Genomic DNA, 288,358 nt, shown 5'->3' with positions numbered 1-288,358 from the left:
TGGCCATCTGGATGTCTTCTTTGCAGAAATGTCTGTTCATGTCCTCTGCCCATTTCTTGATTGGATTATTTGTTCTTTGGGTGTTGAGTTTGCTAAGTTCTTTATAGATTCTGGACACTAGTCCTTTATCTGATATGTCATTTGCAAATATCTTCTCCCATTCTGTCAGTTGTCTTTTGATTTTGTTAACTGAGTCAATCCCATTTACAATTGCATCCAAAACCATAAGATACCTAGGAATAAACCTAACCAAAGAGACACAGAATCTATACTCAGAAAACTATAAAGTACTCATAAAAGAAATTGAGGAAGACACAAAGAAATGGAAAAATGTTCCATGCTCCTGGATTGGAAGAATAAATATTGTGAAAATGTCTATGCTACCTAAAGCAATCTACACATTTAATGCAATTCCTATCAAAGTACCATCCATCTTTTTCAAAGAAATGGAACAAATAATGCTAAAATTTATATGGAACCAGAGAAGACCTCGAATAGCCAAAGGGATATTGAAAAAGAAAGCCAACGTTGGTGGCATCACAATTCCGGACTTCAAGCTTTATTACAAAGCTGTCATCATCAAGACAGCATGGTACTGGCACAAAAACAGACACATAGATCAATGGAACAGAGTAGAGAGCCCAGAAATAGACTCTCAACTCTATGGTCAACTAATCTTCGACAAAGCAGGAAAGAATGTCCAATGGAAAAAAGACAGCCTTTTCAATAAATGGTGCTGGGAAAATTGGACAGCCACATGCAGAAAAATGAAATTGGACCATTTCCTTACACCACACACAAAAATAGACTCAAAATGGATGAAGGACCTCAATGTGCGAAAGGAATCCATCAAAATCCTTGAGGAGAACACAGGCAGCAACCTCTGCCGCAGCAACATCTTCCTAGGAACAACGCAAAAGGCAAGGGAAGCAAGGGAAAAAATGAACTATTGGGATTTCATCAAGATCAAAATCACTATTTCTTAAGAGACCAAACCAAGATAGTCTTACAGTCAAGGAAAAGGATTTTTATTCCATCCAGAATATACTTTGAGTTCAGGTGAAAAATTATATTGAAGTCTCTGCAGGTTCAATTAGGAAGGAATTACATAAATCATGCTAATCTAAGAACCCACCTCTGTTTCTTCTTGTGAACTGATTCTTTTCCTATGTGTGAGTCTCTCTGTCTTATGGTAGCCAGATTTACCTGGTAAAAAATACAAAATACCCAGTTAAATGTGAATTTGAGATAAACAGCAAGTAATTTTTATTAATGTTGGATCATTTTTACTGTGCCTGAGATTACTTGTTGTTTACCCCAAATTCACATTTAACTGGGTTTCCTGCATTTTGCTCAGCAATCCCGTTTGCCTGTATATGTATGTCTCTGTGTCCTCACTTTTCTTGTTATATACTGTTCTTAACACAAGAACAGGTAACACTTGCATATCTGATATCCCCGAGATAAGAGAATTTAGAGCAGGAAAACACTTAGATATAAAGTAGTTTAAAAATTTTATTCCACAGTTAGGGAAACCAAGGCTCCAATAATTTAAAAGACTTGACAAGATCCTATAGCTAGCCCCTATCCTTTTCAGAGAAGCATGTGGAATAGAGTTGCCCTGGCTCCTGGTTCTTTCTCTTTCCAGAATGTATTTTCTCTCTTATATCTGAACGACCACTTGGTTTTTCAGTGATACATCTGGGCCACACTGATGCCTTCATTTAGACAGATGTATTTATATACAAATCATTTCGGTTTCTGTGTATGAGATGAACTACAACACACACACACACGCACGCACACACATGCACGCACACGCACGTGCACACCCACAGGCGCGTGCCAGAGAGCTTCAAAGCAACATGTTATATAGCGAGAACATCTGTTTGAAGCTGCCCGATATCCATCCTTCTTTGATGTATTAGTATCCAAAACCCCTTCTGGGAGGGCCTTTCTCCCTGCTGAATCAAGCCTGATGGGGCTATTGATCAGAACTTCTTTCCTAGCTAATGAGTGGGCCCATGACCAAGCTATGCCAGGTGAGAGCTGTCATTTCCCAGCCCCTTCCTGCCATCTATTTTTAATTTTGAGACAAGAAACAAATAGAATATTCCCCCACCCCCACCCTACCACAGACAGTAAGATGGTTTCAGATCACTTATTGCAATGGAAGTGATTGGGCAAGACAACTGAGCAGTTTATACCTGCAAGACCCTTGGAGCTAATTATTTCCTTCTACTTAAGCCTGATTCTTCAGTTCCTTCACAGTCTTCCAATAAATTACCTGCTTAGATTTAAGAAGCAGGGATGGGTTTCTATTGCTTGCAACCATGGAACAATGATTGACACACAATATTTGCATATTTCAAAAAGAAATTGAATTGTAATGCTGGCAAGGAAATAACTTTGAGTGTCACAGGCAATCCATGAACTGAGGAATATAAAAGAAAAAAATACTGAGTCACCGAGATTTAAAATATATACCTTTCAATTGTGTGGGTATAAAACTGATCTGAAAAAATATCCAACTGCACAAAATCAAATGTAAAATTCAAACTGTTATGTAGACTGTCATTAATAAACTTCCAAAGACCTAAATACAAAAACTACAATTATGAAGTTTTTAGACAAAAGAAAGGAGAAAATGGTTTCTACAGGGTTAGACATAGATTTCTTGAAAAGTCACAAAAAGCATGAACCATAAAGAAAACACTGATAAAGTGGACCTCACCAAAACTGCAAACATTTGTCCTTCAGAGGATACTGCTCAGGAAATAAAAACACAAGCCACAAACCACAAAGGGGAAAAAAGCTTTGCAAAGAATATACCTGATAAGATATTTGTATCCAGACTATTCAAAACAAAAACCAAAAAACCTCTCAAAACTCAATCATAAAAAAGCAATTAAAAAATGAGCAAAAAATTTGAACAGACACTTCATAAAAGAAGATATACCAATGGCATATAGCACATTAAAAGATGTTCATCCCTACTAGGAAAATGCATATTTAATTAAAAAATCTCTCAACCAAGAGGATTCTAAGGACTCATGACACCTTAATGCAATTTGGTATTCTAGATCTCATCCTAGCATATAAAAAGGAACTTGGGAAGAACTAAAGAAATCTAATTTATTTATATTTATTTTTACTATGGGCTTTATCAGTATTGATTCATTATTTGTAACAAATATACCATACTAATGTAAGAAGTTAATAACAATGGAACTTGGAAGCAAGGTTTATGGAAACTTTTCATATTATCTTCTCAATTTTTCTGTGAATCAAAAATCCTAAGAAAAAATCCTAAAAAAATAATCCTAATGAATCCCAATAAAATCCTAATAAAAAATAATCCTAAAAAAATCCTAAAAAATAAAGTCTATTTGAAACACATACACATATATCCAAATGGCTAAATTAAAAAGACTTGACTATACCAAGTGTTGACAAGTATGTGGAGAAATTAGTGCTCTCATTAATTGCTTAAGGTATGTACAACATCATAAAATAGCTTGACAAAACAAATATTGGATTTTTAAATAATTTTTTAAATAAACTTGTATCCAGACTACATTTTTTTAACTCTTTCAGTGCAACCGTAAGAAGACAAACAACCCAGGAAAAAATGGGCAGATTTGAGCACATCCTTTACCAAAGGAGATATACAAATGCCCATGAAAAAAGCACATGAAAAGCCACTCAACATCATTACTTATTAGGAAGACACAAATCAGTAACCACAGTGAAATATCAATACAGTGCATAATGGCTACATTTTGAAAGATTTATGGTATCAGCTACTAGTGATGGTACAGAGCAACTAGAACATTCGTGTATGGTTGACAGAAATACAAAATAGTATAGTAGCATACACCATTTGGAAAACAGTTGGCTGGTTTCACATAAAGGCAAATTTACATTTACCATATGACTCAGCATTCCTCTTCTACGTATTTACCCGTGATATAGGAAAACATATGTCCGCACAAAGACTTGGATGTGAATGTTCTTAGCAGCTTTGTTCTAAAACTCGAGACTGGAAACAACCCAAATATACACCGACAAATGCACAGATTGAATGGGTAAACAAACTGTAGTATACCATAAATGGAATATTACGCAGGAATAAAGGAATAAACTACCGATACAAACAAAAATATCAATGAATCTCAAAATCCTTATATTGAGTGAAAGAAGCAGGACAACAGAATCTACATACTATGCATTTCCTCTACATGACATTCCAGAAAAAGCAAACCCATAGGAAAAGAAATCACACACATCCTTTATCAAAGGCTAAAGGATAGGGAGAGAGGGTTGACTTTCAAAGAGGCATGAGTCATTTTTATGCCGATGAAAATATTACAGATCTGGATTGTTGTGATGGTTATGTATTTGATAAAGCTCATTGAACTGGGGTGGCTGGATGATGGATATTGGGGAAGATTTGGGTTATGGGAGTGCTGTGAATTGTGTAAAACTGATGAATCATAGACCTGTACCCCTGAAACAAATATTATATGTTAATTTTTTTAAATGAAAGAAAAAACTCATTGAACTATCTATATGAAAATGGTGGATTTTATTGTATGTGAAGAATACCACCAAATACCAGCGCCACATCCCCCAAAACTGAGGCAAAACTGGAAAGAGAAAAAACATAATTCCAGGACAGATATTAAAAGGAATTTGACATGTGAGTGAAAACATAAAGGCTTTCCCAAGGTTTTAAAGCTGAGGGACTCTGAAACATAGATAAAAATATAGATGGTAAAGGAAGAGAGTAACGGGTACAAGCCGAGGGGATTCTGAGCAGGGGGTGCGGCACGCACAGAAGATTAATGGCGGCAAGAAATATGGCACACCCTGATCTGGGGAAATGACCATTAGCTATGGTGCTGGACACAGAAGGAGTGCTAGACACAGACAGGAACAAACTTTCAGAATACCAGGTATAAAAGATGAGGTACAGGTTTCCAGGTTACTGAGCTGAATGAACTGTGGTAACATCTCCTAAGGCAGGGACATCAGCTCTTGCAGAGAAGATCATGAATTTGTTCTCGTATATGTTGAAGATAAGATTTGTCGAGGTACACATGTATGACAAGGAAGGCCACCAAAGAATTGAGGTTAAATCATATGAAATTAATTATATTCAAGCCACCTTGAGCTATAAAAAGGCAACTCATCTGTTTGAATCCAGTAAGTTCCTCGAGCTCCTATCCAACTGAGTGATATTATTAAGACTGAATATTCTTTAAACATAATTATTGGAGCAACTATGCTTCATCAGGGAGAGCCATTTATGAAGGATATAAAAGTTTCAAAGCTGCAGATGATGTAAAATACTCTATGCATCATGTATTTCTGGCAGTAGTAATTAATCATTTTCTTTCAAGACAAAGTAATTATGATCCATCATAGTAGTTGATATAAATAACCAAAGGAACTTGGAAAAGCAGCAATTCCATTGGAGATTTGCCAAGAAATAAACTCTTCAAGACCAACTCATGGTTGTTCCTCGGAGATCACTTGACTGCTTCTACAAGCCAGACTCTGGCTTCTGCACCCACAAATAACCTATCAAATTCTTTCTCCTGTAATACCCTATTGTTCAAAATTTTACCAACTACTATTCAACTACATGTATGCAAATTTAATTCCATCACCAACTCCCTAACAAGAATGTGTTTCAAGAGACTGTTCATAAAAGAGAAAACAAAGGTGTGACTCACTAAATCAGAAGCATGAATTCTGATCGATAAATACACCATTTTTATTATATTGTCAAAGGGGAAGAAATTATTCCAAGTCGCATGTGAAAAGCCCGATTTGAGTTGTAATGGTTACTCTCTTGCTTTCTTCTTCTCTCACTTTCTTTGCCCAGAAAGAACTGTGCTTCAGGTGACCTGCAAATTCATGGTTGAAAGCATGTAAAGGAGCCAACCCGTGAAGTCACACATATTGTTCCTGGTGCAAACAAGCAACTCCCATTTGAGATTTACCTGAGATAATTCATCTCACACATCAACAAACACTAATTGTCATGCTATTCACCTCTGAACTTCTTTGAGACATAAGTTGTCTATCTGCTATTCTATAATTAACAAGCAGGATTATCAAACTAAAGAGATAGTAATCCTACTTAATAGTATGTGTAACTCTGTTTGTCATTTTGTTTTCAATTATACATTTAAGAGGACAAGACTGGAAATCTGGATATCTGGGTTCTGTCTCGGCCAGACTGGCTTCAGTACTGGTCTTCTATACACCTAATAAATGGGTTAATTAGAAGTTAGTTAACATCTATATTCACTTCAACTTCAAAAATTCTTTGGCACTTTGAAAGTCTGCAAAAAATAGGAAAAGAAAAACTGGAGATTATTACATGAGTACAGCTCTTCTATAACTTTACTACTGAAGTGACTCCAATGGCAAAGATGAGGGTACATATCTCTCCTCAATGATCACCCCATGGGTTGGTCTGGGACATAGCCTGGGGCACCTTCCAGAAGCAAAAACCTTTTTTAGAATTTCTAGATTGAGGGGCACCTGGGTGGCTCAGTGGATTAAAGCCTCTGCCTTTAGCTCAAGTCATAATCCCAGGGTCCTGGGATCAAGACCTGCATTGGGCTCTCTGCTTGGCGGGGAGCCTGCTTCCTCCTCTCTCTCTCTGCCTGCCTCTCTGCCTACTTGTGATCTCTGCCTGTCAAATAAATAAACAAAATCTTAAAAAAAAAAAAATGAACTTCTAGATTGAAGGAAGCCTGGATAGCTCAGTCGGTTAAGCATTTGCATTCAGCTCAGGTCATGATCCCAGGGTCCTGGGATTGAGTCCCACATCGGACTCCTTACTCAGTGGGATCCTGCTTCTCCCTTTCACTCTGCTGCTCCCCCGCTTGTGCACTCACTCTCTCTCTCTGATAAATAAATAAATAAAATCTTTTTTAAAAGTTTCTAGGTTGATCTTTAAATCCATTTTCTATTATATTCTATATCTATATTGGGTTTAATATAAAAATACTGTGTTTTGGGACGCCTGGGTGGCTCAGTTGGTTGGGCAGCTGCCTTCAGCTCGAGTCATGATCCCGGCGTCCTGGGATCGAGTCCCACATCGGGCTTCTTGCTCAGCAGGGAGCCTGCTTCTCCCTCTGCCTCTGCTGCCACTTGGCTCGCCTGTGCTCACTCTCTCTCTCTCTGGCAAATAAATAAAATCTTTAAAAAAAAAATGCTGTGTTTTCCAAATCCTAAAATGCAATTAACACTCTAGCAAGATCTGTTTACTGAATAACAGTCATATCTCTCACCAGATCAGCTGATGATCCATACCCCATTTTGAGAAATATGTACAAACAGCCAAGAAAAGAAGTCTATGCCAGGGTTGAAAGCTCACGGTTTTGAGACCTGGGCAGGAAAAATGAGGAGCAGAGCCTATGGGAGGAGGACTAGGGAGATCTCTGGATAAGCACAAGGAACAGCTGTTAGCTCCAACCAAAGTTCTGTCTAATGGGGCCAAATATTCTGATTCTTCAAGGGACGTGAAAAGATGAATTTTATACAAAATCTTTTCCAGGCGAGCTGGCCAGATTCAGTGCAAAGCCTTCCTGGTGTTGAGTCTTTCATCCTAATACCTGCTCCAAGAAATGAACTCAGTTGCAGGGGAGAGAGCGCGTCCCCACGGACGATGGAATAGGAAAAACACTTTCAAAGGGTCAGAGTGAAGGCTGTGGAGGGCAACAGTGGAATTTTCTTCCCTTCAGTTAGATCATTAGAAGCAGAAAGACATCAATTTTTCACAGTCATTATGGGCAGCTTAGCCCAGAGGCAGAAGGCTGGATCAGACAGGCTCCGGAGACTGACTTCCAGGATGATGAGGAAGTCGTGCCTTTTACGTTTGCATTTAACCTTGGAATAAGGACACCCTATTTGGAAACCAGGCCAAAAAGCGATGGCATATAAATGAAATATATTGCAAAGCCACATGAGGACTGTATACACCAAGTTCTAGTCCATGTCGCGGACTCCGGTATGGCTGCTTCAACTTTTTCACCCATGCGAGAAAGAAAAATAGAGGAGCAGCCACTGACATTGAGAAGTTGGCCCGACACCCACTGCTAGACCATGCTATTGTTTTCTGGAACAATCCCAAGCTCACAGCGTACCAACCTCAGGCAAGCCTCCTCTGAGACTGTGGAATCAGTGAGACAAAACTAGGCTGCTACATAATTGTTTCCTAAGTGGACACAAAATCAAGGTCACCATGTCACCCACAAAATGCCAAGCACCACCCCCCTCTTGGCTCAGATGGGTGATGGCTACTTCTTTACTAGTTAGTGCTCTACGTTCACTCCAGTCTACGGACATTTAGATACCCAATCTCTGTACAGATAAGATTTAGATATCCAACTCTAGAATTGCCCCTTTTTTCTGATACCAATTAGAGGGGAGCCCAGCTTCCTCAGGTCCTCTGCCAAATCACCCAACGCCTATAGTAGACGTCACCATCCTTTCACTAAGACACCCATGGTTTCCCCATGCTGTGTGTTCTCCCTTGTTGCAATGGGTCATGAACTGAACTTGTCATGCTACAGGTGTGCTCCTGCTGGGATCTGGCTGAAGGACACCAACCCATGTGAGCAATCAGCATGGTCTCCCACACAACCAACCCATCCGGGTCAAAAGGCAATGACTTTGAAGGTGGCTGAAATGAGTCCGCCCAGCCACAATACCCTTTTCCTGCCGAGTACACTCTGGTGTTAGCCATTCCTGCTCCTTTTCTGGTGCTTGATTAGGCAATGTTCCTGCCTCTGACGAACGCAGGAGGTTTACAGGCCTGAGACTCGTTATTCAGACAGCAGATAACCAGTGTTTACCCATTTACTTTTATGTGACCTTAACTCCAAAAACCAATGAGGTATAAACATTCCTCTTCAAATGATCCACTTGTGAGTAAAAATAGGTATTGTGGGGGAAACAAACAGACTTCAAGGAAGGCAAGGCAGGAGGCAATGTGCTCGGTGCTCCCTTACGGTTGCAAAAAAGACAAGCAATTAAATTCCCAAACGCTATTAAGCGCGGCATTTAACAAGAAAATATATTCCACTTTGGGTGGCTTCAGAAGACAACAAATGGAGTCATGTCTAGAACAGGATGTAATCTGGTAAATCTGTAGTCACAGGGGAATAATTACATTGAGTTTGGGTAAATGAGTGTTAAGACAGTGAAATGTGAAACCAGGACAGCTGATGTTATTAGAAGCTTACAGCTTTTCCTTGACATTCATTCTAGCGTCAACACAGAGGGAGGTAGGCACTTCCAGTTTGAAAAAGTATCAGTTTCTAAACATTTATTATGGATTTTAAAGCAGAGGTATAAAGAGAAAACCAAAATCCTGCTGATGGAGTAAACGGACAGAAGCAAATCCACACAAAACGCAAAGTTTACAAATAAAACTACTCTTCCCTCTTCACTTCACACTCTTTTCCCTCAATGTCACCCCTGTTAGTAATTTCTTTCTGCATCCTTCGAAAAAGTAAAAACCACTTCAATGAGTTATCACTACATGATCCTGAGAACAACTTAAAAAAAGAAAAAAGAACAACTTAAAAAAAGAAAAAGGAAAAAGGAAACAAGTTGGGATCAGGAGGGAGACAAGCCATCAGAAACTCTTAATCTCACAAAACAAACTGAGGGTTCTGGGGGGAGTGGGATCGGGAAGGGGGGGTGGGGTTATGGACATTGGCCAGGGTGTGTGTTACGGTGAGTGCTATGAAGTGTGTAAACCTGGCGATTCACAGACCCGTACCCCTGGGGCTAATAATACCATTATATGTTAATAAAAATAATAAAGTAAAAAGAAAAAAAGAAAGAAAGAAAAAGGTAGTGTAATTCCAAAGATATTGCCAGTCAAAATGTAAAATGGTATCCATGTTCTGGAAAATTGGTTGGCAGTTTTTTATACAATTAAACATGGCCTTACTAAATGACACAGAAATCACAGCTCTCAGGCATTTATCGCAGAGAAATGAAAACTTACACTAATATACATTCACACACACACACGTGCATGTGCATGTGTACGCACACAACACGCACACGAGCCTATATGTGAATGTTTATGGAAGCTTTATTTACAATAGGAAAAACTGGAAATAGCCCAAATGTCCTTGGGTGGATAACTCAATAAGTTCCGGCGCATCTGTACAATAGCACATGCTTAGCAATAAAAAGAACAAACTATTTCTATATGAAACAACCTGGAAGCTTCTTGAAGGCACTATGCTTATTAAAAAAAAATCAGTCTTAAAAAATTGCATACTATATGATTCCACTTAATGTAACAACCTAAAAATGATAAAACTACAGAGTCTGAGAACATATTGGTGGCTTTCAGGGTGGGCAGGGAATAAAGGGATAGCCTGACTGAGATCCTTTGAGCTGACGGACCAATTGTACACCTTGATTATAGGGATGGCTATACAGATCTAAATGTAGGATAAAATGGATTAAAATTATGCACATACACACATACACAAATGCATGGAAAATAGCAAAAAACAACAAGAACTGTAGTATTGTGCCACTGTCAATTTTTGTGGGCTTGCTGTATGCTACAGATAGACAAGATGTTGCCGTAGGGGAATGTTGGATAAAGGGAATGCTAGGTTTTCTACACTATTTTCAAGACCTCCTATGAGTCTATGAAGATTCCAAAGATATTTTTTAAAAGCCACACTTTCCCAATTGACATTCATTCTAGTGTCAACACAGAAGGACAATTATTCCCTTGTATGCTGGGCACCTGGGTGACTCAGTCAGTTAAGTGTCTGCCTTCAGCTCAGGTCATGATCGAGGAGTCCTAGGATTGAGTCCTGCGTCAGGCTCCCTGCTCAATGGGGAGTCTGCTTCTCTCTCTGACACTTCCCCTTCTTATGCTTTCTCTCTCTCATTCTCTTTTTCTCTCAAATAAAATCTTTAGATAGATAATTGGATAGATAGATAGATAGATAAAACAAGAGACAGATATATGCTAACTGTATAGCTTAGAATGCTCTGGGCTACAAGGAGCAGAAAATTCTAATTCAATCAGCTTAAAAGAATAGAAATGTCTGACCATCTCATCAACCAAGAATTTGGAAATAGGTTAGCTCTGGAGATAATTAAGTGCTCATCAGCACTATCAAGGACCCAGGATTTTTTTCTTACTTCTGTTCTGTCATCACTGGAACATAAGCTCGGTCCCTCACACTAGCTTCTATAATGACCTCAGGACGGCTAGCAGCGTTATCACATCCGGTAGCAGCGTGACCATTTCCAATGACTATCTGTTTTAGTCACAGAAGCAAACATTTTCAAAGAAGTCATCTGCTCACTTTCACTCATGTCTCATCAGCAGGGTCACCTAACAACTCCTACAGCAAATGCTGGAGTTAGGGGATTTGGCAAGGGGAGTCAGGGCGGGAGAAGAGTAGGCAGGAAGGGAACCAGCACAAATCATGATCCGTCCTTGAGGCTTCAAACCCATGTCTACAGCTAAGAGTTAAATAAGCTAAGGCACGTGCACACAACAAAATACCATACAGCCATAAAACATGAACTAGATATTTATGGGTTAATATGCGAATCTCTCAAAACTCTAATAGGAGATGGAAAACAAGTTATAGAGTCATGTATATAACAAGGTGCCAGTTGGGGAATTTCTTGTAATGATAGCAAACAACGGAGGTGCCTGGGTGGCTCAGTCGGTTAAGCATCTGCCTTTCGCTCTGGTCACGATCCCAGGGACCTGGGATCCAGCCCTGTGCTGGGCTCCTTGCTCATTTTTCCTCTCCCACTCCCTCTCTCTCTGTCAAATAAATAAATAAAATCTTCAAAAAAAAAAAAAAAAAGATAGCAAACAACGTTAGGGGTATTACTGACTGTTTGCATCCCCTCAAAATTCATATGTTGAAATTCTAAGCCTCAATGTGATGACATTAGGAAGGAGGTGATTAGGTCATGCGGGTGAGAGCCTAACCATCCACAGGCCAGGAAGCACGCCCTCCCTAGACACTGGATCCGCTGGCGCCTTGAGCTTGGACTTCCCAGCTTCTAGAACTGAGAGAAATAAATATTTCTTGTTTCACCCGTCCAGTCTGCAGTACGTTTATGACAGAAGCCCGAGCTGCTGACTGAAACAGCTGACATATTCGAATTCCTTGTTTTTCATTCTTTTCTTTAGAGCCTCTATTTCATTCAGGAAGGCATATAATAGGGCAACTTCCCGTATATTCAGAAGTACCAACACTACTCACTGTTGCCAATTTAATAGATTTAAAATAGCACGTCACTGGTGTGGGAACTTAAGCATATTTAGGAACGGGTGGGGTCAAATATCTTTCCTCAGCCTTTGACATTTGGCTTTCTTTTCTTTAACATTTTCAATCAAGTCGTTTTTCTTTTACTTACTGGGTTAGGCAAATTTTATATAAACCTAAAAAAGCTAACTTTTTAACAGTCATACATGTTCTCTTACTTTTTGATGATACAATTGGCTATAGAGAATTCCTAATTTTCATACAATTAAATGTATCAAAGTTTGCCCTTTCTAGGTTTCATGATGACTTTTCTTTTTCTTTTTCTTTTTCTCTCTTTTTCTCTAAGACTCTAAGTAAATCCACTCAGGCCAGTCGTTGGACTTTGTCAGGGATGGAAATATTTTATATCTACATTTACCCAACATAATAGCCATGAGCTAGGGGAGTTGTTGAGTAATTAGTAGGTATGAAAACCTGAATTTTCCATTTTATTTCATTTTAATTTATTTTGATATAAATAGCAACATGTGGCCAGTAGCCACCATTGGGGACAATGCAATTCTAGAATCTTCACAGTTTCATTCTCCAAAATAGCTAAATATTTGAGCCTTTAGGAATTTGTTTGCATAAAAGGAGTGAATTATCAGGATCTAAATCAGGATCTGACTGCTGTGTTTTGTTGGGAACAGAGACTACCTCAAGATTCAAGAGACAGTTAGAGAGTCTACCTCCAGAAAAATAAGTATATGAAGATACAGAGAGAATTCTGAAGCTTATGTGACAGGAGCAGAAGATACACAATGCACAAGTCAATCATAAATCATCAAGATCATTTCTGATGATGAGAGAGGTAAGAAGGAGCTGGGACAGAGCTATGAGAGAGACTGATGGAAGGGAAGGGACAGTAGGAGGCACTACCTTAGGGATGGCAGACAAGAAAGGCCCTTCTGGGAAGAGGATATGTGAACTGGAAGCTTCATGATGAGCGCAAAGCCAGACCCCAAAAACCTGCACTGAAAACCTTTCAAGCCGAAGAACACCCAGAGCAAAGGCTTGTAGGCAGAGGTGAGGTTTGCTCCTTGGGAGGCAGAAAAGATGTCCAAGGCAGTTAGAACCTGGTGAACAAGATTGGAGATGACAGAGTCAGGACTTCGGTCCCTCCAATGTCTCTACTCTCCACTACAACAGTGCTTGCCCTGTGATTCCAAGCTGCTCCTCTCCTGCTTGAATAGCTTGACCGGATATGACCCTTACTCTTGCTTCCAGGCTCAATTCTTGCCCCCAATAGTCTGTCACCCCAATGACTGACATGTCCTCAAGAGAAATCATCTTTGATGTTCCTCTAACAGTTTCCTGCACCTGCAGCGCCCTCCCTTGCCACTTATGCCTGATGGACAGGTACCCATCCCAGCTGCCCTTTGACTTCCAGATCCCTAAGCTCCTGGAATCTCTGCCAGCCTTGTAGCCCCATCAGATACACTGACCTCTTCCCTTAGAGCCTGCCGTAGCCGGTGCACCCTGCCATGGAGTCACTTATGACCCGAGGTGGTACTTTCTTTTTTTAATATGTTGTCACTTACAACAAAATCTCAAGTTCCTTGATCACGTCTTACTCATCTTAGCACCCTGCCTGACACAGACGTTTTTTGAATGAGTGACTAAATTAATGAACCCATTTCTGCAGAAGAACACACTTCCCCTTCTGTTCTCTGTTACCAACCATGACGAGCACACTACAGTGCTCAGTCGATGATGGGTCTATTTGTCCTAAGCTGTGAAGCTGAGGTCTAATTGGTGCTTCAGCCACACTGCTGGCTTCCTCATACATTAAGATAATGCTTTCAAGCACCCCATATTGTCAATTTATGTCCTATCTAATAAGGAGCTTGATCATTTTTATTGTTCCCTTGAGTCCCCAGTTAATCATCATTCAATTTTTCACTCAACGTTCTAGAAAGCCCAATCTATTGTTGTCAAAACCCACACAGACTTGATACTTTGTGCACCTGGTATGTGGCCTATGCAGGAGGTTTAGAGGACTGTCTATAGACCGACATGATTTTTCAAGCCATCACTTGAGTATCTAACATCAAAAATTACCACCCCCTTTAAAGAAGGACTCAATAGCTTTGCCTTGAATGAATCAGTGGCTTGGTATGATCTGGCTCTCATTTTCTATGTCATGATTTGGTTTAATTTAACATTGATTGAACAAGCTGAGTAAATATAAATTGATTTTTTTCAGGGATGATGCTTTGATCATTTGGCTCTGTCTGTGGCTTATCCCTCTTAGCCCTGAAGGAACGAAATAAAGAAACAGAAGGGAAGTCATGTTATACTCATTGGGAAATCACTGGTCATCTAACACATGTGCAGAAAGTGATGTCAAATGGGCAAAGGAAACATCACATGCTATGTTATCTAAAAATAATATATCAGGTATCAGAAAGAAGGTATACCTTAGAACAGCTGGCTTAGAAGAAAAGCTTATCATCAGTACCTGAGTCTTTCCTTCCAATGTCCAATCCATTTGAAAAAGTATAGTAAAATTTATGATACTGTCATTTGGCTAGGAAGTGTGATGCCACCATGGTATGTTCTAATTTAAGCACTCGAACGTGGGAGGGCCCTCAACAGGTGGCATCTGGAAGAAGACCACAGGAGATGCCAAAGGGTGTAGAAAATATGGCTTTGGTGGAATAGTTCATACGCTGGCATGTTTTGCCAAGAATGGAAGAGACTCAATTTTGCTTCCAACATGACCAAGAAGTACAGACTGGCCCTGATCCTTGCAGATAACAACTACAAACTTAGGACATAATACAAAAACAAAGCAAAGCAGGGGCACCTCAGTGGTTCAGTGGGTTAAGCGTCTGCCTTTGGTCAGAGCATGGTCCCAGGGTTCTGCTTCCAGTGTAATGGAGACTAGGAGATAAAGGCACTAATTGTGTAAATAAGGTTCTGTTAGAAATGACAAGAACTGGATGAGTTATTTAAGCATAAGGGAGGAAGGAGTCATGAATGGGCCTGATGTGGATGGGACTGTCCTTAGTTAAGCATTTGAAAGCATAAAGATGGGATTTAGGGAGTGTAGGGTCTGGAAAAGTAGTACATCCCTCTTGGGTCGGTTTCATTAAAGTGCTTCTGAGCACTCAGTTGAAAATACCCAGGAGTAACTTAGCAAAATAAGAATAAAGCTGGGTTATTGATGGCAGCTAACATTGATGGCGGGTGGATGAAACTAGCTAGCAAGTGTTGAAAAGAAGGAAGAAAGGGTGTCCCCAAATTCTCAATCCTTGAGGGGGCAAGTGGAGAAGTCGCTACAGTGGAGATAGAAAGAGCATACTTGGTAGGCAGGAAGAAAACCAACACAGCATCAGAAATCAGTGGGGACAAACCTTCAAGATGGAGGGAATATTTATCGCACTAGAGCCCACGAAGAGAGGAAACGAGTCAAGGACTAAGAGACAACAACTGATAGTCTACAGTAGAAATTTCAGTTCTGTGGCCAAAAGAGAACTCAAATGGTAGAGCACTGACCAGGGGAATGAGGTTAAAACAGATGCACCCCTTCTAGACATTTTATGATGCTGGGAAGGAGAGAGAGGACATTAAAGATAGAAGAAGGACCAATATACTTTTTATTTTTTATTTTTTTGCAAGGAGAGAGACTCAAACATGCTTCTAGGGTCCAAAGAAAAGGACGTCACAATTGTTAAACATTACAGAGGGGGAAAAAGAACCAAAAAGCAAAATTACAAAGGAGACAAGTCTTAGTACAGACTGAGAAAAGAGCATAGAAAGGAAAAAGGACATAGCATTTGTCCATCCATTCCTTCCTTCCTTCCTTCATTCATACTTTCCAAAAACCACATTTATTGAGCATCTACTATCTGCCACGCACTGTTCTAGATGCTTGGGATATATCAATGAAGAAAACAAAGAAGTCTGCCCTTATAAAGCTCATATCCTAGCAAGGCTGATAAGGAGTGGGGACACATAATAACAAAGCACACTGTAAACATATAAATTATGATTTGTTAGAAGATGCCAAATACCATGCAATAAAAACAGAGCATCATAAAGGAGATTGAGAGAGTCAGAATAGGAAATTGGGTTGCAATTTTTTAGTAGCATTGTCAAATTAGAGCTTATTCAAAAAGTAAGACAAATGAGGGGATCCGCCAGGTGTTATACGGGTGAAAAGAAAGGATGGGCACAGGCATATCTATGGTAAAGGAGACATAAAATTTGTATTTTTAGTATTAGAGGAACAAAAAGATTAATTAGTTATCAAAGGAAGAAACACTGCTGCAATTTAGTGATCTGCTTCTTGGTGGGAGGAGCTGTTAAAAAGAATTCATCATTTTCTGTGTGTTTCTGGGGAGCCAAGCTAGCGTTGCTAGTCTCAGTGTATCACACTCAGGACAGCAGTGGGGTGGCTGAAAGGTCAGGAGGCCCACAATTAATTAATAGGATCTGGAGATGCCTGGCTGGTTCAGTCAGTAGAGCATCCAATCTTGGTCACAGGGTCCTGAGTTTGAGCACCGCACCAGGCACTGAGATTGCTTAAATAAATGAACTTTTTAAAAAAAAATAAGATCTGGGGCACCTGAGTGGCTCAGTGGGTTAAGCCACTGCCTTCAGTTCAGGTCATGGTCTCAAGATCCTGGGATCAAGCTTTGCATCAGGCTTTCTGCTCAGCAGGGAAACTGCTTCCCCCCCGCCCCCCGCCCGCCTGCCTCTCTGCCTACTTGTGATCTCTCTCTCTGTCAAATAAATAAATAAATAAAATCTTTAAAAAGAAAAACAAGATCTGCTTCCATTAGTCACACCCAGAAAAGCTACCCATGGAGTTCAATCTCGCTATTACAGAAGAGCCAGGCAAGGAATTGTGTAGTTATGATTCCTACCTCTCTCGATTGATTCATTTGATCAGCAATAAATTATTAAAGTTTATTTACTCACCATGTTCATGAAAGTAGTAAAAAAGCCCTCCAGACTCACATCTGATGCAAATCCAAATAAAATGACACGCTACCTACAGAATTCCTCTTTCAACTAAAGACAGCAACCTCATCCAAGAAAAAGTCTGTCTGGATGTCTAAGGAAGTTTTTGAGGTTTCATCAGACCAGGAGAGGATGACTGCAGGCTTTCTATGTCCAAAGTGCTCACCTGTTCTGTATTGTCAAGGACCAGTTCAATGTGGCTCATGGTGGAAAATGACATTGTTTCTGTTGTACTGATACATACTCAGAACTTGCCACAAGGAAGAAGCCTGAAAGAGGAAAACTCCGATTGCCACAAAAGCGACCATGGAAGTTGAGAAGAAGCTCTATTACCCGGGAAAAGTGTTGGGGCGCGGTTGACAAAAGCCATTCTGATCTGCCCCTTTTCTGAAAGAACGCAAAGAGATACAGTGTCCCTCCCCTACCAACAGAGTTCTCACCCAGGGACTTGGACTCTGCAAACAACATTTAAATATGGTCTATGGGGGCGCCTGGGTGGCTCAGTGGGTTAAGCCACTGACCTTCAACTCAGGTCATGATCTCAGGGTCCTGGGATCGAGCCCCACATCGGGCTCTTTGCTCAGCAGGGATCCTGCTTCCCTCTCTCTCTCTGCATGTCTCTCTGTCTACTTGTGATCTCTGTCTGTCAAATAAACAGATAAAATCTTTAAAAAATAAATAAATAAATATGGTCTGTGGGTTCTCTTGTTTTTGTTTTTTTTGTGTGTTTTTTTTTTTAACATTTTATTTATTTGAGAGACAGAGGGAGAGGGAGCAGGAGAGGGAAAGTCAGAGGAAGAAGCAGACTCCCCAAGGACCTGGAAGCCCAATGTGGGACTCGATCCCAGGACTCTGGGATCATGACCTGAGCCAAAGGCAGCCGCTTAACCAACTGAGCCACCCAGGCCCCCCTGGTCTGTGGGGTTTTTTTGTTGTTGTTTTTTGTTTTGTTTTGTTTTGTTTTGTTTTTTAAGATTCCATTTATTTATTTGACAGAGAGAGACAAAGCGAGAGAGGGAACATAAGCAGGGTGAGTGGGAGAGGGAGAAGCAGGCTTCCCTCGGAGCAGGGAGCCCAATGTGGGGCTCAATCCCAGGACTCCAGGATCATGACCTGAGCCAAAGGTCATGCTCAGCTTAACCTAAACTGAGCCATTCAGGAGCCCCTGCTCTGTGGGTTCTTAATTGCATTCCTCAAGGAGGCAGATCATGGCCCCCCTCAGTTACGTTTCTTTATATCCATCCAGAGGCAACAAAACATCAGGCCGAACTTGGGGTGTGCAGAGGCACGCACTGACCTTGATACCGTCTCATCTAACTTGTGTAGACCCTACAATGAGGTGCTGAAGTCGGACATGGAAATTCCCTGGCAGAAAAATCCCTGGCAGGGGTTCATCCTGTAATTATAGCTTCTCATGGACTGCATCTGTTCAGAGCGTCCGACAGCCAAGAACAGGGAGCAAGGGAGGCTCCCACCTCAGTCCAGTCAGACTGCATTACATAAATGTGTGCTCGAAGTTAGGAATTGGGCTCGAGGCTGTCCACATCCATCTCTCCTCTAAACAGTAGATGTGACAAGGGGATTTGACCAGTACTCCAACTGACAATGAGTAAAGCCAAAGGAATTCTGGACATCCAGTCTTTTGACAAAGACAGAATCTATATATTTCCTGCCTTGTTTGAATAAATGTGAGAAAAAAGCTTTGGACCTATGAGAATAGATGCAGAAAGGGAAAGAAACATTCTCCTGAAGCTTCAGAGTAATAGTGGGTGAGTGAAATGACTTATCACAAGAAATAGAGAGTTATTTGGGGAAACGTGTATCCCTAAAGGACCCAAGAGACTATTGTCTATATAAAGAAAATCACAAGAAGTAAAAGGCAAATTGCAAATACAACAGGGTAAGTTGCAAAGAGATTCAATTAGGATAAAAAAGGGAACTTCATGCATTGCAAAAGAGTAGAAAGAAATGAAAATTTCACCAGATGAACAAAAATCCGCACTAAAGAAAGAAAAAGTAGTATTGTTACAGAATTTAAAATCATAGATGTAGGGAAAAAACCTTAGGGAAGTGAGTCAAAGCCTAGGAATGGGAATATTCCTTTGTTGATGGGGAAGGCATTGAGGTAGGTTTGATAGAAATCAGAGGATAGACCGCAAAACCCAGATCATATTTCTAAATCCCACCCAGCCCCATATCCCCCTATTCATTCCCCATAGCCTCCAGCATCACAAAAGTATCTCAAAATATCACTTGGAGGGAGGGAGAAAACAGACTCCAATTAGGTATGATGAGTGCCAAGGAGAATCAACCCACATGGTGTCAGAGTATAAAGATCTGGACAGAGTCACTGAAAACAGGAGCAAGAGGACAAGCCAAAGCATGGCATTTCTGCAAGTCTTCTGTGCTGCGGGGATGCCTCCCATTTTCCCTCCTCCCCACCCCTCTCTCTCCACCTCCTCCAGCATTATTTATGCCCCAAGTTGACCATTATGCACACATGCCTTTCGTCTTCCCACTGGAAGACCCCTGCAAAAGATTATAGGAAAGAAGAAATTAAGACTAAGCTATTCATTCCCGCCTCTCTCATATAACCTCCTATGACCTTGGATAAGCTTGTCTCTCTCTAGAAGACCACCATTTCTACCATGTGAGTTTTTCAGTAGCTCTCTTCTCTCTTCTCTGGTCTTCTAGAACCATGCCCTGTCTTTGCCTCTACAGGCCTGGGGTGGAAGTGGCTCCCTGCAGATGCCAGCTGAAGGGAACAAGCTTTGGTTAGTTTGAGCATCCCTCTCTCCCGCCTGTATCTTTGTAAACAGTTTCTTTATTAAGCTTCTTCAATTATTCCAGTTTCCACATTTCATTCACCTCCTGCCGGGTCCCTGCCTAAAACAAATACTCAAGCAAATAAAGTAAGAGAAAGAGCACACCAAACACAGAGAAATGGCCTAGAATTGAAGAAAAGTATAACCCAAGCAACAGAAGATTCCTTGCATATTTTTGCAATGAATTGTGCAAGCCTCTAATTCAATGAACAAGAGCTCAAAGACAAGACTATCAACAAAGAATGAAATTTAAAAGGAGATATAAGAAATAAGACACTATGCGCCTGGGTGGCTCAGTGGTTTGGGCCTCTGCCTTTGGCTCAGGTCATGGTCTCGGGGTCCTAGGATTGAGCCCTGCATTGGGAATCTCTGCTCAGCGAGGAGCCTGCTTCCCCCTCTTTCTCTGCCTGCCTCTCTGCCTACTTGTGATCTCTCTCTCTGTGTCAAATAAGTAAATCAAATCTTTAAAAAAAAAAAAAAAAAGGAAAGAAAGAAGACCCTGAGAGCTTGATAACTAAGACATGAACTATTGTCATTGATCAGCAAGGTAAGAATTAATTTTAAATAGCAAAAAAATAAAATGAATAGGGTTGAGGAGCAAATTACTGATGTTGAGAAAGTCACAATGAATACACAAGAAAAAAAAATAACCAACTAAAGAAGAAATGAGAGATGGAGAAGACAAACATAATACAACACAAAGGCAATCAAGTTCTCTGAAATAAAGAACCCAAAAGCGATGCCCAAAATATTCTGACATCCTCAGGACTTCTCTGAAAGGAAGGAAGATCTGAACCTGCAGATAAAAATAGCTTCTCTTTTTAATTAAATGGGTCGATATCAAGATTTCTGGAAATAAACTTTAATGATAAAAACAAGAACTCAAGGCATTCAGATCTAGAGAACGAATTATCCATAAGTGTGAAGAAAAAAAATCACACCAGCCTCAGTCTCCCCCATAGCAATAATCAATGCTAGAAGATTTGGAGACATGTCTACGTGACTAAGGGGACCATGAAGGAACCAACAATATCATACTCAGACAAGTTATAATTGAAGTATAAAGACAAGAAGACACACTCAAATGTGAGAACATCCAAGGATAATAACGCCCACAAAAACTTTTTGGGGGAAAAAAAAAAATAGCCAGGACGAATTCCAGCCAAACAAGAAAAAAAAAAAAAAAAAAAAAAAAAGAACTGGAAATAAAGCACAGAGCAAGAAAGAAGTTGTGGTGTAAGGCTTGGTAAAAAGTAGAATCCATTAAAAGATATTTGCCAGTCATATATCCGATAAGGGGTTAATATCCAAAAAATATCAAGCACTTACACAACTCAACATCAAGAAAAGGAAGAAAGAAGAAAAGAAGAAACAGAAAGAAAGAAAGAAAGAAAGAAAGAAAGAAAGAAAGAAAGAAAGAAAAGAAAGAAATCACCTGATTGAAAAATGAACAGAGGACCTGAACAGCCATTTTTCCATCCAAAGAAGACACACAGATGGGAAACAGAAAACAGACACAGGAAAAGATGCTCAACATCATTCTCATTCTTCATCAGGGAAATGCAAATCAAAACCATGTGAGACTTCTTCAATTTCTTTCATGAGTGTTCTGTAGTTCCTCGAGTACAGGTCCCTTACCTCTTTGGTTAGGTTTATTCCCAGGTGTCTTATGGTTCTTGGTGCTATAGTAAACTACAGGCTATTTACCCTAAAGATACAGATGTAGTGAACAGAAGGGCCATCTGTACCACAATGTTCATAGCAGCAATGGCCACAGTCGCCAAACTGTGGAAAGAACCAAGAACGGACAAATGCATAAGGAGGATGTGGTCCATATACACTATGGAGTATTATGCCTCCATCAGAAAGGATGAATACCCAACTTTTTTATCAACATGGACAGGACTGGAAGAGATTATGCTGAGTGAACTAAGTCAAGCGGAGAGAGTCAATTACCATATGGTTTCACTTATTTGTGGAGCATAAGGAATAACATGGAGGATATGGGGAGATGGAGAGAAGTGAGTTGGGGGAAATCAGAGTGGGAGATGAACCATGAGAGACTGTAGACTCTGAGAAACAAACTGAGGGTTTGGGAGGGGGAAGGAGGTAGGGGGTTGGGTGAGCCTGGTGGTGGGTATTATGGAGGGCACGTATTGCATGGAGCACTCGGTATGATGCATGAACAATGAATTTTGGAACACACACACAAGAAAACTTAATTTAATTTAATTTTTTTAAAAAGTGAGATATCCCCTCACACCTGTCAAAACAGCAAGAATCAAAAAGACAATGAGGTGAGGATGTGGAGAAAAAGGAACCTTCCTGCCCTGTGTTGTGGGAATGTAAACTGGTGCAGCCGCTGTAGAACATGGTATGGAAGTGCCCCAAGAAACTAAAAATTGAAATACCATGTGAGGGGCACCTGGGGTCTCAGTTCATTAAGCATCTGACTCTTGATTTTGGCTCAGGTCGTGATCTAAAGGTCTTGAGGTCGAGCCCTGGACAGGCTCCCTGCTTAGCAGGGAGGGTACTTCTCCCTCTCTCTCTGCCCCACCCCTAAACCGCAACCCCCCCCCCCATGAGCTCCTGCTCTCTCTCTGTCAAATAAATAAATAAAATCTTAAAAAAAAAAACTGTGCTGAAATCAAGGCCAGCTTATAATAATAAGTGGTCTAACATTTCTACTCTTATTTTTTTAAGTTTTTTTTTTTATTTATTTGACAAAGAGATAGCGCAGGTAGGCAGAGCAGCAGGTAGAGGGAGAGGGAGAAGCAGGCTCTCCACTGAGTAGGGAGCCCAATGTGGGACTCAATCCCAGGACCCTGAGCTGAAGGCAACCGCTTAACCAACTGAGCCATGCAGGTGCCCTAACATTCCTACTCTTAGGTAACATAGAGGAAGTAGTTGAACATTCACACTCAGAACAACTAGAAAATCCAGAGCTTTGGAAGCAATGAGATTGACAGGGACTGATATTCTAGAGAGAAGAAAACTTTTCAGAAAGGAACTAAAGACCAAATAGAGGCAGGATCTGATTCGGAAGGTGATAGAAGCTTGGGAATCAGGCCCTGGCCCAGGCAGAGGACCCACGGACGGGGAACAGAAACGCCATCAAGCTTTTGGTGGTCATGGTGATGGTCATGATGGGAAGTCAAGACCACTTGTACACTTGAAGGGCTGCCAACACATGGCTGGGTTTTCCTCCACATTTGTTGAATTCTGGAGCTGTGCAGGGCAGGAGGCCATCAGGCTAAGAAGAAAGTCTCTGAAGGCAAAGCAGAATGTTCTGCATTCCCTTGGTACTTAAAAGAAAAAAACCTGCCCAGGGATGCCTGGGTGGCTTAGTTGCTTACGCATCTGCCTTTGGCTCCCATCATAATCCAGGGGTCCTGGGATCGAGTCCTGCATCAGACTCCCTGCTCAGTGGTATGTCTGCTTCTCCCTCTATCCTGCTGCTCCCCCTGCTTGTGTTCTCTCTTTCTCTCTCTGACAAATAAATTTTTTTTAAAAAAAATCCTTATAAGAAAAGAAAGGGAAAAAAGAAATACCTGCCCAGAGGAAAAGCCTTATAAAATTAAAATCTCTAGAGGGAGTGAATAATTTATACTGATGAGCTATAATTATTTTGTTTTTATTTTGTTTTGTTTTGTTTTGTTGATAAGAACATGCCAATCTAAGCCAATATGGAGACTTAACTATCCAGACTTGGATCCCAGGAGAGGAACAGAAAAAAAGAGCAGAGCTCTGGCAGTTCTGTGGGGCTAGAGTGGCACATCTGGGGATTAGAGAGATTGCAAACACACTGCTGGGCTCCCCTAGAATAATTGTCCAAGTCTGCAGCTCCATGGGATAGGAAAAATTAGAAGTTAAGCCTAAAACTTCGAAAAAGCAGAGAAAAACTTCCATCTGTCTCTCAGTCCTGAAGCCAGTAACTGTCACCCTCTCAGATGAGAGTCCAGAATAGCCACAATCGTGCAACAGGGGAAAACCAGGTAGACCGGGTCTCACCCAAACTACAAGTCAGGGGCAAGTCTGATTTCATCTCTCGCTAAATCCAGGGAAGCATTTCCATACAACGCCCACCTCCCCCCGCCAGTAGAGGAAAAGGTAGAACTTCCCGGATGGAAGAGCAGCATCTGGTGTCTGACTTTTTTTTTTTTTTTTTAAAGATGGTTGGGGAGGGGCAGAGGGTAAGAGAGAATCTCAAACAGTATCCACACTGATTGTGGTGCCCAATGGAGGGCTCGATCCCATGACCCTGAGATCAGGACCTGAGCCATAACCAAGAGTTAGACATTTAGCCAAGCCATCCAAGCGCCCTTCTGAATTTTTTTTTTTTAATGAACAACATCCCATATTCGATAAGAAATTACTAGACATGCAAAGACACGGGATCTATATGACAAATACCAAAGGAAAAATAGCCAATAAAAGAAAACTCACTGATAATTCTGGATCCCAGAGTGGAATGAGCAGAATCAAACGGACGTTCCAGAACTGAAAATTCTAACATTGAAATCAAGGATCCAATAGATAGTTTTAATAACAGATTGAATCTAACAGAACAACTTATGAACTGGAAATAGGGTTTAATAGGGTTTAATAAAAATACCTAAACTGAACAACAAAAAGAAAAGAGAATAGGGAAAAAGAATGATTTTCCTATATTACAGAAATAATGCAGTTTAAAAATGTTGCTTTTTTAAAAAAAAATCCATTTATATTGCAATGTAAATAATAAAGCACCTGAGAATAAACCCACAGAAGAAATATCCAGGAACATTTTGGAGAAAGATGTTAAGACTTCACTAAAGGATGTAAGACAAGTCATGAGTGCATGCTGAGATAGATTATGTCTGTGGCTAAAAAGACAATATTACAATATATAAATTCCAACTGAATTAATCTACATTTACAAAAAATTCAAAATTCCAGTAAAAGCTGAAAATTCACTTTACAAAGAATCTCTCAAAACACTGGGGAAAGACACAGGCTTTAATAAATGGTAATAGAACAACCAACTATCCAGCTGGGGGAAGGAAATAGGCTTCTATCTCAACATCTCCTCCCGTCTCATGCCTCTGTATTTTTCTATGTATTTATACACATTACTGGGCTCACAAATAAGAAGTAGACCCCTTGACAGATGAGAAATTATAGCAAGAGTGAGAGATGCAAGAAAATGGATGAGATCAGTTGGAACATTTTAATCGCAGTCCAAAACATGCTCAAGAGAATACCACTGAAAACATTGGAAGAGATTCCAAGAGTACTAAATACAAGGAACAAGGAGCCAAGGGCAAGGGACAGAATTCTTAGCTGGCGTGCTGTAGCAGGGTCATCTGGGTGAGAAGACATCCCATACCTTTCCCCTCATCCCCAGCCAGACTAAGCAATAATAAAAGTGTGCCATCAGGAAGGATAAGAGACTATGAGAGCTCATTTGAAGGGAGTTTATATCTCCATCGGATTAGAAACATCCAGGAAGACTGGAGAATACCCAGATCTTAAATAAGAGACCAAGAAGAACCACATGTTGCATTAAGACTTTCACAAAGTCGCTTGTTAGGTCAATGTATTAAAATCAAGATTCATTTCTGAGGGGCGCCTGGGTGGCTCAGTGGGTTAAGCCGCTGCCTTCAGCTCGGGTCATGATCTCAGGGTCCTGGGATCGAGTCCTGCATCAGGCTCTCTGCTCAGCAGGGAGCCTGCTTCCCTCTCTCTCTCTCTCTGCCTGCCTATCCGACTACTTGTGATTTCTCTCTGTCAAATAAATAAATAAATAAATCTTTAAAAAAAAAAAAAGATCCATTTGTGAAACCAATTAGAAAATGTGATAAGATAAAACCTGTCCCTTTCAAAACAGGAAGCACCACCATCACATAATTGGAACTAAACATCATAAGCTGGGGTTGTGAGTTCGAGTCCCGCATCGGGTATAGAGACTACTTAAAAATAAAATTTAGGGGCACCGTGGTGGCTCAGATGGTCAAGGGTCTGCCTTTGGTTCAGGTCATGATCCCAGGGTCCTGGGATTGAGCCTCATGTTGGGCTCCCTGCTCAGCAGAAAGTCTGCTTGTCCCTCTTCCTCTGCTATTCCCCTGCTTGGACTTTCTGTCTCTCAAATAAATAAATAAATAACTTTAAAAAATAAAATAAAATGTTTAAAAAACAAAGTAACATGCAAGATCTTCATATAGAAGAGATAAAGTTTTATTGAGGAACATAAAAGAAGACTTGCATAAATGACAATTTTCTCCAAATTCAACTTAAAATCAATGCCATCTAGCACCAAGAACCATAAGATACTTGGGAATAAACCTAACCAAAGAGGTAAAGGATCTGTACTCGAGGAACTACAGAACACTCATGAAAGAAATTGAAAAAGACACAAAAAGATGGAAGATCATTCCATGCTCTTGGATCGGAAGAATAAACATTGTTAAAATGTCTATACTGCCTAGAGCAATCTATACTTTTAATGCTATTCTGATCAAAATTCCGCCGGTATTCTTCAAAGAGCTGGAGCAAATAATCCTAAAATTTGTATGGAATCAGAAGAGACGCCCGAATTGCTAAGGAAATGTTGAGAAACAAAAATAAAACGGGGAGCATCACGTTACCTGATTTCAAGCTTTACTGCAAAGCTGTGATCACCAAGACAGCATGGTACTGGCATAAAAACAGACACATAGACCAGTGGAACAGAGTAGAGAGCCCAAATATGGACCCTCAACTCTATGGTCAAATAATCTTCAACAAAACAGGAAAAAATATACAGTGGAAAAAAGACAGTCTCTTCAATAAATGGTGCTGGGAAAACTGGACAGCTATATGTAGAAGAATGAAACTCGACCATTCTCTTACACCGTACATAAAGATAAACTCAAAATGGATAAAAGACCTCAATGTGAGACAGGAATCCATCAGAATCCTAGAGGAGAACATAGGCAGTAATCTCTTCAATATCAGCCACAGCAACTTCTTTCAAGATTTGTCTCCAAAGGCAAAGGAAACAAAAGCGAAGATGAACTTTGGGGACTTATCAAAATCAAAAGCTTCTGCACAGCCAAGGAAACAGTCAAGAAAACAAAGAGTCAACCCACGGAATGGGAGAAGATATTTGCAAATGACAGTACAGACAAAAGGTTGATATCCAGGATCTATAATGAACTCCTCAAACTCAACACACACAAAACAGACAATCATATTAAAAAAATGGGCAGAAGATATATACAGACACTTCTTCAATGAAGACATACAAATGGCTATCAGACACATGAAAAAATGTTCAAATTAAAACCACATTGAGATACCACCTTACACCAGTTAGAGTGGCCAAAATTAGCAAGACAGGAAACAGCATGTGTTGGAGGGGATATGGAGAAAGGGGAACCCTCTTATACTGTTGGTGGGAATGCAAGTTGGTGCAGCCTCTTTGGAGAACAGTATGGAGATTTCTCAAGAAATTAAAAATAGAACTCCCCTATGACCCTGCCATTGCACTCCTGGGTATTTACCCCAAAGATACAGATGTAGTGAAAAGAAGGGCCATCTTACCCCAATGTTTATAGCAGCAATGGCCACGGTCACCAAACTGTGGAAAGAACCAAGATGCCCTTCAACGGACGAATGGATAAGGAAAATGTGGTCCATATACACTATGGAGTACTATGCCTCCATCAGAAAGGACAAATACCCAACTTTTGTGTCAACATGGATGGGACTGGAAGAGATTATGCTGAGTGAAATAAGTCAAGCAGAGAGAGTCAATTATCATATGGTTTCACTTATTTGTGGAGCATAACAAATAGCATGGAGGACATGGGGAGATAGAGAGGAGAAGGGAGTTGGGGGAAATTGGAAGGGGAGGTGAACCATGAGAGACTATGGACTCTGAAAAACAATCTGAGGGTTTTGAAGGGGTGGGGGGTGGGAGGTCGGGGTACCAGGTGGTGGGTATTATAGAGGGCAAGGATTGCATGGAGCACTGGGTGTGGTGCAAAAATAATGAATACTGTTGTGCTGAAAATAAAAAAATAAATTTAAAAAAAATCAATGCTATCTCAAAAAGATTTTACACGGAATTTGACAGATTGATTCTAAAATTTATAAGGAGTGATAAGTGAGCAAGATTTATTAAGCACTTGTGAACACATAGGAACAAATTGTGTGAATAGGATGGGAGTTTTATCCTCACCAGATATAAAAGATGTTAGAAGGTAAAGAAGGTAAAAAAAAAAAAAAAAAAAAAAAAAAAAAGCACAATACTGCTGCCAGATTAAACAGAGTACTGATTTTGACAATCCAGAAATAGCCACAATTTTATATGAAAATATAACATGAAAAAGTGACATTTCAGCCCATAGGGGAAAAGATGTACTGTAATATGTATTTTGAGACATTTAGCTATCCCTTTTGAGAAAATGGGTAGAATTAAGATCCTTTCTTGAAATAAATTCCTTTATTTGAACAAACTGTTAATCTCTAGATTTGTCTTTGGCTTCTATTTTTCTCCTATGTGTAGAAACACGCGTACAGTGAATGCCGACTGCTGCATGGTTTATAGCACTGAATAACTTGGGAAAAAACCCAAATGTCCATCAAGTGATTATGCTTCAAATAAAGTCATGCTTACAAAAATAACCATACCATAAAATACATGCTGTGGGGTTTTTTAAATGTGAGTACTAATATTGACAGATATTCAAGAATATTGCTAAGTGAAACACCTAAGCTGAATTCACTAAAAAGTAAAGGAAACTATACCAATGAATGTAATTTTAACAGAATTGAAGGACACCATAAAACATACTATATCATCAGAGTATAGATTTTTATTTTCTCTTCCATGTTACTTGCTTTTTACAGTATTCATGTATTACTTGAATATTTTTAAAAATAAAAATGCTATATAGTATGATTGAATGATCAGTGTGATATTGTTTTACACATATATTTGTATGGACACACTGGACAGAAACAGGGAAATGTGAATTCATGTGTAGTAGGGTCCCTGGTAACCATTTTAGCTTCTTTAGTAGAAGCAACCCACCAATCCACACATTTTCTATAGAATGACCTAGACCCAGGTAGAGGGGTATATGCCTTGTTGCATAAACCAATCAGGCCATCCATCTGGTCATAGTGATAGACCCATGGTTGAATTTCTGTTCCAATCAGATAATAATTTTGCTGGGTTTTCGAGGAAGAGATACAATCTCTTGTCCTTTGGTTGACTGACAATGAGAGGCTCAGGAGAGCCACACCATCTATTTTATCATCAGAAAAAATGAAGAAAAAATCAGAAGAATGAAGTTCATACTTAATGAAGACACTCCAGAGAGGAAGAGAAACTGAGGAGTAAAGGTATCATTTGAGCCCCTAGCTAAAACCATACCTGAATCCTGAATTCTTTGTAGGGCAATAAATTCCCTGTGGTCATTGGGTAAGCAAAGTTGAGCTGATTGGTTTCTCCATCTCTTACAAACAAGAGTCCGACTCATCAGATTCTGAGTAAAAAACTCAATGAAAACAAATTTAATGTTACAATTATGCCGCTTTTATAGGTAAATGAGAAGCGGAAAACTCCCAAGGATTTCCCATTTCCTACAGGATAAATCATATTCATCAGGCACTATTTTCGACTGGACATATTGGAGCCTGGGGCAAAAGGAAAAATCGGTAATACTTATCCTATCTTTCTTTAAATTTGATATTTGCTCATTATGGATTTTCTGCACAGATTTGGGATTTTTTTCAAGTATTACATTACAATATTTACCTTGGGGCACCAGGGTAACACAGTTGGTTGACAAACCAACTCTTGATTTTTGCTCAGGCCCTGATCTCACGATCATGGGATCGAGCCCTGCATCGGGTGCCATACTCAGCAAGGAGTCTGCTTGAGATTCTCTCACTCCCTCTCCCTCTGTCTCTCCCCTTCTTGCACATTCTCTCTAAATAAATAAATAAAATCTTTAAAAATATATATTTGTATATATATAATTGATCTTTATGTCTGAGTTGTTTCTGAAGTTCCCTTAAAATTTATAGCTGAGGTGAATGTCTTGGTCCTCTCACCATAGAATCACCTGTGTCCTCAGGCTTTTTATCATCTGGTTCTATCCTAATTATGCATCTGAAGTAGACACTGTGATGTACCAGCCAATTTTCACCAATTACTTAAGGGCTCAAGAATTTATCCCCCCAAAAGGGGGACCATGGAAGGCTGACAGCTGGCATCTGGATCCCCACTTCTCTCCAGCCCAGTGCCCTTAGCTGAAGAGAGATGCCTTGGCCAAGATCATACTGTTTATATGGGGCAGTTCAGGTAACACAAAATGATGTGGGGATATAAAGGTCTGCAGTAACTCTGTAGGGCCATCCTAACTCTAGAGCCTCCTGTGGGGATTGGCTGACCCTATACCTCTTCTCTCTTCTTCCAGCTTCTCTCTCTGCCCAGTCCTGCTGCCTTCCCTTTCCAACAGGTATGGATTCCAAGAACACATCCCTATAAATTTCCAATATGAATTTTTTTTAAGATTTTATTTATTTGACAGACAGAGATCACAAGTAGGCAGAGAAGCAGGCAGAGAGAGAGAGAGGAGGAAGCAGGCTCCCTGCTGAGCAGAGAACCTAATGTGGGGCTTGATTCCAGGACCATGGGATCAAGACCTGAGCCGAAGGCAGAGGCTTTAACCTGCTGAGCCACCCAGGCGCCCCCCAATATGCATTTCTGTATCTCAGAGTCTGCTTTCCAGAGAAGTCACCTGCAACCCCTATCTCATCTCATGTGACCTCTGGCAACACCAACCTCATTTCTCATCACCCCCAAACAAATACCCTTAACTTCTGCCAAGGCTGTTCTTCCCCTTGTCTTTCCTTTATGTTCATCTCTGCATCTGGTTTTGATGCATTCCAAATTCTTCATCTCTCTCCTTGGCCATTTCAAGCCCTGACACGGCATGAGACCAACCTTCTACATAAATGCCTTCTCTATCTATTCCAGCCTGCCACTATTCCTGATTTCTATCATGCTTAAATATATACCAAAGGATCGATGAGCTTTCCTGTTCCCTTCACCATGTTCTTTTTGAATCTCTTGGTCATAGTTATAGCAGGATTTGACCTAGTTTAACCTCAAGCTACCAGTGATGTTTCAAGAGCCAAAAGCCCTCCTAGTGAACCCCTGACTTTCTCAACGCCTTGTATTTGCTGACATCATGATGCCCACCCATTCACAGAATGGACTGAGTTCACCAGACCACCTGTTTCACTTGCCTGGCAGGCTGGGAATGCATTTCTTACTTAACTACAGCCAAAGACCCTTCTGAAGCCCACCCTTCCAAGTCTTGATGCCTTAATAAGGATTTCCTATCACCAACTATATTCTCTATCTAACAGCATCATGCTGGAAAAACACAGTGCTAGTGTCACAGGGAAATTCTACAAAGAACAGAGGAGAAAGAGACAAGAGAAGTTTTCTTCTACAAGTCTTGAAAAACCAATAAGTATTCATAATATGAATTTGGCTATGACCTGTCCTAAGACGACATGTAATACACTCAGCCCTTGTATTAATTTAGCACATTCAGCAGTCAGCAGTTCCTCCAGAAAGGGTCAAAGCCAATGGCTATCAAACCCCCTGAACAAGCAAGATCTATTTCCTGTAAGAAAAAGAGGTTTTGTTTTGTTTTGTTTTGTTTTAATTTATTTGTTTGAAAGAGAGAGGGAGATTGAGAACAGGAAGTGGGAGAGGGAGAAGAAAAGGGAGAGAGACAGTCTCAAGCAGACTCCACAGTGTGGAGCCCGATGCGGGTCTTGACCCCAAAACCTGAGATCATGACCTGAGCTGAAGCCAAGAGTCAGACACTCAACCAACGACGCCACCCAGGCACCTTTGATATTTTAATCATTATTGTCAATAACATCTTGCCAATAACATCTTCTTTGAAATCGACATAGTTTATTTTTATCCCATTTGATTCTCAAAATGGCCCCATGAATTAGGTTAACCTGAATTGTACATAAGGAGAAACTGATGACTGGGAAAGTTAAGATATATATACCTACTGCCACAGAACTAATAAATGGTCAACTAGAATCTTGAACTCCACTCTCTTAGTCCAAAGCCTTTTCCTCTATGTGTGCTGCCCCCTGTAATGGCTGGAGCTTTATCACTGTGTGATTCGCTTCCAAAATGGAAGCAATGGCTCAGGCATAACTCCTAAGGGGAAACTCCATTCCTTTCCAATAGTCATCAATGTTCTACTCCTTCTCTGACAGGAGCTCTGGCTTCAGAGACTCTTCCTGGTCATGAGAATGCCTGAAAGTCTGGTTCTCTCGGGAGTCAGGATGCAGTACTTTTTTTTTTTTTTTTATGTAAATCAGAGCTATTGGCAACTGAGCAAGAACTCTTTCTCTAAAAGGGGAAGACAAGTGAGAGTCTTTCAAAAAGCTGACGATTATAAATAACTCAGCCTCAGCAAAGGGAAGAGATCATTTCCTTAGAGCTTGTGGTGCTCAGTTATAAGGTGTTGCCATGAAGAAAAACTAGACTTTACTTTTAACATAAGTCATTGCAGTTTAGAGCAGTCGGCCCAAACTCCAGGCATTTCCAGGGCGTTCCAAGTAATAGGGGAAGGACACCACCACCTAACTATAGCTATGGTTTTTCTTCAAAGCCCCAGGATTCTACCAGGCTCTCTAGAATCTAGATGCAAGATGGTGGCAGTAATGCACCATAATGGTTGTTTTGGTGCCCAGACTCTCCATCTGAGCCAACCAACAGCATTTAACAGCAAGCACCCGTGGCTCTCAGGCCAAGGGCTTTCTTAGCAGGGCAAGTATGCTCCGACTACAGAAGGGGCCATCTAGGAGTGCTAGAGAAGAGGAGGGAAGCATTCTTTGACCAATGTCAGATTGGGTTGGTAGACAGATCTCCTGGCTTCCTTGTCTCCAGGGAAGAACTGTTCCCAGGTATGCTCTCCTGTGCATCTGATACATCCTTCAATGTATACACATCCAGATGAGAGAACAGTGCTGTCCCCGGGGTTAACAAATGTAGCAGACATTTTCCAGAGCCCAGGGGAAGGAAGCAAAGCCTCACTTCCAGTATCAATGAGCAGGAGCTCATAAGCAGAGAAAGAAAAACAGAGAGTTGCTGCTGAGGTCTACCCCAGGAAATCAGGCAAGAACGGCAGAAAACAGGAAAAAACAACAACAACAACAACAAAAAATAGAATATTCAGGCCAGAGGCTCTTGGCCCTGGGTACTGAGTTTTCTGTTCTCATCTATTGATCTATTTGTCACGTACCTACACTGTAATATTTTATTGCTGTACCTCTGTAACATTAATATCTCATGAGTCTAGTCCCTCCTTATAATCTTCTTTTTAATAATTAGCTGCACAATTTGCATATGTTAGAGTAAATTCAAATTCCAGTAAATTCATCAAATTCCACAATAGCTCCAACTAAAATTTTGATTGCCTGTTTTGAACTTAGAGAGTAACTGAGAGAAAAGTGACGTTTGTGTTAATTTATCTTATTAAAGAATATTGGGTACCTCTTCATCCTTTAGCTACTTTTCCAAGGTTTTAAAATCTTCTGCATAGGAGCTCCCGGGTGGCTCAGTGGGCTCTGCCTTCGGCTCAGGTCATGATCCCAAGGTTCTGGGATCGAGCCCCACATCGGGCTCTCTGCTCATCAGGGAGCCTGCTTCCCTCTCTCTCTCTGCCTGCCCCTCTGCCTACTTGTGATCTCTGTCTGTCAAATAAATAAATAAAATCTTTAAATAAATAAAATAAAATCTTCTGCATAAAAAAATAAAATATTTTCTGCATAGAGGTCTTACTTTTTTTAAAATTAAATTTATTTATTTTCAGCATAACAGTATTCATTATTTTTGCACCACACCCAGTGCTCCATGCAATCTGTGCCCTCTATAATACCCACCACCTGGTACCCCAACCTCCCACCCCCACCACCACTTCATTCCCCTCAGATTGTTTTTCAGAGTCCATAGGTCTTACTTTTTTTAGTTAATTCCAATATGCTTATACTCTGGATACTATTTGGAATGGAATGAGTAATATATTTTCTTTTTTTTTTTCTTTAAAACTTTAGTTATTTGAGAGAAAGAGTATGAGTGGGAGGCTGCAGAGGGAGAGGGAGAAGCACAGAGTGGACATGGGGCTTGATCCCAGGACCCTAAATTCATGACCTAAGCTAAAGACAGATGCCTAACCAGCTGAGCCACCCAGGTGCCCCTAGAGTGACTAATAAGTTTTCTAGATGGTTATTTTTGGCAATTTTTATGGAAAGATACCATACTCAGCAACCCTGATGAACTCTCTTATTTCATGTTGATTTTTCTGGGCTGTTTTTGGTAACCTAAATAATACTATCATTTGCAAATAATAAACGCTCATCTTTTTCCTTCAAATTACCTTCAAATTCCTTCATATTTCACTCATGAAGACACATATGAATACCATAAATAAAATATTAGCTATCTGAATGGAATCCTACTGTTAATTAAAAACATATATTATGTATTAAAAGTAATGTATTATGATCAAGTTGGGCTTATTTCAGGAATGCAAAGACTTGGACTTTTTTATGTAATTCACCACTTTGGAGCAAAAAAGGAGAAAATCCTATAATTACTTGGAATTAGAATGTTTGCTAGATAAAATTAATATAATCCTTAGCAATGACAAAATGTCTCAGCAAAGTAGGTTAAAAGGGAACACATTTCAATTAATAAAGGATATATCTACAAAACCTACAATCAAAATTCTACATGATAGAGATGTTTGAAATGCATTCTTTTAAGATCAAGAACACCACAAAGCAGCCATCATCACAATTTCAGCCCACCACAATAGTGAAGGTCTCGACCAATTTCACAAGAAAAAGAAAGAAACAAAGGGGGTGCCTGGCTGACTCAGTTGGTAGAGTGCACAACTCTTGATCTCAAGGTCATGAGTTTGAGCCCACGTTGGGAGTAGAGATCACTTTCTAAAAAATACTATAAAAGGGGAGCCTGGGTGGCTCACTGGGTTAAAGTTTCTGCCTCTGGCTCCGGTCATGATCCCAGGGTCCTGGGATTGAGTCCTACATCGGGCTCTCTGCTCAGCAGGGAGCCTGCTTCCTCCTCTCTCTCTCTCTGCCTCTCTTCCTACTTGTGATCTCTGTCTGTCAAATAAATAAATAAAAGCTTTTTTTTTTAAATACTGTAAAAGAAATGAGACATATGTTTACTTCTATTGGAAACTACCAAGCTATAAAAAAGAATAAAATCTTCCCATTTGCAACAACACAAGACCTAGAGGGCATTCTGCTAAGTGAAATATGTAAGAGCAAGACAAATACCTATGACTTCACTGATGTATGGAGTCTGACAACAAAACGAACAAACAAACAAAGAAACATAAGTAGAATCATAAATACTGAGAACAAATGGGTGGTTGCCAGAGGTAGGGGCTGGGAGGATGGGCAAAATAGAGGAGATTAAGGGGGAACACTTATCCTACCATAGTCCAAAATGGTTGTACCATATTACACTCCCAGAAAAAACATGTGAGATGAGAGTTCCAGTTGCTTCATCTCTTCACCTACACTTAGTGTCATCAGACTTTTTAACGTTAGCCATTCTAGTGGGTGTGAACTGACACCTCAGTGCAGGTTTAATCTGCATTTCCAATATGATTAATGTTTTCAGGCATCTTTTAATGAGCTTACATTTTCTTCTGTAAATGTCTGTTGAAGTAACTTGCCTGTTTTTCAATTTGTTTGTTCATATTTTTCATTATTGATTTGCAGGAGTTCTTTATATATTCTGAATAGAAGTCCTTTGTCAGACATGTAGAGTAAATATTTTCTCCACTCTGGCTCAGTTTTTCATTTTTTTAATGCTGTCTTTTGATATGTACAGATGATTATTTTTTATTAAACCCCATATACTACTTATTTTATGGTTAGTGCTTTTGTGTCCTATGTAAGAAAAATGTTGTACACCAAGGGCATAAAGATCTTCTCCCATTTCTTCTCCCAGCAGCTTCCCAGTTTGGGCTTTTATGGTTAAGTCTATGATCAATCTCCAAATTATTTTTTGTAAATTGTGTAAGGTCTTTTCCAAAACCAATTTTTTTTCAAACCTGATTTTTAACATAGAGTTGTCTTGCCACCATTTGTTGAAACAAGTATTCTTTCCCTATTAAAATACCTAGCATTCATTCTTAGTGCCATATAGTTTTCCACTTTCTTTTTACATATGGGTAGTTTCCGGTACAGCTATGATGAATAGCACTGCTATGGACGTTTAGTAGATATCTTCTGGTGAACACATATACACATTTCTGTTGATACTGATGGGGCTCAGGACAGACTGCCCAAGAATGTGCCACTTTGGCATGTAGATTATTTTGAGTTGAAAGCACTTGAGACCCTGTAAGCTCAAAAGAAATATCTGTCCTCCCCTTAACTATACAGAAGAATTGAAATGGGGGTCTTTCCAAGACTCAGGGTTATTAATAGAGATAAATTTTATCTGAGTGACCCATCTGTAGGGAAGGGCAAACATCTAGTTACAAAACATCTGCTCTTCTTATCATCCTGTGAAATACGTTTCTTTCTTCTGAAATCCCAGACTCCCCTATTCCCTTCTCCTTAGTTCAGAATGGCATATATACCTCATTTTGCTTATCTCTGGAATTTCCATATCTATGTGGATTTCCCATACCTATTAAATTTGATTTTTTCCTTATTAATCTGTTTCATGTCAATTTTATTTTCTCAGTTCAGTTAGAAGGACCTTGAAAGAGACAGGAGTTCTTGCTTCCTGACACTATCCAACACAACAGATACATCACAGAGAATATGTATGTCCCACTTCAGTAGACACCGGTCTTTTTATTTTTTTTAAGGTCTTATTTATTTGAGAGAGATAGTGAGCAAGAGAGAGAGAGTATAAGTCGGGGAAGAGGCAGAGGGAGAGGGGGAAGCGGGCTCCCTGCTGAGCACAGAGCTGGACACAGGACTCAATCCCAGGACCCTGAGATCATGACCTGAGCCCAAGGCACATGCTTAACTGACTGAGCCACCCAGGTGCCCAGATACTGATCTTCTTACAAAGTATTTGTACACATCTCTGTCAATTGTCTCTTTTAACAGCACATGTGGGTATATGTTTAAATTTTAATCTAAGATTTATTTCTACTTAGGTGTGTTCTACATACATCATATTTGAGCACTGGTCAAGCTCACAAGACTAGAGTCTATAACAAGGTAGATTTACACTGAAAAGATTAGTGAATGATGGTGAATGTAATTTGTAGACACAGTAAACTCTTCTCTTCTGATCTATTCATCCAATCTGAAAGTATTTATTGTATATCTGTCGAATGCCCATACAGAACGACATAGTTAATGTGCTATACCGCATCCCCATCTGTTCTCTTCTGTTCTCCAACCTCTTATCCCTTAATATGTGTTCATTCAATATCAGAAACCTAAAAGACTACAGTCAAGACATTGTTCCCTGGGATACCAGATTTCCCATGTGCCAGAGAAAAGGCAGCTTTTCCTATGAGAAAAAGCAAACAAATAAAAGAAACAAATATATATATATATATATATATATATATGTTTTACACCAATAGGTGTTATAGATATTATATATAATAGGTATATAATATATATTAGGTTATTATATATAATATATAGTAATATATTATAATACATATGTATGTATGATACATATAATAATATATGTAAAATAATATATGTAATATAGTATCTTACATATATTATATATAATATATATTATATTATAGAGAGATTTTAGATAGATATAGATACAGATTTTTTCATTTTTAATCACATACATTTTATTATTTTAAATTTTTTAAAAAATCTTAATATAGGGGCACCTGGGTGGCTCAGGCATTAGGCATCTGCCTTCAGCCCAGGTCATGATCCCAGAGTCCTGGGATCAAGCCCCACATCAGGCTCCCTGCTCAGTGGGAAGCCTCCTTCTCCCACTCCCCCTGCTTCTGTTCCCTCTCTTGCTATCTCTCTCTCTGTCAAAAAAAATAGATAAAATCTGAAGAAAAAAATAGATAAAAATATTTTTTAAAAATCTTTAATATATTTGAACATCATAATTTAACTGGCCTAATTATTTTAACATTCTCCCAAAACAACTTTGGTGATTGATACTCTAATTTGGGTTAAATGAATCACTACTCAGTTTTAACTTCTGAAGCATTTTCCTAACAGAACTTTGCTCGACAATGTAATCCACAGTTGTTATCATTCTATAGCAGATGCTATCTGTGTATGGTTTGGAGGCAATTTTAGCTATCCCGCCCATGAGAGTAACAGCATTTACTGTGTTGTATACTGCGAGTATCCATAAGTTACTACCCAGCAGTCAGAAAGACAAAATCTGATTGGCCCACTTTCCACCGAATCTGAATCGCAAAGCTGGCAACGTCATAACACTTAAGAGATGAGTTAAGAATAATGGTGGATGTCCATTTGGTCCTTTGTGAGATGAAGCAGTCTTATGTGATGCTCTGCCTTTCTCATCCAGAGCCACTCCAGAGTCAAGTCCATGATGAATCCCTATTCTGGGAGGACGAGAATCGTCCCAGAGACAACTAGCTTCCAAGGCATTCAGTCCCTAGCCACAGCAAAAATTTCTGGTGTCCATTTGCTTTTTAAAATGCCACAGAGCCAAGATTTAGGCTCATATTCTTATTACAAGCCTGGTTCCCGCCATCTGCAGTCATTAATTCATAATTCAGAAAACGTCTTCCTGGGCAATAAGGCAACACGGTCAATTCTTCAAAGGTATCAATAGGTTAGTTTTTGTTTTCCATTTCATCCTTGAGCCCTTGCCCTTTTCTTCTCAGTCTATGCTTTCTTCCAGCAACTGTCTTCTTTCCATGGCTTTAGTTAACATCTATACTATTGACAGGCGGATGCTAAGTTCCTATATCCAGCCCAGACTTTAGCCATCTGCTCCATGCCCATCCATCCCAAATGCTTATTCCAAACTCAACACATAATAAGTGGGTATGACCACCCCTACCCTTCAAATACATTCCTTCGTCAGAGCACCCCATTCAGTAAATGACCCCACCATGCACTTCCTTGCTCTTGCCAGTGGTGTGTGTGCCATCCTTGACACCTCCGATCACCAGGTCCGGTCAAGTGTGAGTCCTAAATATCCCTCAGTTAACCTCATCTCCTTAGTCACTGCCATACATCAAGGTACCATTGTTTCTCGCTGAGAGTATTACAATAGACCCTTGATGGGTCTACTTGCTGTTATCAGATTCCTTCTCCACCTTCTGGGTAGAGCCATCTCCTACACATAGAATAGATGATGTCTCTCCTCTACTTAAAATCCTTTACTGCATCCCATTGTTCTTGAGAGGGAGTGGAGTTCAGGATCCAAAGCCCGGCTCTAACCACTCCGTAAATATGGAACTGTGAACAGCTTATTCAATTTTTCTGACCTACTTCCTTACCTGTAAAATGAGGAAAACAATAGCATCTAGATTGTTGTGGCAATGAGTAAGTTAAAATATACCAAGCGCTCCAAACAGTGGCTGGCACCCAAGAGGGAATGAATGAATGAATGAATGAATGAGTAGGATAGAGCGAGAGAGTGAGAGAACCTCTGGAAAAAGAGGACTGTTCACAACACTTGGTGTAATCAACCCCCTACTTTTCTCTCGAGCTTCACTTTGCACTAATCTCTTCATTCATAGCTGTGTTGTCTTTTACTTTGTTCCTTAAAAATGCCAAGCTTCCCAGAGCTTCCACCAAGTGCTGCCTGTCCTTGAACTGCTCTTACCGCCAATCACCATTGCCCTAACTCCCCTATGAACTCCCCTTTGAAGTGTCCTCAGTGAAACCTTCCAGCTCCTCACCACACACCCCATCCAACTAACTTGGATCCCCCATCATATACTCTGGCTATGGAATTCATAAAGCTGCCAGGACCTGCAGTATTTTACAACGTTAATATAATGAAAGGTTATCTTCCTGCTAAAGACCTAAAAATAACCTGAAATCTGTTATCCTCAAAAATAAATATACTACAAATCATGCCAAACTGCCAGGTGGTCTCGATGACCAAGAATATATTCCCCCGTCTCAGCGATTTGTATGGGAGCAGAAACTTCTAAGCTTGAGATTCAGGGAGACTCTACCTTCTACTGCCTACGAAAGAGGAATTCAGCAGCATTGCCCCAAATTTACACCAACAGGAGACACTGTTGCACTGTTGGTTGGGGTTTGGGGGGAGGACTGGGAGGTCTTTCCAATTGAATATCCCAGCCTCTAATTTATTCTCTTTTTAAAAGATTTTATTTATTTATGAGAGAGAGAGAACACAAGGGGGTTGAGGGGCAGAGGGAGAAGCAGACTCCCCACTGAGTAGGGAGCCCGATGCAGGGGCTCGATCTCAGGACTCCAGGATCGTGACCTAAGCCAAAGGCAAATGCTTAACCAATGAGCCACCCGGGCAACCCCCCCAATTTATTCTTGATTCTGTTGTAGGTTAGGATCTTAGGGCATCTTCCTCTCCTCAGAGCCTAGACTGTATCTAGCCCTCGAGGTGTGTTAAACTAAATTCTGTTTTTACACGAAGGGTGTACAACTAGATTTTGGTGGAAAACCACATCACTAGACTGTGTATCATTTACTGATGTCTCTTTCCAGGTGAATTAGTGGTTGAGTGAGGGAAGTCTTAGAACTTAAGGACACATTAGGCTTGATGAACTATTACCAGTGAAAATTAACCCTGGAATTAATCCTATCCTCCAAAAGCTGATTTTCATCATGATGATTTCACATGTTTGGTTTTGAAAACCTAAAGAAACTATGTTCTCTCAACTGGCCAGTCTGGTTTGTGCCTTAGTCTATAATGAGTGAATTGGACAATGAATAACAATGTTAAATTAGAAATCCTTTTTTGATGCTGTACATTTTTATAAGTTCTTATCACCTACAATTTCCTAGTCTCTCTGTATTACCTTTTTTTTTTTTTTTTTAACAAACAGGAACATTTTTATTAAATGACAGACTTTGAGTGTGTATGATTGAACCAGGGAGTTGAGAATTAAATTTTCACTTTTCAGAATAGAATTAGAAGCAGGGGCCACCTGACATTAGAGGTGGGCAGGCTTACATGAGTAAATGCCAGAATGTTTCTCTTCCCTATCAAAGAACGGAGGGTCCCCAGTTGCTGGTGGGCTTGTATATGTTTTTGCAGAAACAGCTCCTGAGCTCTGTGGCTGGGGAACAGCGGAGTGAAGGAGGAAGAGGTCATGTGGGTTTGCATTTGGTAATTTCTGGGAGCCTGCCTGTTTGACTCCTCTGCTGGGCAAGCCCAGTGACTTCAAGCCCCAGAGAGCTCAAGTTTGGTATGTATACTTTGCTAGGTTGTGTGACATCTAAAGTCAATAGCTTCGTGGCCCAACTGAATGCATCCCACGGGAAGGTGAGCTCCATGAGAGGAGGTACAATGTCTATTCGACACCGTATTTCTAGAGGCTGGAACGGTATTGAACATGAAGCAGGAGGTCAATAAATCTTCATTAGATAAGTGTTCACGGGTTCAGTCAACAAAGAACACACATAACTTACAGTGTAGATTTTGTTTTAGTGGAATTATTCATGAAGGGAGGCTGTTTCATTCAGTACAATGAAACTGGCAGCCAGAGAGGTCTGCTGGTCAGTCTCTCCTAGAAAGAGAACTTTCTGTATGCCTTCCAGAGATACAGTTCTGTGCACCTTCAGAATCCGCAGGAACTTTTAACCAAGGCCATGCTCTTCCCATGGAGTCCCCCGACAATGACACAGCAGGTTTGGCCATTTCTTTCCCAGGAAAAGACTCTCTACAGTAGTCTTTGCTCTAGCGCCCCCTGCTGACCGGCTGGAAGCTTCTTCAGATCTACAGTGTAGTCTGAAGTGCTGGCTGCCCCAAATCCTTCTCCACTCCCCTTTCCTCTCCTAGTCTTTCTATCTTCATACAGTCTGAAACGCTCACTGTTCAGTCCAGCTTCTTGCCCATTTTTATCCTTCACAGTTGACATCCCCTAATAAACCCCTTGTAATCTCAGTGTCTTCCTCCCAAAAGACCCAACTGACAAAACAAGGAGCCCAGGCAGAGCCTAGCAGTCTTCCTCAACCGAGAAAAGAGAGAGTGGGTAGTTCCAGAAGGGACCTGGTTAGACCCTATAGGGCAGAGCCCCAGAAAGGAGTGAGCTACACAGACAGAAAACTCTAGAAATGTGCGGAGTCTCCCTTGATTATACAGCTAAGCTCTGATCAGTATATCATGCGTATATGGCAACAGCCCAAGCTCTGGGACAAAAAAAAAAAAAATTCCACCTAAACACATACGAAGGAAGAATGCTCGCAGCTTAAATAGGAACAGACATAATTTCTGTTCCTATCAGCCAGAGTGAAAAATCTCATAGGTTGCTCATCAGGTAGAATAACTACAAGGGTTTTTTATCTCAGTAGTGAGCTAATGTCTCCCCTCAATGGAAACCTGCTGTTATCCCACCTAACAAGGGTTTAAAGCAAGCCCCAAAATGATCAGACTGTTTCCAAGCAACTCACCTGTATCACAGAGCAAAGCTCAAAAATATTTATTAGAACACAAGAAGTCCCAAACACCTAACAAAATAAAATTCACTGTGTGTGTGTTATTTACCTAAAAATTACTGGTCATGCAAAGAAGCAAAAAAAAAAAAAAAAAAAAAAAAATCTATCATTAGTAGAGCGGGGGGGAAGCACAAATAAAATCAATTCAGAAATTATAGAGAAGTAGCATTAATAAACAAGGATAATTAAGCATTGCTACAATGTATTCCAAAGGTTCTTGAAGCTAGGAGAAAAGACTGAATAAGATACAAATTGGTTACAAGTAAAAGGGAAAAAAAGGTATGTCATTCAAATGCTCATGAAAAGAAAGCAAGACTATCTTATATAAGACAAAATAGATTTTTAAGCAAAAAAAAAAAAAAAGAAAAGAAAAAAGAGAGTCATTTCATTAAGAGGGTATAATAATCTTAAAGATTCATGTACCTAATAACAGAGCTGCACAATATATAAAGGAAACATGGGCAAAACTGCAAAAAGCAGATAAACCATAGTATGGATAGGTATTTCAACACCATTTGTGTAATAACTGATTCAACAAGTAGACAGAAAATCAGTAAAGACACAGAAAATTTGAACACTAATAGTCACCAGCTAGACCTGACATCTGCAGAATGCAATACCCAACGACAGCAAAATGCACGTTCTTTTCAAGGGCACACAGAAGATTTACAAACAGACCATATTCTGGGCAATGAAACAACTCTCTAATAAAGTCATGCAGATTCAGACCACACACAGTATGTTTTCCGACAGTGGAATTAAGTTAGAAATCAACAACAGAAAGATATTTGAGGAATCCCCAAATAATTGGAACCTAAATAACACATTCCTAAACCTACAACTTAAAGGTAAAATCAAAAGGGAAATTAGAAGTTACTTTGAACCAGATGAAAATGAAAACACAACAGTTCAAAACAATTGATGGCACAAAAGCAGTAATTTGATGGAAATTTACAGCACTGAACACATATATTTTAAAAAAAAGTTTCAAATTGCTTGCCACTGCTTCCATCCATTTAGAAACTAGAAAAAGAAAAGCAAGACAAACACAAAATAAGCAGAATAAAGAGAAAAATAATGATTAGAATGGAAATACATGAAATAGAAAAAAATAGAAAACAATAGAGAAAATCAATGAAATAAAAACCTGTATCTTTGAGAATGAAAAAAAGTAATAAACTCAAAAGAAAGAAGGAGGGAGGGAGGGAAAAAAGAACCACCCATCCCCCACAGCATATACAAAAATTAAGTCAAAATGAACCATAGACCTAAGGTAAAACCCTAAAGCTGTAAGTTATAAAAGAACACCTAGGAGAAAATGTTTGTGACCTTGGTTTAAAGATCTATTTAAAAATTGAAGAAAAAAAAGCGGGGGGGCACCTGGGTGGCTCAGTGGGTTAAAGCCTCCTCCTTCAGTTCAGGTTTTGATCTCAGGGTCCTGGGATCAAGCCCTGCGCTGGTCTCTCTGTTCAGCAGGGGAGCCTGCTTCCTCCTCTCTCTCTGCCTGCCTCTCTGCCTACGTGTGATCTCTGTCAAATAAATAAATAAAATCTTAAAAAAATAAAATAAAAACTGATAAGTCAAAAAAATTAAAATTGATAAATGGAACTTAACCAGAATTAACAACTTATGTGTTTTGAAAAATACTGTGCAAAGGAGGAGAGGAGAAAACAAGTCACAGACTTGAGAAAATATTTGTGAACCATATGTCTGATAAAGAAATTATAACCAAGGGGCGCCTGGGTGGCTCAGTGGGTTAAGCCGCTGCCTTCGGCTCAGGTCATGATCTCAGGGTCCTGGGATCGAGTCCCACGTCGGGCTCTCTGCTCAGCAGGGAGCCTGCTTCCTTCTCTCTCTCTCTCTCTGCCTGCCTCTCAGTGTACTTGTGATTTCTCTCTGTCAAATAAATAAATAAAATCTTTAAAAAAAAAAAGAAATTACAACCAAAAAACTTAATGAACTCTCAAAACTCAACAATAAATAATAAGGAAGCAACAATTACTAGGAAATAATAAGATGGTAACAAATCCGATAAAAATTAGGCAAAAGATTTGAAGAGACACCTTCAAAGAAAATATGTACCAAGGAAAAGGATGAAAAGATTCTTAGCATCATTAGTCTTAAGGAAATGCAAATTAAAATCACATTTGCATGTGATTTTATCAAATATGAGTATTTGACTCATCAAATACTGTATCAAATATGAGGATGTGGAGGAACTAAACCCATGTACACTTCCAGTGGGGAAGTAAGACTTAAGAGAACCATTTTGCAGTTTCTTAAAACTTTAAACGTAAGCAGACAATGTGGCTCAGCCATTCCACTCCTATGCATTTACTTAAGATAAGTGAAAGATGTTCACAAAGTGACTTACAAAGACTTATACCAGTCCTATCTATAATACCCAAAATTGAAAACAACCTAGCGATTATTAGTAAGTGAATGAATAAACAAATTGTGATATACCTTTACAGTGCAATGTTACCCAGCAATAAAAATAATCCAGCAACAATCTAACGTGAGAAAGCAGATCAGTGATCACCTGGAGTTGGGGAATGGGAGCAGGAAGAAGAAAGAGGCCGGAAGGGGGGATTACAAAGAGCAGAAGAAACTTTGAGTACGATGGAAATATTTATTATCTTAATTGAGATGCTGGTTTCACAGGTGTGTACATATGTCATGCTTTAACAAAAGAAATAATTAAAGCGTGTGCAGTTGTAAATTGTATGTCGATTACATCAGAAATCTGTTTTTTTTTAAACAGCATATCATCATGATCTTTTCCTCTTTTTAAGGACTTTATTTATTTGTCAAAGAGAGAGAGAGAGCGCGCACGCGCACAAGCAGGGGGAGCTGCAGGCAGAGGGAGAAGCAGGCTTCCTACTGAGCAAAAGGAGCCACATATAGGACCTGATCTGAGGACCCTGGGATCATGACCTGGGCCAAAGGCAGACACTTAGCCCAATGAGCCACCTAGGCATCCCTCATTTTGATCTTTGATTAACCACTTCAATCACAAAATGGTATAGTGTTTTTTTCAAACATAACCTAACACCACATTTCTCACTTTCTATTTAAAAATTGATCTAGTGCTGCATCAATGAGATTAGTTTTAGACTCATTACTGCATGCAAATTAAGGTAAATTAATACTGACTTAAAACGTGATTTTAGGGGCGCCTGGGTGGCTCAGTGGGTTAAAGCCACTGCTCATGATCCCAGGGTCCTGGAATCAAGCCCCACATAGGGCTCTCTGCTGAACGGGGAGCCAGCCTGCTTCCCTTCCTCTCTCTCTGCCTGCCTCTCTGCCTACTTGTGATCTCTCTGTGTCAAATGAATAAATAAAATCTTTAAAAAAAAAAAAAAAAGACCCAGCCTTTATACAGTCATTCCAGAGGGAAAAAAAAAGAGAGAGAGAGAGACAAAAATGAGTGTGCTTCTTCCCTTAAGTACACTTTCCAGAAATCAAACCTGATATCTTTACCTACATATCATTGGCCCAAACTGAGTCACATGGCCACACCTCCCTGCAAGGGATGCTGGGAAATGTAGTCTTTAAATGGCTGTACGCCAGTTAAAAATCTGATGTGCCACTAGCAATAAAGAGAGGAAAACTAGATTAAGAGCAACTAGTAGACTCAGGTTTCCACAGAAGACCTACAACTGAAAAAAAGAGGTTGTGAAATATCTCAGTCCTGAACAAATACACGTTTGCAGTTCTTAAGATACAGCCAGTGTTCACCTGTGCCTCTTACACATTCACTCTTCCTCTCCAATATTTACAAGCAACAATGAAAAAAAGGAAATTAGCTTTGGTCCTGGAGGTGATGTGGGTCTCAGGAAAGCGGTGCATACATGTCAGGCTATGACCACTCATGAGCAGTCACAGAGGGTTGGTACACACTTAAAAGCAGCCCAAGCCATACAGATCCACCATCATGCAATGGACGCCTCCTGCTACAAGGGGTTCTAGCACCACCTCTGACCAAACACTGGCTGAACAATAAGCTGCTCATGCAGAGGACAACTCCCAGAGAGCCAGGTTTACAAATAATATCACAAGTGCGGCCAGTAGTCTGGAAGACAGTGCCTACGCCCAGGCTTGTCCTTTCAAGAGCCATGGGAGGGGAGCTCCAAGTTAAAGTTGAGCAAAACTAACACACAACAATGACACAACTCCCTGATTTGCAACAAACCACACACACCAATAAAGGCAAAAAACCAAAACGGCCGCGTAAGGGGCCTTAAACATGACTTTGGCCAAGAGTGGCTTTGTCTGAACCCTATGTAGCTGAGCAAAAGATTAAAATGGGGAGGAAAATCTGAGCAAAGCCATCGAAGGCTGTGCATTGTGGGGGAAAGAGACTTCAGCTGGGTCACAAACAAGTCAAATGACCAAGAAAACAACCATCACAACGCTGGGGGCAGGGGAGATCGGTAGCTGGGGCCACTACAGTGTCATCTAAAATGTCCCTTTTAGAACTATCACTGACAATTGGTGGGGGTGGGGGACAGGTTAGGAGTAATGCAAGACTGGGGGCAAGGAGACGGACTTTCAATTTCTGATTAAGAAACGTTGAGGGGTGCCTGGGTGGCTCAGTTGGTTAAACCCTCTGCCTTCGGCTCAGGTCATAATCCCAGGATCCTGGGATAGAGCCCCAGGTCGGGCTCTCTGTTCAGTGGGGAACCTGCTTCCCCCTCTCTCCCTGCCTACCTCTCTGCCTACTTGTGATCTCTGTCTGTCAAATAAATAAATAAATAATCTTTAAAAAAAAAAAAAAGGGAAAGAAAGAAAGAAACATTGATCACCTGAATAAAAACAATGGCAGTGGGCAGGGGGAATGGAAAGCATTATAAAGACAAAAGAAATAGTACTGACCAACTGGTTAATTAGTGGGGATGGACGATTCAATTCAGAGAGAAGGCAGTACTGGGAATAAATCCCAGAAACGTGACAAGTGGACCCACTAGTCAGCTATAATGGCTTCTTGGCAAATGGGAGAAATCTATGGCATTTGGGACATGTTCAGTCCAATATACTTCTGAGAACTTCTGATGAAAATGTACACATGGAAAATGTATCTAAGAGTCTGAAAGTCATGGGCTTAAGGCTGTATGTTTGGGAGTCATCTGGATACAGAGTTTGAGAGAAGGTATGCAAGATCACATAAGAAGAACATTTAGGTGGGAAGAAAAAAAAAATCACATTTCTGTTTTGAGTAACTCAAGACAGGACACATAGAGGGAATAATAAGAGTTTGGGCAGAAATGATGGGCACCATCTTGTCCTAGTTACATGGGACATTGAGGAGGAAGTAAAACTGGTCCAGATGCCAGGCACTGTGATCACATACAAAGTGGGGAGGCAGGCAGGATCAAGAGAACAGACTGGCAGCTTTTACGACCAAGCCTGCCTCGACCCAGCTGAACCCTTGAAAAGTTGGTTTCCCCAACTGAAACCCTGAAAAGTTGTGTTTCCTAACCCTCCCTTTCCTCATATGACAAAAGAAGGTCTGGAACAAGTGATCTTTATACTTATGTTCAGCTGTAAAATTCTAGGGTGGGAGGTTGGGGGAACAAGGTGGTGGGTATTAGGGAGGGCACGCATTGCATGGAGCAATGGGTGTGGTGCAAAAACGACGAACACTGTTATGCTGAAAAGAAATAAAAAAAAAAATTCTAAAATTCCTCAAATTCAGCCAGCCGTTCAGGACCCTTGCGCCCCTCCCCCAAATATGGCACATGTAATCACTTACCCTTTGCCTGTTATGATGTTTCAAGAGCCTACACTGAGCTTCCCTGAAATGCCCACCCTCCCCCATCTCATATCATCTACAATACTTTTGGTTCCAAGTACAGAAGTCCTCATGTGAACTAGCCAGAATGGTTAAATGAATTTATCATCTTATGTAACTATAAGATGTTGAAGGATTTCAACTTTCTTGTACCTGTTAGAAGAGTTCTCAAGTTCCATTCTTCTGCCTTTCCATCCCTCTGTGCCCATCTCGAGTCAACTTTGTCCTTAGACTTGCTTCTCCCATAGCAGACCCTACAGTTCCCTGCTCCCTATCAATACATTATAGTAACTAGCAACTTGAAAAAAATACAGCATCAGTGTCATGGAATTCCAAGAAAATGCCTGTGATTCATGCAAATTCAACCTACATCTGCCATCCAACAAAATGTTTCAGGTCTGGGTTACCTGAATTAATTATGACAGTCAGGATGCAGGGTTGCACCAACAAGGTTGAACCAATCAGAGTGTATCTGATTGAGGGATAGAATCAATCCCCCAAATGACATTGCTCTGACCTAACAGAGGCGTGGGATGGACGGTGGGGGGCTATTCCAGAATGACTGTACCTCTAGCTGTCAACTCTTACCCATCTTTCAATCCTTCAAACACCACCTCTGTTCTCATTCACAAAAAAAGTGCAATGTTTCCCACTTCTGTTCCATAGTCTGCACATTGCTTGTATTCTTAGAACCTATTTTATCCTCTGTTCTCTAAGCTTCTTTAGGGTAAGAGCTATGTCCCATTTATCTCAGAATCTTCCAATTCCCCAGCGCAATCTAGCTCTGGTGGTGCTTAATGTTTACTGAGGGGCACGTGGCTGGCTCAGTCAGTAGAGCGTGCAACTCTTGATCCTGGGGTTGTGAGTTTGAATCCCATTTGAGTATTGATATTACATTTTTTTAATCTTTATTAAGAAATAAACAATGTTTAGTGAACTACATACAGGTAAAATACTGTGGATAACTGAAATATGCAGCCTCTTTTTCCTTCTGTCAATTCTTGGGAGACACAAGTCCCCCCTACCTAGTTTATATATAGGAATATTGGAAATACAAAAATAATAAAGTAGGTCGTTCAGCAGTGGTTCTCAACATTTCAAATACGTTAACAACCTATTCCTTCTCCTTGGCTTTATAACTCCTGAAGGTAACATGTGACAAGATTTTTAATTTCAGGGACACTCATGCTCTCACTTTGTTTAAAGAACTGAACTCATGGGAAGAGGGCCTAGAATGTAAATAAGCCACCTACCCTTTTCCCTTTGGAATGACTCAAGACTGTCTCCTTCCCACCTTCAAGAAAGGGCAAGGGAAGTTGGTTACCAATCACCTCAGTTCCAGTTTTAATGGACCATAAGGACGACTCTAACAGAAAAGCCCAAACAAATGCTCTTGAAGAGAAGCTTGAAGAGGGTTTGAAGGGAGAGTAGTTGTCTTGGCAAATGGAAGGGAGGATTCTGGGAAGAATAAGTAAAGTGCACCCAAGTGAAGGTTTTTGTCAGGTCTTGAACATATACACCAACCCTTCCTGGACCAGTATTAAGGATAAGATGGAGGGGGAGGGGGCGCCACTCCCTGGGAGGTCCTGGTGAGCACCAAAGGCCAAGCTGAATCCAGTCCTGCACCAGCAAACACGGAGCCTTCCCACCGAGAACGTTCTTACAGCTAACCACAGGCCTCAGGACAATGACATCCATGCTATTTCTGCCACCTGCAACAGTGCCTCAGCAGCGTACCCCTCAAGGGAGCATTGTCTCCACTAACTACAATCCCTGGGTCTGTTATTTAATAATTTAAATGTAAATCTATGAAGTACCAGAGACACGTCCCTAAAATGCCCCCAAACAGCTATCAGCCCAAAGAGAACATCAAAGAAGAGCCCCATGTTGTCTCTTGAGGGGCTAAAGCAAGCAGGTTCAAGACCAGAATGGAAACTGTGGTTAGTGATATGCACAAACACTCTTTTAAAAACACGAGATGGAGTATTATTATATTTGTTTAGAGAACTTGAAAAATTGGTTGTCCCCAGAAAAAAACCAGAGACCCTCTGAGGGCTGATAAAACCAGAGATTATAGGCTTTTTCAACATCACCCCTGAGACAGGGAGTAACAGCATACAAGGTCATGCTTTCGAACTGGTAGACACTAGCTATGTCAATGTAACCTTCCAGACTTCCCTCCTTCCCAGGTCCGCACACCAGGAGCCTGGATGTCACTACTCCATCTCCACAACAAGTGAAAAGCTGAACAAACCAAAAACATCAACAACTCTTCTTAGATCTGTAAGAGAATTGAGGTCATGGGACAAACAACAGCTCCCAGAACCGGAGAGACAGACAGGCAAATGCTAAGAACACCAACATCCCCCAGAAGAATCTGCCAGGGGAACCAGGTCCCCCAGGGGTGGGAAAACCTGAACTGTGAGTAAGTACTTGCTAGAAGCTCTATGTGGACTAGTCTGAAAGTTAAAAACCCCAGGGAATCCAGTCAGAGGGAGGCCTCCAAACTTGTGTGTGTGTGTGTGTGTGTGTGTGTGTGTTATTTTTATTATGTTATGTTAGTCACAATACAGTACATCATTAGTGTCTGATGCAGTGTTCCATGATTCGTTGTTTGCCTATAACACCCGGTGCTCCATGCAATCCCTGCCCTCCTTAATGCCCATCACTGGGCTCACCCATCCCCTCACTCCCCATCCCTCTAAAACTCTGTTTGTTTCTCGGAGTCCACAGTCTTTCCTGGTTCATCTCCCACTCTGATTCCCCCCCTTCATTTTTCCTTTCTTTCTCCTAATGTCCTCCATGCTGTTCCTTACGCTCCACAAGTAAGTGAAACCATATGATAACTGACTCTCTCTGCCTGACTTATTTCACTCAGCACAATCTCTTCCAGTCCCGTCCATGTTGCTACAAAAGTTGGGTATTCATCCTTTCTGGTGGAGGCATAATACTCCATAGTGCATATGGACCACATCTTCCTTATGCATTCATCCGTTGAAGGGCATGTTGACTCTTTCCATAGTTTGGTTACTGTGGCCATTGCTACTATGAACATTGGGGTACAGATGGCCCTTCTTTTCACTACATCTGTGTCTTTGAGGAGAGTAGTGCAATTGCAGGGTATTAGGGTAGCTCTATTTTCAACTTTTTGAGGAATCTCCACACTGTTCTCCAAAGTGGCTGCACCAACTTGCATTCCCCCCAACAGTGTAAGAGGGTTCCCCTTTCTCCACATCCTCCCCAACACATGTTGTTTCCTGTCTTGTTCATTTGGGCCATTCTAACTGGTATAAGGTGGTATCTCAATGTGGTTTTGATTTGAATCTCCCTGATGGCTAACGACAGTTCTAAGACAGCTTCTAAGAGCTCAATGTGGTCCTCACAGTGAGGGTTAGAGAAGAGTCCCCTGGTGTCTCCAACAGAAGGGGAGAAAGGAGGTCATGTTGAAACACACGTGAGCAACCTGTCCAGAGAAAAAAGTGGGTAATCCCAGCCTGACCTGCTTGAGTATCATCAGAGCCTAAGCGAACTAGGAAGGGGAAATATACACTCCCATCCCCCTTTATCAGTCCTGTGCCCCCTCAGCAGGGAGAAGAAAGCAGAGGAATGCAGGTGAAGTCCGCAGTCCAGAGGTAAAGGCTCAGGGTAAAGTCAGAGGCTTGACTCCTAGGACTAGACCCTTCTCCCCTTGCCTACACCTCACCACACATTATTAAAGCCGGTTACAGCCATTCCTTTTATTGGGTTTGTCATGTCTGGCTATCATGAAAACACTTCAAGACAGACCAAAAGGCCAAAAAAGAAAAGAAAAGAAACCAGTTTGAAGAGACAGAGTGGGCGTCAGATGCAGACCCTGCAGGGATGTTGGAATCAGCAGACCAGGAATTTAAAACAACCGTGATTACTACGCGAAGGCCTCAAATGGATAAAAGACGGCACATTGAGTACACCTTTCAGAATATTCAAGAAACTTTGAAACTGTTCGCCTTCCCTTGAGATCCAAGGCTTGATCTTCACCCCACAACGGAATAGTACTGGCTGCCAAGCTGAACTCAAAGAAAGGGACTCAAGGACCGTCAGAGCGAGGCTGGGCCTCCCAAAGTTGACCTTTCACCTCCCAGGGCTGCTCAGGGAACTGGTACTGGTTCTCGCACCACCAGAGCAGCAGACCCACCTCTCCTGTCCACCCCCCCCCCCAGTCAGCTCCACAGCCCCTTCAGATAAAAACTCAGGACCTCACTGCTTTGAAGGGCAAAGGAGGGCTTCTCGCTGGGCTGGGCTCCCCAGGGGCATCCGCATCATAAAAGAGGAGCTTCTCAGGCAGTCACCCACCTCTGAAGGTGGACCTGAGAATTTTGATTCCAGGTTAAGGGATTTTTTTTTTTTTTTTTGGCTGGTTCTCTCTAAATCCCCCCAAATTTGACAGAGGCAGCTTAGCATTTATTCTAAAGCTGGGACCCAAAGGCCTGTTTCTCTCCCAGGGATGAGAGATTTTCACTAATGTGCTCTTTTTGATGTCTCTCCAACTCAGAGTCTGAAAGAGGCTTATGCTTCTAACCCCTGAGAGAGAAAAACCAGCTACCTGATCGGCTGGGGGTCCATCTGGGGACCTTGAAAGGGCTGAAACTGACTCCCATTTAAAACTACTTTAAAAAGGGTCTCCTTTTTCTATTTTAATGAGTCCCCAAATGGAATCTTTTGTTGGATTTCTGGAAAGTAGAAAAACTAACAAATACTGGGTTTGTTTTCCTTTCCCTAATCTTCCTTCTGCCATACAAGGGCTACAGAGCAACAAAATGACCCCCCAAAAAGGTTTTTTTTCTGCATGGGTGGCATAGGGTGGCTAGGCAGCACCTCCTGGAACCTTCAGGTAAATCCAGGGAGTTAGGCCCTCTTTTCAGCCCCAAGTGACTGGTCCAAGGCTTTGCAGCTAGAGAGAGGTGGAGATGGAAACTTCGGTGCACAGCGCCCTAACTCACTCCAGCGCTCCTTCTTGGGGGAGGAAAGCCCAAAGCCACCTGCTACCCCTGGAGAAAAAAGGATCTGATTAAGCATGAACAAAGGAAAACTGCCATTTTATAGATTCTGACGTTTTTACAACAGCAATATAACTTAAAGGATATAGATAGAGCCTCAATATATTAGAAGCCAAAATTAGAGTCTCTGTCTTGATAGACTAGTTAGCATGTGATATATTCTCTGAGCCCCTACTGGATCCTCCATAAAATATGTTAATTTGTATACAGAGGAATGGCACATGAAAGTTCTCCGTAAATGGTTAAGACCCCATCCAAATGTCAGGAGCAATTCTCTTTATCCGTATGTATGACTGAGCTGCAAAACACAAATGGTGCCACCGCAGCGACTGACTTAAAGGCTCCTGGTGAGTTGGAAAAATTAAACGCGCCCGATCTGTGTTGAAAGCCGCCATGGCGCAATATAAAGACCAATGATAAAATTCAAGCTGGTTCGGTTGTTTTTCATTTTTATTTCTTTGCTTGGAACTTTCTTTTCTTCATCTCTTTATTCCATGCCAGCACTTAAATGACACTTTTTCTTGTTGTTGTTTTTTTTTAAAGAGAGACCCCCATCCCTCCACCCCCTCCCCCACACCCCATCACCACCTCTTCATTGTGCCCTGGTGCAAAATGCAAAGGGCCCCACCAATGATGGGGCCATGCCTGGGCTCAAGATGGGTTCTCCACTAAAACTCAAAAATATTCTCTCCAAGCAGATTATATATAATTAAACTCGTTAGGGCTCCCCATCCAGCAGCGTACTGCTGCGTGTTCCCACACATCCCCTATGAGACACAACTACTCGACGTCACTGGTTATTCATCGTATGGCTTACTTGAGTTCTTCGAGATTAAAGATCATATACATAACAGATAGTCTTCTGAGAAGAACCTACCCCTTTTCCTCACTTGTTAGCTCTCCCCGGTGGCTCTGGATATTTTCACTAACATCTCACAAACCTCCCAATTAAAACACTCATAAACCTCTCCCTCAACCACCCGCACCACACGCTAATGGTAATACCTATTGCTTATCAGCTGAATTTCTTTTCTGTCTATATTTTTCCGCCTGTATTACCATGTCTTTGCTGTATTCTCTCAGGTATCTATATTTTTCTGTCTCTGTCTTTTTTAAAAAAGCAAATGCACCTTTACTGGCCTCCTTCCGTAGAATACTCAACATATTAGCTATGCACACATGCGTTATTTCCTAAAGTAAAATAAGTTTTAAAAATATTAAGGGTAAGGCCAGCAAGGTATTTTAGAGATCATTAAGCTCACATTTTTCCAAAGTATTTTCTTTAAGATTTTATTTATTTATTTGAGAGCAAGAACCCATGCTCGAGCACTCGCTCTAGAGAACAAGGTGGGGGAAGGGGAAAGGGGCAGAGGGAGAGGGAGAAGCAGACTCCATGCTGAGCAGGGAGCCCTACTTGGTTCACAAACCCAGGACCCCACGATCATGACCCGAGCTGAAGGCAGATGCTTAACTGACTGAGCCACCCTGGTGCCCCCAAAGTATTTCTTATGGAACTATAATTTCAGGAGTAATTAAAAGCTGCTATTTTAAAAGAATAACAAAAGTAATAACCGAAGGTTTTTCTATGGTCAAACACTTTTCGGCAATCCTGGATAAAACAGTATTTGGCAGATTTCTTTACTGCAGCAATTCTTAGTGCTATGTGCTTCGTGAATTTCCAAGAAAGGGATGTTTCTTGCTGCATTGTCCAAGGACTCATATTTTGAAGGAATCTATAGAACATACTTTGCAGGATGATAATCTATTCTGACCCAGTACCCCACCCCCTCCACCACTGACACACACACCAAGAAAAGTTATTTTCCTTGTTACAAGCCTAGAATAAGAATCATGGCCCCAGCCCACATCTCCTGACCCCTAGGCAGGACTCCTTCCTCTACATCTTAGAAAGTCAGTACTGACATGGGTCTGCACAATCATACTTTAGTAAAATTACCCTTATCTTCCATTCACTCTATTCCTATTCCCACAATCTACTGCCCCCAGAAGCCCAAAAACCTTTTCCTTTTTCTTGTCACTTCACAGATTTATCACCCTTTGTTAAAATGTGTGGATAAGCCCTTGAATCCAGCCACCCTTTCCAGATCTTCATTTCTTACTAATAAGCCCTCCATACACATAAACATCAAAATAGTAACATCAACTAAACTTTGTACACCTTTTCTTCTGTTAACCCATCTTTTTGTTAATTTAATTAGCATGCCCCAGTCACCGAAGCTAAGAGGGTAGAAAAAGTTTTTCCCTTCCCGATGCCCTCCAACCATACCTCCTTCTGTAAAATCACTTCCACCACATCTGTGTGTTCTTGGATCACTAAATCAGATCAAGGATCTAAATCACTAAATCAGAAGTCAGGATATGAAGAAGAAAGAGCTCCAAATTAAAAGGGAATACTGTACATTACATCTGATATTAAGACTTTAAAAATATGATAGGACATGAGATTTCACTTTTTGATTATTTACATACATATGCAGATCCGCAAACCACAAACCCTCTTACAAAATTCAGTTTAGCTTCATCTTTTGCCAGGGGTCCACATTAGTTTTATTTACATGGAAATCATTGTCCCCTTCGTGGTTGTACCAGAATATCTTCAGGAAGTTTCATTCCCAGAATCCTTTTAAACAGCCTCACAGTTTTAATTGGCACACTTGATTTCCCTCCCATCCTCTACCCTCAATAAACGGTTGATCAATCAACCAATAAGCAGAGATGTACGACTGAGGAATGATAAAGGAGACGTGGTGTATATATATACAATGGAATATTACTCAGCCATCAAAAACATGAAATCTTGCCATTTGTAGTAACGTGGATAGAGCTAGAGTGTATTATGCTAAGCGAAGTAAGTCAGTCCGAGAAAGACAAATACCATGGGATTTCATTCATATGTGGAACTTAAGAAAGAAAACAGATGAACATACGGGAAACGGGAAAAGACAAAAAGGAGACAAACCATAAGAGACTCTTGATGATAGAGAACAACTGAAGATTGGAGGGAGGTGGGTGGGGGATGGGCTAGATGGGGAATGGGCCTTAAGGAGAGCACTTGTGATAAGCCTTGGGTGTGGTATGAAAGTGATGAAACACTGACTTCTACTCCAGACACCAATATTGCACTATGCATTAACTACCTAAAACTTAAATTTAAAAGTAAATGAAACACAGATGTAAATGGCCGGTGGGGTTAGAGCACTTCTAACCTTGACATAGAGCCAGTTTAATTTTTCTGAAGTAAAAAAAAAAAAAAATTCCTTCTACCTTTAAGACTTCTCATCTAGGTTACCCTTCCATGGATCAAAATCCAAAAGCCCAGAAAGTGATCTCAATTTATCAAACCTGTTGGGAGGAAAAGCCTTTGATATGCAGCAGACCTCCATGCCTGTTTTGACCCGGACTGGCTGCTCGGTCTCCAGAAATCCACTGGGTATTCAGGCTTCCACTAAGAGATAACTAATACACACACAAGCAAACACCAGCTCTTCGTAAAACACTTCCTTCTCTTCCTTCTGTCCTACTCCTAATAACTTCACCAATATGGGTCAACCCACAGTTATTCCTTGTATGTAAAACAATTACTCTGCAAGCCTCCTTCAAGTCTGACTTCCACCTTACTGTGAACCACTGCTATGACAGTAATCACTGTTATATTTTTACCCGTGACACTTGGCGGAGAAAGATCATGCCCTAATTTGTCAAGGGGAGAAACGCCATAAGGCTAATGAGTGAGGATTCCTTCATGTTATTAAAGCTCTTTTGACCCAGTTTCTGCAGGACAAGGTGGGAGCCCATCAAGGCTGCCAGTTCCTAATGCATTTTCCAGTTCAGTTCAGCTTAACAAGCATTTTTTTAAAAAACATCTTAAATATACAAAGATTAAAAAGACATGGCCTCTGCCCCCAAGGACTCAGAGTTAAGTGGGAGCAAGAGAAATAGGAAAAGGCATTTTGAAGGTAGTATGACAAGCACCAAGCAGAGGCGAATGGACCGTGATACTAATGAGGCCTAAGCTCTCACATTCACAGTCCCTTCTGTGAAAGAAAGTTCCTAGTGTAGGGGCTAAGGGCAGGCCACCCCACCATGGGTCCCAGAGGCGTGAACATTATTCTGAGTTAAAAGCAATCAAAACCCAGCAGATTCAAGGAAAAACTGTTTACCTTCCCCACAACTGCCTGCTTATACCAGAAAGAGAGCTATTAACAGAGGACCCCCCCACCTTTATAGGAGAAACATATCTACATTTTCCAAATATCACTTCTAGCCTTCCTGTTAATGGTCCTTCTTCCCTTTCTCCCGTTCATATCCCCAGGTCGCTGCCCCTTTCCTAAGCGTCGTTTCAAATCTTTGGCATTTGCGCATCTGTGTGGATTCCTCATACCTATGTATGTATACTATTAAATTTGATTTTTTTCCTGTTAATCTCACACCACTTTGAATCATACTCCAGCTGGAAGGATCTTGAAGGCCAGAGGAAAATCTTCCTCCCCGGCATTAGCAAGATGTTCGTATGCTCATAAGCTTTTCTGGTTACAAAATTAAGCTAATTGTGTACTCCCTTTTATTTGTTCACTTATGTATTTATTTGAGAGAGAGAGCACATGCATGTTAGTCGGGAGGAGGAGGGGGGAAGGAGAAAGAATCTGAAGGTGAACCCCAATATGGGGCTTGATCCCATGACAGCGAGATCATGACTTGAGCCGAAATCGAGAGTCAGATGTTCATGGACTGAGCCACCCAGACACCCTGTGTACTCTCTTTCTTGAGAATGACACCCAAACTATCCAGGCTCCACAGCCTATGCTATCAGAGATCAGTCCTGATGCTACGCTCCTGTTTAGAGGAAACAGTGGGTTTTGACTGGTAAGGATGGGAAATTCCTCCTCAAACCTCACCCACAGTAACCACAACACAGAGACCTTGTAGCACAAGTGACATGTCCACACCATTACAATGCTGCTGCTATCAGTAAAGACCTTAACCCCCAAAGGGTATGTTTTTTCAATGCGAAATGAGGACAGAATTTAATGAAATAAATAGTCAAAGCTCGATCACTGGTCATTGACCCTATCGTAAGAACTGGCTTGGCCATCTTCGAAAAGCCCTGAACATCACTAACAGAGCGGTTTTTGTGCAGAGAAGTGGGCAAAATGTTAACCTTCTGAAGTGGAAAATTTTTACATATAGATGAGGCAAAGTAATTTATAGCACTAACTTGGATGTTATAGAACTTAGAATCAATAAGCCTTGGGAACTCCCCAAATCTATCTATATATAAAGCATATTGATAGCTGGTTAGACACAAGAGAGAATTGAGATATATTTATATACACACTTACGCACATATGTGCGAGCTTAATTATGTCAACCCAACTTCCAGGCGTACAGAGGACTCCACCCAAAACAACATGCTGCTTGCCCACGCCTCTCAGAACTTAAGGTAGCGAACTAAAGACTCAAAACTCAATCTCCTCTTTATCACCATCCTTAAAGTTCTCAGTTTGGTTTACAGAGGATCAAGAAGAGAATTAGATCTATATAAGTTGTTATTTGTTAGTCAGATGAAAAATAAACAAAAAGTAGCCAAGGCAACTGTAGGTCAATCGTGAACATCTTCAGTTTCCGGTTAAGTCATGCTTTAGGGTTACTGTGGGAGATGCTAAGGGCTGCCACCTCCTGCTCATAGGAACTGGGCGCTTCTGAGAAAACATGGACTGTTTCCTGTTATCTTTGTTGCTTCTAAAATGGGCCCAACAGAGGGGCCTCAGGCTGGCTCAGTGGGTGGAATGTACATCTCTTGATCTCAGGGTTGTGTGTTCAAGCCCTCCATGCTGGGCATGGAGCCCACTTTAAAAAAAAAGGTGGGGGAGGGAGCCTGGGTGGCTCGGTGAGTTGAGGGGCTGTCTCCGGCTCAGGTCATGATCCTGGAGTCCCAGGATGGAGTCTTGCATCAGGCTTCCTGCTCAGCGGGGAGCCTGCTTCTCCCTCTGACCTCTCCCCTCTAATGCTCTCTCTCAAATAAATAAATAAAATCTGTTTTTAAAACTTCAAAAAATAGAACAGTGGGACAGGTAGCTGTTCCCTCCACCACCATTCCCCTCCATTCTACCTCCTTTCTTCCCGCCTGTTCCCATTTCCTTTTCGCAAGGCTGGCTCGTCAAGCTTTTAGCACTCTTTTTATTCATCCAGAAAAATGTTTAATAAGCATCCGAAGCCGGTGGGCAAAGCTTTTGCCATTTTGTTTCACCCACACACAAAAAAACCAAAACTGTTTTAATTCCTCTTCTGCGGGATGCCAGTGAGAGGTACAAAGTTGAGTAAGACCCTTGTGCTCTGTCTCAGCTCCCCCCGGGTCCCATCTATGTTGTAACGTTGTTATTGTGGGCTTCTCCGATCTCTACCGAACATTCAGTAAGCTCCTTTAGAGCAATGTGGTGTCAGAGTACCCTCCCAGGCCCTTCTCAGGCAGAGAGCTTCTCACATGGGAAGCATGCTCAGAAATTACCTGGGAAGGATGGGGGCTCATTTCTCAGCTTTCATTCTGGTAAAGAGCATTCAAGAGGACATTCCCTTCCTTTTTAGAAGACACTTCCAGGGGTATCCGTTGCAATATTCCAGTTTTTGAAAAATCACGTCGTTAAAAAATCAATTCTAAGCTCGATCCTAACCAGCCATGTGATTTTAGGCAACTCGACCTCCGTGAAGATCAATTTTCTCCTATGTAAAATGGAGATAATATATTTCTTTTCTTTTGGAAATAATGTATTTCTACCTCCCTGAAATACTCTGAAAAAGAAGTAGAAGATAATGTATGCAAAACACAGTATCCTTCACCTAATAAATATTCAAACAATGTTGCTCTAATTGTTACTGACATAAAATGCAGAGTATAATGCCTGGTAGAAAGTTAGGTATTCTCACTGTTATGATTACCTGTGTTTATCACCAGGCACTTAGGGGCCTCTGTTTGACTAAAAATGCATGACACAGTCCTATTTCAAGGCTAAGCTCTTTTCCTAGCATGGAGCTCTCAGAAGTTTCCAGAAGATGGCCTTTAATGAAAACTGTTTGGTCTTAAGAACATTTCAAGGATTTTGAACACTATGGGGGAAAAAACTATACCCAGTTTTTTTTCTCCTTTCCAATGAAGACCCAATAGAAGGTTCTGTTGAAATGAAACGAGTATCGACAGAGGAATAAAATGAAGTTAAGTGGGTAGGAGAAGAATAAATGAAACAAGATGAGATTGGGAGGGAGACAAACCATAAGTGACTCTTAATCTCACAAAACAGACTGAGTGTTGTTGGGGGGAGGGGGGTTGGGAGAAGGGGGGTGGGGTTATGGACATTGGGGAGGGTATGTGCTTTGGTGAGTGCTGTGAAGTGTGTAAACCTGGCGATTCACAAACCTATACCCCTGGGGATAAAAATATATGCTTATAAAAAATAAAAAATTTTAAAAAAGAATAAATAAATAATGTAATTCTGGGGCAGCTGGCTGTTTCAGTCATTACAGCGTTCACCTTTTAATCTTGGGGTCATGAGTCTCTTTAAAAAGTTAGGCTTTTTATACTTGTATAAATAATACAATCAATTGTTTTTGTAGATGAATGTGATTACCCCACTTTTTAATTAAATAAAATTTGTATCTATACTGAAAAAAAAAATGAAGTTAAGAGTGTTATTAGACGACTGAGAGCATCATTCAACTCAGACTTCTAAAGAAGTGGGACTATTTGATGCATGAGGCGTGCCCTCAGCAGGAAGACCAAGTCCTAAGTACTGGATCTTTCGCTCTTCAGTTATGCGGTCCGACACAACTTAATTTGCACCCCCCCCCCGCCCACCCACACCCCAATGGAGTTACTGTGATTACATTAAATGCTATATGTCATACACACAGGTGCTCAGTAAATGTCAGCATTCGCTTTGATGAGAGCAACAAGGCATGAAGATCTATTGAACAGATGTTGTGCCAAGAATGGACTGCAGTCCCATCATGTGTCCAATACTTTGTCAAGTTCTATAAAGATGCTAATTATGAACCCATGCAACCTACAACCTTTGAAATGAGATTTAGAGCAGGAATGATTTTTCCACTCCATTTTCCCAGGATTATATAAAGAGTAAAGGAAAAAATGAGCCTGTCTTCATTCTTCCACTCACACTCTCTAAATTTGGAAATTACATTAATTCTCTTTACAGTGACTGCCTCACTAATGAGTTTACCAAGTGATATACAGCGTTGACAGTAAATATTTCATCTTAGCCATGGACTAGGTTTATTAACTGAATTTTTCACGTGTTTATTTACCGATTTCATCTCTTCAATGCCTATGATGTATCATCAAAAGGAAACTCAGACATGAATGAACCAGATTGCAACTCCCGGGAGGGCCAAAACAAATCTGACAAAGTTCACAGAATAGGGACAACACCGAGTCACATGGGAGGCAAGGAACAAAATCTTTCCTAATTGGCTGGTTTGAAGAAATGACATATTAAGTTCTGTACCTTTTCCAATATTTCAACTTTCACACACACACACACGGAACTGAATTAGGCTAGAAACTACTATCCACATGCAGTGAATGGCTCTCTCAGCCCTAGAACACAGAATTCTTCTGCAAGATATTCTGCAAGGCTATTCAGAAAAAGATTATAAATCATTTCTATATGGTTCACACATGTGCACACGTGTGTACCTGTGTTGCAATGTTGGGTTAGGAAACACTCAAGAAATAACTTTGACCTGGGGCGCCTGGGTGGCTCAGTGGGTTAAGCCACTGCCTTCGGCTCAGGTCATGATCTCAGGGTCCTGGGATCGAGTCCCGCATCGGGCTCTCTGCTCAGCAGGGAGCCTGCCTCCCTCTCTCTCTCTCTCTGCCTGCCTCTCTGCCTACTTGTGATCTCTGTCTGTCAAATAAATAAATAAAATCTTTAAAAAAAAAAAAAAAGAAAGAACTTTGACCTTAGGCAGCCTTGATGCAATTGATTAGCTTGTTGGGGAATGCATTCAAAGACTAAGCATCTATTCACCTTTTCACTGTGTTCCCAGCTTCTGGTGTCAACAAGAAGCAAACAGCTTGATTTTCCTACGGTTACCATTACATCCCCATCCTTGATTATCCTACAGTTACCATTACATCCCCATTCAGATTGGCTTCTGAAATTGAAAAAAAAAAAAAAAAGAACGTTATCTTCTTTTCTTCTCAGAAGGTCGATATTAGGAGGAGAGAGAACCGAATGTGAACCAAGTCACATATCTGTTTTAGTGTGCGTAGACCAGAAGATACCATAAGAAGAGAAACCTGAACAAATTAAAAAAAAAAAAAAAGAAAAGAAAAAGAAAAAAAGATGGGGCGCCTGGGTGGCTCAGTCGCTTGAGTGTCTGCCTTTGGCTCAGGTGATGATCTCAGGGTCCTTGCTCCTCCCTCTATAATTCTAGGAATTACAGGTTGGCAGAGAGAGGGAAAGTCTACATGATGAGGATGTCACCTGCGGGGAAGGCAGTGGAGAAGGGGTCAGAGGCCTGGCTGTGGGTCCCCGCTATGTCCCTGGCGTGCTGTGTGACGTTTCACAACACATCGATGGGGCTCACGTTCCTGTTCTATAAACTGGAAGTCTGGGCCAAATCTGGGCCAAAGGATGCTTAAATAATCTTGGAGATGATTTCCAACGTCTTTTTCTGCATGTGTATGTATGTGTCTACATCTATAAATGCATATGTTATGCTTCAGCCGGGAGACTGAACCCAAACTAAAAGCTGGTTTGAACTAGTGGGACCGGGGGCACCTGGGCGGCTCAGTCAGCTAAGGGTCTGCATTCGGCTCAGGTCCTGGGATCGAGCCCCGTGTCAGGCTCCCTGCTCAGCGGGGAGTCTGCCTCTCCCTCTCCTTCTGCTGCTCCCTCTCCTGCTTGTGTTCTCTCTCTCTCTCCCTCTCTCTCTCGGTCAAATAAAAAAAGTAAAAAACCTTTAAGAACTAGTGGGACCAAGTGGGGCCATCCAGAGCTGGGGTGTGGGGCTGTAGAAGGAAGTCCAGGGACTTCTCTGCACAAAAGAAGGCAGTGGAACAGGGTAGAACAGCACATAGCCCAAGAGGACGGCAGCTATGTCTGTGATCCAAAGATCACCAAAGGAAAGGCAAAGGTCACAGAAAATGCAGATGGGGGGAGCATCGGGGGACACGCCAAAGGTGAGGGTTTAGCAGCTGAAGGAAGTCACTGGGCCGGGTAGCTAGGTGAGATGCAAACACAGTAAGACGACCCTGGAAGGATGCTGTCCAGTACACTGGTTTAAAAAAAAAAAAAAGAAAGAAAAAGAAGAGACTATGCAATCAGAAGCAGCAACATGTCAATGTCAATGTCGTCAATCCATTTTCTCCCTCCCTTCCAACCTCCTTCATGATCCTTAGAAACAAAAGAGAGGCTTAATTGTAACAGCAGGCTGTCAGCATTGCCATGATTCCCATTCAACTCACAGCCCTGCCAAGTGGTCCCGGTCTCCCCGTCCAAGAACCAAGTCTTACAGAACCAGACAGTGGAGAGTGAGGAGGCAAAGCCAGCATCAGCAAAGGTCCAGGCCAGAGGGACTCCATGCACTGGCCCTGCTCTTCCTCAGGGCTAGGAAGCCATGGCCAAGGACAGGTGCCAAAGCCTTATGTCCCCTTCCTCCAAGACTATGTTCTTCTTCCACTGGATCCAGAGATCCTTCTCCCCGAACCTGCTTCCAGGGACTGCATAGACCCCTTTCTCAGACTGTCCCCCTAAGGGGAAACCATGCCTCCAAATATACCTCTCACCCTAAGTGGCATTCCAAGAGTGCCTTTGAGGACAGCGCTTAGATCACAGACTTGGTGTCCATATGTGTGTGTGAGACAACCGTCCCCAACAAAGGATGGGGTTGGAGACGGGACAATATGGGGCATGGGCTAGGGGCGAGGCTCAATGCTGGGGAGCCGGGAGCCATGGAAGAAGGGCCTCATCCGACTCCCCAGGGTCTCACAATTCAACACGGAACCTGGCTCCTACCTTCATACCAGAGTAGAACGGTAGAACACACTCCACACTTTCCACAGTTGGCTTAATTGGTAAATTCTAACTTCTTAAAATATGGTATTAGGCCTCCCTTTCCACTTCCACCTTGGGCCATGCCAAGGTTAGGAGGGGCCCGGGCAGAGCAAAGCCAATCTGCAACGTTGACTTTAAATAATCAGCAGCAACAGAGGTGGTCACACCCAGAGAGTTTCTTGAACACACGCGGATTATTTTTACACGTTTGAATAGAATCAACCCCACACTCCTTTATTCTCTGAGTGTATCCAGATTTCCAGTGAGTTACAGAATAATCATTTCCTACACCGTATGTGCGTAGGGGTGTGGGGGATAGCAGGGGATGAATAGGGTGTGATAGTTCCACAGTATCCCAAATTCTTTGACCAAATTTGGCACCTTGGCAGCATTTTTTTTTCTGATAACCATGTAACACCACTTAGGTTTTTTCCTCAAATGCATACAAAGAACATGACGTTTCTGAGCTCCATATTTTGCAAAGAATAGGACATTTATTCTACTCTACATCTACATCTACCTACATCCTTGCATCTGTGGCCCAGCTGTTAACCACGCACCTGACCTATCTCGATGGCTATGTCGTTATTTCTAAAATACTGTTTTCAGCTTCAACATCCTGATCTACGTGATGGTCAGTTTTACCCCTCGTCTGGAATGCTCACAACCCTGTATTTAACTATGACCTCTCCTCTCCTCTGAATGAAGCCAGTTTGGGCTCTTCCAAAACCACTTAGATACTCGCCCAGCTCCGAGCATGGTAAAAACACACAGTCTGATTCAGGGCCCCCGTCCTGGTCCCAGCTCTGTCGTGACTCTGCTCACTGAGGAATCCCAGCCAGATCTCTTCCCATCCCTGAGTCTGAGTGTCCTTGTCTGTCAGCTGAAGTAAAGTCCAAACCTAATTGGTTCAGAAAAGACAAAATGTGTGTGTGTGTCTTGGCGTCGGGGCTTGGGCACCTTCCATTTCCTCTTGGGACGGTGGGCGCCTTAGATGGGATCAGTGAGCTTCTGGCTCGCTGCTAGAAAGTTACCAAGATCCAGTGTTCTACAGGAACTTGGGTTTCATCTTTTTTATAAAGAAAATACCTTTACCCTGATTTTAGGCCCCCAAGGCTTTTTTGCGTGAGATGCTTTGCAGAACGCAAAGGCAACAGGCACACGGGGGGAGCTGCTCAGGGGGAAAAGTGGGGTGACGGCCCCCTGAAAGGCAGCTCAGTAAGCGCTGGAGGGGCGTCTGGGGGTGGTGAAGGGTTAGGTCCAATGGAAGACCCCTCTTGCACAGAGAAGAGCCTAAAAAGAGCAGGAAAGCCCTGCTGAAAGCCTAGGTAGGGCTCTTGACCTCTGGTGTGGCGTTCACCGACAGACACCGGGCACCACCTTTCATGAAGACTGGCAGAGTCCAGAGGGCACCGTCTGGCTCCTTGAAAGGAGCGTGGGACCTCCATTCCCATGGTATGTTTCCTGGCCAACCTGAAAATCCTCCCAGCTACAATTAGAAATGCTCCCTAGAATTCACAAACCATGGTGTCAAATGCAAAGTGGGGCTCACGGGGAAAAGGGAGGGCACCTGTTTGCTGGGGCTGCCATTGCCAAGAACCATGGATGGGGTGGCGTAAGCAGAGGAAATGTATTGTCTACCAGTCCTGGAGGCTCAAAGTCCAAGACTAAGACATCGGTAGAGCTGGTTCCTTCTGGAGCTTATCCCCTTGCCTTGTGGATGCTGTCTTCCCACTGTGTCCTCATACAGTCTTGTCTCTGTATGTGTGTGGGTCTAGATTTCCTCTTCTTCTTTTTTTTTTAAGACTTTGTTTGTTTATTTGACAGAGAGAGAGAGAGAGAGAGAGAGTGCACAAGCAGGGGAAGTAGCAGGCAGAAGGAGAATTAGGCTCCCCGCTGAGCAGGAAGCTCAATGCAGGACTCGATCCCAGGACCCTGGGATCATGACCTAAGCCGAAGGCAGATGCTTAACCAACTGAGCCACCCAGGCATCCCCAAATTTCCTCTTCTTCTACAGATACAGCCATACTGAATGAGGGTCACCCTAATGGCACTCATTTTAACTTAATTACATTTTTTTTAAAGATTTTATTTATTTATTTGACAGAGAGAAATCACAAGTAGATGGAGAGGCAGGCAGAGAGAGAGAGGGAAGCAGGCTCCCTGCCGAGCAGAGAGCCCGATGCGGGACTCGATCCCAAGACCCTGAGATCATGACCTGAGCTGAAGGCAGCAGCTTAACCCACTGAGCCACCCAGGCGCCCCTAACTTAATTACATTTTTAAAGATCCCGTCCCAAAATACAATCCTATTCTAAGGATTAGGGTACTCGGACTTCCACATATGAATTTGGAGGGATGGAGGAGAACAAAATTTAGTCTGTAATAGGTTATTTCCTGGTTTCCAAAACTAAAGAAAGACCCAGAATCACAACTGTTAGGGTCTTTGAGCTGGTGTGGCAGATGCCCTAAGTGAGGGAAAAGGATGAATGCCTCAGCCACAAGGGGCCTGGGCCCTTCCTCTGAGCTAAGAGATGAGATCTTGAGCCTGAGTAAAGCAAAGTACTAGAAACAAGGTCTTCAAAGACCTGCAGCCTTAGTGAAAAGATGGGCTTGAAATCATCTACTGAGTATCACACGGTGGTGAGAAGACAGTCTACATCACACCTGGAGTCTGGTAGACTAAGGGAAGGGAAGTCTTCACAAGAAGTTGTAACCCCGAGCCTGTGCCCTTGTGCAGGCTCAGACTTACCCTGACACTATCCCTAGGGCCCAAGAAATTAATTATAGTAATTTCTAAAAAAAGTAATTGTATAATGATACCCTTAATTTTTCAACCCCTAGTCCAGAACATATTATGTGAGACTGTTTCTGAAATGTGATAGATCTTGCTTATAAAATGATCTGGTCCTAGTGGGCTTGGGATGTATATGTGTGTATATAGGGCATGTGTGTGTGTGTGTGTTTCAATTTTTAACCACAGTTTCATGATGATTATATATCTATTAGATGTCCTGTGCATTCTTTTTTTTTTTTTTTTAAGATTTTGTTTATTTGACACAGAAATCACAAGCAGACAGAGAGGCGGGAAGAGAGAGAAGGAGAAGCAGGCTCCCTGCTGAGCAGAGAGCCTGATGTGGGGCTGATCCCAGGACCCTGAGACCATGACCTAAGCTGAAGGCAGAAGCTTAACCCACTGGGCCACCCAGGTGTCCCAGTCCTGTCCATTCTGGAGTTAAAACCAATTCTGACTCAGTCAGTTAAGTGGGCAACACTTGGTTTTGCCTCAGGTCATGACCTCAGGGTTGTGGGATCAAGTCCTGCCATCGGGCTTCACACTTGACATAGTCTGCCTGGGGATCTCTGTCCCTCTACTTCTGCTCCTCCTCCCCGCTCTCACGTGTGCTCTCTCTCTCTCTCTAAAATAAATAAATAAATCTATTTTTTTTTTAAAAGTCTTTCATCAATTTTTACTTTCTCAATGAAATATTTCATCCAAATTTTCACATTTGATTGAAATAGCATTATTTGTGCTCTACTGAGAGCCCTGAGCCCTGAACTGTAGCATTTATTTTTATGTCTGGTTTTCCATTCTTACTGGCGTTTATTTTCTCCTCATTTTTGTGGATAATCTTGCTAGAAGTTCATCTTTTTCATCAATACTTTTCAAGAATTAGCTTTTGGATCCATGGGGGTTCTCTATTTTCTTTTTTTTCACCAATTTGGGTTTTTTATTTTATGATTCCTTCCCCCACTTCTAATGGGTTCACCGTTTTCCTGTCTTCACATACAGGCAATAGAGTTTCCAATGCAATGACGAGCTACGGCATGACAGCTACCACAAACAACACACACGTCAATCAATGGGCAAAACTGTGTTCCAACCAAAGTTTGTATATAAAGCAGGCAGTGGACTGAACTCAGTGAGCCCTCCACAGTTTGCCAACCCTTGTTCTAGACAATGGGACAAGAAGAAGACCTCTGCAACTCACCTCAGGAGACTTTTCTTACCTTCATTCCCCAAATCAGGCCAGGGTAAAGAAAAGGTTAATGTCTCTTGCGAATACAGAAGCAAATATCCTATAGAAGACATCAGGAGACGGCACCCAGCAATACTGAAAGTAATCACAGAACACATTGAAACAGGGCTTGTCCCAGGAAAGTAAGGGCCAACGAACACTAGAAAAATCTATTAATATTTTCAGTATAATTTCAGTCAAATTCTCAACAGATTTTTTTCAAATGGAAGTGTAGTTGACACATAATGTTTTGTTAGTTTCCGGTGTATAACATAATGATTCGACAAGCCCACACGTCACGCTCTGCTCACCACCAGCGTGGCCGCCATCTGTCCCCGTACAATGCCATCACCATCCCGCCGACTCTCCCCTATGCTACCTTTCATGCTCATGACTTCTTCATTCCATAACTGGAAGCCTGTGCCTCCCACTCCCCTTCACCCACTTTGCCCATCCTTCCCCACTCCCCCCCCTCCCCTCTGGCCCCGACTAGCTTCTTTATATTTCTAGGTCTCAACAGATTTTTCACAAAACTTGATCCCCATACTCACTCGGTAGGCCAAGAATAGCCCAAATTGTTTCTAAGGGAAAGACTATGTGAGCTTATAAGTATTAACTTACTAGGAGAGTATAATGGAACCAATGTAATAATGGCTCAGGGAAGGGGCGCCTGGGTGGCTCAGTGGGTTAAAGCCTTTGCCTTCAGCTCAGGTCATGATTCCAGGGTCCTGGGATCAAGCCCCACATTGGGCTCTCTGCTCAGCGGGGAGCCTGCTTCCTCCTCTTTCTGCCTGCCTCTCTGCCTACTTGTGATCTCTGTCTGTCAGATAAATAAACAAATAAATCTTAAAAAAGAAAAAAAATCACTCAGGGAGCCCACATACAGAAGGGAGCTGGCAGGTGACAGAGTAGATAAAACAAATCAAACAGTGAAAAAAATACACTGTTCCATAAGTGGTGGTGAAAATTTTGGTAATTCATATAATGAAACACAAAAGTAGACCTCCAACGCACACATGTATGTCAATGTCTTAAATATAAGAAGCCAATCTCTAAAATTTGAAGAATATCTTTATGACTTCCGGATGAAAATTAATTTCTTAAGCAGAATACAAAAAGCCAAAACTATAAGGAAAATTGTATATAGGACTACACTGAAATGAACCACTTTATCACAAAAGGCACAACGAACTAAAAAGGCAAGCCTCAGACTAGAAGAGGACATTAATAAGACATATGCCGAATAAATATTTATGAAAAAAGGCATACAATCCAAGAGAAAAATGTAAAATTAATAACAACTGGAAAACCACAAAAGAAAACATCCAAATGGCCAATGAATATATAAAAGAAATGATTAGGAAATTTGAGGGCACCTGGGTGGCTCAGTCAGTTAAACATCTGCCTTTGGCTCAGGTCATGATCCCAGGGTCCTGGGTTCGAGTCCCACATCAGGCTCTGTGCTCAGCAGGGGGTCTGTTTATTTCTCTCTCTGTCTCATAAATAAACAAAATCTTTAAAAAAGAAATTCTAAATTTATTTTTTTAAAGATTTTATTTCTTTATTTGATGTACAGAGATCACAAGTAGATAGAGAGGCAGGCAGGTGGGGGTTTGGGGAAAGCAGGCTCCCTGCTGAGCAGAGAGCCCAATGCAGGGCTTGATCCCAGGACCCTGAGATCATGACCAGAGCAGAAGGCAGAGGCTTAACCCACTGAGCCACCCAGGCACACCTAAAAAACAAAGAAATTCTATTCATTGAAAATCAATACAGCTATTAAAATGAAAGAAATTAGCAAAGTAAAACAAAACCTACACCCATCAGAGTGGTAAAACATTAAAATGTCTAACAAACCTAGTGACTGATGTATCTTTCAAGAGGTACAACTCCTAAAGTCATGCCCTGAGAGTTCTGGGGCACCTCAGAAGTGGAGATTCTAAGTAAGGGGGAACTCTCCCAAAGGGTGGCAACTGGAAGACAAAGTCGACCTATTTCACCACTGTATCTAGTTTGGCACCAACTACTTACCAGCTCTGGAACAGCAACTCTTTCATGCTGTGAGTGGAATGTAAATTGGTTGAACATCTTCAAAGAAGAACTGGATAATACCCAATCAACTTGAAGAAAGATGTAGAAGATAGAAAGACAGACAAATAGATATGTACATACATACATAATGACAATCACAATGACCAGAAACCTATCATCTTTTTTTTTTATTTCTTTTCAGTGTTCCAGAATTCATTGTTTATGCAGCACACTCCGTGCTCCATACAATACATGCCCTCCTTAGTACCCACCACCAGGCTCATCCCCCGTGCTGCCCCTCCAAAACCCTCAGACTGTTTCTCAGAGTCCACAGTCTCTCAGGGTTCGTCTCCCCCTCCAATTTCCCCCAACTCCCTTCTCCTTCCCATCTCCCAGTGTCCTCCGTGTTATTCCTTATGCTCCACAAATAAGTGAAACCATATGATAATTGACTTTCTCTGCTTGACTTGTTTCACTCAGCATCATCTCCTCCAGTCCCGTCCATGTTGCTACAAAAGTTGGGTATTCATCCTTTCTGATGGAGGCATAATACTCCATAGGGTATATGGACCACATCTTCCTTATGCATTCGTCCGTTGAAGGGCATCTTGGCTTTTTCCACAGTTTGGTGACTGTGGCCATTGCTGCTATAAACATTGGGGCGCAGATGGCCCTTCTTTTCACTATATCTTCTACTCCTATCATCTATCCTACAAAAATGTTCACATATATTTACAAAGAAAGTGTTTCTTTGAGCTCATTACACATAAAATAGGAAAACTGGAAAAATCTGCCAAGGAACCAGATGACAGATAAACCAACTTGGTTGCACAATGAAATTTTTTCCGCTACCAAAATGAGAAAGAGTTGCATGAATCAAGAGGAATGGCCCTCAAACACATGATGTCAGATGCAGAAAGCAAGTAGCAATAGGACAGTATCCATAAATACACAAATGTGTAATAAAAGCATAAAAACATACTCACGAGGGACGCCTGGGTGGCTCAGTTGGTTAAGCAGCTGCCTTCGGCTCAGGTCATGATCCCAGCGTCCTGGGATCGAGTCCCACGTCGGGCTCCATGCTTGGCAGGGAGCCTGCTTCTCCCTCTGCCTCTGCCTGCTATTCTGTCTGCCTGTGCTCTCTCTCCACCCTCCCCCCCTGATAAATAAATAAAATCTTAAAAAAAAAAAAAAAACATACTCACGAAAGATTTAAAAAAAAAAAAAAGCACTTGCAGGATAGGAGGAAGATGGGAAGTGGAGGTTAGGATTTTGATCCATTCATCATGTCTTATTTCCTACAAAGTAAAAAATAAAAGAGAACAAGAACATTGAATAAATATATCAACAGTTTAACAGGTTGTTTAATCTCAATGATGAGTATATGCTATGCATGCTATTTCTTTTGACTTGATAGCATGTTTGAAATACTTCATAATTTAATTTTAAAGGGAGCCTGGGACCCAAAAGTGAAGTTTTAATTGCAAAGTCCCTTACTGAAGGATTAGGAGGCACGAACTTCCATTTATAAACTAAGTCACAATGATCAGAACTACAAGCATCTACTGGAGTCTATCTGACCTGCAGGAGCTCTTTCTCCAAAGGTGTGTCATTCTCTGCTATCAGGGCATGCACCTGCTCTAGAACCCCAGGGGCTGGCCAAAGACTATGCAGTAAGGTCACTAGCCAGAGGTCTCCAATACAGTCACACCTGCTGGCTCATACAACCCAAGAGAACAGGGCACTGTTCTACAGCTTGGATATGCTGCAGAGCTTTCTTCTGAATTGGACCCCACAGGAAACTGGCAGCCTCCTGGTTTCTGATTAAAAAGTGGGACTTGTTTTCCAAAGTCCAGCATATATCGCTTTCAAGATCCAAAGAGTCCTACTACGCGCTCTGCCTCTTGCTTAGTGATAAGGAGGCCTGAGGGACGATAGTTTGTGTTTTACTTTACAGGGATTGCCCTGAGCCATTGAGTCCTGCAAACGTCCCTGCAAACATTCCTGATGTGGCTGCCAATCCTCTGCATATATCTGTCTTCCTAGAGCATCTTGAGCACCTGTCACTGCCTGCTCGTCAAATTGTTAGGATGATGTTCTCAGTTTAGGGAACCAGCATGATGTCCTGTAGTTGTCAGGGTGAGATCCATCCTTTAGACCACACTTTGGAGGAGACTGGGAGTGTGAATATCGTCTTAAGGTAAAAAGGGATTCTGAACCAGTTCCCCAGCAAAGTAAAGTTGATCTTCATGCATAAGGGTGTGGACATCTTTGGGGGGAGCATTAGTCTGCCTTCCACAATCCTAATCCCAAGACTTCCTGCTAAGAGCATTGTGTAAGTAAGGACTCTCTTCCTCCTAGTAAATGGTGTTAGCCTATCCACCAGGAAGATGGTCATCAGCAGCTATAAGCAGATTAGTCTGGGTCAGCTGTCTTCTTCCCTTTGAGTAAGTGGGATAGAAACAGAAGATGAGCCAGCTGCTTTAACTGCTTTCTTCCTGGATTGATAGGTTTTACATCCTAGGAATCAGAAATTGGAGGACTCAGCTGTCACTTGTGGCATCTAATATCTTTCTATTATATTTATCACTTTTATTCTCTAGGAGTTCCTTAACCTATCCATCAGCTCTGTCCACCCCCCCATCCACCCACCTACCCATCTATCGACCCTTTCATTTGTACATCTACATAAATTCTCTCTTATGAATTATTTAAAATCATGCACAGGGTCTTTAGATAAAATGTTGAGCATAATTTTTTTAAGATTTTATTTGTCAGAGTGAGAGACAGAGTGTGCACAGCAAGGGGGAGTGGAAGGCAGAGGGAGAAGCAGACTCCCTGCTGAGCAGGGAGCCTGATGCGGTCTCAGTGCATCATCAATGTCTCCTCCTTACTGGATCAATCCCAGCATATAAACAGGCTGTCACATCTCCCATCTTTACAAAAAGCAAACAGCGCTTTTATCTGGGTGATGCGACCTTTTTAAAAGATCTCTACTTTTTTGCTTTCTTTACCCTGTATTTTTTAAATGAATGCTTTCTATAGAAGGAGGAGGAGGAGGAGGAGAAGGCAGAGAAGATGGGAGCGAAAAGAAAAAGAAGAAAAAAATGCATCACCTCAGAAGAATTCTGCGGGATACAGGATATGACCAATGATTTCTGCTTTCTTTCCATGCCAGACATTCCCTGGGCTCCTCCACTCATTCTCCAGCTTGCCAAGACTCTGACTCTCAGAACCTTCTTGCTGCATCGAACATTCACAGAGAACATCAGAAAATGGAAAAGAGACACAGGGTAGTCACTTCCCTTCTGACGGCCCCTATTCCTAATCCACAGTGGCAAACAGAAGACCTTCATGACCAGCTGCTCCTTCTCCCCATCCAGTGGCAAGCTGTCCTCATTCAATACCTCATTCCATACCCTCCTGCCTCCTTCCTTTGAAGCCAGATAGGTATTTCCTATAGATACGCCTTCATATATATTTCACATATATATATGAAATCACATATACATATAGATTTTTACATATATATGATTTCAACTAATTTACATCTCATTAACTTCAGCTAAATTCTATTTACCACCATCCAATTCAATGAATTCTCTCTCCTTAGGTTTATAACCTAACACTCTGCCACATCTACCTCTTCAAGGGAAAAAAAAAAAAAAAAAAAAAAAGTACGCCTTTATTTCCCAGGGTTAATTTTGCAAATCTAAAGCGAAAATGTTTTCTAAACGGGAACAAATTGATTTCTTCACATTTCCATTTCCGTAATGGACATCAGCTGCTGTTGTATGCACACTTTAATTCACAAAGGCATTGCTTGGGGGAGGATTGCTTTCACCGACTGCCAGTCCTGAAATCAAGCGTTTCTTCTTCATTTGGACAAGGATCGGGGCTTCTGGAGTCTTCCTAAATGTTTTATTGTAGGTTGAGCAGAACCCAAGGTAGAGCCAATAGACTGGTTTACTGTAGAAAATTCTGAAGAATGTCAGCCCGTCACTGGCCCCACACTTGTTATTCTGCTAGAAGTCTATTTGCTGTCAGTCTTCCTGGGGATAGAATTGCTTTTGGACAAAACAAGTCAGACAATAGCCTGCTGGCCTGAAGGATCCTGCTGTCAACAGCCACCCTGGGCCACACCGAATGTCACCTCTTAAGGAAACAAACAATAGTCTGTCTGGAGAGCAGAGGTGACGGCGTGCCCTACTTTAGTGACATTCTTTTTCCTAAGATTATTGGCTAAAATTTCAGGTTTAAAAAAAAAAAAAAAGCCTGCAAGGTAGGAACACTTCAATGTTTTTGACTGCCTGCATTTAATTCGCTTTAATTTAAACTAAGAAAAAAAAAAGTTTCAGGAGAACCTTGGAACCTTACACACATTACACTTTCAGGGGCAAGAAATCATGTCCTCACCACATGCCTCAGAGTCTATATCCAGCAGGGATGCTTATTCCAAATACAGGGCCAGACACATTCTCATGTAAAACACCAAAGGAAAATGCCCACAAGGTCTCCAGGTTCCTTATTAAAGGCAAAGCATCAATTACAATTCAGTTAATCAACAGGTATGAATTGAACACCGGCCATGTGCCTAGCCTGAGGAGTTGGAAGAAACAAAGCTTGGAGTTGGACTTGAATCAGAAACAGCCAGGTGCATCGTTATTCCAATGCCAGCCACTGCAGGGGAGAAGAGAGAGCCGCTCCGATTCCTCCCCTCCCAGAAGTTGAAGGAATATAGTTTTCTATCTGGAGAACAAAGAAGAGAAAGGGGCAGGGGAAATCTAGAGAGTTAGGTCATGTACACCCTACTTATAAGGTGGCATTTCTACTTTCTGAAATTCTACTATTCCTTACAGTACACACATATTATTATTCCAAATAAATATAGCATGTTCTACAAACTTCGGGATTTAGGATAAGCCTCAGGGCCAAAGGGCTACCTTCTCCAGTTAAGACAGAGACAAACTGACCTTAGGAGTCTTGACTCCTCTGCCCTGAATGTCGGCACAGGAAAATTCTCTAACTTAGGATAAGGGACCAATTTGATCATATCTAAGGCCTCTTTAGCCTAATTAATCAATTAATGTGATTTGGGTTTTAGCTCACTAAGTCAGAGATGCTCTTCAACCTCTCCCACTCTTATCAAAAAGGTCATCAAAAGCACACTACCTGAAGACACAAAGCAATGTATTCCCAGGCGATGGTTTCCCTTGCAAATCTCCCCAGCCAAACCAGCTTCTACTCCGAGCTACATCAGAGCAGACTTGATACAGTTCCATTTTCCTGGTTTCCTTCTCAAACCAAAGACACACCCTTTCTGACCTCAGGGATTCTTACTAGGGATCCTCAGCCACACAGAAGATTGGGACACGTTTCCCAACCTCAAGAAGCTCTGAGAAAATGGAATGTAGGGTATGACAGAAGATTTCACAGCAGGGTTCCCAGGAATATAGGAAATTGAAATAAAGGGACTGCAGGGTGACTGGGAGAGGGGAAGAGGGGATTTGAGCCTAGTCTCATCTGAGGTGCTCTAATTCGGTTTCCTGGCTTCCTTCCATAGTCCACAGAAGGCGCATACTCACTGACCTAGTCCCTCTTCTACAAGATATTCCCTGAAGACTAGAGGCATTCACTCTCCCAAATACTGATTAAGAACCCGCAATGTGAGCCCAACCAAATTCTTTTTATCTCCTAAACCCCATCTCTTTGATGGAAGCTCCCTTCTCCTGCTGTTGCCCCGAATCCTTACTATTTGGAACAAAATAACATTAGACCCTGTTAGAAATTATACAATGAAGCGTTGCAATCATGGTCCCTGATTTCCTGTCTCCCCACCAGCAGCCCCCCTCCCCGATGGCTCCCAGAACTGTGCCCCAGCCTCCTGCCATAAGGGACGGAGCCCAGAATGGGTGCTCTGTGGACCAGAGGCTCTGGTAGGATCTGATAATCCTCACGAAGTCTGGCAACAAGGGAATTTCAGCCTTCCCTCCATCAGACCATCTCTGCAACCACGGAGAAGTCTGGAGAAACCTGAGGTAGCAGCTCTCCCCTGAGGGTCCCCAGTGGCCGCTGTCACAGCGTGTCCGGCCGGGAACCCCCCAAGCCCTGCAACCCCCCACCACAGGGACACCAAGGTCACAGCTGCCTGGACATGGGGGGGGGGGTGAAGGGTGGAGTGGGAGGAGCTGTCCTGTGTGATGTCACAACTGAAACCACACCCCCCAGGCTTAATGAGGTTGACCCTCACAGGACATTTACAGCTTGATTTTCAGAGACCTGTCCCTCCGGGATCAGCTCTTGTTTGTTTTCAGACCCCACTCTGCTGTCTGAGCAGAGGCCTGGACCTACACAAGTGAAGGTCACAGGTAAGATTCCGGCCATGAGCAGGCAACACCCCGCATTCCTTACCAGGGACAGGAAGCCCAATATTCCATCCAGGTTTGGAGCATCCGCACAGCCTCCTCCTTGCCCTACCTGCGACCTCATGGAGGCAGTAGGAGGGGGAGCAAATTTTACCTCCCTTTAATGTTAAGTCTCCATGCTGCAATGGACGCGGGATATATGTTATAGATGTATTTGCTCTGTGGTAGGTGCCATTGCTCTTCCTGAGTAATCAACAATGTCCCCGCCCTTCCCGCACCCCTGTGATTATAAAAAATAAAAATAAATGAAAGTAAAAATAAAAAACTTGTTCTAATCTCAGCTGACAGATTTGAGCCAGCCTCCCGTCTCTCCTGGTATGACCACTTTGCAATCAATCTTTCTCTCCAGGAAAAGACTAGTGCTTTAGTGTTTGGCTTTCCCCTGCGCGCAGGCTGATGATCTCTTTCCAGTTGGCGAACAAGCATCCTGCTCTCCAGGAAGGTAAAAAGAAGGTACCAAAAAAAAAAAAAAAAGAAAGAAAGAAAAAAGAAAAAAAAGTCAAAAGGACCAAGATCTTTTACAGGCTCTTCTAAAAAAAAAATAAAGGGTAGAGAGAAAAACAGATGCAAGCCTGCCTAGATCCTCCAAATTTTGCTGAAATTCAGAGTAATATTGATAGTCAATCTCACAAGCTATAAATACCCTGAGACGTCTCCATTATCATCATCACAGCTAATCCCGCCTTCTACATAGTTACCAGCAGCAAAAATTATTTTTAAAAGATTCGTAGTGGCTTGAGAGAGCTGAAATCTAGGGAGTGTAGAACCTCACCTCAGAAAGGACAGCCCAGGGGGCTGAGGAGGCTGTAGGGGTGGGGGGAGGCAGAGTGGGTGGGAGCCATGGAGGGTGGTTGAGCTCTGGTAGTGCAGAGTGACAGCAGGGCAGTGTGGAGCTGTGGAGAGCTGGGGCAGGGGGGTAGGACAGGGGAGAGCAGTCACTCAGTGCCTTCCACCAGTATTTATTGAGATCCTACTATGTGCCCAACACTATTCTAGGCATGGAGAATACAACAGCAAACAAAGCAGACAAAAACTCCCTTGGATGCAGCTGATGATACTCTGTTTGGGAGCACAGAGTGGAGTAAAAAAAGATGAAGACCAAGTACATTTTAGAATCTGTTAAGTAATCCTAAGAGCCTGAGATAAAAATAATGGGGAAGAGGATCAGGCAGTTTTAGATGGGGTGTCCGGGGACGGCCTCCCTGAGAAAGTGACATCTGAGATGTTAAAAAAGAAAACCAGAGGGGCAAAAATACTGTCACTTGGGTAAAGGCCCCAAGTCAGTAAACTAAGACTTAGGACTTAATACTTAGCCCTTGCAACCCCCTCTCCCACCCCCAGGAATGTAATCCTTAACCAGCCAAACTAGACTTTCCTGGTTAACAACTAGGAGGTAACCCACTGGCCTACCCTTACATGCCCCTTAGGGGAGGGCCACGAGCCCTTAAACTCTCCCCTCCCCACCCTCAACGCCCCATGCCCTCCTCCTCCACCCCACCCCTCACTCCCTCCAGCTCTGCCTTGAAAAACCTTTCCTTTTCAGCAGCCGCCAAAGCCCCCTCCACTGGCTAGATGGGACGCAGCTCAATCTGTGAATCATTTATTAAAACCAATTGATCTTCAGATTTACTCCGTTGAATTTTTTTTTTTTTTTTTTTAAAGGGTGAAGACCAGAAGGAAGTGAGTGGGTGTGCCATGTGATGATCTGGGCCAGTGGTGGGGAGGCAGAGAAAATTTACAAGTGCAAAGGCCCTGGGGTAGGAGCACCACCCTGCACTAAGGAACAGCCCAGCAGCCCACAGGAGAGCCCCAAAATGTGAGTGGCGCATGACTGACACTAACCTGCGTCCCCGAATTCCGAACTGTGTTTGCACTCACACACATCCTGCAGAGAATTTTGCTGCTGGCTCAGCATCAGCTCCACTGGCCCGGGAGCAGGATTTCTACCAGTCATGCATCTGTTTTCATAGAACAAATGCACTGCAGAGTTCACTACAAAGAGACTTTATCTGTGTCTAAGTCCAACATTTTAATACAGAGATTTGATCTACGTGCACTGTTAGGAGCCACTCCGGAAAATCACGAGGTCCTTGCTACCTGGACCATCCTCCCTCCTAGGTCCTTCAGCTCCACCCCTAAGACTGACATTAAGGAATGAAAAAAAAATCCCTTCTCTCCAACGAGGGTCTTGGGAAAACGTAATGGACAAAAACCAGATTAAAAAAAAATTTATTAACATGTGCCTGTGCGTACCTCTGGAAGTATGCAACACAGATGAGAAAGGCTAAGGTGTTGTTAAAATCTGGGCTTCTGGGGCGCCTGGGTGGCTCAGTGGGTTAAGCCGCTGCCTTCAGCTCGGGTCATAATCTCGGGGTCCTGGGATCGAGTCCCGCATCGGGCTCTCTGCTCGGCAGGGGGCCTGCTTCCATCTCTCTCTCTCTCTCTCTCTCTCTCTCTCTCTCTCTCTGCCTGCCTCTCCATCTACTTGTGATCTCTATCAAATAAATAAATAAAATCTTTAAAAAAAGAAATCTGGGCTTCTGCAGTATCTCTCCCATTTGCAGGGAAGCGACAAGATAAAGGAGAAGGGTCCTCGGCTTTCAAAGGTGGCACACGGTGATGAGGTAAATATATAGAGGGAACTAATGAAATAGCGACTATTGGCGTCGGCCTATCTTTGTGCCTGCCTCTTCACGCCCATACAGTTTTCTCAGAAGAGATTTATGGCACCCTCCCCCCCATTTTCCAGGAGTTTCTGCTTTTGCTCAAATGACAGAAGGCTCAGAAAGACATCTTTCTGCCTCCAGCTCAAAATCCTGATGCCAAATAGAAACTTTAGGGGTAGTATCTTCTGGTCCCCAGCTGGCAGAATGGAAACCAGCACCCCACTTCCCTTTATCAATGTCCCCCTTTATCAATGCAGACTCTCGCCTCTCACAGACACAAGTGCTAGGGCCCCTTGACTTGGTAAATCTTGCTGATTCAGCTTGAAGCTTAACAAGCTCACGAGGTCCGGGCAGTGATGATTTATATGCTGACAACTTACTAAACGTTCCCTAGCGTTTCTGTACTTTCAACCCAAGGCTCTCCACAGATTCTTTCCCATGCAAATTTAATTGGCTGTTAGCTCAAAGTAACAAGCATGAAGTTGTACAAAGGTCTTTCGAAGCAAGGACGAGTAACTCCAAGAGGCTTGTGGGGAGAAAAAAAAAAAACTATTTAAAATCATCACTGCCTTTCTCCTCACTTACCAAATTAAGGGGGGAAGAAAGAGCTTTTGGCGCGATCAAAAACGCTACCGAAATCCTAGATGATGGATCTTCAGGGCCAGGAGAGAGACGTGAAAGGGAGAGAACATTTTTTCCTCCTTTCATGGAGAAATGGAAATTTGCTAATTACCACTTTGAGGGAAGGAAGCAGTTTTGACCAAGTTCTCACGAGAGGTTGGTCACTACAACTTTCAGCTCACTTAGGCAACTCGTGTTTATGGAAGCTTACTGTCCTGAAATGGCTCAACACAAACTCAAGTCCCTCAAAGAAACAGAGTTCTCAATCCACAGTGAAATTTCTCAGGACTTCCTAAATTGCCTGGGGTCAGTTATGCCCAGCTTTCCTAGAATGAAAGCTTTTGGTGTAGCACCCTTATTTAGAAGGAGTCCCTGATCAGAAAAGGAAAAGTGATGGAGGCCTTCTTTCCTCTCACACCCTTCAGGAATCCCTCTTTAGAAGCTGCTTGGAAACGTAATATATGGACACATGGAACTTTACAAAGCATATGCATACTAAATGACCTAAGAGAGTGTAAAAGATACCGCAAGACAAGCTATAATGGTCGAATGCTTGACATTGTGCATTCGTAGGAGGAAGAGATCTTTGTGGGTTGGTGCAATCATGGAGGGGGTCCAGGTGGAGGTGCAGAAGATTCAGAGGCTGTGACAAGCCCGGAAGACACAGGCAGAGTATCAGAGAGAACTGCTCTTAAAGCTCCAAGTAGGTGTGGAGGCCAGGGAGAGCTAAACTTCCCTAGGTCCAGGAAGTTCCACACCAGGGAAGGCTATCCTTCCAAAACTCCACCAGCCCCCCTCTGTTGAGCAACATGACAGGACCAAGGAGAGATGTTCTGGATCTAAGAGATTATGTTTTAGACAATAATAGGCAAGCTATTAAATATTTGGGAGCAAGCAGGTAACTTCTTCCCACCAACCTCCCAAAAAAAGTATAAATCACCCAAAACAACTTGTGGAAAATTGCGCAATTTTCCTCTACGTAGACCAATGCCAAATCACCACTCTACAGGTCCTAAGGGTTCAAGCAAACAAACGTCTCCTTATAGCAGTGGTCTCCAAATACCTTTTAGTTTGCACCTTTGATTAATATATTTTAATGTATCATGGCTATTGCTTAAAAAATATGGGGAAAAATTAAAGATACAAAGTAAATAGACATCTCTAACTTTCTCTTGACAACTCAATGGGTTCTCCTGCCCACCCAACCTTGGAGATGAACCAAGAACCATAAGCCAAAAAGTTTAAATAAATAAATAAATAAATAAATAACATGAGCCATGTTTATATGGGTTTGTGTGTTCTACAGGTCAGCCTAAAATTGTTTAGAAAAATCTAATAAATTATAAATCATAAGCACTAAAAAAAAAATAAAAGAACCATAAGCCAGTCTTGGTCTAAATCGATTAGTTCTCACTATGGTTCCATTGATAATTCTATTTTTATTTTATTTTAGTGGGCACTGTGCTAACATGGGAGGAAAAAGGGAAACCCAAAGTAACTTCTACTATCATTTTTTTAAAAACTAGCAAATGAGGGGCGCCTGGATGGCTCAGTCAGTTAAGCATCTGCCTTCAGCTCAGGTCTTGATCTCACGATCCTGGGATTGAGCCCCATGTCGGGCTCTCTGCTCAGTGGGGAGTCTGCTTCTCCCTCTCATTCTTCCTCTATTCTCTCTCTTTCTCTCTCCCACTCAAATAAATAAAATCTTTAAAAAATAATAATAATAAGATAAAGGGGCTCCTGGGTGGCTCAGTTGTTACACATCTGCCTTCAGCTCAAGTCCTGATCCCAAGGTCCTGGAATCAAGCCCCACATTGGGCTCCCTGCTCAGCAGGAACCCTGCTTCTCTCCCTTCTACTCTCCCCTGCTTGTGTTCCTTCTCTCGCTGTCTCTCTCTCTCTATCAAATAAATAAATACAATCTTTAAAAAATAGAATAAAAAAATTTAAAAATAAGATAAAATAAAACTAGTAAATGAGACCAGGAACACTCTGGACCAAGGACCCACAGCCCCCACACCTGGCGGAGCCCGAATCTACAAACTTACTTTCTTTCTAGGGCAGGTATGGCAAACCCATCCCTGAGTCTTCGGGGGAGAGCAAGAAGACTCCCCAGTAGGGTATAATCCGGCCGCCTGTCCCCATGGCCTTACTAGGGCGTGCAGGATCGAGGGCACAGTGACTATTGGGGAGGCTGTCATCCCAGGAAGCAATTCAAGACTGTGGGTGGTAGGCTGAAAATAAAGGAATTCAATGACCACACAGGCATCACCCACCAAAAAACGGTATGTTGTTTTCTTGAATTTCGGGTGCCTAGAGTTGAGGTCATCACATTTCTCCTCCATGGCATATTAGCATCATGACTCCACATGACGCTCCTCTACTACCCTTGCTCTCATAAAATCTATGCCGTTTTTATAAATGAGTTTCATTCCACACAATGGTACAATGCTCTAGGCTACTTTACATATCAGCATGCCCTTAAAATCCATCCATGTTGCTGTATGTGTATCAATGAGGTTTTTGCCTCCCAACTCCCCACTAGAGGATATCAGAATACATCACCCCAAAAAGATGCCTCTCTGACCAAAAATATTGTGAGCCAAAGGCAATTAAGAAGCAGTAAACACAGAGAAAGCGTCCCCTTTGCTTCCTAAAGGTAGGAGAGGTGGCTTCCCCTGGAAGCTTAAAATCACTTTGCTTTAGCCCGTCATTTGCCTACAAACATACAGCTTTGAGTTTTCACGGAGGTTTTTTCCACCGACCGTGTGCTGCATAAGTTAAGAAGCTCTTTGTTCTTCTCTCTCCAATCTGTCTTTTTGTTTAAGGACAGAAAACCTGATGTTAATTGAGGAAGGTCAAGTTCTACTTCCCCTACTTCGTCAGCCCATACAACACCACGATGAACCCCCTGCTACGTGTCCCCTCCACATTATAATTAAGAGTGGGACTCCCACGTCGTAGAATGGAACAGCTCCTAACCCAACTCTAAGTGGAGCGAAGAGTGAAGTTATGTCCTATTTTTGTAATTATTATGAACATGCTGTGCAAAGTGATTGACTGTTTTAGAAACTCCACATCCAGGGGGATGGAGAAGAGCGTGTCGCCATCTGGAGGGTCCAAAGAAGTGAGGAAGAGAGTCAACAAAGCGGGACACAAAGGAAGGGAAAACAAAGAAGAAAAGATGATCAGAGGCACTCAAGGGGGGCTGGAATAAGAAAGAAGAGATTACTGCTCAAAATTATCCTTTAAACCCAGCATGCCCCTACGACGCACGAAGCAAGCTCCCCTGTGCTGAACCCTATGCTTTAAAGGGCCCCACTTTTGCTCTCCTCCATCTATACCCCTGCTCAAGAGAGGTGATGTGGCCACCTGCAGGGTAGGTCTCTCCTCTGTAATGCTTGGGGTATAGGGACTCTGTGATTCCTGCGCTGGTGGTCCTAATTCCAATTCCAGGTCCTACATGGGCCTCTCCCCTGATCCAGCTTCCTGAAATGCCACCACTGTGTATACCCTTAGCCCAAGGGACAGGGAAGGGCGACTATTGCAATGTGTGTGGGCAGAGCTTGGACCTAAGATACCCTGTTAAAAGGGCGGAATCAGCTACATAGAAACAAGGAGACAGACCTTGCACCAGAGGTTGGAGGGGATGTGAGAGTCTGGCCTTGAGTTACAGATTCCTTTGAACCAACCAGTGAAGGAGAAATCTCACCTCCCTCTCTCCTAGTCCAGTGCCGGTGAATCTTCCTGGAAAGGACCGTGGTCTTTGACAATGATGAAATGAAATTAACTTGAAATCTGTGCTCTCCACAATTATTTGTTAGGAACTTTTGCTTTGCACAAAGCTTTGAGCTCTTCACTGGGAAGGTATATTTGCCAATCTAGAACCCTATAACATCCATATTTAAGTTTGCTCGTTTGATTTAGAACTTTGAAGCATTTAGATGTGTGGGACACAGGCTTCCCTTTGAACTCTTGCCTAGGACCCTGGAGAGGGTAAAGGAAAATGGCCTAGCATTCTCATCTGTGAGAAGCCGGGCTGCCGTTTTGTGAACATCTGTGATACTCGAGCAACTGGGCTTTTTTTTTTTTTTTTTTTTTTTGAGGTCATTTCACCTCAACCTTCTAGCAGTTTCTGAGATGGAGTAGGCACCTGACCTGAGGACCAAAGAGGTCAAGATGCTTGGCCAAAATCACAGAGCTAATAAGCAAGGATCTGGACGCCCAATAAAATTCTTGCCAATGACAAAGATTTTCTTTCCACTCAATTACTCCCCGATTTAAACTTTTTTTTAAATAATTTATTTATTTGACAGACAGAGATCACAAATAGGCAGAGAGGCAGGCAGAGAGAGAGAGAGGAAGAGAAGCAGGCTTCCCACTGAGCAGAGAGCCCGACACGGGGCTCAATCCCAGGATCCTGGGATCATGACCCGAGCCGAAGGCAGAGGCCCCAACCCACTGAGCCACCCAGGCGCCCCAATTACTTCCCAATAGAAATCCATCCTTGAGATGAGGTTACAAATGGCAGTTTACTTGCCCTTGGGTTTTGTTTTCATTTGGAATGGGCAAATGACACTAACAACTGTTTCCTATTCCCCAAAGAGTATCTGCTTAGACAGACCCAGAGTCCAGAAGCTGTGAGCTTGTCTTTACCTGGCTCCTTGTTAACAGTAACTAGATGCCTTCCAACGGCTCCCACTGGCTTCTGGAAAGACTAACTTATTTTTTCATTGTAACAAATCAGGCAAGAAACTGATTTAAAAGCTATACTCTGGAGCACTGGTGTGTGTGTGTGAGTGTGTGTTGGGGGCACATGGGTTCCCTTTACTGTTCACAAAATAACCAGCAATAGCCAAGCTTGTCATTCATCTTTTTGCAAGAGTCACTGATCAGTTCTTACTGCTGATAAATATCTGAGCACTCCTAAGAGTTTCTGCCTTGATCTTTGAAAAGTAATTCCACTTTTAGAGCCACTGAAAGAAGTAACTGTCAGAGAAATGGACACATTTCCCTATTACTTTATTAACTTTTTAAATCACCTATTGGATCATGTTTCTTCCCTCCTTTAAATGCTGTTAGGTCAAATCCAAATTCTTTAGCATGACATTCAAGGCCCTTTAATATCTGAATCAAGCCAGTTATTTCGACCTCAGCACCTACCATCCTCTTCTTGAAATACGCCCAAATGCCTGCCATTCCCCAAACAGGCCTTGCTCACTTCATATCTCTGTGTTTGCATAAGCTTTCTTCCCTATACCTGGGGACACTGTATCTCTTCTTCAGATCCACTCCACAATACCCTCCCCAAACCACCTCCATCTATTTCCTAGGCGAGCGATTGCCAAAGTATCATAACAGATATTATTGCTATCTATAAAGCATATTCTGGGGAGCCTGGATGGCTCAGTGGGTTAAGCCGCTGCCTTCGGCTCCGGCTCTGGTCTGGTATCAGGCTCTCTGCTCAGGAGGGAACCTGCTTCTCCCCGCCTCCCTCTCTGCCTGCCTCTCTGCCTACTTGTGATCTCTCTCTGTCAAATAAATAAATAAAATCTTCCTTAAAAAATAGATAAAAATAAAAAGCAAATTCTAACATAGGATTGTCTACTATTACTTTGCTCACTCACACACATACCCATACCTACCATAACATACAGGCCAAGTTAACACTGAAAACAAACCAACAAACCCAGGAAGGATCTAACCTTGGAATAAATGAGAGTCATTCAATTTCATGAATTTGGTTTTATGAAGATTTCACTCATTTGGTTGTTAGGAATGTTCTCAGTTTGCCACAGGAAAACAACAGTCACAAAAGAACAGTCATGAACTTGCAACCAGGAACCACACTGTCCTAGCCTCCAGATGGATCTGGTGGTTCCATGGTCTTAGAACTCGTGGTGCAGATCTGCTCCAGTAAGGTGTGTTTCTCTCCCTGGACCTCTCCCACCCTCTCTCTACCAATTTTTGAAGTTTTGAGTATAGGGATTATTATTAATATTCTCTGTATTCCAAGCATCTGGTACATAATAGATGCTCAGTACATGCCTATGAAATCATTTTTTAATACCAATGACTATGTGTAAATGGAATGCCAAGGCCGATGGGTCCCAGACCAAAAAAAACAGTCCTTATTCTTCTGTAAGAGAACATAGTTCATCTCTGAGTAGTCTTTCCCACTGATAGTTCTTGCACCGTTCAATGCCATGTGTCTGTATCTTTCTTGCTCAAGGCTCTTTGGGGAGCGGAGTGTTAGACAAAGTTCCCTCCCTCCTAGGTCAGAATCATCCTCTCCTTCACCAACATCCTTAAAAAGTATCCTCTTGCTCACTCCACAGGCTTCAAGGAAATTTCACCAAAGGAAACTTTCATTGCTCTTGGAGGTCAGCTGGTTGTCAGTTGGGGTGCTGTTGGCTACAGATAATGTAATGCCCTGACTGAAACTAGATGAAACAGAAAGGTAATGTACTGGCTCACCTAACTGAAAAGGTACTCAGGTAAAGCTTGATCCAGCAGCTCATGGATGACACCCTGGATCTGACCTCTTCCTATCTTGCCACTCTGCGTTCAGCATCGCCCTATCGTTCCCACAAATTCAATTTAATTATAATCGTTTAGGTTACCTGCCCATATTTGAACTGAGGCCAGTAGAATAAAATTCACTGATTGTCTAATTGGAATCTCAAAGTTAGAGATAGACCCAGTTTTCCAGGAAACATGTCAATACCCACATGGAAGTCTGGGGCTACTGGGAAGAAAAAAAGAGGCAACCATGGCTGGCAGGAAATGTCCATGATAGCCTGTACAATGACAATTTTCCCTGAGATCATGACCTGAGCCAAAGGCAAACACTTAGCGGGATGAGCCACCCAGGCACCCCTATACAGTGATAATTTTCTGAAGACACAAGTATCCCAAAAAACATTAAGACTTTAACCAATATACTTAACGGATGTTTAAAAATCTCTCTCTGCAAAGAACAATGCCCTCCAAAACTCATATCCCACCCCCACCCACGAAAAGCAGCCACATGATTCTTTCTTTAACAAAGTAGAATTTAAAGATCCCTTCTAGAAAAAGATGGATGATGATAAAGGAGTCGTTTCAGGAGCTGACCCAGAAAGTAATGATTAATTATATTCTTGCCGACGGAGCTGTCCAATGTCCTGGAGGGCATCATCTTTCTTCCAGCTTCTAAGGAGGTCAAGAGAGTCTTTGCCTGTGGCAGTGAGGTATGAATGGAAGGTTAGTCACTTGATCCTTCCACAGAAGCAATAATTCACTGCCTTCAAGGCAAGCTCTCAAAAAGGAGACCCATCTACTCAGCTAAAATGGACAGATTCTTGGACACTGTTTAATGGGAGCCTGCTTTTACCTAAGAATTCAGATTGGCTGCCCATCTAGACTACATTCCCCAAACAAATGCTTCAAGGTAGACCATCATGATCTAAGAAATAACTAAGGCTTATAATCTTAAAAGGGTAGTGAAACTCCAATTGTGTTTGCCCCACAACTTCAGGTTGAGATTTCAACTCCAGTTAAAATTGTAATGACCCTTGTGCCTGGGTGGCTCAGTCAGGTAAGCGTAAGCGTTGATTTCTCAGGGTCCAGCGATCAAGCCCTGTATCCCCTACATCGGGCTCCCTTCTCAGCGAAGAGTCTGCTTCTCTCTCTCTCCCTCTGCCCCTCCCCCTGCTCATGTTCTCTCTCTCTCTCTCAAATAAAATCTGTAAAAAAAAAAAAAAGATAAAGTAAAATTTTAATGACCCTTGAGGTAAATGATGTTAAAAATGGCGCCCGTGAATTTAGTCTGTCTGTATCCAGGCCGATTGGCTGTTCCCCTAACCCTCCCAAACCCCCCCACCAACACACACATTGACCTTGGCCTTGTGACTTGCTTTGGCCAATGGAATATCAGTAAACATGATACAACAGAAGCTTGAAAAGTGCTTGCCTACAAGGAACTTTCTTACCACCATGGCAAAAGGCCCAGGTAGCTTCTTGGGGGATGTGAGAGCATGTAGAGTGAAGTTTCTGCTGTGCTGACATCTGAACCAAAGCTCAAATGCATGCATGAGCCCAGCCTTTCAACATGGGTTGCAGAAATGAATTGTGCAAGTAGAGCCTGGCCCATATTGTCAGCCTACAGAATTAAAAGCAAATAAATATTGTTTTGAGGCACTAAGTCTTATTATATTGACATGTATGCTGTGATTGGTAAAACCCTCAGATCTATGATGGGAATTAAAGAATACGGGATGCCTGGGTAGATCAGTCAGTTAAGCATCTGCCTTGGGCTCAGCTCATGATCCCAGGGTCCTGGGATCGAGCCCCGCATAGGGCTCCCTGCTCAGTGGGGAGTCTTCTTCTCCCTCTCCCTCTACTGTTCTCTCTGCTTGTGCTTTCTCTGTCAAATATATTTTTTAAAAAATAATAAAAAATAAAGAATACAATTATGATGAGCACTGAGTAATGTATAGAAGTGTTGAATCATTCTGTTGCACATCTGGAAACTAGTATGGCACTATATATGTTAACTATACTGATACCAGTATAGTTGATACCATATACTGGTATAGTTGATACTATATACTGGTATCAGTATAGTTAACATATAGTAGTTAACTAATATTAGTTAACCACTAGTTACTACTTACTAGTAGAAACTACTATAACACTGTAATTGTTAACTATACATAGTATCAAAGTTAAAAACTTGGGGGGGAAACCCTCAGACCTTACAGCACCTACACCCCTAATGTACATAGTAGATGACCAATAAATGCCTATTGAATTCCTTAAATAAATTAATTGTGCTGGTCATCATTTGAATCACATTAAACATATTTGTAAAAAGACTTTCTCATAAAAAATCTGAAAAGATGTAACATTTTACTGCACAATTAATTTTGGTCCCCTTATTTTATTCAGAAGAAGACATAGAGGATATCATCTTTCAATTAGTCTAACAAGGCTATAAAATAGGACTCCAAGAGCAAATGAAGTAATTGACCTAAAATGCTTAGTTCAGTTTCTGAACCTTGAGATATGTTCTTACTGACAATGTAGAGAATAATGACTATGAACTCTCCACATGGAAGAGCTATTTTGGTCCATATTGTATTCATGGCACATTACTTACAATATCACAGACATACATTTTTTAAAGAAAGCTTCACACCCAGCAGGGAGCCCAACATGGGGCTTGAACTCATGACCCTGAGATCAAGACCTGAGCTGAAATCAAGATTCAGATACTGAACCAATTGAGCCACCCCAGCACCCATATCATGGATATATTTCTAAAATATGGGATTTACAATGAAGAGGATAATATTAAATAACAAGAAGGGGAAGGGGAGGAGGTTTTTTTTAATTCTACTTGGAAAACACTGATTCTCCAATACGACATATCTTTCTTCAGTTATAAAAAATTCTTATCTGTTCTGACATTACCTCTTCTCCATTCTCTTTCTTGCATACTTTCTGCTGCATATCCTGACATCTTTATCTATGAACAGCTCTTTTAAAAAAACACTTTGAGTCGAGTCGACATAGAATGTATGTTAGTTTCATTTGTACAATGTAGTAAATTGACAAGTTTATACATTACGTTGTGCCCACCATAAGCGTAGACACCATCTGTCACCACACAATGCTATTACAATACCACCGACTATATTCCCTATGCTGCACATTCTATTCCTGTGGCTTATTTACCTACTAATGCTCTTTTACTCTTTCCATCTTACCATCTCCAGGGATTTCCCTTTAATGCTGTTAGTTCAACTAATTCTCTCTTCTTCTATACCTAATCCCCTCTACAACTCATCTCTTCTGCTGTGAATTTCAAGGACTGCACTTTTTTTGTTGCTGTTGTTGCTAGGTATCTGCTTGGTTCCTCGTCCCTAACCCACTTGCTCTTATTCATACTATTTTATTCCTTCATTGTGTTTTCTATTATTTTATTTTACCTCTGCAATCATACTAAATATTTCCGTAATATAGTTTCTCTTTGATCTAAAATGTTTATGTCTTTGGGGGCACCTGGCTCAGCGGGTTAGGCAGCCAGCTCTTGGTTTCTGCCCAGTTCATGATCTCAGGGTCTTGGGATGGAATCTGAGTCAGGAGCCTCAGCAGGGAGCCTGTTTGAGAATTCTCTCCCTCTGCCCCTCCCCCCACCAGCAGGCACACACACATTCTCTCTCTCTCTCTCTCTCTCAAATAAATAAATAAATATTTTTAAAAGTGTCTGCTACTTTGGATACTAATTATTTTGTTGGTTGCATCTACTAGATCTCACTTATATAATTTGTCCATTTTAAATATGAGCTCATCTGCAAGGATGAATAATTATTCCTTGAGAGTTCTTGGGAGTGCTCTGGTTTATAAAATTGCTAGAACAGAGGGATTTCAGCCTTGCTTATCCTTAGAGAGCAAAAGGTTTCAATGGTTCTGAATCCATTTTACCATCCAAGTACCTGGTAGAATGCCAGGTCCTTTTTAGCTAAATCCTGGATACAACTTCCAGGCCCTAGTCAAACTGCACATCTCATAGTGATCTAGCATAGACAAACATATTCCTCTTCTCTCCCAGATCATATAACTTTATTTTTAAGTTTTTATTTATTTATATGAGAGAGAGAGAGCATGAAAGAGAGAGCACAAGCCAGGGGGAGCTGCAGCTGCAGAGGGAGAGGGAGAAGCAGGCTCCCCACTGAGCAAGGAGCCAGATGTGGGATGCAGGGCTCGATCCCAGGATCCCCTGGGATCATGACCCCAGCCAAAGGCAGACGCTTAACCAACTGAACCACCCAGATGCCCTCAGATCACATTCCTTACACCTGCTGTAATTCCTAAACACGCAGTCTGAATCAGTTTCTACAATGATGACCCTTCCTCCCACACTTTATTCAGTTCTCTCTCCTCCGCCATCTTAAGCTTTTCCCTTCATTTCCCTCCTTTCGCTAACAAGTTTATCCAAACTTGGTCTTCAGCTCTACCCCTGCAGCCTCCTCAAATTCTTCCTACTCCATCTGCATTGCAATGACTTAACTAAAATCCTATTTTAGAATGACGAAGTGAAGATATAATCAAATGACTGATCTCAAAGAGGAGTGCACACAGAACACAGATAGAATCTGGGAGAGTTACATAATGTACTTCAGGACACGATTTATTTACGAATCTAAAACTAAGTTTTCTGAAGAATCAAATTAATAAAACAGGCCTTTGGAACATTAGCCTTGAATCTACCTCATGGAGACATTGCCAAAATAATGGCTCTATGATATTCTAAATTTTAAGGTGTAGACGAATGATAGTAGCTCCAGAAAAACTAAAAACAGTTCCACTGTTCTAGCAAGATTCCTGAAAAAGGGGGGGGGGGCGTGGGAGGGGGGTGCCTGATGGCTTGGTCGGTAAAGTGTCTGCCTTTGGCTCATGTCATGATCCCAGGGTCCCAGATCAAGCCCCACACGCTCCCTCAGTGCTCTCCTTCTCTCTCAAATAAGTAAATAAAATCTTAAAAAAAAAAAAAAAAAGGATTCCTGGAAAAAAAAAATTGCAGGGTCATGGAAAAAGGGCTAATTCTCTAAAAGGATGACAGTTGTATTTCCCATTAAGCCAACTCACTAGAAATATAATAAGCATAGTTTGTTCTGCCTGGGCAGTGAAAAAAAAAATATTTTACTGAGTTTCTGAACTTAAGAATAAAGAACACTGATGGACACCAAGCTGCAGGTCTGGAGGACTGCCCTTAGATTTCTCTTTACTAGACACATCTAGAAAGAAGAAAGTGAGTGTCTGAGTGAGGGTTTGTCGGGAGCAAAGCAGAGATCTCCACACCATGACTCACCACGTCTCAGAGGAAGAGAGGTTGTGGGCAGAAACCCTATTTGTGCAATCCTAGCTACTGGGAGAGATCCAGAAAGAGAAGGGTCCAGAGACGGCCGGGAATGTGTCCGTCATTCAGCACCGCTCACTAAGAACCCGCTGTGTGTGAGGCAGGACGCGCCACGCAGGACAGCGTCTGCCTTTGGCTCAGGTCATGATCTCAGGGTTTGGGGATCGAGTTCCATGCTCTTTCTCTCTCTCATGCTGTCTCTCTCTCAAATAAATAAATCTTAAAAAAAAAAAAAAAAAAAAAAAGCTGTCTCAGATTGAAGCTCTACCTTCTGTAATATTCAAATCTAGTGTTAAGTAAAAATGAGATCAAATGTCACATAAGTCCCATGTGAGTAATACCAATCAAGAATTTAAAACATCCAGCAGATTAGGGGCACCTGGATGGCTCAGTGGGTTGGGCCTCTGCCTTCAGCTCGGGTCATGATCTCAGGATCCTGGGATCGAGTCCCACATTGGGCTCTCTGCTCGGCAGGGAGCCTGCTTCCTCCTCTCTCTCTGCCTGCCTCTCTGCCTACTTGTGATCTCTCTTTCTCTGTCAAATAAATTAAAAAAAAATTCAGCAGATTAAAAAACTTTTTTTTTTAACTTTTAAAAACGTGATTCTGGTTAAAGGAATGAAGAAAGCATAGGTTTATCACTGGTACTCCACCCCCTCCAGGCCAGAAATTCCCCCAAGGAAGTCAAGTTTTCTTAAATGCGGAGGAAAGAGGAAGAAGGAAGCGTCAGAGGAAGAGTGGGATCCTCAAATCCTTATACCCTTCATTCATAACATCAGCACAAAAGAGAAGCACTCTAAACTTTGGAAGCCATGAGGCATTTTGGCCAAGTCACACGTCCCTATGGCCAACTAGAGCATGCAGGGGCTTTGTCAAGAACACAGCTCGCTGGTCTTTTTCAGCAACTGCTCACATTGGGCCACCTGAAAATCACCATGGTCAATTTCTTGAGTCTCACGGAAAATAAATAAAATGCCATACAGAGCTTGTAAAATGCTGCAAGACCCGATTTGATACCATCAGCCTGCCGGGACTCGTCCCCCCTCCCCATGCGGGGACTTCAGATAATCTGCTAAAAAAATTCAGCCTTGACCCCTCCACCATCCAGCTGTGTCCCAACCAGACATGACCTTAAACCTCCCAGCTTTCCTGCCCGCAGAGTGAACGGCAACTGAGCCTAGACTCTCTCTAAAATCCATCTCATCCTAGATTTTATGAGACCAGGAGGTTTCTCGGTAGCCCACTATCTTCCCTTCTCTCGCTGCTCTTTTGGGGACAACCGTTCATATAAGCTAATTTCAGTAAAATCAGAGCTGTTGAAACGGTCTTAAACAGGAAGTTACAATAGCCTTGTTCTTTTCTGCTTTTTCCTGCATGTGCTTAGCCCCTGCCCTGCCCTCTGCTACCCGGGTAAATGAGTATCATCTCCCTCCCTTAATCATCACACGGAAAGTCTCCAAATCCAAGTGCAAAATGGTGTCTCCTCAGAGACAATGACATGCAATTATGGGTCTGCAGCTCTGCATATTCCAAGCAAGCAATTTACAATGTCAAATAGTGAGCAGTTTCTTTGTGCTCCATAAAAAGACACCCTCTAATTCCCCCAGACAATCCATTTGCAAAATTGCTAGTAAATCAACATAATTTGTTTTCCCTGAGCCTGTGTTCTGCTAGGGAAACCTCCTTCAGAACGGCTGAAGCTACTGCAATTATATAAAATTATTGCATCTCCCAATAAGGAACTTCCCTGTAATTGGTCATGCAAACGAAGGACAATAATACATACATGATTTGGACACAGGGGATTATCCTTGAAAAGCGGTCTGACTGTTGTTCTCCACTTAATTTCTCCAGTGTCCCCTCTGCTTCATAAAAATCCCTAAATTCTACAATTCAGCAGATACTAGCGGGAAACACATTCTGCCTGCAATATTCAAATATTTAGGATATAATGTGTGTCAAGCATTCGCAGTATTTGAACGCAAATACGCCATCACTGTGACGTCTGTCACTGCAGAGTGGAGAATAATTAGGCTTCGTTTTGAAGCAGCTGACAGGCAGATTTTTTTTTTTCTCCAAAAGTCTAATAGAAAGCCCACAGGCAAGTCAATAGTATCTAATTCTGCACACGTGGAACCGCCAAAGAAAATGGATCAGAGCCCACAGAGAGCCCTTGGTGATGCACTTTCCTGGGAAGGAGTTCCCCCAAGACAAAGAAGGATTCACCCTTCCTTATGCCGTGTTTGCTTACAGATCTGGATAAGGCTTTCGTCAAAGAATGTCCTTGAAATCCAAAAGGGCAGTTTATTCTGGGGGCAAGAAGCCTGGATCCTGGCAAAGCCTTTTGATTGACAAGTTCTGTGATCACTATCAAGTCAATTCGCTTTCCTACCCCATCTCCTCGAGTACAAAATGAACAAACTGAATTACATAATCCGATCCATTCATTGTGTTGTGCCATCCCTTCCCTATAAAATAATCATGACCCTACCTGTGATAAATGCTTGCTATTGCACACAAGATCACTATGGGGTTACAGTAAGATGGTGGCCTTATGACTGAACAGGTCAGGGGGTGGGGGGAATCCCAGTTAAGGTATTAGCTGTATGCATCTATATACAAGGGAGCTCTCCAAACCTTAGCTGCTTCATCTAAGAAATGAATTTGGAGAATTAGGTGTTTACTTGATATATAGTTACCACTAAAATCTGAGCCCACACCCCGGAATTATTAAAGCAACCCTAGGCAAAATTATGCAATGAGTCAAGATTACCTAGAATCCCCTCTCCCTGCATTTTTCATTTTTCTTTAAGTTTACTCTCTGGCCTTCATGCTGCTTCCTTCTTGTGAACATGATTACCAAGCCATACCCAAGTTAGGAAGATACAATGTATGAGCAGTATTTTTTTTTTTTGAGTGCAGTTGACACACAATGTTACAAGTCTTAGGCTTACAACATAATGATTCAACATCTTTATACCTTATGCTATGTGTGAACAGTAGTTATATGAAACATGGTACAGAGGTTAATTGCACAATATCTAGATTCTGACAGACCTGGGTTCAAATGCCAGTTTGACTAGTCCTTGACTAGTCCTTGACTAGACCTTGACTAGTCAGGTCACCCTGACAAAGTTAGTTAATTTCTCTGAATGTCAATTTCTCCATTTGCAAAAAATGAGGGTAATTATATCTGCCTATGTATATATTTCTTTAATTTTTTATTTTTTATAAACATATATTTTTAGAGAGGAGTCAAGATGGCGGAGAAGTAGCAAGCTGAGACTGCTTCAGCTAGCCGGAGATCAGCTAGATAGCTTATCTAAAGATTGCAAACACCTGAAAATCCATCGGCAGACCGAAGAGAAGAAGAACAGCAATTCTGGAAACAGAAAAACAACCACTTTCTGAAAGTTTATCTAATATATATATTTTTTCTTTTTTACATTTTTCTCAGGTGTTTTCTTTTTTTAAAAAAAATTTTTTTCTTTTCTTTTTTTTTTCTTTCTTCCTTTTTGAACCTCTTTTTATCCCCTTTCTCCCCACTCACGATTTTGGATCTCTTCTAATTTAGTTAAAGCATATTTTCCTGGGGTTGTTGCCACCCTTTTAGTATTTTACTTGCCCCTTCATTTACTCTTATCTGGCCAAAATGACAAGACGTAAAAATTCAACGCAAAAAAAAGAACAAGAGGCAGTACCAAAGGCTAGGGACCTAATCAATACAGACATCGGTAATATGTCAGATCTAGAGTTCAGAATGACAATTCTCAAGGTTCTAGCCGGGCTCGAAAAAGGCATGGAAGATATTAGAGAAACCCTCTCGAGAGATATAAAAGCCCTTTCTGGAGAAATAAAAGAACTAAAATCTAACCAAGTTGAAATCAAAAAAGCTATTAATGAGGTGCAATCAAAAATGGAGGCTCTAACTGCTAGGATAAATGAGGCAGAAGAAAGAATTAGTGATATAGAAGACCAAATGACAGAGAATAAAGAAACTGAGCAAAAGAGGGACAAACAGCTACTGGACCACGAGGGGAGAATTCGAGAATTAAGTGACACCATAAGACGAAACAACATTAGAATAATTGGGATTCCAGAAGAAGAAGAAAGAGAGAGGGGAGCAGAAGGTATACTGGAGAGAATTATTGGGGAGAATTTCCCCAATATGGCAAAGGGAACGAGCATCAAAATTCAGGAGGTTCAGAGAACGCCCCTCAATTCAATAAGAATAGGCCCACACCCCGTCACCTAATAGTAAAATTTACAAGTCTCAGTGACAAAGAGAAAATCCTGAAAGCAGCCCGGGAAAAGAAGTCTGTAACATACAATGGTAAAAATATTAGATTGGCAGCTGACTTATCCACAGAGACCTGGCAGGCCAGAAAGAGCTGGCATGATATTTTTAGAGCACTAAACGAGAAAAACATGCAGCCCAGAATACTATATCCAGCTAGGCTATCATTGAAAATAGAAGGAGAGATTAAAAGCTTCCAGGACAAACAACAACTGAAAGAATTTGCAAATACCAAACCAGCTCTACAGGAAATATTGAAAGGGGTCCTCTAAGCAAAGAGAGAGCCTACAAGTGGTAGATCAGAAAGGAACAGAGACCATATACAATAACAGTCACCTTACAGGCAATACAATGGCACTAAATTCATATCTCTCAATAGTTACCCTGAATGTGAATGGGCTAAATGCCCCTGTCAAAAGACACAGGGTATCAGAATGGATAAAAAAACAAAACCCATCTATATGCTGCCTCCAAGAAACTCATTTTAAGCCCGAAGACACCTCCAGATTTAAAGTGAGGGGGTGGAAAAGAATTTACCATGCTAATGGACATCAGAAGAAAGCAGGAGTGGCAATCCTTATATCAGATCAATTAGATTTTAAGCCAAAGACTATAATAAGAGATGAGGAAGGACACTATATCATACTCAAAGGGTCTGTCCAACAAGAAGATTTAACAATTTTAAATATCTATGCCCCCAACGTGGGAGCAGCCAACTATATAAACCAATTAATAACAAAATCAAAGAAACACATCAACAACAATACAATAATAGTAGGGGACTTTAACACTCCCCTCACTGAAATGGACAGGTCATCCAAGCAAAAGATCAGCAAGGAAATAAAGGCCTTAAACGACACACTGGACCAGATGGACATCACAGATATATTCAGAACATTTCATCCCAAAGCAACAGAATACACATTCTTCTCTAGTGCACATGGAACATTCTCCAGAATAGATCACATCCTCGGTCCTAAATCAGGACTCAACCGGTATCAAAAGATTGGGATCATTCCCTGCATATTTTCAGACCACAATGCTCTAAAGCTAGAACTCAACCACAAAAGGAAGTTTGGAAAGAACCCAAATACATGGAGACTAAACAGTATCCTTCTAAAGAATGAATGGGTCAACCGGGAAATTAAAGAAGAATTGAAAAAAATCATGGAAACAAATGATAATGAAAATACAACGGTTCAAAATCTGTGGGACACAATAAAGGCAGTCCTGAGAGGAAAATATATAGCGGTACATGCCTTTCTCAAGAAACAAGAAAGGTCTCAGATACACAACCTAACCCTACACCTAAAGGAGCTGGAGAAAGAACAAGAAAGAAACCCTAAGCCCAGCAGGAGAAGAGAAATCATAAAGATCAGAGCAGAAATCAATGAAATAGAAACCAAAAAAACAATAGAAAAAATCAACGAAAGTAGGAGCTGGTTCTTTGAAAGAATTAATAAAATTGATAAACCCCTGGTCCAACTTATCAAAAAGAAAAGAGAAAGGACCCAAATAAATAAAATCATGAATGAAAGAGGAGAGATCACAACTAACACCAAAGAAATACAAACTATTATAAGAACATACTATGAGCAACTCTACGGCAATAAATTTGACAATCTGGAAGAAATGGATGCATTCCTAGAAACATATAAACTACCACAACTGAACCAGGAAGAAATAGAAAGCCTGAACAGACCCATAACCAGTAAGGAGATTGAAACAGTCATTAAAAATCTCCAAACAAACAAAAGCCCAGGGCCAGATGGCTTCCCGGGGGAATTCTACCAAACATTTAAAGAAGAACTAATTCCTATTCTCCTGAAACTGTTCCAAAAAATAGAAATGGAAGGAAAACTTCCAAACTCATTTTATGAGGCCAGCATCACCTTGATCCCAAAACCAGACAAGGATCCCACCAAAAAAGAGAGCTATAGACCGATATCCTTGATGAACACAGATGCGAAAATACTCAACAAAATACTAGCCAATAGGATTCAACAGTACATTAAAAAGATTATTCACCACGACCAAGTGGGATTTATGCCAGGGCTGCTAGGTTGGTTCAACATCCGCAAATCAGTCAATGTGATACAACACATCAATAAAAGAAAGAACAAGAACCATATGATACTTTACAACACATCAATAAAAGAAAGAACAAGAACCATATGATACTTTCAATAGATGCTGAAAAAGCATTTGACAAAGTACAGCATCCCTTCCTGATCAAAACTCTTCAAAGTGTAGGGATAGAGGGCACATACCTCAATATCATCAAAGCCATCTATGAAAAACCCACCGCAAATATCATTCTCAATGGAGAAAAACTGAAAGCTTTTCCACTAAGGTCAGGAACACGGCAGGGATGTCCATTATCACCACTGCTATTCAACATAGTACTAGAGGTCCTAGCCTCAGCAATCAGACAACAAAAGGAAATTAAAGGCATCCAAATCGGCAAAGAAGAAGTCAAATTATCACTCTTCGCAGATGATATGATACTCTATGTGGAAAACCCAAAAGACTCCACTCCAAAACTGCTAGAACTTATACAGGAATTCAGTAAAGTGTCAGGATATAAAATCAATGCACAGAAATCAGTTGCATTTCTCTACACCAACAGCAAGACAGAAGAAAGAGATATTAAGGAGTCAATCCCATTTACAATTGCATCCAAAACCATAAGATACCTAGGAATAAACCTAACCAAAGAGACACAGAATCTATACTCAGAAAACTATAAAGTACTCATGAAAGAAATTGAGGAAGACACAAAGAAATGGAAAAATGTTCCATGCTCCTGGATTGGAAGAATAAATATTGTGAAAATGTCTATGCTACCTAAAGCAATCTACACATTTAATGCAATTCCTATCAAAGTACCATCCATCTTTTTCAAAGAAATGGAACAAATAATGCTAAAATTTATATGGAACCAGAGAAGACCTCGAATAGCCAAAGGGATATTGAAAAAGAAAGCCAACGTTGGTGGCATCACAATTCCGGACTTCAAGCTCTATTACAAAGCTGTCATCATCAAGACAGCATGGTACTGGCACAAAAACAGACACATAGATCAATGGAACAGAATAGAGAGCCCAGAAATAGACCCTCAAATCTATGGTCAACTAATCTTCGACAAAGCAGGAAAGAATGTCCAATGGAAAAAAGACAGCCTCTTCAATAAATGGTGTTGGGAAAATTGGACAGCCACATGCAGAAAAATGAAATTGGACCATTTCCTTACACCACACACAAAAATAGACTCAAAATGGATGAAGGACCTCAATGTGCGAAAGGAATCCATCAAAATCCTTGAGGAGAACACAGGCAGCAACCTCTTCGACCTCTGCCGCAGCAACATCTTCCTAGGAACAACGCAAAAGGCAAGGGAAGCAAGGGAAAAAATGAACTACTGGGATTTCATCAAGATCAAAAGCTTTTGCACAGCAAAGGAAACAGTTAACAAAATCAAAAGACAACTGACAGAATGGGAGAAGATATTTGCAAACGACATATCAGATAAAGGACTAGTGTCCAGAATCTATAAAGAACTTAGCAAACTGAACACCCAAAGAACAAATAATCCAATCAAGAAATGGGCAGAGGACATGAACAGACATTTCTGCAAAGAAGACATCCAGATGGCCAACAGACACATGAAAAAGTGCTCCATATCACTCGGCATCAGGGAAATACAAATCAAAACCACAATGAGATATCACTTCACACCAGTCAGAATGGCTAAAATCAACAAGTCAGGAAATGACAGATGCTGGCGAGGATGTGGAGAAAGGGGAACCCTCCTACACTGTTGGTGGGAATGCAAGCTGGTGCAGCCACTCTGGAAAACAGCATGGAGGTTCCTCAGAATGTTGAAAATAGAACTGCCCTATGACCCAGCAATTGCACTATTGGGTATTTATCCTAAAGATACAAATGTAGTGATCCAAAGGGGCACATGCACCCGAATATTTATAGCAGCAATGTCCACAATAGCCAAACTATGGAAAGAACCTAGATGTCCATCAACAGATGAATGGATCAAGAAGATGTGGTATATATACACAATGGAATACTATGCAGCCATCAAAAGAAATGAAATCTTGCCATTTGCGACAACATGGATGGAACTAGAGCGTATCATGCTTAGCGAAATAAGTCAAGCAGAGAAAGACAACTATCATATGATCTCCCTGATATGAGGAAGTGGTGATGCAACATGGAGGCTTAAGTGGGTAGGAGAAGAATAAATGAAACAAGATGGGATTGGGAGGGAGACAAACCATAAGTGACTCTTAATCTCACAAAACAAACTGAGGGTTGCTGGGGGGAGGGGGTTTGGGAGAAGGGGGTGGGATTATGGACATTGGGGAGGGTATGTGCTTTGGTGAGTGCTGTGAAGTGTGTAAACCTGGTGATTCACAGACCTGTACCCCTGGGGATAAAAATATATGTTTATTAAAAAAAAAAAAAGAAAGGACAAATACCCAACTTTTGTAGCAGCATGGACGGGACTGGAAGAGATTATTATGCTGAGTGAAATAAGTCAAGCAGAGAGAGTCAATTATCATATGGTTTCACTTATTTGTGGAGCATAACAAATAGCATGGAGGACATGGGGAGTTAGAGAGGAGAAGGGAGTTGGGGGAAATTGGAAGGGGAGGTGAATATGAGAGACTATGGACTCTGAAAAACAATCTGAGGATTTTGAAGGGGTGGGGGGTGGGAGTTTGGGGTACTAGGTGGTGGGTATTATAAAGGGCACGAATTGCATGGAGCACTGGGTGGGGTGAAAAATAATGAATACTGTTATGCTGAAAATAAAAAATAAATTAAAAAAAAAAACATATATTTTTATCCCCAGGGGTACAGGTCTGTGAATCTCCAGGTTTACGCACTTCACAGCACTCACCATAGCACATACCCTCCCCAATGTCCATAACCTCACCCCCCTTCTCTCAAACCCCTCCCCCCAGCAGCCCTCAGTTTGTTTTGTAAGATTAAGAGTCACTTATGGTTTGTCTCTCTCCCAATCCCATCTTGTTTCATTTATTCTTCTCCTACCCCCTTAACCCCCCATGTTGTATCTCCACTTCCTCATATCAGGGAGATCATATGATAGTTGTCTTCCTCCACTTGACTTATTTCGCTAAGCATAATACGCTCTAGTTCCATCCACGTCATCGTAAATGGCAAGATTTCATTTCTTTTGATGGCTGCATAGTATTCCATTGTGTATATATACCACATCTTCTTGATCCATTCATCTGTTGATGGACATCTAGGTTCTTTCCATAGTTTGACTATTGTGGACATTGCTGCTATAATCATTCAGGTGCACATGCCCCTTCGGATCACTACATTTGTATCTTTAGGGTAAATACCCAGTAGTGCAATTGCTGGGTCATAGGGCAGTTCTATTTTCAACATTTTGAGGAACCTCCATGCTGTTTTCCAGAGTGGTTGCACCAGCTTGCATTCCCACCAACAGTGTAGGAGTGTTACTCTTTCTCCGTATCCTCGCCAGCATCTGTCATTTCCTGACTTGTTAATTTTAGCCATTCTGACTGGTGTGAGGTATCCTCTTTGTGGTTTTGATTTGTATTTCCCTGATGCCGAGTGATGTGGAGCACTTTTTCATGTGTCTGTTGGCCATTTGGATGTCTTCTTTGCAGAAATATCTGTTCATGTCCTCTGCCTATTTCTTGATTGGATATTTGTTCTTTGGGTGTTGAGTTTGCTAAGTTCTTTATAGATTTGGGACACTAGCCCTTTATCTGATATGTTATTTGCAAATATCTTCTCCCATTCTGTCAGTTGTCTATGTATATTTGATGTAAGGACTAATGATGTAAAAGTCCATCAATACCAACACAATAATGACAGTGATGTCCATGACACGCTTAATATTATGTTAGTTTCTAATGACCGTCTGATAATGGTGCTGTTTATATTTATTTTTTCCTGATAATGGCTCAAGTTCAGCCTATAAATGAATGCAAACTACCTGTCTTTACACAGGGACTTGAACCACACTTCTCCTCTCCTGCCTAACTGATCTGTAAAAATGCATTGCCGTCTTCATATTCTACCTTTTGCAAATTTGCTTTGTTCTCTTGACCCCTCTGTTTACTGCCCTTGCTCTCTTCCAGCTTTGGGATTCCACCTTCAAATCTCTAGAATCACTAGTCCTTTCTCATTCCTTCTTCCATCCATCCAATCATGCAACAATCTTTGAAAGAGTACCTCACATTTGCCAGTCTCCGTTAGGAGCTGGGAATACAAAAACAGCAGGGACTGAATAATGGGCAGAATTGGCAGAAGAAGTGTATTTGAGAGACATCAAGGAGGTAAATCAACAGGACCTGAGGAGCGGCAGACATGGCAGATCAGGAGTGAAGTTCACTCCCTTTATTTCCTCCCCAGGATCTTCTTGAAACTTTTGTATGAATAGGCTTCTGTCTGCATAGTCTCCTCTACGAAGCACCCCCGATCAGATAGACTGGGCAATATCAAGAATATTCATGGAAAGGGGAGAATTTTATTTTAACTTTTGGAAATTCTGAGAAACAAATTTTTCACTTGATGAAACTGGCAGAAACTGATCTGGGGAATGGCAAGTTTCAAGCACTTGACTCCACTTACTAACTGGGTTTGGGACTTTTAAAGTCTTGAAGAGTAACTCATCCTTTTAAGAGCCAGGGCTGTGCTGGTGAAAAGTACAAAAGGGAACGCCTGGGTGTGCTTTACTCTGTAAAAGAAAGCAAAGGCTCTTCTGGAAACACACCATTCAGTCAACAAGCAGCCAAACTTAAAGTGCAAAAAGGAGGTGATTTGTATATTGCTTTCTTCCAAGAAAAATCAGGAAAAGGGTTGGGGCCCTGAGACCGCGGAAGGCAAAGATGTGAATGTGCATGAGAAATCAGTGGATCCCAGCAACATGGCAGAAATCCAGAACCAAGAAGCGGGCCTGTGCGTTGTGCATGGGCAAACACCAGAAGCAGCAATATATGCATCCAATTTTGTTTTCCTTTTCTGTAATATAATCCATCTCTCCTGCTCCTGCTTGTTGCCCTACCCTCAGGAAAGCCTGTTAAAACCTCTTGGCTCCACTGGAAGAGCTGTACCCAGCACAGGGAAGCAACTCAACAATATGGAAAAGCTTTCTGAAAGCAGGGGGGATAATTGCAAGAGAAGCCCTTACCAGTGACATCCCTTAGAGATGCAGGATGTGCTCCCATTTCCAAAGAATCCCATTTAAAAAATGACAGAACCCCCCACATGCCTGCCAATGCTTTGGCTAAATGTGAGATGGGAAATCTCTCATTTTTCTTCATTGCATCCAGCTGTTTGCTCACTTTCGGCCAAAAGCTCTTCTTCCCAAACCCATGATCTCTGACCCCAACTGTAGTCCCATTCTCCTTCCTCTGGTCTTGCACCAGGATGGAGAGCCACTCATCAACCTTCTCCCTGTACTTCTACAGAGTCATGACTACATGGATTGTTAGGGGACCCTTTTGTCATTTTCTTACACAGGCTACCTAACATCATGAACTCTGCCCCATGGGACCATTCCTCTAACTCACCCCTTTGAGAATCGATACCATTCTAGTCTCTCTGGTTTCCTGTGCCATTTTCCAATAAAAACGCTAACTGGAGACCGGAAGTTTGGAACCAGTCAAAAGGCATACGAAGAGAATGCATGGCTTCATTTTGAGATCACTGCTCTAAGCACGGCCTGCTCATTTTGAAATTCTTAAAAAGGTCATTGTTCTGGGTGCCTGAGTGTCTCAGCTGTTGAGCATTTATTTTGGAAGCCCTTAGTGATCCAACTGGATCCAGAGTAGCTTTGCTGGACCAGAACTCTGCTTTCCATTTTGAAAGTCATTTTCAGTCCTATGTGGAAGATTCCCTGAGCAATGCCCCCAACAACTGTATTTTTTTTTTTTTTTTAGAACATTGTTTGACAAAATTGAAAATTTAACTCTTTCAACACACGGCAGATTCATAGGACTAAAAGAGGTTTCCAGCATTGATCATTCATGAATGATGACCTTTTTTCCAAGATTTTATAGAAATGTTTATTTATTTGAGAGAGAGAGAGAGAGAGAGCGTGCACATGTGCACAATCAGGGGGCAGGGGCAGAAGGAAAGGGAGAAGCAGACTCCCCGAGAAGCAGGAAGCCTGATTGATGCAGGACTTGATCCTAGGACCGTGGGATCATCACCTGAGCCAAAGGCAGATGCTTAACCGACAGAGCCACGCAGGTGCCCTGAAGAACTGTAAGATTCGTAAGTGAGTCAGAAATGAACCCTAGCTGTGTTAAGCGACAAAAACCTTGGGTTTTTTATTTTTGGGGTTTTGTTTTTTGTTTTTTACCAGAACACAGTTTAGACCATCCTAATAGCTCGTTAGGTTGCGTTGTTCATCCATCTTCTGTCATCTTGTGTTGTTACATGGCTGGAACCTAGCACAGAGTCTGACATCTAACAGGCCCCAAGAAAGTATGTTGAATAAGTAATTAAATGGGTAAAATGCTAGAGTGTACAGATTGACAGTGATTTCCTTTCAGAGAGATCAAAAAAAAAAAAAGATTGAAGACAACAAAGTACAATTCTATGCTCACATTCATAGAAGGCTCTGGAGATTGACGGTCACCCGTGACATGACCCTGACACCTTCCTGGGGTCAGGGTGAATAAAGGAGAAGACACAAGGAGTTATAACTCCCTTAGAGATTCCCTCTCCAGAAGACAGACTAGAAGGGCATCACGATAATTGTATCTTATGCCTGCTTTGCACAATGACGTGTCTAGTTTAACAATGCACAGAGATTGCGTGAGTGAGGGGGAGAAACCTATTCACGTCCCTTGTCAGCTACAGACACCAATATAAAAGACTACGCATGAAAGAAATTCTGTTTTCTTATTCTTTCATTTATTAACCTATCAGCTTAATAAAATATCTCATCGATCATCTCAAGAAGAAGATAATAAATAGCAGAAACAAATACCAATCCTTTTTTTTGGCTTGAACATGGCACAGACTATAATTGTCCCTTGGCATCTGGCTTCTTTAAGTTGTTACTCTAAAAGCGTGATCTTGGTTTATTTTACGTTGGGTCAGCCTTTTTATTTTTTTAAAAAATAGTATTTCTAAGTGCGAAGATACAGGGGAGCCACTGCCACAAGCTCTGGGAGGCCACCCGCCAAGTCCTCAAGTGGCCAGAGGCCTGGCTGCGCACCTGCGTCCTGGGACTCTGTCTCCACCAGGAAGTCAAAGGAGTGGCTCCCTAAAGGCAAAATCTGCAAAACTAAGATGGCAAAATAACAGCTCATGTCACAGTCGGTCAAGACGCAGAAAATATAATTAAGAGAATTACTATGTGGAAATCTATAGCAATTACAAGCCACATCAGCCTGAAAGGACACCATGTCAAAGGCTGCGGGCTCGTGTTAAATGTCTACAACCTCAGGGGCGCCTGGATGGCTCTGTTGGCTAATTGTCTGCCTTCGGCTCAGGTCATGATCCCAGGGGTCCTTGGATCAAGTCCTGTGTCAGGCTCCTTGCCTGGTGGGGAGTCTGCTTCTCCCTCCACCTCTGGCCTTTTTTGCCTGTGTGCGTGCTCTCTCTGATAAATAAATAAAATTAAAAAAAAAAAAAAGGAAAGTAAAAACTGTCTAAGCTATGATATGGCAGCAAGGGCAGGCAGATGGGAAGACCATGAGACCAGGAATGAAGAGACCTGGCTTTGAACATGGAGGAGCCACTGCTCCTTGCTTGACCTTGAATGGTAGACTTCCACTCAACTGGTTCTCGGCTTCCCTGTGTGCGTGAGGAGAGCCTTTAAAAAGACCCACTGTTGTAAAACTGTGTCCACACAGCTCCAGGCCCCCAAGTTCTTGGAGGCCTCCATACTCCCTTCCTTCTTCACCCAGAGCAGCCCCATCTTCACATGTGAAGATGTGGAGCCCAAGGTGACACTTCATCTGAACAAAGCATATTTACGTAACATTGACTTGCTTCCATCCCCTTCGGCCTCATACAACCAGAGGGCGGACCCTGCTCCCTTGGCCAGCTGAGTTGAGTTAGATTCAGTTCAATGGTGGCAGCCCTTCAAAAGAAGCCCCAAAGGGGACACCGTACCAATGAGATAGTTTGCTCTTTGGTTTCAATCTGTCTGGGTGAGCGAATACTTCTGTTTGCATTTTCGTGTCTTCTCTTCAACGTTCTCTACCCCGCTCTCTGCTCTAAAAGGTTGACTCGCTGGAAACCGATAGCCCTTGCTCTCTGCTTCTTGTTGGATGTGTCAGAGTCCCAGCAGGAGGGGATACTCAGGGAGAAGAGAGACATCGGAATAGATATCTTCCTTCTTCCACCTTGTAGGGTAGAACAAAAAGTCACAACTCTTCTCAAAGTGGCCTTTTCGAAATGACTCTCCTCTTCTGGTTCCAATGATCGCTCCTTTACCTTCTTACTTCTTTTATTTTACTGTGGCAATGACACTGAGCATGAGACCTATCCTCTTCAAGATTTTTAGTAATAAACTGTAAGTACTGTATTGTTAGTTACAGGCACACTATATAGGTATAGGTACACTAGATTTCTAGAAATTATTCATCTGACGTAACTGAAATTGTATACCTCTGGATTACTGACTCCCCATTTCCTCCTCCCCCAACCTCTGGCAACCATCACTATACTCTCTGGTACTGAGTTTCACTATTTTAAAGACTTTATTTATTTGAGAGAGAGAGAATGCATGCCTGAGGGAGAGAAATAGAAACCCAAGTAGACTCCCCCAGAGCATGCACCCTGACTCAGGACTCGATCTCATGACCCTGAGATCATGAACTGAGCTGAAATCAAGAGTCAGAAATTTAACCTACAAGGGGCACCTGGATGGCTCAGTGGGTTAAAGCCTCTGTCTTCAGCTCAGGTCATGATCTCAGGGTCCTAGGATCGAGCCCCACATCGGGCTCTCTGCTCAGTGGGGAGCCTGCTTTCTCCTCTCTTTCTCTGCCTGCCTCTCTGCCTACTTGTGATCTGTATCTGTCAAAGAAATAAATAAAATCTTTAAAAAAAAAAAAGGAAAGAAAGAAATTTAACCTACTGAGCCATCAGACACTAAGTATGACTATTTTAGATATCTCATATATTTGTCCTGTGACTGCTCATCCATGTTATTGCATATTATAGGTTTTCCTTCTTTTTTAAGGCTGAAGAATACATATATCCCATTTTTTTATCCATTCATCTGTTTGTAAACACTTAGATTGTTTCCATCACTTGGCTATTATGAGTAACACTGCAGTGAACATGGGAGCGCTATCCATCTGGGATTCTGATTTCCATACTCATGGATTGATACCTGAATCATATAATAGTTCTATGTTTGATGTTTTGAGGAACCGTCATCCTGTTTTCCATAGAAGCTGCACCACACTGCATTCCCGCCAACGGTATCCAAGATTTTCCAATTTCTCCTCATCCTCATCAACACCTGTTGTTTCTTGTGTTGATCTGAACCATTCTGACAGGTGTGAGGTGATACACCATGGCAGTTTTGATTTGCATTTTCCTGATGGTTAGAGACAATGAGCATTTCTTCATATACTTTCTGTCCACTTGTAGGTTTTCTGTGGGGAAATGTCTTTTCAAGTCTTAAGCACTTTTAAAATCAGGTTATTAGGGGTGTTTTGCTATTGAGCTGTAAGTGTTCCTTATATACTTTGAAATCAACCCACTATCAAATATTTTCTCCCATTCAATAGGTCGCCTTCATTTTGTTGATGGTTTCCTTTATTGTATACGAGCTTTGCAGTTTGACATAGTCCCACTTGCTTATTTTTTGTTTTTTTCCCTTTGCTTCTGGTGTCAAATCAAAAAGCCAGTGTCAAGACTGATGTCAAGGAGTGTAGCCCTATGTTTCCTCTAGAAGTTTTAGTCTCAGGTCTTAAATTTAAATCTTTAATACATTTTGAGTTGATTTTGGTATGGAGGTAAGATAAGAGTACAGATTCATTCTACTGAATGTAGCTGTCCAGTTTTCCCAACACCATTTATTAAAGAGACTACTTTTTCCTCATTGTACATGCTGTGGGCTTTTCATATATGGCCTTTATAATTCTGAGGTAATTTCCTTCTAATCCCAGTGTTGGTGGGTTTGAGTTTTTACCATGAAAAGGTGAATTTTGTCACATGCTTTTTCTGCATCTCTTGCGCTGGTCATGGGGATATTTATCCTCTCTATTCATGGGATATGCCATGTTTATTGACTTGTGCTTATGATTCCCTGGAATCCCAAGAGTAAATCCCACTTGGTCATGGTGAATGATCCTTTAAAAATAGCGTTGAATTTGGTTTGCTAGTATTTTGTGCTTGTGTTCATCAGGAATACTGGCCTGCAATTCTCTCATCCTGTAATGTTGTCTGGCTTTGGTACCAGGTAATGCTGGCCTCGCAAAATAAGTCTAGGGTGTTCCCTCTTTTTTTTATTTTCTCAAAGAATTTGAAAAGGATTGATTTAATACTTATAAAAATATTTGGTAGAATTTACAAGTGAAGCCATCTGGCCTTGGGTTTTCTCTTCCGGAAGGTTTGGAATCACTGATTCCCATCTTATTTCATTATGGATCTGCTCAGACTTTATTTCTTCATGACTCAGTCTTACCCAGTTGATGTTTCTAGCAGTTTGCACATTTCTGAGAGGGTATCCAGTTTTTCAGGGGTAATTATTCACTGGAGTCTCTCGAGATCCTTTTTAATTTCTGTGGCATCAACTGTAATGTCTCTTCTCTCCTTTCTGAATTGATTATTTAGTCCTCTCGTTCTGTTTCTTAGTCAAGCTAAAGATTTGTTCGTTTCCTTTTCATAAAAACACCTCTGTGTTCTGTTGGCTTTTTCTATCGTCTCCTATTGTCTGTTTCATTTATTTCTGCTCTCATCTTTACGCTCTCCTTCTACTAACCATGGGTTTCGTTTGCTGCTTTCTAGTTCCTCAAGGTACCAGTTGTTTACCTGAGATCTTTTTTAATTGAAGCATCATTGCCGTATGATATATCAGTTGCAAGTGTAAAACATATTGATTCAACAATGCTATACATTACTCAGTGCTCACAAGTGTAGCTACCATCTGTCACCGTCCCATGTTATTACTCTATCATTGACTATACTCCCTAGGCTGTACTTTTCATCCATGTGACTGACTTATTTTGTAACTGGAAGTGTGTACCTCCTGATCCCCTCCCCCATCTCACCCATACCCACCCCCGCCCCTTCCCCTCTGGCAGCCACCACTTTGTTCTCTATATTCATGAGACTATTTCTGTTTGATTGTTTGCTTTTAGATTCCACATATTTATTGATTCTTGATTTAATTTTTTTTACATGTTTTCTTCTGATTTCCCATGGTATGTTTTCTTCACATTTCTTGAGAAGAATGTGTACTTTTATTTCTATTCTTGCTTGTTTAGGAAGAGTGCACAGCTACAAATTCTCCTCTGAAGTCATTAGCAGTCTTCGCCCTGAGTTTCTATAGGTAATATGACAATCATAACTATATTCTTAATGTTGTAATAATACTTTGAATGTTCTCTTCTCATTCAGTTGGCCACTCGGATTTTGAAATTTTCAGCTGCCTGGGAGGGGTTTTTGTTTGTTCCTATTTTTGTCATTAACTCCTACTTTGATCGCATTGTAATTTGAGAGTAAGATCCATCAATTTCTTTTTTTTTAGATCTGTCAATCTCTGTTTTAAAAGATGTATCGGGACGCCTGGGTGCCTCAGTCGGTTAACCCGCTGCCTTTGGCTCAGCTCATGATTCCAGGGTCCTGGAATCAAGTCCCATGTCAGGCTCCTTGCTCGGTGGGGGGCCTGCTTCTCTCTCTGCCTCTGCCTGCCACTCTTTCTGCGCTCTCTCTCTCTCATTCTGACAAATATGTATGTGTGTGTGTGTGTATATATATATATATATATCTATATATATATATATATATATATTTTAATGTATCAGCTTTTTCTTTATGACCTAACAGAACCAGCAAAGACAGGCCAGGAGGCTGGAGACCCAGAGAGGACCAGCAGTTTGAGTGTGAAGGCAGTCAGCTGGCAGAATCCCCCTCAGGGGAGGCCAGTCCTTCCCCTGTTAAGCCCTTCAAATGACTAGATCAGGTCCACTCCCATTAGGAGGGTAATCTGCCTTACTCAAAGCCCACTGATCTAAACGTTAATCTCCTCCAAATATAGCTTCACGGAAACATCTAGAATAATGTTGAACCAGATATCTGGATACATGGTCTAGACAAGTGGAGATACAAAATTAACAATCACATCCATACTTCAGAACAATCTAAAGAAGGTAATATTCTTCTAGGTCTGTAGTTTTCAAATTTTACCACATTTAAGATTTACCTAGAAACTGTATTAAATGCATATTCCCAGGCCTAGAAGATGCATGAGACCCTATTAGTACCAGCAACCATAAGTTTTTATGTTTTAGTGCTGAGGTAGAGCCTGGGAATCAGAATTTCATTTCCTCAGACATTTCTGACTCAGGTGACTGTTAGGGTCCGTGATCAAAGGAACGAGGGACTGATACAAAGCGAAGGTCAAACAAAACTTTATTTCGCGCCAAGCATCAAGAATCAAACTGACCGGTCAGGGCTATCTCTTACGAAAAGGCGAGGACGATGTTCCCGACAAGGTCACTCCCAAGAAGGCCGCTCCGGACAAGGCTGCTCTAGACGAGGCTGCTCCGCAGATGAGGCCGCTCCATGATCAGAGCCGCTCCCAAGAAGAGGCCACTCTCAAGATGAGGCCGCTGCTCCATGAGGTTGCTCCCCAGACAGGGCCGCTCCCAAGAAGAGGCCATTCTGGACAAGACCGCTTCCTGGACGAGGCCGCTCCCGACGACAAAGAGGCAACGATGACAGCGACGATGACAAGGAGGACAACCCGGATGACACAGACTCTGCTCCCCACGATGCCACTCTGACAAGGCTGCCACCCAGAGGAAGCCACCGCTGCGGACAAGGCCGCTCGTGGCTCGGGGCGGTGAGGCATTTTGCGGCAAGGTTGCTGGCGGCTAAGGGCCGTTGGCATCTTTAGGCCACTGGCGTCTCGGGACCGCTGGCATCCAGGGGCTGCAGGCGTCAGGACCGCTGACCGCTGGTGTCTCGGCACCACTGACGTCTAGGGGCTGCAGGTGTGGGGACCGCTGACCACTGGACTGCTGGACCACTGGTATCTCGGGACCGCTGACCGCTGGGCCGCTGGACCACTGGAGTCTCAGGGCCACAGGCGTCGAGGGACCGCTGACAGCTGGACCGCTGGTGTCTGGGCAGCTCGGGGCTGCTGGAAGCTGCACGTGGCTGAAGGATGCAGGTGGCTTGGGGCTGCCGGAGGCGGGGCCTCAGGCAGCTTGAAGCTGCAGGAGGCTGGAGGCTGCAGGCGGTGGCTCGGGGTGGGACCGCCGGGGGCTGGAGGCTGCAGGCAGCAGTTCGGGGCCGCCGGAGGCAGGACCACCGGAGGCGGGGCGCAGGCGGCTGGAGGCTGCAGGCGGCTGGAGGCTGCAGACGGTGGCTCGGGTCCACCCAAGGCGGGACCGCTGGAGGCTGGAGACTGCCGGCGCAGGGACTGCTGGTGGTAGGACCGCTCCCAGCGGTTATAGCTCTTACAAAAGCTGTTACAGCTCCTCCACTCCACCAACTCTTCGCTCCCGTGGACTCTTCCACTCCCAGCTCTCCTCTCCCCTGCTAGCCTCGCAGCAACCTTTATGCTGTTGGTTGAGCCCCACCCCTATACAGGTGGCCAATCGGATCTCAATTCACCCTAGTGGATATACACATGCTGCACCAATTGGACATCTCCACCCGGCCTGCCCTGCCCCTACATCCGGGGTCACAAAGCAAGTTCCTTTGGGAGGGGCAGGCCCTTACAGTGACTTAGTGACAAATTTGTGAAAAACAGCTCCAAGATCTCCTAAGTGTCTTCAAAGGGGCCTGTGAACATCCCTGGGGACAGAGAAAAGCCCACAAGAAAACTGTATTTCCTCGATATTTTCATACACAGGAAGCTAAGTTAAAATTAAAACAAGCACTGAACTTAGGGGCACCTGGATGGCTCAGTCAATAGAGCACACGACTCTTGATCTCAGGGTCTTGAGTGTAAGACCCACGTTAGGTGTGGAGCCTACTTCACTTAAGAAATCAGGGGGTTTTTTTAGTTTTATTTTTATTTAAGTAATTTTTACAACCCCACCCACATGGGGCTAAACTCACAATCCCAAAGATCAAGAGTGGTACACCTCTGACTGAGCCAACCAGGTGCCGCCCCCACCCCAACCCCCCCACCCCGCAGCCCACGTAATTTAAAAAAGAAAAACAATGATAAATATTGAGTTTAGACTTAAAAAATCAACAAGTCAGGAAGGACAATATGCAATCAGGCAGGAATGTAGAGGAAAGCAGTTTTACACCATCTGATCTCCAGATAGAAAGGACTTAAGGGTCATTCGCCTACATAGGAGAGTCTCCAGATTCTTCTTGCAGAATCTCCTGGAAAAAATACATCCTCCCCATCCACCGCTCTACCTGGAGGCCCTACCTCCAAAACTAATGGCTCTGGAGAGCTGAAGGCTGTGCTGTGTCCCACAGATCTTCTTAAAGGACGGAAGTATCTGAAGCTCCGGGGAGCATGGAAACTGACCGCGCTCCATGGTCAGCTCCAGAATTTGGCTGAAGACAGCTCCTTACCCCAGACCACACCTCCTGGGAGCAGCGTGAATCCAGTGACGGGCCAACACACTGACACACAGGTGATGTCCTTCGCCGTGTGGAATAGTTTCAGAACTTCCCATGAGGTTACCCAAGAACGTTCTTGAGACTGCTTTACAGCCCAAGTTCCTCTGACCAGTCCCGCTTCCTTCCCTTTTCCTCTCTCCTTCTCGTGCCCAGTATTCCCTAAGTATTCCTCCACACACCAATCTCCATCTCAGGGTCTGCCGGGACATGGACGTGGGCCAGGAACCCAATCCGTAATGGCAGGAGAAGGCTCACAGGATGGTGGTCCTTTCTTCCCCAAACAGGATCCTCTTCCTATGCCTCTATAGTTCATCAGCTCCTTCTCCTAAATCCAAAAATTCTTCCATGCAGTTGCAAATAAAGTCATCTCCCTGACCACTCAGGAGGGAAGAGGTGACAGACAGGTCTTTGATGGGCATCAAAGACCGGAAGCTGCACTCCCAGAGAACCAAGTAGTAGGGAGACCCACTCTGCTTGCTTCCCAAAGCACAAGTCAAGCTGTATGGGGCAACAGTTGCCCCGAGGTACATGTGTAATGACTGAGATGATGCAGACAGTAGACCATGCATCAAAGGACACGTGTCTCTGCACACTGGGAAACCACCAGCCTCCGAGGAGAGTGTTCTGCTCTAATACCTAAAATGGAAGTTCTTAAGCTAGCCGTTGATATTATCTTATTATTTCACATTTAGATAGCTACAGAGAGCAAAGGAGCTTTAACAGGGCTGCGAAAATGGAAATAATCCTCCTTTACTGCCAGTGACACCCGCAGAGCCATTAAAAATTCAGTTGTCAAATGAATAAAGGCACACCGACGTCCTAGTTCAGAAGGAGCCGGGCAGGAGGTCCTATTTAAATCTCTTTGCTGGAAATCTGTCTTATCAGCTTTCAATGACATTGGATTGATGCCTTTATCGGGAAATCAGAAGTGATTTCTGTCGATCCCTTGTTGTCGTCACATTTCAATTAAAAGCCTGAAGGAGCCCTCTTATCAGGCTCCAGCATTTGGTCAGTCATCACCAAATACACTTCCCCTGGAAACAGGGTTTGTATTTTCCCTTTCGTTCACCGCAGAAGTTATTCCAGCCTAAGTGTGGTTTTGCTCACCAACTTACTTTTCAAAATGAGAGGTAAGGCTTTTCGTTAACACGATACTTGGCCTTCCCCCACCAGCATAAACTCAATAGCTCATGATTAGATTTTTCCATAAATGCCAGAAAATTGAGACTCACTTAATAGTGATTGTTGAAATAAATTAGTTGTGTGTTTGATTTTTCGTGTGTTTTTTTTTTAAAGATTTTACTTATTTATTTGACAGAGAGAGAGCAAGAGAGGGAACACAAACAGGGAGAGTAGGAGAGAGAAGCAGACTTCCTGCCTAGGAGGCAGCCGGATGCCGGGCTCCATCCCAGGACTCCGGGATCAGGATCTGAGCCAAAGGCAGATGCTTAACGACTGAGCCACCCAGGTGCCCCAATAAATTAGTTTCTATTAGGGGTGCCCCAGTGGCTCAGTCGGTTGAGTGTCAAACTCTTGATTTTGGCTTAGGTCATGAGCTCAGGGTCGAGAGATCCAGCCCCACACTGGGCTCCAGACCCAGCATGAAGTCTGGTGGAGATTCTCTCTCTCCCTCTCCCTCTGCCTTTTGCCACTCCTACTCAAGCACACTCTCTCTCTTTCTCTGAATAGATAAGTAAAAATCTTTCAAAATAATAGTAATAAATAAATAAGTTTTTATTAAAGTAGAACATTTAAATGCTGGTCCACAGCAAAGCCTATCAATCTGATAAAGAAAAATGATTATTGGTGAGACTATTCTATTGCATGGAAAATGTACCTAATATTTGTAACCTCCATTACCAAATAATAATCAAAATATTTCCTGTAGTTCCAAGGAAAGCTACTGTTAATGGCACTTTGACGGGTTGTGGGGGTGCATGGTTTCTAAACCTCACAAGTTCTAAAATCTTGGTTAAGCTTCTAAATATTCAATACTAAAGAAGATAATATATATATCTATATTCATATATACACATATGTACATATTCACATGTAAGTAAAGTCCTTTTTCTTTCAAACATACACGCTTGATCCAGTGTATTTAAATCAGAAGAGGGGCACCTGGGTGGCTCAGTAGGTTGAGCCTCTACCTTCGGCTCAGATCAAGATCCCAGGGTCCTGGGATCAAGCCTCACATTGGGCTCTCTGCTCAGCAGGGAGTCTTCTTCCTCCTCTCTCTCTCTTTCTCTCTCTCTCTCTGCCTGCCACTCTGCCTACTTGTGATCTCTCTCTCTGTAGCAAATAAAGAAATGGAATCTTAAAAAAAAAAAAAAAACAGGAGGAGAGATGCCAAAAGTCTTATTTCCTTGTGTGATTTTGATTAATCTTAGAATTCATAATATTGAGAGTCTCAAGGCACAGAGACATCTTGGTAAGCTTCCTGGCCAGCATCTTGTTTAACAAGAAGACTCAACAATATTTTATTCAAGATACAGTCAAAAGACAGCAGCAGCTTTTTTTTTTTTTTTAAGATTTTATTTATTCATTTGACAGACAGAGATCACAAGTAGGCAGAAGGGCAGGCAGAGAGAGCGAGAGGAGGAAGCAGGATTCCTGCTGAGCAGAGAGCCCGATGCGGGGCTCGATCCCAGGACTCTGGGATCATGACCTGAGCCGAAGGCAGAGGCTTAACCCACTGAGCCACCCAGGTGCCCCCAGCAGCAGCTTTAAAGCCTAAAATACCTACCTGGGTTCAAGTCCTTCCTCCACCCTTCGTTTGAGCAAGTTACTAAAACCTCTTCAGCTCGGTTTCCTCATCTATAAAATGGGGACTCCTAAAAGTTAACTTAGAGGGGCGCCTGGGTGGGTCAGTCAGTTAAGCATCCCACCCTTGGTTTCCACTCAGGTCATGATCTCAGAGACCTGAGATCGAGTCCTACGTTGGGTTCCACACTCAGTGGGGGATCAGCTGACAATCTCTCCCTCTCCTTCTGCCCCTCCCCCCGCTCACTCACTCACTCTCTCTCTCTTTCTAAAATAAAATCTTTTTCTTATAGTTAACTTAGAAGGCATCTTAGGAGGAGTAGGAACATTACACATCAGTTACTTACGGTACCAATTATTGTTATATATGTCTAGTAATTTAGTAGGTGCTGCCAAATGTAAGTGCAAAGTGAGGTTAAAATAATTAATTTTTTTTCTTTTTTTGAGGGATGATTGACGCACAGCAACATTAGTTTCCCGTGTACCACACAGTAATTCAAACGACTGTGGGTAATGCTGTGCTCACTACAAGCATAGCTCCTGTCCATCACCATACAATGCTATCACAACACCACTGATGATATTCCATACAGTTAAGGTATTTTTAAAGGATCTGAAGTTGAGAAAATACTGGATAAATTGTGACATGGGGTGGTGGACCCCTGGACTAGGATAGTAACTTTGAAACAGGGAGGAGAAATGTTTTTTGGTTTTTTTTTTCCCCACAGACTCTCTGATTAAAACAAGAGCAGACAGACTTCTACCCCCTGTGTCCACATACCTTGCCCAGCCTCCTGGGGCCCCACATGAGCTCATTTTCCCTCCAACACCATGCATCGTGTTTCTCATTAACTGTGTTTCTCATGAGCCACGATTTTACGACGATTAAAATCTTAGAGAAGAGGTTGGTATGATATTTACAGACCCTGAACCTAATCATTTTTCAGCCTATTGATTCGATTTCCATCTGGTACTTTATCACCGATCCTAGTGGAAATTTTGCAGAGCCATTAAAACCATGGAAGAACTGAACGCACTTTTCACTTATTTGCAAAAGTGCTAATAAATGAATCTCTATGTTGCGAAAGGTCAGAAGACTGTAACGCTCCAAAATAAAGGATTTTTTTTTCAAACAAGGACTCTTGAATCTGTAAAAGATGCTTTTTATTTTTTAATTTTTTAAAGATTTTCTTTTTTATTCGTTTGAGACAGAGAGAACACAAGCAGGGGGAGAGGCAGAGGGAGAGGGAGAAGCCGGCTCCTCTCTGAGCAAGAAGCCTGACATGGGACTGGATCCCAGGACCCTGGGATCATGACCTGAGCCAAAGGCAGATGCTCGACCATCTGAGCCACCCTGGCACCTCTAAAAGATGCTTTCTAAATACTACCAACAACTAAACATTATAGAACATACTATGGGCCCAATATTCTAGCAAATCTAGATCACAGAACAATAAATGCTTACTGGAAATTTGACTAACACACTTAAAACCATTACTGAACAGTAAGCCCATTAGGATGTCTGTGTGAGCTAAAGAGATCTGACAATAATGACACCACTTTCCATGGTTCTTTCATAGATACAATTTCAGCTGCCATACAGATAGATCCAGTGGGCAAAACATTACTATTCCCACCTGGCAGGCCCTAAGCGGAAACTCGAAAGCACGTAGGGCTGGGACTCCAGGCTCCTGTCACCCAGCTCTCAAGGGACCCCATAATGCAAACACAGAGCTTTCCTACCCAGCATCCATTTCCACCTTTTTCGCCCCAAAGCCAAGATTTTGTACACAGGTGGGTCTTCTGGGAAGCTGGTCCCAGCTCCATGTCCAGGGGACACCTGGTAGATTTGCGATGATGCATTTCCCTTGCCGGCAGTCAGGCTCTCCACGCAATTCTGTCCAGTTCTGTGGGGATGTCTGCCACGGGCCTCCTGAAAAAAGGCTATGTGATTCCTGAGAAAGAACTGAAAGACACACAGTCTCTCTCTTCCCCTGGTGGTTGCTGTAAGTGAACGCCAGATGTGCGAACGCCATGGCCGTCTAACTGCTGGTCTGCCGATGACCCATAGACAAAGGTAGAAGAATGGAGGGTGGCAGGATATACCTGCTCAGTGGCATCCCATCGCCTCCAAAGGCCTCCTCACTTCTGGAAGACCAGTTATGTGAAATGAGCCATTAGTTACCTTATTGGTAAACCAACTGAGAGTATTGTGGTGTGTTCTGATTTGTATTTGAACAAATCACAAAAAGCATCCTAAAAATGCCTTTGACACACAGAATCAGGATCCAAACATGGGACTTCAGAGGGCTTTCTACCTGTCTTCCCACGGTGCCGTGTTCCTTCTCCTCCTCCTTGGCGGAAACAGGACTCCCACTGGGGGGTCAGGGTTGAGAAATTCCTGTGGAGCAGAGGAGGGATAAGGCCTATGGTGGGCTGGAAATGATTTGGGACCATAAAGCTACACCCACAATGTTTTGCTCCGATGACCAGCTGAGCATTTCCTTTATCCTGATTTTAATATTCTGAGTGATAAGGCAATATTATGTGCTCCCAAATTCTGTGTGTTGCCATTGCTGGAATATTCTAGTATTTCTTACTCCTCCTCCACCTTCTCTTTCATGATCAGGCTGGAGAGATTGTGTTCCTGTTCTGCAAAACTAAGGTCACAGGTTAGTCTGCTCATCTACCAGCCACTGTTCCAATAGCATTTCTTAAAACCCAGTCCTGTTCAGCACAGTGGTGACTACTATGGAGGATACAGTCTATACCTCTGGGGAGACCACACTGCGGTCAAGACACAAAATGGCGATGAGAATAAAAATAACTATCATTTATTGGTTCGTATCAATCACTCAATATAATACCAGATGTTTTACTGAAATTTTCCCCTATACATTTGGATAAGTGGAAGGTATTAGAAAAATATATATAAGCATTTAACAAAATGGCTCTTCATACAGATATTTAGCCAAAAAAAAAAAAAAAAAAAACAAACCAACATCTATTGCCAATAGTATGTATTGCATAAAGGCATTGAGATGATAAGCGGTTCACTACTTCCTTTGTCCAAATGTTCTGTGAATTTTTTTTTAAAGATTTTATTTATTTATTTGACAGGCAGAGAGGCAGGCAGAGAGTAAGAGGGAAGCAGGCTCCCCGCTGAGCAGAGAGCCCGACGCGGGGCTCCAACCCAGGACCCTGAGATCATGACCTAAGCCGAAGGCAGAGGCTAAACCCACTGAGCCACCCAGCTACCCCTTCTCTAATGTTTTAATACTGTTTTTAAAACTAAAAATGCATGAATCTGATTCATTGTATGAGTAAATCTTTCTGAGCTGATCTCATTTGAAAAATGATGACTCTTAGCTATGGGGTCCATGTGAGGACAATTTTAAATGATGAACTACATGCAAAGAGCTTATCTAAGAATAGTGAATTCTTAATCAACATCAATTCCCTTTCCTCTCTGGCAAAAGACTATTTCACTATTCTGCCTAGCAAAATGCCAGGACTAAATTTGGATAATCCAATCTCATTGATTCCTAATGGAAAGCATTAGCATAGATGAAAGGAAAAACCAACTATTTTTTTTTAATCCATTGCAATAGTTTAAAGCCATGAAGCACATCAGAGGGAAATGTTCCATGGCACAAAGAGGTTTTTTGATCATAAATGATATTTCCATATTTTAAATTGCCTCTCAAGTCAGAAGGTAATTTCCCTAACCCAAGCAAAGCTGCTAAGAACATCACCACCAACAATTTGTACATACGTCAAAAGAAACCATAGGATCATCTCAACAGGTGCAGAAAAAAGCATCCGACAAAATTCAATACCCACAAGAGGTAAAAATCTCTCAGCAAAGCAGAATAGAAGGAACTACCCTAATCTGATTTTTAAAAAAGAAAGAAAGAAAGAAAACTTCAGCTAATATCGTGTTTAGTGGTGAAAGGCTGAATTCTCTTCCCCTAAGAGCAGGAATAAGAAGATGCTTGCTGTCACCATTTCTACTTAATGTCGTTTTAGAATTTCTAGTCACCGGGTGCTCAAGCTGGTTAAGTGTCTGACTCTTGGTTTCAGCTCAGGTCATAATCTCGTGTGGAATCCAGCCCTACACTGGGCTCAGTGGGGAGTCTGCTTGAAGATGCTCTCTCTCCCTCCCTGCCCCCATGCTCCTGAGCATATGCGGGCACACCCACGCACGCATGTTCTCTCTAATAAATAAATAAATCTTGAAAACAACAACAAAAAAAGAGTTTCTAGTCACGTAATAAAGCAAGGAAAAAAAAAAAAAACATATAGACTGGAAAGAAAGAAGTGAAACTGTCTTTATTCCCAGACAGCCTGTCTTCATGGGAAATCCTAATATATCTACAAAAAAAATTTTTAGACCTATTATTATACAAGTTAGCAAGGCCACCGGATGCTGGGTGAACACATGAAAAGCAATTACATACAGGTTAGCAAAGTTTGAATTAAAAGGAAAATTTAAAAATTACTATTAACAATATAATCAGCATCAAAAAACAAGACATATTTGGGGGGCAAATTTAACAAACTATGGGTATGAGCTACACCCTGAAAACCAACAACCTTGCTTTTTCCCAGCAAGACATCTTAAAAGACCAAAATATATGGAGAGTTCTGTTCGTGAACGTTAATATTCAGTGTTATCAATTCTCCACAAATCGATCTGAAGCATCAACACCCCAGTCAAAGTGCCAGGAGGCTGTTTTCGTAGCTACTGACAAGTTGATTCTAATACGTCTGTGAAAATGTCAAGAACTTAGAATAACCAGGATAATTTGGGGGGGAAAAAAAAGTTGAAGGACGTACGCAGTAACTGAGTTATGAAAACGCTCCGTTAGTCAAGACAGTTTGGCAGCAGGGAAAGATCTGACACAGAGATCAACAGAACAGAGCTCAGAAACAGACCTGCATATTTACAAAGTCTGCTGCAACAACTCATCAGCCAGAAAAATGAAAAAAATAAAATAAAATAAAGAGCATGGATCCTTACCTCACCCTCATTGCCGGGCTCTTCCCAAAACAAACCCGTTGTGACTTTCAGAATCAACTCCCATCCCTGAAGCCTGATTCTCAAATAGTTTAAGATTTTATTTTATTTTGTTTTATTTATTTATTTGACAGACAGAGATCACAAGTAGGCAGAGAGGCAGGCAGAGAGAGAGGGGGAAGCAGGCTCCCTGCTGAGCAGAAAGCCTGATGCGGGCCTCGATCCCAGCACCCTAGGATCATGACCCAAGCCAAAGGCAGAGGCTTCAACCCACTGAGCCACCCAGGCACCCCTTGAATAGTTTAAACAGAAAGACCTTTCTTTCTCTTCTCAAGTTTTTAAAGCATGACTCACTTGCTTGACATTTAATGTCTTCACATATGTTCTCTCCTGTTGCTTTGGGGTTTTTTTGTTTTTGTTTTTCAAAAATGCAAATTTAAAAGCCCAGGCAATATGTTCGTGTAACCAGGTATTTTCACTAATTACCAAATGCTAAAGAAGCTCCTCCTTGGGCTTCGTTTTTTTCACCTACATATGGCGAGGGTGAAGCAGACCCCAGAGGTCCTCTCTTAAACTAAATCACAGGCTTGCCCTCCTTGTCATCAGAGCTAACTAAATTCCTCACTGCCCTTTCTTTGGTGTGACCCTCCGAGTGGGCACTTTCCATATAAGCAGAATCAGATGAGGTGCTTTTATTTATTTTTTTAAGATTTTATTTTTGAATAAAGTCTACACCCAACATGGGGCTTGAACCCACAACCTGGAGATAAACAGTCGCGTGCCCCACTGAACAAGCCAACCAGGCGCCCCCCAGCTGTGGTGCATTTAAAAGAGCCCATCTGAGATTCCTTAAGAAATTAAAAATAGAGCTTCCCTATGACCCTGCAATTGCACTATGGGTATTTACCCCAAAGATACAGATGTAGTGAAAAGAAGGGCCATCTGTACCCCAATGTTTATAGCAGCAATGGCCACGGTCGTCAAACTGTGGAAAGAACCAAGATGCCCTTCAACGAACGAATAGATAAGGAAGATGTGGTCCATATACACTATGGAGTATTATGCCTCCATCAGAAAGGATGAATACCTTTGTAGCAACTTTTGTAGCAACATGGACAGGACTGGAAGAGATTTTGCTGAGTGAAATAAGTCAAGCAGAGAGAATCAACTATCATATGGTTTCACTTATTTGTGGAGCATAAGAAATAAAACAGAGGACATGGGGAGATGGAGAGGAGGAGGGAGTTGGGGGAAATCGGAGGGGGGAGACAAACCATGAGAGACTGTGGACTCTGAGAAACAAGGGTTTTGAAGAGGAGGTGAGTGGGAGGTTGGGTGAGCCTGGTGGTGGGTACTAAGGAGGGCACGTTTGGCATGGAGCACTGGGTGTGCCGCATAAACAATGAATTCTGGAACACTGAAATTTAAAAAATTAAAAAAATTTTTTTTTAAAAAGAGCCCATCTGAACTCTGCCCAGGGTTACCAGGGATGGCTTCAGGACTCTCCATTTACAAAGGGCTTTTTTCAGAGAACTGCTTTGACCCGATAAGGTTTAAAAATCACTAGAAGACAGGCTATTAAAAAAAAAAAAAAACACCTCTGATTCTGTGAAATGACCTGATTTTTTTTCTAACGAACATGAGTGTGTTAACAGCAAGCGGGTGGGACTGGGGCGGGGAGACCAGGCTCTCCAGGTCAGCCCACGGGGAGGGCTTGTGCACAGAAGACTGCTGAATCCTACGCTCAGAGTTTGATTTAATGGGTCTGCGGTTAGGTCAGGTCATCTGCATTTCGAATGAGTTCCAGGTGATGCTGAAGCTGTGGGGCTGCTGGACTGGGAGGAGGCACACTTAAAGAACAACCGAAGCGGGCACCTGGGTGGCTCAGTGGGCTAAGGTCATGCCTTTGGCTCAGGTCATGATCCCAGAGTGCTGGGATCAAATCCCGCATCAGGCTCTCTGCTCAGCGGGGAGCCTGCTTCCTCCTCTCTCTCTCTGCCTGCCTCTCTGCGTACTTGTGATCTCCCTCTGTCAAATAAATAAATAAAATCTTTAAGAAAAAAAAAAAAAAGAACCACCAAGATGTTTTAAGACTGTGAGAGTGACAGAAACCAATTTACATTGGAAAACATCTCTCAGGCAGTAATTTTCGATTTTGGCTGCTCATTATAATCACCTAGGACAGGAGACCCAAGAGCTCTTAAACAGAAGCTCTTGGAGGGTTGGGGAGCAGGTCCCAAGTAGAAGTATTATCATTTTTTAAAGCTTGCAGGTGATTTCACTAAGTATCCGAATGTAACAGCCACACTTTGGTGATCTGTGGCAAAGGTGCTGGAGGCAGGTGAGAGTGGCCCATGAGAAGCCACTTGAGACAGTGTTTTATAAACCTAGTCACCGGGAGAGGAGAGGGATGACCTGAGTGGTTCTGTTGGTTAAGTGACCGACTTCTTAGTTTCGGTGCAGGTCATGATCTCACGGGTCATGAGTTCGAGCCCCCCATGGGGCGCCATGCTTACCTGGGAATCTGCTTGAACGTTTCTCTCTCCCTCTGCCCCTCCCACTGCTCATGCAGGCATGCTCGCTCTCACATAAATAAATCTTTTTTAAAAAATGAAAATAAACCTAGCAGGGGCACCTGGGCAGCTCAGTTGGCTAACTGTCTGTCTTTGCCTTGGGGTCATGGTCTCAGGGTCCTAGGATCGAGCCCCGCATCAAGCACCCTACTCGGCGGGGAGCCTGCTTCTCCCTCTCCCCCTCCTCCTGTTTGTGCTCTCTCTCTCTCTCTGTCAAATAAACAAATAAAATCTTTTAAAAATAAAAATAAAAATAAAAAAATAAACAGCGGCCCAGAACTGAAGGATAGACAGATAAGTGAAGTGGGCAGGACTCCAGACCCCCTTCCCTGATGACAATAAAGACTCTCTGTTTTCATCTTTTCCGCTGTTCACTTAAAGGGAAAAAAGCAAAAGGTGCTGAGGTTCGAAAATAAAATATACAGGTTTGGGCAATCACTGAGACCGGCGAGCCCTGAAATCAGCTTGGCTCCAATATTGTCGGGAGCCACTGAGGGCCGCTCAGGGTGGCCGGGATTTTATGTCGCCTCAACAGTCAAGCAGCAAATGGAACCTGCCAAGTGAGAAACGTGGAAAAGGAAAGAGGAGCTTGGGCAGGTGCGGTCAAGGTCTGGCTCGGGCACTAGACTGCGTTAGGATTCCCTAGGGAGGAGCATCAGCACTAATGGAACCGAGGGTCGCACTGCTGGAAGGGAAGTGTTGGGGATTTTGTGTCCGTGACTGCGGTCATTCATCCAGGGGCCATGTGGAGAAGTCGTCACGGGGGCGTTTTCAGGGTACATTCCGTGGAAGCAGAAATTCCTCTGGTGCCGGGAATATGACCATTTTTCCTTCCAACAAGACAAGTGAAGGTGAATTCCGGAAGCATTTTCCATCACCCCCAAGGAAAGGATGCCAAAAAGCCACACAGAACTTGGTATGAACGGTAATTATGTATTAACCTTGAGGAAAACATGTAACAGATAAGGATATCGAGGATTTGGGGGGCGTGCCCTAGAGGCGAGCCCTTCCAACTGGAAAACACATGCCTCCCGAGGGCCATTAAGTTTTCCCAAGGGAACATAAGGATGGCTGGTTTTGAGGGAATCAGTTCCGGGCTCGACTCTCGACTCTTGCTTCGTAAGTGGATCAGCTGACTGCAGGACATACAAATACCGGATTATTATGTCGTGCACCTGAAACAAATAAAATGTTCTGCGTTAATGAGACCTCAATTAAAAAGTGGAACAGCTGAGAATGTCTCCAATGGAGACATCTTGCTGATTCTCCCCACTTCCTAGTCACCCTACTCTTTCCAAGGAAAGAGTACCCCTCCCCCAGTCCTAGTATAGGGTTTTAAAAGCTCCAGGAGGTCCAAGGACATGAGCTCTTCCATGCCCCAAAATTATGTGTCCTCCCTGAGGGGGAGCCCATAGAGACCAAACCCAGGAGCACACCAGTACTGAATGGACAAATATGTTCTTAAATGAACAATAGCTCTGTTTTCCAACCCTTTCTGGGGATGTATTCAACGAGGTCCCTGAGAGTCAAGAATCACGGGTACAACTAGTAATCATTGGTATGTCTCAATAAAACATTTTTGAGGGGCGCCTGAGTGGCTTAGTGGGTTAAGCCTCTGCCTTTGGCTCAGGTCATGATCCCAGGGTCCTGGGATCAAGTCCCCCATCAGGCTCTCTGCTCAGCAGGGAGCCTGCTTCCCTGTCTCTCTCTGCCTGCCTCTCTGCCTCCTTGTGATCCCTGTCTGTCAAATAAATAAATAAACTCTTTTAAAAAAATAAATAAAACAATTTTGACATACGTTCCAGAAATGCAGAAAGAAGGTGGCTCAGATGAGTGGGTAACAAACTATCCCTTGAGAATCGAATAGTTTCCCATTCCATAATCTCAACAAAATTGAAGGAAGGCCAAATCAAGTAATCAGCTGAAATATTATTAAAAATCATTTTTTATGACCTATAACTGTGATTTAGATACATAATTTGGAAGGAGTTCAAAAATTCATTGCCACTTGCATAAAAATGACTCCTTCCACTTCTATATACCTATTTATGTGGGGATATGGCTTTTGGGTACTTACACCTAGAAAAAAATATATAAATAAAAGCAATGTTCAGCCCTATTTTGATTCCGGCAATGACTGATACTTGTCTAAGGACTCATGAGCTAACTGAACAAGTCCTATCAGCTTTACCAAGAGAAAAATGTCCTTAAAAATTTTATCATTTGTGTCTAAAAGTCACTCGTCTGAATTTTCTTTTATTTTTTTTTTTTAAGATTTTTTCTTTATTTATTTGACAGAGATCACAAGTAGGCAGAGAGGCAGGCAGAGAGAGAGGAGGAAGCAGGCTCCCCGCAGTGAAGAGAGCCCGATGTGGGGCTCGATCCCAGGACCCTGGGATCACGACCTGAGCTGAAGGCAGAGGCCTAACCCACTGAGCCACCCAGGTGCCCCTTATTTATTTATTTTTAAAGATTTTATTTATTTATTTGACAGAGAGAGAGAGAGAGAGATCACAAGTAGGTAGAGAGGCAGGCAGAGAGAAAGGAGGAAGCAGGCTCCCCACTGAGCAGAGAGCCCGATGCAGGGCTCGATCCCAGGACCCTGAGATCATGACCTGAGCCAAAGGCAGAGGCTTTAACCCACTGAGCCACCCAGGCGCCCAATTTTTATTTATTATAATTTGATTAATTGTGCAGGGATAATTGGTTGTTATGGTCATTCCATCCAGAAGAAGCTTTTTCTCCCCCAGAAAACATCTGCAATGAAGATCACAGGGAAGTCAAGCTTAAGATGAACAATTTAAATTTCAATTTATATAAATATTTTTCTTGCACAGACATGTGACAGAAGGATCAATAAAAGAATTCCAAGCCTGAAATATATTATCTTGGTATAAAATTCTCTGCAGGAAGTGGAATGGAAATACGAGTCCAGGATAAATGGAGTGATGTAAAATTTCTGTTACAGGAAACTTCTTACTGATCTTGTAAATTGAGAAGAAAATCAAATCTCCTAGGCTGGAAATATTTGCAAGCAACGGAACAATCACGGTGCGCCAGAAATTACAGATCATCTCAAAGATTTAAACTGATACTAGAAAAAAGAGTTAGCAACATAAAAACGGTGGGGTACAGTTACATAAGTTTTCAACATTCTTTAAGTGGCTATGGAAGGGGAAAAAAATGAAACTGGCACTCTAGTGAATGTTTCTCTCCACTAGTCTAGTTAGGAAGAGGTAAATTCCTTGGCTTATCAAACAAGACTGTCTTTTTTCTTTTTTTAAGATTTTATTTATTTAGAGAAAGAGAGAGTAGGACGAAGGGAAGAGGGAAAGAGAGAATCCTTAAGCAGACTCCCCACTGAGCGCAGAGCCCAACACAGGGCTCGACCTCATGACTCTGAGATCATCACCTGAACCAAAATCAAGAGTCGGAAGCCCAAATGACCAAGCCACCCCAGCGCTCCCAAACAAGACTCTCTTAGATGGTATTTGTCTAATGGATTCAAGCCCAAGAGGAGAGGAGTAGATTTCAATCTTAAACTACCTCCCTGCCTTCTGCTGCCCAGGAAGAATGTATTTTTGTAGTGACATGAGGATCTACAATCAGAAACCCTCAGGGAAGCTCGGCTGGGCCAAGGGCATTGACACTTTCTGCTCCAGACAGAGGCTAGAAGCAAAGGAGGTGGTGTTTAAGGACAGTTTAGATATTGCACTCAGAAATAAAGAAGGCTCATTCATTCTCAGTGAGATTCAAAAACCTGGAGCAGTTTGACACAGAGAACAGGAGCCCCCCCCACAAATGTGGACAGTCTATAGATGCAGGAAGACATTCTGGTGTGAAGAGAGAGGCCATTTTTAAGTCTCCTACTGAAGGACGGAGCCTTCGGCAGCTGACCCGACGGACCAGCTTACCTCTTCCAAACGGCAGAGTCATTTTGGAATTCTTGGGAATCTTGAGTTTCACACATCTGTGAAACCCCTGGCTCCTAGAGGTTGAAGGTCTTGACCAAGGTCATGCTTTATTTTAGTGACAGATATAAGAAGAGAGTCCATGTCCTCTCTTCTCAGCCTTTTGCTATTTCTACAGTATGATCTGACAAGTGAAGCCAAAAAACTGTGTCTCTATTCTGAATTTCCCACATCATGTAATATTTTACACATAAGGAAACGTTGTTAAGGTCAACGTAAAAGCAGCTAGTGCAGCTTATAAAGCCGAAGGAGAAAGATGCCAGGTCCCCAAGTGCATGATGCAATCCCTCGCTGGATGTGAGGGGAAAAAATCACTTTAAAACAATCCTGAGGGATGCCTGGGTGGCTCAGTCCGTTAAGCATCTGCCTTCAGCTCAGGTCATGATCCTGGGATCGAGTCCCGCACCAGGCTCCCTGCTCAGTGGGAAGTCAGCTTCTCCCTCTGACTGCTGCTCCCCCTGCTTGTGCTCTCTCTCTCTCAAATAAATAAGATCTTTTTAAATATATATATATATTTGTACCCCTGCTGAGATAAAAGCTTGGTCAGGCAAAATTTCCCTTTTCCTTTTCCTGGAGATAGTGGGACGCGTGGGGCTTCCTCGCCTACACTTGCTGCCGTTCAAAGCAGAGAAAAATCCCCCTGTGGTTTGCTTGCTGCTGACGGCACACATCACTCTCCCACAAGCAAGGCGGAAGAAGATGATACAGCATTCGCTTATAATTAAATCTGTAGGTAACAGGTCAGGAAAAATAAGTCCAAACCTTCATCGGAAGATTGAACGGACGGGATATGGAAACACATATTCCGCCAAGCTACTAATATGTCATTTTCTCAAAAATGCTTATGATGCAGCCTCTTGGTTCCTACTGGTTCAGGCTGTAGAGAGAGAAGTGATGATGAATAAATAATTGACTTTTCTAGGAACTTGTTTATAAAAGCCTGGGTAGGGGCGCGGGGAGGAGGGTCCTTAAAATCTGTGTTCTGTGAGGTCTGTACAGACACAGAGTAGATTTCATCCAGACCGAAGAAGAGAAAAGCTGACCGAGGGGAGAAGAGGCAGAGGAGCGGATTGGCAAAGCCAAGTTTTGACGGGAGAAGGAAACAGAAAGGAGGAAGCGATAACAGAAGGGGAGGCAGCGCGAAGCACTAGCCAAGCTTGACAACAGGACGTCCTCTGTGTCCTGGAGAAAGGAAAGCAGAATAGGTTTACAGAAGGTTTTTGGGGTGCTTGGGTGGCTTCGTTGGTTAAGCCACTGTCTTCAGCTCAAGTCATGATCCCAGAGTCCTAGGATCATCAAGCCCCATATCTGAATTCCCTTGCTCTGCAAGGAGCCTGCTTCTCCCTCGTCCTCTGCCTGCCACTCCCCCTGCTTGTGCGCTCTCTCTCTCTGTCTCTGTCTCTGTCAAATAAATATCTTTTAAAAACATAATAAATAAAATAAAGGTGGTTTTGGAGTACTTTGAATTTCCGAGACGATTGTGATCTCCAGGGAGAGGGAGTCATGCTGAAGTAGCCAGCGGCCAAGCTGAACCCCCACCAGAATCAGGACACAGCAAGGAGGGGACCATGAGAAGGGTGGGCACCAGTGGCCCAGCGTGGCGGCTTTGTCTCTGTTTCCTATTCTGAGCATTAAGATGTAAAGAGGAGGGGCATCTCGATGGCTCTGTCGGTTAAGCATCTGACGCTTGATTTCAGCTCAGGTCATGGCAGGGTCATGAGATAGAGCCCCAAGTCAGGCTCCACGCTAGGCATGGAGCCTGCTTAAGATTCTCTCTCTTCCTCTTCCTCTGCCCCTCTCCCAATTTTCTCCCTCTTTCTTTCTCTCTAAAAAAATAAAAAATAAAAAAATTTTTAAAAAGATGTAAAGAGGAAACAAAAGCTAAACAGATCAGCTGACCCTGAACTTCTCTCTTTGCCTCCAAAAGAGACTCTTGCCATTGAGTCTTTCTGGGGACTATATGCCCAGGGGATCCCTATGCACTATGAGAGTTAAAGTATTGTCAATAAACAGTACCAAGAAGTGAGTCTGATTATGTCTTTTGTCCAGATAGTTGTGCAATCATATGGGGAGATTGATTTAAAAATGGTAGGGATTATCTGATCAGTATCCTAAAATTTAGGAACACGGGGTGCGTGCCCAGGGATTGAGTGGCCCCTACAGCCAGTGCAACCCTTGGGCAAAGCTTTAGTTACTCCAAGGCCATGGCTAGCAGTCTGCATTTATGACGAGGGATAACTTCCCTGTGAACAGAACTGAAGGCATCTCACAAACACCACCCTTCTACCCATCGATTTCAGGGACTATCCTGGACAGGACTTGTAAAGATCTCTGAGGTCCCCAAACATAGCTTTTAGTTTCCCCTCAAGAATTGAAGTTTCTAACTTCAACCTCTTCCTTACCTCGGGATACCTTCAGACGCCACGGCTTTGGAATGGGGCTGTCGTATATTTACACGTCCTTTGTCTGATACCACTTCCTTCCCAGAGACCATGACCCAGGAAAGCTGGCATCTCCAGGCACCTCTAGGCTCCCCCCCTCAGATAGCTCTCTGCACAGCCACATCTGGCAGGGGGAGGGCAGAGTAGCTCTGCCCTGCTCAGGGTCACTCTCCACCCCACTTGCTCCCCTAGGGAATATGGATGTGAGACTTCGTAGCTGCAGGCCCGTGGGCTTTGACTATAAATATGACTAAGTAAGCAAAGATCTTGACCTACCTAACTTTATCATGTCCTCCTCAGTCAGTCCCTGAGTGTACTACTACCTTCTAGGTGCAGAACCTGTGAACTCCTGCATGACGTCTTGCTTGCTGCTGGCACTTGGAAAGGCAAATTTCCACTCTCTGTGAGGACCTCAATATCTCTGTGATGTCACCACCATAATCAAGAACCAAGGTATGTATCTAATGGAGTGGGAAACCCGTGTATTGATGACTAACAGGCCTCGCCGAAAGATTTTATTTCCATTAACAGTTGAAAGCAAACCAAACCAAACCAAATGGGAGTGGTTATTGCTGATTCATTTTGACAAGTCAAGAATTGATCTTTGAAACCTCACTGAATACTTAAGATGTGTTTGATCCCATTTGAGCTCTTATCACATATTTCATAAGACAAAGACCAAAACATCTGCAGCAAAGCCAGCAACCAGAATATTAGACCCCAGGACCCTGAGTTTTTATAGTTTATGCCGAGGGGGTAACGGGCAGCAAAAACTCTCCAGACAAAATATTGCATTTTTTCATGAATATTGTTTCCATGTTCAGCATTCCAAGGGAAATAACTAACATTTGCTCAGCAACCATAAAAGATAGAAAGTTTGGTGACTATTTAGTGAGGTTTTCTCATTGCCTGAAAAATACCTTTTTTTTTTTTTTTAAATGAGCATGAAATAAAAAAGAGAATTGAAGTAAGTCTTAGGATTCCCCAAAACCTTCAATATCTGTTATTTCATGTAAGGTGACAACAGGTAAAGCTGGTAGTGCTATGTCCACACTGGCAGGTGAGGAAATGGGTTCAGAGAGGTGAAGCGACAAGACCAGAGCACATGGACAGGAATGTTCAGTCTTCTGTTTCTTCTTCACTTCGTAGTATCTTGAAATACAAAATGGAGACAAAACAGGAGCCCACACTCCCCAAAGCAAGGTATGTCATTTTCCACTATCCAACCAGGGTTAACTCTTAAAAGACCTCATACTTGAATTTAAAGGTGGTTTTCACATACGAGCAACAGATAAAATAACATTTGAATTCTATCAACTTCTTTAGTTTTTTTTTTCAACTTTTGTTAGTGGTTGCTCTAGAGTTTGTAGTATACAAATCTATGTGTGTTTTCAACACTTCATGAATGGTACCTCTTTTTTTTTTTTTTTAAATTTTATTTATTTATTTGACAGACAGAGATCATAAGTCGGCAGAGAGGCAGACAGAGAGAGAGGAAGAAGCAGGCTCCCCGCTGAGCAGAGAACCCAATGCGGGGCTCGATCCCAGAACCTGAGCCGAAGGCAGAGGCTTTAACCTAACTGAGCCACCCTATTGCTATAATTCTTTTGAGCAGTTATCTGTTAGACCAACATCCAGGTGGGTGAAACAGACCACATCCACATGTCACTTTACGGGCCCTAAATTCCAAGGGGACAGAAGCTCCTTTGTTCAGGAACTTGCCCTATAGATCCAGATCCAGATCTCTTCATCTGGCTGTTGATTCATATACTTTAATATTATTTATAATAAATGGGTATAATAAACTACTAATAAACTAGTAGTAAACTAGTTTCCTGAGTTCTGGAAGGTCACCAACTGGACTCTCTCCCAACCACACCCTTCTGGTAATTTCTTTAAAGATTTTATTTACTTACTCTAGAGAAAGAGTGCACAGGATGGAGAGGGAGAGGAATCTGAAGCAGACTCTGCTGAGCCCAGAGCTCAAAGTGGGGCTCAACCCCACAACAAAATCATGACCTGAGCTAAAACCAGGAGTCGTATGCTCAACTGACTGAGCCACCCAGGTGGCCCCACACCCTTTTGGGTTTTTACGGAAGGCTTCAGTTCATTGGCATAATTGATTAAATCACTGGTCATTGGCAACTGAGTCAACCTCCAGCTCCACTCCTCTGCCCCCAACCCTCTAGCTGCAAGGTTGCTTTCCCTAAAAACCAGCCCCCATCCTCAGGTGAGGTCCGAAAGTCGCCTCATTAACATAACAAAAGACTCCTTTATTGTTCTCTAAATGGGAGTAGAGACCAAATATATATTTTTTATTATAAATCATATTACAATAGGTAGTTTCCTCCATTCTGGCTTCATTCAAGATTCTCTCTTTGGCTTTGGCTTTGGCTTTCTACAGTCTGAATAGGATATGTTTAGGCATAGATTTTTTTTTTTTAATAATTTATCCTGCTTCTTGTTTTCTGAGCTTCCTGGATTTGTAGTTTGGTTTCTGTTCTTAATTTTGAAAAGTTTTAAAGTATTGTCCCTTGAAGAAGGAAGGAAGGAGGGAATAAGACTAGAAAAATGGAATCAGAGCATGAGGTACAAAGCAGATGGGATATACCATTTCAGACATTTGACCAAGATTGTGTTAAGCCTCACAGAAAAGCAGAGCCCTGGTAAAGCCATAAGTGAGAGCTCTCTAAAGATACCCTCAGGGTACCAGTCCATCCTTCAGAATCTCCTTTTTGTCTCTGGGTGTGCTTGACTGACCGCCTGGTGAAATGGGGAAGGAGGATAGTCTACAGTGCAACGTGGCTCACTCTCCCCTACTCACTACAGCACAACCAAGTGGGCCTCTGTCCTTACCCTGCGTCAAGCTAGACTCTGTCCCACCTCAGGGCCATTATGCTTTCGGTAGTGATCTCCTCCACCCACACACTTTGTAATTACTTGTGTTACTTGCGTGCCTTTTGGATTTCTGCTTTCCCCACTATATATAGGCTCCAGGAGGAACCAATAAATAGCCAACAGTGCTTGATACATGCTAAGAACCCCTATTTTTCAAAAAGAATTATTTTATTTGTTATCAGAGAGAGAAGAGTGCACATGCACACACGAAGAGGGGAGGACCAGAGGGAGATGGAGAGAGTCTCAAGCAGACTCCATTCTGAGCATGGAGCCTATCATGGGGCTGGAGCTCATGACCCTGAGATCATGACCTGAGCCAAAACCAAGAGTCAGACCCTTAACCAACTGCACCATCCAGATGTCCAGAACTCTTAAATATTTAATAATGAATCACTCACTTGGCCACTGCGGTCAGTGAGAATTCCTGCCCCTTTTGCACAATCACCAGAACAGGCCATGGGATGAAAGATACCATCAGAGCTGAGGGAGGAGAGGGAGGGAAGTGGGGGCAGGTGGTAAGAGTATGGTAAAAGAAGAGTCAAGGGACAGCTGAGACACATGGGAGAATATGTCAAGGAAATGAGGCACTGGAATAACCGTGAATGCATTCATAAAACTAGCCATGGAAGCCAGGCGGGTTGAGAGGGAATAGAATAGATAGAGTACAGAATGCTTGGGGTAAGGCAAAGTTCAGATACCCAGGGGCCATGCAGTGCCAGCTAGGGATATTTCTTAATGGCCTACCATTGCCAAGCCACCAAGAAATCAGGTTCCCAATTGATTTCATTGACTTCGCAAAGTCATGTCACCATATTGGAAAATGAAATTCTCCAATAAGCCAACTAGAAACACAAAGGTTTGGACGTGAGGGTATCTCCTTTTCCTTATCTACAAACATAATTATCCTGTTTAGAAAGGAAAGATTAAAATGTTGAATGAAGAAAGTGTACCTCAGAAAGAGCAATACAGCTCCTTCCAAGTCAGAACCACCTGGGGGCATTATTTGAACTTGGTTATCAAGCTTGGAATGAGCAAAAATTTAGATCTCTCACCAAGATTGTATATCAGTTAAATTTATATACTTTTTAAGAGAATTAAGTTTAAAAAATTTATAGCAAAACTGAAATTTGATTTGAGTTGATCCAATAAGACTTTTGTCTATGATACTGCCAACATTTGACTCTGGTGAAGTCAATTAGACACTAAATCCTTGAATTCCTGCTCCTGAAATACAGAGAAAGTATATCTTTCTCCATCTTATTACATATTTGTTAGTTATGAAATATCACATATATGACCCCCACTACAGGCCTTAAAAGTATCATTATCCAAATTGAAGGTATTATATAATGCATACCTAATAAATAACTTTTTTCTTCTAAATTGAAAGATGAGGGTGCCTGGGTGACTCAGTGGGTTAAGCCACTGCCTTCGGCTCAGGTCATGATCTCAGGGTCCTGGAATCGAGTCCCGCATCGGGCTCTCTGCTCAGCAGGGAGCCTGCTTCCTCCTCTCTCTCTCTCTGCCTGCCTCTATGCCTACTTGTGATCTCTGTCAAATAAATAAATAAAATCTTTTAAATAAATAAATAAATAAATTGAAAGATGAAAGTCCAAGGTCACCCAGCTACTAAGTGCCCAAATCCCATTTTATCAGAATCCAGTTTTGCCCATTTTATCATTCCAGAATATCCTCATATCACACATTTAAGGTCATTGGTTGAATGCCATCAATTTCTAAACATATTCATGGGTGAATTTCATTGTTAGAAAATTAGAAAGCTAAGGTCAGGTTTACAAAAATATTTTAGAACGTTGAAGTTCATCTTTCAAGTTGCTTTCTCTTTCTCTCATCTGATAGAACTGAAATAAAATTTTGGTTCCATTCATCCTAAGGAATTAAACAACCAAATGTTAGCTCTTTTTGATAAGATACAAAAGATACCCCCCTCCATTCTCTTGATGGTATCTTTGCTCTTGCCTCATGTTTCCCAGAGATAACACTTAACACCTTTCCAAACAATTTTTTCAAAATTCTCCTAGCTGATAATCAGAGCAAATTCAGGGCTTTGAACATATCAAATAAACTAAAGAGAAACTGGAATGATTGCAAGTGCAGACACATGGCCCAATTCCCAAGATTACTGGATATGAGGAAAGGGATTGTTGAAAAGGTCCTGGATGCTTGCCAACATAAGTGAGGGCTTAAGGAGTCAAGACACAGGAGGAAGAAGGGTGAGACTACGGATAATCTGGCTGAGGATCTAAAACAGCAATGGCCAGAGAGATTTTTGGCTTTCACAATAAAGTGGATGCTACTAGCACCTAGTGGGTCCAGGTCAAGGATGTGCTAAATACCGTACCATGCACAAGATAGCCTCAGCCACCAAAGAAAGAATTATAAGGTCCCAAAAGTCAAGGCTGGGAAACCGTGTTCTGAGAGATTCAGGTGCTTCTCCAGTCCCTTTTACCTCCCCTAAATGTGTAGGGCAAAGTTTACCTTTTGGGTTCCTCCTTACCATTGTCAACAAGTAGTACTAAAGTTTCCATACTGCTATCATGCTTCCATAATGCTAAAGTGAGATGGTGGATGACTGGTCACCCTTTTCCTGTCCCCAACTCCCCTGTACAACCTAGTCCCCCAATACAACCTAATTCTAATGCTCAGTTGGCATATTTATGTGCCTGACGATAAACAGGAAATAAGCTGCTTTTTTTTAAATGTATATCTATTTCCTAAGAAATCAAGAGACTAGACCATGTCTTCCTTGATGGCAGTCTACACTGTAGCATCGGTTTAGGGATTTCCAGGGCCTGGGTGTAACTTAGTGGAAGAAGAAGGAAGACAGAAAGGGAGTGTTGACAGCATGCCCTGAATCAGAGTCCTACCACTTCCACCAAGGGATGCTTGGAGCACTAGGCAGCTGCCAACGAGAGGTTAAATTTGCCATTTCCCACCCTCCCCTACCCACTCAACCCACAGGTAAACTAGGTTGTTCCAGAGCCTTTGAGGCTTCCTTGAGGACCTCAATGGATTATTAAGCATTAGCAAAGACTGCTTTGTAATGACCATTTCCACTTTATCCAAGACAGAAGATAAGCAATGAAAAGAAACACTTCAGGTGGGGTCCACAGTCCTCGGTGTCCCAGGACCTCGTCCAATCTGATTTTAGTCTTTTAAATGAAATAATAATAATCTAAGGTACTTTTTAGAGAAGAGAAACTCGATTATGAAAACATGAACAAATATCCACTTTATACCCTTTGGCTTATGATTAGGACCATAACTGCTGCCGTGTATGATTTTGTCATTCACCAGCTTAAACTCCTTTACTGACATCTTACGGCTCTATGAATAAAATCTAAGTTTCCAAAAGTTCCTGCATGATGATTATTATTCTCCATGCTCCTCCTTGCTTCCTCTGTTCTGTGTCCTTAATCTTCTGCTACTCAGGTATCCCACGCTCAAATGCCCCCTCTTCAGAGAGACCTCCCCACGTAATTATTAACTTTTTTTAAGTAGGCACCATGCTCAGCGCGGAGCCCAAGGCGGGGCTTGAATTCAGGCCAGACACTCAACCAACTAACTGAGCCACCCAGGGGCCCCTTCCCACATTGTTATTATCACAAGATCCTGTCTACTTTCCTTCTAAGCACCTATTACATTTATCATTAATCTTTTTAGTATGCTTTTTACTACTCTCTGCTAGATTGTTAGTTACCTCCCTGAGTATAAAGATCTTATCTGGGTGTCGACTGCCACCCAGAGCTTAATGGAGATCCTGATACATGGCAGTGATTGACCATATTTATTGCATAAATTAGGGCATAAATCCATATAAGCAAGACATTCTCCATGAGCTGCAATTACTCAAACTATAAGCTCCAGAAATTCCAAATGTAATCACATGGCCCGGGCTACTTAGATGAGTCAATATAGAGACACAGAAGTATGAGTCCCCGAGCTCTGAAATGGAGCAACACATAGAAACCAGCAAATGTGCTGACATCATTGATCAAGTCGCACAAATAACCCAGTTTTCCAGATGAAGGCAGTTAGCCTGTACTCTTCCAGTTCATCTAGGACACTCACACAGAACAGTCTCATTTCCCCATCAGCGTAGATTGGATTTGGATGCTTTTCATAAAAGCAAACATTTTATAAATCACTTCAACCAAGCTGAAATTGGAAAGAAATAAAATCAAAATTATTCCACAGGGTCCTATCAATACCATGTCCTTTAGGAAAGTTAAATTATAACAATGTGTCATAACAAAGGCAGGTAATTGGGAAAGTCATCAAGTGCTCACTAAATAAGCAGAAATGTGCATTTGGGCCCGTCTATGTGCAAGACTGAAGAATTTCCAAGTTACACACTTCAGTACAATAGCCATCAAGACACCATTGGAAAAAATGCACCAATTATGTGAGACCTTCAACTACCATCTGACAAATTTTACTATGAATAAAAGTGTGAATGAAAACGCTTCACATGGGTCTTTTAAAAGTAAGAATAATAATATCACACTTCCAAGCCCCAAAGGCCTCATGATGTGGGTTTCAAGATGGCCAGTGCTCCACCACAAAAATGGCCGCTCTGTTCCCCAGCCGCTCTGGAAAGGGTATGCTTCTCCTATGTAGGACTCTTGTGTCCTAGTCAAGTATTTCATACATGGAAGATAGCCTGTAGAATTACTGATGCTTTTCATATTTTTCATTTGTATGAGGATTCTGTTTCTGAACCTAGATCCTTCTCTTCCCCTCACTGTCCATGCTGCGCTTGGCCTCAGCTAAGAATGCTGCATTTGTTTTGTAGTATTCTCAAATATCACCCCAAAGGTAGCAATACAACTGTTAGCAGCTACAAGCAAGATATATATATTTTTGAGAGAGAGAGTGAGGGTGCACAAGTGGGGAGAGGCAGAGGGCAAGGGAGAGATAGACTCAAGCAGGCTCCATGCCCAGTGAGGAGCCCCAGGGGCTCCTCTCAGAACGCTGAGATAATGACCTGAGCCAAAAATCAAGGGTCAGATGCTTAACTGCCTGAGCCACTCAGGTGCCCCTCAGGAAAAAATAATAATAAAATTTAAATCTAAATTTAAAAAAAATTTTTTAAATGATTTATTAATTTGATTCTTTCTGTTTTAGGGTTCCCTACTCATGACGACTTAAGGTCAATAAAGCATTGACTTCAACAATCAACTCTGCTGCCCATGCTTGCATTATGCAAAATACCAACTTCACCTCTTGGAACTCAAACCTGTGAGGAGGGATGCTGCCCAGCTGGCGCTTCCACAGCCAAAGAGGGACGATGAAGCTGGTTCTTGGAAAGTGCAAATAACAGCTGGAGACTGGAACCACGTGCACTGGCGGAGGCAAGAAGCATCAGGACAGGTACAAGGAACACACGTGGGACCGCCTGCACCTTCTCCTTCCTCCCACCTTCTGGTTGCTCTCTAGCGCCACCTACAGGCAGACCTAACAAAACCAGCAGACAAAAGAGCTCTTCTCCAGCGTCCAGTGCCCAACATTACAAAGTGGGGGTAGGGTGGTATAGACAGGTGCATTTGTAACTGAGAAACAAGATCACACCCCTCCCACCGGATCTCAGCACTCAGGTGCACACTCACTCCAGAGGCTGCTTGGCTGCTACTTGAGGCTGCTCGTTGGAGGAATTCAACTTGCGTACCTCTGGAAACAGATACGGACTTCTGGTTATTAATGCTGAAACAGAGCACACAAGTCACCCCCTAAATCTCCACTAACAGAAGGAAAAGGCTGACGCCGGAGATAAATAAACACAACCTTGATCATATGAAGCATCTTAACTGACAACATATAAATATAAATTGGGCCAAAGCGCTCTGAGACTTCAAAGAATAACAAAATCAATCCCAATAAGTCATTTTGTCTCAGTATAAATGGTCTGCCTTTCTGCTCTGCTCCAGAGTGAATACAGATTTCTCAGTAATTCAAGCGCTGATGAACCGGTTGGTAGATTTTCCTAGTTTATTTCTTTTCTCCCCTGCTGGCTTCTTTTCTGCAGACTCAAACGCCCACTCATCTGCTTTTCCCTCTGCTCTCTGAAAGGTTCAGTGGAAACAAACACAGGACCACTATCTACAAACTGAGGCCTACCAGCCAAATCCTATAAAGTCTGGGTTAAGACAAGGCAGTGAGCAGAACACCAAACCCATGCCTCCAGCAACATACTACTTCAGGAAGAATTTCCTCTGCCCTTCAAGATCCTTCTTGCTGGATCATGAATCAAATTGACATGAGGCTGATTAATGAGAGAAAATCAAATTTAATAGCATATGTATGGGGGATCTACATAGATATGGAAATTCCAAAGGCAGGAAACATGATACATACATTAGCTAAAGAGAGGGGTGAGTTCTTAGGATCCGAATGGGAGAAAGACCATTAGCAGGAAAGTGAGATGTTTGGAAAACAAAGGGGTTCCTCTGTTATGTAGATACATAGATACGTTTCTACCATAAAGGGGAGTCTGTTAAAAGCAGGCAATTGAAGGAGAGGTAAAGAGCTTTTCCTGAATCTGCTGGATTTTGATTGCTTTTAACTCAGAAGAAAGTTCAATGCCAATGTGACTCATCAAGGGCTGGCCCTTGGCCCCTACAATACAGATTTTCTCAAAACTTTACACTCACAGGGAACCCTCCTGCACTGTTGGTGGGAATGCAAGCTAGTACAACCACTCTGGAAAACAGCATGAAAGTTCCTCAAAAAGTTGAAAATAGAACTACCCTATGACCAGCAATCGCACTACTGGGTATTTACCCTAAAGATACAAATGTAGTGGGGCACCTGGGTGGCTCAGTGGGTTAAGCCTCTGCCTTCGGCCCAGGTCATGATCCCAGGGTCCTGGGATCGAGCCCTGCGTCGGGCTCTTTGCTCATCGGGGAGCCTGCTTCCCTTCCTCTCTCTCTGCCTGCCTCTCTGCCTACTTGTGATTTCTGTATGTCAAATAAATAAATAAAATCTTTTAAAAAAAAAAAGATACAAATGTAGTGATCTGAAGAGGCACCTGCAACCCAATGTTCATCGCAGCAATGTCCACAATAGCCAAACTAGAAAGAGCTCAGATTTCCATTGACAAATGAGTGAATAAAGAGGGTGTGAGATATATATATATATATATATATATATATATGCACATATATATGTATATATAGTACACAGCCATCAAAAAAAAATTAAATCTTTCCATTTGCAACAATGAGGATGGAACTAGAGAGGGTCTTATGCTAAGCAAAATAAGTCAATCAGAGAAAGACAGTTCTGAGCTCACACATATCTAATTTTTAAAATAATTAATTAATTAAATACAACAGTATATCAAAATAACAAGACACCATGACCAAGAAGTATTTCCTGGAGGAATGCAAAGACATTTGGGAAAGCAGCACCGTGCATTATGTCATCAAACCGAAGGAATCCAACAGTCATTATGGATTGTCATGACACATGACAAGACAATAAACCAATCTACCGAAATCAATATTGCCATATCACATGTATGTTAGTATTTTTTCCTGAAATCAAGAAATGTGGGTGTTGGGCTGGCAGAAAGAAAGGGCTACTTAAGATGGCGAAAGTCCCTGCCACAAAACCTGAGCTCGAACAGGAGAACAAGGATCCAAGCAGGAATCTGAAAACCCTCCCGCCCCGGGCTCCAGTGGACCAATGGGACCCTGACGAGCAGGCGAAATATCCAAATAAGGGAAACTTGCCAAAAGACCCCTGAACTCCCCTGGAGGCCCCTTAAAAGCCCCCTTCTCCTTGCCTTGGGCACGACTTACGCCACTCTGCTTTCCAGAGTCGCGGAACCTCCCCCGAGGGTGCCCACCTCCTCCCGGCGCAACTTTCCTGGCTCCCCTTCTCCTGAGCCCTGAAACTTCACCGGAGAGCATTTTTAATAAATCTTGCCTTACACCCACTTGGCCTGGTGTTGTGTTTATCTCGCCGAAAAAACTTTACAGTGGGTTTTTTAAAGATTTTATTTATTTATTTGAGAGACAGGGAAGAGAGAGAGCATGAGCCAGGAGGAGGGGGGGAGAAACAGACTCCCCAGCTGAGCAGGGAGCTCAGATGCTGGGATCATGACCTGAACCCAAGGCAGCCACTGAACACACTGAGCCACTGAGGTGCCCCCACGAAATGTTTGGATGTACAACTCAAAAGGGTATACCAGGTGTTATGAAAAGGAGTGAGTGATTGATTCTGAAACATGTATCAAGGAAGTTTCTGGGCTTCAAGCACATTTAAAAAATTGTACAGACACAACTATAAAGCAAAAGAAAACCAGATTACTGCTAGTGATATCCACAAATCTTCAAGGGAAAGAAAGTTTGACTTAAGACTTCCTCTTGCATAAAAAGGTATTTTCAATGTATGTAAAAATAAGGGATTCTGGTCCCAAACAATCATTTTTACAAAGACACGTGTGCACAAACCTGCATGTGCACACACACACAGGCATACATACAGACATGCACATACATGTATATCTTCGTTTTTTCCAAACCTAGAGAGCAAAAAAATATTTGCTGGATTTCAGCAATTCCTTTGCTTTAACATTAATGTCTTTTCCACAGAATCAAGTAAAAGTCAAGGCCAGTTTATTTGATATATTTTCTTTAAATTAGCATGCATCATACGATCTGTTTTCCAAATGATTCCCAGCTATCCTGCCTGAATATATGAATTGAAACCCCCATGGCATAGGGTTCACCAAACACTAAGAACTTTCTTTCTGAAGGAGACTGTTGAGTGATTCCATCTTCCTTTTCGTTATGACTTGAATTCTTATAAAGTTTATATTCTTTTTACAAAACTAATAAAGTCCACTGCCTGCAAAATGAAAAATAAGAGGAGTAAAATGAGAAGAAAAAGGAGAAAACAATTAGCATTACCATGATGAGTTTCCCTTTATAATGTGTTCAGTGTGTCTGTTGGATGAGTCAAAGAAAACACTCTAATGGAGTTTCCATTCCGTAAATTTGATTTCACTGCAGGAAACATGAGCCGAAACAGCCATTCCCATCACTTAATGGGCATCCCTGCCTTCTCCTTATTCAATAAGACCGGTTATAGCTAGAGAAGGCCTCCCCATCTCCTGTCTGTGTTTCCTGTGTGTATTCTCCTGGGTTCTTTCAGTTCAGGATTAAATGACTCAAGCGTCAGGGTTTCATCTCTTTCCCAGTATAGAAGCCAACAGTTGTCTTGCCTCAATGGGGTGACAGATGCACTATGATTTTGAGGAGAGGCCATCTGTGCCTTATTATTGAGCTCTAAAGGGACCTCCCAGCCACACCACAGCTCGCTGGACTCTGATTAAGCAACCGTTGGTGCCAGAGATGGGACACACTGATGGATACTTTGAGCCACAAGAAGAAAAACTAGGAACCATGTCTCAGCACTCACACACCCTTGGGGAGGCTGCCTTGCTACCAATTCATAGAAATTGTGAAATAATGCATGGTAATTCAAGAAAAAGAGATGTGTTGATTCCTCCCTTGCCCTACTTTACTTGGAAACAGAATTCCAAAGCCTGCTATCCAAGATCCCATCTCCATTTTCTGTTCACTTTGCATCTCCTTCCTAAATCACACACACAAGGGTATCTTCACTCACAGATATCCACACTCACACACACACACACACACACACACACCACAGAGGCCACTGCCTTCCTGAGAAACAGAGTGGCCCACAGGCTTCCAATAGAAACACGGCGTTTGTCTTCGGGCCCAGACAGTCAACGTGAAAACCCGTAAAGTGGATAAAGAATACAAGAGGATGGCAGTTAGTAAAAGGGGCCAAAGCCAAGTCTAGAGCACCCAAATATTAAGCCATTATTGCTTTAGCTTTGGATCTTGGATGATTTCTAGAAGTGTTTTTCAAGAGTGATTTTCTCCCCTTTTAGCCTTACTCCTCTTGTTCACCTTCCTTGCAGAGAGTTCTAGTAATTAAGCCCTGTTCCTTTCATTGCTTTCTAAAACAAACACACTGAACAGCTCTGGCTTGGCTTAGATGCACAGGGGGCCCAGGAGCAATGAGCTCATGTACCAGCCAGACCATGGTTTCCATTTCCATTCCTTGGCAGGAGGAAGCAGGACAATTTGAAACATGGCTATTCCCAGCCTGGGGCAGAGAAGATGCTAGATGAGCCTGGAACTTCATCTTATGCCAGAAAGCAGGGAAGTCCTCAAAAACAAGGGATGGGGGCATGTCACAAGGACACAGGCATCAGCCTGTAGGTAGGGACTACCTCGAGCCAAATATGAGACAAATACAAGACAAATATCAGTGTCAAATAATTAAAGATATTAATCAATGATAACCTTTGGTGGGAAAAGGCTTGAGTCTATAATGATAACAAGCAAGAAGGATGTGGTAGACGGGTGGACACTTGCTTCCAGAAGAATGTCAAGTACCAAGGGGTAAATGTGGAGAGAATGTTGGTGTTAAGGAATCACTATTTTGTAGCCATCACCATAATGGTTGGTTCAGGGCAGAATCATAAATGGGGGCTAAATCTAGGAGTGGAATTGCCAGCGTTATACAGGAAAACTGTATAACAGGACACATGACAAAATGCACCCATTATGGGTGGAGTTTGACAAGTTGGGACAAATTTATACACCTGTGTAGCCACCACTCAAATCAAGGATCAAATCTTTTCCATCACCTTAAATATGCCCACATGTCCCTTTGCGGTCAACATCCCCCACACTTCAGCCTCAGGCAGCCACCCATCTGCTTCCCCTCATCAGATATGAGTTTTCCTTCTCTAGAATTTCACATAACTGGAACCATACACCACAGATTCTGTGGTCCTTGGCTACTTTCAAGGAACATAATGGTTTTGAGATTCATATATTCTGTTGCACATATCAGAACGTTGTTCCTCTTAATGGCTGAGTTGTATTCCATGGCATGGATATGCCACAAATTGTAAATGCACTCACCTGTTGATGGACGTTTGCGTTGTTTCCAGTTTGGGCCCATTGGAACAAAGTAGCCACGTCTATTTGGTGCATGAGTCCTGATATGGACATATGCTTTCATTTCATTTGTACAAATAACTAGGTGCAGAATCCTAGGTCATCTAGAAAGTGCATGTTTAACTTTCTAAAAAAAATCCCAGGTACTCTGCAATTCTTACACCATATTACATTCCCACAGCAATGTGCGGAGAATTATAGTTGCTCCAGATCCTTGGTATTGTCACTCTTTGTTTTATGTAGGCATTTCCAGCATAGGAAGTCAACTTGGGTAAGGAGCAGGATCCTGCATGGTCTGAAAACACCTCACCACAGATTGATTATAAGGAGCCAGGGCAAGTGATCTAGACAGTAGCAAAATCAGGCAATACTGATTGAAGTCACTACAAATGAGAGGCCATGGAGACCATGTGTCTTGGGATGACATATCCTTAGAAGGACACAATATCACTTCTGTAGTATTCTGACCAGGACAAGGGGTCGGTGCCTGAGCCAAAACTGATCATGGCAAAACATACACAGACCCTCCATGGAGAACGTTCTGCTTTGAAAGGGGAATGCAGTCTTCAATATTTCAATGCTACAAAAAGTAAAGAAAGACTCGGGAATTGTTCCATATTGGGGATCCTAAAAAGACAAGATAATTAAATGCGTTACTTCACCCTAAATTGGATCCTGTCATATGGGGGGGATGAGGAGAAGGGAGTACATGCATACACATGGAAATACTGCAAAAGTCTTTACAAAGCAAGTTGGCAAAATTAGATTGTGAGAAGGGAGATTAGGTAAAAGTATTGTATCACTGTGAAACTCACTGAGATTGATCCCTGTCCTGTGAATATATAATACTCTTATTCTTAGGAAATCTACACAAAGTGTGTAGGGGTAAACAATTATACTCTATGCAGCTTTCAATTGGTTCCAAAATTAGATAGATAGGTAGGTAGATAGATGATAGAACAAATGACAAAGCAAATAGATCAAGATGGCCTAAAATGTTAACAATCAGTGAATCTGGGTAATGCGTGTACTGAAATTCTTTGTACTATTTCTGTAACTTTTGCTGCTTGAATGTACTTACAAATTAAAAATAAAATAATTTTAAGTAGACTCCACACCCAGCATGGAGTGCAACACAGGGCTTGAACTCACAATCCTGATGTCAAGACCTGAGCTGAGTTTAAGAATCAGATGCTCGCAATGTCTACAATAACAAAACTGGAAAGAGCCCAGATGTCCATCAGGAAATGAATGGATAAAGAAGATGTGGGGGGGGGGGGGTGTGTAATATTACTCAGCCATCAAAACGAATGAAATATTGCCATTTTCAATGACATGACTAGAGCTTAAGGGTATCATGCTAAGCAAAATAAGTCAGTCAGAGAAAGAAAATTATCATGTGATTTAACTCATATGTGGAACTTAAGAGAACAGATGAACATAGGAGAAGAAAAGGAAAAATAAAACAAAATGAAAACAGAGAGAGAGGCAACCATAAAAGATGCTGAACACGGGGTGCCTGGGTGGCTCAGTGGGTTAAAGCTTCTTCCTTCAGCTCAGGTCATGATCTCAGGGTCCTGGGATCGAGCCGCACATTGGCCTCTCTGCTCTGCGGGGAGCCTGCTTCCTCCTCTTTCTCTGCTTGCTTCTCTGCCTACTTGTGATCTCTGTCTGCCCAATAAATAAATAAAATCTTTTAAAAAAAGATGCTGAGCTCTAGAAAACAAACTGAGTGTTCCTGGAGGGGAGGTCAGTAGGGGGATGGAGTAACTAGGGGATGGGCATTAAGGAGGGCAATTGACGTGATGAGCACTGGGTGTTGTATGCTACTGATGAGTCACTAAATTCTACCTCTGAAACTAATAATACACTCTATGTTAAATAAATTGAATTTAACTAAAGAAAAAATGATTAAAAAATAAAAAAAAGTCAGGTGCTCAACCAACTGAGCCACTCAGATGCTCCCAAATTTGAAAAAAAAATTCAAGGGGGGGGTGGGGTTATGGACATTGGGGAGGGTATGTGCTATGGGGAGTGCTGTGAAGTGTGTAAATCTGACGATTCACAGACCTGTACCCCTGGAGATAAAAATACATTATATGTTTATTAAAAAAATAAATTTTTTTAAAAAGGGAAAAAAATTCAAATCACTAAGCCACGTTGGATCAGGATGGCACCTACCTTGTCTCATTTCTAAAATCTCTAGAAATTAGAAAAAAGAAAAAAAGATGAGATTTAAAAAAAAAAATCAATACAGCCATGAAAGGAAATAAGGAGGAACATCTGTGGACCAAAAATGGTGACATCCTAAATAACAATAAGCAAATTAGAATAGAAGTCATCACTTAGGGGCGCCTGGGTGGCTCAGTGGGTTAAGCCGCTGCCTTCGGCTCAGGTCATGATCTCAGGGTCCTGGGATCGAGTCCCGCATCGGGCTCTCTGCTCGGCAGGGAGCCTGCTTCCCTCTGTCTCTCTCTCTGCCTGCCTCTCCCATCTACTTGTGATTTCTCTCTGTCAAATAAATAAATAAAATCTTTAAAAAAAAAAAAAAAGAAGTCATCACTTAAAACAAAAACATAAAATTTCCACTCCTCCCTGCAAACACCAAAATCCAGAACTAAATAATGGCCCGCTGGTTTCAAGTTAGACACAAGGGCATAAGAGTGAACCTTGAACTCCTACGCCATAGCTCGGCTCCAAGGAGGAACGGTTTACAAATTCCAGGATGCTCAGTGATGGCAGCAACAAGCCTCTCCTCTCCATCCTGTTAAGGGGTGTAGCTCTTCTGGGAGTCCTGACCTGTTCCTGGCCACAGGCAACAGCCAAGGGCTCAGAGGCTCCTTCACCAATAGGAAGCAGTGCATGGGGCTCAGAGAATGAATTGCCTTCTGTGTTCAGAGCAGCCATTATTTCTGATATGTGATGCTGCTCTCCCTAACCCTCTCTGACTACCCCCCCACACCTCTCATCTCTAGGGGTTTAACCCCTTGACTTACTATCCTGCCTGCTTCTCTCGGACAAAGCCATTCACCATCCATCTGTTTCCACCTAAGCCTTTTCCTAGAGTCCCCATCTTACTCTGGTTCACGTATACCCAAGTCTCATGTTCTCAGGTCTGCTAACATATCTCCTTCATGAACACTTCCCGTCTTCGGTTCTTGGTCCAATAAATCATGTTTCTCCTTCACTCCTAGAAGTTATAATCCTTACATTAGCCATTCATAACCCTATCCTCCATTTTGGTCCTCAGAAGCCAACCTTTCTAATTTCTCAGATAGTTGCTCTCACTCTCTCTCTCTCTCCCTCAAATAAATAAAATGAGGAAGGAAGGAAGAAGAAGGAGTGAGAGAAAGAGAGAAAGGAAGGGAGGGAGAGAGGGAGGAGTCTTGTGTGATGTGATCACTTTCCCATTGTGCTAACCTGGGTTAGAGTCACTGTTGAAAGATCAACCCGGCATCTTACTCACATGCCAGTGTTTCTCCTGAATGACAACTCTAAGAATCATCCCAGAGGTTCTGGATCTCTTCTCGGCTACCAACATGAGCCATACACCTGCTCTAACTCAGCAACCAGATGGCTGTGGAAAGGAAATGCCTAAACCAAAGCAACAGAGACTTCAGAAAAGCATCTCCACCAGTTGACCCCTTCTGGCTCGCTTACCATGACGCCTGAAACAAAGCCGGGTTCCAAGAAAATCCTAACAGAGCAATGTCAGTAAAATGAACCTGAGAAACTATGTGGGGCCGTGGATTTTTCTTATTATGATTGCATCCCCAAATAACAATTAATGCGGGCTGGTATGATCTCTCCTTTAATCATTGTTATTAGAGGGGCGCCTGGGTGGCTCAGTGGGTTAAGCGTCTGCCTTTGGCTCAGGTCATGATCCCAGGGTCTCTGGTTGCAGCCCCACATCAGGTTCCTCACTCATCAGGGAGCCTGCTTCTGCCTCTGCCTCTCCATTACGTGTGCTCTCTTGCTCACTCTCTCAAATAAATAAAATAAAATAAAATAAAATAAAAAAGAAGACTCCAACTAAGTGCTTTATTTGAATCTTTACACGGTGCTCTGAGATACTAGGTATCCATTTAACAGATGAGGAAACAAGGCTCAGCCACATGAAATAAACCAGCCACACTGGCACAGCTACTCAATGGCCACGCAAGGACTCTAGACCAGGCTGGACTTAACAGTTAGCTCTGTTCTCCCCATGCTTCTTCCTTCTCTCCCTCTTGTTCACTTCAGCCCCTGTGCCCATGTCTCCAGAGTCAATACAGTTCAATTTTTTCGAACCTACCCGCCAAGAACCATTCTACTTAAAACTATCTCCAACTGGTCTCTCTCCCACAATATTTTCAGAATGAATTGCCAACGAGCATGCAAATTAGCTAAGCCGCGTCCTCGCGCAAAAGCACGCATCTGTCGCCTCTGCCACTTCCTCTCCGTCCCAAATTTGCCAGCGCTGACCCTCCTGGGCTTTACCCATCCCTGTTTTACAAGATCTTCATTCCTTGCTAATTGTTCCGGCTCCTGCATTAACTTTTCCAGCAGATGGGCTGCAGGCCTGCGAAGTTGGAATAATGAAAGGAAATGAGAGCGCTCTCCCAAAACTTCCTCCACCTCCAGTACCAATAAATCAGAAATTAAATGTTCCTGTTCCAGAGGGTCGTCAGAGCGCACCACCTCTGTGGGCCAGCTTATAACATTCTGCAGGGCCGCCGAAGCCAGGCACAGATGATGAGAACGTGCAACCATTTTATTACCTGGCAAGTGTATCTACCACAGAACTAGACTCTGATGCCATTTTTAAAAGGAAGCCATATACATCATCACCCTGGGGCTGAGTTGAGTCAAGCCACAGGGTCCTGAAGGTAGAACATTCTGGGATGGATGGAGAACAGAGAAGGAGGAGAGGCCTCCGGTGGAGGACACAACATCTGCTTTACCTTGTTGGGTGCTGAATGCTTTTGCATGTCTGTAAATATTCGTGAGCTTTTGTATTTTTTTAAGATTTTTTAAAACTTATTTATTTGACAGAGACAGTGAGAGAGGGAACACAAGCAGGGGGAGTGAGAGAGGGAGAGGCAGACTCCCCATTGAGCAGGGAGCCTGATGTGGGGCTCCATCCCAGGACCCTGGGATCATGACCTGAGCCGAAGGCAGACGCTGAACTGACTGAGCCACCCAGGTGACCCAATATTTATGAGCTTTATTCTGGGATCTGGTTAAGTTTCTTGGCAGCACTAGGATTCTTGTAGGTCTTATATTTTTAAAAAATTTTAAGGCAAAACCAGAGCAACATGTGGTCTAAAGTTAATTTTGTTCCATGATGGGGACACAATCCTTCTCAGTATTCGGCCCAAACCCTCTTACGAGACTAGGGCCATGGGGTGCCTGGATGATTTAGTCGGTTATGCACTTGACTCTTGATCTTGGCTCAGGTCATGATCTCAGAGTTGTGAGAGCCAGCTCTGCCTTGGGCTCCATGCTATGCATGGAACCTGCTTGGGATTCTCTCTCTCTCCCTCTTCTTCTGTCCCTCCTCCCCTGCCTTAAGAAAGGGCTATTTCCTAAGCAAGCCTGAAGCATTCTTTGCCCCACTCACACTTTACCCACATGTAGAAAGTCATTTCACAGTTTTCCCTGCATCTTCAGCTCCCACTGTGCTGGTGAGACCCAGCTAAAAGACCACCTCCCCCATAAAGTCTTTCCTGCATCCACCAGAAGTGATTTCCCTTCTCTGAACTCTGTTGGCAATGCTCACCCTCTCATATGCCACATACCACAACGTGCACGTTGATGTCCACACTAGACAGTAATCTCCTTATGAACAGAAATCACTTCCTCAGCAACCCCAGCTACTACCCGTCCCTACTATCTATCAGTAAATGTGAACAGATGAACAAACAAAAGGGCAAAAATTGTCATCCCATCACGGAGAACTTAATTCAGAGTCACTAGACACACTTGGCAAAGTGAAGAGAAACAGACCACAATTTACGGAAAGCAGGGAGTTCCCACCCATCATTCAGGAATATTCTAGAAGGAAAGAGAACACGGGACACATTACACTCCCTTTCCAATCCAAGTCTCACCAGGTATACTCCCAATGTTAAAAACAATCCTCTCATGAAATGGGCCTTCTATGTAAGCCCAGTGTTTCTTCAAGTGCTTAACTAAAGAAATAAGTTGCCTGATTCAATGCTAGGAATAAATCATGTGGTTGAACTGAGAGTTGATCCACTGACAACGAACGTGGTGCCTTCCTAGGGAATTGTCAAGGGTGATTATGACCTCATGTGTCACCTTAATCAGAACTTCAGAACCAGACATTGGTTTAATATGTGGCTCTCTTAATTTTCTAGAGAATGAACCGTGTGTAACCGGTCTTATATCTGATACACTATAGGGGACAGATGTGTAAGTGGTTCTGAGCTGAACAGAACTCAAATACCATGTAAGTAGCCATCCTACGGCAGGTTGTGGTTCATAATTATACCTCTTTCCTCCGAGAATTGTGCAAATACTGTGCCCAAAATAAATTGCGTATTGTTAATATACAATGGAGCTCTTAGGTTGCTACTAGACTTTTTACATATCAAAGAGCTGAGTGGTATAGCTTCACATTCTCCTCCAGTTGGCCCTTATGCCTTTTTTCCCCCATCAGGTCCCTCATACACTTTGGGGTTCACAAGCGAGACACCTCAACTAACAGCAGTTCTTCAAAAACTCTGAACTGAACTTAGCCATTTGCAATCAGCTTAAGTTCCATCTTGGTGGGATTGTATGTTTGAATCTTTGTAATTAACATTATTGATATCATTTTGAGTTGTGTGCTCACTGAGATGTAAAAACTCTCAGGAATCACTAAACCATTAACATACCAAGGTCTGGCTTTAGTGACAGTTACCACAAACTCAGTGGCTTAGAATAATAGAAATTTCTTCTCTCCCAGTTCTGGAGGCCAAGAGCCCACAATCTGTACCACTGGGCCAAAATTATGGCATCGAACGGGACTGTGTGTTTCTGGAGGCAGTTGGGGAGAATCCATTCCTTGCCTCTTTCACCTTATGGTGGCCATTGGCTTTCCTCAGCTTATGGTCACATCTCTGATCTTCAAGGCCACCATCTTCAAATATCTCTTTGCCTTGTTTTCATGTGGCTTTCTGTTCTGTGTTTATGTGCTCTCTCTCTCTGCCTCCATCTTTTAATGTTTTTTTGGTTGGCTTTTTTTCCTTAGATTATTTATTTATTTATTTGAGAGCGTGAGCAAGAGAGCACAAGCAGAAGAAGCATCAGAGGGAGAGGGAGAAGCAGACTCCCTGCTGAGCAAGGAGTCCAATGGGGGGGGGTGCTCAGTTCCAGGACCCTGAGATCATGACCTAAGCCAAAGGCAGACGCTTAACCAACTGAGCTACACAGGCGCCCCCCTACCTCTATCTTATAGGGATACATTCAATTTCATTTAGGACCCACCTGGGTGATTCCAGATCCTAAATCCTTCCCACTTTCAGATTCTAAATTTAATCATATCGATAAAGACCCTTTTTCTAGATAAGGTAATATTTTCAGGTTCCAGAGGTTAAGACCTGAGGTCTTTGAGGAACTATTCAGCCTATTATACCTTCTCTGCAAATTTTAGATAAATTAAGAATATTCTGAATAGCCAAACTATGAAAAGAGCCTAGATGTCCATCAACAGATGAATGGATAAAGAAGATGTGGTATACACACACACACACACACACACACACACACACACACAATGGAATACTATGCAGCCTTCAAAAAACCCAGAAATCTTGCCATTTGGAATGTCATGGATGGAACTAGAGGGTATTATGCTGAGCAAAGTAGGTCAGTCAGAGAAAGACAATTATCATATGATCTCTCTGATATGAGGAATTTGAGAAGCAGGGTAGGGGGTCGTAGGGGAAGGGAGGGAAAAAAATAAAACAAGATGGGACCAGGGAGGGAGACAAACCATAAGAGACTCTCAATCTCAGGAAACAAACTGAGGGTTGCTGGGGGAAGGGGGGGAGGGAGAAGGTGGCTGGGTGATGGACACTGGGGAGGGTATGTGCTATGGTGATTGCTTTGAATTATGTAAGACTGAGGATTCCCAGACCTGAACCCCTGAAGCAAACAATACATTATATGTTAATAAAAATAAATAAAAATTTAAAATAAAATAAATATATATATATATATATTTTAATCTATTTTAAAAAAGAATATTCTATAGGGTTCAAGTAATGGATGCTTACTAGAAGCTAATATAGCAATGCTATGTCCATTAAATAGAACAGGCCAATTTTTTCCTCATATATGACATATGTCAGAAGATTAAAAGAACTAGTTTCCTTGAATATATATATGTACCTCATCTTCCGTGAGCAGTCTTGACCCATGTGCCCCCCATGATACCACACTCATCATACTCCTAACCAAGTGAAATCAGCTTCATTGTGAGGACACACATTTTACTGAAGACTGAAAGGGAGAGAGGGATGGGAGGGGTGGTGGAAAGGGGATTTACAACATGCAACAAAACTTCACTTTAAAAAATTGCTGGGGGGCGCCTGGGTGGCTCAGTGGGTTAAGCCGCTGCCTTGGACTCAGGTCATGATCTCAGGGTGCTGGGATCGAGTCCCGCATCAGGCTCTCTGCTCAGCAGGGAGCCTGCTTCCCCCTCTCTCTCTCTGCCTGCTTCTCTATCTACTTGTGATTTCTCTCTGTCAAATAAATAAATAAAATCTTTAAAAAAAAATTTTTTTTTAATTGCTGGGGTGCCTGGGTGGCTCAGTCAGTTAGGCGGCCAACTCTTGATTTCAACTCAGGTCATGGTCTCGGGGTCATGGAATTGAGCCCCATATCAGGCTCCATGCTCAGCAGGAAATCTGCTTAGGATTCTCTCTCTCCCTCTGCTTCGGCCCCTCTCCACTCCTCTTGCTTGAGCTTGCTCTCTCTAGGATAAAATAAATTAATCTTTTTAAAAAATTCCTCCTGGAAATGCAAATCAAAACCACAATGAGGTATCATCTCACACCCGTCAGAAAGGCTAGCATCCAAAACACAAAAAATAACAGGGCTGGCTAGGATTTGGAGAAGAAAGAATCTTGATGGTAAGAAAGCAAACTAATGCAGCCACTGTAGGAAACAGTTTAGAGTTTCCTCAAAAAATTAAAAATATAATTACCCCACCCCCTCACACACACAAATAAATAAAAAATAAAATAAAATAAAAATAGAATTGCCATATGATCCTAGCAATTCCATTTCTGGGTATTTAACTAAAAAAGATATATGCACCCCACTGGGTATTTAACTAGAAAAGTTATATGAACCCCCTAGGTTTATTGCAACATTAGAGCTAAGATAGGGTAGTAGCCTGAGTGTCCATCGACAGATGAATAGATGAAAAGATGTGGCGCAGATATCTAATGGGATATTACTCAGCCATAAAAAAGAATGGGATCTTGCCATTTGCAACGATACAGATGGGGCTAGAGAGTAATCATGCTAAAACAGATACATTATTGCACTTACATGTGGAATTTAAAAAACAAAACAAGTGAATAAGCGAAGAAACACTAAAACAGACTCTTAAATACAGAGAACAAACTGGTGGTTGTGGGGGTGGGGGATAGAAACAAAATAGATAAAGAGGATTAAGAGGTACAAATTTCCAGTTATAAAATAAATCACGTTGGGGTGCCTGGGTGGCTCAGTGGGTTAAAGCCTCTGCCTTCGGCTCAGGTCATGATCCTAGGGTCCTGGAATGGAGCCCCACATCAGGCTCTCTGCTCAGCGGGGAGCCTGCTTCCCCGCCCCCCCGCCCCGCCCCGCCTGCCTCTCTGCCTAATTGTGATCTCTGTCGAATAAATGAGTAAAATCTTTTTAAATAAATAAATAAAATCATGGAGATAAAAAGGGTAACCTAGGGAATACGGTCGATAATATAGTAATAGCGTCATATGGTGACTACACTTCCTGTGGTAAGCAGTGATTTGTGTATAGAACTTTTGAATTACTAGGTTACACCCTTGACATTATTATAACATTGTATGTTAACTATATTTCAATAATAAAAATTTTTTAAAGCTCAGATATAAGATAAATTATATATTTAAAAAATATCCTCCTGAGACCATGTTTTCTCCCCCTCCACTTGTGCTCTGGGCACTAAAATGCTTTACCATGCTTCCCTCCTTTGTTTTTCTAAATCCCTCCCTATCGTCCTAAGCAACTCAATTCTTGTCTGGAGCTTGCAAATTTCCGCCCCGCCCAAAAAGAGCTCTCCAGTTACCTAAACCCACCATCCTCAGAAAGTAACTGACAAAAAAAATGTGAGTTACAAACAGGATTGTTCAAGCCTCACATACCAGCTCCAGCAAGTCATTGGCTTACACAGCAACCAACACAGTCCCTTCTAGAAAGGAATCTGATGCTAAGGAAAATATAAATTCTAATTATTTAATTATGACAGTTAATCAATCACTGTTTGTCCCTCTCTTCATAGTCTTCAATATCTTGTGCACTGTATAAGTTGGGGGGGAAGACTCCCCAGTTTCATCAAAGATTCCATACAAATGACAAAGTTTTATGAAAACTAATTCTAATTTCTGTTCCCTCCAAAAAACTGACCTTATGGCTTTTTTGTCACCACCATCCCCAGAAAACATTTTTGTAGTAAACACATTTTTCCCACTCAGGCATTATGAGAGTTAAGAAAATATTCTTCAGTGTTTGAAACATTTCCTCTGGACGTTTCCTTTCAGAAGCTAGTAGGTTTCCGAGAATCTTCCCAAATTCTCCAAATATGCCTGGCAGCAGTTTGGAAATAACAGAACCCTGGAATGATTCCCTGGATCCACTTCTCCCAACTAGTTTGGCTGGCAAGATTCATCTTTCCAATCAATACTTTAGTAGCTAGAAATCCATAAATGAAATGGTTTTGCCCTTTTCAATTGCACATGAATCATTTCCCCAGCTCTCTGACACATCACACTTTTTATATGAATTGAATTAAATTAGCTGAAGTCCCAATCTGTCTACCAGTCACCATAGAGGGTATGAAAATGAGTGAGACCATCCTTGCCACCAAGAAGAATTAGGAACAGGAGAGCGCAAACAATGTAGCAGCTTGACAAGAGCACAGGCAGATAAAGTCACTGGTAACAAATGTTGCACTGGGAAACTGTTTTGACCAACCAGTTTCAGGACCCAACTGCTTTCCTAGATTAGAAGACCCACCTGGATTTACATGGGGATTATTTCCACATAGATCATTATCAGGTAGTTGGAGAATATAGCCCTAGAGTGGGTAGTTTTTGTTTTTGGTTTTTGGTTTTTTTTCCTTCTTTGGCCAGATCTTCAAAAACATCTATCTCAGAAACAACATCAACCAAAAAAAAAAAAAAAAAAGGGTCAGTTGTGAGGTTTAAAACCCGTGGGATGGATTGAAAATATCCGAAAGGATGAGGAGGACAGGAGGTAAAGAAAGAAAAAAGAAGGCAGAAAAGCAGGAAAGTGTAAAAGGATCATAGCTCGAAGAGAGAGCCGTTACAAGACTTGTGAATATATAACACATGGATAAGCCCAAATTCTGCACTGAAAACCACCAGGTTCAGCCTGAATCCCTCATTAGAGTCTACTCAGGACCATTAGAGGACCAGGAGCCCAGAGTCTGGTTCTAAAGAGGGAGACCTTTTCCAATTGTCATTTTAAATCCTCGGGTCGCTAATCTTCACATATGCTCCCAGCTTGAAGATTAAAAAAAATGAGGTCAGGCCCCTCAGTAGGGGGGCTGTGATTGGGAGGTGTGGGGGGCCATATGTTATAAACAGAAAGCCTGTGAATATTTTCTGACAGTCTCTAAAAATGAAAATGCCTTTGGCTTCTCCCTGATCGTTCCAAAACTGCACCTCTGAACAAGGACAGGGCACTCTTCACGGTTGACGGCTTTCGGGAGCAGAACATCGTGAGAATACGATTTCTCTTCTTACAGAGAAAAAAAAATCAGATGCCTCTTGACAGAGACTACATCCAGGAGCAGAAGGGGTGCCTGCTAGCTGCTGGCCCGCAGTGAAGGGCATTGGCGAAGACAAAAGGTATTTTCCCTTCTGCGGCAGAGAGAAGCCCATCTGTTATCCTGCCCAGGCGCGGTGCCGGGGAAATCCTTCATGAGCAAGAAGGCTCCTGCCAGAGTTCCCTGGAAACACTCCCCAGACGATCCCGCCCCCGCGTGCTGCTTCTCAGCCTGCACTTTTGTATTTTTCGTTTTTATTCCTCCAGAGCACTAGGCAGAGAGGGGTGCCTGTGATTTACAGCTCACAGGAGGGGTCTGCCTTCAAAGCTGTCAGAAATGGGTAGTGTTGTTTCGCCCTGGAACAGTATGGATTGCCTGAGCTCAGAGACACACACAACTAAGGACGGTCTCCTTGCACCAGGCTTATGGGAGGTGGAAGCTAGCCAAAGCGGAGACCCTCCCAAGATCACTGAGATGGGATCTGCGTGAAAGCAGGGTCCCTAGGGTTGAGGGATGGGCTCCCGTCACAGCTACCCTGTCCTGCTGATGGCCAGGCTTCTCTGAACCAGAGCCAATGTGACTTTCTGAGCACTGGATGCAGGAAGGGACTTCTTATCCTCTGGCCCCGGGAGGAAAGAAGAGAGAGAGCCAGGCCTCACAATAAGAACCCTGTGCACCCCAACCGTTTCCATGGTGAGCCCTGAGAATGGGCAGAAACAGTCATTGCTCACTGATCTGGGCCATCCAAGGCACACTAAGCCCTTCCCCAGAGGCAGGTGTATGCACTTCTCATCTGTCTTTGGAATGCTTCCGCACAAAATACCTATACACCTCTCTGCTCCTAGGCTTTGGGAGTACAGAAATCGAACCTCTCCACCCATTCGTAGAGCTCTCCCCTCCTTCTGCTTTTTTTCAAGGGTTAATTCGTCCTTTCCCTGAACTGATTTGTGCCATGGGGGACGTTGGAGAGCCTTCTGGAATGAATGACATAAGCCCTGGGTTTCCTCCACAAATCAGACTACCCATCGGTTGCCAGGATCTGATGCCTCCCTGTAAAAATGACACCAACCCAGCTGGGCACCTGGTCATCGTGTGGGACGCCGGGCACAGGAGCCAGGAAGACGCTGGCTGGTTCTCCCTGACCTTTAGAAGTCCTTGGCTTGAGGCATGGTGTTGAATGGTGCTCTCTTGTTCCTTTACTTCGCTGCAAATGTTGATGATCCAGGGAAGGGAAAGCCCAGAGCTGTGACATTGAACAGCGAAGCAAGAATAGGGCAGCAGCACCACCACTCTCAAATTTGCAGAACTGCAGAAAAGAACATGAAAGAAAACCTGGGTGCATGAAAACAGAGCTGCCATGAGCACCTATGGACCCCTTTTCCCTGGGACCGCAAGAAGCCACATCACTCCCTTTGTAACTACCAAACCAAACAAGGAGAGTTTCATTCCTTGTCCATTGACCCTAACCAATGCAGGCAAGCCATCTGGGTATTCCAGTAATCAAACTACAGAGAAGATTTTCAGCCTTTGGGTTTTCAGCGTTTCGATGATCTACAAAGATCAGTAGCATTGAATGGACATCCCTCATTTTATCACGCTTTGCAGATAACTGTGTTCATTTCAAATCGCCACAAACCCCGAGTCCACGCAGCCTTATCCGCCCCATTTTTTTTTTCCAACAGCATGTTCTCCTTTTTCAGTCATTCTGGCAGTATTTCAAACTTTTTCATCATTAGGACATTCGTTATGGTGATTCCGTGATGAGCGATGATGACGCATAGGCGGCAAGCTCGGATAATGGCTAACATCTTTGAGCCACAACACACTTTTAAATCAAGGTGTGTGCCTTGTGTTTTAACGCACAATGTTATTGCACACTTGATGGATGGCAGCTGAGTATAAACACAACTCTCATGTGCACTGGGAAGCCCAAGGACTCAAGTGACTCCCTTGACTGTGGCACTTGCTTTATTTGTTTTACTGTGGATTTCTGGAATTTAAGAGGCAGTACCTCCAAGGCAAGGTATAATGAACAGATCGTCACTTTGATTCCATGTGAATGTAGCCTTTTTGGCTGCAGAAGGAAAGTGCTCTGAGAAAAGAACAGAATTCATTCCTTTATAGAAATTCTAATGTCCGGTCCATCATGGCAAACACCGCATGTGATCAAGCCAGTCCCCAGCCTGCAGTGACCTTTGGTGTACGGCATATCGCTTTTGCAAAACAGGAAAAAAAAAAGTGCAAGTTGAGAAGTCTAAAGAAGAGTGTTTCTGCTCAGTGTGGACCAGATGGAGAAAACTCCACCGAAATGACAGAAACAACTAAAAAACGCCAGTCCACCTTTTCTCCAAGTCTGTGAAGCAGAATTGAGGACCGGCTCCCTAAGGCAATAAAAACAACAAAGAGCCCATGGTTGATGGGAGAGGGATGGAGAAGTGTCCTTTCTGGATATATAAGCTGTGAAACATTTGCAAGAGATTAGAAAGAAATTTCCTAGGATGCAAAGAAATACCTAGGATGTAGCATACTTTTCCACATTGCATGTTCTGGCATGAAAAGAAATCCTATCTTCCAAATCTTGATGAGCCTTCATTCAGATTCTCGTTATTTAAATTAACCCTGTGTTCCCAGTGAGGCAACTGGACAAAGGTGCACACACAGAAAGACATTTGCAGATTACCCAGCGCCACCCCCTCCATTTTATGCAGAAGGAAGAGAAGCCCAGAGAAGTGAAGTGATTAATACAAATCATCAGAGCAGCGAGCGTCCGGGCGGACACTCGAACTCTGGTCTTCGAAGTCAATAGTCCCCCTCAAGGTCCATCTTGGGCTTCCTCTGCAAACCAGATTACCTCCTCCTGCCCTGCCTCCCTCACCAGGCTGAAGGCACCAGCAGAGAGCTGCCCTTCTTTTGTCAGTTTGACAGACGTATCCTGGAGACCCATCTCAAGCCTCCCCACACACCGGTCAGTCACGGCCCCGCTGGAGGGAGAGAAATAATAGCAATTATTTCTCATTCATATTTAGCTCTTTCTCTGTCCTCCCCTGTGACCCTTCAGATATTGTCAGGAGCAAACCACCTTCATTATAGCAACTGGAAGTCTTGACCTTTCTATTGTGACTGCTGCTTTGGTCCTGTCTTCCTCTCTAGACTATAAGCTCCCGAAGACCGACATCCGAATCCCTAACCTGCCGCCCAGTGAACAATACTAGGTCAATAAACCGATGTTGTTATCTAGTGTTGTTATTGGCCTGTTTAGCTCACTTTTTGTGATATATGTATTATCTCTCCTGACTTCCAAGCTGATTTCCAGTTCCTTGATTTTAAGACTCTTTTCTTTACATCCCACAGTTATTGGGGTATACGACTAGGAGGTGGAGTGATATATAAGTTAGGGGGAATTGTCAGGTGTGTATTCTAGACCTCAGATTCTCTGATGAGAGCCTGAGTGTCCCCCAAGGCTGTGTCCTGAATTCTGCCACGTTCTGTCCCCGTGGCAGGGCAAGAGGGAAGGACTTCCCATCCCCAATGCCGATGGCGTATAGTGGACTTTATCCATGAGGAGGCTCTGGAAAGGAACCTGGGAATCCCAGACATAGATGAGTCAGCTTAGCACCTGGCTATCCCAGAGCAGCATGCCCGTCCTCTAGGTGAGCCTGACTGACAGAAGACTTAAGGTCATTCCTCATTCCCTCGTCCCAGCTATAATGAATTTTCAGCAAATTCAAAAAGGCAGTCTTCTGCAGGACAAAGGCTGGAGAATGGGGTGGCCTCAATCATATTTCTAGAATGAGTTGTTTTCAGGTTTGCTCATAATGTTACTGTCTTACAGATTGTTTTGGTTCAAGAGTCAGAAAAGGATAGTACACCCATTGGCACTCCTTCTTCTCTGTGGTAGACACATTGCTAAGCACTCTACATATTATCCCATATAATACAGCCACCAGCTCTAAGAAGCAGGCATTTTTCATCTGTTGTATGCTCGACGAAGCTGAGGCAAATGACATGAGGTGCCTTATCTAAGATCCCATGACTAGTAAAGGGGAGAGAAGTCCTTGATTGCCCCACTCGCTAGGCAGATAGCTCTAGGAGAGACCATGTCTCCATTGTTTCCAGCTGTAAACATTCGCCCCCCATTACACACACACCATAGTTCTGGCACATAGCAGATGTCCAATTAATAGTTGTTGAAGGAACAGGGGCGCCTGGATGGCTCAGGCAGTTAAGCATCTGACTCTTAATTTCAGTTCAGGTCATGATCTCAGGGACTTGAAATTAAATCCTGCCCTGGGGCCCCATGCTCAGTGCAGAATTTGTTTCCGTCTCTCTCTCTCTCTCTGCCTCAAATAAATAAATACATACATAAAATTGTTTTAAATTTAAAAACATTTGTTGAAGGAACAAATAATCAAAGTAGAAGAAAGGGGATTGTCTTGAGAGTAGAAAGACTAACATTTATAAGTAAATCAATCTTTGGTCAACTTATTTTGTGTGTGTGTTTTGGTTTTTTTGTTGTTGTTGTTTTGTTTTTGTTTTTTTGTACTTTCAACCAAAAGCACGCCCATACTTCTATCACTTCATAAGAAATACACAAATCAAGGTAGAGTAGTCTTGTTTTTTTTTTTTTTTTCCCCCAGCCATAGTAGAAAATGAATAAGAGAACCAAAAACTGACCCAAATTCAAAACCCCTCTCCCTACCAGAGAGGAAGGAGCTTCTGGACCCTGGAGATCAGGAATGCACAGAAATTGTTTTTTTATTTTTTGAGGAAAATACTAGAGTTCTATCACTGGGATAAATTCTCACTGTCATTTAGTCCACATCCTAGTTTCCAGCCCAGAAATACCTACATCAACCAATACAAAACCTCGATTCTAAAGAAGAGATTTTATAAACACAAAGAAGGCCAGCAAAAATATTCTTCTTACGACAATGGCACATCTCACAAAGTTGGAAGAGACCTTCAGGGACCAGTAGTCATTCAATAATTCACTGAATATTTGGAATTTTTTTTTTAAGATATTTATTTATTTGACAGAGAGATCACAAGTAGGAAGAGAGGCAGGCACAGACAGAGAGAGGGGGAAGCAGGCTCCCTGCTGAGCAGAGAGCCCGACTCGGGGCTCGATCCCAGGACCCTAGGATCATGACCTGAGCCAAAGGCAGAGGCTTTAACCCACTGAGCCACACAAGCACCCCTGGATACTTTTTCCCATAGGTATAAAAGGGTTCCTGAAGGGAACCCTTTCTTTTTTTTTTTTAGTAGGTGTGAACTTCAGTTGTGACAACAGAAAGAGCTGTGGTAGAGATCCTATGTTCTTCCAATCTTTAACATTTTAAAAGTCAGGGACCACTGGGTGGGTCGGTGGGTTGAGCATCTGACTCTTGATCTCAGCTCAGGTCTTGTTCTCACAGTCATGAGCCCAGTGTGAAGTCTACTTAAAAAAAAAAAAAATTTAGGGGTGCCTGGGTGATTCAGTTGGTTGGGCGACTGCCTCCAGCTCAGGTCATGATTCTGGAGTCCCAGGATTGAGTCCTGCATGGGGCTACCAGCTCCACAGGGACTCTGCTTTTCCCTCTGACCTTTTCCCCTCTCATGCTCTCTCTCACTGTCTCTGCCTCAAATAAATAAATAAAATCTTTAGAAAAAAAATTTTAGAAGTCATTTTAGGGCACCCACCTGACTCAGTCAGTACGGGGTGGGACTCTTGGTCTCGGGTCATGAATGCAAGCCCCACGTTGGACGTAGAGATCACATAAATAAATCAATATTTTTTTAAAAAATGGAAGTCATTTAAATCATTTTTGTACTATATTCCTCCTAAAATTAACCAGTGTCTCTTGCTAAAGAACCTTCCTGATTCCTCAATCAAGTTCCTTATCCCCTGCGTGTTATGGATATAGAGTCTGCTCAAGGTCTGGCAAATTCAATTTACCTGTCAGCGTTCCCTTCAGGAACCATATTACTCTTCTGCAACGACCTCAGATTTTACTGCTACTTTCACTGAAATCACTGGGAGCGAGCTCCAACTCTTTGTTGGGAATGACTGATAAACAGTTAAAGATTTGGCATGAAAGCTAGCATTAATTAGGCTAGTTCCTTGCCAAATCCAATTAGTAATTACCGAGATTCCTACTTGGAAATCTTTCCAAGTTTCAGACCCATGTAAATCGGCCCAACCCCAGTCCCACACTAAGAAATGGGTGTCGTCTAAAGAATTGTCTTTTTGTGACAATAAATCTTTCTCTTTTTTTAAAAAGATTTTTATTTATTTGACAGAGAGAGAGATCACAAGTAGGCAGAGAGGCAGGCAGAGAGAGGGAGGAAGGGGGTCACTCCGGGCTCAATCCAAGGACCCTGAGATCATGACCTGAGCTGAAGGCAGAGGCTTACCCCATTGAGCCACCCAGGCGCCCCCAACAGTAAATCTTTCTTAACTAGTGTTTTCTCTAAACTCTCGGTGGCCAATGCCAGGTGACAACGGGGAGGCTTATCACGAGGCTTGAAATGAGGTCCTCTTAACTACCCTGTAACCACTGTGTCAGCTTTTAGTCACCAACCCCGTGACTACCAGGCAGAGCCACTTAATTATGCAAAACCTGTGGTGTCTACAAGATACTTCAACCCCTGCCCACACGTGTCCCAAGGTACAGAGCTCCATGGTGAGGCGTACCATAGTTATTTCTTGATTTTATCAAACTCTCTCTTATCTTCGAAGAGGCAGATAAATACCTACAGGGCCAGGGAAGAAAGAGAGCTATGGACAGACTGCAGGCGGTGTTCGAATCCCCTCTTAGGATGAGTTCTCTCCTGGAAGTCATCCTTACTCTTCAGGCAGATGCCCTTCCAGGCTGCGTCTCCTGTGCTCCAAGCAACACAGACCCAGCTAGCAGCAGGGTGCTCTTTTCTCTAAACCTAGGGCCCTTGGGGCTCCAAATTTTCATCAGAATCAAGGGCAGGATAAAGAGAATTTCAATCCAACTGCTTCAGGAGCCACAAAGGACGAACGAATCCCCTAGTTCTAGAAACTTCAGTCCCACATGCCAATATGCAAATGTCAGCCTTTGTCAGTTTACCGAGAAAAAAATTAAATGATCGTGAATGAAGAGAGCGGTTCATAAGCAAAGCACTGAACTGACATGGCCAACGGAGGTCGTGCTTAACAGGACAAGGGTTGCAAAAAATTCCGTGGAATGTGTAATTGGGTTTTGTGTTGAGTGATAAGAAGCAGGATAAGTACTTCTGCCTGAAAGATGAGAGTAAATGTGAAATATTAATTGGATGAAAGGAAAAAACACTGTGAGAGAAAGAAAGAATACATTCTTTGTTCCACTTGCCATACACGGACAACAGTGAATAATATCAGGAATAAGAATGGGTTTGAGAGCCCCTGGCAAATTGCAAATGCCACTCAAACAAAACATATTATTATGCAAATGCAAGACCTATGTTACAATACTTTGAAAATTAATCATTTCTTTCTTTCTACCCTCAGATTTAATAAGGTAAAAAGGAGGTACCTAAAGAATGTGGATCCAACACTGAAAAAATAAAATTAAATTAAAAATCAAATAAGATAAAAAAAAAATGTGGATCCTGAGGAATAAAACCTAAGGGATCAGGGTTCATTTCATTTATCTCTGCGTCATTTCTCCACTGTAGCTGACAGATCATAAAAAGAAAGATTTACGGGGCTTACTTTCCCGTGATACTTAACCATAGCCTATCCTAACAAGGTATCACTTCTTTTCTTGTCTTTCATCTTTTAATCCTTCCCTCCATACCTTCTTTAAAGGAAGAAAGAAAAAAAAAGGCAAAACAAACTATGGTCCTGACAAAAACTACCAAAGTCAGTTTTGCTACTATTTCCCACTACTTTTACAAATTCCACTCTTTTCCCTTTTTTTTTCTTCCCCCCCCCTCACCCCCCTCCTTGCCTTCCTCCAGTCCTTCCCATTACTTCCAACTCCCGAACTTCAGCAACAGACCTATAAATTCCAGTCTCCCAAGGCTCTGAGAGGACCTGAAGAGTCCTCTGACGTTAGAAGCCATGCTCCCTGGGACACCTGGATTTCCTGCCAGTCACTAATCGTCCCTAATCATAATAATCATTATAACCTTCCAAAAATATGGGCCTCTTTTTATATAAATCATGTTAAAGGGCAGGACCAGAATAGTTGTTAAAGTAATTGGTTTTCCAATTAAAACCACAGTCTCCTGTGCTAAAAAGTCACAATGTTGAAAATCATTCTGTCAAAATAGTCCCGGGCTCTAAATAAAATTTGTATTTTTAGCTCTGACAAATGTTAATTGAAATCAGTGCTAGAAATATGGGTGAATCGATAAACTGGGGACTTGAAAGCTATCCCATTACAACGGGACAGAAACCGAGCAGCTGCCTTCCGTATTGCAATTTTGGAAATTACTTTCTTAGTGGACAACGTGAAATTGTAATGGAATTATGGCATTGAAAGGAAATTTAGTGATTTAATAATTAACCCCTGAATTTATTTTATATTTTTATTTGTTCAAAGTAAGATTTACTTTTATTGTATTTCATTTTTAATAGATAATGCATTCACAGTGTAAAAATACTCAGTGAAGGGCCTTGCCCCCCACTATGTGTCATCTGACAGTTCCTCTACACAAATATACCGACCCCACCAGGCAACCACCTTTTTATCTAACAAATCTGGTTCCAGGGGCACCTGAGTGGCTCAGTGGGTTAAAGCCTCTGCCTTTGGCTCAGGTCATGAACCCAGGGTCCTGGGATCCAGCCCCACATCCTGATCTCTGCTCAGCAAGGAACCTGATTCCCCTGCTTCCTCTCTGCCTACTTGTGATCTCTGTCAAATAAATAAATAAAATCTAAAAAAAAAAAAAAAAAAAAGCTGGCTCCACCAAGATCACAAACACAGTTTGTTGATGAGATGAAGCTTGAGTTTGTTGCTTACCACAGTGAGCAAGAGGACACCACATCCCTGTCTCAGACAGGGTAAGGTAAAGTGAAAATTCACTGAGAACTGGACGTTTGGCTTAAGGCTTGTCTTCCAATGCTCAGGCCGGCTGAGAATGATAAGAATCACAATATACCAGCCCAGGATTAAGGAAACCATCAAGGGGAGGATTTTGAGACTAAGGGATTCAAAATCCTAACACACAAGTTATTGATGTTTTCCAGCAAGGACTGGGTGGGTCTTTTGAGAAGCTCCTGTAACAAGCAATCGAGCCATCGGCTTGGGTGTGACAGCTACCCAAGAGGGAAAATACGGTACTAGAGAGAGTGGAAAGATAAAGCGGTGTCCATTGAGACAGTGAGGTGTGGTTTCCACTCTCCATGATGAGGCTCCGTAAGAGAATAGACGGTTTTGGTGTTCAATTAGCTTCTCATGCTTCCTTCCAAAGTTTTTCCATGCAAGTAAGATCAAGCGTTAACATGTACTCTCATTCCTCCTCCCTTCTATTAAACAAAACACTGTACGTTGTACACACTCTTCTGAATCGTAATTTTCTCATTTAATGTATCTCATTTCTCATGCATCTTGGACATGCATGTCAGCGTTAGAGTTTTTTCTCTTTCTAATACAGCTGTATAAGATTCTATAGTACAGATGTACGAAAATGTATTTAACAATCCTCTATCGTGTGCTCCCAGGCTTCTGATAATACAAACAATGCAGCAATGAGTATCTTTTTATGTCTGTCATTTCACAATCTGACGGATGAACCCTCAGATGGGCGATTGATCAAAAGGTATCTGCATTTGTAATTTTTATAGCTACGGTGAACTGACCTCCACAGGGTCCGTGTCGATTTTCTCTTCTCCCGGCACCCCCACTTTATAGACTAAGAAGACCACAGCCCAGAAAGATCAAATCACACTTTTAGTTCACCCAGACTGTTAACGAGTCTGTGGCTCTCACACCTACATTTAAATTCCGGTACGGTGTTCCTGTTCACCTGAATCTTTCCAAATAGGAAGGCAGCCATTGCTGACCTCCAGGAATCCAAAGAAAGATCCCCAAACCCTCTTGAAAAATGACCGGTGTAGGCGAACCAAGTGCATTTCCTATTCCGTGCATGCTAACCCAAGTGCGGTAGCTGAGTAGATCCTACCAGAAGAAAAAGACAGGGGAAAGAAATATTTAAGTGGAAGATGAGAAAAAGGAGGAGAAGAAGCAATAACATAAAACAGAGAAGGAGCAATAACATAAAAGTCACCTTGTGCTATGAAACAGATTGACTGTATTAGTGGGTGTCTTTAAAAATAGCAACCTCATTAACAAATGCCATAGTCATTTGCATTTTCAGACATTTCAGAATCTACTTGGTTTAATACTCTCTCCATCTCTTGCCATCCAAGTTGGTTGTGCCATCATTCCTTAAACTGTTGCTCACACAAACTAAAGCCAGTAGGTACATTTTAGAAGTCATAAAACTCAATATGCACAGATCATTAAGAGACATGTTTGTTTGTTTGTTTGTTTGTTTGATCTCCCTCTCAGTCTGGCCTCCTAAACCATGACTGCTTTACACTAGCTCATCAAGAATCAAACCTCTTGATGACAGGTAGTTTAGCCGAAGGACAAAAATAAAAAAAGAAAAAAGAAAGAAAGAAGAAAAAAAAAAAAAGTTGTAAAATATCCAGTCTCCCATAACATCCAAATATCTTTGCTTACATGGCTCTGCTCAAGTCTAAAGTGAAGGGCATAAAGTATGCATTTCTCCCTGGTCAAAAAAAGCTGGAAATAAATGCTGAGTGTTTTAAACAAAGGAGTCATTTAGTAACTGCTGGTTTATAAGGTCTATAAAGCCACTAAAAATTGGGGGGTCTGGCTGGTTCAGTAGAACATGTAACTCTCAATCTCAAGGTTAGGAGTTTAAGCCCCATGTTGGGTGTAGTGCTTACTTAAAAGTAGTATCTTTTTAAAAAATGTTTTAAATAAATAAACATATGCATTATTATTAGCAACCAACATTTGTCTTTTTTTTTTTTTAATGGGGCACTGGGGGCGCCTGGGCAGTACAACCTGTTGTGACCAACACTTAGCTTTGGCTCAGGTAACCATCTCAGGGCTGTGAGATCAAGGCCCACACCAGGCTCTGCCTTTAGCATGCAGTCTGCTCCAGATTATCCCTCTCCTTCTCCTTCTGCCCCTCCTCCCACTCACTCAGTCGCTCTCTCAGGTAAATAAATAAATAAAATCCTCTTTTATAATGGGAGCACTCTCATCAGGGAAATACAAATCAAAACCACAATGAGGCACCACCTCACACCAGTCAAAATGGCTAAAATGAACAAGTCAGGAAATGACAGATGCTGGTGAGGATGGAGAACTTAACACTGTTGGTGGGAATGCAAGCTGCTGCAACCACTCTGGAAAACAGCATGGAGGTTCCTCAAAAGTTGAAAATAGAGCTACCCTATGACCCCAGCAATTGCACTATTGGGTATTTACCCTAAAGATACAAACATAGTGATCCGAAGGGGCACGTGCACTAGAATGTTTATAACAGCAATGTCCACAATAGCCAAACTATGGAAAGAACCTAGATGTCCATCAACAGATGAATGATAAAGGAGATGTGGTATATATACACAATGGAATACTATGCAGCCATCAAAAGAAATGAAATCTTGCCATTTGCAACAACTTGGATGGAACTAGAGGGTATCATGCTTAGCGAAATAAGTCAATCGGAGAAAGACAACTATCATATGATCTCCCTGATATGAGGAAGTGGAGATGCAACGTGGGGGGTTTAGGGAGTAGGAAAAGAAAAAATGAAACAAGATGGGATCGGGAGGGAGACAAACCATAAGTGACTCTTAATCTCACAAAACAAACTGAGGGTTACTGGGGGGAGGTGGGGAGGAAGAGGGTGGTTGGGTTATGGACACTGGGGAGGGTATGTGCTATGATGAGTGCTGTGAAGTGTGTAAACCTAGCAATTCACAGACCTGTACCCCTGGGGCTAATAATATATGATATGTTAATTTAAAAATTTAAAAATTTTTTTAAAGTGGGGGGCACTCTCAGTTGACACATACCTGTTCTGGAATCCTATTATGATGCCAGAAAAGAGGAAGGCGAGGGAATTCACGTGTGTTGACTGCTGACCAGACTCAAGATTCTTATTCTAAAACGCAGCTAACTTGGTTCCAAGTAGGAGTTGAGGCTCCAAATCCACTGAGTCTCCACACCCCACACCTCCCCCAGGGAGCCCTTTTGAACTCTGGGGAAGACCGACATGCAGAGAGGCATAGAAGCTGGAGAGAGTCTTCATGTTTTGAGGTGGTGGGAGACATCCCACTACAGATGGCGCAACTTGTAAGTTCTGTACCTCGGTCTATAGATCAATGTTCAAAGAGAGAGACTGCCTTCTGCCAACAGAAGAAGCGACAACTAAGAGCACCTGATCTTTCCAAGCGAAATTCAAATATCTATAAAACTAACAAGGTATTTTTTCATCTGGAACACAATAACTGGACACTAATTTGAAAGGTAACGTTCTCTCTTCTTTACCGTAGACTCAGCCAGTTTCTAAATTGAGGGTTATGCCTTCCATGAGAAATCTATAGCTAATCTAATTTTCTCCAGGCTTTAGATCTCCAGATTATCTGGCTTTAATATTATGCATGTTCTAGTTTGGATAATTATTCAACTAGCTGTGATTCCTCACTTTAACAAAGGAAAATGCAAAAATTTAACACATACAGAAAAGGTGTTAATTTCTTAAGGTATCAACCAGTCAAAGAAAAACAAGCTTACATACAAAAGGTGCACTTTTTAACAGGTAAGCCTAAAGCTATGACTTCACAGTGGGGAGGCTTTCTGTGTGTGTGTTATGTTATGTGGGATTTGTCCTATTAAGTTCTGGTCCCACAAACTTCTCCACTTTTCACATGAATAGCTTGAAAATCACCTCGTACAGCTTTGCGCCTTTAAATATCTTAAGTAATTCAGGCAATTCCTCATTATACAAACACTGGCTTTCAGGTGTGTAGATGACATAAGGTCCCTGTTATTCTCTTTCATTGCAGCCAAGCCACTGCTTTCAAAACCTGCAATGAGACCAGATTTTTTAGGAAAAGAGTTTGATTCCCACAGATGTAAAATGTTAATGAAAATAAGAGCTCATGGGGCACCTGGGTGGCTCAGACAGTTACGCATCTGACTCTTGATTTTAGCTCCAAACATGATGTCAGGGTTGTGAGATGGAGACCCTCCCTGGGCTCCACTCCAGATTCTCTCTCTCCCTCTCTTTCTCTCTGCCCTCCCCACCCCTCACATGCACACATTCTCTAAATAAATAAATAAATGCTCTATAAATATTCATACATGTGTGCAGATCTAAGGGAAACATCTGGAAGAACACACTCTGTATCCGGTTGTTTAAAGAGGTGGGAGAATCAGAAAGGGGTACACTTTCCATGTTAACTCTGTATACTTCAGCCACTGCCTGAATTTTTTTTTTAAGATTTTATTTATTTATCTGACAGACTGAGATCACAAGTAGTCAGAGAGACAAGCAGGGAGAGAGGGGGAAGCAGGCTCCCCGCTGAGCAGAAAGGCCGATGCGGGGCTCTATCACAGGACCCTGAGACCATGACCTGAGCCAAAGGCAAAGGCCCCAACCCACTGAGCCACCCAGGCGCCGCACTGCCTGAATTTTTTAATACCGTGAGAATGTATTCACGTATGACTTGTAAGGAATGATCTCAAGGAAAAATGATTCGATTAAATTTCAGTTATAAAATAAAGTTGCAATCATCACTGCCAAATCTAGATGCTACACTGTAGTCCCCCTAAGAGTATGACCTCCCAGGACACCTTTTTACTATATTTTATTTTTGCATGGACAGATATCATTTGTGTCCAAGGGAAGAAGCCAAGTAAAGTCTTTAAAAAAAAAAAAAAAAAGATTTTTTCTGGGGGTGCCTGGGTGGCTCGGTGGGTTAAGCCGCTGCCTTTGGCTCGAGTCATGGTCTCAGGGTCCTGGGATCGAGTCCCGCATCGGGCTCGCTGCTCAGTGGGGAGCCTGCTTCCCTCTCTCTCTCTCTCTCTCTCTGCCTGCCTCTCTGCTACTTGTGATCTCTCTCTGTCAAATAAATAAATAAAATCTTTATTAAAAAAATTTTTTTTCTTTTTATTTGAGAGAGAGGGAAGGATGGGGAGGGGCTGGGGAAGGGGGAGAGCGAGAATCTCCAGCAGACTCCCTGCTGAGCGCAGAGCCTGACCCAGGACTCGATCTCATCACCCTGAGATCATGACCTGAGTTGAAATCAAGTGTCTGACGCTTAACCACCTGAGCCACCCAGAGTCCTGAACAGCATCTTTTTGAACAAATTTTTGGACGAGTTCAGCTGCTATTAAACACTGGCTATTTTTGTCACTTGCATTTTCCTGCAATGAAAGAGGAATATTAACCATGCTAAGTGCCTTCCACTTGCCTTCTTCTTTTACACAGTAGAGATTCTGTACAGTCAACACCAATAAAGTTAGTTCCTGTGTCCTTTTGGATTCTTTCAAAGAATGTTCTTTCTCAAAGCCAATATCTTTGTGCTATTAACCTTTGAACATCCCCTTTGCTGGGGCGACATCAGATTGAATTCTGACTGCTCCCTCCTCAACCTACAGCTTCTCTCTCTCATCGCTCTGCCTGGCTCCCATCCAAGTTTCTGGGCACCAAACCCACAGTCAAACACCGGCAAGCTTCTACAAACTGTTCCAGGAAAACAAGCCTTTAAAAGCATTTCCCTGTATTTGATCAGGAAATCTACTCATTTCTCTCTTCCAAGGACAAATTAAATTGAAAAATCCTGTAGGCCACTGTCTAATTCAATTCAGCCAGGATTCATGGAGTCTTGGTAAAGACACTCTAATAGATACAGTGTATCTAGATACAGTGTATCTACTCTAAGATACAGTGACATGGACAATAACAAGATAACACTCCTGTCCTCAAGGAGCTGACAATCTAGCGAAGGCAAATCAGCATCGTTCAAACCCCTGTGTCCCCTCCGTGAGAATGACACACACTCTCAGAACATTTGTAGACTTACTGCGTGTGATTAAACAGACATAACATAAAATTTCTCTTTTTAACTATTTTTGAGGGCATAGTTCAGTAGCATGAATTACATTCGCAGTGCTGTGGGACCATCACCACCGTCCATCAGCTCTTTTTCATCATCCCAAACAGAAGCTCTGGACACATTAAGCAGAAACTTCCCATTCCCCACCCCCCACCTCTTAGCCCCTGGTGACTTCCATGCTACCGTCTGTATTAATTAATTTGTCTGTTTTAAGTACTTCATATCAGTGGGATCGTACAGGATTGGTCCTTTTGTGTCTGGCTTCCTTCACCCAGCATAATATCTGCAAGGTTTCGCCATGTGATAACAGGTGTCAGCACTCTCATTCCGTCTTCAGGCCAAATAATATCCCGTTGTATAAATATACACCGTTTTGTTTATCCATTCATCTGGGGATGGACACTTGTTTTATCTTTCAACTAGAGCTTTTCCATTAAGTAAATCTTTCTTGTTCAGATTCCTACAAACCCGACGTTTGGTTTCATTTGAGAGACCCAGGGTCATCTTTTTCAAGTGTCTTCAGTCTCTCTGATAGGATTACAACACTCTGTAGAATAAAAAGCAAGTCCGTGTCACAAAAGAGTAAAACCATGTACCGGGCTGGTTTTGGTGCAAGCGGGGAAAGCTGCTTCTGGTAATACTTCCACCTTTCAGACACACGCACACACATGCAGGTGTGCACACCATGTCCCGTGAAAGGCGTGACAGGCTTGGTATTAGTACTGAACAAGGAAAATGTCTTCCACTGGGATATGACACCAGAAAAATATGGGATATGACCCTTGCAAAGGGTGAAGAAGGGTGTTGTCTCTTTCTCTTCCAGCTTCCTGGGTTTGCACCCCTCTTACTAGGAGACTGAGAATGATCATGTAGAATATTGTTTAGAGATTTCTCTGTGAGATTTTCAAGATAAGAAGAGTTGCTTCAGGCCCACATGACACAGTGTGCCTCAGAGCTGGTAGGCCTTCACATCTCTGAAAATACCCAACTGTAGGGATCCAAGAGACTCTGGAGCCAATCCCCCAGCACAGACAGGGCTGTCCTCCTGATGGGCAAAGGCAGGGGCTCTTCTTTCTTCTAGCAGCTTTGTGCATCAGAGAAACCTAGAGTAAAAGCCCAAAATAGGCATGGTGTCCACAGGGGACAAACTGAGGTATGGACATATGTGCAGCATCTTTGGGGAAATTATTGGTAAACACTTTGAAGAGAAATAGAATTCTGCTCTCATGCCCGGGGACCACTATCTGATACTACAATGTCTTTGGTACAAATACAAGTGCCTCGGGTCCCTTTTATCCACAATTCCAGCATTTAACAATCAAATTCTGAGCCTGGGTGTGAATCTGAGTAAATGTTGACACAGACCTTCTTTTTTTTTTTTTTTAAGATTTATTTTATTTTATTTTATTTTATTTGATAGACAGAGATCACAAGTAGACAGAGAGGCAGACGACGGGGGGTGGGGGGAGGGAGGTAGGCTCCCTGCTGAGCAGAGAGCCCGATGCAGGGCTTGATCCCAAGACCCTGAGATCATGACCTGAGCTGAAGGCAGAGGCTTAACCCACTGAGCCACCCAGGTCCCCCTGACACAAACCTTCTGAGAAAATTGTGGGTCACTATGCTAATAATATAAAGACCACTCTTTTTCAGAGTCCTGTACTAAATCTCTAAATGACAAATGGTGACCGGCTGTGGATGTTATTTGCCACACGGAAAATAGTGGGCCTGCTAGAAATGGTATCGGCGTGGACATAATTTATTAATTGGTGATGAATAATGATTGACAAATCTAAAAGATGGGGCTCTTTTAAGACATGACCTTAAAGAAACGGTCAACCAGGGACTCCTCGGTGGTGCTGTGGGTTAAGCATCTGACTCTGGGTTTCAGCTCAGGTCATGATCTCAGGGTGGTGGGATCAAGCCCCGCATTGGGCTCTGTGCTCAGTGGGGAGTCTGCTTGAGACGCTCTCTCCTTCTCCCTCTGCCTTTCTCCCTAAAATAAATAAATAAATCTTTTAAAAAAGAGAGGAAAAAACAGTCAACCTATTTCAGCATACCATATGCCTCAGCTATAAGATGAAATATATCCTCAAAATATTTACTTTTTTTTTTTTTAAAGAAAAACACCCTGGCACAATAGCATTTTCATGGTTAGAGATGGTTAGAGCAGAAGCACGTAATTCTTTTTTTTTTAAGATTTTATTTATTTGCTTATTTATTTACTTATTTATTTGAGATTGAGAGACCAAGAGAGATTATGAGCAGGGTAGGGGGAGGGTGAAGAGAGGGAGAAGCAGACTCCCTGCTGAGCAAGGAACCCAACGTGGGACTTGATCTAGGACCCCAGGATCATGACCTGAGTTGAAGGCAGATGTTTAACTGACTGAGTCACCAGGGGCCCCTATTCTCAAACTATTTTCATACTAAATCGGGAGTGATTTTTATTTAAGTCTAGACAATATGTCTCATGATTGAGCACTCCGTCCATCATGATTGAGCACTCTGTCCATTGTTGTTTCGATTGTTTTAAGCTTTTATTTTTAAGTAATCTCTATACTCAAATGACCCCAACTGTGATCAAGAATTACACACTATACTGACTGAGCCAGCCAGGTTCCCCAGCTGTTGTTTTATCTTATTTGTTTCAAGAAGACATAGTTAGTAAGAGCAGTCAAGGGCATGCCGTGGTAACAAATGAGCCTCAAAGACTCTGTGGCTTAACACAACTTGTTTATTTCTTGCTCATTCTTCATGGCCCTTGTGGGTTGGTAAACCTCACTTCCACATGGTCACCCAGGAATCCAGGACAATGGAGCCTCCACTGTCTTGCAAGGGCACCATGTGGAATGTGTGGCTTGCCAACAATGGTACCAGAAGCTCGCCCAAGGATCTTCCTCTATCTTATGCCAGGAAGAGACACAATCCCAGCCCCTCACATTGCCCTGGCCAGGACTCCCTCACTGATTCTCATATCATTGTAAGAAGGCGAGGAAATGTAGGAAAAGAAATGTGTATCTGGTGAACATTATGGTCTCTGCCACTACAGCCTGACATGACCAAAGTCATGGGATGTGTAAGCGTGCTCAACTGACAAAGCTGATTTTTTAAAAAAGATTTTATTTATTTATAAGTAAATAAAAGAGAGAGAGACAGCAACAGAGGGAACACAAGCAGGAAGAGAGGGAGAGGGAGAAGCAGACTCCCAGCTGAGCAGCCCGACTAGGGGCTTTATCCCAGGACCCTGAGATCATGACCTGAGCTGAAGGCAGACACTTAATGACTGAGTCACGCCAGTGCCCCAAAGCTGAATTTTTAAAAAGCAGAACAATAAATGTAACGCAAATCCAATGGGTTGTTTCGGTAAACAAGTTTTTTCAAGATCACCTGAAAAGCAACACACTGAGTGATTATGCTGTACAGATCTCAATGACACACTGAAAAGACATTTTTTTAAATAACTTTTCCAGTGTGAAGCAGATGGGTATGTTGGACCCAACCATTGACAGCATCACACAAGGATTTAGAAAAGTGATGTCTTCAGTAACTAAGGCAGAAGTGAAAGTGTTGTCCTCTAGAAACATACGAGCCTAGAAAAAAGCAACATCCCTAAAATCATCTCATGTTACATACGCATTTTTAAATTTGTAGTGCAAGCAAATTCATAATTAAATATTATAACTACAGAATTGACCATGTTGTCGATATCCTAGAGTTTGTATAATCAGGTTGGCCTTCAGACCCATTTTTAAATGCCTCTCGTAAGATAAGCGATCAAGATTGTATTAAATTTGTGCTTGTACGGTTTATACAGTGGATAAAAGAGACTACAAGTAAGAGAGACTACAAGGAGAATGCAAGTAAACTGATTTAAGGTAGCAGCCATACGTACTTGAGGACCCTTGCTTCTGGTTAAATGCTCCTGAGAAAAGAAGTTATAAGATGAGTTTCAATTCTGAACCACACAGGCTCATATCAACGGTATCCCATCTAGATTTACGGGCCCCCTGCTTCATTTCGGATTGTTATGTCCTGCCTCCCCAAATGGCTGTAAAGGGGCGAGAGTCAGGATTGATCTAGTTCAATTACCTTTCTATCCCAGGGGCCTTGGAACGGTCCTGGGTACAGTGCAAGCCCTATTCTATTAATACATCTGAGGTATTTGCAGGGTTGTTACTGGCAATGTGACAACTGCTGCAAACTCATGCAGCCTCTGCCACTTTGGATAATGAATGAATTTCGACATCAGTAGTCAAACTGATTGCCAAATAATTTGAAAATGCTGAAGTGGCAAACATATTTGTCATCCTCAATAGCCATCTCGTACACCTTCTCCTCTCACCTGTATTTTCCTCTCTCTCCTGAATCATGTCTCTTCAAAGGAGACCAAAAGGAGGAAAGAAGTTAATATTTTCAACAGTGACTCGGCAAGTTTTGGATATCTGTGTTCAATTGTGAGAAAAGGATCAAAGCATGTTTTGAAATTAAAATAAAACCATCTGATTTCTGTGACTCAGCAAGATCTATCACGCTCAGTGTAAGTCATCGTGCTCAACAGGAACACAGAACTTTTTTTTTCATTTATCAGTATTTTCTCAACTTACCAACAGTCAATGCTTGGGTCATTGTAATAATTTAAGATATAGTTCTTTAAAAACTGTAGGATTTAAGGACACCTCCAAGAGAAAGAGACAGAGAATATTGATTAATAAATACCACATGTGCTAAATACAGATATAAACTCCAGACAGTAATCCACAGGGTATCCCCCATGTTTATCTAAGGAAGGTGCAAAAATTCTGTTGGCATTCTGGTCATTAGAAAAGCATTTTTTTTAAAAAATGCAATAGCACAGAGTTATTTCTGCCTAAATATGTTCTCACATATGGGACTCCAATAGGAACTTCAGGAGTTTTTTTTAAAGATTTTATTCACTTATTTCAGAGAGAGAGAGAGCAGAGAGAGAGCATGAGTGAGGGGTGGAACAGAGGGAGGGAGAGAAGCAGACTCCTCACTGAGCAAGGAGCCTGACATGGGACTCAATCCCGGGACCCTGAGATCAGGACCTGAGCTAAAGGCAGAGAGGCTTAACCCTCTGAGCCACCCAAGCACTCCCATTATCAGTGTTTTAAAGGGGATAAAAATTAGTCCTTTCAGGGAAATTGATTGGTCCACATGTTACCAAGGATGAGGGATAGCAGAACACAGAAAGAATCTGATGTTGGAATGGACATACCTGGGTCTTCATCCCAATTACATTACTTACTAACCACATGACTTTGGACAAGTTACCCCATTGGGTCCTCCTAGCTGCATTACTCATTTGAAACTTTGCAACAGGTTTACCAGATAAAATATAGGACACCTAGAGAAATCTGAATTCTAATTAAACAATGAATAATTTTGAGGTGCCTGGGTGACTCAGTCAGTTGAGTGGCCAATTCTGGACTTCAGCTGAGGTCATGATCTGGGGGTCCTGGGATCGTGCCCCACTTCAAGCTCCAGGCTCAGTGGGGAGTCTGAGGATTCTCTCTCTCTCATTGCCCTTCCCCCTCTCTAAAATAAATAAAATTTTTTTGAAAAAAGATGAATAATTTTATAGTTTAAATATGCTCCTTGCACTACTAACAAAGAACGTGAAAATGTGAAAACGTGAAAATGTAGGGTCATACAATTGTGGATATGAAATGCAAATTTAACTTGCATCCTCTATTTTACTTGCTATTTCTTGCAACCCTACAAAGAAATAACGATCCTTACCCCAGCGTTTAGGTAAGGATTCAATAAGTCGCTATTTCCTAGAGACTGAATTAGTGAGCTTTCCAATTATTTTAAATCCCATTTGATACCGACACTAGCCCAATAAACAATAGAAAGTTATTTTCATTTTCCAGATTAGCAAAAAGATTGTAATGGGGAACTGGTCGAGAAAGTTACGCAGCTGAGGCAGAGGCAAAATTGCAGAGGCAAGATTCAAGATGAAGCTGTTTCACGCCAGAGCTGAGAAACTTAACCTTGGTGTTGCTGCACCCTATCGGATTCTAAGCCAAGGGTGAGTGTTTGTCCAGGACCGAAGACCCAGAGACGTTGAGCGAGAAGGTTAAGTTTCTGGGGTGAGCTCACATGCTCGGAGTCCAGAAGCGGCAGACTGGACAAAGCATCATGGCTAGTTCTTATGGTGGAGGAGCTAGCCTTGCATCTGTAGCCTTTCTCCACCTTGCATGGCCAGTTTTCCAAGGACATCAACACCAGCCATCCAGACCCTCTTCATTACAAAGGAGACACTCTGGTTGGCCAACCCCAGAACCCCTGACCTTGCATGCACGTTCTTCTTCACATTCTGTCTGATGGGAATATAGAAAGAGGATAGGATCTCTACCTTCTCAACATAGTGATTCACAAGGGCCTTCAGGGTCTGCTTGCGCCCTCCAGCCTTCTGACATGTACCATACAACCTCTATGCCAGCTGCAGAGAAACTTCAGCATGCATCAGAATTACTAAGAGCACCTGCTAAAACCAGATGTCCTGGGTCCAGACTCGGAGTTTCTGACTCAGTAGCTCTGAGTGGGGCTACATTTTTCACATGTTCCCAGATGTTGCAGATGCTGCTGTCAGGAACTATGCTTTGAGAACCATGACCTCAGCTGCAGCACTGTGTGTCCACAAGCAAGATCACCCCAATAAATGAAAGCTATATGCCATCACTTGGTATGAGCCACAAAAGAACTCCAGTGCCCTATTATCACCTACGGGTTTTTGTTTTGTTTTGTTTTGTTTTTAGTTTATGGGTTTTTTTAAACTATCGCTATGACTATTATTATTACAATTACTATTTTTACATCTTTCAGATCTTTCATACCTAATAATTTCCTTTTTCATACCTAATTTCATATCTCATAATTATCCTTTTTTTATTAAAGCGTAAGTGAATGTAACATGATACTAGTTTCGGGTGTACCACATAATGATTTGACATTTGCATCCATTGCAAAATGATCACCACAGTCTAGTTACCATCTCTCACGATGGAGAGTCATAACATTTTTTCATGTGATGAGACTTTCAAGATCAACTCTTTCAAATAAACAATACAGGGGTGCCTGGGTGGCTCAGTCGGTTGGGCATCTGCCTTCAGCTCAGGTCATTATCTTGGGGTCCCAGGATCGAGCCCCACCTTGGGCTCCCAGCTCAGTGGGGTACCTTCTTCTCCCTCTGCCTTTGCCATATCCTCCCCACTTGTGCTCTTTGGCTCTCTCTATCATATTAATAAATAAAATCTTTTTTAAAAAATCAAATAGGCAATACAATATTATTTATTTACCATAGTCACCATGTTGTACACGACATCCCCATGAAGTATTTATTTTATAACTGGATATTTGTACTTCTTGATCACCTTCAACAATTTCACACACTCCCAACTCCCCTCTCTTCTGGCAACCACCAATCTGTTCTCTACATCTAAGAGTTTTGTTTTGTTTGTTTGTTTGTTTGTTTTGTTTTTTAGATTCCACATGTAAGTAAACTCATATAGTACTTCCCTTTCCCTGTTGGACTTATTTCACTTAGCATGATTACTGTCTTGCTCCACTTTTGTTCCAAATGGCAAGATCTCATTCTTTTTTTACGGCTGAGTAATATTCCATTATACACACACACACACATATAAAATGGAATATATATGTGTGTATGTACACACACATACATATAATGGAATATTACTCAGCCATAAAAAAAGAATGAGATGTGTGTGTGTGCGTGTGTGTGTATGCTACATCACCGTTATCCATTCATCCATCCATGGACACTTGGGTTGTTTCCTTACCTTGGCTATTATAAATAATGCTGCCATGAGCATAGTATTCCATATATCTTTACAAATTAGTGTTTTCATTTTCTCCAGATAAATACCCACAAATGGAATTATTGGATCCTATAGTAACTCTATTTTTAATTTTTTGAAGGACCCCCATACTCTTTTCCACAGTGGCTATACCAATTTACATTCCCCCCAATAGAGTACGAGGGTTTCTCCACCAATTCTCTTATTTCTTGTTTTTATGATGCTAGCCATTCTCATTTTTATGATGCTTTCATTTGCATTTCCCTCATGATTAGTGATGTCGAGCATCTTTTCAGGTATCTGCTGGCCATATGCAGGATTTCTTTGGAAAAATGTCCATTCAGGTCTTCTGCCCATTTTTAGTTAAATTATTGGGGTTTGGGGGGCGTTAAGTTGTATGTGTTCCTTACCTATTTTAGATATAAACTTCTTATCAGACATGTGATTCACAAATATTTTGTATTCAGTAGGTAGCCTTTTAATTTTGTCCGTGGTCTCCTTCACTATGCAGGAGAATTTTAGTTTGATGTAGTCCCAGTTGTTAATTTTTGCTTTTGTGCCCTTGCGATTGGAAGTAGGTCCACAAAATCAACACCAAGACGATGGAAAGGAGCCTACTGCTTACATTTTCTTCTACCAGTTTTATGGTGTCGCATGTTACATTCAAGTACTTAATCCATTTTGAGTTTATTGGGGTTTTGTTTTGTTTTGTTTTAATTTTTTATTTTTTATAAACATATATTTTTATCCCCAGGGGTACAGGTCTGTGAATCGCCAGGTTTACACACTTCACAGCACTCACCAAAGCACATACCCTCCCCAATGTCCATAACCCCACCCCCCTTCTCCCAACCCCACTCCCCCCAGCAACCCTCAGTTTGTTTTGTGAGATTAAGAGTCACTTATGGATTGTCTCTCTCCCAATCCCATCTTGTTTCATTGATTCTTCTCCTACCCCCTTAACCCCCCATGTTGCATCACCACTTCATCATATCAGGGAGATCATATGATAGTTGTCTTTCTCTGCTTGACTTATTTCGCTAAGCATGATACGTTCTAGTTCCATCCACGTTGTCACAAATGGCAAGATTTCATTTCTTTTGATGGCTGCATAGTATTCCATTGTGTATATATACCACATCTTCTTTATCCATTCATCTCTTGATGGACATCTAGGCTCTTTTCATAGTTTGGCTATTGTGGACATTGCTGCTATAAACATTCGGGTGCACGTGCCCCTTCGGATCACTACGTTTGTATCTTTAGGGTAAATACCCAGTAGTGCAATTGCTGGGTCATAGGGCAGTTCTATTTTCAACATTTTGAGGAACCTCCATGCTGTTTTCCAGAGTGGTTGCACCAGCTTGCATTCCCACCAACAGTATAGGAGGGTTCCCCTTTCTCCGCATCCTCGCCAGCATCTGTCATTTCCTGACTTGTTGATTTTAACCATTCTGACTGGTGTGAGGTGCTATCTCATTGTGGTTTTGATTTGTATTTCCCTGATGCCGAGTGATATGGAGCACTTTTTCATGTGTCTGTTGGCCATCTGGATGTCTTCTTTGCAGAAATGTCTGTTCATGTCCTCTGCCCATTTCTTGATTTTGTTTTTTAAGATCTTAATTTTAAGGGGTGCCTGGATGGCTCAGTGGGTTAAAAGCCTCTGCCTTTGGCTCAGGTCATGATCCCAGGGTCCTGGGATTGAGCCCCGCATAGGGCTCTCTGCCCAGCAGGAAGCCTGCTTCCCTTCCTCTCTCTCTGCCTGCCTCTCTGCCTATTTGTGATCTCTGTCTGTCAAATAAATAAATAAATAAATAAATAAATAAATATCTTTTAGAAAAGAATCTTAAAAAAAATATTCTGAATTTTAAGTAATCTCTCCACCCAACATGGGGCTCAAAGTTACCACCCCGAGATCAAGAGTCACACGCTTTACTGACTGAGGCAGCCAGGCACCCCTTGAGTTTATTGTTGTATGTGGTATAAGAAAGTGGTCTAGTTTTAATCTTTTGCATGTCACCACCCAGTTTTCCCAACACCGTTTATTGAAGACTCAATCCCTTTTTTTGCATGAATTAATTGACCATAATATAAGCATGGTTTATTTCTGGACTCTCTATTCTGTTCCAGTGATCTATATTATGTCAATACCATATTGTTTTAATTACTATAGTTTTATAATAGAGTTTGGTATCGCTTTGTTCTTTCTCAAGATTGCTTTGGTTATCAAGGGGTTTTTTGTGGTTCCACACAAACTGTAGAATTGTCTTAGTTCTGTGAAAAATGCCGTTGGAATTTTGATAGGGATTGCAATGAATCTGTAGATTGCTTTGCATAGTATGGACATTTAAACATAGTAATTCTTCCAGTCCTTGAGCAGAGTGTCTTGCCCTTTATTTGTGTCTTCAACTTCCTCTCACCAGTGTCTTATAGTTTTCAGAATCCTAGTGTTTCACCTCCTTGGTTAAATTTCTTCCTAGCTATTTTATTCTTTTTGATATAATTGTAAATGAGATTATTTTCATAATATCCCTTCCAGATAGCTTGTTTTTAGTATATAAAAACACAATAGATTTTTATATTGATTTTGTACCCTGAAATTTGACTGAATTCATGTATTAATCCTAACAGTTTCTTGGCTGACCACATTCAAATCCCTATTTACAGCCATTCTGCAGACCAAGAAAAAAAAGCCTGTCTAGGATGCCAAGGGGTTCTCCAGTTTTTGTACAAAATAACTTGCAGCTAAACAAAACTACCTAATATAACTATTAGAATTTTTTTCTCTATGCTCTAATCCTTTACTTCTTTGGAAAAGAGATAAATTTCCACTGATTTTTGTTTGCAATAAATAATGGGTAATCTAGGATGCTGCTACTCAGAGGTTGGTCTGTGGGCCAGAGCACTGGCATCATGTGAGAAATGCAGAATCTCAGGCCTCACCCTGTAAGGACCTATTTAGCTAGAGGCTTCCATCCAGGTTAAACAATAACCTTGTTGTTTAACCCCTAAACTGTCCCTGCTCCCCTTCCCCCAGGGGACTTACTTAAAAACAAGTCCCGGAAACCAACCCCAGGTAACAAAGCCCAGATACAAGGGTGGTTCAGGCTACCTAGGGGAGCATCTAGGGGAACTTGATCTCAAAACTCCACTTAAATGCATGACCAAGGACACAAAAATAAAAGAAAACACCCCCAAAATGAAGAGGAACACCAAGAATTTTTTTTTTCTTGTTCAATAGAAGTTAAACTGTAAGTGGGAGCTGAAGCTTCACTGACACCAGGAAATGAATGAGAAGTTGTAACAGAGGATTTGCATATTAACAAGCCATAAAGAGATGAGCCTTGGCCCAGAGAAGGTAGATGAGAGACTCCACCCCAAGCTGGGATCCTTGAAGGAATCCACTCTCAGGACAGACTGGATTGAGAAGGGATCTTCCCCAACCATCAGAGCTAGAGGACAAACATATTGGTTGAAGCAACACACAGAAATTTAAAAGAAGGATATCATGGTGCACAGGCAAAGCAGCAGGTTTGGAATCTGAAGAGAAAACCAGTTAAGAGGAAGGCAGATGTGGGGAAATGATCAAGGATGAACAAGGATAAGTGGAGAGATGCAAACCATAAACAGGAGGTTAGGGGAAAAGAGAAGAGACAATGAGATGTTTTAAGAGACTGGGAGGAAAAACCAAGGAAATGGGAGAGAGGCAATATGACAAAGATAATAGCTGTGAATTTTTTCACAACTGGTAAAAGACAAAGCCTAAGTCTCAGGAACCACAATGAGTCCAGGTAGAATTAATATCGCTAAATCTACAAATCGACCCTCATGGTGAAACTATAAGAAACCACAAAAAATGACAAGGCCAAAATGATCAATTATTTATAGAGGAACACTAATTATACTGACAATGGACTTCTTCATAGTAACAACAAGAAGAAAATAATTCATTAACACCTTCAAAGTGCTGAGGGGAAAGAGCCAAACAGCCAAGCCATTATTAAAGAAAGAGACATTTTCACTGGCTCCTGGGTGGCTCAGTGGGTTGAAGCCTCTGCCTTCAGCTCAGGTCATGATCCCAGGGGCCTGGGTACTCTGCTTAGCGGGGAGCCTGTTTCCTTCTCTCTCTCTGCCTGCCTCCCTGCCTACTTGTGATCTCTGTCTGCCAAATAAATAAACAAAATCTTTAAAAAAAAAAAAAAAAAAAGAATGAGACATTTTCAGATAAATGAAACTGAAGGAGAAATGTTCTCCCTATTCTTCCTTATTGACGAGATAATAAAACTACCTCTCATGGCTATTGAAATCAATAAAATTCTATTCCCTAAACCTATAGCCTAAAGAAAAAAAAAATGTGTCTGATTTTCTCCATCCATGCCCAGTATGATCATCTATGAGAAACCATAAGGCACCAGCAATTGATGACAAAAAGATTCCTGCCCTGGGCAGTCTCTGACTAAAATCACCTCTTTGTGGACCCCAGATGCTGAGTCAGGAAATCTGCATTCAACTCCCAGCCCACCTGCTTAGCGGCTGCATAACTATGGATAATCTACTCTGGTTTCTTGTGTATAAAATGAGGTAAGTGGGGCACCTAGTTGGTTCAAGTGGTCCCACTCTTGATTTTGGCTTAGGCCATGATCTCAGGTCATGGAATCAAGCCCCCACCACACCCCCAACCTGTGACCTGGGCTGCATGCTGGGGGGGTGGGGTGCTGCCTAGGAGTCTCTCTTTCCCAGTCCTACCGCACATCCCCACTGTACACTCTCTCTCTCAAAAACATTTTTTAATGTAATTTAATTTAAAAACGTGGTAAGTGACCTAGTTATTTTTATAACTCCAATCTCCATTACTCTGAGGTTCACCCTGCACCATCCTGAATGTTGTGAATGGACCTCCACCTAGGGGCCACACACACACAGAGTCATTTCACAGAATGCAGTCAAGATAGTTGGAACAGTCACTTTCACTGCAACGATCTCACACCTAAAATCTAAGCTCAACAAATACCAGTCGGCAGGACAGTAGTGTTTAGATCAACTTCTCCTTTAAAAAACCTCCCAAGAGTTCAAAACTCCAAGTTAGTTTTCTCCCCATCCTCCACCCAACACCCACACCAAAAAGTCAAAATTCTTCTGGGTCATGACACACATTTCAGCAGATGAGAACTCACTAAGACTCCTACGAGTCTGGACTTTCTAACCTCCTGGTACCATCTCCAGCAGCCTCAAGTTCTTCCTTCTAAATACCTCAGCACTTTCTTGGTGTTTCAAGTTCCCACTCTCTTACTTCCAACAGAGAAGGAAAAGATGATTTATCATCTTTCCTTTAATGACCACAAGAAATATTGAATTCTTCTGGCCCCAAAGAACATTTCCCACAGGGCTTCATCTTAAAGCTTAATTACAAGTTTATGTATTATTCAGGCAATACTAGAAACTTAGCTTTGGGTCAGCATTATACCATCAGTCTTCATTCACTCTCGTTAGTCCTTCCCCCTCACCTCCAAATGACGGTCACTCCAGTCCTGTTGCTTCCTTAATTACCCTTCAGTTAAATCTGCTTTTCCCTAGAGCGCCTGATTTTCTCCACCAGAATGGCCCATGACTTCTCCAACCAGAGGGCTTGACTCTCTGCTGGGCTCCTTGCTGGCAGGTGTTAAGGATGCAAACGGGCTATTTATCATCCCCCAGAAATCCAGCAGAAGTGATCTCTCATAGAAAAGGATTATCAGGTTAATGCAAAGATAGTTCTCTTGTGGTGCACACACATGTGTACACACATACACACACACACCCCATGCAGATATTCACACATATATACACCCACATACACACATACCCTTGCCCAGACATTAAAAGAAGGCCAGATGAGTCTTTATCAGGTACTCAGAGGTGTTACTGACTTAATCAAAAAACTTAAGGGAGATGGGGGGATGGGTGAGCCTGGTGATGGGTATTAAGGAGGGCATGGATTGCATAGAGCACTGGGGGTGGTGCATAAACAATGAATTCTGGAACACTGAAAAGAAATTTTTAAAAATGAATAAAAATTTAAAATAAATACAAATTTTAAAAAAATTGTTTAAACTTAAGATTGAATATGAGTAGTTATGACTTATCAGGTGTGTGTGCAGGTCATAGGGCTATGCACATATGTCCTTTAGCCCTGCTCCATGTATTGCTTCATTTGTCTCCCCTTTATGCTTCCACGGTGCCCTGGGGCCCTTCAGCCCCCACTTGCTGGAAGATCTTTGTGGATGAGTCCTCTACTTCCTGTGTATGCCGAGGAGTGATGAACAAATGCCCCGTGCTCTGGCACTCTCTCAGGGAGAGTCTTAAAAGGACAAGAGTCCAGTTTGACATTGATGCCACTCCTCACAGGATACAGAAAGGTCAATCTAACAGCCACCATGATTTCTATCGTTTCGTTCTGTTGTGTTTTGCCTCCTGCTGGGCCCATCAGGAGGATAGGAAAGAGGCCAAGACTTCTCAGCACAATCATGGGAAACTCACTGTTCCTAAAGCACTGAGCCAAGAGCAAGGAAACAAAAAATTATAGATGTTATTTTCTTCCTTAGCTTTTTTTTTTTTTTCCAGTTTTTATTTTAAGGGTACCCAGGTGGCTCAGTTGTTTGAGCACCTGCCTTCAGCTCAGATCATGATCTCAGGGTCCTGGGGTCCTCTGCATCAGGCTCCTTGTTCAGTGGGGAACCCACTTCTCTCTCCGCCTCTGCTCCTGGCTTGTACTCCCCCACCCCCTCAAATAAACACATAAAATCTTTTTTAAAACAGTTTTTATTTTAATTCCAGTTGGTTTACATATTTGTAAACCAAGTTCAATATTTGTTTCAAGTTTACATATTTGTAAACCAAAGTTCAATATTTGTTTCAAGTGTACAATAGAGTGATCCAACCTTTCCATACATCAGCCACTGCCCATCCCAAGTGCCCTCCTTAATCCCCATCATCTATCTCACCCATCTTCCCAACCTTTTTTTTTCTTGTTTCGGGTATGATTTATATACTTGTAACGTATACATTCTTAACTATACAGTTGTATAAATTCTTACCCCACTTTATCGTCATTGATTATCTTCACCCGTCTTTAACTCTACGTATGTGGAATCACACAATATATATGCCTTTGTGCCTGGTTTCACTAATTCAGCAGAACTTCTTTTCTAAGGTGTCTCTTTTGTTATGTTAGGGAGGTAACTTTTTTTTAACGTTTATTTATTTATTTAAGTAATCTCTACTTCCAACACAGGGCTCGAACTCGTGATCCCGAGATCGAGAGCTACACACTCTTCCAACTGAGCTAGCCAGGTGCCTCTCATTAGAACTTTTTGATATTTATCCATGTTCCCATATGTCAGTCCTTCCCTTTATGGCTGCAAGAATTCTCTTTTACGAACATACTACAGCTGACTTTTGTATCCTTCTGCTGTTGGACATTTGTACTATATCCAGTTTGGGATTCTGGGATGAAAGCTGCTGACAACCTTCTATATGCCTCTTGGTGGACAGAGGCTCATTTCTCTTGGATATATATCTGGAAGTTGAATTGCTGGGTCATAAGATTGGAGAGTGTTTAGCTTTAATAAATAGCAGGACATATTTTTCCAAAGTGGTTCAACCAATCTACTGTCAGCTGCTCTAACATCTCACCAACACATTGAGTATTTTCATTTTAGCTGTTCTACTGGTTTTGTGCCATTCTCTCCTTGTGGCTTTAATTTGAGTTAACATGCCTTATCATTGTTGATTTATAGGTTTTTAGTATCTCTACTGAATATGAGTCCTTTGTCAAGTTATACGCATGTGTGTATCATAATGATCTTTCCCCAAACTGTCTTGCCCACCCACTCTCTTAATTACATCTTTTAATGAACAGAGGTCCTCAATTTTAATGAAACTCAATTTATCTTTTTCTCTTTTCCTTTATGGCTTAGTGCTTTTTGTGTCCTGTTTAAGAAATCTCACCTACTCCGTGGTCATTTTCTTTCATTATATTCTAGAAGCTTTATCGTTTTGCCATTCACATTCGGAGCTATGATCATCTTGAATTAATTTTTAAGGTAGAGGGTCAAGTTCAAGATTTATTTTTTTTTCCCAGCTAGCTACCACCTTCTCTAGCACCATTTATTGAAAAGTAATCTTTTCTCCAATGAATCGTACTGGAACTTTTTTTTTAAGATTTTATTTATTTATTTGACAGAGAAAGAAAGAGAGAGAGTACAGCAGAAGGAGAGGGAGAAGCAGGCTCACCAAGCAGACAGCTAAATGCGGAACTCGATCCCAGGACCCTGGGATCATGATCTGAGCTGAATGCAGATGCTTAACCAACTGAGCCACTCAGGTGCCCCCACACACTAGTACCTTTATCACAAACCAAGTAACCATACATGTACATATCCCTTTCTGGACTCGATCCATTTTGTTGGTTTATTTGTCCATCCTTGCACCAAAATATTATTCCCATGATGTGGGACTAGCTTGTGTGTCTGATGAATATAAATATTTACCTCTGCACATTTTCCTACTTCACATCTGACCCACATAATGGTAGAAGAGGAGAGGTGAGTATACTCTGCCCCATTTTCCCTCTTCACAAAAATTTTATGTGTGACTATTTAATAAGTACATATCCTCTTGACTTCTTTTTTATTTTTAATTTTATTTATTTTATTTTTTTTCAGGGTTCCAAGATTCATTGTTTTGCACCAATACCCAGTGCTCCATGCAGTATGTGCCCTTCTTAATACCCACCACCAGGCTCACCCAACCTCCCACCCCTGTCTCCTCCAAAACCCTCAGTTTGTTTCTCAGAGTCCACAGTCTCTCATGGTTCATCTCCTCCTCCCATTTCCCCCAATTCAGTTTTTCTTTCCTTCTCCTAATGTCCTCCATGTTATCCCTTACACTCCACAAGTAAGTGAAACCATATGATATGAAACCATATAATATATGAAAGTGAAACCATATGATAATTGACTCTCTCTGCTTGACTTATCTCCCTCAGCATAATCTCCTCCAGACCCATCCATGTTGATACAAAAGTTGGGTATTCATCCTTTCTGATGGCTGAGTAATATTCCATTGTGTATATGGACCATATCTTCTTTATCCATTCATCTGTCAAAGGGCATCTTGGCTCCTTCCACAGTTTGGCAATTGTAGACACTGCTGCTATGAACATCGGGGCCCTTTCTTTTCACTATATCAGTATCTTTGGTATAAATACCCAGTAATGCTATTGCAGGGTGAGATGGCTGCACCAACTTGCATTCCCACCAACAGTGTATGAGGGTTCCCCTTTCTCCACATCCTCTCCAACACACATTGTTTACTGACTTGTTGATTTTGGCCATTCTAACTGGGGTAAGGTGGTATCTCAATGTAGTTTTGATTTGAATCTCCCTGATGGCTAATAATGATGCACACTTTTTCATGTGTCTGTTAGCCATTTATATGTCTTCTTTGGAGAATTGTCTGTTCATGTCTTCTGCCCATTTTTTGACATTATTATCTGTTTTCTGAGTATTGAGTTTGAGGAGTTCTTTATAGATATTGAGTATCAGCCCTTTGTCTGTTGTGTCATTTAAGAATATAAGATTTTATTTTTAAGATTATAAGATTTTAAGATTTCGATTATAAAGAATATAAAATATATAAATAAATATAAGTATTAAAAAAGAATATAAATATATAAATAAATTAAATAAATATGAATTATAAGATTGTAAGATTTTATTTTATTTTTAACCTGGAGAACAAGAGTCACATATTCCACCCAGTGAGCCAGCCAGGTGACCCCTTCTTGGTTTCTTTTTGAGAAAATTTAGAAACTGGATAAGTGAAACAATAAATTATTTTTAAGCGAATATGAATAAGAGGGGAAACAAAAGAATGATAAAAACAGTACTATTCTGGGCTCCTGGGTGGCTCAGTCCATTAAGTGTCTACCTTCAGCTCAGGTCATATTCTCCGGGTCCTGGGATCAAACCCCACATTGGGCTCCCTGCTCAGCGGGGAGCCTGCTTCTCCCTCTCCCATCCCCTGCTTGTGCTCACTCTCTCTTTCTCTCTCTGTGTCAAATAAATAAATAAACATTGAAAAAAAACTAGAGAAAGAAAAGAAAAGCTGCGGTTGTAACTACTGCATATACATTGTTTTCAGTGTCTGCTGGGAACCCAGACCACAGAACATGAAAAGAGATTTTAGAAAATGAGAAAAAAGAAGATACAAAGCACAGGTATATATTTATATCTATGAAGGGGCAATAGAACAGATGAGAACAATTTCACAAGAGATGTTCCCAAAAAGAACAGTCTTGAGTCTGCAAATCATAATGACTAAATTAATGCCAATCAATGACTATATTAGGAAAGCTAACTCCTCAACCACAAAGAAATGAACTGATAAAGCCATCAGAAATAAAAGGGGGTGGTACCTGGGTGGCTCAGTAGATTAAACATCCAAATCTTGATCTCAGGTCAGGTCTTGATCTCAAGGTCGTGAGTTCAAGCCCAGCATGGAGCCCACTTAAAAAAATTAAATAAATAATAAAATAAAAAGAAAAAGAAAGCTCAAAAAGGCAGCTAGTTACATATAAAATATACAAAAGTCAGTGACTTCCTTATATAGGAAACATAGCATATTAGAAAAATGGAATTCTTTTAAATTCCAGATTTCAGATGTAGATGTTCCCTCCCCAATCACATAGACATACAAACACATCAAAATGTCACTAACATGACAGTAAATCTGGGCTAATAAAGAAAAATCACAGCCATCGTCAGGGTAAGAACTATTTTGGGGGGCGGGGGAAAGGGTTGTTTTTTTCCAGAAATGTTGATGGCTTTTTGGAAGATTAAAGGTAGAAAGGATCATAATGACAGATAGACCAGAGCAGAGAAAACCAAAATGCAAAATAAGTCCAGGACAAAGCGTTAGCAGAGGGATGGGTCATTCCTAACTAAGAAAGCTCTAGGCTCAGAATTGGCAGGAATAGAAGCCAGAGGGGCCGTAGGGCAGTATTTAAGGTAATTATATAATGAATCACCTTTGACAACTGGCCTAAGCAGTCCATCCTCTACTCGGTGTAAACAAAATAGCTGTCTACAGCAACGTGCCCTCAGCCAGAACTCATAGGAACTGCTTCCTAAATCCAAACAGAGGGAAAGGTGTGCTTGACTAGTCTGTGATGGACGTTAGAGCCTGATCTAACTCTTTCCAGAATTCAATACACCAAGGCACACATCTCCCCTACCCCTCCCCTGTCAAGTCATCCTGCAGTCATAGTGGACCTTCCACAAAGACACACACCAGAGGGAAGTTCACCTTTGAAACAGGACCCTCCCATACTGCAAAGCTGAGAATTCACAGGCCCATGTAAGACATCAGTATTGGGGGTGAACATTAGTTGCCTACCCTAATCACCATAAAAACAAATGTACAACTAAGGATAACCAATCATTTAAAGAAAATCAGTAGGAGGAAAAAGAAAAAACAGTAGCCTGAGAGAGGTACAACCAACTGAACCATACTATTGAAGAAAAATTTTACTGGAGGCCTTCAAAGAAGACCTGGATAAATGGAGAGATAAACCATGCCCATGGTTAGAGAAGGGAACATTGTAAACCTTCTGATCTCCAGCAAATAATAAATACCATCAGTATAATTCAAATAAAAACCCAACAAGATTTTCCATGGAACACACATACAGCAACCTGCCCCCGCTCCACAAAAAAAAGGATCCCAAAATTCATAGAAAAATCAATCTGTAAGAATACCTTTGTCAGGGGCGCCTGGGTGGCTCAGTGGGTTAAGCATCTGCCTTCGGCTCAGGTCATGATCCCAGGGTCCTGGGATTGAGTCCCATGTCAAGCTCCCTGCTCAGTGGGGAGTCTGCTTCTCCCTCTGTCCCTCCTCCCACTCATTCTCTCAATCTCTCTCTGTCTCTCTATCAAATAAAAAAATTAAATCGAAAGAAAGAAAGAGGGAGAAAGGAAGAAAGGAAGGAAGGAAATCCTGGGGTGCCTAGGTAGCTCCATTGGTTAAATGTCGGACTCTTGGCTTCAGCTCAGGTCATGATCTTCCGGTCACAAGATCGAACCCCACACTGGGCTCCATGCTCGGCGGGGAGTCAGCTTGCGGATCTCCCTCCCTCTGTCTCTGCACCTGCCCTTTCTCTCAAATACATAAATAAATCTGAAGAAGAAGGAGGAGAAGGAGGAGGAAGCGGAGGGGGACGGGGAAGAAGAGGAGGAGAAGGAGAAGAAGAATGTCCAGCCATTTGTGACAACATGGACGGATCCTGACAACATATGCTACATGAAGTAAGTCAGATAGAAAAATAGCACTCACATGTGACATGTAAGCCAACAAATTAAGACAAAAACAAACTCATAGATACAGAGAACAGATTTGGTAGCGGCCAGTGACAGAGGGTGGGGCTGGACCAAAGGCATGAAAGGGTTTGTAAAAAGGTACACATTTCCAGTTATAACACAAGTACGTCACGGGGATATAATGTACAGCATAGTGATTTTCATTAGTGATACTGTACTGTATATTTGAAAGTTTCTAAAAGAGGAAATGTTAAAAGTTCTCATCACAACAAAAGAATGGTAACTGTGTGGGGTCATGGATGTAACTAGACTCATTGTGGCCCTGATTTCAAGATGAATATGGAATCCTTATGTTGTACACCTGCAACTAAGATAGTGTTATATGTCAACTGTATCTCAGGGAAAGAAAAATTACTTGGCATACTTATAATTCTGTATGTCACAAAATTCAGTAAATCCAAAAACATATATATACTAAATCAAGTCTAGGCCAATGTTTTCTAAAAGTTGGGCAAATCAATTTCATTGCAAGAAGGTGAGAGTGAGGGCTGCCTGGGTGGTTCAGCCTTCAGCTCAGGTCATGATCCCAGGCTCCTGGGATCTAGTTCCACATCGGCCTCCCTGCTCAGCAGGGAGCCTGCTTCTCCCTCTGCCTGCTGCTCTCCCTGCTTGTGCTCACTCATTCTTTCTCTCTCGCTGACAAATAAATAAATAAAATCTTAAAAAAAAAAAAAAAGAATGTGAGAGTGATTCAGTATGAAGAGATGCATTAATGTAATTTATCACATACTTCAGTGTAAAAAAAAGAAAAACATGAAGTCTTTTGAAACAGGTATTTATATATTTTTATATATATCTATATGTATTTATATATTTATACTAAAAACCTCTTTGTAAACTAGACCCAGAAAGACATTTCAAGCACCTAAGACAGCCTATGATGTTGGAAGCATTTAATAAATAATTATCAAATTGTTGCATAGACCATGATTCCTTCATTTGACAAGGAGTATTTTACCTTAAAGCAAAAACAATTTTTTTCTTCACATAAATAACAGTGAAAACTGAGAGACATTTCCTTATCAGGGATGGGATTAAGGGAAGGAAAATGCTCACTCGACCGTTTTTTACCTCTGAAACAGGAAAAATTTTTTTAAAAAAAGTAAAAAGAAGGCATGAATACCAATTTTAGAAAAAAAGGAGAAAATGATTATTACTGCAAGTGATCTGATGGCCTCCCTGGAAATTCCTTATCTTCCCATCTTCCCCATGCCTGCCCCTCTTCCCTCAAATACTCAACGCACAAGTAAGTGATAATGGGACAGAAAGAAAGCCATTCAGCCCCACCAGTATTTCAAAGCCAAACCTTTAACACTGAGATTGTTAGCAGACTTTTTTTTTTAATATTTTATTTATTCATTTGACAAAGACCACAAGCAGGCAGAGCAACAGACAGAGAGAGGGGGAAGCAGGCTCCCCGCCGAGCAGAGAGCCCAATGCGGGGCTCGATCCCAGGACTCCGGGATCATGACCCGAGCCGAAGGCAGAGGCTCAACCCATTGAGCCACCCAGGCGCCCCTGTTAGCAGACTTTTATCCTGGGCTTTCCATCAGCATCCCTGAAATTGCAGTCCTGGGACAGCCAATGTTCTTCCCATCTCATTTCTATCATGTCTTTTCTGACTGAACAAATCTAACACTGGGATCACTTTGTCGTTTGTTTGTTTTTTTAAGATTTTATTTATTTATTTGTCAGAGAGAGAGAATGAGCAGGAGCAGGGGGAGGGGCAGAAGGAGAGGAAGAAGCAGGCTTCCTGCTGTGCAGGAACACTCGTGTCTCACCCCTCCACCCCCCGCACTCCACCCACCCACCAACGTGGTGCTTGATCCCAGGACCCTGAGATCATGACCCAAGCCAAAGGCAGACACTTAACTAAGACAACCAGGCACCCATTATTCTTTTATTTCCAAAGATTTTATTTATTTATTTGAGAGAGTGAGCGAGCACACACAAGCAGGGGGAGTGGCAGAGGGAGAGGGATAAGCAGCCTCTTCACAGAGCGGGGAGCCTGATGTGGGACTCAACCTCAGGACACCAGGATCATGACCTGAAGGCAGCTGCTTAACCGACTGAACCAACCAGACACCCCCACTCTGTTGCTTTAAACCAAAGACTCAAAAAGCAGAGTCCGTGATGATGGAAGACGGAAGAGAGGGGACATGTGGTCTTCCTTCTGAAGACTGACCCAAATGTCCAAGGCCTTTCTTTGTCTCTGCAGGAGAATCAGCTCGAATTCTGGATACTTCCATTTTAGACAGCACAAATACTAACAATGAACAAAGGAGTCCATTGTGCATGAATTTTTGTACCATTTTCATTTTTTTGTTCATTTCCAATTCCCCATTGTCAAGGAGTCTACTTTTCCCTGGAAGGTGGTAACAGTTAACAACAACAACAACAACAAAGTTTGAGAATGGCTAATTCAAGCCATTCAGGTCTTTAAGATTTTATTTATTTGAGAGAGAGAGAAAGCATGAGAGGTGAGAAGGTCAGAGAAAGAAGTAGACTCCCCTGGAGCTGGGAGCCCATGAGGGGCTCGGACCCAGGACCCTGGGATCATGACCCCAGCAGAACGCAGAGGCAATAACCAACTGAGCCACCCAGGTGCCCCTCATTCAGGTCTTTAATGTCTTTAGTAACCAAGGACAACCTAGAATACAGCAGCAGTTGATCAAGACCAGATAACAATTTCAAAAGCAGCTGGTCTTTGGGGAGCCTGGGTGGCTCAATGGATTAAAGCCTTTGCCTTTGGCTCAGGTCATGATCCCAGGGTCCTGGGATTGAGCCCTGCATCGGGCTCTCTGCTTAACAGGGAGCCTGCTTCCCCCCCCCCCCCTCTCTCTCTGCCTGCCTCTCTGCCTACTTGTGATCTCTGTCTGTCAAATAAATAAATAAAATCTTAAAAAAAAAAAAAAAAGCAGCTGGTCGTGTCCTTATGGGGAAAAAAGGGATACAATTTCTGGTTGGTCTCTGAGCAAGTGAATTGAGACTCCACTAATCTATCATTGTGAAGACTTTAATGCACTTTGTTATTAGTCCGAGTTCACAAACATTATATTTGTTTTCCAAATGTATCAAAGCAAAAATATTTAGGAGCTGAATAACCACTCTGAGGCTCCGATCTATCTTCAGTGTAGATTTCTTTTGAAAAACAATAAAGCTGACCCATGTTATCAGAAATTCAATTAGACTGTTTCACAGATAATGCTTTCTTATTTAGTGGTGCAATCATCCATAAAATAGAGTCTTTTCAGAGTTTACTAAGCCATTTTTAATTGTTTTTCCTTAAAGTCAAACTGAAGACTGCTATAAGAAGGAATGATCTATTTCCCTGGGTATGTTTGAATGGTTCATACCAATACACAACACCTTCAGCTGAAAGACTTGTTTTGGGTTTCCATTCATTTAAAATCTGGACTTACATTTCTAAAGGTTCTACAATTAAGTATATGTACACAGATCTATACGTGTGTGTGTGTGTGTGTGTGTGTGTATTTTGGTAGATATTCTGGTATTCTAGTGGCAATGATAGTCCATATTCTTTTTTTTTTTTTTAAGATTTTATTTATTTATTTGACAGAGATCACAAGTAGGCAGAGAGGAAGGCAGAGAGAGAGGAGGAAGCAGGCTCCCCACTGAGCAGAGAGCCCAATGCGGGGCTCAATCCCAGAACCCTGGGATCATGACCTGAGCCAAAGGCAGAGGCTTTAACCCACCCAGCCACCCAGGTGGCTCAGTGGGTTAAAGCCTCTGCCTTTGGCTTTAACCAAAGGCAGAGGGATAGTCCATATTCTTATAAGCAATTTCTGTCACAATGCTAAAACTGCTCCTTACTTGTAATAACGATGTATGTTACAATGTATCAACATGATATGTATGTTACAGTGTATCAACATGATATGTATATTACAATGTATCAAAATGATTAATCTCTCTGAGTCATGAAGAATGTCAAACACACAGGGACACCTGTGTGGCTCAGTCTGCTAAGGGTCTGCCTTTGGCTCATGTCAGGATCCCAGGGTCCTGGGATCGAGCCCCACATCGGGCTCCCTGGTCAGCAGGGAGCCTGCTTCTCCCTCTCCAGCTCCCCTGTGCTTATATTCCCTCTCTCGCTATCTCTGTCATAAATAAATAAAATCTTTAAAATATATATATCAACTCTGTTGACTGCATTAATGCTTAGAAAGAAGTTGATAAAATTTGGTGAGTGTAAAACTCAATCCATAATGGAGTATAGACATACTAACCAAAACTCCACCAAGTAAAATTAAAATGGGAATCCAGCTGGGATGTGGATGGAACGAGCTCTGGCTTTGAAACCTAGAAACCAAGGTCTGAATTCCAACTTCAGCAATGACGGGTAAAATACCTAATCCCCCTGAGCCTCTCTGGCAGATCTGGTTTCCTCAGCTATACCATCCTTCAGGTCCCAGCTCTTACTAGTGACAAGAGGCTGATTCACAGAACAGGGCTTCCACAGACCTGCTCTAGACCCCCTTGCGGACTGCTTCAGCACCCAAAAACTACCTTCTGGCTGCCCACCATCTTTCCACCCCTTCTGGAAGCTCTAGGCAGGCTACCTCCTCATTCTGCTAACATTTTCAAAATACACAAAAATACAAATGACATTTCATCACTCAAATCCCCTGTAAAGCGTCCTACACCTTATTTTCTCCAGAATAAATATTCTGAATTCCTTCAAAAATTTCTTTACAGAGTCTGGCTTTCCCAGAATAGCCCAGGTTTAACCTTCTGGGTTTGTTTGTTTGTTTAAGATTTCATTATTTATTTGGGGAGTGGGGAAAGAGAGGGAGGCAAGGAGAGAACAGAGGGAAAAGCAGACTCTGCGCTGAGCAGGGAGCCCTATGTGGGACTCAACTCCAGGACCCTGAGATCATGACCCGAGCCGAAGGCAGACGCTTAACCAACTGAGCAACCCAGGCACATCTAACCTGGGTTGTTTTATTGTTTTTTTTTTTTTTAGAATGATAATATACCTCAAAATATGAAGTTCACAAAGTTAAAATATGACACTGAAATAAACATAGAATGAATCCACATTAAATACTTTATTCAAATTATTAATTGGGGAGGGAACAAAGAACATAGTAGAGGAACTGGAAAAAAGATGGTAGAATACAGTTTGCCAGGTGCAATATAAAACCAGTTAGTCATACCCTACTTGGAACTGAAGGATAAACTTTGGGGTTATTTTTTCTACAAGGGAAGTTTGTAGACTTCACACTGTCTGGGCTCTGACCAAATAGCAAAAAACAAAAGTCATGGGTACAGCCTCCAAGGGGATCAAATAATCTTTGGCTGATAATGTCCCAGTATGATACACAAAGGATAGTCAATCATTCTCTTGCTTTGTTTCCAAGTTGGGGATAATTTTTCTTAACAGCCCTCTTTTGTTCTCCCAACACATTCCAGTTCAGACAATAAATTATATGGCGACCAAACTTACAGTACATGGCGGACATATTCTCTACCTTCCCGGCCATCCTTCTCTTGACATATTCTTTTTTTTTTTTTTTAAAGATTTCATTTATTTATTTGACAGAGAGAAATTACAAGTACACTGAGAGGCAGGCAGAGAGAGAGAGAGAGAGAAGGAAGCAGGCTCCCTGCTGAGTAGAGAGCCCCATGCGGGACTCGATCTCAGGACCCTGAGATCATGACCCGAGCCGAAGGCAGCGGCTTAACCCACTGAGCCACCCAGGCGCCCCTCTCTTGACATATTCTTATCCAAGCTTGTCCTTTAGGATATGGTACCCAGAACCAAAAGCTAAAAATCTCCACATATGCCTTGAACCATGCAGGCTACAGAATCATTCAGACCTCCCAGAACCTCAGCACTATCCCAGCACCACACATGGAATGAACAAAGATCACATTAGTAGCCCTGTGGTGTCCTTGGCTTACATTAAGCAACAGAAATCTTCAAAGTCCTGTTTACCTAGAAGATGCCTTTTGTAAATACATTTTTCAAAATGCTGAATTTCCTCCTCCTGACACATAAAATTGTTCCTCTTTTGTTTCTTCCAGCTATGCATCATCCCCTTGTATTAAAACTCAACGAATATTGGAACCAACTAGAATCCTAACGTGCATGAACTCTGGTTGGCAAAAATTGCTTTTATGTTTTATAAAACAAACTAATGATCCAGTCCCTCCGTAACATAAAGTATGGCTCCTAAATTTGAAAACTCTTAGAACCATGGCAATTATTCCCTCCTACCTACTCTCTACCCAGACAACCCATACCATTGCCACGAAAAAAGAAGCCCCATCCAGTTCTTAGCACCTGGACCACCAGACTTCAGCTGCAGACTCCAGCTGGGGCTTCTGGCATACTTCTGTTGGTTTTGACTCCTAATGGCCGTCCTAGCTCTGATGCTCAATTATTTGCTTCCAGTCCCTGGCCTCTGATCCAGTTCTTGAGTAATAATCCATCCCTCCAGCAGATGCATGGAAAACGAGCCCTTCTTTCATCAGACCCCAGATGCTTCTTTCTGAGTCCTGCCCTTTCATGCCTGTGGCCAAGGCTGATGTGACCCTAGCTGTGCTCTACTCTTGATAATCCAAGAATATCTGAGGGAGGAAGGAAATTGCCAGAAATCGCATCAGATGAAATTCAAGGTCAGGAAACCTACTCCTGACTCCTGCCTTTCTCCTTTACGAGAATGTCACCAATCACGTTTGGAAACAACTTCATCCCACCCCTATCTCCCCAGCTACAGTTCATCCATCTCTGTATCCTTTGGTTCATCCTCTAGGCCAGGGATTGGCAAACTAAAGCCCACAGGCCACATCTGACCACTGCCTGATTTTGTAAATAAAGTTTTGTTGGGGGGTGCCTGGGTGGCTCAGTGGGTTGAGCCTCTGCCTTCAGCTCAGGTCATGGTCTCGGGGTCCTGGGATCAAGCCCCTCATCGGGCTCTCTGCTTAGTGGGGAGCCTGTTCCCCCTTCTCTCTCTGTCTACTTGTGATCTCTCTCTGTCAAATAAATAAAATCTTTTAAAAAAATAAATAAAGTTTTGTTGGAACACAACAACACCCATTTGTTGGTGTATCATCCATGGTTGTTTTTGTGCTGTAGGATACAAAGAGAGAGGCAGTTGTGACAGTTATAGATATGGTCCACAAAGCCTAAAATATTTACTATCCGACATTTCACAGAAAAGGTTTGCTGACCCCTGACTGAGGTCCCTGTTCCCAATCCTTCAGTGCCCATCCTGAAGGTCATCTTTTAGAACATTCTTCCATATACCACCTCCTGCTAGGTGGAGCTAACAGCTTTGTCACTATTATGACCAGAGCCATTTACGGATTCTTTATCATAGCTATATTTTCCATCAAGATTTTTTTAAGACTTATTTATTTATTTGAGGAGGGGGTGGCTGGGGCAGAGGGAGAGAATCTTCAGGCAGGACTCCCCACTGAGTGTGGAGCCCAATGCAGGACCTGAGCCCACAACCCTTGAGATCATGACCTGAGCCAAAACCAAGAGTCAGACGCCCAACCGACTGAGCCCTCAGGTGCCCCTCCATTGTGATTACAGATTACAGATCTGTCTCTCTCCCTGATGTGAGCACTTATCTTCAGGTGTAGGACCATTTCATCCCGAAATGCCAAGGCTGACCTAGAACAATCTGTAATATAATTTATCACTTATTCATTATTGCCAAACAATAACTGTGTCCAAGCCATCATGGAGAGCATTTACCTTCATTCTATTAGATACCCTTCATGATAAGCCACATAAGAAGACTGAGGGTCCCAAGAGCTTGAGTGGACAATCAAGATGACAGAGTTAACGAGGAGTAGACCACTGGTGAAATTCTGAGCTCTCTGAATCTGGTACCTGGGTTCCGGACCCCTAAACTATATCACACATGTTTATTTCACAAGCCTTCTTATAAAAACCCCATTAGCTCCTTGCTCTGAGATCACTGGAAACTTACTCAAAAACAAGAGCTAGAGGCTTCGTGCTTACATCACTCATCTGTTCACTAAAGTGAGAGTCTAGAACTCCTTGGAAAGCTGCAGTTATTTGTGAAGGTGTCCTGCCAATGAGGTGATGGGCCATCAGCCTTGCCCTGTTCTGTAGCACCCTTATCCCCCACAGCTGGGTTGCCAGGAACCCAGCTGGGGAGACCAGGAAAGTCTGGAGAGACCAGAAATGAGCTGAGCCAATAACCTTTTTGAAATAACACATTGGGAAATTTGTCTGAAAGTTGGGGAAGAAAGGCAAAAAGTGTGCATAGGGCACACTTTCCAAATCATATGGGGCAACAGCTGCCCAAGAATTATATGTGGGGATGAACTTTTGCCACTGATGAAAGGTTCGACTTCACGAGCTTGCTAACTCTTCAACAGAACAGATACCTCCCAAAGATTTACGACCTGCTAGACATTAAACAGTTTTATAACAAACTCAGCAATCCTACCTTAATATTTCTTTATTAAGTTGCCTATAAACGTCCTCACTTCTTAAATGTTCTTTCAACCAGTATTAACATCTAACAGGTTCTTTGATTAATTAAAATATTAAATAAAATCAATGAACACATGTTCTGTTTGCCTGGGAATCATGATTATACCTCTTGAAAAATCATACTTTGTAAGTATGGGTTTTTTTTTAAGATTTTTCTTTATTTATTTATTTATTTGATAGACAGAGGCCACAAGTAGGCAGAGGGGCAGATAGAGACAGAGAGAGAGGGAAGCAGGCTCCCTGCTGAGCAGAGAGTCCGACATGGGGCTCAATCCCAGGACTCCGGGATCATGACCTGAGCCGAAGGCAGAGGCCTTAACCCACTGAGCCACCCAGGCGCCCCACTTTATAAGTATGTTAAACAGGCCATATTCCCATGAAGAGTTTCAATTGATAAAATACAAAGACTTCAAGTAATCTTTTAAAAATCCATCTATTACTTAAACTTCCCCTTATGAAAAAAAAAAAAAAAAAAGGATGTCTTTTTTTAATGTGCTAAATTGAAGAATGTTTGTCCTCTACATATCTTTTAAAAGGTACAGTTATCAATGATCTGAGATAATTCAACACCAGGAAATTACATTGGGAGCATTCTCAGTCTGATGGAAATGACATGTGGGCTGAATAAAGCTAAATAAAAATAAGATTTTGCAGTTGTTTATATCACATTTTGTTGTGTTACAGGTGAATTCAAAGGCACTTTATGTAGAACTGACACAAACTATTTTGAACTAAATTTAGTAACTACTGCAGGGGAGTGGGGCAGGGAATAGTGTTACCTTCAGCAATAACTCCAGCGTCTAGACATATAACTGCCATCCCAAACATCTTACCCTTCAGAGAATGTTTTCCCAGAATGATTTTACAAGATCTTCTTCTATCATTATATAAGATTAGTCAGCAATTGCCTGCCAGCCACGTTCTCTATCAAAGCTGAGATTTTTCTTCTGCGCTAAGCTGTGGGACAGGGAGGAACAAGGTCTACTGCAACAAGGTCTATTGTACATTGCCCCTGGGCATGCAAGATGCAAATAGTATCATATTTCTTTATTGTAAATGTGTAGATACAACTAAATTGTATTATACTGCAGGTCCAACCCATATGATAGGCTGGAAGACAAACATACCAGTAAACTTCCAGGTCTCCCCCCACACTCCTTTCATCATTCAACAACCCAGGGATTAATGGGATGTTGGATCACAGGGAAGGGCCTACTCTCGGCCTCTGTGATTACCTACCCAAGCCAGGATCCATGAAAAAGATGGGATGGTGCAGGGGGCTTCTTTCACAGATCCACGTCCTCCTGGCCAAGTTGGGCCTTGGGAACCTTTGCTTCCACTCTCGGTGGGCTCCTCATGCAGCCATCATTCCTCCCATCTTGGCGGCACTGAGTGCTCCAAGCCCCCAACCTCTCCCCATTCCACTTGGAAGAACCTCACAGATCTCCAGGATGTACACTGCTTCCTGCAACCCTCAGCACTGAGCTTCCAATCTCACCCTCACCTCCCCAGCCAAGGAAGCGACATTCATCTTCTCCATGGGATAGAACAAACCCATACGTGGATGGCCAGGATTGCCAGGGGGCCAAGCGTGTACTCTCACCCTGGAACACAACAGGACTTTCACCCTGGAATATCCCCTGTGAGCTACAGGACATATTGAGGAAAGGGGTGGGACAGGCTCAAGAGCTCCAAGTGCAAGGTAAGCCTAGTATACCCTAAGACGGGGAGCTGAGCCAAGGGGAGCTCTTTCATTTGACCAAGAGCCTGATAGCTCTCTCAATGCTCCACAGTGCAAGCCTACTCAGGAAAAGAAGTTACTTTCAACAAAGCTTTCAAATCCAGGCTCCTCTTCCTAACAGCCATATGGCCATGGGCAAGTTAACCTCAACTTCCTTGCCTGAAAATGGGGTTAATCTTGGCATGCATTTTACGTAGTTGGATAAGAATTACATGAACCAATCAGTATTAGATTAGATTAGATTAGATTAGAACAGTTCCCAGAACACAGTGGTCATCCAATAAACCATGGATTTACTGTTATGTTATGTTACTGTTATGTTATCAACACTCGGCATTTATTAATATTTACTGCTACACTATATTCTCAATCAACTGCCACCTCCCAGTGAGGATGACATTAATACTGTGTTCCATTAGAATGGAACCAAAGCTGAGACACCCAAGACAAAGTTTCCCATCGCTGAGAAGAAAAGCTAAATCCAAAAAGTCTTTACAGCAAAAGTCTACCTAGTGGAATCGTGTCTGAGAGGGAAGGCTGTCTCAAAGTCTCATTCAGAAGAGGGACTAGAGGTGAGGACTCACTCCCTCAACAATGTCAAGGGGCACAGGGATCTGGAAAGTCTTTCATGCAGTTCTTCCTTTGGAGCCAGCATGCCACACAGCCAAGTAGGAAGCTGATCTCCTGCTAGGAAATTCTGGATGCCACCCAGGTTTATGTGGGAAACACTGAAGCCCTATGGGGTGGTCATAGTAATCACAGTCATCAAACAGATTCTCTACAAGGTGAGGATATTAGACATACTCTATGGCTCCTAAACATCCCCATGATTTGTATCCAAATCAAATTGGTGGCTTATATTTTTTGTATTTATTCACAGATAATTATTGATGGCAGGCATTCTGCCCCATGCTTAGGAAACAGTGGTGGAAAAGCCATAGTCCCTGAACTCACTTGAGGCCTACCAGGGGATGGAGAACAAGAGGTGGATACCAACCAGCCATGTCTTCTACCAAAGCTGAGACTTCTCATCTGGGGTAAGTGCAGGACAGAGAGGAACCAAGGTCTACTGCAACAAGGGTAAGTTGCCCCTGGGTACTCGAGATGCAAATACTATCCTACTTTTTTTTTTTTTTAAGATTTTATTTATTGATTTATTGGGGGGGGCAGTCAGGAAGGGAGAGAAGCAGGCTCCCATGGACCAAGGAGCCCAACATGGACTTGATCCCAGGACTCTAGGATCATGACCTAAGCCGAAGGCAGATGCTTAACCTATTGAGCCACCCAGGCATCCCCCCTCCTTTTTTTTCTTAAATATTCTACTTATTTATTGTAAATGTGTAGATACAACTCAATTGTATTATAGTCCAGGTTCAACCTACTATGATGAGCTGGATGCTATGAAAACACGTACCCTGAATATTTGACTTAATCTCGTGGCTCAGGAAATGCTTCCCAGAAGAAGCGAGTTTTAAGAGCAGAGATAAAAGCCATTTTACAATGGGTAGAAGGAGAATTATAGGCAGCATCATGGTTAAATGACTTGGCTGAAAAAAACAACATAAAAAAATTGAATATGGCTGGAATGCAGGAAGCAAGGGAGTTAAGTCCACGAGACAGGCCAGGAACACAGGAAGGCGCCGGGGCCAGTTACGCAGGGCCTGTAGACCGTAACAGGGAGTTTGGGACCTTATTCTGAGGAAGCAGGATATGATCACATTTTCATTTGAAGCAATTACTCTGGCCATGGTGAGGACCACTGATTTTCGCACAGTGACATTCAATATGCGGATTCCACAGAAAGCTATTGCAGAAAAATGGGTGACAATTGCCAGTGGCCTAGAATGGGGACTGCAAGAAAGAAATGGATGGATCCCAGGGATATTTAGGAGGTGGTCATAATAATAGCTCATGGGGGGTAAGGAAGAGGGAGAGGCAAACCCGACTCCCAGGTCTCTGGCATAAATTTTTTCTTTTTTAAATAACATAAAATGTATTATTTGCTTCAGGGGTACAAGTCTGTGATTCGTGAGTCCTACACAATTCACAGCACTCACCATAGCACATACCCTCCCCAGTGTCCATCACCCACCTACCCCATCCCTCCCACCCTGCTCCCCTCCAGGAACCCTCAGTTTGTTCCCTGAGATTAAGAGTCTCTTACGGTTTGTCTCCCTCTTTGGTTTCATCTTCTTTCATTTTTCCCTCTCTTCCCCTATGATCTTCTGTCTTGTTTTCCAAATTTCTCCTATCAGTGAGCTCATATGATAATTGTCTTTCTCTGATTGACTTATTTCACTAGTTCCATCCAATTTGTTGTAAATAGCAAGATCTCATTTTTGATGACTGCATAATATTCCATCGTGTATATCAATCACATCTTCTTTATCCATTCATCTGTTGATGAATAGCTGGCTCTTTCCATAGTTTGGTTATTGTGGACATTGTTGTTATGAACATTGGGGTGCAGGTGTCCCTTAAGATCACTACATTTGTATTGTTGTATAAATTCCAGTAGTCTGGCACAAACTTCTGAGTGGGGGCTGCTAGTCATTTATTACAAGAAAAAGCACTGGAGGACCATCAGTCTGGAGCTGATGACCATGAGCTCCTGCAGGGGAATATTAAATCTGAATTGAGCATGATACACCCAAGTGGAAATTCCAAGCAGACAAACCAATACTTAGAAGAAAGCCCAGACAAAAAAGATTTTGGAAGTTATCAAGATAAAACTAGCAAGAGAAGCCATGGAAGCAGGTGGCATCACCCAGGAGAGAATATAGAGTAAGGAGAGAAGGACAAGAACGGAGCTTGAATGAAGGGAGGAAAAGGAAAGAGCAAAAAAAAATGAGGAAAGAGAAACCAGAGAGGCAGAAAGAGAGCCTTGAGTCCTCCTGACCACATCAACCTGTGTTACTGAAACAAACCAAAGGAATCCTATTCATGTGAACTTGATGGTGGGAATTTTAGGTGAGGTAGGGGAAGGGAGAAGATGCCATGTGGAGCAGCTGGGGGCATATTTCTGGGTAGGACACAGCTCCCTCTACATGTTCCCTCCACCCCCTCTGCCTCCTGCCCCACAGCTCTCAACTCGTTCTGCTGACAGAGGGCATCTTGCTGGCTGTCCTTCCTTTTCTTGTGGCTGCACTCTGCTCACGTCTGTGAGGCTGACCCTCATTCCTCTGGGTCCAGGTGACCAAGAAGGGAATAGAAGCCCCAAGAGGTGAGAAGGTGGTGACATCTGTATCTCTTTCTGAGCTCCTTCTCCCTAACCAGTCATCAGAGTTTCAGAATCTATACCTTGGAGGTGTGCAGGTGGCCCAGTTGGTAAAGCATCAGACTCTTGATTTAGGCTCAGGTCTTGATCTCGGGATCATGGGATTGAGCCCCACTTCGGGCTCCATGCTCAACAGGAAGTCTGCTTGAGATTCTCTCTCTCCCTCTCCCTCTGTCCCTCCCCATGCTCATGCATGCTCTCCAGAAGGAAGAAAGGAAGAAAGGAAAAAAAGTAGGAAGGAAGGGAGGGAGGGGATATATTTTGGTAAGATCCTTGGATGACTGTATGTATGTTCAAGTTGGAGGCATACTGATGTGTAGTAAGGGTCAGCAAACTTTGTAAAGAACCCGAGTAAGTATTTTAAGTTTTGTGGGCCACATGACCTCTGGGATGACTATGCAAGGGAGGTCTGTAGAGCGAAAGCAAACACAGATGATACATGACAAACGAGATGGATGCACTCTATTAAAGTTAATTTATGGGCACTGAAATCTGAATTTCACATAATTTTTTCCAAGTCACCAAAAAGTAATTCTATTCTAGGAGGATGTTAGAATTTTGTAGGTAGGAGTCTTAGATGATTTCATAAAACCTAGGGAGTAAAAGAGACACACAGTTTTAAAAATAAGATCCTGTGTGAAGACTGTGTTTATTCTACATTGAAAAAAAAAGCCACCAAGTTCAACGTTAGTCATCATGCAGAGTCCTAGGCAGATGTAAGCTGGCTTCACACCTAAGAGCAAGAGCTTTTCTGAGTTGGTTTTGCATCAAAGTTTCATATTTTCTTCATTGCAAAAACAGTTGCCTCACTGTGATGTCTCAGATACCCGCAAAGTTCTTGTAGGAACTTGAACCAAATATTTCCTTCATTTTTAAAGTCATTTGATGAGAAGATCAAATAAAATTCCATTGACTGGCCAAAGTCCATCTCTTCCAAATATTTCACTGTACACATACCTAAATCATACTCAAAGTTGTAACTTAAGGAAAATAAAAGATGTTCTAAATAATATAAGGTGGTACAATTTAAGCAACCATGAAGAATCTGAAATTATTCAAAGCAAAAACCAGTCAAAATCTGCAACCAAGTTCCCCATTTCTTCATGACCCCCCTTTTTTTAAAGAGTGGGTGGGAGGGACAGAGGGAGAGAGAGAATTTTTTTTAAGGTTTTATCTATTTATTTGTCAGAGGGAGAGGACAAGCAGGCAGAGGGAGAAGCGGGCTTCCCATTGAGCAAGGAACCCAATGCAAGACTCAATCCCAGGACCCTGGGATGATGGCCCAGGGTCAAAGTCAGATGCTTAACTGACTGAGGCACCCAGGTGTCCCTCATGAACCCACCCCACTTTAAAACAACCTATTTATTTAATATCAAAGTATGAAAATGTTATGCTTGTAACTATACATTATAGGCCATTTAGTTCTTTACTCAACTCTTTTTTTTTTTTTTTTAGATTTTATTTATTTATTTGAGAAAGAGAGCTAGTGTGCACACACAAAGAGGGGGCGGTGCAGAGGGAGAAACAGGGTCCCCACTGAACAGGGAGCCCAATGTGGGACTTGATCCCAGAACCCCAAAATCATGACCTAAGGCAAAAGCAGATGCTTAACCAACTGAGCCATCCAGGTGCCCCTTTATTCAACTCTTAAAGGAGGAAGGATAAGGTGTCTTGATGGCTTCCATTTCTTTTCAGGTATATAGAGACTTCATGATCACCTTCTCTCCCAAAAGAGTAAGGAGTTGCCACCTACTTGTGGCACAGGAGACTCAAAAAGAAAGTTGGAAATAGGAGGTATCTTATTTCTCTTCCCCTTAGATGTAGAAAGCCACAAAAGAACTGACCTTGAACCCACCTTGAAGACAAAAGAAAGCTGGATAATTTGCTTTGAGCTCACTGGAGAGCTGAAGCAGCAAGGCAGACAGATGAACTAAATTTCAGATGACAGGCCCCTGGGAGAGGCCAGATGCTTGAACTGTTTCACCTGTGGCAAAGCACAGCCTACAGAGGCAACCACCTTAAAAAGGGTATTAAACAGAAAATAGAAACATGTTTAAGGAGTTCCTCAAGGCCAAGGACAAGGGCTAGAGGAACATTCACATCCCTGGTTGCTCCAGACACAGGAAGTCTGCACACTTTCACCGCACTTCCCAACCCCTGCCCCAGAGCACTTGCACACAAAGCCCCACCCTCTTTTCCCTTTGTGAGAAGAGAACTTTCTGGAAGCAGGAGCCAAGGACTGTGGGTCCTGGGGAAGGGGCAGGAAGTGCTCCCACCTTTACAACATAAGAAAGATCCACTGCCTCTAGGCAGGGATAGAAGTCAACACCACTTGTGGAGGTGTGGAAAACCTGCCCTCTCTCCCTCAGTCCCAGGCAAAGATGAACTCCAAGGACGAGTTTGGCAGCCCCACTCAAACCCACCAACAACCATGTACTGGTAACAAGGGCTAGCAATCTCCCACCAGGGCTGGGCTGTGGAGCAACAAGGCAACCCACCTGTCACTCATTTCAAGGAAAGATCCACCCCTGCTCCTGTGTTGACAAAAAGCAGTGGTTAGCTGCCACTCGGGGAAGAGCAGGAAACTATCTCCTGCCCCAAATTCTCCAGAGATACTAGCCAGAGTCCGGCTGCCGTGTCAGGGACAAGAATGCTGAAAAAGCCCCATTCTTGAGACCCATGTACCCAGGATCCAGCTCAGTGAGCCTGGACCAAACGAATGAAGAATGCCCACTTCACCCCCATCTTTAGCCTCCCACCCAATAAACAACAACTGGCAGGATACAACATAAGAAAGGTAAGAGCCATAGACACAGACCCTATATGCAGTCAGGGCTGCTTAAAGCTACAATTGAATTAGGAAAACAGAAAAATCCACCAGCAGCCTAAAATCTGCATTAAGTACAAGGCAGCAGCACTCCTCCCCTCACTACCACACAGGGTCATTAAAAGACTGTGATACATTCATAGTAATTATAGCAACAACAAACCCTACAATCAGCTTAAACTGAAGCTGCATTGGCTCAATCTTCTCTCATGAAACACTGAGAAGAGTCATACCCATTTCTGGGCATAAATCCTACCTACCTTAGGCTCTACTCTTCTTTTCATACAAAATGTCCAGTATTCAATCAAAAATGACAAGACAATAACAAGAATGTATATTGTGCTATTGTTCGATGTATTCTATATATGTCAGATAGGTCAAGTTGAAAGTGATTTTCTTTTATATTCTCACTAATTTTCTTTTTTTTTTAATTTTTAATTTTTTATAAACATATATTTTTAAACCCAGGGGTACAGGTCTGTGAATCGCCAGGTTTACACACTTCACAGCACTCACCAAAGCACATACCCTCCCCAATGTCCATAATCCCACCCCCCTTCTTCCAACCCCCCTCCCCCCAGCAACCCTCAGTTTGTTTTGTGAGATTAAGAGTCACTTATGCTTTGTCTCCCTCCCAATCCCATCTTGTTTCATTGATTCTTCTCCTACCCCCTTAACCCCCCATGTTCAATCTGCACTTCCTCATATCAGGGAGATCATTGATAGTTATCTTTCTCTGCTTGACTTATTTCCCTAAGCATGATACCTTCTAGTTCCATCCACGTCATCGCAAATGGCAAGATTTCATTTCTTTTGATGGCTGCATAGTATTCCATTGTGTATATATACCACTTCTTGATCCATTCATCTGTTCATGGACATCTAGGTCTTTCCATAGTTTGGCTATTGTAGAGATTGCTGCTATAAACATTCGGGTGCACGTGCCCCTTCGGATCACTACATTTGTATCTTTAGGGTAAATACCCAGTAGTAAAATTGCTGGGTCATAGGGTAGTTCTATTTTCAACATTTTGAGGAACCTCCATGTTGTTTTCCAGAGTGGTTGCACCAGCTTGCATTCCCACCAACAGTGTAGGAGGGTTCCCCTTTCTCCACATCGTCACCAGCATCGGTCATTTCCTGACTTGTTAATTTTAGCCATTCTGACTGGTGTGAGGTGCTATCTCATTGTGGTTTTGATTTGTATTTCCCTGATGTCAAGTGATATGGAGCACTTTTTCATGTGTCTGTTGGCCATCTGGATGTCTTCTTTGCAGAAATGTCTGTTCATATCCTCTGCCCATTTCTTGATTGGATTATTTGTTCTTTGGGTGTTGAGTTTGCTAAGTTCTTTATAGATTTTGGACACTAGCCCTTTATCAATATGTCATTTGCAAATATCTTTTCCCATTCTGTCAGTTGTCTTTTGGTTTTGTTAACTGTTTCCTTTGCTGTGAAAAAGCTTTTGATCTTGATAAAATCCCAATAGCTCATTTTTGCCCTTGCTTCCCTTGCCTTTGGCAATGTTCCTAGGAAGATGTTGCTGTGGCTGAGGTCGAAGAGGTTGCTGCCTGTGTTCTCCTCAAGGAGAACACACTCCTTTCTCACATTGAGGTCCTTCATCCATTTTGAGTCTATTTTCATGTGTGGTGTAAGGAAATGGTCCAGTTTCATTTTTCTGCATGTGGCTGTCCAATTTTCCCAACACCATTTATTGAAGAGGCTGTATTTTTTCCATTGGACATTCTTTCCTGCTTTGTTGAAGATGAGTTGACCACAGAGTTGAGGGTCTATTTCTGGGCTCTCTATTCTGTTCCATTGATCTGTGTGTCTGTTTTTGTGCCAGTACCATGCTGTCTTGGTGATGACAGCTTTGTAATAGAGCTTGAAGTCCGGAATTGTGATGCCACCAACTTCGGCTTTCTTTTTCAATATTCCTTTGGCTATTCGAGGTCTTTTCTGGTTCCATATAAATTTTAGGATTATTTGTTCCATTTCTTTGAAAAAGATGGATGGTACTTTGATAGGAATTGCATTAAATGTGTAGATTGCTTTAGGTAGCACAGACATTTTCACCATATTTATTCTTCCAATCCAGGAGCATGGAACATTTTTCCATTTCTTTGTGTCTTCCTCAATTTCTTTCATGAGTACTTTATAGTTTTCTGAGTATAGATTCTTTGCCTCTTTGGCCAGGTTTATTCCTTCTTTAATTTCTTGGTTGACCCATTCATTCTTTAGAAAGATGCTGTTTAGTCTCCATGTATTTGGGTTCTTTCCAAATTTCCTCTTGTGATTGAGTTCTAGCTTCAGAGCATTGTGGTCTGAAAATATGCAGGGAATGATCCCAATCTTTTGATACCGGTTGAGACCTGATTTAGGACCGAGGATGTGATCTATTCTGGAGAATGTTCCATGTGCACTAGAGAAGAATGTGTACTCTGTTGCTTTGGGATGAAATGTTCTGAATATATCTGTGATGTCCATCTGATCCAGTGTGTCATTTAAGGCCTTTATTTCCTTGTTGATCTTTTGCTTGGATGATCTGTCCATTTCAGTGAGGGGAGTGTTAACATCCCCTACTATTATTGTATTATTGTAGATGTGTTTCTTTGATTTTGTTACTAATTGGTTTATATAGTTGGCTGCTCCCACATTAGGGGCATAGATATTTAAAATTGTTAGATCTTCTTGTTGGACAGATTCTTTGAGTGTGATATAGTGTCCTTCTTCATCTCTTATTATAGTCTTTGGCTTAAAATCTAACTGATCTGATATAAGGATTGCCACTCCTGCTTTCTTCTGATGTCCATTAGCATGGTAAATTCTTTTCCACCCCCTCACTTTAAATCTGGAGGTGTCTTCAGGCTTAAAATAAGTTTCTTGTAGGCAACATATAGATGGGTTTTGTTTTTTATCCATTCTGATACCCTGTGTCTTTTGATTGGGGCATTTAGCCCATTAACATTCAGGGTAACTATTGAGAGATATGAATTTAGTGCCATTGTATTGCCTGTAAGGTGACTGTTACTGCATATGGTCTCTGTTCCTTTCTGATCTACCACTTGTAGTCTCTCTCTTTGCTTAGAGGACCCCTTTCAATATTTCCTGTAGAACTGGTTTGGTGTTTGCAAATTCTTTGTTTTTGTTTGTCCTGGAAGCTTTTAATCTCTCCTTCTATTTTCAATGATAGCCTAACTGGATATAGTAATCTTGGCTACATGTTTTTCTCGTTCAGTGCTCTGAGAATATCATGCCAGCTCTTTCTGGCCTGCCAGGTCTCTGTAGATAAGTCTGCTGCCAATCTAATATTTTTACCATTGTATGTTACAGACTTCTTTTCCCGGGCTGCTTTCAGGATTTTCTCTTTGTCACTAAGAATTGTAAATTTTACTACTAGGTGATGGGGTGTGGACCTATTCTTATTGATTTTGAGGGGGGTTCTCTGCACCTCCTAGATTTTGATGCTTGTTCCCTTTGCCATATTGGGGAAATTCTCCCCAATAATTCTCTCCAGTATACCTTCTGCTCCCCTATCTCTTTTTTCTTCTTCTGGAATCGCAATTATTCTAATGTTTCATCTTATGGTGTCACTTATCTCTCAAATTCTCCCCGCGGGGTCCAGTAGCTGTTTGTCCCTCTTTTGCTCAGCTTCTTTATTCTCTGTCATTTGGTCTTCTATATTGCTAATTCTTTCTCTGCCTCATTTATCCTAGTAGTGAGAGCCTCTATTTTTTATTGCACCTCATTAATAGCTTTTTTGATTTCAACTTGGTTAGATTTTAGTTCTTTTATTTCTCCAGTAAGGGCTTTTATATCTCCCGAGAGGGTTTCTCTAATATCTTCCATGCTTTTTTCGAGCCCGGCTAGAACCTTGAGAATCGTCATTCTGAACTCTAGATCTGACATATTACCAATGTCTGTATTGATTAGGTCCCTAGCCTTCGGTACTGCCTCTTGTTCTTTTTTTTGTGGTTAATTTTTTCTGCCTTGTCATTTTGTCCAGATAAGAGTATATGAAGGAGCAAGTAAAATACTAAAAGCATGGCAACCACCCCAGGAAAACATGCTTTAACCGAATCAGAAGAGATCCCAAATCATGAGGGGGGGGGAGGGGATAAAAAGAGGTTCAGAAAGAAAAAAAAATAAAAAAGAAAGAAAGAAAAGAAACTATTAAAAAAAGAAAACAAATAAAGAAAAAGTATAAAAAAGAAAAATATATATTAGATAAACTAGTTAAAAAACATTAAAAAAGAAAAGGGTAAAAGTTTAAAAAATTTAGCAGAAGAAGAGAAAAAAAATTGAAAAAGAAAAAAAATTAAATTAACTGCAAGACTAAAGAATCATGGGGAGAAAGCCATGAGTTCCGTGCTTTGCTTTCTCCTCCTCTGGAATTCTGCTGCTCTCCTTGGTATTGAAACTGCACTCCTTGGTAGGTGAACTTGGTCTCGGCTGGATTTCTTGCTGATCTTCTGGGGGAGGGGCCTGGTGTAGTGATTTGCAAGTGTCTTTGCCCCGGGCGGAATTGCACCGCCCTTACCAGAGCCCGGGCTGAGTAATCCTCTCGGGTTTGCTTTCAGGAGCTTTCGGCCCCTGAGTGCTTTCCATAGAGTTCGGAGGACGGGAATGAAAATGGCGGCCTCCTGGTCTCCGGCCCAGAGGAGCTGAGAGTCCGGGCTCTCACTCCTCGGTGCGCCCTCAGAGAACAGCACCCAATTACCCCCATCTCCCCGGCCTCCGGCCATTCTCCAAGCTCACCGAGCCTGCGACCGGTTCAAGGTAACCCCGAGCTGTGAGCTCACTGTCGGCTCTGTCTCTGTAGCCGGCTTCCCCGCTCTAATACCCGCAAGCTCTGTGACACTCAGACACCCCTGATCCTTCTGTGACCCTGCAGGACCTGAAGCCATGCTGACCCCGCATGGGCTTCACCCCGGTTTAGCCTCTGAAGCGATGTCCCTCAGCGGAACAGACTTTTAAAAGTCCTGATTTAGTGCCCCGTTGCTCCAACTCTTGCTGGGAGCTGGCCCCTCCCCGCCGGGGTCTATCTTCCTGTCGCTTTGGATTCACTTCTCCGCTAGTCCTACCTTTCAGAAAGTGGTTGATTTTCTGTTTCTAGAATTGCTGTTCTTCTTCTCTTTGATCTGCCATTGGATTTTTAGGTGTTTGCAATGTTTAGGTAAGCTATCTAGTTGCCCTCCTGCTAGCTGAAGTAGTCTCAAGCTGCTACTTCTCTGCCATCTTGACTCCCTCTCCTTACTAATTTTCTGTCTAACAATTCCATTAATTGGAGAGGACTATTGAAATTTCTAACCATTATGGCTAAACTGTCAATTTCTCCTTTCTATTCTGTCTTATTGCATCATGTATTTTGAGACTATTGTTAAATATATAATTGTTTATAAATGTGAGAGCTTCCTGGTGTATTGACCCTTTATGATTAAGAAATATTCCACATTGTTTCTCATAATATTCTTTGCCAAAAAGTCTGTTTTGTCTGAAATTTATATGGCAGTTCAGCTGTCTTATGGCTACTCTCTGCAAGCTGTACCTTTTCTGTCCTTTTATTTCCAGTCAATGTTGTATCTTTAAATAAATGTGTGTCTCTTATACATCATCATGTATCGTAGGATCTTGCTTATTTATTCAGTCTGATTATCTCTGCTTTTCAATATAACTATTGATGTAGTTGAACTGATGTCTGACATCTTGCCATTTGTGTTCTATGTGTCTCTTGTCCTATTTATTCTATTCCATTTTACTGCCTTCTTTTGTGTTAAATATGTATTTTCTAGGTTACTATTTTAATTCCTCTACTACTTTTTAAGCTTTTCTTAGTTTTGTTTTTTGGGGGGTTTTGGAGGGACTCACTATGTACCATTAATTCATCACAATCTACTTAAGATTAATATTGACTTAACTTTTTTTTTAAGACTTTATTTTTTTAACTAATCTCTACACCAAATGTGGGGCTTGAATTCACAGCGCCCAGATCAAGAGTCACATGCTCAGGGCACCTCAGTGGTACAGTCAGTTGAGCATCTGACACTTGATTTCACCTCAGGTCATGATCTCAGGGCCAAGAGATTGAGCCCTGTGTCAGGCTCATGCTCAGCATGGAGTCTACTTAAGGTTCTCTTAAGGTGCTCTAGGGGCACTTGGGTGACTCACTCAGTTAAGCATCTGCTTTAGGCTCAGGTCATAATTCCAGGGTCCTGGGATCAAGTCCCACATCAGGCTCTCTGCTCAGCAGGAAGCCTGCTTGTCCCTCTCCCTCTGCCTGCCTCTCTGCCTATTTGTGCTCCTTCCTTATCTTTCTGTCAAATAAATAAATAAAATCTTTTTTTTTTAAAGATTTTATTTGTTTATTTGACAGAGAGAGATCACAAGTAGGCAGAGAGGCAGGCAGAGAGAGAGAGAGAGAGGAGGAGGAGGAAGCAGGCTCCCTGCTGAGCAGAGAGCCCGATGCGGGACTCGATCCCAGGATCCTGAGATCATGACCTGAGCCGAAGGCAGCGGCTTAACCCACTGAACCACCCAGGCGCCCCTAAATAAAATCTTTTTTAAAAAAAGATTCTCTCGCTCACCATTTGCCCCTCCTCTGTGCCACTCTCTCTCTCAATAAATAAATCAGTTTTTTAAAAAAAGGAGGGGATGGTGCATGCTCTACTCACTGAGTCAGGCAGGCACCAACCACAATACTGACTTCATTTTGGTAAAATACAGCAAATTTCATACAGTAAGCTCCATTTCCTCTCCCCATCTCTTATGCTATTATCATAAATGTTAAGTCAATTTATGTTATAAACCAAAATCTGTCTTACATTTGCTTTAAACAGTGGTATGCTTTTTGAAGAAATTAGAAGAAAAGAGAGAATACATATACAAGCCTTTCTATTGACCCACACTTTTATCACATCTGTACTCTTCATTCCTTCTGGTGGATCTGAGTTACTATTATCATTTCCTTTCAGCCTGAAGGACTTCCTTCAGTATTTCTTATAGGGCAGGTATACTTTCAGAGTTTATTAATTCGGGAAGTCTATTTCACTCTTGTTTTCTGAATAATAGCTTTCTTGGGTAGAGAATTCTTTTTTTTTTTTCTTTAAAGATTTTATTTATTTATTTGACAGAGATTACAAGTAGGCAGAGAGGCAGCTAGAGAAAGCAAGGAGGAAGCAGGCTCCCTCCCCACTGAGCAGAGAGCCCGATGCAGGGCTCCATCTCAGGACCCTCAGATCATGACCTGAGCTGAAGGCAGAGGCTTTAAACCCACTGAGCAGCCCAGGTGCCCCCTCAGGTAGAGAATTCTTCAACAACACTCTCTCCTGAATTTTAACTGGCCATTCTACTCCCTTCTGGACACCATTATATCCCAAAAAATCAGACACTCTCCATACAGTTGTTTCTCTTTGACAATGAGTCATTTTTCTCTTGCTGCTTTCAAGACGTGCTCTTTAGGCCTTCCCACAATTACACTATGATGGGACTAGATGTGTTTCTCTGGGTGTTTATCCTTCATAGAGGTTTTTGAGCTTCTTGAATCTGTAGATTACAGGTTTTCATCAAATATGGGAAGTTTTGGATCACTGTTGCTTTTTTTCTTTTCTTTTTGCCCCTTTCCCTCTCATCTCTCCCTCTATGACTCCTATTGCAAATATTAGAGACTGATCTTGATATTATCCCACAGGTCCCGGATGCTTTATGCTCATTTCTGTCCTTTAATCTCATTTCTTCTCTCTGTTCTCTGAATTGAGTAATTGCTATCTTCAGGATCAGTTACTGTTTTATCTGCCATCTCAAATCTGTTGTTGAGCCTACCTGCTAACTTCTTCATTGGGTTTACTTTTCAATGGTAGATTGCCTTTTCTTTTTATATTTTTTATAGTTTCCATTTCTCTCTTGCAATTTCTTCTTTGCTTTCATTACCAGTTTTTTCAAATAATTAAATCCAACTTCAGTTAATTGTATTGAGCCTATTTATAATAGACATGTAGAGGTCTTTGAGTCCACGTAGAATTAGTTTCTGCTGATTGCTTTTTTTCTCCCCTGAATATTCACCACACTTTTCTGCTCCCCTGTATGTCTCATAATTTTGGATTAGAAACTGGACATTTTAGATGATATGTTGTAACAACTCTAATTCTGTCTCATTTTCCCAAGGATTATTTTTCTTTTCTTTGTAACTTGCCTGGACTTACACTATAAAATCTGTCTCTCCTGTGGTGTGTAGTCACTGATGTTTCTGGACCCATTTTTTACATATTTAGTTGTGTCTTTTTTTTACCATGCCATCTTCATGGTTTCCTGTGTCTACAAAGTTTCATGGGTCAGTCAATACTTGGAATAGAAGTTGGACTCAAACATCTTATGTCCAGAAAGCATTCTACCTCTGCTGACTGATGTCTGGGAATGTATTCAAATTTACCATCAGTTAGGTCTTCCTTGGGATTTCTTCCCCACTCAGTTCTCTCGGATCTCCTCTGTGCATCACTATGGCTTTCCATTCAGCCAGGGAGATCTGAAGAGCTGAGCTCACTTCTGTGATTTCTCTATTAAGTGCTGGCTGGCCTAACTCTCATCGCAAGAACTGTAATGTCCCATTAGTCAAGCAGATGACTTTTCCTGTTTCCAACCAAGTTCATCACTGTTAGCCAAAAAATCCACAAGTTTGCATCCCTACTTTCCACCCCCAAATCGAGTCTACCCTCTCTGGCCAGTAAAGCTACTGGTTTTCCCATCTAGCAGCATATTCTTATATTCTTGATTCCACTATTGGAGTGTGGGATGGAGTGGACAGAAGGGGGAGGCTGCCTGAGGTCAAAAAAAGAAAAAAAAAGGCAATACAGGATCTCCAGTTAAATTTGAAAATCAGGGGGCACCTGACTGGCTCAGGAGATCAAGGCTCTGCCTTCAGCTGAGGTCCTGGGATCAAGCCCCTACTGAGCAGGGAGCCTGCTTCTCCCTCTGCCCCTGCTTGTGCTCTCTCTCAAATAAATAACTAAAATGTAAATAAATAAATAAATTTTAAATTCAAATAAATGATGAGTATTTTTTAGTATATCCAATGGAGTATTTTAGATATGCTTATGCTAAAAAATTAATTTTTGTTTATCTGAAATTCAAGCTTAACTGGGCATCTTGTATTTTATCTGACAACACTAAAGGTATGCAGGGAGCCTCAGATAAGAGGGCCACATCACCTGCTGTTCTTCCCTAAAACTCTCATTTTCAAGGATAAATTGTTCCCTGCTGTCTGCCTTTGGTCAGTTTCGAGTGCCCTTCAAAGGTTACTTTTGACAATTGTACCCAGTTTTGTACTTGCTTCTGAAGAGAGGAACCACCACCATCTTAATCCCACCATAATGGGAAGCCGACCTCCCTCAATTTATCAATGTTAGTATTTTTAGAAAATTTTAGTTGATCTCAGCTTCGGCAAGAGAATAAGGGGGAAAAAATTTCAGTTCTCTTCCTAATTAGACCCCAGTTTATGGACAGCATTCTCAGATCTTTATGAAATGGTCCCGAGAGAAACTCCAAAGATAAAAATCTGTGTGGAGAGTATCAAGTTTGTTGTATAATTAATCTCATTTCCCCCACAGTGAGGTGGTCCTCCTGGACCCTTTGCTGGTAGTGAAAACCACAACTTCGAAGTAGTGAATTCTCCACCAGCATGGGGGATCCGGGGAATGTCTGAGCTTAGTAACGGTAGAGTTCCCAGCGGTCAAGCAGGAGAGCAGTCAGCCCAGAGATGGTTCAGGTACAAAGACTGGCAAAAGCAATGATTTGAGCTTCCTTTCTTATATTTTGTTTTCCTGCTGAACAAGCAAACAAAGGGTACCAAAACACATGGAGAGCAAGAGATTTTGATACTGTGTATGGACACAGTTCTGCTGTACCTTCCTTGCTCTGCAAGAAAGTGCATCTATGGGGTGCCTGGGTGGCTCAGTGGGTTAAAGTCTCTGCCTTTGGCTCCGGTCATGATCTCAGGGTCCTGGGATCGAGCCCCACATCAGGCTCTCTGCTCAGCGGGGAGCCTGCTTCCCACCCCCCTACCAGCCTCTCTGCCTTGTGATCTCTGTCTGTAAAATAAATAAATAAAATCTTTTAAAAAAAAGTGCATCTGCACTTTAGTATTTTCAGCAGCCTCCGTGAAACAACGCACCATCTTCTGAGATCCAGAGGACAGAGCCACATCAGACTCACCACCTCTTGTCTTGTAGGCCAGGAGCTTGCATGGGTACATCAGGACCCAAGGACAGCACATATTACCATGTGCCAAGCGAGCTAATATCCAAGTTCAGGTTCAAAATGTACCCACGGGGGCGCCTGGGTGGCTCAGTGGGTTAAGCCTCTGCCTTCAGCTCAGGTGATGATCCCAGGGTCCTGGGATCGAGCCCTGCATTGGGCTCTCTCCTCAGCAGGGAGCCTGCTTGCCTCTCTCTCTGCCTGCCTCTTTGTCTACTTGTGATCTCTCTCTCTGTCAAATTAATAAATAATATCTTTTAAAAAAAAAATGTACCCACGGCATGACAGTAACAGAACACAGCTGTTAGCTGACAAAGCACTTTATACAACATAGCTATGGTCACGCTTGGTTCCTTACCATGCCTCTAGACTGCCAGATCCTTCCATGGAGCAGGCCTGGTGATGGCCCACCACAGAAGAAGACAGATTTTTGAGATCCAAACCAGGCTTCACCCCTCATCACTTGTGCAATGGAGGTTTTCTCCATAAAAGGAAATGTAAAGCGAAACCCAGATCTTGAGGGTCTGTTGAAGGTTTTCTTAAAATTAAGCAACTGTTTCATTCCTTAAGGAGTTCCCCATTTTGCCTCTGTGTGCTTTCTTTCTCCCCACACCATTGAGAGCAGAATGCCTTTAAAATCCCAGGTCTGCTAATTTGGTACTCTTAATGCACGGATCAGGTCTCTTAGATCCTTTGCACCATGTTTAGCATACAGTCGTGATAGGTAATAGCATCTAATACGGGACCACCTCATCTTGTTACAATTTGCTTTATTGCACTTGGCAGATTCTGCAGTTTTTACAAATTGATGCTTTGTGGCAACCTGGCTTTGGGCAAGACTGTCAGCGCCATTTTTCCAACAGCATGAGCTCACCCACTTCGTGTCTCTGTGTCATAGTCTGGTAATTTTCACAATATTTTGAACTTTTTCATGATGACTCTATTTGTCATAGGGATCTGTGATCAGGGATTACAACTCACTGAAAGTTCAGATGATGGGTAGCAATTTTTAGTCATAAAGTATTTTTTTTTTAATTAAGGTCTGTATCTCATGGGGGTTTTTGAGATGTAATGTTATTTTGCACTTAATAGACTACAGTACAGTGTGAGTACAACTTTCGTATACACTGGGAAACCAAAAAAATTCACTTGACCCACTTTACTGCAAATATTCACTCTCCTGGGGTGGTCTGAAACCAAACCGTATATCTGAGGTCTGTGTGTACCTAGTGAGCTCTCAGTACAGGCCAGGCATTGCTCCAAACAGTTTAACATGCAAAGACACATCCAATTCTTAAAACAAGCCATTAAAAAATGGTATGAACTATAATTCCAATTTTATGGATGAAAGAAATGAGAAACAGTGAGTAAGTATGTTGTCTAAAGGGACGTAGCTGATAATGTGAAAGTTAGAATTCAAACCAGGTGGACGCTAGATCCATGAGGTCCTACCACCCTGTTTAAATAAAAAAAGGAGCATGAAGAATGACTTTGTAAAACAAACAGGGAAATTCACTAGAGCACGGTATTCCTCAGATCCAAGCAGTACTAGATTGTACACAGTTGTCTTTTTAAAGGGAATTGTATACAGTTGCCTTTGGAAAGGGGACACTCCATTCAACACACGCCCCCACCCAGGGGAGTGCCTGGGTGGCTCAGTGGGTGAAAGCCTCTGCCTCCAGCTCAGGTCATGATCTTGGGGTCCTGGGTTCAAGCCCCATGTCGGGCTCTCTGCTCAGTGGGGAGTCTGCGTCCCTTCCTCTCTCTCTGTCTGCCTCTCTGCCTCCTTGTGATCTCTGTCAAATAAATAAATAAAATCTTAAAAAAAAAAACCCAAATGGAAAGAAAATTTAATTTATTCTCCTAGATAATCACAAGACGATTAAAAGTAGACGTGCTAAACTTGACATAAAGCTCCTGGGAACAATAAAATTTAAACCGAAATAAATTAACATTTCATTGCTACTAAATGTCATACGGGCTCTGTAGGGTTTCATTGATACGCCCAATTCCCTGCATTTCAAATACCCAATCACAGCCATTGCCACTAATTTGCTGCTTGTAGCAGGGCTTCTATTCTCAATCCATATACTAATAACTTCTGTTTTTACAATGCTTTGCAACGTAGCAATTACCTTCTTACACACCGTCTTGCTTAATCTTCACAATAACCCTATGAGACTGGCATCATAATTCACATTTTTCTCACTCGCATAGAATGACAACCTGGGGGTTGAAGTCATTTTTTTTCAAGCTCACACAGCTTGTAAGTGTTAGGCACAGACTCAAGCCTCAACCCTAACTTCCAATATAAGCCCTTTCCTATCGCCCAAAGCTGGACAAAAAGAGACACCGCTTTTACCAGGATATCAAATTCTATGCCCTGTGGGGCTCTGTGGATGAAAACGGAGTAATAATGTTTATGGCTATGCTTGAGTCTTGTCTTAGAAGAGCTCAAATACTTGATGCTTCATTAATCTTGCCTAATGTCTCTAGCGGCTCCTAAAAGGGAAAGATAAGATGTGGATGAGAGCGCCCGTTGGTCCTGATGCCAACAATCGCCCCAGCATGCCTAGTTCTCTCAGTGGCTCCCTCCTAAGCAAGGTGGCCTGGGCTTTCTTTGCTTTCCAGTCACAGACACAGAGGAAGAAGTTGAAAAAGTAACCTTCTTGTTTCCAAGGAAGACATGTTTAGGTATCTTTCTAACAAAAAGAGCCAAGTGGAAGAAAGATCACAGATTCACAGGTGAGTATGGAGAAGAGGCGACTGATCTAGTTTTTCCACTCCCTCTCCTCTAGGCTCCCAACTCTCATCTGTTACCAAACAAAGACATCTAGGGGTGCCTGGGTGGTTCAGTCGGCCTGCCTTCAACTCAGGTCATGATCCCAGGGTCCTGGGATCAAGCCCCAGTTCGGGCTCTCTGCCTGCTGCTCCCCCCCCCCACTTGTGCTCTCTCTTTGACAAATTAATAAATACAATCATTAAAAAATAATAATAATAACAGGTCAGGTGTCCACAAGTGAGGGCCTTTGGCTCAGATCCTGCCCAGTGCCTGTTTTATAAATCAGGTTGATTTCAAACATGGCCACATCCATCCATCATTTATCAGTGATGGCTCCTTTTGCATGAAAACAGGCTGAGCAGTCCAGACAGAAGCCATCTGGCCTGTGAAGGCTTAAATATTTACTACTATCCCTTACAGAAAAAGGCTGGCAATCCCTGGGCTAGATCCTGTTCCAGCCTTTACTCTCTGGCTGCAAATCTCTGGTCATAACAGAATTTTTTTTTTTAAATGTATTTGAATTCCGTAATAGCCATGAGGAACAAAGAGGAGGTGCTTTGCACATACATTTCTGAGGACTCTGTGAAAGATGGAAGAAAAGCAGGATCCAAGGGAAATGGGAAGCCTTGGCCTGTAGTGTAGACAAGAAAGGCGCAGCCTTAAAAAAAAAAAAAAAAACTAGCCAAAAGATATGAACAGGCATGGCAACTCGCCAAGAAAAATCACCAATGGCTGTAGATATGTTTAAAGGTTCAAATTTGAGTAACACGAGGGCTCAGACTCAAACAACAACTACCAGCTATCCCTGTCCGCTGCCCCCATCAGAAGGGTAAAACTCTGACAGAGTGGAAACAACTGTTATCAAGGGAGGAGGGGGACTTCATGAGCCTATTTAACATTAAATGTGTGCATTTCCTTTACTTTTTTAAAAGATTAATGTTTTTTAGAGGGGGGCAGGTGGAGAGGAAGAGAGAGTTTCAACAGACTCTGGGCTAAGTCTGGAACCCAACACAGGGGTCAATCTCATGACCCATGAAATCATGACCTGAGCCGAAACCAAATGTCGGACACTTAACCAACTGGGCCACCCAGGTGCCGCCATTCGAATTTCCTTTAATCCAACAATTCTTAGAATCTGCCGGAGAGAAATACTATTACACGCACAGAAAGACTCACAGAAAAGGACAGTCCCACAACACTATTTCAGTTAGGAAAATCAAAGCAGCACAGATTCCCACCCCAGCAGAGATCTTGAGCCAACTCTGGTACATGGGAGCTAGGGAATGCTTTGCATTCTGCGCCACAGGGTAACCGTGAGCTTCTGATGGACAGTGGTTGTTGTATTTTGACAGCATTCTCTTGCCCGTTAGAACAATGTCCGTCATATAGAGGTACTGAAATTTACTGGAAGAATTAAGACTCTAAGAATGTGCCTGTACTGTTCTTGGGACACTCAGGTCTACGGACCACATCAATACACACTCACACACTCTCTTGCTCTCCAGCTTCCCATAAGGGTCAGCCAGTGAAAATCTCCTTCCAAGATCAGGGTATATTAGTCAGTCGGGGCTGCATCACAAAATACCCCAAGGGGGGGTGGGGTGGGGGGAGGATTAAACAGCAGACATTTTCTTCCTCACATTTCTGGAACCTGGAAAGTTGAACTAGGCTGGCAGCGGGGGGAGGGCTCTTCTCTTGGTTTGCACACAGCCGCCTTCTCGTGTGTGCTCCTTGGTCCATTCTCAGCACATAAACGTGGACTGAGGGCCAGCAAGCCTTCTCACGTTTCCTTCTCTGAGGCCCTAGCCCCATTGATGGGACCCCACCCTCATGACCCTAACTGCCTCCCAACAGCCCTACAACCCCCAAAAAACCATCAGATAGGGGGTTTGAACATCAAACATATTAATGTGGGGGTAACACACACATTTAATCCATCATAGAAAGGGAGCAGCAGGAAGGAAGGACTTTTATTCCCCTTGGTGCCTCCCTATAGGGTTGGCAATCCCAGCCCTGCCAACCAGCCCATTCCACGCATCCCTCTCTCTCCTGCTTCCCTCCCCCTCCCCCCTCCCATAACTCCTCCCCCTCATTCCTTCACCTGGTCTAGAGGTAGTAATAGCACCCTCATGATTACTGACCTCAGGGTGCTCTATGTTCCCATGTTTTCCCTACACCCTGGTTCAGCATCAAACTCTCCTCAAATTACCCAGTTTGACTGAGTCATGTATTTTCCTCCAGGTTACTGACAGACACAGATAGATGTCTAGACAGTATTTTTTTTTTTTTTAGATTTTATTTTTTATTTGAGAGAGAGAAAGAGTGCAAGCAGGGGAGCAGTAGGGAAGCAGGGAGCCTGATGGGGGACTCAATGCCAAGACCCTAAGATCACAACAGGAGCTAAAGGCAGACACTTAATGGACTGAGCCACCCAGGGGCCCCTAGAGCATATTTTTAAGTAAATAATGCAAGCTCCAGACCAGAGCATGGAAAATGATGCAATTCTTGTGTATGCGTATATATATACACACACATATATACATGCATATATATGTGTATATATGTATAGATATATATATATACATGCATATATATGTGTTTATATGTGTATATATATATGTGTATATATATACATATATATACACATACACAAGAATTGTATCACTTTATATATATACTACATATATATAAATTTAAATATATTTAAATATTTAAACTGAATATATATAAAATATATAAAAATATATAATATATAAATTTATGTATTTTATATATAAAATTTATAATATAATAAAATATTTATTTTATAATTTATTTATATAATTATATTTTATGATTTATATAAATTTATATAAAAATATATACATTTATATATTTTATATATATATCTATAAAACAAAACTACATATTTCTCCATGTGCATACATGTGTGTAAATTCAGAGAAACAGATGAGGAAGGAGGTATACTACACTGATGATGGTGATTGAGAAGAGGGGCAGGAAAGAGGGCCCAAGGGCACATCTCACTTGATCTATATTGTTGGAATTCTGAACAGTGAATATGCCCGTAATGATTACATGTTTAAGTATAAGATTGTGAAAGAAAAAATGTCTGCAGGAAATAAAATGTTCACTCTATATATTTTTTTTATTTTTTCAGTGTTCCTATATTCCTTGATACCCACCACCACGCTCACCCATCCCCCCACCTCCTTCCCCTCCAAAACCCTCAGTTTGTTTCTCAGAATCCACAGTCTCTCATGGTTCATCTCCCTCTCCCATTTTCCCCAATTCAGTTTTCCTTTCCTTCTCCTAATGTCCTCCATGTTATTCCTTATGCTCCACAATATGATAATTGACTTTCTCTGTTGACTTATTTCACTCAGCATAATCTTCTCCAGTCCCATCCATGCTGATACCAAAGTTGGGTATTCATCCTTTCTGATGGAGGCATAATACTCTATTGTATATATGGACCATATCTTCTTTATCCATTCATCTGTTGAAGGCATCTTGGCTCTTTCCAGTTTGGTGATTGTGGTCATTGATGCTATGAATGTTGGGGTACAGATGGCCCTTCTTTGCACTACATCTGTATCTTTGGGGTAAATACCCAGTAATGCAATTGCAGGGTCATAGGGAAGCTCTATTTTTAATTTCTTAAGGAATCTCCACACTCTTTTCCAAAGTGGCTGCACCAACTTGCATTCCCACCAACAGTGTAAGAGGGTTTCCTTTTCTCCACATCCTCTCCAACACTTGTTGTTTACTGTCTTGTCAGTTTTGCCATTCTAACTGGTGTAAGGTGGTATCTCAGTGTGGTTTTGATTGAATTTCCCTGATGGCTAATGACGATGAACATTTTCCCATGTATGTTAGCAACTTGTATGTCTTCTTTGGAGAACTGTCTGTTCATGTCTTCTGCCCATTTTTTGACAGGATTATCTGCTTTGTGTGTGTTGAGTTGGAGGAGTTCTTTTTTTTTTTTTTTTTTTTTTTAATTTATTTAGTCAGAGAGAGAGAGCAAGAGTGAGCACAGGCAGACAGAGTGGAAGGCAGAGTCAGAGGGAGAAACAGGCTCCCCGTGGAGCAAGGAGCCCGATGCGGGACTCGATCCCAGGACGCCGGGATCATGACCTGAGCCGAAGGCAGCTGCTTAACCAACTGAGCCACCCAGGCGTCCCTGGAGGAGTTCTTTATAGATCTTGGATAGCAGCCCCTTGTCTGTATTGTCATTTGTGAATATCTTCTCCCATTCTATGAGTTGCCTCCTTGTTTTGTTGACTGTTTCCTTTGCTGTGCAGAAGCTTTTGATCTTGAAAAAGTCCCAACAAAATTCACTTTCACTTTTGTTTCCTTTGCCTTTGGAGACGTGTCTTGAAAGAAGTTGCTGTGGCCAATCTCAAAGAGGTTACTGCCCATGCTCTTCTCTAAGATTCTGATAGATTCCTGCTTCATGTTGAGGTCTTTTATCCATTTTGAGGTTATCTTTGTGTATGGTGTAACAGAATGATCGAGTTTCATTCTTCTACACACGGCTGTCCAATTTTCCCAGTCCCATTTATTGAAAAGACTGTCTTTTTTCCACTGGATTTTTTTTCCTGCTTTGTCAAAGATTATTTGACCATAGAGTTCTGGGTCCATATATGGGCTCTCTACTCTGTTCCACTGGTCTAGGAGTCTGTTTTTGTGCCAGTACCATGCTGTCTTGGTGATCACATCTTTGTAGTAAAGCTTGAAATCAGGCAACGTGATGCCCCCAGTTTTGTTTTTCTTTTCCAACATTTCCTTAGCAATTCGGTGTCTCTTCTGGTTCCATATAAATTGTAGGATTGTTTGTTACAGCTCTTTGAAAAATGCCAGTGGAATTCTGATCGGGATGGCATTGAAAGTGTAGATTACTCTGGGCAATATAGAGATTTTAACAATATTTATTCTTCCAATCCATAAGCATGGAATGCCTCTCCGTCTTTTTGTGTCTTCTTCAATTTCTTTCATTAGTGTTCTGTAGCTCCTCGAGCACAGATCCTTCACCTCTTTGGTTAGGTTTATTCCCAGGTATCTTATGGTTGTTGGTGCTATAGTAAATGGAACTGATTCTATAATTTCCCTTTCTGTATTTTCATTGTTAGTGTATAAGAAAGCAACTGATTTCTATACATTGACTTTGTATCCTGCCACATTACTGAACTGCTGTATGAGTTCTAGTAGTTTGGGGGTGGAGTCTTTTGGGTTTTCCATATAAAGTATCATATCATCTGTGAAGAGAGATAGTTTGACTTCTTCATTGCCAATTTGAATACCTTGTATTTCTTTTTGTTGTCTGATTGCTATTGCTTATTCAACATAGTACTATATTGAACAACAGTGGTGAGAGTGGGCATCCTTTTCCTGTTCATGATCTCAAAGGGAAGGCTGTCAGCTTTTCCTCATTGAGGATGATATTTGTTGTGGGGTTTTCATAGGTAGACTTAATGAAGTTAAGGAATGTTCCATCTATCCTTATACTTTGAAGAGTTTTAATCAGGAATGGAAGCTGTATTTTGTCAAATGCTTTTTCTGCATCAATTGAGAGGACCCTGTGGTTCTCTCTCCTCTTATTAATTTGTTCTATCACACTTATTGATTTGCAAATGTTGAACCACTCCCCTCTGGGTGATCCTGAACCCACAGATTCTCCATCAGCAAACTCCGCTGAAGACCGCAGCCTTCCACAGGCGGTGCTCACCCCCAGCCACCATCCCAGTGGTCACCTAAGGCCCCCACTTGTCTCTGCACCCCTGTGCCACTAAAGCTGTGAGCGTATTGGTCTGGGTGAGCCTGAGCCCAGGTGGCTGCCATTGCTGGGACTTCTGTCTGGGGTCCATGCCCACGCCTGGTGCATGCAGACCCAGCAGAGGCGCAGTTCATGGAAGGCTGTGGGCTGAGGGAACCCGACCGAGACTGTGCCAGGTTCTCTCAGGTGTGGACTGGGTGCGCTCAGACCCCATGGCCATGCAGGTCGAGGAGGGCTGCAGGCCCAGAGACCACTCTCAGCTCCCACACCAGGCTCACAGGTATGGGCAGGAGGGTGCCCAGCCCAGCGGTGGGGTAAGCAGAGGAAAGTGGTGGGCTCAAGGACCATGGACTGGAGACACCACTGGGCTCTCTCTGGCATGGTGGTCGCCATCTGTGACCATTCTGGGTCTGTGGGGTTAGGCCTCTGCCCGTGACCACCTGATTCAACCAGTTGCCCCTTAACATCTTTTGCTCTTTTTGAGTGCTTTTAACCAGACTCCAAGTTAATGCTGGTCCCCAATCACAGGGCACTTTCATATTTGGGTATTATTTTCCAAAGGGTCGCTTCTGGTGGCTCCCTCCCCATTCTGTTTATCCTCCAATATCAGTCCAAGTGTTCCACTCTGATTTACCTCTCCACTGATGTCTTCTGCACCCCTAGAGATGCAGAAGTGTATAATCTTTCATCTCAGAAAATATTTAGTTCACTTTAGGGAACTGGTTGAAACAGGATTTCCTACTTCTCCACAATCTTGCCCCTCCCTCACCACTCAATATTTTTATCTATTTATTTTTTTAAAGTAGGCTTCATGCCCTACATGGGGCCTGAACTCACCACCCTAAGCTCAAAACCTGAGATCAAGAGTTGGATACTCCACCAACTGAGGTGCCCCTGGTCTATATTTTTAAATGACTGGCATAAACAGCATTTCTTTAAAGACACACAAAAGTATTAGTAGCCATCAATATTAAACTTGATCTCTGTTTTCTCCTTTTTGTCTTAGAAGTTTCCAGAACCAAAAATTACAGAACTTTGGTAATTATGAAATGATATACATCATGAATCAGATAAATTAAGTAGAGAGGATTGGATCAGAAAAATGATCTCTTAAGCTATTTCAGTGCTAAACCCCAGACTCTCTGATGGTTCACTTCAACAACAAAAATGATCCAAACAGCAGAAAACAACAGGAAATTGGCAGTTGGACCAAGTGGTTCTGCGGAGAATACATGAGGAGACATCTAACTATTCACAGTGGGCAAATACAGATTGGGGCTGTGGACAGGCACAAAGGCAGTTGGGTGAGCATGTGAGTGGGGCAGAGAGGACTACCCCACAAGCAAAGGGGAGACCAGACAGGTAAAGATCATGGTTTTCTCTCTGGTGGTAAGGACTCACGTACTGGACCCTGGAGGAAAGGGCGCACCGATCAACCCATCCTGCTCCAGCAGTCGGGAGGGGAAGAAGGAATTTAAAGAGTAGCCAAGGCCCAAGGTCCAAGGCTCGTGCATAGCTCAAAAGCAAATTGGCCTATCTTCTGGACATGCATAAGAAATTGGCTTAGCCTTCTGGCCAAAAGCATGGGCCAGAGCAAATGGGCAATGAAAGCAACTGTCAAAAGAAGGACTTCCCTTCAACTGCTAGAGACCCCCTAAATCCCATGATAAAAAAAATAATAATAAAAAAAATTTAAAAAAAAAAAACTTGATTTTATGGAAGAAGTAATTGGGGAACCTCAGCTGTGTTCTGGGGACAGAGACACACCAAAGCACACTAAAAAGAGATGTCCACTGAGCCCTGACCTACCTTTGGCAATGAAAATGCAAAAGAATGGGGCAATTAAACCAAAAAGGCTGATGTATTTGCAAGAAGATAAGAGCAGCAGAATTATCATAACATGTAAGAATAAAACCATAAAAGAGCTTCCTTTCCCTCACTTCAGTTCTATGGGGTTTAAATTCCTGGCTTCCTGATCACTAACTGCTTGACCTTGCACCCCCCACCCCCGCCTCATTCTGCCCATTACAGGCACAGGTCTGGTGCATGGAACATTTTCGATCAATATTAGCAGTCTCCCCAAACCAGCCCCCAACCCTCCATCCTGCCACCTCTCATTTTTCTCCCTCTTATATTTATAGATTGATGCAGATACCAGAGATATTTTTAGTGCTGCTTCCACCCCACTGAAATAAATTATGTTACAGGAAGTAATTTGTTTACAAAGCAGAGCCATGAATCTGAATGCTAAAAAGGAATTCCCTTCCCAAGCATAAAAATAACTAGTCTCTTATTGATGAGCAAATAACCTGCTGGCAGGCAAAATGGGAGCTTCACTTAAATACATTATGAATTTTTCTGCCATGTCTATGGGTCTGAAAACCCTCCAGAAGACCATGTAGCAAGCAGTTCTGTGGGGACAGAAACAGGATGGGTCATCAGAGGAAAGTCAGAGCCTGGAAACTTCCTAAGTATCATCCTACAACAATCTGCCAATCTCTCATTCCAATGCCACCTCCATCTGGTAAGTGTCTGAGATTGGCTTCCCCAGACGCAGACCCTAAGATGGGGAGTCGTGTGAAACTGATTTATTAGGAAGTATTCTGAGGAACAAACAGTGGGGCAGTGGGGAAGGAGGAGGATAAGGAAGGAAGCCATGCAAGGATGAGATTTCAAGCCAAGCCTTAGAGAAGGTAGCATCTGCTCAACCCCACAGGCAGGAGGGGGGCGGATACGGCTGAAGACAGTGGAAGCCACTCTCTCATCAGGAGCAAGGGGTATTAAGTCCTTTTTGTCTCAACATTGCCTTTCACCAGGTAAGGGTTGGCTCTGGGGGTGCTGGATTCCCAGACACTCCCTGCTCTCCTTGCACTAAGGCAAAACCATTTCCAAGGACAGCCCTTCCAGAAGGAAAGCACCAAGAAGACAGCGCACCGGTCCATGCAATTGACATTGAGGAGAATTGGACAGATCGTGTCAGCCTACGTGGGTATTTGTCCTGAAATCTATCCCCAGAACTTCTCCTGCCAACTCATTTGAAAAGAAACAAAATATATACGCTGGCATTTCTAATAGCATACATTTTGTTTCGTACCCCAACACAAATTAATCCAAATATTCATCCGAACAGATTCTGTCGTAAAATGCAAGATCATCTTAACGCTGGATGGCAGAAGAAATTCTACGTTCTTCTCTTGTATGGCCCCACGTGCAAACCCTCAAAAGAGATCCTGTTCAAGTGTTGCTCTAGAACTGCATTTTCTCGTTAATATCAAGCCCTTGAGAAGGAAGAATGATTAGGCCGCTTTGATGTTAGACGATTCTTGTAACAGAAACAGCTATCAAACATATGATGCAGCATAAAACTCACACAGAAGGATCTTTACAACGCAGTGGTCATCATGGGGGTCCAGCTGTCCACAAGCACCCTGTGTCCCTCCTTGACGCCTACTTGCATTATTCCAGGTCCTAATCTGCAGGAGCAAGGAAAGATAATCTTGTTGGGCTCCGCTCAAAATTATCTGCAGCCAATGACAGTAAAGATCACTACATTCTTGACACAAAATCAGGAGACCTCCTTGCATGCGTCTTCTTTCACTCTCCAGGGAATTTGCAACTTGGTGTCTTCCGACTGCTATGACGCAGAAAGTGAAGGGAGACAGCACATCCCAGGCTGGCTTCCCTGGGACCCACGGGGTTACCCTGCTTCCTCTTTTATCTGTATCCTCTGGTGGTGACGCATAAGGACCAGTTATTTAGACTGTACAACCTACTCTGCTATGTAACTGGGAGAACCTGCAGACATACGCGCAGGTTGGGCATGACTGTCATTCCTTGATGATTCACTCACTTCATTTCCATGCAAGAACTGCTTCCTTTGGGGCATCTAGGTGGCACAGTTGGGTAAGCATCTGACTCTTGATTTCAGGTCAGGTCGTGATCTCAGAGTCTTGAGATCGAACCCTGTGTTGGGCTCTGCACTCAGCACGGTGTCTACAGAAAACCGTCCCTCTCCCTCTGCCCTCACCCCTGCTCTTGCATTCTCTCTCTCTTTCAAATTAAAAAAAAAAAAAAAAAAAAAAAGTTTTTTCCCTCTAGTCTTTGGATGCAGAGGAATCTGCGTCCTTCTCATCTGGGTCTCCTCCTAGGTTTCGATACATTTGCCCCAATAGCACCTACTACAGAAGCTCCATCACCCCTTTTCTGGAATGCCAAGAAAATGCCATTTATTTTTTCTAAACAACTCAGTACTTCGTCTCTCATTTGGGAGTCACCTACTACCCTACCATTGTCCTTCCTTGGAATAATAATATAACCACTCTACACTGTAACTGTTCGCTATTCAATTACAATGTCGTGACTCTGGACGCCATCCAAAGGAAGATCTTTAGTCAATCAAAAATATGAATAAAATATACGCTTTCCATTACACACAAGAGACAGAATAAAACTTCAATGTTCCAATGGGCCAGGAGTGAAAGTAAGAGGAGAAAGAAAAAGAAAATAATGCAAAGGGGGAAAGACTGGAGGACCTAGAACAACTGAAAACCAGGAAAGAATTATAAAAAGTAGTAATATGGCAGATCATTTGCTCAGGAGTTAATAGGAGGTACTGGGTAGAGAGGCCAAGCCAAGTTCTCCAGCACACCAAGCCGGGCTACACAGAATGAAGGCCAGCCTCTGACATTAAACTCCATTAGGGTCTCCCCCCACTCACTTCTGCCTCAGGTGGGTGCCTTGCTTGGCCTATTTTCCCACTTATAAAATATGCATAAGAATTCCCGAGGTGTAATACCTTTGACACTCCATTGAGAGAATTGTAAGTGTGGAAAGTGCTTTGTACTTTTGGGGGAAAATGTAGTTTCCAAACTGCTTTATCATAACTGCCTACAAGCAAGTCCCCCCTACATAGATGCTTTGTTTTTTTGACCCCCAACGTTAAGACCTGAGCTGAAATTAAGAGTCAGACACTTAACTGATAGAGCCACCCAGGTTCCCCACATAGATGCTTTTAAAAATAAGTGTTTTTAGGGGTGTCTGGGTGGCTCAGTCAGTTAAGCATCTGCCTTCAGCTCAGGTCATGATCTCAGGTTCCTGGGGTCGAGCCCTGCATTGGGCTCCCTGCTCAGGGGGAGACTGCTTCCCCCCTCTGTCTGCTTGCCTTGCTACCTACTTGTGATCTCTCTCTGTCAAAAAAATAAATAAATAAAATCTTTTTTTAAAAAATAAGTGCTTCTATCAAGCCATATGCCTACTATGCTCTCTGTTGAAAAGACTTCCTTCCCCATTACTACCATATAGGTAGATTGTATCATTTAACAAATATATGATGATATATGTATTACAATAGCTGAAAGAATTTTTTAAAGAGGTCAAAATGACACTGAAACTCATAGTTGATTTTATGCCTCAGCATTTATCAAATAATTCAACCTCATTCAACAGCTGTTTTTTAAGCTTTCTGTATTCCAAGGCACCACACTATGTGGATTCTGAAGTCGAAAACCAGACCCCATGCCACAGACACAGTTGAGGATGTACGTTCTACAAACACATATCAGCACTTTTGTGAAGGCTATTGGAAACACCCTTCCCAGCTCCCAGACCACTCTCAACTACTCAGCCCTGCACTGGCACCTTCTAGGACATGCATCAGTATACAGCTACCCCATAGGCACAGAAGCCAAGAAAATTGGTCTGGAAAGCACAAATGGCATAAGCCACCCCAGCAACTGGATTCCACAGTCCTAAGAAGTCTAGGAATATGTCTAAGATGATCACAAAAATTGCACAACACCTTGTTCAAATGAACTGTTTGGAGAATGGATTTACTTAATGGGTCTTTTTTATTTATGCAATACAAACACAGAATTGAGGAATCAAACACAATACAAGGTCAATCAAGAGAAACCATACATGCTTCTGTCACTTTCCCCAAATGTTCACTGGACTTCCCGGGATCTAACAGTTCCAACCACTCCAAATGTCTTTTCTAGTATTTGCTTTCCACGTTTCTAAATAATATGCTTCTTGAGCCATTTACTCACTTCAAAATTTGGGATGTTATCAACTGATTTCCCAAAGTAGAAAACAATAGTATAACTTTTAAATTCCTTCCAGTTATCTAAAAACCTCCAAATCAGTAATGTGACAACTAACATTTAAATCTATGGTAAATGGGGCACCTGGAGGCTCAGTCTGTTAAGCTCCTGACTCTTGATTTTGGCTCAGATCATGATCTCAGGATATTGGGACTGAGCCTGACATCAAGCTCCATGCTCAGCACAGAGTCTAGTTGAGATTCTCTCTCTCCCTCTTCTTCTGCCCCTCCCCCTGCTAGCTTGCTAGCTTTCTCTCTCTCTCTCTCTCTTTCCCTCTAAAATGGATGATTAAATCTTTAAAAATAAAAACTGAAAATGTTAGTATGTTATAATCATATCAAATTGAAGTCCATAAGATATTATGCTAATTATATAATCATAATGCAATCTAATGAATATATATGAATTATAACATAAACAGAACACACACTCTTCCCTAGTCCACATGGAACATTCACCAGAATAGATCACATCTAATCACAAATCAGGTCTCAACCAGTACCAGAAGACTGGAGTCATTCCCCACATATTTTCAAACCACAATGCTTTGAAACTTGAAATCAACCATGAGAGGAAAGTTGGAAAGAACTCAAATACATGGAGGCTAAAGAGCATCCTACTAAAGAATGAATGGGTCAACCAGGAAATTAAAGAACTTAAAAAATTCATGGAAACAAATGAAAATGAAAAAACAACAGTTCAAAATCTTTGGGATGAAGCAAAGGCAGTCCTGAGAGGAAAGTATATAGCCATACAAGCCTTTCAATAGAAACAAGAAAGGTCTCAAGTACACAAACTAACCCTATACCTAAAAGAGCTGAAGAAAGAAAAGCATAGAAAGCCTAAACCCAGCAGGAAAAGAGAAATAATATAAAGATCAGAGCAGAAACCAGTGGAATAGAAGCCAAAAGAACAGTAGAACGAAACAACAAAACCAAGAGATAGATCTTTGAAAGAATTAACAAATTTGATAAACTCCTCGCCAGATGTATCAAAAAGAAAAGAGAAAAGACCCAAATAAATAAAATCATGAATGAGAAAGGAGAGAGCAACACCAACATCAAACAAATACAAACAATTAACATGAGAACTTGTATGCCAACAAATTAGACAATCTGGAAGAAATGGATGCATTTCTAGAGACACATGAACACTAAAACTGAACAAGAAAGAAATAGAAAAGCTGAACAGACCCATAGCCAGTAAAGAGATTAAAGCAGTCATCAAAAATATCCCAACAAACAAGAGCCCAGGGCCAGATGTCTTCCCAAGGGAATTCTACCAAAGATCTAAAGGAGAATTAATACCTATTCTCCTGAAACTGTTTCAAAAAATAGAAATGGAAGGAAAACTTCCAAACTCATTTTATGAGGCCAGCATTACCTTGATCCTAAAACCACACAAAGACCTGATCAAAAAGGAGAATTATAGACCAAATACCCTGATGAACATAGATGCAAAAATTGTCACCAAAATGCTCGCCAATAGGATCCACAAGTACACTAAAATGATTATTCACCACGATCAAGTGGGATTTATTACTGGGCTGCAAGGTTAATTCAACATCTGTAAATCAATCAATGTGATACACTACATTAATAAAAGAAAGAACAAGAACCATATGATACTCTCAATAGATGTTGAAAAAGCATTTGACAAAGTACAGCATCCTTTCTTGATCAAAAGTCTTCACAGTTGCCAAGATTCTCAACAAGATCCTAGTTAATAGGATACAACAGAACATTAAAAAGACTGTCCACAATAACCAGGTAGGATTTATCCTGGAATACAAGCGTGGTTCAACATTTGCAAATCGATCAATGAAACAGAACAAATCAATAAGAGAAGAGAGAAGAACCACACAGTTTTCTCAATTGATGCAGAAAAACCATTTGACAAAATACAGCATCCATTTCTGATTAAAACTCTTCAAAGTATAGCATAGATGGAACATTTCTCAACTTCATAAATCTATCTATGAAAAACCCACAGCAAATATCATTCTCAATGGGGAAAGACTGACAGCCTTCCCTTTGAGATTATAAACATGACAAGGATGCCCACTCTCACCACTGTTGTTCAACATAGTAATAGAAGTCCAAGCAATAGCAATCAGACAACAAAAAGAAATAAAATATTCAAATTGGCAAAGAAGTCAAACTCTCTCTCTTCACAGATGACATGATACTTTATATGGAAAACCCAAAAGACTCCACCCCCAAACTACTAGAACTCATACAGCAGTTCAGTAATGTGGCAGGATACAAAGTCAATGTATAGAAATCAGTTGCTTTCTTATGCACTAACAATGAAAATACAGAAAGAGAAATCAGAGAATTAATTCCATTTACTATAGGACCAAGAACCATAAGATACCTGGGAATAAACCTAACCAAAGAGGTAAAGGATCTGTGCTCAAGGAGCTATAGAACACTAATGAAAGAAATTGAAGAAGACACAAAAAGACAGAAAAGCATTCCATGCTCATGGATCAGAAGAATAAACATTGTTAAAATGTCTATACTTCCCATAGGAATCTATACTTTCAATGCAATCCCAATCAAAATTCCACTGGCATTTTTCAAAGTGTTAGAACAAACCATCCTACAACTTTTATGGAACCAGAAGAGACCTTGAATTGCTAAGGAAATGTTAAAAAAGAAAAACAAAACTGGGCATCACGTTGCCTGATATCAAGCTTTACTACAAAGCTGTGATCACCAAGATGGCATGGTACTGGCACAAAAACAGACTCCTAGACCAGTGGAACACAGTAGAGAGCCCAGATAGGGACCCTCAACTCTATGGTCAAATAATCTTCAACAAAGCAGGAAAAAATATCCAGTGGAAAAAAGACAGTCTCTTCAATAAATGGTGCTGGGAAAATTGGACAGCTATGTGTAGAAGAATGAAACTTGACAATTATCTTACAGCATACACAAGATAAAGTTGAAATGGATAAAAGACCTCAACATGAGGCAGGAATCTACCCAAATCCTAGAGGAGAACATGGGCAGTAACCTCTTCGACATTGGCCACAGCAACTTCTTTCAAGACATGTTTCCAAGGGCAAAGGAAACAAAAGCAAAAATGAATTTTTGGGATTTCATCAAGATAAAAAAAAGTTTCTGCACAGCATAGGGAACAGTCAACAAAACAGAGAGGCAAACCATGCAAATGACACTACAGACAAAGGGCTAATATCCAAGACCTATAAAGAACTCCTCAAACTCAACACCCAAAAAACAGAAAATCACGTCAAAAAATGGGCAGAAGACATGAACAGACACTTCTCCAAAGAAGACATACAAGTTGCTAACAGACACATGGAAAAATGTTCATTATCATTGGCCATCAGGGAAATTCAAATCAAAACCACACTGAGATACCACCTTACACCTGTTAGAATTAATAAGGCAAGAAACAACAATTGCTGGAGAGGATGTGGAGAAAGGGGCCCTCTTACACTGTTGGTGGGAATGCAAGTTGGTACAGCCACTTTGGAAAACAGTGTGGAGGTTCCTTAATAAATTTAAAATAGAGCTATGACCCCGCAATTGCAACCCTGGGTATGTACTCCAAAGATACAGATACAGTGAAAGAAGGGCCACATGTACCCCAATGTTCATAGCAGCAATGGCCACAATTGCCAGACTGTGGAAAGAGCCAAGATGCCCTTCAACAGATGAATGGATAAAGAAGAAATGGTCCAGGGGCGCCTGGATGGCTCAGTGGGTTAGGGCCTCTGCCTTCAGCTCAGGTCACGGTCCCAGGGTCTTGGGATTGGGCCCCACGTCAGGCTCTCTGCTTGGCAGGGGGCCTGCTTTCCCCTCTCTCTCTCTCTGCCTACTTGTGATCTCTGTCTGTCAAATAAATAAAATCTTAAAAAAAAAAAAAAGGAAGAAGAAGAAGAAGATATGGTCCAGATATACAATGGAATATTATACCTCCATCAGAAAGGATAAATAACCACCTTTTGTGTCAACATGGATGGGACTGGAGGAGATTATGCTGAGTAAAATAAGTCAAGCAGAGAAAGTCAATTATCATATAGTTTCACTTACTTGTGGAGCATAAGGAATAGCATGGAGGACATTAGCAGAAGGAAAGGAAAACTGAATTGGGGGAAATGGAAGGGGGAGATGAACCATGAGAAACTGTGGACTCTGAGAAACAAACTGAGGGTTTTTGGGGGGAGGGTTGGGGGGAAGAGTGAGCTTGGTGGGTGTTAAGGAGGACAGGTATTGCATGAAGCACTGGGTGTGGAACATAAACAATAAATCTTGGAACACTGAAAAAATAAAATTAAATTTAAAAAAAAACTCTTCACAGTGTAAGGATAGAAGGGACATACCTTAATACCATAAAAGCCATCTATGAAAAACCCACAGCAAACATCATTCTCAATGGGGAAAAACTGAGAACTTTTCCCCAAAGGTCAGGAACACAGCAGAGCTGTTGACTGTCATCACTGCCATTCAACACAGTACCAGAATTCCTAGCCTCAGCAATCAGACAACAAAAAGAAATAAAAGGTATCTGAATCACCAAAGAAAAAAGTCAAACTCTCACTCTTTGCAGATAATACACTATGTGGAAAACCCAACAGACTCCACTCCAAAACTGCTAGAACTTATACAGGAATTCAGGAAAGTGTCGGGATATAAAATCAATACACAGAAATCAGTTGCATTTCTATATTCCAACAGCAAGACAGAAAAAAGAGAAATTAAGGAGCAAATCCCATTTACAATTGCACCCAAAACCAGAAGATACCTAGGAATAAACCTAACCAAAGAGGCAAATAATCTGTATTCAGAAAAGATAAAGTACTCATGAAAGAAATTGAGGAAGACACAAAGAAATGGAAAAACTTTCCATGCTCATGTATTGGAAGAACAAATATTGTGAAAATGTCTATGCTATCTAAAGTAAACTGCACATTTAATACAATCCCTATCAAAATACCATCCATGTTTTTAAAAGAAATGGAACAAATAATCCTAAAACTTATATGAAACCAGAAAAGACCACAAATAGCCAGAGGAATGTTGAAAAAGAAAACCAAAGTTGGCAGCATCACAATTCCAGACTTCAAGTTCTATTACAAAGCTGTCATCATCAATCACCAGTATGGTTCTGGCACAAAAACAGACACATACATCAATAGAACAGAATAGAGAGCCCAGAAATGGATCCTCAATTCTATGGCCAAATAATCTTCGACAAAGCAGGAAAGAATGTCCAATGGAAAAAAGACAGTCTCTTCAACAAATGGTGTTGGGAAAATTGGAGAGCCACATGCAGAGGAATGAAACTGGACCATTTCCTTATATCACACACAAAAAGAGACTCAAAATGGAGGAAAGACCTCAATGTGAGACAGGAATCCATCACAATCCTTGAGGAGAACACAGGCGGCAACCTCTTCGACCTCAGTTGCAGCAACTTCTTCCTAGAAATATCACCAATGACAAGGGAAGCAAGGGCAAAAATGAACGATTGGGACTTCATCAAGATCAAAAGCTTTTGCACAGCAAAGGAAACAGTCAACAGAACCAAAAGACAACTGACAGAATGGGAGAAGATATTTGCAAATGGCATATCAGATAAAGGGCAAGTACCCAAAATCTATAAGTAACTTCTCAAACTCAATACTCAAAGAACAAAGAATCCAATTAAGAAATGGGCAGAAGACATGAACAGACATTTCTACAAAGAAGACACCCAAATGGACAACAGACATATGAAAAAGTGCTTAATATCACTCGGCATCAGGGAGATACAAATCCAAACCACAGTGAGATACCACCTCACACCAGTCAGATGGCTAAAATCAACAAGTCAGGAAATGACAGATGTTGGCGAGGATGCAGAGACTGGGGAACCCTCCTACACTGTTGGTGGGAATGCAAGCCGGTGCAGCCACTCTGGAAAACAGTAGGGAGGTTCCTCAGAGAGTTGAGAATAGAGCTACCCTATGACTCAGCAATCACACTACTTGGTATTTACCCTAAACATACAAATGTAGTGATCCAAAGGGGCATGTGCACCCAAATGTTTTTGGCAGCAATGTCCACAATAGCCAAACTATGGAAAGAACCTAGATGTCCATCAACAGATAAGTGGATAAAGAAGATGTGGTCCATATATACAATGAAATATTGTGTGGCCATCAAAAAAACTGAAATCCTGCCATTTGCAATGACATGGGTGGAACTAGAGGGTATTATGCCAAGCGAAATAAGTCAATCAGAAAAAGAAAAAAAGAAAGAAGTCAGTCAGAGAAAGACCATTTTCATATGATATTTCTGATATGAGGAATCTGAGAGGCAGGGCTGGGGGTCATGGGAGGTAGGGAGGAAAAGAATGAAACAAGATAGGCCTGGGGAGGGAGACAAAACATAAGAGACTCTTATCTCAGAAACAAAATGAAGGTTACTGGGGGCCTGGGGGGCTGGGTGATGGACATTGAGGAGGGTATGTGCTATGGTGAGTGCTATGAATTGTGTAAGACTGATGATCACAGACCTGTACCCCTGAAGCCAATAATACATTACATGTTAATTTAAAAAAAAAATAAATGGAAAAAGAAATAAAAATAAAAACTAAAATAATTGTTGTATGTTATAATTATAGCAAATTGAAGTATATAATGATATTATGCTAATTATATAATCATAATGCAATCTAATCAATATATTAATTATAACAAACAGTAAAACATTATTTGATTCCATTTGCTATGAAATATTTCTATTTCAAATTATACATATTTATGTTACTTGTTATATTGTTACAGATAATCATGTTGTGATTTATTTTTAAGATTTTATTTATTTATTTGACAGAGAGAAAGAGAGAGAGACAGTGTGCACAAGTAGGGATATCAGGAGAGGTAGAAGGAGAAGCAGGCTCCCCGCTCAGCAGGGAGCCCAATGTGGGGCCTGATCTCAGGACCCTGAGATCATGACCTGAGCCAGAAGGCAGATGCTTAACTGACTGAGCCACTGAGCCACACAGGCATCCCGTGTTGTGATTTCTAATATTATATTACATGGCTATTAAATCATGTTATAATAGGGTTTGGTCTTACACCCAAGTTTTCCTATATATTTGTTTCCTAGATTATAAATAAGAATAGCTTGCTTTTTTGTTCAACTATTCAACTGTTGTTAAAGTCCCCTGTTCTCTAGCTCCCATGCTAACCACTTGGGATATAGTTGTGAGCAAAGCCTGCTGGACCCCTTGCTCTGACATTCCAGAAGGAGGCTATAAACCCTATAAAAAATTGAATTCATAAGTTGGTAGGTGGTGTTTAAAACAACAACAACAACATGATCTCCTTAGTTTTCAAAATACTAAGCTAGTTTTCTAGATACTGTGCTTAATTTTTCTTCTCCTCATGCTCCACCATATCTGTCAAATGCCTACCAGTATCACTTTTCAAATGTTCAAACATAATCAGATAATCTGATTTTTCTTTTTTTATGTAGGCTCTATGCCCAGCGTGGAGCCCAACACAGGGCTTGAACTCACCACCCTGGGATTGAGACCTGAGCAGAGATCAAGAGTTGGACACTTAACCAAGTGAGCTGCCCAGGTGCCCCTATAATCTGATTTTTAAAAAGATCTCCCCACCAGCAGAGAGGTGAGCATTTACTGAGGTATACACAAATATCAGTACTTGGACATTTTTTTTTCTTTTTTTTTGAATAAGAGGCTTCCCCTCTCTTTCCTGGTTATCCGTGTATGAGAAGAGAAACTGGCAGCCTGATTCTCAGTATGCATCTTTTGTTCAACCCTACTGTACTCAACCATGAGTTCTGCGCCCTGCGGTCAGCAGTGAAGATATCCCTCATGCTGGGGCATGGGTTCAGAGGCAGTTTTCGACGAAGATAGGTGCCATTTTCAGGGTGCGGTATCCGCAGGGAATCAGAAACCTCTAATACATGGATCCAGGACCCCAGGCACAGAAGCAGAAATTGTCCCTTATCATCATTCCCAGTGTCCCACTGCAGCATCTCACGCTTCCTGTTCTCACCGCTCTAGGCTCTGCAGGGCTAAATGTCCTGGTCCATGGAAGAGGGGGCCACGCTCTTGACAGAGAACACAGCAAAGGTCTCTACAAACTGCAGGTTAAGGCTGCATCCTGGGTCCTTTGAACGCCTGGTGCCCAGGGAACAACAGACAAGGAGAACAATCATCACCGGGGGTGGGTTGGTGGGGGGTGAGGGGGTCATGGTCCCTGACTCTCAGGCGGAGGTGGAGACGAGGAGGGATATGTGTGGGATTCCGGGGATCCCCGTGGATACCCGTTGGAACTCCTCTGTCCAGTTGTGAACGTAAATGGACAAGCGCCAAAGCCCCAACCAGAGGAGAGAATTACAGGGGCTCAGACCCCTCCAGAATGAAGACTTGGGTCACACCTCCCAGTAAAGCACCAAGGACAGCTGAAAACGGGAATTTAGAGTGGGTAGTGCAGGAGGAAAATGATGAGTTCCAGAGGAAGCCCCAAGACCCTCCTGCCACTTCCCCCTGCTGAGTCTACCCTTGAACAGAGTCCACTAGAACCCTGAGAGAAATGCCCCCTGATCATGTGGAGGACATGGTGACAGCCGTGGAAGGATGCCACTCAAACCTCCCTTTAAGGAATAATTTGCTGCAGTGCCTGGTGGCTTAGTCTGCCCTGGGTCCGGCTCCCTGCTCAGCAGGGAATCTGCTTCTCCCTCTGTTCAGCTTCAAGGAGTGCACCCTGTGGACATCCTCTGGGCGACAGCACCTGCAAGATCTGCCTCAGCTTTTGATCAGAGGCCACACTCTTCCCAGGCTTCCCTCAGCCCACGACTAAGCACCTCTGCCCCGGGTGGGGCTCTTGAAGCACCCATTGCCCTGGGACTCCCTGTTGACCTTGCCAGATGGGCACTGAGGTCTTCAACTTGCCATCCCTCATCCTGGTTCCTCCCTTCTTTTTCCACAGATATGAGATTCCAATAGAGCCTGAAAGCTTTCCATACCCAATTCTGCTTCACTCTCCTAATCTTTCAAAGACATTTTATCTACTTCCAAAGCTCGTTCTCACCACCTATTCCCCAGAGGACTTGACTGACACTTCAGGCCGGCAGCCTCTCAATGATACGGGATGAAGTATGGATCTGGGGGTTATATGCCTCCTGCACACCCTGTTTTCTATGAAGTATGTCTCTTGGTGCTACAGGACCCAATGTTGACGAGTTATTCTTTAAGCCCTTGTACAGTGGTTCTGATGGAGACATTGCAGGTGGAAAAGTCAAACCCATAATCAGAAGATGTATCTATCCCAGCCAGGATGAAGTATTGTTCTTCCCAGGGTAGAAGGGGTTCAATTTAATCCATGTGCCACCTTGAGGAGTGTCAGGAGCTCGGTGTCAGGCTCTTATTGATGGTCAACCATTCAGCAGCAGTTAGCTAAGCCTGAATGGAGAGACCCCACACTGATGGGTCCCTACCTAGTCTTCGTACCTCCCACCATGATTACTCCATTCATAAGCTCATTGCCCAAGCACTGGTGTGGCCAACAATAAAGGTTGGCTGACATCAACTGGCTGAGTTATTGTGTCCCCATGGCCCATGACTATTCCCCAGTAGATGTTGTTTCTCGAATGCTAGTGTGTGTAATTCACACTTCAGGTCTGCTCCCATATGTCCAACCAAGTGCCTCCTCCCAAAAATCCCTTTTCTCCTACCTTTCAATCTCATTTATTCCAGGCCCCTGATTAATTAGCTAAGCCATTGCCGCGGCTCATCCATCCCCATAGGTAGCCCTTACCTTGGTTGGGCTACTTCTCCTTCCACACAACAAATGACTACACTGCTCAAAACTCTGCCCATAGGTAGTATTTCCCCACACCGCTGTGCATCCAAACCACCCCTCAGTGGGGAGAAGGTGTGAAAGCAAAGAATTTTCACTTCCATCAAACATAGCAGGCCTACTCATCCATGAACCTGGTTCAAATCTCCCCACCTTCAACAACTGAGTATAGAGAACCTCCCATGAAGTCACAGGCAGGTGTGAGCTAAGGGAAAGGCTTCACTGCAAACCTTCCAGAGTCAGCCCTAGCAATTCCAGCTTCTCTACACAATTTAGTGGGGCCATATTTCCTTCCACGTTTCCAAGACCCATCATCCCAGCAGAATATTAGACCTATCTCCAGAGTCCTTGCCAGGCTGTTAAATCTTGTATCGAAGAAGATTATCTTGTAGTTAAAAAAAAATAATAATCTCCCCTAGGCCACTTTAAATTCACTATCGCCTAATCCAACACCTCGGTATTCACTCTCCAGCACGCTCTCCTGGTTGCAAATGGGTCCTGTGGCTCCTTTTGCATTTAACACCCTACCCATCCCCAGCAAACCTAACCTTGCCCCACTGGATCATGCTGAGGCTTGACCTTAGCTATTGGTCTGGTGGCTAGGAAGACAGAGGGGGCAGATGGGAGAGAACCTGTATCATTCTCCAGGTGATTCTATCCCATGTGGCTCCCCCGTGGTATTTAAGCAAGCAGGAGGACTCTCTTCCAACAAGGGAATCTACTGCAGTTGTAAGAATTTAAGGGAATCTGGGAATTCAGGTACTTGAAAACAGATCTCAGAGTCCTGCTCTCTCCCAAACAGGGACCTCGCTTGTCATAGAGGTCACAGACCTGCCATAGACTTGTCCAGGCTGAGAATTCAGCCTTCTCCAAAGTAATATCACTCTTGCAGTTAAGTCCCATGCCTGGCCTTTCATGCAATCACCCCTTTCAGTGCTGCCGAGGACACCCTCTGACTTGCACACTTTCCTCTGAGTTAGTGATTGACTGCCATGAGCATGTGAAGTCTTCAGCAACGGTCCTTATAATATGAATGCTCGTGAGCCTCTCAAATGCCAGCGATATGACAACAAGCTTATGCATCTCCTTCCTCTTGTGCCCCCCTCCAATCTTCCCACAAGTAAAAGGCTTAACAATTGCTGTGCTCTTGCAAACCAGGGATGACTGGTAAATCACCTAGCACCAGGGACTGGGGCTCACTGACAGCCACCCAGGAAGTGACCAACCTCAGAATCTCTTAGGGTCGGTTTCCTTGGGACCCTTTCCTGGGACCAACCATCACAGGTCGGATTCTCTAGAAGCAGAGTCTGGGGGCGCCTGGGTGGCTCAGTGGATTAAGCTGCTGCCTTCGGCTCGGGTCATGATCTCGGTGTCCTGGGATCGAGCCCCGCGTCGGGCTCTTTGCTCGGCGGGAGCCTGCTTCTCTCTCTCTCTCTGCCTGACTCTCTGCCTACTTGTGATTTCTCTCTCTGTCAAATGAATAAATAAAATCTTTAAAAAAAAAAAAAAAAAAGCATGTTTAGAAGCAGAGTCTGGACCAGAGATTTAAATTCATGGGTAAGGGACGCCTGGGCGGCTCAGTCGGTCAAGCCTCTGCCTTCAGCTCAGGTCATGATCCAGGGTCCTGGGATTGAGTCCCACATCGGGCTCCTTGCGTAGCGGGGAGCCTGCTTCTCCCTCTGCCTGCTGCTCCCCCTGCTTGTGCACATACTCTCTCCGACAAACAGATAAATAATCTTTAAATTCATGGGTAAAGGGGATCAGGACAGGACACTAAAAACTGTCCACCAAATCCCCCCGCTCACTAAATGCTTCAAACACGAACACTGCTTGGCCAGATTGATACTTATGGATTTGAAATATCTCTTTCAAAATGAAGATATTGAGACAGGAATTGTGCCCATTGGGAACCCAAAAAAATTATGCCCAACCATAAAAAGAAACATACTATTTTCAGTCCGTGGACTCTGAATGAAAAATCCAGATGGTGCCACGAACTCAGAAAAGGTTAGCAATCATACATCATCCAACGAGGAACCAAGTGGTAAAATAAATAAATACATACATACATACATACATACATACATAAAAACAAAAACAGAAACAACAGACATCAATTGTCAAGGGGGCCTGGGAGTCCAGGCCACTGATTGTGTAACAGAGAGCACATAATTAAAGTAAATAAATTGAGAAACAGGTAGGGATTCAAAATAAAGCATGCCTTCTATTAACTTTACATAAGGCTAAGCATCTCATAACTCATTATATCAGAAAATTAATGTACTCTATAAATTCTAAAGAGAAAATGTGCAAAGAAGGGCTTTAAAGACATTTTTAGCTCCTATTTCTCTGTTTGAATTCATCAGCTCCCTTCTGGCTTCCAATCTGTCACAAGAAAAAGTACCTAATTGACTGCAGTTTCAGCACTGGTGGAAAACAGAAGCAACCCAAAGGCCAATAACAGAGTGGAAATGCCTTTCTCTTTTACCAAAAAGTAGGTTTGCATCCAAAGACACAGCCTTTGAAAAATGCATTATTTATTTAGCACCAAGAATAGGGAAGCCAGGCTCTATTGGGGAGTTTTCTTGCTTTCTGTTATCAAAATGCCATTCTGCTCTACAACCACACTTCCTACATAATAGGCTTGCTATTTCCATCTAAAATGATTAGACCTTTTTCTCAGAGGGCAAAAGAGAAGTCAGAGTAGCACCTTCTCAGCCTTTCAATATGGAAATTGTCCAAATAAGGTACGAATTCAGCACAGTGATTTGGAGGAAAAAAAAAAAAAAAAAGACCTTGAGAAAACATGGCTATATCTGCATTTCGGTTTCCTTTCAAAAATCAGAAATTTCCAGCACTAACAAGGGAAGAAAAGTAAAGCTCTACACAATACCAGCGTACCTCCAGACCGTCCACGATTACCAACATGTAGTCTGGTCACACATTTAAGAAGAAATGAAGGAAGCTGAGGGAAAAAAAGGAACAGAGATGGATGGGAGGGAACATTTAGAACCTTCAATAGTGTAAACACCAAGTCTTGGGTGTTGACAAATACCTACTGCTTTTCCAGTGAAAGAAATACTGTATGTGTGGGGTGCCTGGGTGGCTCAGTCAGTTAAGCATCTGCCTTCGGCTCAGGTCATGATCCCAGGGTCCTGGGGTCAAGTCCTGCATCAGGTTCCCTGCTCAGCAGGGAGCCTGCTTCTCCCTCTGCCTGCCTCTCCCCCTGTTTGTGCACTCTTTCTGTCTTCTGACAAATAAATAAAATCTTAAAAAAAAAAGAAAGAAAGAAAAAGAAATACCTATATGTGGTTGGATTTCTGTACTCTAATCTCAAAAGCAAAGAAGGTCCTATGGAAACTACAGACTATCTCAAGTAGAGTTCATTCGAAAATATAAGGGAAAAGCTTTGAAGAAGCCAAGCCTAGAATCATAAGATTTAGAGCTGAAGGGGTGAGAAAATCATTTCACAGATAAGAAGGTTAGTTAATAGGCACTTCACTTGGACTTGTCTTACAGTGTTTACAAGACAGTCATAGCTGTTCACAAATATGTTCCTTCAGACAGTAGATGCCAGCCTAAAACTGAAATTTCTTAGAGGCAGAGAAATTTTTAACCAAAGAGGAACCTTGACCATAATCCAGAGGACTTGCTAGCTATCCCATGAAATCTAGAGGCAGGTTAAGGACATTTACGAGTTCTTCCAAAAGAAATGATCATACAGGGGCTCCTCAGTAACTCAGTGGGTTAAGCCTCTGCCTTCGGCTCAGGTCATGATCTCAGGGTCCTGGGATCGAGCCCCACATCGGGCTCCCAGCTCAGTTGGGAGTCTGCTTCTCCCTCTGCCTCTGTGCTCTCTCTCTCTCTCTCAAATAAATAAATAAAATCTTAGGGGGGAAAAAAAAAGAAAAGAAATGCCAGTACGAGTCATCTAGGGGTCCACTGTTGGCGTCTCAAATCAGTGGAGAAAATGGATGTCTCAAAAAAATGGCATTGGATGACTGGCCAAATTGGGGGAGAAAAGGCAGTTAGACCTCTATTCCAACAGAGTTACAAAAATAAAATACAGAGCCATGAAAGAGGTCACCTCTAAGTTTAAAGTTCTAAATAAATAGAGACAATTCTGTCGAATACCTACTGCTATACCTCAGAGGATATCTGTAGGGGAAGACAGTATCCACATAAAGACCCAGGTAAAGAAAAACCTGTGCAGAATCCCAGATACCGGAAAGAGCTTGCCGTGCTCAAGGTCAAAGAAATCCAAGGCAAGGCGGCTAGAGTGAAGAGAGCAAGGGAGAAAGCAAAAGAATGTGAGGCCCCGTCCCAGAGCCATGATTCTAGGTCATGTCAAGGAGCCTGGATTTTATTCCAAGTATAATGGACGTTTTCAGCAAGAGCGAAGTGGTTGAATTTAAGCTTGAGAAAGACGGGGTGGGAGCACTATAGCAGGAGCAGAGCTGGCGACTGGAAATAATGCACTGATTGTGGGGACTTTGACTAACAGGGTGTGGAGGTAAGAAAGCAGTGAAGGAGCAGGTCCAGGTTGCACCCAATACTGGATGGTGTGCCCTTTACCTGAAAGGCAGGGGGCAGGTGGGGGGAGGTGGGGGCATGGAGGGGGTAGGGGTGACTTTCGAGGAAAGCAGTGAACGGTTCTGTTTTGGACATACTACATTCCAGATGCTTATCAGACATCTCTACGGTAAGAACCTGTTCAATATCTGAGTGGGGAGCCCAGGGAAGAGTTATAGAAATAACAATTTCTAGGAAAAAAAAAAGAGTTCTAGAAATAACAATTTGAGGGTGCCTGGGTGGCTCAGTGGGTTAAGCTGCTGCCTTTGGCTCAGGTCATGATCTCAGGGTCCTGAGATCGAGTCCCTCATCCGGCTCTCTGCTCAGCAGGGAGCCTGCTTTCCCCTCTCTCTCTGTCTGCCTTTTGCCTACTTGTGATCTCTCTCTGTCAAATAAATAAATAAAATCTTAAAAAAAAAAAAAAAAGAAAGAAAGAAAGAACAATTTGAGGATTCTCCAGCACGTAACTGGTATCTGAAGCCACGGGACAAGGTCAGATCAGGGAGGAAGGAAATCTGGATGAGGAACAGGACCAAAGACCAAGCAACTGGAGGACTCTTACTTTCAGAGATCTGGTGAGGGAGCATCAAGACTGAGGAGGAGGGGCCCAAAAGGTGGGGAAACCCAGGCTTCCCATGTCACGGAAGCCCCCAGAAGAAAAGCATTTTGAGGAGGGCATCTTCAACCATGTCCACTGCAGTGGAGAGGTCAGTGGTGGGAACAAAGAAAGATGGAATTGACCATGGGATCTTGACAAGGTAGAAATCACTGGTGACCTTGACCAGGAGGAGCGGCTTCACTGGAGCGGTCTGGATGAAAGCCCCACCCATTGAGTTAAGGAGCGAAAGGAGACAGCAGGTACAAGCAGCTCTGCCAACCATGTCTGCTCCGAAGCAGAGATGAAGATGGGGCAGGTTGGGAGCAAGAAAGAGCCCAAGGGGTGTGTGTTACTGCATGACAATGAGGCATTTTATAGGCTGTTGCAAGTGTTTGTTGTTTTTTTTTTTAAGATTTTATTTATTTATTTGAGAGAGAGAGAGAGAACACGCAAGAGGAGAAGGAGAGAGAGAGATTCTCCAAAATTCTCCCCGCTGAGCGCAGAGATGGGCACAGGGATCTGACCCCATGACCTTGAGATCATGACCTGAGTCAGAGCCCTAATGGACTGAGCCACCCACACGCCCCACAAATGATCTTTTATAACCTGCTCATTAACATTTACTCAGCATTTACACTGTGCCAGGCACTGGCCCCCCATAAACAAGCAATAATTGTATTGCTTGTTTAATTATCAAAAGTATCAGCATTTTAGATGCAGAGAGAAGTCTATTCATCTGCTCAGAGTCACGAGGCTAGTTGCAGAGCCAAGATTTAAAAACCGGCGATATGAGCCGTTTGCCACCACGCTAGAAGATGCAAGAAATAAAGCGGATACTTGTAGAAATGTGGTCCCTGATAAAGTGAGAGAGGGTAGCTCCAGAACATATGCAGAGGGATTGGTCTTAGAAACCAAAGCATGGGACGCCCGGGTGGCTCGGTCATTTCACTGTCTGCCTTCGGCTCGGGTCATGATCCCAGAGTCCTGGGATCGAGTCCTGCATGGGGCTCCCTGCTCAGCGGGGAGTCTGCTTCTCGCTCTCCCACTGCCGCTTCCCCTGCTTGTTCTTGCTCTCTCTCTCTCTCAAAGAAATAAAACCTTTAAAAATAAATAAAATACAAGCTAATAATTCTAAAGTACATTTTAAGACTTTCCCTGCTCAACGGGGAGACAGATCTGTAACCAGCAAACGGTCTGGGTGAGCACCCCGCACAGATCCTTGAACACAGGAGGGGCCGTGTGGTGCGCGGTGCGAATCCATCATGCTCCACAGTGTGACCTAATGCTCGGGAGACGCACGTGCCGGACACAGCAGGGACTTCAGCGAGGAACCGCAATTCTAGCGTAGGAGGGAGCGGGAAGGTCTTCGAGGTAAAGGATTCCTGAGTTCACACCACGGACCGGGTTTTGAAAACGGAGTCGGTTACTTAAAGCAACTGGATAGGGTGGAGAGGGTGGTGACGAGCATTACAGAGAGACGGCGAACAGGGGCATCCGGCGGTTCCAGAAGGATCCACACCAACCGTTACCAATTCCTTATGGCTGGCATAGAAGTTGCGAGATGGGTCAGTACAGGAAGCAACGGCGGGAGAGGGAGACGAAGGGCCTTGTACCCTAGACAAAGAGCTCCCTTGGACTCCAGAATGTGGAAGTGGGGTGGGGGGGGGCACAGAACTGGAAGGAAGACCCGCTATTCGCCGCATAGAAAGAGGCTCTGGAGCAAAATCAGGGAGCCGTGAGGGAAAAGAAAAGCGCAGCGCAGCCTGGCTGGCTCAGTCGGCAGAGCACGTGACTCTTGATCTCAGGGTTTGAGGTTCGAGCCCCACGTGGGGTGTGGAGGTTATTTAAAAATAAAATCACAAAAAAACAAAAGGGAGGACAAGGGAGACAAACCAAGCAGAACAATAGGGAGTGTGCCACCTTAACAGAAATAAGTGAGAGAATGATGAGCAGTAAAATATAAAAGAAAAACTAGGGGTGCCTCAGTGGGTTAAGCATCTGACTCTTAGTTTTGGCTCAGGTCATGATCTCCGGGTCTGGGACCAAGCCCCACATGAGACTCCCTCCTGAGCAGGGAGTCTGCTTGAGATTCTCTTTCTCTCCCCCTCCCTCTGCCCCTCATCCCCTCTAAAAAAAAAGGAGGGGGAGCCTCTACCAAAACTAAACCCAAAGTGTATGGAGAGTTAAAGGAGAAAAAGAAAGAGGAGGAGAAAGAAGGAGAAAACAAAAAGAACAAAGATGGGTCAATTGCAGCAAACGTCAGAGAAATATAAGAGCAGGGGAGCATCGACCCCGTACAGAGTATTGGCTGTAGAAGCAAACCATTTGGAAGGAAGTCTGCTGGTCTTCGGGTTATTAGAGGAACAGCTGGGTAGGTGTCAAATAAGGATACTAGGCACACCAAGCCACACCCTTTATTATATACAAAAATACAAGGGTGCCTGGGTGACTGAGTGGGTTCAATGTCTGCCTTCAGCTCAGGTCATGATCCTGGGGTCCTGGAATCAAGTCCTGTGTCAGGCTCCCTCCTCAGTGGGGAGTCTGCTTCTGTCTCTGCCTGCTGCCCTTCCCCCACCACTCGTGGGCTCTCTCTCTCCCCCTCTCTCTCTTTAAAATAAAATATTTTTAAAAATAAAAATAAAATAAATATGAAAGTACAAGGGATGGGAAGCAGAAGATCAGGTAGCTCTAACAAACCTACCCCAGGGAGGTCCGGGACGGGAACTACCAACATGCTAGAATGTTCCACGGCATCACACCTCTGCTGATTCTCCGAAGCGTTCCAAGGCAGTCCATACAGACAACAAACCATCTCCATAACACCAGAGAGCACCAGGCATGGTTTACCAGTTGGTTTCACAGCACGAAAGGAACCAAAGATGAGGACAGGGGAACGCTCATGCTCCTGTGGCCCTGAGTGGGATGGCCAGGGACTAAAGTATTCACGGCAGGACGAAGGGACCAAGGGCAGCAGCAACAGAACGGAAAGGTGGACAGGTTTCAGGGGATTTAAGGAGACAGAATCCCCAGGATCTGATGCCTGCATAGATCTGCTGAATGAGGGAGCAAGGGTCCACACTGAGACCGTGGAGAGGGCTGGGTGTGAATTCCAAGGGGATGTGCTGCCTCTGAGGGGAGCCATCAGTCATATGGGGGGGGGGGGGGCTCCGGAGAAAGGTCTAGGCTAGAAAAGTGCTTTCTAGACACATCGAGACGTTACGTGGCGTCATACCACACAGGGAGTTGTGAGATCTAGCCTAGCCACACAGCAAGAGCAAAGGAAGAAGATCCAGCCTAAGGGACCTGCAGATCAGTCCAAGGGACAGCGTACCTGAGGGAGGACTGGATTTCAAGGAGACCAATTAACCCATCACGTCAGGGTCAAAGCTGGTTTCATACTTTTGCATCAACTCAGTCAATGAATGGAAATTATTTTAATAAATACATTACTGTTCACTTAACACAGCTGACACAAAGCAGGCATAATGAACATTTCTAGCAGGAACACATGCATATCTTGCCATAACAATAGCATGACCTTCACGGGAGAGCAGCTTTGAGAGACAAATCCTCTCCCTGTACTCACTCTCCTCTTGCAATTTTCTCCCCTGAACCATTTTAAATCATTAAGAAGCACAGCTTCTAATTAACCTAGTAATACCTCCTAATTACTGCATGTGCTCCAGTCAAGACTTTGAAATCTCTCCAGATCACACAGTCATGAGACGGCAAAAAAATTTTTTTTTCTTTGGTTAAATACAACGTGATCTGGATCAAAAATGGGTCTACCTTCCTTCTCTAAGCTTAAATAATAACAAGGACACTCCTCATATACATTCCCTCTCCATCACCACATTTCATTGCTTTGGGGGGACGTGAAGTACAGGAAGAAATATTAAGGACCCATGGGAAAAGCTAACGGATACGTTAAGCCTTGACCAACTGCTCTTGCAAAAATAAAAAACTGCATTGAGGGGTGCCTGGCAGGCTCAGTCGGTAGAGCATTTATCTCAGGGTTGTGACTTCAAGCCCCATGTTGGACACAGAGCCTACCTAAAATTTTAAAAATAATTTAAAAACTGGGGCACCTGGGTGGCTCAGTGGGTTAAAGCCTCTGCCTTCAGCTCAGGTCATGATCTCAGGGTCCTGGGATCCAGCCCCACATGGGGCTCTCTGCTCAGCAGGGAGCCTACTTCCCTTCCTCTCTCTAGGCCTGCCTCTCTGCCTACTTGTGATCTCTTTGTCAAATAAATAAATACAATCTTTAAAAAAAAATAATTAAAAAACAATAAAGCCTGGTGGTGGGTACTAAGAAGGGCACGTACTGCATGGAGCACTGGGTGTGGTGCATGAACAATGAATGCTGGAACGCTGAAAAGAAATAAAAATAAAATGGAAAAAAAATAAACACCTTTTTAATTGTGCATTGATTAACTAGGAAGAGATGCACTGTATTTCTTCCAACTTTTCATAACCTCAGAAGCCAGATGTAGGTGCTTCAGCACCTATCCTAAGGTATGTGCTCTCATTTCCTATAATCAAGCCAATTTAAAACAATTGGGAAATCTCTTGGCTGCTGTGGACATAATATTTAGACCCCATATGTTTGTTCCTACAGTTTCATATGTCCCCTACACAGGGAAGCCCAGAATACTCTTCTCCCTGACTTTATGAAGGGTTTTCAAGTTTGATACTTCTGCCACAACAAATTTGTGATTTTTGAGACATTTTAGGATCCCTAGGACATAGGTTCTCCAGCTCTTCCCAATGACTTCCTGAATGTTCCTGAGGGATAAGGACCTCCTCCCACCAGCTCATATGTAACCGATCCGCCAAAGGACACACTCCGTGCAGGCGTATAGAGAATCTGAGTGTTTTCATCTGACCCACTATTTCCCTCCCAACTTCTAGGCACTTGTGGGACATGATTTTTTTTTTGGGGGGGGGGGTGCGGAGAGAGAGAATGAGCATGCATACACACCACATGGGCTTAGGGGAGGGGCAGAGGAAGAGACAGAATCTGAAGCAGGCTCTGCGCTCAATGTGGAGCCCAACCTGGGGCTCGATCCCATGACCCTAGATCATGACCTGAGCTTCAGCTTGATTTCAATCAAGAATCTAATGCTTAACCGACGGAGCCACCCAGGTGTCCAGACATAATTTTTTTTTTTTTTTAAGTAAGCTTCAATGTGGGGCTTGAACTCACAAAGGCTAGAGTACAATGAAAATCACCCCCAGAAACCTTTCTGCTCCAGCCCTCTTTTCTCCACTAGTAAGGGCTCACTGACATTCATTCAAGTCACTGGGGAACAAGGACAGCTTGCAGTCCATTCATTTTTCTTCAGCTGTCATCTCTACCCCTTGCGCCCTTCAAACCAAGAACCTGCTGAGCAAACCAGACAGGAAGGCAAACCAAACAGAAACGTCCTGTGTATTTACCTGGCCACATGATTTCATTCCTCAACAAAAGCCTCACGTGACACCAGAACCAGCGACTGCTTTAAGAGGGGGCATGGTACAATAAATCACTAGAGTCGGCACCATCCTTGCAGCTGAGCTGCATAAACAATGTAATACATATAAATGAGACGACAAACATCCCGCGATGTAAATCCTATTACTGGTGAACAGACGCAACCTTCAGAGCATCCTTGGGAGCCCCTGCATAACCGGAGCTGACAGCCCGCACACGTGTCCATGCTGTTAAATTGCACGTTCTGCTCCTGAGGAATGATGACTCAAGTCTCAATAAAAACCATTTCTCTGCTGATCAGAGTCCCAAAGTGGGGGAGGGGAGCTTGGAACGGAACAGACGATGACATGGTCACCTTGGAATCGATGCAACTTACCCTTTCTTTTTCCCTTAGAGGGGAAAAAAAAGAGTGGCAAGCAGTGGCCATGGCCATCAAGAGGACTGGGAGGGGCGCCTGGGTGGCTCAGTAGGTTAAGAGTCTGCCTTCGGCTTAGGTCATATCCCAGGGTCCCAGGATGGAGTCCCACATGGGCTCCTTGCTCAGCAGGGAGCCTGCTTCTTCCTCCGCCTGCTACTCCCCCTGCTTGTGCGCTCTCTCTGGCTCTCTCTCTCTCTCTCTCTCTATGACAAATCAATAAATAAAATTAAAAAAAAAAAAAAAAACTGGGAGGGACACACTGGCGAAAGAGGGGAACAGGACTACCTTCCCCTTAATCTGAAGAAAAGGTTTTCCTGTAGAGTCCTTGAAATTGAAGTAGGGACGTGGAGTCCGTCTGCTGGGAAGCTGCATTGTAGCCTCTGGATCTGCAGATTCTGCTTCCAACATTTTAGTGCCTGGGAGGCAACATTTGCACTCCCCACAAGACAAGAAGCTCAGCCTTTGGCTCTCCTGACTCTCTTCTCCCCACTCCCACCTTCTCCCACCCCACCACAGCTTTACTGAGGACACAGTACCTGGTGCAAAGTGCACAGCCTGGCCAACCTGACTCTTCCACAGTCTGACACTCCTGCAGAAGACCAGTTGGGTTGATCCCGGTTCCCTCATTTCCAGGGAATCCAAACTCTGAAAGAGTGTGAGAGGAGAAGGTGGTCCACTCACGTGAAAAATGAGCTTTGTACATGTGCTTACATGTTTACATTTGTGCCCACAAATATATAAACACAGGTATACAAATACACACAAAACATATGGGAATATCCACAATGATCGCTGACTGCCTCCTTTACCTAGAGGACTAGGGAGCCATCGCATTTCAGGACATTTCTGCGACGTCTTTTTCCCCATGCACATTAACGCCAATGCTCTTTTTGCCCAGCTTTCATTCCTATAGCAATGCCGGGGAAGAAATCACATTTGGTAATATACTCTAATTGGTCCCATGTGCCATGGAATGGCACTGTTTCCCATGAGGAGTTTGTAACGAACCCAGGAAGCATCTCTACCGCTGGAGAACCAAGGGCTGAAGTCATCACAAAACACTCAGCCTTGGGGGTTACTTGCTATCTCCTAGCAGGTTCTACTAATTCAACCAAGAGGATGTGGACACCCGGTTATTACAACTTGAAGTACCCCAATAAACAGTAAACTGGGGTGCTCTGCTCCCATCAGGTGATCTTGCAAAGGTCCAGAGTGTTTGATAGAAGTGATCTTGGGGATCCATCACAGTGCTACAGTTATCTTTCAGCCCCTGGCTCCTTTTGCTTGGGTCTTTATTCCAACAGAGCTCTGAGACAACAGCTGAGATTTCAAAGGACCCATTTCCCAGGCAGGCAGCGTGAAAAGACAACAGATCCGCAGATGGGTCTTTCCTGCCCTGCTCATCCTAGGCAAACAGGAGGAAATTCTCTCTGTGGGGTTTCCTTACAGGTTTGCCCTATAGAAAAAACGTGAGCCTTGCCTTAAACAGCCTGGCTTCTTAGGGATTGCTATTCTAAAGGGAGGAGCATTGGAGTAAGCTTCTCAGGTCTCCCCATAGACTCATAATGCCACCATCTACTCACAATGAACCCCCAGCTGTATACACAGACACACCCATCCAGCCACAACCAGCCCAGGGGCACACACCCCATCCAGAGAGCTCATTCCTAAACACAGAAGCAGACTGCAGCCTGATTCAGCCTTCGCTCCAAAGGATTTCAAGCAGCCACTCTGTTTTGGCTGCTTTCCCATCAAATGGAAGAAAATCGCTTCCCCTAAGACTTTAAGCTTTAAATCCCCATATACCTTCTCTATGAGAGAGAGAGAGACGTGAGGACTCTGCCCTGTCTGGTTTTACTAGATTGCTAAAAATAGCTCCTTGATGACCCATTTAAAAATAATAATAATAAAATAAAAACTGATTTCTCTTTCAGAAAAGGCTGGGTTAAGAATAAGCTTTTAAAAAAATAAAAATAAAATCAGGCAATCCGGGAGACTCTCCTGGGTGTTTTCGAGGGACAGGGAAATTCACAGCAAGCGGGCAGACGAGACTGAACTGTTGAAGAAGCAAGATTAAGGCTCTCCAGGGACCGGAGAACCACCACCCCTACCATCCCCCCACAACCCCACGAGGAAGGCATGGGGGGATCCACCCGCTGCCTGAACTCCAAGCAGGGGTGCAGCTGTCTCTTACCTTACCACCCTCTGTCTGCATCCCGACGTTGCCCCGACGATTTCCTAACAGCGTACCTGTTTTAAAACAGGGGTCCTTTCAAACACTTTAGCCACCAACAGGTGAAAGGGATTGGTTCGACCTTAATGTGGAGGGCGAGGGTGGGGCGGGGTGGGGGGTTGTTCTTTAATCCTTCTGTTTAAAAAGGAATTTAAAAAAAAAAAGACTTTCCTGAATCAGAAAGAAGGTAAAAATGGAAATCTGTGCATCCTCTGGTTACTGGGCAACCGAACCTAAGAGCTGAGTCTGCCTGCCGGGATCCTAATGTCCAGCAGCATGAAAGATGCAGTCAGAAGGAGTTTCCCTTTATGTGCAGACTCTTTACTCTCTGGTCCATTCATTCATCCCTATTATTTGGTTTCCAAGTCAGTAACCCAGATTTCTGCGGGCTGTTAACACTCCGTCTCTGTGGGGAAGGTAGCTGCTGCTGGGGAATTCACCATTACACATTTTAAGATGAATCAGTGTTTTTCTTTTTCTTTCTTTCTTCCCCCCCCCAAGCCCCCTGGGAAACTTGGGTTAAAAGGAAAAAAACAAGGACGACAAGGGGGCGGGGGAAGCCAGGGGAGCATTGCTCTTGGCTGCCCTGTGGTTCCTTCCCGGGGCTCTAGGAAATCTGCAATGTCATGCGGATTTCACCGGAACCTCGCAGCCTGAGGCTTGTCACACTGCAAATTCATCTATAAATAATCAGCCTGAACCCGCCCCTGCCTGGAATAACAGTACAAGAGAAGGAACTGCACTGCCGCAGGCCACACCTTGGCTCCAGCCCCACCCCCACCCCAGGCCAGAGACCCTGGTGGTTCTTTCTAGTGCCTTCTATTCCCTGGAGTAGAGATAATACCCAAGGCTTCCTTCCGTTGTTTCTGTGTTGGCTTTGGGAGTTAAAGGAGTAATTTGGAGACTGTGGGAGAGCCACATGCTGAAATCCAAACTAGAAACATTTTTTTTAAATTACTGTTTTCCTCTTGTCTGTAGAAAAAGGCTGCATTCTCTCCCAAGGTTTTTAGATGGAATGCCAGTGTTTCTTACTGAGATTGTTCATCCCCCATTAATCCAGACAATTTTTCCCCTCTGTGTCTTTTTAAGAATTTAGTTCTCCCGGGAGTCTTGTCCACTTTACTGTTTACTTATATTTCCATCGGTGGCTTTGGAATTTCAGTAGAAATCAAATGCGCGTGTTTTTCCCATTTGTCAGCATCTTTATTGAAAAGATTTGTGAAGAGCTATAGGTATTACAACATGGAAAGGAAAGTTCATGCCCTGCAGGCATCATTTATGCGACAAAAATGACTGAGAAACTGGCATAGGGTGACACTATTTTTAAAGTGTTTGTGTGAGATACAAAGATGAGCACTGTTCTCTGTTCTCAGAGAACTTAAATCCTACGAAGATGATGTGTATATGCTGCAGAAGAAGATTCCAAAGGGAAGTAAGCATTGCAAAGAGGGTCATTGGAAATACAGTGGGAAGGATACTGAGGATGCAAAGTCAAGGCACATCTGATGTTTCAATTTTCAGAACAGCAGGGACTTTTGCGGATTGCAACTTGTCACTTGCACCTGGACCACCTTCTGGGACTTGGACAGAAATAGAGAAAATGTAACACTGTAGCTAAATAGCCATTGGTGTATTAGTTTAACTCTGTCAGCACCTGCATGCCCTGCTTGGGTCCAGGGCACATTTTGAACTTCAGTCCAATCACGAAGACCCAAATGAACATGTTAGCTGCTTCACAGACTCTTCTCCTCTGTCAATAATGCTTTACTATAAGAAAAATACGGCAATGTGCTATGAGAACCTTTTTTTTTTCTTTTACTTTTATGTATTTATTTGGCTGGGGGGTCGTGTGAGAAGCAGAAGGAGAGTCTTAAGCAGACTCCAAGCTGAGCACAGAGCCATACCCAGGGCTCGATCTCATCTTGCATCCCTGAGACCATGACCTGAGCCAAAACGAGAGTTGGAACCCTAACCCACAACGCCACCCAGGCACCCCGAGAACCTTTTGAGATACAATTATTTCCATCTGTGGCGATAAAGAAGCCAAGAAGATTTCAGGGAGACAATGGCATTTGGCCCAGGCCAATGGATGAGTAGAATTTTGATAGAGATATAACGGGCAATCAAGGTGAAAGAAATGGAGTGACCAAAGGCACAGAGGGCTGGAAGGTGCGGGTGACATCCAGGAATTGGTCAATGGTCCAGTTTCATCAATACACAGGATACAAGATTGCCAATTTCAAATACGGAATATCAATCGATCTGTAATGATACCTTCCACATTTCATTCACTCTTTCATTGCCCAAATATTTACCAGGTGCCCACTCTTCCTGGCAGGGATTTTTAAAAAAAAAATTTTTTTTTAAATTATAAACAAGGGGGGCACCTGGGTGGCTCAGTGGGTTAAGACTCTGCCTCCGGCTCAGGTCATGATCTCAGGGTCCTGGGGCCGACCCCCACATCGGGCTCTCTGCTTAGCCAGGAGCCTGCTTCCCCCCACCCCTGCCTGCCTCTCTGCCTACTTGTGATCTCTCTTGATCTGTCAAATAAATAAATAAAATCTTTTTTAAAAAATTATAAACAAGGGCACCTGGGTGGCTCAGTGGGTTAAAGCCTCTGCCTTCAGCTCAGGTCATGATCTCAGAGTCCTGGGATGGAGCTCCACATCGGGCTCTCTGCTCAGCAGGGAGCCTGCTTCCTCCTCTCTGTCTGCTTCTCTGCCTACTTGTAATCTCTGTCAAATAAATAAATAAAATCTTTTAAAAAAAAAATTATAAACAAGGAGCGCCTGGGTGGCTTGGTCAGCTAAGTGTCTGACTCTTGGTTTCAGCTCTGGTCATGGTTTCATGGGTCGTAGGATGGAACCCCATGGAAGCAGTGGGCTCCATGCTCTGTTTGGGGATTCTCTCCCTCTGACCCTCCCCCCACACTCACTCTCTGTCTCTTTCTCTAAAGTAAATAAATAAATCTTTAAAAATAAAATAAAATAAAAGGGTGAAACTTAGCCATTTCTCTTAGAACTAGCCATTCTTTCAATTCACTTAAGAGCTGGACATACACTTTTCATTTGAAAGGAAAAGAATAATATCCTCAAATAATACTGTCCAACTCAATGGATAAAAGAGAAATAAAAACACTTGCTGGGCCTACTTCATGGATTTAATGTAAGTATTAAAAAAAAAAAAAAAAGAGGCAGCAAATAAGAAGTAATCTGTTACCCACAAGCCCTAAGCAAGCATTAGCTGAGTCAGTGCCTTCACCCCCCTCTCCCTGAAAATGGCCCCAGCATGTGCCATAGGTCACCAGTTGTATTACGCCAAGTTGGAAGGCTCTCATAAGCCATTTCTTGGGTTTTAGAAAAGGCTGGGGAACTGTAATGGTCACCCATCAGTCCAGGGAAGCAGTAGCAATCACAGCAGCAGTGAAAATGAGTGGATATCTTTGAGAAGTGGCAAATTTGCTAATTGCTCTGTAGTTTCATGCTGGTAACATGAAGATCATGGGGCCTCTAGTAAGAAAACTGAATCCAAGGTAGGGTGATAGCTGTAAAAGGCATCTCCATCCACCTGGCCTGACCACAGGTGTCATTTGAGACATCATCATTGTTTAGAGTCATCTCACACGCATATTTTCGCTATGCCAGCTGAGACACCAAATGAACAAGGACATTAATTAGGTCAGCATAACTCATTATAGCATCACATTTGTTGACACTGAGTTACCTAATATTTTTCTAAACCATCTTTGCTGGTCAAAGGTTATTAATTAGAGACAGACAGATTAAAAAAAAAAACGGTTATTAACCGGTTTCTCTGTGCCAAGCACCCTAATTGGTATTTACACATTAATTATCTCGTGTCCTATCCAAAAGACAGAAGCACACCAAAGGGTGTATGATAAAATGTAATGCTTTTCTTCTTTTAAGTTGTTATAAATCTCTGGTTGGAACTCACCCAATGTCCTGTGACCTCTTTTCCCTCAGCATTTTCTAGGACTTTTGGAGGTCATCTGAAAGACTAGAGCAGAATTGAGGATGTCAAGTTGGCAGAGATTTGAGAATGCTTCTCTGGGGAGTCAACGAGGAGGGTCAAAAGAAACAGTTACTGAGGGCAAATAGAAGGGGTTCACTGCAAATGGACCAACATGACACCTAGCTTCTTCCAGAACAAGGAGAATAAAGGACACAGCCTCCAGACTCTCATGGCCTTCTCCAGGAGAAGAAAGAGGTAGCTACGGCAGTAACAACAGGTATATTGAGTAACACTCAGATTTAAAGGGCTCCACTCTATGGTACAGTCTCCAAATCCACATGGGTGGACACAAAGGTTAAATTCACTTTGTGAAAGATCTTGCTTTCTTGAAAAATCCACATCAGCGGAATTTCATGGGTTGGCATGTACTAGAATAAGGATGTAGACCTCTTGGTTTGTAGATAACCAACAAATAAGAGATCTGAGGAGTTTTTTAAATTATCATTAACTAATTTCTCTTATTCTTACCCATAAAAGACCTTTTCTTTTCATCTTCAAGCCAATGCTACAACCTCAACTCTACCATGACAATCTCCCCGCAAAGTTGCCAATCCCAAAAACCACATGATGAGACTCCTGAACCACATTCCCTTCCCAGAACCACTTATCTCCTCCCTTGACTGCTTTGGTAAGAAAACTGACGTTTTCCTTACTGGGTGTATGCATTGATTCGGGAAAGACATTTCATTTAAAGTGTATGTTGTAGGATATGTGGAAATTATTCATCGAAACCTACAATAGAACCACTAAGTGTAAAACATATAACACAATGATCATAACAAGGTAGTTCTTTATTATTTAACCATTTTAAACATTTAGACTAACTAGAGAATCAATTTGAGAGAATATCCTAAGTATTAGCAAAAGGGCTTTCTAAAACTAGAGATCCCATTAAAAGATTAGATTTTTTTAAAAGATTTTATTTATTTATTTGACAGATCACAAGTAGGCAGAGAGGCAGGCAGAGAGAGTGGGGAAGCACGCTCCCCGCTGAGCACAGAGCCTGATGCAGGGCTCGATCCCAGGACCCTGAGATCATGACCTGAGCTAAAGACAGAGGATTAACCCACTGAGCTACCCAAGCACCCCAAGAGATTAGATGTTTTATACACACATGGAAACTGTCCTTTTTTCTCATTGTACCCTGGAAGGAGCACAAATATCCTTCTGTGAAGTGGATTTTAGGGAAGAGCAAATGAGATCATTCATACAAAAACATTCTAAAACTACAGGACATAATGCAAACCTAAAAGATTGGCTCCCTTTTTATCTTACCTGTTCTTCAGATGAGACTGACCCACGATCAACAGGGATAAAATCTCTCATAAATAACATAATGTCTCAACTGCTAAAAATAGGCACCACTGCTTTACGCAAAGGTCGCTTTCAAATTAATATGGCATCGACCAACAGCATCAAACTGAATTACACAAAGTTGCTAATATTCAATGGTTTTTAACCTGCAAGAGTGCTCATTTCATGGTTCAACCAAATACAAAGCATGAGCTTTACTTTTAAAATCCTGTAAAACTACAGACTTCGTAAAAATTCACTATTATGGGGCACCTGGGTGGCTCAGTCAGTTAAGCATCTGACTCGTGATTTCAGCTCAGGTCATGATCTCAGGATTGTGAGACTGAGCCCTACGTTGGCCTACATGCTCAGCGTGGAGTCTGCTTGGGATTCTCTTTCTCCCTCTCCCTCTGCCGCCTCCCCCTGCTCAGGCTCTCTCTAAATATATAAATAAATAAGTAAATAGATAGATAAATAAGTAAATATTCTTTAAGTCATTATTATGGTTCTGAAAGGATTTGTATTTATAGAAGAATAAGCATACTGTTCTACCAGATGGGTCCTCCATAAGAACTTGAGGAAGAAGAAAGGAAAAGGACAGCTTTTCCAATTGAGTCTGACTGGAACCTACACACTAGGAGGGGACCAGCTGTGCAAAGGAAACCCCAGACATAATACAGTCTATGCAAACATGCAATTTGGAAACATGTTGTGATCAGCCTAGAAGAGGATGTTGAAAGACCCTCTCTTGTTTCAGAATGTCAACTAAGGCCCAAAGCTGGGGATAATAGGGACTAAGAACTCCCATGTTCTTTTTTGTTTTGTTTTGTTTTTTAAGATTTTATTTATTTATTTATTTGAGAGAGAATGAGTGAGAGAGAGCATGAGAGAGGAGGTCAGAGGGAGAAGCAGACTCCCCAAGGAGCTGGGAGCCTGATGTGGGACTCGACCCTGGAAGTCCGGGATCATGACCTGAGCCGAAGGCAGTCGCTCAACCAGCTGAGCCACCCAGGCACCCAAAAACTCTCACGTTCTCAAGAGAACTGACAGACATGTATCTACAGAACTTAAAAGTCACACAACTATCACCCTTGACTCCCACCAGCCTGTAGAAGTGATAGATTCGAAATTCTCGATTCTCATGTGTCACTGAGTTGTTGGCCTGGCAAGGGTTCTCAAACTGAGTGTGAGCTGGAAATGTGAGGAGGCATTTCTGGGAGCGCTCTTGGCGTTGAATGGGCAGGATCGAAGGATGCTAAATATCCTGCAGTCAAGGGGAGAACCCTAGACAGCAAACAGTTTTCCCACCCAAATTGCCAATAGCGCTCCTATTAGGAAATGCTGGCATAAGGTGAAAGTCCTGGGGTTTCTCCATTCCCTTCAGGGACTGGGCTATTCTCCTACCCTAAATCCAAGCAGTAGAGATTCAAGAAATTAGCAGTGGCTACAAAAAAGGGGGCGACTGGCATCCATTCCCCCATGAGGACTCTACCTATGAATGGACATATTAATCTGCCTTGGTGCTCCTTTATTTTTATTTTATTTTATTTTATTTTAAGATTTTATTTGACAGGCAGAGATCACAAGAAGGCAGAGAGGCAGGCAGAGAGAGAGGAGGAAGCAGGCTCCCTGCCAAGCAGAGAGCCCAATGCGGGGCTCGATCCCAGGACCCTGGGATCATGACCTGAGCCGAAGGCAGAGGCTTTAACCCACTGAGCCACCCAGGTGCCCTATTGGTGCTCCTTTAAAAAGTGAATACAAGGGAATAGTATTGTGGGAAAATGGCTGACTGAAAGCGGGGCAGCAATGGAATGGACTGCCCCGACCAAGGAAGTCATCCAGGCTTAAGCCGTGTAGCCAGAGGGTTGCCCACTAAGCAAGAAGGGTGTGGTCATTTGATGTCTGCCACATGGAGGAGATGGCTAGCCAGTAAAGAAACACAGCACTCCTCTCATGGAGGAGACATCTGTTCTTCCTCCATTCTGCCTCCCAAAATTTAATGCACTAAAGGAAAGGCAAGTCCCAGGAGAGGGAAGGAAAGAGGTAGAGAAGGAGAGAAGGAGCAAGCCAGACTTCCACCAACACAGGTCTTGTGAGCTCCCAGCCACGTCTGGTGGAAAAAGATTGTCTAGAGGCTGAAATTGTAGGGGTGCCTGGGTGACTCAGTGGGTTAAGGCCTCTGCCTTCGGCTCAGGTCATGATCCCAGAGTTCTGGGATTGAGCCCCGCATCGGGCTCTCTGCTTGGCAGGGAGCCTGCTTCCTCCTCTCTCTCCGCCTGCCTCTCTGCCTACTTGTGATCTCTGTCTTTCAAATAGATAAATAAAATAAAATTTTAAAAAAGAGGCTGAAATTGTAGCCTGATTAAATTAAGCCGGGCTGGACTTTCAAGCCCAAAAATGTCCACAAAACAATAGGCTCTCTCCAAGATAGTGTTGAGATGGGTAAGACTTGACAGCTCATGGTTAATGGCAGAAAGGGAAAAAAATGGAAATAAGAAACAAAGCTGTTTCATACTTGCATCTCACCAAATCCTCGCTAATAAGGAACATCCTTGACTGATAACCTTTCTATGTAAAGTAGAGCAGTAATGCCAAAAGATGAATAGGGAGATTTTTAAAGAAGCTAAAAACTGCTTTTAAAAACTTAGTAATAATAGCTATCTATGTTGGCCAGGGTCCATAATCACAAGCAGCAAACAGATATTAGTTCTCTTAGGCAAAGAGCAAACTCACCAAAGAATAACACAAGCCTACATTGTTCATGTGTTCAATAAATACATACCAAGTACTACTATGTGATAGGTATTGTTCTGGGCATCAGACTAGCTGACTCCAAAGCCAAAGCCATACAACAGTGAACAAGGGACAAATTCAAAAAGCTCAGCTTCCAATGGAAGAGTCAGATAAAACAAATAAAATATACAGCGTGGTGGAGAACTATTTACAAAAAGAAGTATGGGGCGCCTGGGTGGCTCAGTGGGTTAGGCCGCTGCCTTCGGCTCGGGTCATGATCTCAGGGTCCTGGGATCAAGTCCTGCGTCGGGTTCTCTGCTCAGTGGGGACCCTGCTTCTCTCTTTCTCTCTCTCTGCCTGCCTCTCTGTCTACTTGTGATCTCTCTCTGTCAAATAAATAAAAAAGTAAAAAATAAATAAAGAAAGAAAGAAATAAAGAAGTATGGATGAGAAGAACACATCTGCTTGGGCGACAGGGATGTATTCTGCCTATTGTTCCTGTAAATAAGAACGGTTCTCGGGGCGTCTGGGTGGCTCAGTGGGTTAAGCCTCTGCCTTTGGCTCAGGTCATGATCCCAGAGTCGGGGGATCAAGCCCCACATCGGGCTCTCTGCTCAGCAGGGAGCCTGCTTCCCCCTCTATCTCTCTTCCTGCCTCTCTGCCTACTTGTGATCCCTCTCTTTCTGTCAAATAAATAAAATTTTTTTTTAAAAAAATGGTTCTGGAACATAACCTAAAGTTGACATTTGGGCAAAGACCCAGAGGAGGTGAAGGCATTGAACAATCTGTCACTTGGTGAGATGCCACCACCGCTAGATGCTGCCATCACTACAGATGAACACTGAGTGTTTTTCGGCTACCAACAGATGCCACCATCTCGTCATTTTTGTCTCTCCCATTTGTTACACCCTCTCACTCCAGGAAGAACATCCACGTGGATGTAGGAAACCAAAATGTGTCGCCCCAAGTACGGGGACTCAGGCTCAAGTCCTAGCTGACCCCCAAAGCCAAAGCCTGTGACCCTAATCACAAAGAGAAGTGCTTCCCTGAGTGAAAGATGACTCGTCTTCTCATCAGTATGTATGGTGGGAGGAAAATGATTGTCCCCGAGGCCATTGTCAACCAAAGACTCCCTGGAAAACATCTCACGTTCACGCTCCTTTTAGGCATTCCTTCTAGGTTTCCACACCTCCTACTGTCTCTGCCAGTTACCCATACCTAACCATACTGAGTGGTAGGACGCTCAGTGTTTCTCAAAGCGGGGTCCTTGGAACAGGCTCATCAGCATCATAGGGGAACTTGTCCTAAATGCCACTCTCAGACCCACAGCCAGATCTGCTGAATCAGAAACTGGGAGTAGGGGCTGCCATCTTTGTTTTTAACAAGCCTTCCAGGAGATTCTGTTGGAGGCTTGAGTTTGAGAACCACTGCTACAGGTCTTACAGCTGTTTGATGGTTCTGTACCTTCTCAGTGGAGTTCTCCACACCTGGAGCAGCCATCTGCCTACCTCTTATCAGACCCCATCCCCCTCTCCCAGGCATCTGCTGACATCTCTCATGAAGCTTCCCCACCCTGGACACAGGATATCTCTGCCTTAAAAAGTTCTTAAGAACCTGTCCTTACCTATAAAGTTCCCATGGAGCCTACAAAACCTTAACAGAATAAAATGTGCCCTGCTGTGTTTTGACAACCAAAGGTAGGATGGATGCCATGGTACTCTGAGTTATGAGGCCACGGAGAAAAACCATGTATTTTCTGTATGGCACCAGGATGTCAGCAGTGCTTAACAAATATTTCCAAAATGCTTATCTACTTCTTGGAATGTTCGAATCCTGACTGTATTGTTGGGTAACCCCTTATCGTTGGCTCTCTGCAGGCACGGAGTTCACTCCCCGTGTGATGAAATCCATGTAATGGTGAGATGATTAAAAACAAGGTTTTAGTAAAAATTTTATAGATTTTTATAAATGCAAATTTATACCCCTAGGTAAAGCTTCATGCAGTTCTCTTTTCCCAGAGCGAAGTGAAACTCCTCCAGTTTCCATGGATTTCTGGTTCTCATGGGTCTTGAGGAAAACATTCCAGGATTCTTCCCCAGTGAAATTTACATAAAATGACTCTTTTCCTACATCTCTCTAAATCCTTTACACACGTCTTTTGATAAGTTAATATCTTTGCTGATAACGCTTGATTTTTCTTATTACAGAAACAATATAGATATTCGGTATAAAAATGACGGATTGATTTCAAGTCAGTACTTTGGTTTTTTGGGTTTTTTTTTTTATGATTCGGTTTTATAGTTAGTAGAATTTACCAGGAGAATGGAATGATTTTGTAGATAATAATGCAAGAAAGCAATTTAGACCTCCTTTCTTTAATGCCAAAATAGCTATCTCTCTCATTTCCAAAAAGATGTTGGTTACCAACATTTAATAAAATGCATACTCTGTTTCAGTGAAAGTTTATGGTCAAATTAAATAAAATATAGTTACTTAATATGCATTGACGATCTCCCTATATGCAGTCACATCTTTGCCCAAAACATCCCCACCACAACTTTTCCAAGGATTGAAAGCTGTTTCACAGATGATTCTCCTGAGGAAATCTAGGACCAGGATGGTCTCCAGAACCCAAGACAGCCTCCGCCAACAGACACTAAGAAGTGTGGTCCTTTCATTCAGCCACAGGAAATGAGCTCTGCCAACAACATGACTGAGTTTGGAAGCAGACACTTCCCAGCCCCCAGCCGAGAATACAGTCTGTCTAACACCTCCAACTGTGAGATAATGGTCATTGTTTCAAGTCACTAAGTTCATGGTGACTTGTTACACATGTGGGAAACTAATACACTGAGTCAACATGGAGACCTTTTCACGTCCAATCAACCGAACTCAGTAACCTCAGTAACCTCCTTCCCTCATGCCCTCATGCATACGTGATGATTCCAGCCCTCCCTGTAGAACATGTGGCATTAGCTCAATCAGGTGTCCTTCCCTTCAGAAAGGTCTGAAGTTGCAAAATAACCCCCAGAGAGAGGCACCTAGGTGGCTCAGTCAGTCTGACTCTTGATTTCAGCTCAGGTCATGACATCAGGGTCCTGAGATCGAGCCCCCATGGGGCTCTGCACTCAGCGGGGTGTCTGCTTGTCTCCCTCGTCCTCTTCCTCTCTGACTGCTTGCGCTCTCTCCCTCTCAAATAAATAATAAACACAACTTTTAGAAAAACGAAAAATGAAAGATACCTTTTCCTTCTTTCACAGAGCAAAGGATCACCTCTCCTGGAAGACTACTGAATTTAGAAGAGCTCTAGGCTCTTCTGCGTTTAAAGAATGCAGAGAACTAGAAACATCAAGAGTAGACTCTTTGATTTCTTTGCACCCTCATTCTATAAAGCAAAAACATAAGGATTTATTTCAACAACAGCAGTGACTTCTTAGCTCTTCTTTCATCATTTGCCGGAAGAACAGGAATTGCAAAATAACCTTGGAGCAAGGAAGCGTTCCTAAGGTACTTTCATCCTTATAACTTCTCTATCCTTTTTATTTAACAAACATATATGGAAATTCGTATTTACCAGGCTCCAGGTGCCATAGATGATTTTTCATTCTTTCAACAAATATTTACAAAGACCTCTATGTGCCAGGCATTGTTCTAAACACTTATTTTTCAAATATCTTACTTTTAAGTAAAAATAAAAACCCAGCGTGGGGCTCAGACCTACAACCCTTGGGTCAAGAGTCTCACGCTCTACCGACAGAGCCAGTCAGGTGTCCCCCTAAATACTTCCCCAAATTTTTTAGTTAGTAAATAAAACAGTAAAGAACTTTGCCCATGTGACTCTTATCCTTTAGCAAGAGGAACAAATAATAAACCATAAGAATGAGAAACAACTAGGTAATGCCTTTCAAAGTGATAAGCGTAATAAAAAATACAGTAAGGCAGGGGTAGCTGCGGCGCACGGAGGAGGGTAGATGGAGTACAATACCAAAGATGGAGGTCAGTGTAGGCCTCCATGAGTAGGTGGGACCTGAGCAAGGACTTAACCACAAAGGAAGAATTCATTCAGCAGACATCTGAAAGAGGCACATTTCAGATGCCGAGAACAGTGAGAGCAAAGGCCCTGAGGTAGGAGTGTGTCTGCCATTCCTCAAGAAGGATCAGGGAGCCACTTCCCACATTAGCTCAGAAGTTCCCAAATTTTCTAAGTTCGAAGCCCTCCTTGTATCTCGGTAACTTTTTTACCCACATGCCAAAATAAACACCTAACCGCTCCTTTCATTCATTCAGTTGTAATATCCAAAAAGCCAAATAAGTACTTATGTCCTAACAGCTGAGTAGCCGTTTGGAAAAACAATTCCTGGACACTGAAGGGAAACTTGTTCCATTTAATTACAAAATAACCATAATTACTTACGAAAGAGATGTAGGTGCCTCTTGGACACTGCGTCGCTCCTTAAACATCGCGTCGCTCCTTAAACATCGGCTTCAGACTGGATAGTGCCCTCTTAATTAACTATTCTGTACTGATTTTTATACCGACTTGCTTTTTATCCCATCGACGCCTGAAGATCCAACTTTGCAAAAACACCATGTCATTGAAGGAAAACCATGCAACCTAATAGTTAAACCGGGAAGCGGATAGCCTGGTCTCTGACTGATGTTTCTCTAAAAAGTCAGGATCATAAATAAAATCTTAAAAAACAAAAAGCCGGGGAGGGGAAGGGTGGCGCCCGGGTGGCTCAGTGGGTTAAAGCCTCTCTCTTTGGCTCAGGTCATGATCCCAGAGTCCTGGGATCAAGCCCTGCATCGGGCTCTCTGCTCGGCGGGGAGCCTGCTTTCCCCTCTCTCTCTGCCTGCCTCTCTGCCTACTTGTGATCGCTGTCAAATAAATAAATAAAATCTTTAATAAATAAATAAATAATAAAATAATAAAATAAAAAGTCAGGGCGTTTCAGAGCAACCCTGTGAGTTGGCTGCCGTGCTCCCGGCTGTCATAGCACAGTTTAGGACGTGGGGAGTTAACCTATACCTAAACTCCTTTCTCTCTCAGGGCGCCTGGGTGGCTCCGCTGGTTGGGTGTCTGACTCTTGATTTCCACTGGGGTCATGACTTTGGGGTCTTGGGATCAGCCCCAGTCTGGCTCAGCACAGAGTCTGCCTGTCCCTCTCCCTCTGCTCCTGCCCGGTTTGCATGCGTGCACTCTCTCTCTCTCTCTCTCCCAAATAAATAAATAAATACAATTTTTTAAAAATTAAAAAACTTTTGCCTTCTCATGGATTCAGCTACCTCTAGCCTCATGAGTACCTTTCTTGGCTTCATTTCTAAACTTTCTCCTTTGCATGGGTCGCCTGGGTGGCTGAGTCGTTAAGTGTCTGCCTTGGACTCAGGTCATGATCCAGGGTTCCTGGGATCCAGGCCTGCATTGGGGGGCTCCCTGCTCAGTGGAAGCCTGCTTCTCCTTCTCCCACTCCCTCTGCCTGTGTTCCCTCTCTCGCTGTGTCTCTCTCTGTCAAATAAATAAATAAAATCTTTTAAAAAAAGTGAACTTGCTTTATGCAGAAGGAAAACCACACGGTGGATCCCTAACCCACCATTTAAACAATAAAAAGGTCGTGATTTCTTTTCAAGTGAAATCAGGAGGAAATGAATTAAAATGAAGCCCTTGCCTTCTTCACGAATTAACAAAATCAGAGGGGTCCGTCCCTGACCACCCACCCCAGGGGCCAGTCTTCCGCGGTGACAAAGCGCCATCTAGTGGCGAGATCCTCATAAAGCAGGTGGGGAGGAGGGTAAGGGGAGTCTGGAAAACCGTGGGTGAAATAAGATAAAAATCAACAGATACTTATTGAGCACCTACTATAGAAATACCATACGCCTGGCTTTTTTCCTTCAGTTCTGCACGAGACGTCTGAAGCTCGCATTGCCCTGAGTTCTGTGGAAATTACTTACCTTATGGTAAGAGGAAAGACCGTCTCTGTTGGAAGTTCTGCCAGTGATTCCATCAACATTAAACAGAAGTGTGGAGGTGGCCACCAGGCTGCTTTGCTTGAGCAGAGCCCTGATTACATTTACTCCACCTCTTCCCAGAAAAATTTGTGGCTGCTTAGCATTTATATTGCACTTTTCGTCTCCAAACCCCTTTGCAAAACCTCTCTGATGAATTCTCTCAACTTTCCCTCGCAAGTCTTTAGGACGCAGTAGTATTAGCTTCTTTAGGAAAGCCTTTGATCCTCATTTCCAATGCACGTGGGTGACTTGCTTTTACCAGAGGGAACTTCTCCAAAGACTGGACTCATGGCCAGAGTCAAGGAAAAATTACCATCTAAAAACCTTAATGTTTTCTGTCTTCTCAGAGAAAAAAAAGGAAGGCAGCTCATAATTAATGTGAATAGTGGACACAGTATCCCTTCCCTCTTCAAGGGTTAAGAGTGTCAAAAGAAAGGAAAGCCTTGAGCAAATAATACATTATATGTTAATAAGTTTAAGAAATAGAGGCGCCTGAGTGGCTCAGTGGGTTAAAGCCTCTGCCTTCAGTTCTGGTCATGATCCCTGGGTCCTGAGATCGAGCCCCATGTTGGGCTTCCAGCTCAGCAGGTCAACTGCTTCTCCCTCTCCCACTCCCCCTGCTTGTGTTCCCTCTCTCACTCTCTCTCTCTGTCAAATAAATAAATAAAATCTTAAAAAAAAAAAAAAAAAAAGACCAGGAGCTTAAACACAAAAAAACAGAGGATTCTTTCACATAAGACAATCCGAGCTTAGAGCTGTTTGTCTTGGGATAGGCAACCCAGGGCAGGGATTTTAGTAGGAAGTTACCAGTGACCCAGGCTCCTCTTTGTCTCCTGCCAGCCTCAGAGTCTGACTTCCACGGCCAAGGACATCTTACAGCTGCTCCCCGTTGTCATCTATGAATTATAGTCAGCCAGAGAGGAAAACAGGAAAAGGAGCAAAAATAGTACACCTATATCTCCAAAAATAAAAACGTCAAAAAATGAGGACAACAAGCCACTCTCACCTACACACATGCCATATACTTGACAGAAATAGAAGTCACAATTTGAGCCTGCTGTCCCGGGGAGTGAAGGGACACGAGGGAGACTGTCACAGGCAGCTTGAAGAACAAAGGATCCAAATATTGGCTTTGGTGCTTCCAAGTCCAGATATGAAACTCATATCTGTAAGTGACTACTTACAGCGAGCATCTCCCACCCATGATGGGGGCCGTCTCAGCTTCACGAGTGTAGTCAGAAGGGAAGCAAGAGGACCAGAGACTGGTCCTGATTAACCATGTCCCTGATGACCACCTCTGTCCTCTTCGGCTGAAAGAATCCACTGTTGAGTTTGGAGATGCGTGATCAGATAAAATCTGAGCTTTGCTTCCTAAATGAAATCCTAGCATTCACTCACACTCTGCAGTGGTGGGGAAGATATGGTGACGGGGAAGAAGGAACTTAAGACAGCCCCCACTGAGTTCTCATGACCCACTGTGGCTTGGAAGAGCATCCCAAGTCTCCTTGACCTGACCCTGGTGAGACCTTGTGTAGCACAGAGAGCCCAAGAACCTAAGGAAGATTTGAGGTGAGTCAGACTGAAGAAGCAGGGACTGTCTTCTAGAACTTGCACTTGAATCCATTTGGGAAAGCCCACGTTTCGTGGAGGCCAGCAAAGACGGAAGCCGATGACCAAGATAGGCAGGAAGGAGCCATTGTGACTGAGATGGACACGTGCCAGTAGGGACTGATGACCCAAGAAGAGGATATACCTTCCCCTCCCTATAAAAAGAAGCAGGACGACTCAGAATTCACTGAATGGGGCTCAAGTTACATGTTAAATTTGGTTTAAAAAAAATACAGTTATACTTTATACAGACAGTGTCTTTAAAAACTACACAGTGCCAACTGTCAGGAAAGTAACTGTCTGGTCTTTTCCAGAAAAGGCTTGAGGAAGGGGTAGGGTGGCTGAGCTGAGAAGGCTTCACAAAGTGGTATCAGATCCATGGACAGGGATGGATGAAAGGTCTACCGTGCGGACAAGATGGAGTCACGGGAAGACATTCTTGGCAGTGGGTCCTTGTACGTGGAAATGGTGTTACCTCCAAAATGGAGGGAAGAGCCGTTGTAGGAGATACAACCTGGGCTCCTGAGATCATCTCCACTCTTTTCCTTCCTTGAGTTTTGCTTATTCACACTCTGGATTCTTCTTTTAATTCAGAAGTGCTACTTCCTCAAGAGTACACCCTGGCTCTGGAGAAGCAAAATCTTGATGGAATTAAAAATTTAAAGGAAGTGCCTTGGATACTAACTAGAGAAAGTGAAACCCATCTGTTTATGGAGTCCATGTGGACGTTCTTCTCTTCCTAAACCGGGGAAAAGAAGCATGATCACACAGGACGCATTAGCCCCAAAGGCCCAATCCTACCTGCACGGGCAGCAGAGTGTTCCATGCTGATTTCCCCTGGGCACCACTACGGAGGTCCTGCTGCACACAGCTCCACCCAAAGAGCTCAACAAACACCACTGGATTCCATTGTATCCCAGCTGATTTAATCTGATCCTTTGTTATCTGTCAGGTGTTGGAACCTACAGAGAAAGCAGCAACACTTAATGTTGCTATCAATTTTTAATTCTGTTTTGTGCTACGGTAATAAAATACCACAGATGGGGGAGTGGGTGGGCTTAAACCACAGAAATGTATTTGCTCCAGTTCCGAGGGTAGAAGTCCAAGATCAAAGGGCCAACTGGTTTGTTTTCTCCTGAGCCTTCTCCCCATGTTCACACCTCACTGCCTCCTGACCTGGGCTGTTCTCTGTGCACACACATCCCTGGCGTCTCCCTGTGTGTTTCAGATTCCTCTTCTTTTAAGGACTCCAGTCAAATTGGATTAGGGCATGCCTTAGAAGGCACCTTTTAACTTGGTCACTATCTCTTTAAAGGTCCTATCTCTAAATACAGTCACATTCTGTGAAGTCCAGGGTTGAGGGGACTGGGGGGGCCTCAGACTTCAAAATAGGAATTTTGAGGACACACAGTTTGGTGCATAAAAATATTATTGGCTAGGGCACCTGGGTGGCTCAGTTGGTTAAGCATTTGCCTTTGGCTCAAGTCATGGTCCCAGGGTCCCAGGATCAAGCCCCACATTGGGCTCCCTGTTCAGAAGGGAGCCTGTTTCTCCCTCCCTCTGCCTGCTGCTCTCCTGCTTGTGCTCTCTCTTCCTGTCAAATAAATAAAATCTTTTTTTTTTAATGTTGACTAATTTTTCCTGTCGGGGGTTTTGAGGATTTCTGTAACTCTTTGTGTAATAACTCAAGAATACACCATCCTGGGCGCCTGGGTGGCTCAGTGGGTTAAGCCGCTGCCTTCAGCTCAGGTCATGATCTCAGGGTTCTGGGATCGAGTCCCACATCGGGCTCTCTGCACAGCAGGGAGCCTGCTTCCCTCTCTCTCTCTGCCTGACTCTCTGCCAACTTGTAATCTCTGTCTGTAGAATAAATAAAGAAAAATCTTAAAAAAGAAAGAAAGAAAGAAAGAATACACCATCCTTGAGTCCCAAAGGTGAGGGGAAACATGTTTTGTCTAAAGCTCCTCAGCTTTGGAGGAATACCGTGGGCATGTTTGACAGGAAGCATACTGTTCTTATGTGGTAGGCGTCACTTGTCTTCTAACTTTTCCTCCAGAAGGTCAAATAAATATATCTCATGAGTCCACAGGCATACCCACTCACAGAGAAAACTTATAGCCAGACTACGATTAAAATGGAAACAATCTTGAAATGTATTTCAGTGGGATAAAAGACACTTGGAAAAGTCACCCATCAAAACACTGCAAATTGAACAGGTGTTCTTCTTCACCATCTGCCAAAATCCCCAAAATAACATTAAAGAATAAAGGGGTTAACAAACAGAAGGACAGAATATAAGAAGACAGTGGATGAATGGTGACAAGAAAATTCTAGAAGATGGAGAGCAGAAGAATGAGGGGTCATTAACTGCCTTGTATCTTTGGTTGGATAACAAACTACCCTAAGACTTAGTGACTTAAAATAACTTTGTGTGTGTGTGTGCGCGCACGCACGTGTGCACATGCTTACCAGTTATGGAAGTCAGGAATCTAGAAAGGACATGGCAGGAACAGGGACAGCTTGTCATTCAACCAGGTCAGAGGCTCAGCTGGGAAGACTCAAGTTGGGGTGATTGGACAACTGGGGTCTGGAACTATCGGGAGGCTTTGTGACTCATGTCTCGGGGGGCAAAAGTTGACTGCGGTGGGGACCTCAGTTTTGGCTGCTGGCTGGAATGCCTGCATAGGACGTGTCTGTATGGTCTAGGCTTCTTCAGAGCATGACAGCCCAGGACTTCTCACATGGCAACTCAGAGACCCAAAGATGAGCATCTCAAGAGAACCAAGCAGAAGGTCTACCTTTTCTGATCTAACACGTCCCACTGTTTCACTGTACTTTACTGGTCAACGAGTCATGGAGGCTGGCCCATGTTCAAGAAGAGAAAACACAGACCTCACTGCCACCACCTTTCATGAGCAGGAATGTCAAGGTATTTGCAGACATGTTTTAAAAGCACCAACTTGGGGCAGCTGGCTTGTTCCGTTGGGGGAACATGCAACTCTCGATCTCAGGGTTGTAGGTTCAAGCCCCATGTCAGCTGCAGAGATTACTTTAAAAATAAATAAATAAAACAAAATTTTTAAAAGCACCACACGGACTTAGCCGAGTGGGAAAAGGTTGGAACTTTCGATACCGAGGTAAGGGGACAGGAGGCAGGGATGGGGGTGAAGCTTGGGACAGGAAGTCTGGGGGAGTCTCTACATAAGGAACACTTAGACCCACAGGCCCTTTCCCCAACCTGCACAGACAGACCACCAACCCCTTCCCATCCCAGCAGGACGAGGGAAGTTTGCTTCCATGAGCAGTAGTTCTAAAGTGTGGAATCCCCAAGACAGGGTCTACAGGGTCAAAGCTATCTTTACAAGAATGCCAGAATATTCTTTGTCTTTTTTGCCCTCATTAGTCTAGAGTGCAGTTTTCTGGAGAGTATACGTGGAGCAGATGTGAGAATCCAGCTGTCTTCTATACTTAAACGATTTGCAAGAATATAAAACAATGCTACTCTTCTCACTAAATTGTTTGCTTGTTTTGGAAATTTTAAGTGCTTTTCATAAACATGTGTTTATATTAAAACACAATGTGCTTCTTATTGTTATCTTTAATGAATTAATAACTACTCTTTAAATTTCTGTTTTGAATTGTAGCACAATAAAATCAATGCATATAATCAACATAAACAAACACTCTTTGGAGGTCTCCATAATGTTTCAGATCATGTAAAAGGATTTTGAAACCAAAGACTTTGAAAGCCCCTACTCTGGGGAATCGAACTTGAAAGACTCTGGATGTGGGCCTATCCTGAACAGCAGAAGATTAAAAATAAGGCACAAAACAACAACAAAAGGGGTGCCTGGGTGGCTCAGTGGGTTAAGCATCTGCCTTCAGCTCAGGTCATGATCTCAGGGTCCTGGGATTGAGTCCCACATTGGGCTCCCTACTGCTACCCCTCCCCCCACCTGCCTTTCTGCCTACCTGTGATCTCTGTCTGTCAAATAAATAAATAAAATCTTTAAAAAGAACAACAAAAGCTGTAAAAGCCTATGTACTGTATTGATCTATAGAGCTAGTCTACCCTTTACCTTCATTCAGCAGCCAGGAATCTGGGACCATATCACCCCACTCCAGGCAGGAAGTGGAATTCTTTTCTGGAGAAATGAGTTAAGTAAGGAGGAAAGCCTGACATTTGGGAGTCCCCTAATAAATAACCCCAGGCCCCCAAGATGGGCTTACCTTGAAGCTACCAAAAGCTATGCCTTGCCCATGCACAGAACTTGTTACTGCCTCACTTAGAGATGAACAGACAGCTTGGAGAAGGCTTTCAGTGTGAGAGATAAGATCAAAACAGGCAAACCAGACAAAAGAAAGGTCATGGAGGAAAAAAAAAAAAAGAGAAACTTGAAAGAAAAAGAAAAACTCAAAAAGCAAAATAATCATTGACATCCTAAGTAAAAGATGGCTTCAAGAAACAAGGAAGGGTTGCTTCAAGAAACAAAAGAACTTGAAAATGTAAAACAAAATTCTGAAAGATCAATGGAAGGTTGGAAAATCAAGTTGAGAAGAATGTCCTAGAAAATAGAGCCAAAACAGAAAATCATGGGAACCAGGGAGAGGAAAGGCATCTGGAGGCTTGGTTTAGAAGGTGCAGTGTCTCACTTTAAGAACAAAACACAGAACAGAAACAAAACAAAACAAAAGAAACAGAAAACATTAAACCTGAAATTATTAAAGAAATAATTTTTTTTAAAAAGCTTTCCCGGAGCTAAATGACATGACTTTCCATGTAGAATGGACTCACACAAGTATAATTCTCTAGAAGGGAAAAATGTCATGAACAAAGGCTAAGGAATCAAGATATCAGAACTTCCCAGGAATACTGGAAGCTTCATGAGAATTGAATAATGCCTTCAAAATATTGAGGGGAACATTATGCAGCCATAAAAAAGAAATCCCTGCTATTTTTGACAATATGAATGGATCTCAAGGGCATCGTGCTTCATGAATTAAGTCAGACAGCAAAAGACAAACACTGTACTAACTTACTTACATATGGAATCTTAGAACAAAGCCCTAAAAAGCCAAATTCATGTCCCTAGAAAAAGTTTCTGAATGCTAATTAGGGACCAGCAAGACTAAAATACAGGGTATTCTGCTAGAAGACATTACTGTGAATCAGAACCCCTAATCATGAAAATCTGGCTTTGAAACAGAATCAAACCCTCAGGAGCGTATCTGGACACATGTCCTCTTCACACCGGCCCAAAGCCATCCATACCTGATATCCTGCTGACCACAGCCATCAATCAGTGGTTCGGTTCGCCTCTGCATGTTCCCCACCGCCCGCAACACCACAGTGAAGCACCAGGAGTCAGAGGCGATATGGTTGTGAAGACCTAAGATCTGTAGCTGCATCCCCACTGACACAAAGGACAGAGCTGGCAGATGAACAGAAATTCTACCCTATTTCCATAGTTTGATCCCCTAATTAAGTCGTGTGCCTTCCACCAGGATCCCTCAGTCAATCGTTGTTCTACCAGTTTTGGGGGAGGCCAGTTAGACTCTGTTTTGTTTTGCTTTTTTTTTTTTTTTTTTTTTGAGGGGCAGCTGGGTGGCCCAGTCAGTTAAGCCTCTGCCTTCGGTTCAGGTTATGATCCCAGGGTTCTGGGATTGAGCCCCACATAGGGCTCCCTCCTCAGCGGGAAGCCTGCTTCTCCCTCTCCCACTCCCCCTGCTTGCATTCCCTCTCCTGCTGTGTTCCTCTCCATCAAATAAATAAATAATTTTTAATAAAATAAAGATTCCCCAAGTCATTCTAACACGCAACAAAATTCGGGAGACATTGTTTTCTTAACAGCTCTTTGTTTCTGTATTTTTTCACTCATCCTCCAGTTCAAAATTCTCCAGTCAACTTTCTCTGTTTGTTTCTTAAGACTTAAATGTTTCCCTTGTGGTTTCCTATATCAAAATGAAGTCATTTTACAAAAGCAAAACAAAAGAGCATCTTCTTGGCTATTTGGTTATGTTTTCCCCATGGCTGTGTTTCTAAGAACTAGGAAGAACTTTCACTCTAGAGGCCCACAAATCTGCCTGTCTCTCTCCCTCAAGTAGGCACATCTCTGCCAAAGGCAAAGGCAAGTTGCTTTGGATTGAATTCCTTTGAGAGACGCTTTGGACCCCTTTGAATTACATACCATTCTCAAAGAATTGCTCTAAATCCTAAAAGGAATGATTCAACGTTTAAATTCCTAAAAGAAATGCGTAAACATTTAAAGTCTATAAAATATGAACCCCAGAGAAGAAAAGGTAGGGATGGAGTTTTGAAGAAATTTTGATACGAGTGTGGAGAGGAGATACTCCTATCCCTTCTATTTCGAGAGAGATGGTTTGGAATGTTTTTAAATGAGGTCCCTGATCTTCAAGAGAATTTTTGGGCACAGCATTGGTCCTGAGACTGGGTGCATTCAGGTAGATGCCTTGTTTCTTTGTACCAATAGGAGTTTGCAGGGCACCTGGGTGCCTCCGTCTGTTAAGCAACTGCCTTCAGCTCAGGTTATGATCCCAGGGTCCCAGGATGGAGTCCTGCCTTGGGCTCTCTGCTCAGCAGGGAGTCTGTTTCCCCCTCTCCCTCTGCCATTCCCCAGCGCTTGTGCTTTCTCCCTCTCTCTCCCATTCACTCTCTCTCTCAAATCAATAAATAATACCTTTAAAAAAAATAGAAGTTTGCCTTGAGACACATGTAGTTAAAACTATCTCTTATTTCACCCACCTTTCCATTCTTCTTAATAATTTTTAAATTAAATTTGCCATCATTCTAGTCAAATATTTTAGGTAAAAATATTTCCTAATATGCACTGCTTCAAATCTTAAAGTTCTCGGCAAGGGTATAATCAGAAGTTGTTGCCTGATCCGAAGGCCCAGAACACACTAGAACACCATTTATATTTACCGAAAGAAGGATTTTGTATCTATTTTTTTAAATCTATTTTATATTACTGAGTGATTTCCCCCACATTACAAGTTGACACCAGCATGGGCGCCTGGGTGTCTCAGTGGGTTAAGTCTCTGCCTTCAGCTCAAGTCACGATCTTGGGGTCCTGGGATGGAGCCCCACATCAGGCTCCCCGCTCAGCAGGGAGCCTGCTTCCTCCTCTCTCTCTGCCTGCCTCTCTGCCTATTTGTGTTCTCTCTCTGTCTCTCTCTCTCTCTCTCTCTCTCTGTCAAATCAATAAATAAAAACTTGTTTTAAAAAAGTGGACGCCAGTAAAAATCGAGTTACCAACACCATTCATCTTAATGTGTATTGATTAGATTAATAAGACTTTTACATCATACTTTGATATTTGCTAAAGACTTCAATAGAATCCCAGATATCCTAGTGTCTCGCCAAGTTGTATATATAGCCAGAGGACAGAGGAGAACTCAGAGCAAAGTCATCAACAGCTATTATTTCTTGTGTGCCTACTTTATAAAATGCCTTTTTCCAGGACTGAGATAACAAGAGGTCCCAGTACCCTCCCCCCTCCATGAGTGGGAGAGATCTTCTGGGACAAGTGATAACTAGGTCTCTAAGCAAGAAAACCATAAGAGGGAAGGGCCATGGATATGGAACTCCTTGTCTTGGGAGCAGACGTCTGGTCATAGTTTGCCCCACATCCACAACATCCTTTCCAGGCAACCGCCTACAACATCTCTTGGAAGATCCACTCTCAGGGGCCACAGTTAGGGATGGTGACAGTGATAGAGCAGAGTGATAGTGAGACTATCAGAGCTGGAGCCAAAGGCAGTGATGAACAGGTGACACCTCTCTCCTCTTCCATCTGTACCCCAGGGGAACAGATAGAGCTGCATTAGAATACATTTACATTGTGGTCTCAGCCCCCTGGGGGTGGGGGGCCTTGGTGGGGGGTGGATATGGTCCAGACAGTTCCGCCAAGAACCTGGTAGGGGCAAAATCTCCCCCTTCCAACCAGCAGGAGGAGCCCTTGAGACCGCTGGAAGAACCCTCAGTGGGAGACTGCCCTAGCTATAATTCATAACCTATGCAGACATAAGAAGAAAAGACACCCCTAACCTCAGTGTAGGGGCCCCCTCTGCCCACTCCCCCTTCTTGAGAGCGTACCGGCCTTAATTCACTGCTTTGTGCTTGCTACCTTCCTTCTAGCTGTCTTTATTTGAACATGGATCTTCATGTAAAGCTTTCAAGGGGAATCCAAGAACCAAGACCACTATTCACACAACAGACTCTCGCAGCAGTAACAAGACACAAAACTCCCGGGTCAGGGTCAAAACACCTGGCTACTCACAGCAATGGCAGCTGCCAAAATATTTGCATTTCATTTTTTTTAGGGGGGGGCAGGCAAGGTGGGGAGGATAGGAAGAGGGTCAGAGGAAGAGGAAGAGAGAGAATCCTAAGCAGGCTCCATGGGGAGCCAACTTGCGGCTCGATCTCACAACCCTGAGATCATGACTTGAGTCAAAATCCAGAGTCAAATACTCAAATAACTGAGCCACATGGGAACCTGGGAACTTTATTCCGATGTTCTTCTGCCAATTCCCTGAGCTGAGTTCCTGAAGGTCAGTGCAGAGGGAGTCAGGGGACACCTGCACAGAGGGAAGTGTGTGAAAAGGTGTCATGACGGCAGCCATTTTAAAACAGAGCCAGAAGGTTGCCTGGGTGGCTCAGTGGGTTAGAACCTCTGCCTTCGGCTCAGGTCATGATCTCGGGGTCCTGGGATGGAGCCCTGCATCCAGCTTTCTGCTCAGCGGGGAGCCGGCTTCCCCCTCTCTCTCTGCCTGCCTCTGTGCCTACTTGTGACCTCTGTCAAATAAATAAATAAAATCTTTATTAAAAAAACATGAGGGGCGCCTGGGTGGCTCGGTGGGTTAAGCCTCTGCCTTCAGCCTGCTTCCCTTCCTCTCTCTCTGCCTGCCTCTCTGCCTACTGTGATCTCTGTCTGTCAAATGAATAAATAAAATCTTTAAAACAGAGTAAGAGCTGACACTGCAGAGAGACTGCCTTCCCCACCTATGGACTGGGCAAAAGGGCAATTGTTCTAAGCAATTGCCGGGAAAGCCAGCCATCAAGAATAGACGTCCTGCTCCCAAGGCTGACAGCTGTCAACTGTCTGAAGATAGACTCAGTAGCCAGTCAATGGTACAACCCAGAGTCGCTTAGCTGTTAGTGCCCATAGAAAACGGTTTTCTTTCCTCCTTTTCTTCAACTTGTGTAGTGGCTGCCTTACATTTTCCTCATAAAAACCTCTTGCTTTCAGGGCACTGGGTGGCTCCGTCCACTAGGCATCTGACTCTTGGTTTCGGCTCAGGGTCATGAGATTGAACCCTGAGTCAGGCTCCAAGCTCGGCACAGAGTCTAGCTGAGGATTCTCTCTCCCTTTCCTTTTGCCCCTTCCCCCCATCTCTGAAATAAATAAATCTTTAAAAAAATAAAAAATAAAAAACCTCTAGCTTTCACCTTACAAGCAGGACTCTGGATTTCTACCTGAACCTGTGCTCCATGAACTGCAATTCTTATCCCAAATGAGCACACATTCACCTTTCGCTGGGACTCTAGTTTCAGGTGAACAGGTGTGTTGCAGGAACCCAGCTTTTTATAAGGGCAGTAAACCTGCCAACCCTCTGTTCCAGAGGGAGACCCTGTTTCCATCTTCCAAGGCAGTTGCTGTACAAACATCACAGAAAAGACAGCCCAAGACAAAGCCGCTCAGTGCCTCATAAGACGGGCAGATACACAAGAGACATGGGGGGAAACTGTCTGCCAATAGAGTCTGCCTGTTTCTCTTGTTCTTTCCTTCCTTCTTCCCAGGAAGGATGCTGCATATCCAGCCACTCAGTTAAAAAAGACTAAGCTCAGGACGCCTGGGTGGCTCAGTTGGTTAAGCAGCTGCCTTCGGCTCAGGTCATGATCCCAGCATCCTGGGATCGAGTCCCACATCGGGCTCCTTGCTCAGCTGGGAGCCTGCTTCTCCGTCTGACTCTGCCTGCCACTCTGTCTGCCTGTGCTCGCTCTCACTCGCTCTGACAAATAAATAAAATCTTTAAAAAAAAAAAAAAAAAGACTAAGCTTGTTTCCTTAATTCGCCAGGGAAAAGCAAGGACCAAAATATCCATATTTGGTGCTGTGCTTAACCACGTCTCAAAAAAGCATAGAAGCTTTGCTGGGAAATTTTGTCCCAAACAATGACCCCCAGACGTTAGCTCTTCAGAGACAACTTTATGTTTCACAGTGAGAGGCAGAATGCAGCCATTTTAAGAAATCATCTATGTCAGGCAGTAATCTCTTCGACATCGGGCACAGCAGCTTCTTTCAAGACACATCTCCAAAGGCAAGGGAAACAAAAGCGAAAATGAACTTTTGGGACTTCATCAAGATCAAAAGCTTCTGCACAGCAAAGGAAACAAAGAGGCAACCCACGGAATGGGAGAAGATATTTGCAAATTACACTACAGACAAAGGGCTGATATTCAAGATCTATAAAGAATTCCTCAAACTCAACACCCAAAAATTGTCACCCAGAAATATTGTCAAAAAATGGGCAGAACACATGAACAGATACTTCTCCAAAGAGGACATACAAATGGCTGACACATGAAAAAATGTTCATCATCATTAGCCATCAGGGAGATTCAAATAAAAACCACACTGAGATACCACCTTACACCAGACAAGAAACAAGTGTTGGAGAGGATGTGAGAAGGTGGGAATGCAAGTTGGTGCAGCCACTTTGGAGAACAGTGTGGAGATTCCTTAAGAGATTAAAAATAGAGCTACTCTGTGACCCTGCAATTGCACTACCGGATATTTATACCAAAGATACTGATATAGTGGAAGGAAGGGCCCCAATGTTCATAGCAGCAGTGTCCACAATTGCCAAACTGTGGAAAGAGCCAAGATGCCCTTCAATGGACGAATGGATAAGGAAGATGTGGTCCATATACACTATGGAGTATTATGCCTCCATCAGAAAGGATGAATACCCAACTTTTGTATCAACATGGACGGGACTGGAGGAGATTATGCTGAGTAAGATAAGTCAAGCAGAGAGAGTCAATTATCATATGGTTTCACTTACTTGTGGAGCATAAGGAATAACACGGAGGACATGGGGAGATGGAGAGGAGAAGGGAGTTGGGGGAAATTGGAGAGGGAGATGAACCATGACAGACTGTGGACTCTGAAAAACAATCTGAAGTTTTTTGAGGGGAGGGGGATCGGGGGGTGGGTAGGCACAGTGATAGGCATTAAGGAGGGCACATATTGCATGGAGCACTGGGTGTTATATGCAAACAATGAATCTTGGAACACTGCAGCAAAAACTAATGATGTACTGTATGACAACTAACATAACATAATAAAAATTTTTTAAAATTAATAAAAACCACTTACATTGTCTTACTAGGGTGAAAAGAACAGGGTCCTCTGTGCTACTATAAATAGTTGATTTCATTTGCCAGGTCATGTTCAAAGGACCTCATTTGATTTATTTATTTTAAAGATTTTATTTATTTATTTATTTGTCAGAGAGAGAGAGAGAGAGGAAGCACAAGCAGGGGGAGAAGCAGGCTCCAGGCTGAGCAGAGAGCCTGATGTGGGGCTCAATCCCAGGACCCTGAGATCATGACCTGAGCCAAAGGCAGAGGCTTAACCCACTGAGTCACCCAGGCATCCCCAAAGGACCTCATTTTAAAGATGAGTCTGCATCATTGAAATAAAAACATGTCTTCCCTCATTTCTTTGAAAAGAGAACAAAGGAAAACACTGTGCTTGAGAGAGATGGTTTTATCACAAATAAAAGGAGGGTTTTTTTTTTTTTCTTAACGGAAAAACGATAGACAAAAAGTGAGGGAGTCGATGACCTTGAAGAGATCAAGCCAGTGGGCTCACTTCAGGAGCCCATAATCTAAAATTGGAGAAAAGAGGCGCGGGGGGGCGGGGGGGGGCAGTGGGTGAAGCATCCAACTCTTGTTTTCAGCTCAGACCATGATCTCAGGGTCATGAGTTGAAGCCCCCCGTCTGGCTCCATGCTCAGGATGAAATTTGATTGAGATTCTTTCTCCTTTTTCCTTTGTCACTACCGCTCATGCTCTCTCTCTCTCTCCAAAATAAACCAATAGAGAAGAGCAGAATGGTGGAGGAGAAGGAGACCTAAATATCATCAGGGTGCAGGAGTTCAGTTACTTATCAAACCATTCTGAACACCTACAAACCCAACAGGAGAGAGAAGAAGAGCAGCAGTTCTAGGAACAGAAAAGCGACCACTTTCGGGAAGGTAGGATGTGTGGAGAAGTGAATCGAAGTGAAGGGTAGACCGACCGTGGGGGGAGGGGCCAGCTCCCGGCAAGCAGTGGAGCAGCAGAGCACAAAATCGGTACTTTTAGAAGTCTGCTCCACCAAGGGACATCGCTCCAGAGGCTAAGCAGGGGTGGAGCCCTTGCGGGGACAATGTGGCCTCAGGTCCCTTGGGGTCACAGAAAGACTGGGGGTGTCTGAGTGCGGCAGAGCCCCCAGGTATCGGAGCAGGGAAGCCGGCTACACAGGCAGAGCTGAGGAGTGAGCTCTCAACTCAGGGTCACCTTAAACCATGATCCCCAGCACAGTCATGCCACTACTCTTCGAGCAGGGACCCCACAAGTAGCAGATCCAGGAAACTTACCTTCCCCCTGGCAGGAGTGGTGGGAACGCAGGGCAGGAATCTGTGGGGTTTGGAGACCCAAATGGGGCTGTGCACCAGAGACAGAAATGCTCGGTCACAGGCCGGGTGAGCTCAGAGCGCAGCTGAGACCAGGGAGACAGGAGGGAGTGACTGCTTTTCTCCTTGGGCACACTGAGGAGCGTGGCCCTGAGCTCTCAGCTCCTCCAGGCTAAAGATGGGGAGACCGCCATCTTCATTCCCATCCTCCAGAGCTCTACAGAAAGTGCTCAGGGAACAAAAGCTCCAAGAGCAAACCAGAGCAGATTACTTAGCCCAGCCCCCCCCCACCCCCCGCAAGGGTGGTGCAATTCTGCCTCCAGGCAAAGACATTTGAGAATCACGGCAACAGGTCCATCCCCAGAAGATCAGCAAGAACATCCAGCCACAACCAAGTTCACCAATCAAGGAGAACTGTAGAACTTCACAGCTATGAGAATACAGCACATAGAAATCATGGCTTCTTTCCCATGATTCTTTAGTCTTTCAAAGTTGAATTTCTTTTTTTTTTTTTTAAGATTTTATTTATTTATTTGATAGAGAGAGACACAGCAAGAGGGAACACAAGCAGGGGGAGTGGGAGAGGGAGAAGCAGGCTTTCCACCAAGCAGGGAGCCCAATGTAGGGCTCAATCCCAGGACCCTGTGACCATGTCTTGAGCGAAAGGCAGATGTTTAATGACTGAGCCACCCAGGTGCCCCCAGAGTTCAATTTCTTAAGTTTTATTTTTTCATTCTTTTTTTTTTTAATTTTTCCTCTTTCCCTTTTTAATCTTTTTAAACTTTTATCTTATCGATAACTTTTTATAAATCTTTTTAAATTTTTCATTGTTATAGTCATATTCTATCCCTTCATTGTATTTAACCTTATTTTTTGTATACATATAGGTCTCTCTTTCTTTAAAATTTTGGGATACAGCTCCTTCTAATAGATCAAAATATATGCAAAATCTAGTGCATGGCTTTGTTCTAGTCTCATCTTCTTATCACATTCTTTCAACTTTTTTTTCTTTTTTCAACCAACTTATCTTACCAATTGCTTTTTTAGAATCTTCTTAATTTTCATCTTTACAATAATATTCCATCCCTTCATTCTGTTTCCCTTTATTTTTGTGTATATATGTAAGTTTTTCTTCCTTGAAAATTTTGGGAGTTAGTTTCTTCTAACAGACCAAAATACACCCAAAATCAAGTGTGTGGTTCTGTTCTAGTCACTAGTCTAATATATATATATTTTTTTCTTTTTTCTTTTTTTCCTCCTTTCTTCTCCCCCTGGTTTCAGGTCTCTTCTGATTTGGTTAGTGTATATCTTTCTGGGGTCATTGCTAACCTTTTGCTACCCTACAACCCAGCAATCACACTATTGGGTATTTATCCTAAAGATACAAACGTAGTGATCCAAAGGGGCACATGCACCTGAATGTTTATAGCAGCAATGTCCACAATAGCCAAACCATGGAAAGAACCTAGATGTCCATCAACAGATGAATGGATAAAGATGTGATATATATATGCAATGGAATACTGTGCAGCCATCAAAAGAAATGAAATCTTGCCATTTGCAATGACTTGGGTGGAACTAGAGGGTATTATGCTGAGCAAAATAAGTTGATCAGAGAAAGACAACTATCATATGATCTCTTTGATATGAGGCATTTGAAAGGCAGGACAGGGGGTCTGGGGAGTAGGGAGGGAAAAAATGAAACAAGATGGGATTGGAAGGGAAACAAACCATGGGAGACTCTTAATCTCAGGAAACAAACTGAGGGTTGCTGGAGGTGGGAGAAGGGATGGGGTGGCTGGGTGATGGACATTGGGGAGGGTATGTGCTATGGTGAGTGCTGTGAAGTGTGTAAGCCTGATGATTCACAGACCTGTACCCCTGGGGCAAGTAATACATCATATATTAACTTTAAAAAGAAGAGGAAAAAGAAAAGAGATTGTGACGCATGTTGCTACACAAATGAAACTTGATGACTTGGTAAGTGACATCAGCCAGTCCCAAGCAGACAAACACTGCATGATTCTACTTCCATGGGGTAGGTAAGTATTCAAATTCAAAGAGACAGAAGGAACTGAGGTTGCCAGAAGTTGGGGAGAGAGAAGGCTAGGGAGTCAGTATTCAGTGGGTAGGGAGTTTCACTTTGGGGTGAGGGAAATGTTCTGGGGATGGATAGGGGGATGGTTGCATAACGGTGTGACTGTACTTTGTGCAACTGAGTTGTGTACTTAAAAATTGTTAAAAGGGAAAATTTTATATTATATATATTTTACCAACACACACACACACACCCCAAAGCTGTGTCCTTGTACTGGGTATAAAACTCTCCTCGGTTACGCTCTGAGGATTTGCTTTTCTTTTCCAGGTGCCAGTCGTGGAAAGCACACTTCCCCCAGTTCCTCTGCCTCAGGGATGTGCTTCTCAGCTTGCAGGTTGGATCAGAGGAGATGGAGGAGGACCCCGGGACCACAGTCTCTCAGGCTAAAGCATCTTGCTTCGTCGGTGTCACCCCTCTGCTTCCCCCAGGTGACAGCTACCCCTCTTGGTGATAGCTGACCTCAAAGGGCTCTTTGCCGGCTCAGAAAACAACCTGACAGTGACAGATATCCCTCTGAACATCCATTAAAGATTCAGAACAGGGGACACCTAGGGTGGCTCAGTCAGTTAAGCGTCTGCCTTTGGCTCAGGTCATGATCCCAGGGTCCTGGGATGGAGCCCCGCATCGGGCTCCCTGCTCAGCAGGAAGCCTGCTTCTTCCTCTTCAACTCCCCCTGTTTGTGTTCCTGCTCTCATTATCTCTCTGTGTGTCAAATAAATAAATACATCTTAAAAACATTTATGTTTTTTCTTTTACTAAGTAAATAATAAATAAAGTTTAGAACAGGTTGAAACTTTACAGTGAGAAGCAGGGAGGCAGGCCCTCCTTGGTCACACCCTAGCTCCTGACTGAGGAAGGGAGGGGAAGGGTCCTGATGGGATTTCTCTTCTTCCTGACCTTGCATGAGAACCCATGAACGCCCTCCAGCTTGGACCCTGACCTGCTCGGAAGGACCGTATTACCTCTGAGCTCAATTGCCTGCCACATAGTGAGTTGGAGTAAGGGTTAAAAACTGAACCAGCAACTCCATCTGTGGCATTTAGAAAATGCCTTCTATCTGGAATCAGACTATGACCAGTAGGCTGAGGTTGACCTGTTGAGGTCCTACCATCCAGAAAGCCCCACCCGCCTGGTCTGCATCCTGGCCCCTCTGTCAGCATCTCATCAGAGCAGGAGACCCTGAGTATTGGATGCAAACTTCTTGGCTGGATCAATGTAATAAATGGACATTTTTTTTTTTAATAAATACACCTTTTGACAAGAGTTGGTCAGTCGTGCTCTCCTAGCAGAGCTCACTCATCTCAAATCTACCTGCATGTTCCAGGGCTCACAGTGACAAGGTCTGGGACCTGAGGCATTTGTGGGAGATTCAAAGGAAGAGGCAAAAACCACACAATCTGAACAGGGACAGGAAAGCACTTGGGATTGGTTCAACTCAGGCCTGAATTAAACCATTCATTAAAGCTCTGAATTTCCTCTAAGCATTTGGCAACAATTTTCCCCACAAATGGCTTGCAGTATCACTGAATTTCCCATTGGGACTTCAGGGGGACAACGATGCTAAGAATAAAATGAAATAATAGATGCGTAAGCGCCTAGCTCTGTGCCTGTTACCATGTCCGCACCTCGTTGAATTTGAAAAACAGTAATCATATCTTTCATTCAACCAGTGATAAAGCATTTTTCTGTAAACACAATAGTGGTTGTCCGTTGGTTGGTTTGGTCTCAAATACATGGAGCTCCTGGGCGTGCGAGGGAAGGCTCCTACACCCTACCAGCTTTGCAGGAAGTGGACCTAGAGGGTTCAACTCAATTCTCTCCTAACGTCCAAAAATGGTAATTCTTCAGGAACGGGACAAGTCCAGATGGAGCAACAGGAT

General features: G+C 42.6%; 2 long non-coding RNA genes across 2 annotated transcripts; both read right to left on the bottom strand.

Moving 5' to 3' along the window:
- Positions 1 to 72,023: 72,023 nt before the first annotated feature.
- Positions 72,024 to 75,174, bottom strand: LOC309860822. Its single transcript, XR_014309655.1, has 2 exons — positions 73,921 to 75,174; positions 72,024 to 72,102 (listed from the first exon to the last, which is right to left on the bottom strand). It is a non-coding gene; the product is annotated as an uncharacterized lncRNA (long non-coding RNA).
- Positions 75,175 to 124,802: 49,628 nt separating this feature from the next.
- LOC309861118 lies at positions 124,803 to 256,133 on the bottom strand. The gene is made up of 3 exons (XR_014309761.1): positions 255,966 to 256,133; positions 254,308 to 254,416; positions 124,803 to 125,058 (listed from the first exon to the last, which is right to left on the bottom strand). It is a non-coding gene; the product is annotated as an uncharacterized lncRNA (long non-coding RNA).
- Positions 256,134 to 288,358: the final 32,225 nt, after the last annotated feature.

This window comes from Mustela nivalis (assembly GCF_964662115.1).
Source record: "Mustela nivalis genome assembly, chromosome: 3".
Lineage (NCBI taxonomy): Eukaryota > Metazoa > Chordata > Mammalia > Carnivora > Mustelidae > Mustela > Mustela nivalis.
Note: the sequence above shows the minus strand (reverse complement) of the source record. Positions and strands in the feature narration are given on the sequence as shown.